At 38.4% G+C, this 288358-nt stretch overlaps 3 protein-coding genes and 2 non-coding genes across 15 annotated transcripts; 2 read left to right on the plus strand and 3 right to left on the minus strand.

Moving 5' to 3' along the window:
* Window positions 1-29525: 29525 nt before the first annotated feature.
* Window positions 29526-80162, minus strand: TMEM67 (transmembrane protein 67). 2 transcript variants are annotated; one of them, XR_001156091.3, is made up of 29 exons: window positions 79901-80162; window positions 78196-78284; window positions 75142-75235; window positions 68695-68794; window positions 67131-67200; window positions 66961-67035; window positions 62647-62709; window positions 60656-60810; window positions 60444-60552; window positions 59633-59719; window positions 59234-59299; window positions 57343-57499; window positions 55981-56104; window positions 54600-54705; window positions 51857-51913; window positions 50674-50772; window positions 48580-48678; window positions 47831-47917; window positions 46876-46975; window positions 46638-46777; window positions 43739-43879; window positions 41360-41440; window positions 40761-40877; window positions 36952-37068; window positions 36741-36845; window positions 36080-36182; window positions 32952-33094; window positions 31859-32000; window positions 29526-30800 (listed from the first exon to the last, which is right to left on the minus strand). XR_001156091.3 is itself a non-coding variant. In XM_012772866.2 (28 exons), the coding sequence occupies exons 1-28, from the start codon at window positions 80121-80123 to the stop codon at window positions 31920-31922; spliced, it is 2988 nt and encodes a 995-aa protein (XP_012628320.1). In that variant the 5' UTR covers window positions 80124-80162; the 3' UTR covers window positions 30823-31919. The 2 variants fall into 2 exon arrangements, 1 of the variants encoding a protein (XP_012628320.1); XM_012772866.2 differs by lacking the exon at window positions 29526-30800 and having other exon boundaries at window positions 30823-32000.
* Window positions 80163-86789: 6627 nt separating this feature from the next.
* Window positions 86790-86927, plus strand: LOC142871995 (U4 spliceosomal RNA). The gene has a single exon (XR_012920247.1). It is a non-coding gene; the product is annotated as a U4 spliceosomal RNA (small nuclear RNA).
* Window positions 86928-90615: 3688 nt separating this feature from the next.
* Window positions 90616-98360, plus strand: RBM12B (RNA binding motif protein 12B). Of its 10 annotated transcripts, none has more exons than XM_076005163.1 (5): window positions 90616-90690; window positions 91017-91084; window positions 92027-92053; window positions 92832-92899; window positions 94038-98360. In XM_076005163.1, the coding sequence occupies exon 5, from the start codon at window positions 94702-94704 to the stop codon at window positions 97723-97725; it is 3024 nt and encodes a 1007-aa protein (XP_075861278.1). In that variant the 5' UTR covers window positions 90616-90690; window positions 91017-91084; window positions 92027-92053; window positions 92832-92899; window positions 94038-94701; the 3' UTR covers window positions 97726-98360. The 10 variants fall into 10 exon arrangements, 8 of the variants coding, with proteins under 8 accessions (XP_075861278.1, XP_075861277.1, XP_075861279.1 ...); XM_076005161.1 differs by lacking the exon at window positions 90616-90690 and adding an exon at window positions 90697-90833; XM_020288918.2 differs by lacking the exons at window positions 90616-90690; window positions 92027-92053 and adding an exon at window positions 90697-90833 and having other exon boundaries at window positions 94038-94094; window positions 94674-98360.
* Window positions 98361-102832: 4472 nt separating this feature from the next.
* CIBAR1 (CBY1 interacting BAR domain containing 1) lies at window positions 102833-128169 on the minus strand. Its single transcript, XM_076005165.1, has 9 exons — window positions 127970-128169; window positions 127177-127411; window positions 124827-124895; window positions 123680-123781; window positions 121458-121463; window positions 119081-119185; window positions 111372-111485; window positions 104903-105022; window positions 102833-103075 (listed from the first exon to the last, which is right to left on the minus strand). The coding sequence occupies exons 1-9, from the start codon at window positions 127993-127995 to the stop codon at window positions 102989-102991; spliced, it is 864 nt and encodes a 287-aa protein (XP_075861280.1). The 5' UTR covers window positions 127996-128169; the 3' UTR covers window positions 102833-102988.
* A 15392-nt stretch (window positions 128170-143561) lies between these two features.
* Window positions 143562-143623, minus strand: LOC142872056 (U7 small nuclear RNA). Its single transcript, XR_012920299.1, has one exon. It is a non-coding gene; the product is annotated as a U7 small nuclear RNA (small nuclear RNA).
* Between the last annotated feature and the right edge of the window lie 144735 nt (window positions 143624-288358).

Below are 288358 nucleotides of genomic sequence, written 5' to 3' on the forward strand. Positions count from 1 at the left end.
CTGCAGGGTAACGCTGGAGGCACAGGAGTTGCTGAGGAGGATCTTAGGTTACTTCCATGCAAAACCACAAGGGGCTAGAGCAGGGGAAGGAGCTGGAATGGACAGGAAGCGATGGCAGAGCTCGCTGGAGCTCGGAAGTAAAGTATTAAGCAGAGGAAAAAGTCCCAAACAGCACCATGCTTTCCAGTAAGAATGGTGAGGAAGAGGATGGTGTCCACTGTTGCCAGAGACTAAAAATAAGGAAGGCGAGCTGACGGTCTGGGGAGTGCAGATGCCCCAGGGAAGCTGTTAGGATCGGCTCTGGGCACGTTGAGTTTGGGATGATGATGAAGACATTAAAAAATAATAATAATAAAACCATTTTGTTTTCATACATGAGTTGGAATTGATACTAGAGAACATGGGGGAAATTCAGAGTGTCTGAGAAATAGAATACAGCTAGCGTAGATTTGGGTTAAATGAACTTACAACAGTACTCTTCATATAAAAAATTCTCATTGTCTGAAGCCAATGGCAAAAGAAAAGCAGTGCACTTGTTTTGCTGAGGAGTAAGGCACAGAGCCCTGGGCACCACGAGTCCCTGTGTGGCTGTCCTTTGCTTTCTGAGCCCGCAGATATCACTGCGCTGGGCAAAGTGCCAAGTGGTCCATGCTATGGCAGAAGGAGGAAACACAGTGTTATGGAAAGTTTCATGTTTCCACTCCTGGGGAGTCTGAACTTTTGTCTACATGCTCCTCATGTGTCAGTTAATGTAACATGAAGCTAATACAACATTCAACATATATTCTGTTGGAAACTTCCTGAACATTTCTAGGTTGCCGGGATACTCTTCTAGACCACTGCAGTTATATATTTCTTGAAAGAGTTAATGTGGTTCCCCCAATATTTTAACTGTGACTCATTAGTTTTGAAAATTAAAATGGACTTCATTTGCTTTAGCAATGGTCACGTGATTTTATCCTTCTTAGCTTTGTAGGAAAAAAAAAAGCTTATTTTAGCAAAAATTGCCTAATACAAGAATTATTTTGTGAGTGAAGACTTCCTTTTGATTTTGAATCATGCCTGCCTATTTCTATGTAAATCACAGTGTTGATAATTTTGCCAAAGAGCTAGAACATCAGAATGTGGTCCATTCATTATTTGAGTGAAATGGCACGCATCATTAGTTGAATCTTGGATGTGGGTTCCACCTTATTGCTATGCTGGGTTCAAGCAGATTGTAAATGAAAGTCTAAATCGTATACAAGCAATGCAATGTCCACAAAAGTGCCTTGTAGGTAGAAAGGGGGGTGAGTGAAAGGAGGAGATTTTATTCTTGCTTTTATTTCTGGGCTACACAGTTGCTCAATGCCAATGCCAACTTGACCATTTATTTGTATGTGCAAACAGATGGCAAACTTAAACCTGAAATTTTCACACCTTTAGCTTTTTTGTTTGGCACATGTTGTATCATCATGAGCTGACAGCCCAGGTAGAATGGAATACCAAGCATATGGAAGAATTTTTTAAATTTGTATTTAGAGAATTTGAATAATAAAATTTAAGATTTGCTGATGATGCCCACCTACCTATATGCTCCCATTTGACCCTAACAGTCTCTAGCATAGAAACACTGAGGCATTTTTATTTAGCTTCTTCTTCCGTGAAATTACCTGTTCTGTGAGGAGGAGACCACATCTGTCTTGCTTACCCGTTATAGTTCCTGTCTCGAATTGTAACATGCATGCCGTATATATTTGAATATCTATATCCATTAATGATGGCAATAACCTGGTTCATTCAACCAGTTACATAGAATGCTAAGATACCTTTCTTGATTGTGTCAGTATAATCTTTTACATTGCCTATAGAAACTTAGAGCTATATGGGCCTTATAAGTGATTTAGTGCAGTGATTTTCAACTACACATACACATTGGAATCACCTGGGAGATACGCAAAAAACTGTTGCCAGAGTCCTCCCCCCAGAGATTCCGATGCAATGGCTCTGGGATGTGGCCTAAGCACTGGGACTCTTTAAACCTCCTCAGATGATTATAGTGTACAGGCAAAGTTGATATATTGCAACCTTTTCCTTTCATAGATAAGGAAGTTGAGGCCCAGACAGGGTAAGCAACTTGCTGTATGTCATGTAGCTAGTTAGTGGCAAAGAACAGAAATTCAGGTGTTCTGGTTCCCAGGCCAGGGTTCTTTACACTGCACCATAGTGGTCTGCATCACATACTCTGTAAAAAGTCATGCTATGTCCCTGTGTTTCTCAATCTTGACTTATTCACAAAAACTTACTCTTTTTAAATTTTTTTAGAGTATATATTTATCATCTACAACATGTTGTTTTGAAATATGTATACATTGTGGAATGGCTAAATTGAGCTAATTAACAAATGTATTACTTCGTGTGCTTACCATTTTTTGTGTAGTGAGAAGACTTAAGATCTACTCTCTTTGCAATTTTCAAGAATACGATACATTGTTATGGACTGTAGTCACCATGTTGTACAATAGAGCTCTTGAACTTACTCCTCCTGTCTAACTAAAATTTTGTATACTTTGACCAACTTCTCCTCAACCCAGCCCCACTCCCAGCCCTTAGAAAGCACCATTTTACTCTCTACTTCTATGAACTCAACTTTTTTTAGATTCTGCATATAAGTGAGATCATGTAGTATTTGTCTTTCTGTGCCTGGCTTCTTTCACCTCACACAGTGTCCTCCGATTTTACCCATGTTGTTGCAAATGACAGAATTCCCTTCTTTTTTAAGGCTGAATAGTGTTCCCTGTGTGTATATATATATGCAGTCTGTATCCATGCATGCATCCAGCCACACATCAAAAATATTTGAGGAAAAAAAAAACGGATGGTTGTGTCTGTACTAAGCATGTACAGACACTTTTGCCATTATTTCCTAAACAGTACAACAGCTATTTATATAGCATCTAGATTAAAGTAGGTATTATAAGTAATCTAGAGATGGTTTGAAGTGTACAGGAGGATGTGTGTAGGTTATATGCAAATATTACATCATTTTATACAAGATACTTGATCATCCATGGTTTTGGTATCTGAGGTGGGTCCTGGAACCAATCCCTGGTGGATACAAAGGGACAATCATACCACATTGTCTTTATCCATTCGTTCACTCATGGACACTTAGGTTGGTTAAATTGAGGCTTTCTCCTTGACAAAAAGGTTGAAAGAGAGTTGAATAGAGTGACTTTTACTATATATGTCATACAATAAATTCTGGAAGAATTAATTCTTTTATTGATTAATAAATTCTGTACCCACATAGTAGCTATAATACCTCAGCTACCATGGTGATCTGAATCACATACTCTGTAAAAAGTCATGCTATGTGCACATTTGGAGGCGCACTTTTTTCACTGCTATCTTTGCAGTGACCATCTAATAAGAGTGGCTAAAGATCAAAGTACATTAAGGGTTGAACTCTGGCATAAAAAGATCTGTATATAATAGGAAAGAAAAGAAAAAGTCAGCTTTATTTTGATATGCCAAAAAAAAGAAAACTCTAAGAACTACTTTTTTGAGCTTAAAGCTCTTTACAAATTATTAAGTACTCAGTTCTGGTACTGATTGCAAACCAGTACCCATTGTTTAAGTGCTCTCTCCCAGAAATAAAAGCAGAAACACGGAATGGAATGAAAATATATAATGATATATATCATTATATCATAACGGTATCATAATGGAAGAACCTACCATGACCCTCAGCTAAGTCAAATTCAATTAGATCATGTTTTCTAAGGCAAATTTTTATCTTCTGAGGCAAAATGTTTCTAATCAGACGTACTTCAGTGGCATGAACCAATGGTATAAGGACCAATTATGAGGGGCACGAGACCGATGTATGTGTCCTCAGCATTATTCCACATTTAGAAACCATTTGCTGGAACAATCGTACTTTCCATAAAATGTGGACTTGTTGGCGTTCATTCCACCTCTTTTTTGGAGGCTGAAACTGTCATTGTCTACTTTGTGCTGTTGAAAAGTTGCCTGATCGTCGCTGGCCTAATGCTCTGTCTTTCCCAATACAGCCAGCTGGGATCTTTGGTTCTGTCAGGGAGCAAGTTATAATGCAGCCACTTTCCTTTCAACACGTTGGCTAGGAAATCTCCCCTGCCAGGAACTAAGAGGCTTTAATTCTGTGAATCATCAAAGCTTTTTCTTATACATGGTGTAGAATAACCTTTTCTTTTCAGAAGGTCCAATCCAATAGAGTCCCAGACCTCGGGATGTCACCAAACGGCATGTGTGTGGTGTGCAAGAAGAACAAAGGAGGAAACCATTCAAAGCTGAGCTGCTCATTGCATAACACCTTGAATTAGAAAATCCACGACCCATAAAACGCTTACCTACTTTGTGGAGTTTAAATAAAGCAGAATGCTGCTCCTTTTTAAAGAACTCCTTTACAGTTATCTTCCTGTCAAAATTCCAATTATTCTATGACTCAGTGGGTATGTGTCTAGCTTTTCTAAAACTCTTTTTTTGGGGGGGTAAGAATGTGAAGAGTTTTTATGAGAAGTTTATAAAGGAAAAGTTTATATAATAATGCCAAGCTGTATCAAATACAAATAAATTTTATTTCATTACTTGAAATAAGATGTTTTCAAATGTGTTTTAAGAATTGAGTCTTGGCCGGCGCTGTGGCTCACGCCTGTAATCCTAGCTCTTGGGAGGCCGAGGCGGGCGGATTGCTCAAGGTCAGGAGTTCAAAACCAGCCTGAGCAAGAGCGAGACCCCGTCTCTACTATAAATAGAAAGAAATTAATTGGCCAACTGATATATATATAAAAAAAAATTAGCCGGGCATGGTGGCGCATGCCTGTAGTCCCAGCTACTCGGGAGGCTGAGGCAGAAGGATCACTCAAGCCCAGGAGTTTGAGGTTGCTGTGAGCTAGGCTGACGCCACGGCACTCACTCTAGCCTGGGCAACAAAGCGAGACTCTGTCTCAAAAAAAAAAAAAAAAAAGAATTGAGTCTTATCTGTCATGGTGATGAACATTTTCTTTGGTACACTGAAAACATAGTCATTTATTCCTGTTTAGGAATTAACTGATATCTGTGGCAGGCTTGGGGGTACTCAATATTCACCTCTCTCAGGCCTTTGGACTCAGACTTCCATATAAGAAGAATTAGGCTGAAAAGTTTTATGTGCAAGAAATTCATTTTTTCCAATTTTTATAAAATCTGTGCGTAGGCACGTTTTTATGTCATCTGCACCAGAGACTGGCTAGCTGTTCACTGCCCACTTCCACCTATGCCTGGGCACAAAGCCAGGCTATTTATCTCAGCCTCCCTTGCAGATCAGCATGGTCTTGCAACTTGTTAGGCCAATCTGAATATGTACAGACGTGATGTGCCCACCTTCAGCCTGGCCCACAAAACTCCTCACAGTCTACTTGCTGGATGACAAAGCATCCAGACAAGGACATGGAGGCCCATGAAGAGTGCCTAAGTCACAAAATGAATGGTCATGTGCCAATCATAAACATTCTCAACATTGAACTTTGAGTAAGTGCGAAATAAATTTTCATTGTGTTAAATCACTGAGCTTTCAGAGTGTTTCTGGTTTTGTTTTTGTTTTATTAACAGTGGCTCTTAGTACATCACCTATTGTCCTTTCTTCTCTCTTTTGGCCTCTCTCTGCCATCCTCTTTCTTCCTCTATTGTCTTTATCATATGATTACGTTTTTCTGATTTAATAACCAAGTCAAACTGCCCTTAGTGGATTTGGGGATCAAAAGCCTTACCAGTGTAGAAATAATAAGCAGACTCAATTAATTTAATTAGGAGAAAAGGCTTAAGCAATTCAAATTTTTTTAAAAAGCCTACAAGTTAAATTTTGAAGATAATTTTTATTAAGCAACTGTTTGAGTGGATGGGAAATATTGATCTTGTTTAGAGATCACATAAGAGTCCTACGGTAATTGTAACAAACGTGATTATCTCAGCACTAATGACCCAGCAGATGTGTACACAACAACCCTCTTCTGATAAGGAGAAAAAACAATGTGCATGAAGTTGAAAATTGATTTTGGCCTAGGCACTCAGCCAATTACCTTTATTTGAATGGCCCTGAAGCTTCTGGCGGGCACGCGTGGACCTCGTAACACAGTGTCAGGCCAGAAAGAATATTAGTACCGCACAGGATTGGATGAGGCTTCAAAACAATTAAAGTTTCAAATCAGCTTTTAAAAAAAAAAAAAAAAATCTAAAACTCAGATTCCAGTCTGATCTTGTATAAGCTGCTTTCTCTCAGACTCAGTTTGGCAATTAACCCTTCCTCTTCTTTACTTGCTCCATGCTGCTGGTTCTCAAACTGAGGCTGTTCTCATGAAGTGGGCTCCAGGCAACTCATTCTGGATTTAACCAGAAAAGCTTCATTTCAATCTGTTTTGCAAATCGGGTTTCAGCATATGCATTTATTTTTGTGTGTGAGTGAGGGAGGTTCCTTGGCTTGAAAAAGTTCTAAACCATCACTTTATGTCTTGCCCAGACATCACAGCTACTCTCAGAGCCTTAGTCTTACAAATACCCTGCAGTGTCCAGATCCAAACTGACAGCACACCTCTTCGCTGAGCTCCCCACTCATAATCCCACTCTTATTTCACCACCTCCACTTACTGGATGTCTCATAGACACCTCCTCACAATGTTCCTGAAATAGAACCTGCCTATTCTTCTTCCTTAATTAATGACATCACCATCCACCTGATTACTCAGCAAAAAACTCTGACTCATTCCTACCCCCTTGCCCCCCTCTCCCCATATCCAATCAGTCATTCGATCCTGTTTGTAAAATGTCCTAAATATCTCTTAAAAATGTCCTTCCTCCCCATCCTCACTGCCACTGCCTTGGTGTGGGCTTTTGTCATCATGCTTCATCTGGACGGTTACAATTGTCTCCAAATGGCTCTCACAGCACTCTGCCCCAAGGCTGCCTTGATGATGTTTCTAAATACGGTAGAAATCATAATAGTTAATACTTACTTTTAGCTTGGTAGTTAACAAATGCTTTGATGTTGCATCATATTCTAATCTCACAACATTCCAACAAGAAGATATTGTTATTATTCTTAATTCAGAATGGGAAACTGAGGCCTAAGAAAATTACCTTGAACAAGGAGTCTCACAAAGTCATCAAGCTGAGATTTGAACTTAGAGAGAAAAACTCTGAAGTTTAAGGCTCACGACATTAAGCCATACTACCAAACTTGCATCACCACCGCCGGAAAGAGATAGTCCAGAACTTTTAGACTGAAAAAGCCTCTTTATAAATGTGCCCCACGGAGCTTATTTAGTAGTTAGCAACAGAGCTCTGGAGTTAGAACTCATTCTAGTGTGAAACTTTGGGTAAGTTACATAAACTCTCTAACCTGCGAAGTTTCTCAGTTTTTTAATCTGCCGAGTAAGGCTAATAATAGAGTGTATCCCACAAGGTTGTTGTGGGGCTTAGATAAGATTGTATGTGTGAAGCCCTTCACACTTTGCTTGTCCCAAAGAAAGTGCTCAATGCATGTTGGTTGTTGGTACTGATGTATCAGCTTCTGTCCTATGCTGTTTCCCTTCCATCTTCCATCCCTCAAGCAGACCAGACCACATCCTCTGTTCCTTCCTCTGAAGCCTCAGAAATCCCAGCTGAGGGCTCCTCCCACCACTCTGTACACACTTCCATAGTTAGATGCTTGGTTGGTAAACACAGCCTTTAAGGTCAGCAGTGGAGCGTCCCGGGGGGCTGCTCAACTGGTCCTGGAGAAAGTCCCCACCACAACGGAATGCTCTTCCCACACTCCCTGGCCTCCTGCTTAAGGCCTCTCATCTCCCTGACCCGCCTCACCCTTGACCCAGCCACTTGTGACTTCAGATGCGTCCCCCCGGCCTGCCCTTGCTTCCCCAGCAGCCCTGCTGCCTGACTCCAGCACAGGGACAGCGGCCTGACCTCGCTCCGGGCCAGCGCTGTGTTCCTGGGCTGGGCTTTGGCTTCTTGTCCACGCTCTCTGGCATCTGACCTCAGTCTGTCCGGTTTCTAGCTTTTCTGGAGCTGACAACTCCCAGGGTGGGTTAGACCATTTTGTGTTGCTATAAATGAAATCCCTGAGACTGGGTGATTTATAAAGAAAAGAGGTTTATTTGGCTCACGGTTCTGCAGACTGTGCAAGACGCACGGTGCCAGTGTCTGCTTCTGGTGAGGGTTTCTGGGAGCTTCCAATCAAGGCTGAAGGCTGAACGGGGAGCAAACTAGGAAACTCATGTACTCTGTTGGTGGGAAGGTATATTAGTGCATCCTCAACAGCAGGCGTCCTCCAACTACGGCCCACAGGCCACATGTGGGCCGCCTAGCACATATACCCGGCCCTCCCGGTGTTTTTGCCGCCACTGCCTGTCCTGCTTAGCAGCCCACTTGTCCCGGGCCCACAGTGAGCGTTCTCCAACAGTCTGAGGGACAGTGAACTGGCCCCCTGTTTAAAAAGTGTGAGGACCCCTGCTCTACAGAGACAGTGTGGAGCTTTCTCAAAGAACTAAAATTATAACCACCATATGATCCAGCAATCCCATTTCTAGGTATCTATCCAAAAGAAAAGAAATTATGTCAACAACCTCATATGTTTATTGCAACACTATTCACAATAGCAAAGATATAGAGTCAACCTAAGTGTCCATCACTGGATAAAGAAATGTGGTTTATATACACAATGGAATACTATTTAGCTGTAAAAAAAAAAAAAAAAAAAGAATGAAATCATGTCTTTAGCACCAACATGGATGGAAGCAGAGGCCATTTTCTTTTCTTTTTTTTTTTTTGTGAGACAGAGTCTTGCTTTGTTGCCCAGGCTAGAGTGAATGCCGTGGCATCAGCCTAGCTCACAGCAACCTCAAACTCCTGGGCTCAAGCGATCCTCCTGCCTCAGCCTCCCTAGTAGCTGGGACTACAGGCATGTGCCACCATGCCCGGCTGATTTTTTTTCTATATATATTAGTTGGCCAATTAATTTCTTTCTATTTTTAGTAGAGACGGGGTCTCGCTCTTGCTCAGGCTGGTTTTGAACTCCTGACCTCAAGCAATCCACCCGCCTTGGCCTCCCAGAGTTCTAGGATTACAGGCGTGAGCCATTACGCCTGGCCAGAGGCCATTATCTTAAGTGAAACAACCCAGACACAGAAGGACAAACACTACCTGTTCTCACTTATAAGTGGGAGTTAAATAATGTGTACAAGCAGAGTGTGGAATGATGGGCAATGTAGACTTGGAGGGATGGAGCACTGGGACTGGAGTGGGTGATGGGAGGTCGTTTGGTGGGTACAGTGTGTGTTGCTTCAGTCATGTATGCACTGAAGACCCTGCCTTCACCACAGTGCACTAGTTGCACTTGTACTCTATAAAAATATATACAAATAAAAAATAAATGGGAAGAAATTTTTCAAAAACCCTGGTGTCTCCTGGTTGCAAATGATCTCATTAATCTAAAAAAGTCTTTTTTCTTAGAGATGGGATCTTCCTGTGTTGCTCAGGCTAGACTCAAACTCCTGGGTTCAAGGAATCCTCCCAGCCTCCCAAGTAACTGGGACTACAAGTGCGAACCGCCACACCTGCCTTATTCATTTTTTAAAACGATATAATTTAGAGAAATTCAAATTCATGCAACAACAAGGTATCATGTTTTGTCTATCACCTAAAAACATATACTTGAGGGAAATGAACAGTGCAACAATGAGATATCACATATTGTCTAACAAAAAAATGATCATGGCTGGTGCTGGGAAGCATTATTGGACACCATTGGTGGGAATGTAATTCGGTACAACTTTATGGAGCACAATTCGACAGAGACTTAAAAGTACAAATTTTAAAAATGCATATAACTTTTAAGTCAGAACTTACTCTTCTAGAATATTCTCCTAAAGCTATAATTGAGAATAGATACAAAACTTTAAATGGTGGTTCTCAGCTTTTAGTTTAGAAATGAAAATAAACTCATTGAATGTTTGTGGGTTGGACAAAGCACCATTTCCCAAACAAGCAAAGACAGATGTCTGGGGCTACTGCTCTGTAAAAATTGTGTGACTGGGCACATGATAAGGAGGAAACGTTTAATCCCTCCTTTCTGGAGGCTCAGGTCTTGTGGCTGAATCATTGGGCAGAAGGGGAGGGTTTTGCTACTTTCCTTTATCTCTCCCCCAATCCCTTCCGCAGCTCCTTTATGGGATAAATCAGAAGAAACTGAGCATCTTTTTTCTTTTCTTTTAGAGACAGGATCTCCTCTGTCACCCAGGCTGGAGTTCAGTGGCACAAATTGAACATCTTACAATCAGAGCCAGAGGTCTGAGAGAACCTAGATGGGGGAGAAGTGAGACCTATAGAAGCAAAAAGCTAGAGAAGGTAGGAGAGGAAGAGAGGAGGCAAGGGCACAGCTGCTTCCAGACCCCATCTGACTGGGCGGGTTCCTGGACCCCACAAAGACCAGGAGAGAGGAAGGCCCTCTCTGGCGCCACCTTCTGATCTCCACTTATATGTGCACCAAATATTAATATTTAATAGACATTTCCTTCTCATGGATTGTACTCCTGCCTCTTCTAAATGGTTAGGATATAATTAAAGGTTTACAAAAGAAAAAAAGTGAAAGGTCCAACAATGGAAGATGGGGTGAGAAAATTTTCATAGTAGACTATTTACTAACATTAAATGATAATCACAATATATAGTTGAATGAAAAAAACATCAGTTAGAAAAAAGTGGGCACAGTCATCTCATTTCTGTGAAAAACAATACATACATAAGCACAGATACGTATACGTAGAGCTACAAACAGAAAAAAATATCAATGGTATACTCTAAGCTATTAACAGAATTCTAGGTACTGGAGTTAGATACAGCAGCAAATAAGACAGACAAGGCCCCTACTCATGGAACTTTTATAACATAATATAAAAATAAGGTAGTAAATAAATACAAAATTTGTGCCACATACTGTAATGGGTCCTGGGGATACAATTCCATGAACACACTGGACAGATACAGTCCCTGTTCTGACAAGTTTTCTTGTCTGTTTTCTGTGCGGGCAGACAAGAGAACAGGTTGAGCCCGACACTGTGATAAATGCTACCAGTAGGGGAGTGAGGATGCTGTGGGCACGGAGGACAGGGGCCCCTGCCCTGGCCGTGGGGGATCAGGGAAGGCTTCCCAGAGAGGGAAGTCCATGCTAACAGCTCAAAGATGAGTTAGGAGTGTGGCAGCTGAAATAAGAGAGCTCTTCAAAACCAGACCATAGCAGGTGTGAAGGCCTCAGGAGGGAGGGACAGAAGGAGAGCAGAGAGACACACAGACTGTCCGAATGACCAACCGCTTCATTTCAGCAATTTATTCTGGTGTCTGTGGCACTTGGGATTTGAGTGTGGATGGAGCAATGAGAGAAAAGAAGCTGGAGAAGTAAATCATAAAACTACAATAAGGAGTGCTTGGGCTTAACCTTGGGTGAACTCTCAAAGGTCATCACGAGTAGTTCAAGGGCTCAGTAAATTAAGCTAGCTCTAGTGCAAACTTCTTAAGGAAGAAATCATATATTTTTTTTGAGACAGAGTCTTACTCTGTTGCCTGGGCTAGAGTGCCATGGTGTCAGCCTAGCTCACAGCAACCTCAGACTCCTGGGCTTGAGCTATCCTCCTGCCCCAGCCTCCTGAGTAGCTAGGACTACAGGCGCCACCATGCCCAGCTGATTTTTTCTATATATTTTTTTTTTTTTTGAGACAGAGTCTCACTTTGTTGTCCAGGCTAGAGTGAGTGCCGTGGCATCAGCCTAGCTCACAGCAACCTCAAACTCCTGGGCTCAAGCGATCCTCCTGCCTCAGGCTCCCAAGTAGCTGGGACTACAGGCATGCGCCACCATGCCCGGCTAATTTTATATATATATATCAGTTGGCCAATTAATTTCTTTCTATTTATAGTAGAGACGGGGTCTCGCTCTTGCTCAGGCTGGTTTTGAACTCCTGACCTTGAGCAATCCGCCCGCCTCGGCCTCCCAAGAGCTAGGATTACAGGCGTGAGCCACAGTGCCCGGCCTTTTTCTATATATTTTTAGTTATATTTTTAGTTGGCCAATTAATTTCTTTCTATTTTTAGTAGAGACAAGGTCTTGCTCTTGCTCAGGCTGGTCTCAAACTCTGAGCTCAAACGATCTGGCCACCTCGGTCTCCCAGAGTGCTAGGATTACAGGTGTGAGCCACCGCACCCGGCCTAGAAACTATTTTTAAAAAATAATAATATAGGCTAGGCTTGGTGGCTCACGGCCATAATCCCGGCACTCTGGGAGGCTGAGGAAGGAGGATTGCTTGATCCCAGGAGTTGGAGGTTGCTGTGAGCTATGATGATGCCATGGCACTCTAGCCCGGGGGACAGAGCAAGACTCTCTCAAAAAAAAAAAAAAAAAAAAAATTAAAATCCATTTCTGAAGAATATTTAATCACATGGAAATATGCTTAAGCTGCCACATTGTTTAAAAAAACCAGGCTATAGGCTGGGTGTGGTGGCTCACACCTGTAATCCTAGCACTCTGGGAGGCCGAGGAGGGCGGATCACTGGAGGTCAGGAGTTCGAAACCAGCCTGAGCGAGACCCTGTCTCTGCCAAAATAGAAAGAAATTAATCGACCAACTAAAAACATATATACAAAAAATTAGCCGGGCATGGTGGTGCATGCCTGTAGTCCCAGCTGCTCGGGAGGCTGAGGCAGAAGGATTGCTTGAGCCCAGGAGTTTGAGGTGGCTGTGAGCTAGGCTGACGCCACGGCACTCACTCTAGCCTGGGCAACAAAGTGAGACTCTGTCTCAAAAAAAAAAAAAAACTCAGGCTATAAAACCAATGCGGATAGCATATATGGTAATCCTCTATGGAAAGAAGTATAAATACGGCATATATTATTCAGCATGTAAAGGAAAATGTCTTAGGGACTTCCTGCCACCTTTCCTTTTGAAAATCCAGACTCTTTCACTCTCCCACTGATGCTTCTCTGGTCAGGGTTTGGGTTCTGCTCTCTGAAGGTTGGTGTCAGGGTGAAACAGCAGCCAGGTGGCAGGTGGGGCCTGGCATGCAGGTGCAAGCACAGCCTCGGACCTGGGCCAGGGCTGGGAAGGGGCGACTAGGGCTGTGCTGTCCATGGTCAACTCGTCGGGGGACGGTGCTGCCCCGAGGCAGGTGCGGCCTTCCAGGGACACAAAACCAGGTTCCAGAAGCTGTGCAATCAGGGTGGTTGTGTCCAAGTTGGTGACGCACGGAGGAGTGAGTGGGGGTGGTGGCAGGGTCTTCTTTAGCTATGAGACCCCTACACGGCGTTGTTGATGGGAAAAAACCCAAACTCCATAAAACAATTTGAAGAGGTTTATTCTGCGCCCAGTGTGTGTGACGCAGGGCCCAGAGCACGTGGTTTCAAGAGGTTCTGAGAAAATGTGCCCACAGTAGCCCACAGGTTACAGTTTGGTTTTATACATTAACAGAGACAGGAATTACACGTAACATCATAAATCAACCAGCAGAAGGCGTACCTTGGCTTGGCTTGAAAAGGCGGGACATCTCAAAGTGTGCGTGTGGGGCGCTTATAGGTTATAGGTGGGTTCAAATATTCTTTGATTTGTAATTGGTTAAAGAAATGAAGTTTTGCCTAAACGCTTGTAATGTTTAAGAAAGTTTGTTAATCAGAGACAAGCCACTGGACACATCCCAAAACTCAAGTGATCTGTTAAGTAGATTGATGTCCTGCAGGTGTTTAACCTTTGTCTCGCATGGCCTCAGGCCTGTTAATTATTTAGTATCTTATTGTTACAAAGAGTAACTCAGAAAGGGAAGGGTCATAAGGAGGGGTGTCTTAAGGAGGGGTGTCTGACCTCTCTTCTCCTCATGGCTGGCAACTCAGCTTTAAGGTTTTTCTGGGATCCCCTTAGCCAAGAGGGCATCCATTCCATTAGCTGGGGTGGCTTAAGATTTTATTTTAGTTCATAGCATCTTCTTCCAATATAAAGCTGGCTCATTTACATTAAAGATTTGTTGTTTAGTGTGGCCACCTTCAGCAGTGATCTTAGCTAGATCTTCTGGGTAACTTGCTGCAGCTTCTCCATCAGCACTTGCTGCTTCACCTTGCACTTTGATGTTATGGAGATGGCTTCTCTCCTCAAACTGCAGGAACCAACTTCTACTAGCTTCCAGCTACTTTTCTATAGTTTCCTTATCCTCCCAGCTCTCCCCAGAGTTGAAGAGAGTTAAGGCCTTGCTCCTGAGTAGGCTTTGGCTTAAGGGCATGTTGTGACTGGTTTGATCCAGACCACTGGAACTTTCTTCATATCAGCAGTCAGGCTGTTTCGCTTTCTTATTCATGTGTTAGTTGGAGTCGCACTTTTCATTTTAAAGAGCATTTCCATTGTCTTCACAACTTATCTGTTTGGTGCAAGAGGCTTAGCTTTTGGCTTATCTCAGCTTTCAACATGTCTTCCTCCTTAAGCTTAATTATTCCTAGTTTTTTATTTAAAATGAGACATGCTACAGTGAAAATATGGTATGATAAACAAACAAACAAAAAGTGAGATATGCAACTCTCCCTCTCGCTGGAGCTCTTAGAGGCCATTGTGAGATTATTACTTGGCCTCATTTCCATATTGTGTGTCTCAGGCCCAAGGAGAGGGAGAGAGAGAGAAGGGGGAATGGCCAGCTGGTGGTGCAGTCAGAAGACACACATTTACTGATTAAATTCACCCTCTTCTATGGTCATGGTTTGTGGTGTCCCAAAACAATTACAACCGTTAACATCAAAGATCACTGATCGCAGTGATATGGTATATCTTATAAAAAATATAATAATAATAAAGTTTGAAATATTGTGAGAATTACCAAAGTGTGACACAGAGACATGAAGTGAACACATGCTGTTGGAAAATGGTGCCGATAGACTTGCTTAACATGGGGTTGCCACAAATATTCAACTTGTAAAAAAAAAAACACAGCATCTGTGATTCATAGTAAAGCAAACCATGGTAAAATGACACTGTACTTCATTCTACCCTCATTATTTCCCAAATTGGCGCTCTCTTAAACCTAGTCTGTCACCACATTTCTTGTCTACAGATATGCTGGTGTTCTCTCTATCCTGAGGGTTCTTGGTATTTCAGCATGAGTTTGCCAAGGTAGTTCTGCCTTATAAGAAAGATGAAAAATACTGGGTTTGAGGAGATAAGTAGATGTCAGGCATCCTGACGTTTTGATTAATGTTATCTGGTTTGCCACAATTAAGTCAAAACTCATGTTTGTTTTTCAGGTCAGAAACTTTAGTCAGTTTAGAGCAAATGTTTTAGAAAACTTTGCCTTGAACACGCCTTCCTTTTTTCCTAGGTACTTGCTGTGGATTGTGTGAGCCCAAGGAACTAATTATAAAAGTTTTTTCCACTTAATGTCTATAATTCATTCTTGAAAATCATAAATTCTATTGAAAAGTAATAGGAGTCTATTTTCTATTTAAAATGGGAACATTAGACTGAATTATATAGCCACTCCTCATTAGTTTCTTAAAATATAAATAAAACACAATACAATGCCCACATAGAAGTAACAGACTCATGATGTAAAAATTTAAAAAAAAAGTTTTAGAGAAATAACACTAAAACCAAAATGTAATCTGTGGTTATCTCTAGTGATGGGATTATAGGCAGTTTTTGGTTTCTTTTCTTTATGCTTTTCTGTATTTTTTCCAAAATTTCTGCATTGAAATGACTACTATTTTTTTAATCAGAAAAAGATATTTAAATGCTAAGAAGTGTGCTTTAGGGACACAGAGCAGTGTCTTAAGGCTTAGCAGTCACCAAGCATCCTAATGATGTGAAAGAAATATAGGCAACTATTCAGTAGGAAGAAAACAGACTCAACATGTGGTCTAGCTGGGACTGCAGGACCCATGAGATTTTACTTGCATTTTTCTGTAACAATTTGAATTGTAATCTTAACTGCACTAAGGGAAGCTCTATCTTTTTACAACACAGCATAAATTCCCCTATTGGGAGATAAGATTCACCAATATAACTAATATATATGCACATAGTTTTGCATGCCAAATCATGTCATTTGCATATGCCTTAAGTCCTGTTTCTAAGAATTCTGAGCCACGCTGGTTGCACTTGACAAGTAAGTTTTAATTTAATCATTTTAATTTAAATGATTGAATTTTAGTACTAGATGCTTCATATACTCCCCCATTTGGAGTGTGTAAATCTGGGAGCATTTAACATGTGACTATAACAGAAGTGAATATACTAGATGTGGTTTGGGTTTCAAGGATCTGGTTTCATCTGGATTTAGTCTGTTGGTAACAGCTGAAGAAACGTCCAGAAACCCTCAATGCACTCTGACTTCTAAAAACAAAGTTTAAAGTATGAGATCATGAAATGATTCTGTGAAGCCAGAACTTCCTTTGATTATTCATGGAAATGATTTACTGCATATAATAATTATAAGTAAAACAAGATGGCGAAAATATTCTATTAACAACTGGTCCAGAATTCCTCCCTGGGAGAGCTTGCCCGTGTCATCCTGCCTGGCCTATAGAAGGTGGGTCTGGCTTGTTACACTACAAGGGGCTCCTGGGTGAATCTAGCAGGTAGAGTCGAAGTGTGCAAAAAGCAACACTCAACGGCCTTTTTCCTATTTTCTCACTCACAATGATCAACACAGAAGACTTCCGTGACCAAATGTGTGTGTGGGTTCTCCCCACCACTAAGCAAGCAATTCGGCAGCAGGCGCCAGCTGCGTGTCCTCCGATTCAGTTTTGACATTATTTACCCGGAGACAGCATCAGATTCTACAAGGTGAGGGCTCAGTCCCCAAGACTGCAGTCACAAATTTGGGCCTCCAGAACTTCTCACTGACCAGCTTCAAGTTGGGCTTCCCACGACTTCCTCTTTGGATTCAATTAATTTGCTAGCACGGCTCACAGAAGTCGGGGAAACACTTACTTACTTTAATGGATTATATTATAAAAGCTATACAGATAAAGAGATACATAAGGCATGGTATGGGGGAAGGGGCACAGAGCTTCCATGCCCTCCCTGGACATGCCACCTTCCGGGAACCTCCATGCGTACAGCTCTCCAGAAGTTCCCGGAACCCAGTCCTCTTGGGCCTTTTATGGAGACTTCCTTGGATAAGCATGACTGACAACCATGTAGAAATGTGACTGTTACAAAAAGGGTGTAATCTGACACTAACAAAGTGGGGAAACCCAGCCAGCCCTGCCTGCTCTGCTTCTTCGTGGCCTCTCTGTGCAGTATTCCTTCCTCCCAAGGGATGGGACAGGACCCCTTCTGAAATAGGGGTCTTATGACCTACAATCAGATGAGGTAGATCAGAGAATTTCTTTATGGCCAGCTCTAAGACAGAAAAGTAGGGGGAGTTCCCTGCCTCGGGAAGAGAAAGGACAGATGAAAGGAGGGCAGGAGAAGGTCAGAGAGATTCTGTTTCCTGAGATCTGTTCCCGAGGCCTATAGCACCCAACATTGTAACAGAAGGCTGTGTAACAAGGGCTGTGGGAGTCATTAGCCAAGAACTGTGGATGAAAACATACGTATTTTATTTATTTATTTATATTTATTTTTCCATAATACCACAGAGGAGGAGAAGGAAAGAAAGGCAGAGAGGAGATGTTGTGTGGTGCCATGGCCCCCTGAATCCTCAGAAAATCCGAAAATCACAGAATGATTGGTGAGAGTGAATTTTTCATGGAAACCACAGAGGGACCGAGGGGCCAACCAGCTCTAAGGCTTTGCAATCTCAGGGAGAAGCAGCCGGGGCTGCCTTTGAGGCATGTGGCCATATTCAGAGGAGGGCAGAGAAGTAGACCCTGGTGAGAGAAGTGAGGAGGTGCCATGGCAAGAGTTCGTACTCAGGAAGTGAAAGGGGCCAGTTCTCGATAAGATACAGGAACGTATAGACAACAGATGAAGGAAATTTCCTGATTCTGAGAAAGGCTTGAGTCAGAGAGCTCCAAGAAGGCAGTTTATCCTGTCCAGCAGGGACCAAAGAAGACAAATTCTTACAGGAAGAAGAAGAAAAATATGCCTATGCCTGCTCTTGAACAGAGTACAGGCATTCCTGGAACCTGCATCTTGAAGAGTACTGCCACAAATATAGACGATTTTCCTCTTAGAAAAATTATTCTAACAGAATAGCATCCAAGCGGGGCGCGGTGGCTCATGCCTATAATCCTAGTACTCTGGGAGGCTTAGGCAGGTGGATTGTTGGAGCTCGGGAGTTCAAGACTGACCTGCGCAAGAGCAAGACCCTGTCTCTACTAAACATAGACAGAAATTAGCTGGACAACTAAAAATATATACAGAAAAAAATTAGCCTGGCATGGTGGTGCATGCCTGTAGTCCCAGCTACTCAGGAGGCTGAGGCAGGAGGATTACTTGAGCCCAGGAGTTTGAGGTTGCTATGAGTGAGTCTGATGCCATGGCACTCTAGCCCGGGCAACAGAGTCAGACTCTGTCTCACAAAAAAAAAAAAAAAGAAAGAAAGAAAGAAAGAATAGCATCCTGACCAAGAAGTCAGCATCACAGAAACCATAAATACAACCAACCATGTGTCATAAAAGCAAAGATAAGTATTAACCTATACAATCACCTACAACCGTAACATTATTCTGAAGTTCTATAAAACAGGCATAAATGTAATATATAAGATAATTTCACAAGAGACTCCAATATGTAATAATAAAGTGAATAGCTGTAAAAAACAACTAGTGTAACATAAATTTAACATGAAATATGTCAATTATAATAAGAATTAACTAAACACCTAATAATTTTGTTCACTTTCTTAGCACTTAACTATAGTTTATGGGATGATACATAGGCATAACCTTTAAAAGGGCTATTCAAGAAAACCTGAGTTAATATTCTTTTCTCTTAAGAAGTGTTCTAGGCTGGGCGCGGTGGCGCACGCCTGTAATCCTAGCACTCTGGGAGGCTGAGGTGGGCGGATCATTTGAGCTCAGGAGTTCGAGACCAGCTGAGCAAGAGCGAGACCCTGTCTCTACCAAAAATAGAAAAAAAAAACAATTAGCCAGGCATGGTGGTGCATGCCTGTAGTCCCAGCTACTTTGGAGGCTGAGGCAGAAGGATCCTTGATCCCAGGAGTTTGAGGTTCCTGTGAGCTAGGCCAACACCACAGCACTCTAGCCAGGGCAACAGAGTGAGACACTATCTCAAAAAAAAAAAAAAAAAAAGTGTTCCTGAATTAAGCAGTGCTCCTTGAAGTCCATCAATTAATCAAAAGTTCTTTAAGGTATACGGTAGATGCTTTCTACTTGTTTGTTGTTCTTGTCGTCGAGGGTGATGATGATGATGGCGTCTTTTGTGAAAACACCGAATAACATATTTAGAAGGAAGAAGCAGAGAGGGAAGATACGACAGGAGGATTCTCCGCTACGTCTCTGGATATTGGTTGGGCTGCAGCTGGTTACATATTCTCTTAAGAGGCAGGACCTTTTGGAGGGTAACAGGTGAAAGTAGTTCATACTATGGTATACCTTATAAGGGACAGATGACTGGGAAGCAGATTTTTTGGGGGGTGCAGGGGTAGTTTATTAGTCTCAACTGCATTCAGCTGCATGTAACAGATACCTGTCTATAAACAGGGCCTTACAGTCCCTGTAACAGGAAGTGGAAACAGCGCAGGGCTGGCACAATAGCTCAAGATAGTCATCAAGGAGCCAGCTTCTCCACCCTCCCGCTCTGCATCCTCATGCTTCTGCCTCTCAGGGCACCATGAACACATTCCAGGCAGGAAGACAGGAGAAGGGCAAAAAGTGTGTGCCAATTTTATCCCTTTTTATGAGAAAATCAATAGCAGGGCTGGGGAAATTTTTCATATTGGAAGGCCACATTAATTTAGCTGTAAACAAATATGGCTTCATTCAAGAAACTTTAGATGTACTTAAAAACATGCATTATTTTGTAAAAATATAACTACTATGCACTTAATAATTTCAAAAAATGAAAACTATTTGTTAATTTAACTGAGACTATTTGTTAATTAAACTAAAGTTAACTAACCGTTTAATGACTTTGCTGTGTCTACTTTTGTTGGAAAGCATTGGAATACTTGTTTGCAGCATGGAGGGCCATAGTTTTAGTTGATCTTCTAAATGGGTGTCAGTCATTTGTGACCTTAAGGATGTCTTGATTTGGGTTAGATAGGAGAATGTAGAATCGCAGCAGTAAGCGGTTGAAAAGCGAGAAAGCATTTTTGGGGGGCATGTTGGGTATTATATTGCAATTTTTCATATTTCAATGAGATCTTTCTTAGCATAAAGAAATGATTTTAAAATGTCATCTACTGAGACTCAATCAGTTCCATCTGCAGTTCTTAGGTGCTTTGGTGACATCAACTAGGGGAGGCCGAAATGCTGATTTGAGTGTGATGTCATGATTCTCAAAGTCAGTGGACCTTTCACTGTATTCTCTACTTAAAAGGTCTGAACAGCTGTGTATTTTTCAAATGATTCCCATATATCATCCTGCTCATCAATGACCGTTGCTAACTGGGGAACATTTTCACCTGAAATGTTCTTTTAAAGAAGAAATGTTTTGAAAAAAAGATAGCTTTTTTGAAAATGCTTGGATTTTTCACCACATATCATATATAGACTTAGTTTCACCTTGCAAAACAATATTCAAGTCATTTTGATTTGACATGATATTACACAGAAATGCTGCATTCCTATAGAAATCTTCTTTCAATAATTCACATTGCTGATTCTGTTCTTCATAAAATTTAACTATGTTTTCACACAGATAAAATTTTGGCTAATACCCGTCCCTGCTATAGCCAATGCATTTTAGAATGCTACAGCAAATCCACATTGAATACCTGATCCTTCAATTTTAGCATGTTATGAAACTGATAATGTCATGTTGCATTTATGTGATTATTGTTAACTATACTTACGATTTGTTGCACAGTTTCACTTAAAACAGTAGCTTTACCACAGAGATTTTGCTGATGCAAGATACGATGAAAAGAAATGAGAGTATCTATATCTGTTGATACTTTTAAAAATCTGTGCAATAAACTCTTCACGTTTTCCTGTCATGGAAGGTTCACCATCACTAAATTTACCACATTTAGTCCCACTTCATGACATTTATCTTGACAGTTGTTGAAAATATCTATTCCCTGTGTTCTGTTCACAAGAGTGCCCAAAGAGAGTAACTCTTTGTAGCAGAGAAAATCTTCAGATCCAAAGCAATTGAATAATATATATTTTCTTTTTAAAATATCACATGAAGTTGTTCTGTTGAGTTGAAGGCTAATTTGTGCTGCCAATCAATTATGGCTCTCCTTGAAAGAGGCAGTTATTTGTACTTTGAAATGTTATCCGGTTGTCGGCATCCTACAACTTCAACAGTCCATTCTTTCACAATTTCTGTATCACTGAGTGGCTTCCCTTTTTCCCCAAGTATATAAACTACTTAATCAGTTGCTTCAGTGGCTTTATTTCCAGGTCATATTGCTGTTTGAGAGAATTGTCTTTGCTTTTGCTTTTGATCTTTTAATTTCTACAATACAAACTTTTGAACTTCTCCCTCTAATTTAAAATATTTGTGGTCCTTATGAGTATTATAATGCTGATGAGCACTGAATTTCTTTAATCTTGATATTGCAGTATCACAAGGCAAGCAAATCATCTTATCTTTAGTAGAAACAAGATAATATTGCAATTCCCAATCCTCATTTAAAAATCTGTTTTCTTCCTTCAGTGTTCTCTTGGTCTTATTTGACATGATGGGCTGTTAAGCAGACAGAATTTAAAAATACCGTGGAGCTGTGCAACTATTTACAAATCCCACTTCAAACAGAAACACAGTGTGCACCGTTGTCAAAAGCTGATAACAGACTGGTGTACTCAACCCCCATAAACTCTCACGAACCAGCCTTGTGCAATAGTGGCGCCAGTCAGGAGGGGGAAGTTAGAACTAAATCATGAGCTTAGCAGCCATCAATTTAGCCCTTTTGGCATACTAATGGTGTCAATCTGGGAGGATTATTTTGTTGAAAATTATTTTATTGTTTGGTACTTTAAATATGTTCATTTTAAAAATAAAATAAAAATATAAAACACAAACACAAATGTATTAATAAAAATAAAAGGATTTGTTCTGTAACATTTGGATTCAGCCAAAAGGCCACACGTAAGGACCTAGAAGGCCACAGGTTCCCCACCCCTGATAAACAGCTTTCTCAGAAGCCCTGTCAGCCGACTTCTGTTTACCCATCATTGGTTAACCATGAAACATGGCCATGTAGCCACAATGGAAATTGAGCATATTCTATTCCAAATAAAACCAGTGTTCTGTAGTAAAAAACAGGGGAGAATGGATACTCCATAGGCAACAAGTATTTACAGATTGACTTACTTGGGGATTGTAATTCAGGATTTTGCTGTGGCATACTCCATATCATAGGTCATGTTTAAAGGGCAAGGTCATCACAATGTTTTCAGGGATGTATTATACTTCAATAATTCAAAGTAAGTTTAAACTGATGTATTATACTTTTTATAAATTCTTCCCTGCCCACCCTCTTAAGATTATTATCCACCATTTAAAAATACAGACAACTAAATTTTAGGTTAAATGACTTGTCCAAAGACAAATGGGCTCAAATGAACATTAATTATCTTCACCCAGCATTTTGCACATAGAAGGTTACCACTTATAGATCATGGCATTAGTGATAGAAGAGCACTTGGAGATCAGTGGGCCTACAAATGAGGGAACAGAAGCCCAGGAAATGTAACTGATTTAGCCAAAGTCTAGTTGTCAGTAGAGAAAGGACTCAAACCCAACCCTCTGACTTCTAGTCTAGTCCACTACCCAATTCTGCTTATAAATGTATCTAAACTTTGCATCCATTTCTTTAGGAGGGAAGAAGAAATAAGTCACAGAGTTTTCACTTTAACTCTGATATTTCAGATTCTTTCTTAACCCACTTTTTATTTACAGGGTATCAAAGCTTGTTACTTTATGGACACAGACACACATATTATTGGATCAATTATATTTCCAAAAACTGTACAACTATAGAAATATGAGTCTATTATGACCCAGTTAATTTCTGATCCTTGGGTTTATTCTGCCTGTAATGCAATTAGCTTTAAGATTTCTTCAGTGTTTCAGTTCTCAGGGATCACCGTGCTAGAAGGCCAGACATCCTCCTTCAATGTTGTGATTTTATCTGGGAAGGTTCCATGTGCACACTCAAATGGCTACCTGGGAAGGGATGGTGTGATCCCAGTGGACCACCTTTCCCCCAAGGCAGGTAACCCCTCTCAGCACCCCAGACTCAAAGCCATAAGGCATCTGCAGAAGAACCTGAATGACAGGAAGCCACTATTTTTTGGGTAGCTCTAAATTATCTGAAAGTTCTTCCCATTTCATAGCTTCCATTCATTGATCCCGGGTCTGTACTCAGGCGCTGTATGGATGTTCACTCCTTCTGTGTCAAAATATTTGAAGAAAGCCATCATGATCCAGGTTAATCTTCTCTCCAGTTCCTTCTGTTATGGCTCATGGGCATTTCTGGATTCTTCACTGTCCTACTCACCACCCTCCAAGTAAAATCCAGTTATCAAGGTCCTTAGACCCAGGTATGTTCAGAACCAGACACACAATACCATGGATAAGGTGTGAATGTCCCCTAACAGGGCCATTTCCTCCTTCATTTTGGATACTCAATTAATGTGGCCTTAAATTACATCAACACCTTCATCTCGGTGTTGTTCCATATTGAGCTTGTTGGTCGGTTCACGCTATCACCATTTTTCTAGAGCACCGAAGTTGGGCCACTCCCCACCTCTGGAGGGCCGCATCTACACTAACCTCCGGCAGTAATCAAATAAGCACACTCACCGCGGCAGCATCCAAATAAGCAAATACGTCACATGAGTTGGCTCTGTGGTTGTCAAAAGATAATTCAGTCACAACGACGAACTACATTCGTGGTACACTTAATCTGTTCCAGGCATTGTGCTAACAACTGTACTGCTATCATCTCCTGCAACCCTTCTAACAGCCCTCCTGAGGCAGATGATACCCAGACTGACAGAGGGAGACCAGACTCACAGAGGTGGAAGGGTTTGCTTATGATCACAGCAAAGGAAATAGAAACGTGAGGAATTCAGAGCTGGGTATGTTCAGATTCAAAGCTTTTGATCTTAGCAATGACTCTACTCTGCTTCTTTATCCTCAACATACAGAAAACAAAAAAGCGATTCAATGAGGGCTCTTCCTGTAGCTTTATAATAACCAAGGAGAGAGCAGATAGAATAAGAGGAGCCAGTTTGGAGTGCCGTTTTGGTTAGCCTCTAGGATAGGCACCCTAGGGGAATCAGAGCTAGAGTGGTTTAGTAATTTATAAAGATATTTAAAATGCCAATTGAAAGCGTCTCCCTGGCAGCCAGCTTTGCTGGGTTAGTATGGTGCAAGGCAGCTATGAAGGATACATGGAAAGGCACCTAAACATTTATTAAAATATTGGAAATCAAAGTACTATGCAAACGTTGGCAACAATTATTTCCAATCAGAGCTTGCTTGAGTTTTAAAGCTCAGTAAGTGACATGAGAGGAAAAAGAGCTCTATGATTTATCTTCAAACTATTTCTTTAAATGCCCTGGTCTAGTACCAGCTGTCCCTCAGCTCCTCACAATGAGAGTGGCTGTAAAAGAAAACTGTCAACATGAAAACATGATCAGAATAATAGCTGACTCAGCAAGGAGCAGACCCTTTTTAAACAGGATTAGACCATTGACTTTGGCTTTGTGTTCTGACCTTGGTCTCTCCCCATTCTAGGTAACAGGCCTTTGAAACTGTGTAACGATGGCTTTGAGAGAGACTTCAGAAAATGACAACTGTTCAGTGGATTGAACCACATTCAGCTAGCTAAAAAAAAAACCAAACTAAAGCAAAATCTTGCTCTGTTTGCTGCAATACAGAAGACTGAAAATATGAATTAGATGGAATAATGCACTTAGTTTTTCTTCCTTTGAAACTATAGTCTTGACTCTAAACAAACCTCTTCTCTTAATGTTAGTCAGTTCTGTCAAATGTCCAATCCAGACCCTCTGTAGAAGAGGATCCTCCCACCTCAGGGCCTTTGCACATGCTATTCCTATTATCTGGGAATCTTTGACCTCATTCCCATCCCATAGTCCTGGCTGGCAGCTGCTCCTGCTTTATGTCTCAGTTAAAGTACCCCTTGCACAGACCTCCAAGACTACTGTAGGTAGGCTGGTTCTATGTTCTCCTTGTACCCTGTAGCTAGACAGTACTTCTGGCAGGCAGAATAGCTGCCCCCCCCCAAGATGTCCATGTCCATTCCCCAGGGCCTGGGAATAAAGGACTTTGCAGATGTGACTTAGCTAAGGATCTCGAGATGGGAAAATGATCCTGAATTATCCGGTGGGCCAAATGTAGTCCCAGAAGTCCTTATAAGTGAAAGGAGGCAAGAGAGTCATAGTCAGAGAGAGATCTGAAGATCCACACTCTGGCTTTCAGACAGAGAAGGGGCAAGAGCCACAGAATGCAGGTGGCCTCTAGGGGCGGGAAAAGACAAGAGAAATGGAGCCTTCCCTGGAGCTTCCAGAAGAAACAAAGCCCCTGCTGACAACTCGATCTTAGTCCAGTGAAACCCATTTCAGACTTCTGATGTCCATAATTACAAGAAGATATGAATAATTTTGGGTATCTTTAAGCCACTAAACTGTGATAATTTGTCACAGAAGCAGTAGGATACTAATACAGTACTTATTATACTTGAATTTATTTGTTCTGTCTTTTCTGTTCAACTATAAGCTCTATAAAAGTAGAGACCATGTCTTATCCACCTCCCTATCCTTAGCACCTAGCATTCCAGGTGGGGAGATTGTACGTGTAAAAGGAGTATTATGTACTCTGGATAATAGTTTTTTTTTAAAGATCTTAATATAAATATGTGTTTCATTAAAATGAGGAGAGGGAGAATCATTAGACAGATAATTCACTCTTAATTTTTTTCTGAGGCATGACCTGTTTTGTGACCCACTTCCCTAAGAGATGGATGAAAGGATATAACTAATTTTTGTATTAATTCCCAAACCTGGGTTTTAAAAAAACTCAGCTGAGCTTCCCAACACTCTGGTGCAGTAAAGGGGGAGATGACAGAAGTCGGGGGTGGGGGGGGTGACAAGGTAGTGAAGTGCAGGGAGAAACCGCGCTCCTCCAGGCTCCTGCCAGCGCAGTAAGAACCCCCGCCCTGGCCCGGAAAGCTTACTGGGCGCGTTACTGCCATCTGCTGGTCGAATTCAAACTGCAGACTTCGGGTCTTCATGTCTCTCAGATTCAGAACAGTACAATCGAAAATTACAGATTAACATTTTACATAGTAAATGTAGTATGAACGTTCATTTACTCCACACATCCTTGCCAACAAATGGTGTTTTAACTGTTTCCAAAATTGTAGTCATTTTTGTGGTTTTGTAGTGGTATCTCATGGTTTTGTTTTGCATTCTCATGACAAATAAGGTTGGGTACTTTTCACAGGTGCTTATTGGTCATTTGGGAACCCTGTTTTGAGGGATGGCTATGTGAATGTTTTGCTCATTTTTCTTTTGGGTTGTCTGTCTTTTCCTTATTGACTTTATGAGTTCTTTATTCTGAATAGGAATGCTTTGTCAGATATGTAAATATTTTTTTCTCATATTAAGGTCTGCCTTTTCATTCTTATAATGGGGTCTTTTGAGGTACAGAGTTCCCAATTTTAATGTAAATTTCAAATTTATACTTAATGTAAATGTACATAAGTGTAAATTTAATGGAAATTATAAAGTCCAATTTACTGATTTTTTCTTTTATGGTTCATTTTTTTTGGGTCTTAAGACCAAAACCAAAGTCATGTATATATTTCCCTATGTTATTGTCTAGAAACTTTATCATTTACCCTTTCACTTTTGTCACCCAGGCTGGATGCAGTGGTACAATCACAGATCATAGACTCCTGGCCTCAAGCAATCCTCCCACCTCAGCCTCATGAGTTGCTGCAACTATAGGCATGAGGCACTGTGCCCAGTCCCTTTAACATGTAGATCTACTATCTACCTAAAACTGATTTTGGGGTAAGTGTGACATGTAGGGGTCTTCATTTTTTTTTCCACTGGGATATTCAATTGACTGTCTAAAGAATAGCCTTTCCTCACTGCATTGCAGGTCACCACCTGTAGATCTGTTTCTAGACTCCACTAGTCATTTGTTTCATAGCCATGTATTTCTTTGCCATATATAATAATAAATACAACCTAAGCAATAATTATTATAATGATAATAGAAGTAAAGTTATTTTTTAAAGCCACAGGTTGCTTTGTCTATTGCTACTTCTAGCACACTCAGCAATGTGAAAGTGTCTTCATACAGTCTCCAGTGAGACTAATCTGGCTCTCGCTTTTAGAATTAAATATTAATGGGATTAACTTCGACGACTACTACTATACAGCTAACACTTAACACTGCGTTTACTATTTGCTAGGCACTCTTTTAAGCACCATACACACAGTAACTCACTTAATCTCCCCAATAACTCTATGAAGCAGGTACTACTAATCCCCTTTACCGATGAGTAAAGTTAATCACAATGCACCCAAATCGGCCATCTAGTTGAGTGTTTAACCAGGACGTGAACACAGGCCAGTCTGGCTCCAGAGTCTGTACTCTCAACCACTATCATTGGTGCCTCTCTTACGGGCAATAGGGCAGTGCATTTTCTTGCAGACAACATGCAACCAGGCAACAGGGAGTGTGAACACAGTCTCCTAGCCCCGGGACTATCAATCATTCCAGAGCAACAGGACTCTGGAAGATTCCCTCTTGCTCCTCTGTCCATTTGCTGTCTCTCTGGGGCACTGAAGTATTCATTTGAAGGCAGGCAGCACACATGATGGAGACACAGTTTGATGTAAAAACTATTAATGATGGTGACCCATTTTCCTTTTCAACCTCAACTCCCTCTCAAACCCTCGAATATACTGTTCTGTGTTCTTTTTTGTGATAATCAGGCGTGGCCACAAGGGCAAACACAAGCAAACAGTTGATTGTACTCACAAGTCCTAGAAACAGCAGGCCCAGCACTCTGCGCGCAGCCACATGGGAAAGCAGCTGTCAGGAGGCAGAAGGGGCAGGATCGAGGGGCTGGCCCTAGGCCTTTATTGGCATTTCCGAGGACAAGGCAAGGCAGGGAAGGGTACACAGTTTGGGGTTGGCTAGTTTGAATAATTTCAGCATGCTGTAAACTATAGGGGTTGTCTCTAGCTGCCTGTTACCTGGCCCTGGGATGATTAAGGCAGAGGAATGTTGGCTCCCGTCATTTAAGGGCAGGGGAGCAGAAGTATGGCTCAGGATTGATTCATCTGCATATCAAAGAATGCTCCTCCTTTTGTATCTCTGAGAATTGGCTATCCCCAGAAGGGGCAACGGCTCACCAGCCAGGAAGATTTTTTAAGATGCCAGAATATAATACACAGAAAATTAAAACAATATAAACAGTACATGTACTCTGTATTCAAACTACCTATAGTGCCCCAAACTGCTATGTGCTCCTTCGTCTCTGAGCATATACTGTTCCTTCCTTGTTTGTATTTGTCTTTTTGTTTATCTTTACATTTTATTTTTTTTTATTTTTATTTATTTATTTTTTTTTTTTTGAGACAGAGTCTCGCTTTGTTGTCCAGGCTAGAGTGAGTGCCGTGGCGTCAGCCTAGCTCACAGCAACCTCAAACTCCTGGGCTCAAGCGATCCTTCTGCCTCAGCCTCCCGAGTAGCTGGGACTACAGGCATGTGCCACCATGCCCGGCTAATTTTTTATATATATATCAGTTGGCCAATTAATTTCTTTCTATTTATAGTAGAGACGGGGTCTCGCTCTTACTCAGGCTGGTTTTGAACTCCTGACCTTGAGCAATCCGCCCACCTCGGCCTCCCAAGAGCTAGGATTACAGGCGTGAGCCACCGCGCCCGGCCTATCTTTACATTTTAGATCAAATACCACCTCTCTGAGGTCAAATCCCTAAAAACCTGGATGCAGAGTTAAAAGCTTTCCTTATGTCAAACTCTGGTGACTGTAGCATTTTTCATATTGCTGTAATTATTGGTTAATATACCTGCCTGTTTCTTCCACTAATTGTAAGAGCTTCCTGAGGGGCTGAGGTGTGGAAAGAGGTAGAAACATTGTTGGAATGAATGAATGAATGAATGAATGAAGTAACTGAAAGAAACCCTCCCTTCCAGAGACAATATTACACTATTCCCCTTTTTCTCCACACTGTATCATAAACTCTGTCTCCCACATTGGGGGATGAAAGCTCCTTCTTTGTCTTCCTGTACAATGCAAGTTTGTTACCTCTAGCTGGGCCCCTTCCTGGCTAGGCTAGGGTGGCTGCAGAAGAAGAAGGAAGGCTCAGAATTTTCACTGGTTATTTATTGAGATGAGTAATCAGAGCTTTAATATCATGGAATTAATTTATTATAAAGATAGAAAATATATTTTGAGGCAGATATTTTAAACCAAAAGTTATAAAAATTCCAGTGTTCATACTTTATTCAATGTGATAAGCATTTCTTTAAAAACTAATCCTTAGGTAAGCAAAGGGTATTATTTCCATTGTAGAGATTCAGAATGAAGCTCAAAGATACCAAATGACTTGGTTCAAGGTACCAAAGCTCATAAGTGAGAAGGGCAAAATTCTCATTTGAATACAGGGCATCTGTTACTAAATCTGAAGCATTTTCCATTAAGCCACACTGGTTCCTGTTCCCTAACTTAACATTTATTTCCCTTCAGCTTATGTTGGTCAATATTTATAGACAACAAAAAGGATACATGCTTCATACCTGCAAGCATTGAGTTAATGATCATTTTGAAAGCTCCTCAATGTAGGTAACCAGCAGAGTCTTCTCAAAAGAAAGTTAGTTGGGACAGCAGTGCCAGAGAAGTAAGTATTTATAAATCTCTCATAACAGAGGCACTGGGCTGCAGAGTATTTTAGGGGTCTTTATATTTCTAAAGAGGATATAAAGTACATAACAGCTTATAAAGAACCTCTCTAGGTTTTGTTTCATTATAAAATGATAAAAAAATATCGAATGTTTCTAGGTAATCAGTAAAATTAGGGATGTAAGATGCAAAGTACGGTGACTTGGTACTACAGGAATAGAAAAAAGATAATGCATCTAGTGTAGAATTATGCACATGACCATAAAATTTAAATTGTGGCAATGTGAACAAAGGAGCCAACAGTGTATGAAAATATGAACATGTTTTTTATATTATATTTTATGATTAGATAACCAAAATAAAAATATTGTACAAAATTAACTTAGAATGAATTTTTAAATGCTTTCTCTGTTTTCATTTATCAGCAAGTGAGCCAACTGATCCTGTATTTTGAAATTTACCATTTAAAATCATGTATACTAATATTAACTTTTCATATGTGGGATGACGGTTGTCATTCTTTCATATGCTTGAGTGGGTGATTTTAAAAATCCATGCCAGAATATTTATTTGTCTCTGCAGCTTGTATAGAGGTATTCCTGTACTGTGATCCTTCAGAAACTGGAGTTTCAAAGACGTATTAGCCTCCCTCTTTCTCCTTAGTCATCCTCCAGATTCAGGGAAATTATGGAAGATTCAACTTTGGCAATGACTGGAATAGTGCTATCTTCCCAAAGCCTAGTTCATGAGATATACATCAATCAAATAGAAAACAGAAATATCAAATGTTTTATTATATAGTTTCAATTGAGAAATATAAACAGTATTTACACAGCATTGCATTTTAAGTATTTATACATCATTAACATAGAAAGTAGTAAAAAATGTTGGTTTGCTTGAACTATGAGGGCCTTTCAACTATATGGTATACAATGAAAAGAATTATTAAAGAGTACACTGACAAAAAAAATCATATCATGGAAAACTATTAGCTACATGGCTCAGAATTATATTTTAGATCCTAATTTTTTCCATATTAAAAAAATATAAGCCTACTGACTTATGAAGCATAAGTTTGCTTTCAATAAATCACCATGTCAACATAACATGATAAATTTACAGTGTATTTTTTATTTAAAATCCTTAAACATAATTAAAGAGCAAAACTTTAGAGGAGTACTGTTAAAATAGTAAGAATGTACAAAAAACTATATTGGGAAAAACTTCACATATAATATCTTAACAAATGTAAACCCCATTAGAGATGTAAACACATTTCATGGAAAGAGTATACTGACCTACTAATATAAGTATACAACAAAGGAATGAATAGGTACCATTTCATGAGATGCCAAACAGGGTGAGCAATTATAATGAGGCAAACTGAGTCAACACTAATAGAATATAAAATTTCTAAGTACATTTGAAAATATCTTTCAACATTTATTTAATAATAAATATGTAAAACTTCATGAAAATATTGAACTAAAAACTAGTTTTGAACTTGGAATCAAATAATTTGTCAATGTGAAAAAAGGCAGGCAGATGCCAGCTTATAAAATGATCCACAGAGACAAATCATTTAAAAGTGTTATGTTGGAAACAGGTATTTTTTTGCTTCATTGTCAGTGCTAATTTATCACTTGGTGAATTAAATACCACACATAATGGGAAAATAATATTTCCCATTATAGCACATTATATATTTGCAAGTTATAAAAATAAATCTTTCCGCAGATAAAAAGAAAAAACAGAATAATCTGTATTACAAGTTTTTAAAAATATGGCAAACCCACCTGATATCATGACATTTTTTTGCCATGATTATACTGAGTCTTTCAGAATCTATTCAATAAATTAAATCAGAAATCTTTGATCTACCAATGTCTTGGATGCCAAATTCTTTTGTCCTGCTGTATTACGGATAAATCGAAAAATCTGGAAAATTAAAACGATTCAGAATGAAAATAGTTATTTAAAAAATTAAATATGCAAACCATTAAAATATCTAAATCAGCTAATTCTCTCAACTCTTTTCATATATCAGACATCTGAATTCCATGGTGATATACAAAATTATTTCAAGACTATTATCATCTTCTATAATATCAAAGCAGTATATGTTCCTATTTATAGTATATCTTTATGAATTAATAATATAAACCCTTTCATGTTCACAGGAATATGCGTTAAATAGTTAGAAAGGCAACTTTCTTCTAATGCTAAAAGCTATAGAAACATCAAAAGAATATACTTGTTAGGGACTTAATTTGTTCATAATTCTAGACTAATAAATCAAGGACTAATAAATTACATCTTACTGACTCAGATATACTTCCTTGACATAGTGGAGAATATTCAGGTGATATTAATAACACCATTTTAAGAAAAACAGATTTGCCATTTCTTGAAATCTCCATTTCAGGCTCCACACTTGTCCATGCAATTGTTTTTTATCTACACAGGCAGGGGAGGTATGAGTGTTTTAAGCTAAAGCGGCTTTTTGGTACTGACCCCTGAGCTAGCTCTCCAGTACTTGCTTTTTGTTACATTAACATCTGGTGGTGAAGGTGAACAGGACTCTAATCACTGGTCACTTTTAGCATCTAGAAGATTGGCAGTTAAGTGTCTTCCTACCAAATTCCCCTCATGTTTTCTCAAGCAACTTAGGTCTTCCACTAGACCCCAGTATTTCATTGATCCTAAAGAACAGAGTATAGAACGTGATTGGTTGAAATGTTATTTTTTTCTTTTGGTAGGGTTAGTTATATTCTAAGCCTTTACAAATTCCTAGTGAAAGTATATGTTGTTACTCTCTGCTATGAAAACAAATACCTACTTTCTACATACTTCTTTTAAAAGAAACCCAGAAAAATTTAAAAAATTTACCTCTTGCTGTAAGTATGTAAGAAAGGCTGCTAAAACAAAATTTTGGCAAGCCAAATCCACAACACAGAAGAATAGCAGATCAAAAATAAGAAGAGTGGCTTCATTTCCATAATACAGAACACTGCTGAAAGAATAACTTTCATCTATTAAAAAAATATATGACATATAAATTAGAAACTTAAAAATAGAACAAATCTATGATAAATTTCTGGTGATAAAATTTGTATATTTAAAAACAGCATATGAGAAACTAGTACTCCCTATAATACTTCAAGGCTTACACACAAAATAAACAAAAAGTATTAAGATTTGCTAATCTAGAAGAGGTTAGTCAAAGAACTCACAAAATCTCAAAAAAAAAACAGTTTTACCATTAGGATCAAGGATTAGTAATTGGTAGTAGTATAAGTTTATAGTTCATACCTTTAAAGAACTATTAATATCCTTTCTCTATTTCTTTATATAACTAAGGCTAAATTAATCTTAGAAAGACTCTCTAAGTTTAAAAAAAAACCCAGCAAGGCATAGAATAGTACATAGTATTTTAGAATTGCTGTTTCAAATAGTCTCTAAGGTTTTGCTCTAAGACCTCTGCTCACTTTACAAGTGGGTTTTGTCTTTTTTGGGATGTGAATGCCCTTTTAAAAAGATTCTAATAAAGCTATAGACCCTTTCACTAGTAAAAAAAAAAATACAAATAATAATGAAAATAAAAATACAATAACAAAATATAAAAATAAAAATAATAAAAAATAAAAAAAATATATATATATAAATCTTGCAAACAGTTTCAGAGAGGTCCAGAGAGCCACTGAAGCCATCCACGGACCCTCAGTTAGGAACCTCTGTTTTACAAAAGGGGCCGTCTGGAGTGCTGGTAATAATGTTCTCTCTTGACAAGGGTACTAGTTACAAGGGTATATTCGGTTTGTGAAAATCACTGAGCTGTAAGTTATATCCTTATAAATTATGTACTTCTGTATGTATATCATACTTGTATATACAATTTAAAAAATAAACAAACCTATTTTACATGACCTTCCTGGGTGACCTTCTACTAACATTGCTCCAGCAATGACTGCATATGGTGACTCCCCAACTTATTGTGTGCCCTGACCTTCTCCTAAGATTTAGTCCTAGATGTCCAAAAGGTGACTCAAAATACAACACATTCAAAACTAAATTCATCCCCTCCCCCTCTAAACCTAGTCCTCCATCTGCATTCCATATCTCAGTAAAGGCATTACCACTAACCACTTAGTCACACAAGCCAGAAGTCGGGATAATTTTTGACTACTCTTTCTCTCCTACCTCTTTTTTCCTTTGACATCTCTGGCAATTCTTTCTTATTTATCCCCATTGCTACTGCCTAAGCTTACAGTCTCATCATCTCCTGCTGAAGATGAAGATAGACAAAGGCAAGAACATAGAAGCAGGAGGAAGATAGAATGAAAATAGAGGAAGATTGGAGGAGAAGGAAGAACAAAGGAAAAAAAAAAAGGAAGAAGAAAGAGAGGATGATTGCATTATTAGAAATAGTAACAATATCCCTTTATTGGATGTCTATCCATAACAGGTACTGTCCGAGGTTCTTTACACATGGTAATTTCACAAAACCTTTAGAGGGTGATACATAATTTTACAGAGAGGGCATTAAAGTTTAGAAAGATTAAGCAATTTTCTCAACTTCACAAAGCTAGTAAATGGTAAAGTGAGGTTTTTAAACAAAGACCTGAAGACTTTGAAAGCTATAACCATGATGACTAAGCTATATTGCTATAATCTTGCATCTCTTAAACTCAACCTTTACCCTACTGCCACAGTAATTCTTCTAATTTACAAATCAGATCTGCTTAGCACTTTTCAATGATATCCAAGTTAATTAGCAGTGGCTTCCAAATTGTTTTGATCATGTATCCCTATCAGAATAAAATGCTGAGCATGCAATGCCCAAACAGACACACTTTATTAATTACTACTCTATATAAATTTTTAAAAATGTATGTTAAGAAATGTATGATGATATAACAAATATATAAATAGACATTTTATTATTTTCTTCTCATATCTTCATGGATCAACTTACATAATCTTGTGGCACAAAAATTATTTCTTAATTATTTTTTGGAAACAACTGGTCTATAGAATAGAGTAAAACTCCTTAGGATGTAAGAAAAGGCCCTTGAATATTGTCTCTTTATCTTTCAAGCACTCTCTCTCACTCTGTGTCCCACTTCATACTAGACTTCAATCATTAAGTTCATAAATGCATAGTACAATCTGTACACTGTTTTTGAGTCCTCTCATCCCCTTCTACGTAGATGTCTTGGCCTCTCTCTTTTCCCTTGACCCTCCTGTTGACAAGTAGCTACTTATTTTTTAAAACCCAGCTTAAATTTCTTCATTTTCCTACTCTAGCTTCACCCTGTGTCTGGTTAGATTGTCTATCCTCCCTTCTGTCCTCAGCATAATCTGTAAGCCTGGCTTCTATTCTAGCACCACCTACTTACTCATTCACATGTCTATCTTCCACAGGCTACTAAACAAGATGCCTGAGGGAGGACCACTGGTTTGTATATCCTAGGACTGGCACAACATCTGGCATTCAAATGAATAAATCATATTTAGGGCAGGACATTGCTTATACCATTTCCATTCTTACCAACTCATACAACAAGTTATCAGTCCTATTACAAGTGATATAAATACTATCTTTTTATTGATAAGAAACCATTATTCCTGTCACAAATATCTGTAATTTTTAGGAACTTGAAAAAAGTTAGATGCTAAACATTAATTGCAAATGTTACTCTTATTTAAGTGTTTCAAAAGTTTGCCATTGAATGAACATTTCAATACAATATGAATTTTAGTATTTGTTTTACAATCTCTTCTATGTGTACTGTTGATTTTGAAATTTAGCTTTTCATACTTTCTTATAGCAGTTTCCTGCAACATGAAATGGAACACAGAAAACTATCATAATTCCATGAGGTTAACTGCATTCAGTATGTTTCCTTTGTTTTTATATAAAATTATTAAATCAAGGAAAAAATAACCACCAGCATTTTCCCCTACCCCAAAGTTGGAAACAGTAATCAAGTTTAGCAAAGGCATTTGAAATATACCATTGTAAAAGATGCTTTTTTCCATTGGTTCCATAAATTCCATTCCAAGAATTCTTTCAAGAAGCAATTTATCTTTTATAAAGTAGTCCATCTCCTTGTGAACCTAATATAAAAAGACAAAACTATTTCAAAAATAGCAGTGAAACAAATGCTTTCCAATTAATGTAAAATCAGCAGGAGGAAAAATGAAAAATGAATAGAAGATAAAGAAAATATGTTCTGCGAAAAGACTGAATTTGCTATACTGGGATTTATAACAAAATTCTCTTTAGGAATGTTTTAAATTTTAAATAGTATTAAATTTAAATAGTATATGGGGCTAGATATACTGAAAACCAATTTATAACAAGCTTTTCAGGAAGATAATCATAAGCATAACCTAAGAATTTCAATAATTAATAATACAGTATTATTTTGGTAACTGGCTAACAAAATTCCAGTATAGACATACTTTAAGGAAATTATTATTGTTAACACATATGTAAAATCTCATTTTACTTTTACATAACTTAACTCTATACCTAAGCCATAGTTTGTTAATGGCTAAAAATATCTTTCTAAAACATAATATTCCTAATTATTACATTTGACGGACATTTCCACTTAACTTTTTAAAAATTGCATTTGATTTTAGCTTAAATACAAATGTTAACATACATACATGATCAATGAAAGAGCCAAGAAATTTATTCATGGTATGATACGCTCTTACACTGTGCTCAAAAGTACTTGCTGATGAAGTCAGTAGTCTAGCTGGGCCATTTTTCTAATGTAAAAGGGAGAAACAAATAAATGCAACATGTCTTATGTTCTTAGTATTTAAATAACATTAAATATTGGCAAAATATACATGAACTGTACTTTATACAAACCCTCATTAGTGTCTCATGAATTCTGTCATAGTGTTGTCTCATCTGGCTAGAAATTGCAATCTGAAAAGTCTGACCATCCGTGTTGGGTACCAAACCTCTCTGGCTACACAAATTTTCCTGAAAAGTTAAAGAATTTAAATAAAGATCAAAATTATAAAAAATGTCCTATCTGAAAAAGAAAATACAGCATTTTTCTTTTAGCTGGTATCACCCATTACAAGATTCAGAAACTAAGTGAAATTTACTGAAACTATATCTGAGACAGAGATTCTAATATTATCCAATATTCCCACTCCCCTCTAGATTTTACTAATTTCTTCTTCATTTTAATTCATACTCCCCTGTAGGTCTTTATGTCATCTCCTTTACTCTGCTCTACTAAAAAAAAAATAAAAATAAAAAAGTATATATATCATACTAAGTCTATTATATATGGATATTCCTACCTTTTTATTAACCTTATTGCTCTTTAATATATACCAAAAGGCCTTGTCTTGGAATTAACTTGTTTTATAATTGTTGATAATCTGTTTTTGTCTTCTAAACCTTTTTGAAATGCTTCCTTAATTAATTCCCATAAAAAGGTAGTGATATATGACTGAACAGTTAATGTTATGGACCAGATATCCATTTTAGGTCTCCTTGACAAGACTTGAATCCTGACAACCACACCTATATAAAATGTTCTGGATTTGATTGATGCTTCAAGGTTTGATTCCAGTTCTCTTGCCTATATGAAGCCTGTTTGTCTACTCCACAGCTTAATAAATATTCTCCTCCTTTGTCTAAACCAAACTTGCAAAACCCAATATGGCACTCGGCTTTCTACAGATTTAAAAGAAGAATACATGTAGTGAATGTCTATATTCTTAAAAATTACTTTTTTCTTGATTAAAAAAGTATATGCACCTATGCACAGTGGCTCATTCCTGTAATCCTAGCACTTTGGGAGGCCGGGGCAGGAGGATTGCTTGAGGTCAGGAGTTTGAGACCAGCCTGAGCAAGGGCAAGATCCTGTCTTTATAAAAAATAGAAAAAATTAGCTGGATGTGGTGGCATGTGCCTGTAGTCTCAGGTACTCATCAGGCTGAGGCAGGAGGATTGCTTAAGCCCATGAGTCTGAAGTTGCCGTGAGCTTTGATGACACCACTGTACTCTAGCCAAGGTGACAGAGTGAGATTCTGTCTCAAAAATAAAAAAAAATTAAAAAATTAAAAAAATACATGCCATTGCAGAGAATTTATAAAATATAGAGAAGTACTGAAAAGAAAAACATTGTCTATAATCTCAACATCCAGAGATACAGATATTTTAAGGAGTTTCATTACTGGTCCTTTTTCCAAGGCATATACAAATGGATAGCATAAAATTGGGATCACATTGATTTCTTTTTCACTTAACATTATATCATGAGCAATTCATCATGTCATTAAATATCCTATAAAATATGATTGTATATCTACTTAAGATTTCATTGGCAAATGTAAACCAATTTATATTCTCCAATTTTTATATATTTTTCCCTTACAAAAAATACCTGTGATGAAGATCCTGAATTTAATTAGCTGTTCATATTGGTAATTTTTTATGAAGTTAAATTAATGAAATCAATGAATCAAAGATCATGGACTCTTAAAAATCTCTTGGGGCCAGGTGTGGTGGCTCAAAGATGTAATCCCAGCACTTTGGGAAGCTAGGGGTGGTAGGGTGTTACTGCTTGAGCCCTGGAGTTAGAGACTAGCCTGGCAACAGCAAAATTCTGTCCCTACAAAAAAAACCTATAAAAATTAGCAGGTCGTGGTGGTGCGTGCTTGTAGTTCCAGCTACTTGGGAAGCTGAGGAAGGAGGATCACTTGAACCCTCCAGGACTCCAAGGCTGCACCGAGCTATGACCGTGCCACTTTACTCCAGCCTGTGTGACACAGCGAGACCCTGTCTCAACAACAACAAAAAAATCTCTTGGTATATATTGCCCAAATGCTTTCCAGAAGGTCTGTAAACGTTTATCTTGCTACCAATAGTTCTGTGGTTGCCCATTTCATGATTTCCTTGATGCTATTAAGTATTTTCTTTTCACTATTCTTTTAAAAAGATGGCTAATTTGAAGAGGAGAAAACCATTAAGTTTATATTCATTTCTTTGATTATTGTTTTAAAACATTTTTAGACATTTATTATCTCTTCTGATTCATTGTTTATTTAAAAAATATCTACTGGGCATTTTTCCACAAGCTTTTAATTTAGTGTTTTCTTATTAGTTTCTTCTTAGTTTTTTTATGACTTTCAATATTGTTATCAATATATTTGTCATGTTTGTTTATGAGTGTTTTACCCTAATTTGCTAACTTTTATTTATGATCGTTTGATATATTAATATACTAGATAAAAGTAAGGTCAATTAATATTCCCTTTTTGATGCTTTCTATTCTTCATGCTTAGAATGTCATCCCCTAATCTGAAATATTCTCTTATAGGTTCACTTATGGTTTCATTTTTTACATTTAATTTTTCAATCACAGGGTAATTTCTAATAGTTAACCAAGTGATACAGTTCAATGTATTAAATAAATTCTTCTCTGAGATGCCATCATCATGTATCAAATTATTTCAAGTCACAAGTATAGCCCCTTAATCACTAAATCCTCTTAGTTTTTCCTCTTAAGTATATCTTGTTCTTTTTAAAATTTCATTATCAAAGTTTTCAAAGGTACATTGTAGAGAGAATAGTAAACCAGTCATTGCCTAGCTTCAAAAATTACCAACATTTTCCCAATTTTATTTTATTTATCCACCCAACATTTTTTTCTTGGAGTATTTTAAAGCAAACCCCAGACTATGTCATTTCATCTGTAAATATTTCTATATGTATCTCTAATACTTTAAAAAAAAAAAACTACCATGCCATTTTTATATCTAACACAATGAATCATTCCTTAATATAATTTAACATTCATTTAATAGTTTATTAAACCTCCCAAATTTTTCCCAAAGATTTTTTTTTTTATAGTTGGTTTGTCTGAATTAGGATCCAAAGTATTAGGTTTGTTTCTTAAATCTCCAACAATGTAATAGTTCTTCCACCACCATCAACATCCCTCCTTTTCTTTTCATACCATGGATTTGTTTGGAGGCACTGAGTCATCTGTCCTGGGAGGCCTCTTACTCTCTAGATCTAGCTAATTACTTCCTATGTACTATTTAATTTGTCCCTTTTTCCTGTGTATTGCTTGTAAACTGGTGGTTAGGTCAAAAGGTTTGATTATATTCAGGTTCAATTTTCTTTTTTTTTTTATTTTGGCATATTATGGGGGTACAGATTTTAAGGTTTCAATAAATGCCCTTTCCCTCCCTCCCCCCACAAGTCTGAGTCTCCAGCATGACCATCCCCCAGATGGTGCACATCTCACTCATTATGTATGTATATACCCGCCTCCCTCCCCCCTCTCACCTGCCCAATACCCTATTACTGTAGTACCTATGTGTCCACTTAGGTGATGACGGCAGCCTACATTCATTAATACATTACAAAATGGTGATTTTCTGACTTAGAATTCCTTCTACTTTCTTTTATAAGGAAGAACTTTCCCTTGTAAATTATTTGGTTACTTCGAAATACAGTTCATATTGGAACTGCAAGATAAAATTAGATTCTTTCCCTTTATTAATAATATTCAAGGTACTGAGTTGGGACCCTAGAAACTTTCAAAAGCAATCAATGAGGATTTTTTAAAACATATTACAAATCCTAGAGTAAGAAAAGAGAACTCATCTCTCAACTTAAAAACAAAAAGGTGTAAAACATATTCATACCGCTTCTCTTTTAAGATTCATATTCATTTCTTCCATATTAGTATCTGAATGGCCATGTACTGATCTACCGTGAATGTAATATCCAAAACATCTGTGGGATAACAGAAACACTGATATCTATAAAAAGAGAAGAAAAGGGAATAATTAGCAACTCATCTGCAAACAATTTAAAAGATTAAATTTTTCTTAAAATTGCTTCTCTCCCAAAATAATGAAGATTGACTTCTTAGGAAATATATGAAGAGGATAATAAAATAATAAAGAATAATATGGGTATTTTTTAAAAAGTAAATGGAAAGGAGATTAAAGTTATTTTCCAAGAAATAGGGTTGATAAAAAATTTTCAGGTGCCCCAGTCTGAACGAACTTTTTAGCAGCATAAGAAATTCATAATTAAGAAACTGCAAATAAAGAAGAAAAACTAAGGGAGTAAGTATTAACTTGTAGCTCATTATAATTATCTCTGGAATTAACAACTGGTGGGAAATTAGACTAAAAATCCAATCATACCAAATCACTTTTAAAGCCTCTCTTAATGTACTCGTGACCTTTAAAAAGAGAAAAGTAACAGTTATAAGATAAAGTCAGGAAGTACTTACATTACTCATAGTGCATAAATCAACAAACTGTCGAATTTTATCTTCTATAAATCTCTCATAAAAGACAGCAAAGAACACGATCTGAAACATTAAGCCAAGTTTATGCTTATTAGCTTTTAGGATTTTAATTTTCTTTTATAGTCACAGTGTAGTATCTTAAGGAAAAAGAAGTTCTAACCAAGAACACAGTGGCCTCTGATGGCTCCTAAGGAATAAAATCCTACTTGTCATTTCTGATTCTTCTGTCAAAGGAAATAGGATTTTGCAATTGTTAAGAGGCACTAAGGAAGCCTATTTTGAATTTTGAAAATTTTCATGTGTCATTAAAATAAGGTAAGACAAACATGTGAGAAGAAACAAAAAATATTTAAAAAATTTAGTAGTCAGAATGTATGTTTGGTTTTGCAATTTTGTTCATCTCCTAAATTCCAAAAGTCATTAGAAAACTTTCTGATTTTCAGATTTTTTCTGACAGAATAACACATAAAAGTATTCTATTTCAACCATAGACAATGTGTTAAACATTCAAATGGAATGGCTTCAAGTGTTTTCTTAGATAGATTTAATAACAATACTAGAAAGGGAAATTTATAAATAAAAAAATTCACATTGTAGACCTTTTTAGATACATTTGCAAGAAAGATAACATAGCCTAAATCCCCCATTTAAAGATGTCCCTACTGATACCCATTCCTAACCTCCACTCCCCTCACCTCCCTTCTCTATCTCATGTCCCTGCTTCTTCATAGCACATTTCACAATCTGTAACTTGTTCTTGTTATATCACACCCATTAGCTCAGCACAGTGCCCAGTACATAAATTATACTAAAATATATGAATCAATAAAGAAATGAATCTACAGCAGCTGATTATTAAAAACACTTTCCTACACTCTCTGTATACATAGATTAAATCCCTTTAAAGGACATGAAAAATGGCAACACTCAAAGTTTAAAAGTTTAAAAAAATTCAAGGATACTACTGAAAAACTGAAGAAGCTTGGTTTAGGGAAATAAAAGGAGTGAACAACAAAAGCCTGACTTATTAGAATTAAGACGAGTTTAGACAAATTTATGAAACTATAACAGATTGTTAAAAGAACTCCCAGGGATATTTGAGAAATAGGCACTAATAATCTTAGAATACCACCAAGCTTTCCTATCAGACTGATAGTAAAGTGAGAAGCAAAGAATGAGGTTAGATGGTGGTGTCCAAGATTGCTAGTTGCTGTCCCAATGGTCCTTTCCCCTTTCTCCTTAGTAACAGGTCCCCCCTTTGAGCAGGACACACTGTTGCTCAGCTGAAAGATTCCAGTGCAGCTAGGTGTGGCCATGTGACTAAGTTCTAACCAAGGAGAGGTTGAATGGCACTTCTGAGAAAGCTCTTAAAGAGAAGGTGAGCTTGTCTCCCTTGACTACCTCCTGCAACTCCATCAGCCTGTTATGGACCATGAGGGGACCTTGCAGAGGGAAGTCCCATGTGGCAGAGCAGAAGGATAAGCTTCTAGGCCTTAGTGGCAGCAGTGAGCCACCATTCTAGCTCTATACTGCTAACCGTTGCCCTTCTTTTTCATGGGAAAGGAAAGTTCTCTTTTATTTCACCCACTTCTTTTTTGTTATTGCTGTTGTTGTTATATTCAACCAAATATGAAATAGCTTATCTGTCCCTATACTTATAGATAAACTAAACATGGAGTATGTCCTATGACTATAAAGTTGCAGTCTCTGAAAGACCCTTCCAAGTCCGCTATTGACAAGAATGTGAACTCTGAAATCAGGCTGCCTGGGTTCGAATTCCATTCTGTCAATTATGAGCTGCATGATTTTAGGCAATTATTTAACTTGCCTGAGCCTCAGTTTCCTCATCTGTAAAATGAGGATACTAACAGAACCTATTTGTGAGAGCTATTGTAAAGATTAGTAACTAATATGTACAAAGCAATTATAGTCACCCCTTGGCATGCAGGGGATTGGCTTCAGAACCCCTGAGTATACCAAAATCCATGCACTTGAGTCCTACAGTCAGTCCTACAGTCAGCCCTACAGTCAGACCCAACTATATGAAAAATCAGTCCTCTGTATACTTGGGTTTTGCATCCAGCAAATACTGTATTTTTGATCCATGTTTGTTGAAAAAGATCTGCATATAAGTGGGGACTCTTGCAGTTCAAGCTCATGTTGTTCAAGGGTCAACTGCAATTAATTAGCACAGTGCCTGAAACGTAACATGATATATAAGAACTGGCTGTTAGTTATTATTATTGCTGTTCTTGTCACTTTCTGCTACAGGAATCAGGATATGGTCAATATTTGAGGGTAATCGGTATGTAAGTAGAGTTCAAAGAGGCAATGTCACTTAAAAGTATAATCTCTTATTACCTGTATAATTCCAACGACTAGCCAAAGAGCAGCAGATACTGCATATCTCAAAATGCGGCTATCAGGAGCTATGTAGCTACGTGGGCTTCTAGAGAGACTAGAGGATAAGTCCATTAATGCTAAGTTCTTGAATCCCACAACCTGGAGTAAAAAAAATAATAATAATAATTTAAATACACAAGGATAAAGAAAACTCCTCTAAGGCAGGTGTGGTTGCTTATATCCATAATCCCAACACTTTGGGAGGCTGTGGGGGAAGGATTGTTTGAGCCCAGGAATTCAAGACCAGCCTGGACAACATAACAAGGCTTCATCTCTACAAAAAATTTAAAAATTAGCTAGATGTGGTGGCATGCACCTACAGCACTAGCTACTTTGGAGACTGAGACAGGAGGATCACTTGAGCCCTGGAGTTCAAGACTGCAGTGAGCTATGATGATACCGCTATACTTCAGCTTGGGTGACAGGGTGAGGCTCTGTCTCTAAAAAAAAAAAAGTGAAAAAGAAAACTCTAGACTGAAAATGGAGCCCTCCTCCCTACTCCTCACCTTGAAAAACTAAAATATACAAGTTTGTACAAACAGTGGAAAATTCAGATAAAAATAATTATTATCCAGTATTTTAACTACAAAGTATTGATTGATTGATTGGTTGACTGATTGACAGGGTCTCACTTTGTCTCCCAGGCTGGAGTGCAGTTGTGTGATCACAGTTCACTGCAACCTCAAACTCCTGGGTATAAGTGATCTTCCTGTCTTAGCCTCCTAAGTAGCTGGGACTACAAGTGCAACTAATTGGTTTTCTTATTAATTTTTTTTGTAGAGATGGGGTCTTGCTATATTGCCCAGGCTGTTACAAAGTATTTATTACAAGCTGTTTAGTTAGTGCATTTGGCATTCTTCTCGATATGATTAAGGTCCAAAGATAACCTTATCATACACACTGACAAAGCTCAAAAAATTCTGTCAAAAAGAATAAAACTTTCGGCCGGGCGCGGTGGCTCACGCCTGTAATCCTAGCTCTTGGGAGGCTGAGGCGGGCGGATTGCTCAAGGTCAGGAGTTCAAAACCAGCCTGAGCAAGAGCGAGACCCCGTCTCTACTATAAATAGAAAGAAATTAATTGGCCAACTGATATATATATAAAAAAAAATTAGCCGGGCATGGTGGCGCATGCCTGTAGTCCCAGCTACTCGGGAGGCTGAGGCAGAAGGATCGCTCGAGCCCAGGAGTTTGAGGTTGCTGTGAGCTAGGCTGACGCCACGGCACTCACTCTAGCCTGGACAACAAACCGAGACTCTGTCTCAAAAAAAAAAAAAAAAAAAAAAAGAATAAAACTTTCTTCAGTAAACTACCAATAAGTTAAACTAACAACATTTCATGAGCATTTAACATGTGCCAGGCAGTAAACTAAATATTTTTAATATACAGTATATTTCAAAATGTCTTCTGGAGGACCCATTCTTTGATAATAGGAAGTCATGGTTTTTTGGGTTTTTTTTGAGACAGAGTCTCACTCTGTTGCCTGGGCTAGAGTGCCGTGGCCTCAGCCTAGCTCACAGCAACCTCAGACTCCTGCTCAAGCAATTCTTCTGCCTCAGCCTCCTGAGTAGCTGGGACTACAGGCATGTGCCACCATGCCCGGCTAATTTTTTCTATATATTTTTAGTTGGCCAATTAATTTCTTTCTATTTTTAGTAGAGACTGGAGTCTCGCTCTTGCTCAGGCTGGTTTCAGACTCCTGACCTCGAGCCATCCACCTACCTGGGCCTCCCAGAGTGCTAGGATTACAGGCGTGAGCCACCACCCGGCTGAAGTCATGGTTAAATACGTTTGGTCCGTCCATTAAATTTGCCTCCATCCTCCCACCCTTGTAGTATAAAGGCTCTGAGAAGTTTTATGGTAAATTATTCTATATGATTTTGTTGAATCCAGTGTTTTCAAACTTACTTGACTGCTAACTTTTGTTTCATGTAATACCTTTGAAAGCTTATGAAACTTGTAAAAAACAGTCCTACACAAAAAAATAAGTATATGAGGTATGTTACTTAGCCTGATTTAGCCATTCCACGATGTGTACATAATAAGAGTTAATAATTCATAGCTAATCTTAATTATGCAGATAATTCCTGGGAAAACCTATCACTCATATAAACAGTTTCCATGTTCAGTCTTACATTCAGTACTGAATACTTCCTGACATAATTCCAACCAAATCCATGAACTAAAACTGCAAATGTCATAAGCATGTTGTGTTTTGTTCAGTCCTTAGTAGATGTTCAATAGTTGGTTGAAAAATATCAACCTTATAATGGTAGTTCTAATGCAGGAAAGAATATGGATCATGGGGGAATGGGCTTTTTCAAAATACAGATACCTAGGCTCACCTTCAATCTGCTAAACTTCAATCTGAACATAAACTCTAAGGGTGAGGCCAAGCATGCGTAGTTTACAAAACCTCCCCAGGGGATTCTGATACAAACCAGCAGTTTAAAAGCTACTCCTTACATCTAGAGTGGTCAAGTTCATAGAGACAGAAAGTAGAATGGTGGTTGCCAGGGGTTTTGGGTAGAAAGTAATGAGTATAGAATTGTTTAATAGCTATAGAGTTTCAGTTTTGCAAGATGAAGAATTCTGGAGAAGGATGGTGGTCCATTACATGACAATGTGAATGTACTTAGCACTACTAAACTGTACATTTAAAAATAGTTAAGATGGTAAACTTTATGTTATGTATTTCATCACAATTTTTAAAAAGCCATTCCGTTTTAACAGCTCGATGATATTTCAAACTTTAGAAAACCCTTCTACTTTCATGAAAACTTAGCTGGAATTATATTAATTTAACATTTATGAGGTACCCATAAATTGCATACAATTACATGAAAAAATATTTTATACCTCCAAAAAGAAGAGGACAGTAAGTACTTGAAAGAGTGAATTAATTTTTCTCACAGTCTGAATTTCATTCCATTCATTTGCTACAAAATATGTTCTCCATATGCTTACAGGAACAGTGGCACTCCGTACACCACCCTCACCTGATCGGGGAGATAAAATGAGTAAAAGAGTTTCACCTTCTTTGCTCTGCAAGGGTAGCAAAAGAATTTTGGTACAAATGTTTGTTTATTTTAGTTACCTTCAACAGCTTTAAGAACCTTTCCTTTAGGTCGCTCCCAATCAATAAAGAATATATCTATGGTAATCTGGGATATGAGTTTATGCAAAAATTGCAGTGCCTGAGAATGACATATAATAAAACACCTGAAAAGTATCAGCATAAAGCCTGCTTATGGAACCAATATCGATTCTTTAAGAAATATACTGTAATTACAGGAATATATAATTCTTACAAGTGAATTCACTTGAAGTTTTAATACCTTTAGGAGATCATTAGAAGCACATCAAATAATGTAGAATTCACCAAATTCATAGAATTTTATATACATATTAATTTACATTCCCTTTCTCTCTTTAAAATAGTGATAAATAAAATAGTGATAAAATAGTGAAAAATCTAAGTATGGGATGATACCTTACCTCAAAGAGTTCCTAGTTCAGTGGGAAAAGCAGATGCCTAATTAATCACAGTGCAATGGGATGAGAACTACCAAAGAGGCCTGTAAAGAGCTACTTGTACATTGATGGAGGACACTGAAGGTGGGGAAGGGTGACCACAGGAACAAAGGAGGAAAGAAATATGGAGACAGGGAAAAAAACTTCTAAGGTTTCAGCACTTTATCCATAATCTTTCATCCTTGATTAACAGAGACAAAATTAATACCTAAAGGCATTGTGAATATATCATCAGGCTTTAAGGAACAAAGTTACACACTGAAATATTTATCAAATTAGCTATAACTTACATTAATCCATGGCTTCTTTGAAAAATTAAAGATAGATTTTCAGAATGAGCTATCTACTATAAATAAAGGTAGATTTCCTATGTAATATAAAATAAAATAACTTACGTCTTCTTTCAAAATTAAGGTAAATTTTATACTAAAATTTTTTAGAAAATATTTTAATTTTAAGGACTTATTAATTTATTAGCAGGCCTTTTAAATTTGGTAAAGCTGTCTTTTGAAACTTACCTTTAGAGCAAAAGCACATCCCACATAAGTAACAAAACGTTCTTCTTGAACTGTCATTGGTAGCAAAACAGAGACAGATGTCTGTGCCTGTAATAAAAATTACTTGGTTAAATATGATCACACAGGGTTTTGTGGGCTTTTCTGTTTTTTTTTTCTTCAGAGATGGGGTCTCACCATGTTGCCCAGGCTGAACTTAAACCTGGGTTCAAGCAATCCTTTGGCCTCAGCCTCCCAAGTAGAACAAGGTTTTCACTAAGCACAATTTAGAAAGCATAAAAAAGGAAGATAGTGATGTACTCAATAAGCTCAGTGCACTCAGGTGAGGTTAGCACCTGGCTCAATACTTTCTTTTTTTCTTTTTTTTTAAGACACAGGTTGTCACCCAAGCTGGAGTGCAATGGCACGATCATAGCTCATTGTAAACTTGAACGTCTGGGTTCAGGCAATCTTCCTATCTCAGACTCCCAAGAAGCTAGGACTACAGGCATATGCCACCACATCCATCTAATCTTTTTATATTTTGTAGAGATGAGGTCTCGATACGTTGCCCAGGCTGATATCAAACTCTTGGCCTCAAGCAATTCTCCTGCCACAGCCTTCCAAAATGCTGGGATTACAGGCATGAATCACCGTGCCCAGATCAATACTCTTGATCAGAAATGCTCCCAAACAAAAATGGTTCCTTTATAAAGAGAGCTTACCAGTTATATAGGTATTGGTATTTAGGGTAAATTCAGAAACTCACTCACTTTGAAGAAAATAAGCCAATAAAGGCCTGTTCCCACTGTGATGATAAAGAAAACATTGGCGAGATCACCAGCATAGTACAACAAGAATTTCATAACTGTCTGCAATTAAAAAAAAAGAATTTTAGCTGTTAAAGACTCAATATCCACTTTTAATAACACTATCACTTTTATATATCATCTACCCAGTTTCTCAAGCCTGAAGTCTTGTTTCATGTATCCACGTATCATTTAGTTATAAAGACCAACTGAGTCTCCCTCCTAGATACTTTCTGGATCCTTATCTTTCAGTCCATTTCCAGTAGCCCATGTCAATTTCAATCCTTCTCATCTTTCACTGTCTAAGAAAGTTGAACTGCTTCATAATTTTCTCTGAGTTGGAAACCCTCCACTCTAATCTCTCCTCCACACAACCATGAGAGTTAGTTTTCTAAAGTGTAAATTGGACTGTGTCACTCCACTTCTTAAAAATGTACAAATCCTCACTAACATATAAATTCCTGACCCACAAGGTCCTTTACAACATAGACCAAAATTAACTTTTTAGCCTCATCTGCCAGTTCCAGCCGCTTACTCAATGATTAACCACTCCACACTTTCATCTAAAATACTTCGTGGAATAAAATGGGCATTGTTTTTATCAAATATTCTTCCTTTCTTCTCTCTAGTAAACTCTCATGAGGCTCTAAAGGCACAGACCATGTCTGTCTTTCCTCACTACCACACCCCCAGTGTCTAGTAGAGTGCCAGGCACTTAAGACAGTAGGGCCGCAGTGACTACTGTGGAATGAACAGATAACCCCGCTATCTGTATCTGATAACTGGGTTATCTGATAACCCAGTTAAAGTACACTTCTCTGGAAGCCTTTCTTGACTATCCCAAATAGTAAGTCAAGGCCCCCTGCTCTGATTCCTTAGCACATTGACTTTGGAATCAGGAAAATACCCTGGTTAAACAAGTTACTATGTAGCCTTTTTTATGTTCTTTATCAGCAAAATGAAATACCTATTACAGAGCTGTTATAAAAATTAAATGAGTAGAAAATTTAACCCCTGCTTCAATTTCATCATGTGTAAAATGGGAATAATAATAATAATACCTAACTTTATAGAGCTATTGTGAGGATTAAATGAATTATATATGTGTAAAGCTTTAAAAAGTGCCAGGCACACAGTAAGTATGCAATAAAAGTTAGATAAAAAAATAAAAACATTTTAGGTGGAAACTAAACTCTAAGCACAGATCTTTGTTTTTTGCTAATGCTGTATGTACCCAATATTGAACTATATATAGATGATCAATAAAAGACTCTGGAAGTAAAAAAAAAGAAATAAAAATTAAAATTAAAAAAAAATTTTAAAGATTAAATGAAAGACAAAATTATAAAGTTAATACAATTAAATTGTGGAATATCTTTGAGATCTTGAAATAGGGAAGGTTTTCCTAAACAAGATCCTAAAAGTTATATACTGTAACATAAAAAAAAATTCAGATGCTACCACATCAAAATTAAAAGTTCCAAAAAAAGAAAATTAAAAGTTCCATTAAACAAAGGACCACATGGATAAAACTAACAGATGAGTCATATATTTGGGCATACATTTCAACATCAGAAACCGAAAAGGGTTTAACATTTTAAAAATACAAAAAACTCCTTCAAATAAACAAGAAAAACTAGAAACCTAATTTAAAAATAGGCAAAGGATACAATAAACAAGTAGTTCAAAGAAGGGAAAATCCAAATAATTAAAAAGTATATGAAGAGTAGTCAGAGAAATTAAAATGAAATCAACAATGACATACCACATATAACAATGACATGTACCATGAGATTGGCAAAAATAGAAAGGTTGGAAAAATATCAAGTGTTGGAGAAGACATACAGAAACAGGAACAGCACTGTTGGTGGGAGTGTAGACTGGGATACAGCACTGGGGGAAGTAATTATATCCTATGACCCAACAATACCTATTCTAATTACATACCCCATAAAAATTCAAGCCAACTTTCTTATTCATCCTCTAGCTGTGTTTTATGAGAAAGATCCAGAATAGTCAAAAGACAAAAATATTCTTTAAAAAGTCCTGAGAACATACCTGTAAATCAATCATGGGACTCCCAATGCGCCTCTTCCATGCTGCTGTCTTTAAAAGGGCTGCTAAAACAGCTAGCCCACCCAACACACCCAAAGCAATCTTAAAAAAAAGAAAAAGAACATTTTAGAATTTATGTAATTTCTCTCATCATTGTTCAAAAACACTGTAAATAGAAAGTAAAGACGTGCTCAAAAAATGGTGGTGAGGCATGTTGAAATGACCCAGGAGACAAGTTGGAGGAACTTCTAATGGCCAAATCTGGGACAATTTGAGCAAGAAAATAAATAGTAATTGATTATAGTCACTAGGATAAAATAAATATCCATGAGTTCACACTGATTTAAATAAATAATTGAATAAATAAATTACCGTGGGCAAAGAAAGAGTTCCTCTTTACAGTAGAGTTCCAATTAATAAATATAGAATGAATGAGAGAAATAGAAAATCACTATAAGGCAAATATCTCAGTAATACTTTTTGCAGGCAAGAATCATCAATGGATACTAAAGTTAGAGGGCAAAAGAATGCTGAAAAGCAGGATGTCTGCATAATTTCAAAGTATCTCCCCATGAGATAGTTATTAATTACAAATGGAAAAATACAGTAGAGAACTCTGTAGACACCATCTTAGCCATCTGATAAAAGTTAACATCAGCAATAAGACAAACTGACATCATGTACCTCCTGATATGACACACTAAGAAGGGCGCAACATCACTTCTGTGGTGTCTTTGCCAAAACCACATGAACTCAATTTATTCATGGGAAAATGCCAGACAAACCCAAAGTGAGGACCAAAATAATTGACCAGTACTCTTCAAAAGTGTCAGGGTCATGAAAGACAAAGAAAGACTGAGAAACTGTCATAGACTGGAAGACACTAAGGAGACATGACAGCTAAAAGCAATATGTTACCCTGGATTGGATCTTGAAACAGAAAAAGGATAGTGAAAACAACCTGTGAAATTGAAATAGTATGTAAATTAGTTAATAGGACTATAGCAATATTAATTTCCTGATTATGATCATTATAGTAAGGTTATGTAAGATATTAACATTAAGAGAGGTTGAGGGAAAGGTACATGGCAAATCTATTTTGACAACTTTCCTATACATCTGAAATTATTATTTTTTAATTAAAAAACATAATGTAAATATTTTTAACAGGTTAAAATAAACTCACATCTGTCTGAACATGTGCTTCTCCTTGATTCATTTCATATTTGACTGAGAAAGAAACCTGATATTTAAGAAAAAACAAATTAACCATACTGAAAGTATACAACACAAACTCACTTTTATTATAAAAATACATTTGTAGCTGGATTTTACCACAACTGATATATTTTTAAACTACAAATATTATAAGAGTTGACTCTTATACATAAATAGATATGCTAATGAGATTTATCTGTGTGCTTTAAATATCTCTTTTGAACACATATTAAAAGAAGGGTTCATGAGGAGCTAAGTTAGGTTCAATAATAGCAGTTCAAGCCAAAATAACCATATTTCATTTTCTAATAGGTTTCTATAATTGAAGAAAGTGACTAAACTTATGTATTAAGAATTTCAGGCTGGGCATGGTGGCTCCCACCTGTGATCCCAGCACTTTGGGAGACAGAGGCAAGAGAATTGCTTGACACCAGGAGTTTAAGACTAGCCTGGGCAACATAGCAAGATTCCATCTCTACAAAAAATAAGAAAAACTAGCCAGGCGTCATTGCACACACCTATTGTCCCAGCTACTTAGGAGTTTGAGGCAAGAGGATCACTTGACCCAGGAATTTGAGACTGCAGTGAACTATCATTGTGCTACTGCCCCCCAGCCTGGGCAATAGAGTAAGACTCGTCTCAAAATAAATAAATAAAAGTAGAAAAAGAAAAGAATTTAGCAACTGGCTAAACAAACATACCCTAACTAGGTAGATTAATCGAAAGTCTGAACAAAAACCTTAGGGATACCACTATTTTAAGAGACAAGAGAAAGAAGAACTAGTGAAGGGTCAGCGAAGAAGATTGTGAGAGGAGAGGCAAGATACCTAAGTCTTACGAGGGTCACAGAATAGGGAGTTTCAAGAAGGAGGAGAAGGTCAAGAGTACAGTGTCAAATGTTATATAAATGCTAAAGTAAAGAAATAAAGACACTATATGTGGAATTCATTGCTGACCTTCATGAAAGATGTTTTCAAAGAAGTAAAATGGCAAGAGCCAGATTGCAATTGATGAAAAAGTGGCTGGGAAATAAAGGAAAAAAATATGACAGCAAGCTGAGGAGCTGAAAGAATTGAGTAAAACATTTTTCAGTTGGATGTCTGAATTCGTTTTGAAGATAAAGCTACCTGACAGTTTTTATAAACAAAGGAAACTGACTTGCAGAGAGGCTGGCTGAATAAGGGGTTGGGGGAAACAGGATATTAGAGAAAGTACTGCAGACAAGTTTAGTCAGAGGATTAGTTTAGGAAAGCAGGGAACTTTCTTTCTTAAAAATAGAATAAGAGGCCGGGCGCGGTGGCTCACGTCTGTAATCCTAGCACTTTGGGAGGCCGAGGCGGGCAGATTGCTCAAGGTCAGGAGTTCAAAACCAGCCTGAGCGAGACCCCGTCTCTACCAAAAAAAAATAGAAAGAAATTAATTGACCAACTAAAAATATATATACAAAAAAATTAGCCGGGCATGGTGGCACATGCCTGTAGTCCCAGCTACTCGGGAGGCTGAGGCAGGAGGATCAGGAGGATCGCTTGAGCCCAGGAGTTTGAGGTTGCTGTGAGCGAGGCTGATGCCATGGCACTCACTCTAGCCTAGGGCAACAAAGTGAGACTCTGTCTCAAAAAAAAAAAAAAATAGAATAAGAAATGGGAAGGAAAATGAAACACAGGACTTCTTTAGTATTAAAGAGGAGATCTGGCTGGGTATGGTGACTCATGCCTATAATCCTAGCACTTTAGGAGGCTGAGGAAGGAGGAATGCTAGAGGCCAGGAGTTTTGAGGCTGGCCTGAGCAAGAGCAAGGCCTCACCTCTACAAAAAAATAGAAAAATTAGCTGGGCATGATGCTGCATGCCTGTAGTCCCAGTTACTCAGGAGGCTGAGGATTGTTTGAGCCCCAAAGTTGGAGGTTGCAGTGAGCTGTGACAGGTGACAGAGTGAGACCCTGTCTCAAAAAAAAAAAAAAAAATAAAGGAGGGAATTCCTATTAGATGGTCTTGATCTGCTCAGTAAAATAGGAAGTAAGGTTATTTGCTATTGGTAAGACAGCAGAGCCATAGATGGACGCTCAAAACTGATATACAATTTTTGTAACAGTTCCCATGAGAAATTAAGAAATGATAAAATAACTATCTTTTTTCTAATTAGGATGAAATGGACTTTATTAGTATAGTTTCATGACTCTCACAATCCTCTATTTGTTTTTTCCAATTTGTCAATACTTAGTTTGGAATATTTTAGACAATAATAATATTTAAAGGAAAGACCCAGAAGTGTTTTATAGTAAAATAAATATACTCTTGGTTGCCTATGAATACCACTCCAGAAAGTTTTAAGCCAGGCAGCCTTTTGTTGTTACTAAGCATGCTTCTAGATTTTCTTCTCTCATTATACACAAGCTCAGTCAATAGAAACTAATTTTAACATTGGAATAGGTAATAAAAATGAGAATGGGAAATCTTTAAGACAGAAGTTATACTAGGTGTTTAATTTTGCTTAATTAAAGTTTGAATCCCATAGCAAGTGAGTGCAAGTACAAACACAACAGAGAGGACAAAAGCATTGGATGAAGGAACTAGAATATTAAAATTCAGAAAAGTGTCTATGGCCATATCACCCTGAACGTGCCTGACAAATTGTCTTTTGATCATAATATAAACTGCTTAAGTAATATGCTGTATTTATACACATAAGGGCACTGATTAGTAAAGAACTCACCTCCACAGACTGACTCTTAGGATCTTTGATATCAATGTCACGGTAGGCAATAGTGATTAAGGGAGGGTAGATGTTTCCATTTTTTGTGTTAGGTACAAGGTTGATGCTATTTAAAAGAAAATATATTTAGAGTGATAAGTATATCTAAGCCCTTAAACACATATTTAGTTTACCATTTCTTTTGAATTTAATATGAATTACCTTGATGGTCTCAGAACCAACCAGTTATAAACTAGAGAAGAGTAAACATAATCTAATGATAACAACACAAGCTATCTTAAGCAGTCAAAATAATATTAAAATATACCCTCTGAGATAAATTAGAAACTCTTTTGATCCAGGCCTTATGAAGTTTACAAGTGAAATCACTGAAGCACTCAAACCATCTTTGAGTAATAATCAAAGTTGCAGTGCTACATAAAGCTTAAAGACAGGCAGATATAATCCTGATTTTCAAAAGAGAAAGATGGATTCTTAACAAAATCTATCAGATATAATATTGTTTATGGCACATAGTGAAGTACATTTTGCCAAAATCAATGCATTAGGACTGTATAGTTTGTGGACACAAAAAGGAAAGTGCCAATCACTAGGGGCCAATATGGTTACAACAAGAACATGTCAAGCCTGAGGAGGTTTGATTTCATTTTTACTAGGGATACCACATTAGCAGATTGAGGGAATACTAAAATCACGGTACATGTGGATTCCTATAAGATACCTAACAAAGTTTCTGTACTGCCTACCTCATAAGATTATGTGAGACTCAAAATGAAATAACGGTGAAAAATGCATATTTAAGTGCTTCAAAGTATAATATAAATCTAATATAATATAAGATGATGGTGTTGATTTTCATCAGTGTATTCAAGGTGTACATCATAAAATATTAGAGTAGGAAAGTCAGTTAAGATCTTAGAGATCCCACTCTGGAAAAGATAGCACGGTATTACCCTAAGGTAGGCTCATAGTTAATGTATCATAGGAAGAGGAAGGTGTTGATAATTAATCTGGGTAAACTTAGAACAAAAGCTATAAAAGGAAATGAGGACAGGGGAGCCCTTACTATTAACAATCATCTGGCAGGCTCTTCCAGCTCACTGGTATTCACCTTTCCTACACCTCTCAACCCATTCTAATTCAGCAGCTCTAGAGTGAGGCCTACAATGTGAATTTTTACCAAATTCTTCACACTCTTCTGATATAAATCCCCCCTTGGCCCTTCACTTTTATTGGTCTATGCCAATCTACGCAAATAACTAAAAAACCTTATCACCTATTCCAATTCAGTTGTCCTTATAGTTTTCATTTGATAATTACTGGCAAACACTTTCATTATGACATTTTCCCGTATACTCCAAGTCATTAGACATGTGTTTACCTCAGTGATATTTGAGTAGCAATTCGAATTACTTTTGGCTGACTTCCTAAGTCATTTTCTCGTCCACTTATTGCATCCACTAAGAAAATGCGCCGAGTCAGAAGCCACATGCCAGTGCTACTGTCTTTTATTATAAAAAGAAAAAATAAGATGGCATTAAAAAACTACCCACAAATTGTTCAAGACAGTTCTCAAGAAGTTTACTGGACACATTTAAAATATAAAATTAGTATTTATTTATTTATTTATTTATTTATTTATTTATTTATTTATTTATTTATTTATTTATTTTAGATAAGATGGCTACAGCAAAAAGTTACTGCTATAAGAATTTTTTTTTTGAGACAGAGTTTCACTCTGTTGCCCAGGCTAGAGTGCTGTGGCATCAGCCTAGCTCACAGCAACCTCAAACTCCTGGGCTTGAGTGATCCTCCTGCCTCAGCCTCCCATGTAGCTGGGACTACAGGCACATGACACTCCACCCAGCTAATTTTTTCAATTTTAGTTGCCCAGCTAGCTTTTTCTTTTCTTGTTTTTCTTTTTCTTTTTTTTATAGTAGAGATGGGATCTCACTCTTGCTCAGGCCTCCAACTCCTGACCTTAAGCAATCAGCCATGAGCCATCGTGCCCAGCCTGCTATAAGAATTTGATAATGGTCTTCTCCACCTCACTTGAATGCCTCTGATTGTTTGAACTTTTCATCAACTTGGAAGGCTTTTCCCTACAAATTACCTGAAAAAGCAGGATTTTATAACATGAATAACAACAAAAGAAACTAATTTATCCAAAAAAACCAGATAGAGGACAGCTTGAAGAAAAAGCCCTAATTTATAATTCTACTAATTTTTCTCAGGATATATACTCTTAACAACACTATAATTTATTTTTTCAGAGACAGGGTCTTACTCTGTCATCCAGACTGGAGTGCAGTGGTTGGGTCATAGCTCACTGCAGCCTCAAACTCCTGTGCTCAAGTGGTCTTTCCACCTCAGCCTCCTGAGTAGCTAGGACTACAAGCACCATGTGTGGCTAATTTATTTATTTATTTTTGTGGAGATGGGGTCTCATATGTCACCTAGGCTGTTCTCAAACTCCTAGCCTCAAGGAATCCTCTTACCTCGGCCTCCCAAATCCTGGGACTAGAGGCCTAATTTCTTTATAATATGCCTGATAAAAAAATTAGTAAAAATTTCTAAGTACATTACCAATTTATTGTTTTACTTTTTGGCATGCCATATAAAATCATATAATAAGAGAGAATTCATGATCCTCCTTATAATCAATGATTTATTTAATTATCATGTATTTGACTTGTTTATTGACTTCAGCTCAGAGAAAGAATGGTATATATGGATGTCTTACCTTGGTTCACAAATCTTTTATTATGTTGAAGATTTAGGTTTAACACAGGCACAGCCCAAATATATTGGTGTTGGTTTTCATCAGTATATTCAAGGTACACATCATAAAATATAGGAGTGGGAAAGTCGGTTAAGATCTTAGAAATAGGAATCTCACACTAGAAAATAAAATTAAAAATAAAAACATCACAATTTAAAATTAGAAAGTATATTTATTATCTTTAAAAGAGAGTTTTGCTAATTGTGCAAAATAAAATCTTTAAACTATCTAGTTTACATGCATTTCCACGTGCCTTCTAAAATATGAATTATCTAATAAGATAATTCAATCAAATATGATTATCTAATAAGATAATCAAATATGATTATCTAATAAGAGCCAAAAAAGCTAACAGTAAAGAACTGCTTTGTTCTTGGCCTACAACCCAGATGGAGAAGATATGACTTCATTCTCAACATTAAGTGCACATCAGTGAAAATGTTTAAAAACTACTGTCCTATGGGATAAACTCCCAATTCTTTCTCCTGATATACAATGATGTCTATGATCTGGCTCCCTCTAACAGAGCCAGGCTTATCTCCCAGTGCTCCCTACCAGGCTATGGTGGTCTATTCATACTAATCTATTTCTAGTTCCTAAATGCTATTCTATGTCACTCTGATATTGAAAATGTGGTTTCTGCCTAATTAATGTTCCCTTCCCAACTGTGTTCTCCTGGCAAACTCATATTCATTATACAAGCCCAAGTATCACTATGTGAAGCCTTTCTGTACTTCCCCAGGAACTGGTACCTTGTACATACCTATAGAATAATACATCACGTTCTTTGCAATTCTTTGTCTATATAGCTTTCCTTCTAGGCTATGAACTACTTGAGAGGCAGCCAGGTTCAATGGAATAACCATGGTTTTTAAACCTAACAGAACATTGGCTCCATAATTTATTTGATGCATGACTTTGAGTAGATTACCTAATCTTACTGGACATAATTTCCTCACCTGTAAGGCATAGATAGCATATATCTCACATAGTTATTTTACGGATCAAATGGGATAATAATGATAAAATGCTGAGCACACAGCAGCAGGTATTAATAAGTGTTACTCCTTTTGGCTCATGTTAGATGTACAATATCATTTATTTATTTTTTAAAAGTAACATATAAGTGATTTCTGACAAACTAAGTAAATTTATGTTCATGTTAGAAAATTTGGAAAATACAAAAAAGAAAATAAAAAATCATCTCTCATCCCACCATCCAGAGATAACCACTGTTAAAAATGTTTGTTGTCTTCCAATCTGTTTTCCATAATGGTATTTTTTATTGTGGTTTTGTTCTATGATAGGTGTCTAAATACATTTTTCTCAGGAAGCATTTTTATAGACTCCTGAATGTCTTTCAAATATTTAATGTCTCATAATATTCCTTTGTACCATACTATAATTTCAAAATGGGTTGCCAAAGTAAAGAAGGTCAGAGCAGGAAGGAGAGAAAAAGTATGAAGGGAGAAAAAAAGGAAGCATTTTTATTTGTTATTGGGGGACAGAATAAGAAGGGAGTAATGTTATTATTCACCACAAAAATAAAGTAGTATTTTTACTTTATTCTAAAATGCTCAGTAGTGGGCATTACTTTTTAAGACTTATAAGCCTAGAAGCAGATAAATAATTGACTGTGAAAATTATGTTTAACATTCTAAAATAACAAGGTACTCTCTTCATGCTGATTAAATTAAGATTTTCTGTGCCCACATAAATTATATTAATTAATGAAATTATTCATTACTATTAAAACATTTCTAATTTCAAAATTTTTAAATATTCCAATTATTGCTCATGTGATATTTTAAAAAATAAAGCTAAAATATAGACTAATATAGTCCAAACTTACATTTTGTTGATACGTGGTTCCAAAAGAATAAGCAGCATTTAGCCTTGTCTCTGTGTCTGGACAAAGCTATAGCAAAAGAACATAACTGATTAATATCCCCCACAAATGTTTTCTTTGTTTTCAGTCAAGAGTTCTCAAGCTCCCACATGGATATATGCTCTACATAATACTTATTTCATGTATCAAGGATATAAAAATTTAAGGGAGCATCTTTGTTATAAATTAAAATTATAACTTAAAGACCAGTTTTAAGAAATTCCAATTTAAAGCACCAGAAAAAAATCAGCTGTAGTATGTAACTGATGCTCCATTCAAGCAATAATTTAGTCTTTTCCTCTTGTCTTTGCCTCTAGCAAAAATAAGGCTCCTTACTAATTCCTTAGGTAGAATCATGCTTACCTGTAAAATACCTCCTTCTAAAGTTTGCCACTTGAGAAAATTGCCTCTTATATCATAGGAAGCAGCAACAAACTTCAGTTTTGTATTCTGATTAAAGAAAACAAGAATAAAATAATGTCAAATACTCTGAAAGTAATATAATATTCTACAAAGAAATTTTCACTGTTGACTAATCCTTTCTTTTTCATTGTTGACTAATCTTTATTGTTGAAAAATTAAATTCAACTATCTTTATTTTGAAGCTTAATTAATCTAACTATTCCTATGATTAAATATACCTTAAAAAGCTGGACTGGTTTTTTTGCATGAAAATTATTATTTTAGAATTGAGAGGAAGCATTAGTGACAGATAATCTCCTTTCAAACCTATTAAATGGGGGCTGAGGGCAGAGGAATGATCTTACTTCTTCATTCTAGAAGGTCAGAAAGAGGTGGGAATTTGGACCTGTGAAGTGCTGAGCAACATCATGGAGCCCCAATCCCTTCTTTAAAATATGGGAATTCAGAAGGAATTTCAGAAGGAAATTCAGAAAGAGACTGTTTTGCCTTTGGTGATGAAAACTATTCTTCCCAACCCCACTAGTACCACTTGCTGCCATAATCACATTATCCAGAGGTATTCATATACTCAAGTAAGACAGCTAAACTCTATACTGTTTAGTTCCTATAAGCTGCTGATATTTATATTTAGTTCAAAAACTAAATTTATAAAAACCTAATAAAGCAAGAATTGTAACTAATAACTTTATTATTACCTTTTAAAATTGTAAATCAAAATGTAGTTATCCTCTAATGATATAGAGACTTGTACCTGGTTTTCCCCTTTAAAACTGAAATTTGTAGGAAGAGGGGTAGTAGTGAGTATTTGAGGTGCTAATCCTAGCTGGTCTCCATAAAACAGCCATGGAAGATTCTGCCTCCTATAAACAATTAAAATTGTTTTAATAACGGGAAAAAATATTTACAAATAAAACTGCACTGAATTCAGTCAAAATGACATTTTAACAATCAAAATATCCTTACCAAAATGAAATAGAATGAACAGTGCTCAGTGAAGCAGTATTCTCAAAGATAAACTGAAACAGTCGACATGCATCACATGTGGCAGAATCATAAGAATTCATGTTCATCACACACATATTTCCAAGAACTTGGCAAGATGTTAGATTAGCATTCATCTACAAAAGAAAAATGGCAAAGAAATGTAACATGGACCTGAACAATCTAAACAAATGTTGTTACAAAAATTATGCTTTGTTTTAATTTACCTATTCTACTAGTTGTTTATTGTTCTTTTGCTTTTTTTTTTTTTTTTTTGAGACAGAGTCTCACTCTGTTGACCAGGCTAGAGTGCTGTGGCATCAGCCTGGCTCACAGCAACCTCAAACTCCTGGGCTCAAGCAATCCAAGCAATCTTACTGCTTCAGCCTCCTGAGTAGCTGGGACTACAGGCATGCGCCACCATGCCTGGCTAATTTTATATATATATATATATTTGTTTTTAGTTGTCCAGATAATTTCTTTCTATTTTTTTGGTAGAGACAGGGTCTCACTCTTGCTCAGGCTGGTCTTGAACTCCTGAGCTCAAGCGATCCACCTGCCTTGGCCTCCTAGAGTGCTAGGATTACCCATGTGAGCCACCATGTCCGGTCTATTCTTTTGCTTTTTAAAACATTTTTTTTTTTTTGCTAGAAAAAAGAAACAATTCCTCTAGCTTAAGTAGAAAAGAAACTTTCCATATGAGAAGAGAAATGAGTACATTTCAATTATAAATTTTCTGCTAAAATATAAAGATAAGTGAAAGAAGAACTAAGTAAAATGTATAGCATGACATTTAAAAAACTATTAACTAGAATATTTATATTTGAAAGAATAATTTGTGTATTAGATGTTACACATATACGTCTAATTTATTTTGTTTAAGTAAACTGCTTTATGAAAACAAAGTAAGATCATTTGTTGAATTTGCCTCTCAACCTTTTTTTTCAATTTTCCCTCTAAGGCAATTCCATTTTTATAGTAATTCAGGTCAAAATTTTGGAGTGAACTTTTTTCCTCTCCTTCTCATATCCAAGTCATCAGTGAATCCTGTTGGCTCAATCTTCAAAGTACAGCCAGAAGCTAAAACCTTCTTCATTTTCATGGTACCACCCTTGTCTACGGTTCTGCTATCTCTAACTCAGATTGCTCTAATACTCTCTAAATGGTTTCCCTGCTCATGTTCTTAGCCCAACAAATTCTATTCTCCATGCTACAGCAACCTTTTAAAACCTGAAGTTCCATCATGTCTTCCTTTGCACAAAATCCTTCTACTTCCCTCAGGATAAGTCCCAGGTCCTCACCATAGCCACTCCCTACATCCCTGACCTCTCCTCCACTCCGCTGTCCCTGCTCACTCTGCTCTAGCCACTCCAGCCTCCTGCCTGTATCTTGAGCATGCATAAGCCAGTGAACTTGTGCCCTGGGACCTCTGTTCCTGCTGTGGTCTCTGCTTAGAACACTCTTCCCCTAAATATTTACATGGCTCACTCTAACTTCTTTCAGGTCTTTGCTCAAATATCACCTTCTCAGAGATGTCTGTCCTGACCATTCTATATAAAATATTATAGGAACCCTTGCCCCTCTATGTTCTTTACTCCAAATTATTTGCCTTCATAGCACTTAGTACAAACTGACATTTATTCAGACTGTATCTCCATGGGGTATTTTTTTTTTTCTGTCTTTTTCTGAAATATCTAATCTGATTTGAGAACTGGGCCTGGCACACAGCAAGTCATTAATAAACATTTACTAAATGACAGTTTCCTCTAAAACTCAATTTCAGTTAAAAAAGCCTGAAGACCTTCAATCTGTGCATACTGAATACCATTTTCTTTATGTATTCTCTTTCAATGCACTGGAAAGAGCTAAGGAGATATATCTACTCAGAGAGAAAACTTTTTTATTATCTGGTAAAAAATGATACCACAATTCTTTAAAATGAAATTAATTATTTTTTAAAAATTCAAACTTACCTGACATGCAATTGCTGATGATTGCAAATACTTTGCAAACCATTCTGAAGTTAAGGACATGCCCTGTAAACAAAAAGATGCATTTCAGTTTTAAGTTCAAATGAAGATTCCCTAGCCCCACACTGTTAGGAAGACCTTAATATGCATATTGTTGAATGGGAAATGTCAAACCTTACTTTCTCAATGTTAGCAGAAAAATAGATTCTAACAGGAATGTAAGAATTAATTCTAACCTATGTCAGTTATTACAAATAGGACTACATTACAAAATAATGACACTTGGGCAAAATATGTAAGCAGACAATATGTGCCTATGATCTAAAAATACTATATGCCCATTTCACTAATACAAAAAATAAAGTGACAAAAAAAGAAAAGAAAAATATTAATAATTCTGACGGCAGAGTAGTTAATATTTGCTGATTTAGGATTATTACAAATACTATACTAAATTGGCAAGTAATAAACAAATTTTGAGGAATGATTTCAAATCTCCAAAGTGCTGCTTCTCAATGGTGGGCATCACAATCACCTGTGGCACTTTCAAGAAACAGAAAATGCCTGGCTTCGTTCCAAACCAAAATGAATCAGAATCTCCAGATGAGACCAATGCATACATGGGTTTTGAAAGCTGTAGTTACATATCTCTGGCTAAGAACCACTGCTTTAAAGCTTATCTGTACATCTTACTGAAATATGAGGCACTGAGAAGCACCATTGAGTAAATCATCTGGACACAGACAGAAAACATACGACAAAGTTCCATGGAATACGGTACTAGAATGATCAGAGAAATCTAAAATAAAATTGTGAGGTATTATTTTCATCTCTTCAATAAGCAAAACGTATCATTTTGTAAGAAAAAATATATGCACAGAAGAAGGCTAAAGATCACATATACAAAAACTGCTAAAAATAGAAAGCAATGGCAATAGTATTGGCAAATCTATGTAAAATGGAGCCACATATAATGTTAGTGATAGTGTGAAAGTTGCACAATACTTTTATAAAGCAATATCCACACACTCTAACCCAGGAATTTAGAAACACTTGAGAAATTTATCTTAAGGCAATAAGCCCTCCAAATGGGAAAACATTTATGTTTATAAAAAGGTTGACAGCAATATTATTAATAACTGAAAACCTCAATATTCACTGGAAGTACAATTATATAAATTTCAGTACATAAACTAGAGTGTTTTGTAACCATTAAAAATTATAATTATACAAAAGTGAGCCTGGAACATGGTACAGAGAAACCAAGCAAGTGCCTAAAGCCTAATGAAATCATGTCAAAACAACACAGGAGCTATCTTGAAGGCAAGTGCAAATTTGGTACAACTTAAGCTTCAAAAACAAGAATAACAGTAACAGATTATAATATAATGTATAGACAAAGATTCCATGAGTTTACAATAAGGCTTTAAAAAAAAAAAAAAAAGAAAAAGCACAGAGAAAAAAGGATGGTGTTCTTTACAGAAGAGTGATAGCTAATAAATGTAGAGGAAATACAGAACTGTGAAATCATTAGAAATGATTAGTTCAATAATTTATTAAAGCAAGATTCATTATTGGATGCTGAAATGCATATTTACATACTCTCACAGTAAATCTGCGACTAATTATTAATCACTGTACCTTTATAAGAGAGAGAAGTGGCAGACACAACACATATGACTACACAATCCAATTCGGCATCATCAATAAGTGGATGACCTGACATTATGCGCTCCTTGTTGTGATGCAATGGGCTGTATGCAACCCTATATAATATTCTTGTAAAAAGATGTTTCACTGAGTCTAATCATGAAAAAACAATCATAAAAATGCAGGGTGGGTGGGGGGAAATCACAAAAACAAAGTGAAGCAGGGATCTGTTCTAGATTAGGGCTGAGGCAGGAGAAGTATAAGATGAGCAGGGAAATCTTGTGCCATAAAGTAAGGAAATGCTCAAAGAATAATGGGGACATGTCAAAAAAAAACCACAACAGGCACTAACTTGAAGGAACTTCTACTGGCCCAATCTAGAACTATTTAAGCATCAAAACAAATAATGCAGCCGGGTGCGGTGGCTCACGCCTGTAATCCTTGCACTCTGGGAGGCTGAGGCGGGCGGATTGCTCAAGGTCAGGAGTTCGAAACCAGCCTGAGCAAGAGCAAGACCCCGTCTCTACTATAAATAGAAAGAAATTAATTGGCCAACTAATATATATATATAAAATTAGCCGGGCATGGTGGCGCATGCCTGTAGTCCCAGCTACTCGGGAGGCTGAGGCAGAAGGATTGCTTGAGCCCAGGAGTTTGAGGTTGCTGTGAGGTAGGCTGACGCCACGGCACTCACTCTAGCCTGGTCAACAAGCGAGACTCTGTCTCAAAAAAAACACAAAAAACAAATAATGCATGTATTGGTTTATAACCAGTTGAATAAAATAGGAACCCACAAGTCCATACTGACATTAATAAATAAAAAAATAAATATATAAGTGGGGGAGAAGGAAAAGTTCTTCCTTACAACAGAATGTCAATAAACGTAGAAGAAATCAAATATGGATAGAAATCAAAAATTAACCTTTGGCAACCATCACACAGTAGTCGTTGATGAAAACAAGCATCATCAATGGAGACCAAAGCTATAAGGGTGAGGAAGAGGAAATGTAATCTTAGAAATAATGGAAAATGGTAACTTTATGGTAGTCATGGTGACTTTAGGGCAAGTGGTCAAGGTTAGCATTATCAGTGGTGGGCCAGGCGGACACTATGTGCCCCTGATGTGATGCAATGTACTGAAAAGATCACAACTTTTTTGTGTGTGTGGCTTTCTGCCAAGCCTGTACTGAGTATGAGGAAAGACTGGATGGAGCCAGGCTAAGGGTCATCCTATACATGGTAAGCCCTATAATCTTCAAAACTGTTGCATTCATGAAAGACAGGAAAACTGAGGACCTGTTCCAGATTGAAGGAGACTAAAGGAACATGACCTCTAAATGATTGACAACCTCAGACCAGATAGGAAAAAGAGAGATCACTGGGACTTTTGGCAAAATTATTTCAACTTAAATTATTTGAAAAAGGAAAAAGAATTGATAATCAGATATAGACATTCACTACAACCTAAAAGACTGGGGAAGACAGAAGACATGCATCTTGTTATAGATGAGCCAATTTTGGATGATCTCAGAGCTCCCTATTTATATCCTTGTTTTAGTATTTATTTTGTTATCTGGCAACAATTTGGTACTTGCCTGTCATCTTCAAAAGATAGTGGAAGAGAGGAATTTTTGCCTTATTCATCAAGATCCCAGATTCCATCCTTATCATTGCTATCCTCACAGCCCCCCCTAATCACTCCTACTTATTCAATGATGACATTAACAACCACATCACAATGTCTACACCAGGTTCTGCTGGCATACGGGTATCTTCAATGTTCATTAACTAATTCCTACTCTAACTCCTAGTCATCCAACTCCTATTCTCTTGGATCCATAACCACTTACTTCCCATTTTATACCCTAGAACTTGTTAATACCAACGTCCGCTACAAAAGCTCTAACTTTAGGCCTCAATGCTCTCATCTATAAAATAAGGAATCTGGCCAGAGAAGAATAATCCTGATTTCTCCAAAGCTTACCATGTACAGGAACTCCTACATAGGTATTACTGTTATGTCTACTTTACAGTCAATAAACTGAAGTTTTAAAAAGTTAAGAAGCCTCCCCAAGGTCCAAGGATACAAAACTAATGACTGGTAAATTCAGGGTTCAAATCTAGAGTTAGGAAACAGGCCGTACATCACTGCCTGAGCTCAGCCTCCCCTACTCATCTGACCCTGTCTGTGGAAAAAATGTTTTCCATGAAACTTAGGAACCAGGCCGCACAGCAGGTGGTGAACAGCAGGCCACTGCGTAAAGCTTCATCTGTATTTATAGCTGTTCCCAGTTGCTTGCATCACCGCCTGAGCTCCATCTCCCTCTACTCCCACCCTCCCCCCCAATGGAAAAACTGTCTTCCATGAAACCGGTCCCTGGTGCCAAAAAGGTTGGGGACTGCTACTTTATAAGTCCTATATGGGGCATTTCTAGCTTAAACATTCTGTAAGTTCACTGAAAAAGGCATAAGCTAAAGTATAGACTGAGTACTATACTTATTAACTATAATGACGAATTGTTAGATTAATGTTTCTTAGAGTGATAACTGTTTCTATTTTAAAGTGATTTATACAAAAATGTTTCTCATGTTAGTCTGAAATGAATTACTAAAGAAAGAAATGTAGAAAGTTCCTTAACAATAGAACAAAAATTGAAACATACTCACAAGCTCTCCATAACGTGCAGTTGAAATCCTACATGGAAGAAAATTCCCTGTGTTGCTGAAACATAATCCCCCTGTCTTCATAAATAAATAAGGGAAAAAATACTTAAGTTATAAAAAGTTATAAGCAATTGAATTTATAAATATATTCTTTATCAATTTGATTAGCTTACTAAAATGTTAGGTTCAGAACATGCACAGGACTTGGTGGTATTAATGAATGTTGGTTCACATCGGATGCACCTGTTCAAAATAGTAAAAATAATTTTTGAAATGTTAATAAATTATACTAAACCTAATAGAGTAATAAAGAACTTGTCTTCATAAAATGATGGATTAGAATACGTTCATTCTAAGCAATTACTTAAATATATTAAACAAATTTTAAATATTTTTTTTTCCAGATGAATTGGTGTAGGATACAAATTTTAAATATTAACACTGATTTGAATACTTTTATATCACTCTGTGTTATAAGGCAAAGTGTAAGGAAGTAAATCTAACCAATAATAGAAGAATATTTTTTAACTACATGAAAAATACAGAATGAATAATACTGAATAGCAAAGATGGTTAAGTCACTCAACTAGCGAAAGAGCCCAAGAAATTCATATAAATGAATCCCAATTTTTACAAGTAATTATATCAAATATGCTTTCTTCACTTTATCTACCACAATGTAAAAAAGGCAGCATAAGCTGAAAAGATACTTATATCAAGCTCCTCATCAAATCTATAACCAACACTTTTAAATAAAATCTATCATCTTAGGAAAGAAAATACTTTATACCTTTCATTAATGAATGAGATAGAGGGAGGGAGGGCACTAGACTAGTGGATACTGATGAATGAATAAATATATGGGTATTCATTACTTGCAAGATATAGCAGGTAGGAGTGGAGCTAGGGCATGACATAAAACTCAGACTAGACTTGGAGAAGTATTAGAGGGACAAACTTGGGACTCAGCTTTGTAGTCAGCATTATGATGCTATAACTCGGGTCAGTCTCAGAGAAAAGATGCTCCAACACTAAGTATCCCAAGGAGAAGCTGCTTGTCTATTTTCTATATTAAATTTGGGAATTAAAGAGAAAACTGTGCTTAGAGGGAAGTCATCATGTAGGCCTCTAAGAAAATTGAAGAAGCTGAAATACGTATATGTTTAAGTCAGAGGGGTGCAGGGAGAGGTGTGTGTTTGTGTGTCTGTGTGCACAAGTATGTGTATAAAGAGGGAGCAGGAAGCAATAGAAAACAGGACTATAAATCAGGGTACCTGGGTTAGTATAATTATTATTTTATTTATTAATGTTTTTCTATATAACATTATATTAATAATATATAAAGGTTTTATCATAGTAGCTGGCACATATTATAAAACAAAAACAGCTACCTTTTACTGAGTGGTTAGCATGTAGCACCATGCTGAGAAGTTTACATATTTATTTCTGAGCCATTACAGCCTATGAAGTGGGTGGTATATTCCTATTCTACAGACAAGGGACTATGACTTATTGAGCTCTCCAAAGTCAAACAACTGATAAACTGAGCCCACATCTGAACCCTATTCTGTCTCATACTCTAGGCTTCAGCTTCTTTGTCTGTCAACGTCTACTTCTATCCTTCTTTGGGTTATTGTAAGGTGCCAGTAATAGGATAGGAAAATACTTTTTAACAGTACAGATTGTACATAAATATAAGATGATAGAAATGAAGTCAGCCCCTACCACATTGCTTACCTGTTTCCTAAAGCATTTGGTACTGTAAAAGAGTCTTCCCTTTCATTACAGAGCTCACAAGTTGCTTCAGACAACAACATCCCATTAACATCTCTTTCCACTAAACAATTTAGAAACAAAATTAAGATGTAACTTGTAGTGAATGTATATTTTCTATATGCTTACAAAATATTTAATAAAACTCACTTATAACTATTACACTAATAATTATCAAAACACCTTTTTTTGCAGTAAAGGTATGTCAAGTATCTCCATAATAAAGTAGAGAAAAGTGAAGCCTTCCCCATGCCCACATAATAAAATACAGGAACTAATTGTCCAAGTCATCATAATAATAAATGAACATTTTTTTCTAAAAAATTACCTATATGTTCCTGTCACACTGGGATGGAAGTATTTTCATAGATTACTGATAATTTTCAGTAACTTAGAGGGCTTTTAGTAGTATTTATTAAAGTTTTAAATTCATATACCCCAAAATGCTACTTCATTTGTAGATACCTAACCTACAGAAACACTTGTACATGTGTATAAGGATATTTATCAAAGCATTATTTATTAGAAGACAAGCTGAATATCTAAAATAGCAGAATGGTGGTATATACATGCTATGAAATACTATGGAAAAGATGAAGAAGGATCAGGTAGATATAACAAATCATATCATTAACTGAAAAAAGTATGCTATAGAACAGTATCTGTGGTATAAACTTTTTCTTTTTTTTTTTTTTTTTTGCAGACAGGGTCTCATTCTGTTGTTGCCCAGGCTAGAATGCAGTGACATTATCATAGCTCACCACAACCCCAAAATCCCAGGTTCAAGCAATCCTCCTGCTTTAGCCTCCCAAGTAACTGGGACTACAGGTATGTGCTACCACACCTGGATGATTTTTTTATTTTTTGTAGAGACTGTGTCTCCCTATGTTGCTCAGGCTAAATGATATGAAACATTTATGAAAAAATACTACTTATATTTCCTGGCGCTACAATGTAGATCCTTATAATAAAATGGAAAAAAATTCTGAAAGGACACCTCTCCCCTCAAATGACAACAATTGCTTTAGGATTGAGGGAGCAATACAGAATCAGCATGCAGAAAAAAAGGTCAAAGAAGACCTTAGTCTTATCCATAGTGTTTTGCACAGTGGTAAGAGATAATTTTAACAAAAGTAAAGGTGAACAACTTGTTCCCCTATAGTCATCCTTGTCTCAGTAAATGGCAACTCCATTTGATCTTTACTCAGGCCCCAGTCCATAGAGTATCCTGTTCTCAGGATTCACGTTAAAAAAAAAAAAAATTATAAAAATTTTTGAAAACCCCTACAAATCCTATCAGCTCTCTCTTCAAAATATATTGAGAAACAAAATTATTTTCTCTACCTCTACAACTAATGCCCTGGTCCAAGTACCATCTTCTATCACCTGGGCTTTTGTAATAGATTCCTAACTGGAGTGCTAGTTTTATGCTCCATGCAGAAGCTATTGTTAGCCTTTCAAAACCTAAATGTGATGACGTCACTCCTCTGCTTAAAAACTTCCAAATGGCCTCCCATCTCACATGGTAATTTCCAAGATCACTATCATAGTCTAAAGGCCTCATATGACGATCTGCACACCATCACCCCCAACTTTTCCGAGACATCTGCTTCCATTTTCCTCCTCCTCTGCTTCAGTCACATTGACATACTTGCTATTCCTTGAAAATGCCAAATATGCTCACATCTTAGAACCTTAGTACTTATTATTCCCTCTGCTTAGAATGATGTTCCCAGTCATCCTCATGACTCTGTTCCTCACCTCTTTCAAGTCTTTGCTCAGACGCCACCTTTCCAGAGAGGACTTCCATGATCATCCATGTAAAAATAATACCCTACTCCCTCTCTCTTGTCCTGCACTATGGAGAATTTTAAGTAAGTAATAGTAACCTCTAAAATAACAAGATACTGTGTTTTCATAGTTGTCACCTGACCTTCAGGGGTCATTAGATGTCAGAGCCACTATTTAGAGAAAGTAGCAAGAAAATTTTGCTTCCCTTTGCTTCTGATCCACAGATATTTTGAAAGCACCTAATAGGCAGGGAATAAAGAATTACAAGGTAAACAATAATGTGGCTAGAGAAATAGAAACATGACTTGAATGGTTAACTACACACAATTTCAAAGTAGTTTTTATTCTTCCAGTGACCAACTGGCTTACGCACATGGCCAATACCAAGTGTACTTGTATTGATGATTTATTTTCTCTTGATATACGTGCTGTCCAGTATGGTTACTGTTCAATATGTCCACTAGTCACTTGGTAACCAAGCACTTGAAATGTGGCTAGTCAAAATTGAGATTTCAAAGATAGTAAGAGCAAAAGAATGAAACTATCTCAATGATTGTTTAGCTTGATTACATGTTGAAATGATGATATTTTAAATAATATTAGGCCAAATAAATTATTAAAAATCATTTCTCCTGTTTCTTTTTTTTAATGTGTAGACAAGACAATTAAAAATCATTTATTTTGTTTGCACTGTATTTCTATTAGACAGCATTGCTTTATATAAATGGTAGCACATTTTTCCTTAAGAGTTTTTATTTCAAATTTATAAATAAGTCTGATTTACTTTTATCTTCCTATAATCCTAAAATTTTATAGTAGAAATAGCATATTATGAAATGTAATAAATTTAAAAATGCCATCTAGCTAATGAAATTTTCATTAGCTCCATCCCTAAGAAAATACCCCAAAAATACTGTGAGAATAAAGTTAATCTTTTCAGTAGAGGCAACAGTGCTGATAAAAATACTAAAAGTCAGTGGGTAATTAAGGTACAAATGTAACTTTAAAACCATTTAAATGTCTATCAAGCTAAGGTTCCCAAGCCAAGGCAGGTAACGGCCTGGTTATCCTTAAGTCTGAGGGCTAAGGGGTAAAATCCATCCACTCACTGCCTCCACTCCCCTGCCACTCAGTCTTCCAAAACTCCCTGACATCTAGCTTCCATTCTCAGCAACTCACTGAAACAGCAATGTTAGCACTAGTGATTCCTGACTACCAAAAGTAATCTCAGTAACTCAGTCCTTACTGACCTCTCCACAGCATTTGAATCTATGGTCCATCATCACCTTCATCCTCACTTAGAAATCTCAGAGATATTTCTGACTTTTCCCTTTTCGTCCTCTCTCTATATTCTCATTCACCTGTATCTATTATTTTTTTTAATGTTTCTAGCATCTACTCCTTTGTGTAAAATTCTGCCCTAACTCTGGTTCAGATCCCCTTGCACAGTTCCCTCTCCTGGTATTCCACTCCTTAAATGTCAACTCTACGAGGGCAGGGACTTTGGGGTATTCCATTCAATCTTTTATCCCTAGTACCCCTAGACAATGCCTGGCACAAAGCAGGAGTTCAGTAAATATTTGTTGGATGAATGAATGCCATAGATGGCTGTAGATTAATCTTAATCATTCCTCATTCAAAACGTTTCATGAACTTCTCTTGCTTGTAGACCATCCTACTGTTTAAGGCCATCCATAATCTTGACCAATGTACTTTTAAATTCAGCAAACTGCTATTCTCATAATCCCTTCACACTCAACATGCATATACATGTTTGTCATAACACCCTTGCTCATGCTGCTCCTTCTGGTTAGAATGTTCTCTTTCTTGCTACCTTTTGAAATTCCATCAATCCCTCAACGCTCAGTTATTACACTGCCTCCTCATGGCAACCTTCTTAAACAAAGGTTGATTGAAGTTAGCTCTTCCTAACAGAGCATTTATTGCCTATGGTACTCATTTGATGATTTAACATATGTACCCTTTGTGAAAGTATTTTATTGTTATATTGTTCTGCCAATTACTTTTTTTTTTTTTTTTTTTTGAGACAGAGTCTCGCTTTCTTGCCTAGGCTAGAGTGAGTGCCGTGGCGTCAGCCTAGCTCACAGCAACCTCAAACTCCTGGGCTCAAGCGATCCTCCTGCCTCAGCCTCCCGAGTAGCTGGGACTACAGGCACAAGCCACCATGCCCGGCTGATTTTTATATATATATATATATATATTAGTTGGCCAATTAATTTCTTTCTATTTTTATGGTAGAGACGGGGTCTCACTCAGGCTGGTTTCGAACTCCTGACCTTGAGCAATCCGCCTGCCTCGGCCTCCCAGAGTGCTAGGATTACAGGCGTGAGCCACCGCGCCCGGCCTGCCAATTACTTTTTCATACACATGTCCTGTCTTCTAATTAGATTTTAAATAATTTGACTGTAGGAATTTTTGTTCCATTAAAAAATTAATGTTTGTGCTGGGCATGGTGGTACACATTTACAGTGCCAGCTACTCAGGAGGCTGAAGTGGGAAGATTGCTTGAGCCCAGGAATTCAAATCCAGCCTGGGCAATACAGTGAGATCCTATCTCTAAAAAAATAAGTAAATAAAAGTTTTTAAAAATCAAAAAAAAAAAATCCATCTTCCGAGCTAGCAAAAAAGAAATAAACAAGAAATAAAATGAATGTTCAAAAAATTATAAATTTTCAAAAAAGCCAAAAAAATAATTTTTGAATAAGTAATATATAAAGTATAAATAAAAGGCATAAAAGGATTTAAGATGTAAATGAAGTCTGCTTCCCACTCCTACTCCCAGGCACTCAATTCTTCACTCTTATTACTAGTTTCTTATGAATCCTTCCAGAAATAGGCTATGCATATATTAGCACATATGTATATATAATCTTCTTTAAAAAGTATAAATAGTAGCATATAAAATAGATAGAACAGTACTGATAAATAGCAGGTACTCAGTAAATATCTGTTAAAAAAAAATTATACATAAAGTTGCTCAGATTGATTTGTGAGAGTATTTCCTTGTATCCAAGGAATTAACATTAATAGTTTTTGAATGAACAAATTATTCTATATCTTGCTTTTTTACTCAGTATATCTTAGAGTTCTTTCTATAGTAATATGTATAGAACTGCCCTTTTTTTCTCCACAGTTGCATTCTATACCATTGCATAGATGTACCACAGTTTATAGAAGCAATCTCATCTTGATAAACTAGACTTTTACATTATTTATAATCATTGTCTTAGGAATAATGTTACAACAAAAAAAATTCATACATTTCTTCAAACATATAGTAAGTATATCTGAACAAGAAATTTCTAGATAAAGGTTTCCTGGGCAAAGATGACTGCATTTTAAATTTTGATAAATACTGTCTATTTGCTCTCCAATGAGACTATACCAATTTATAATTTTATAATAATATATGAATAACAATTTCTCTATATCCTTACAAATACATTGCCAAAGTTGAAAAAGTTTAATAATAAAGTCAGGTAGGCTAAAAATAAAATCTCATTTTAGCATTAATTCACATTTTCTTACTCCAAGTAAGGGTGATCATTTTTTTTTTCATCTTAAAATATTTTTTTCTCTGTGGCTTTATTTATGATTTTTGGCTATTTTTTAAATTGGGTTATTCATCTTCTTTATTTGTAGGAGCTTCACATAGATTGAAGAACTTACATCTCTATTGTATAAATTATATATTTTTCTTTAGTTTATAGTTTGGTTTTGGTATTATAATTTTTATGGCATTTTAAAATTTTTATGTAGTCAATTTTACTAATTCTTCTTTCTACAGCTTCTGAGTTTTTTTGTTTATACTTAGAAAGGCCTATTACAGACCAAGGTTATACAAATTTTTCCTACATTTTAAGAACTTTCATGGATTCATATTTAATATTTAAATATTTGATTCATTTGGAACTTAATTTTCTTTAGGAAATAAGGTAGAAATCCAACATAGTGTTTTCTCAGTTCTCCCAGCACCATTTATTAATCAGTCTTATCCTCACTTATATAAAAATGTCCCTTTTTTTCACATATAAAATTGAATCTATTTTGATTCTCTGTTTCAAGTCTCATCAATCAGTTTGTGTATCCATATGCCAGGCATATATGTTATTATAGTAGATATAAAATATGCATAATATCTGATAGGGTAGTTCCCTCTTTCCTTTCTCAGAATTTTCTTGGCTTTCATATATTTTCCTGATAAATTTTAGAATCTGTTTGTGTATTCCTCCAAACAAGCAAAATCCTAGAATTTACTAGGATCCCTCTAAATATACAGTCTGGGAGAGAGTTGACATCTTTCTAACATTTAATCTTCCCATTCAAAAGTGAAGAATGTATTTTCATTTATTAAAGACTGCCAGCCAGGTATGGTGGTTCACACCTGTAATCCCAGCACTTTGGGAGGCCGGGGCAGGAGGATGACTTGAGCCCAAGAGTTCAAGACCAACCTGGGCAAAATAAGTGAGAACCTGCCTCTACAAAAAAAAAAAGCAAAAACTATTAAGTAATCAACAAATTATTTAAATTAATGTCCCTTTCAAAAACAATCACAATGAAGATTTGTCACTACTATTGTATAAAGAATCTAATTCTTACCTAAAATATGACCAGTGGGACAGTAGCATTTTCCTTCTGCAGTTAAGCCATGGGGGCAAGAAATGCAGTTCCAGCCATCTTTAGTAACACCTTTCTAAATTAAAAAAAAAAGAATTTTTTTCCTTTTAATTAACTTTCTTCTTCTTAGTTGATCATGTAAGTTCAAAAAGCTGTAACAGTATATAAGTTGCAGTTAATATTCAAATAAATCAAACATATGAGCCACATAAAAATTCCCTGGATAGCCAATTCATGCTTATATTCCAAAATTAAGCTATATATTATTACTATGTACTGACTACTGTTAAAGAATTAAGTTTTGCTAATAGTTCTTGCTTCTTCCTAATCTTTAGTTCAAATGGATTCTTACTTTCAGAATTAATTTTGTTCAATATTTCCATTTATAAATATAAAACTCAACAGGATTGAACCAATAGAGCCAGCTAATAGTTTATAGTCTTACCTGTTCTGAAATAATCAAATTTTTAAAAATTCAAATATATTAGCTTTTAAAAATTTATGATTGAAAATGAGTGATTTTTATAGTATATAAATTATACATAGGCTGGGTGTGGTGGCTCATGCCTGTAATCCTAGCACTCTAGGAGGCCAAGGCAGGAGGATCACTCAAGGTCAGGAGTTCGAAACCAGCCTGAACAAGAGCAAGACCCTGGTCTCTACTAAAAATAGAAAGAAATTAATTGGCCAACTGAAAATATATAGAAAAATTTAGCTGGGCATGGTGGCACATGCCTGTAGTCCCAGCTACTTGGGAGGCTAAGGCAGAAGGTTTGTTTGAGTCCAGGAGTTTGAGTTTGCTGTGAGCCAGGCTAATGACATGCCACAGAGTGAGACTGTCTAAAAAAAAAAAATTATACATAAAGTTGCTCAGATTGATTTGTGAGAGTATTTCCTTGTATCCATTAATAGTTTGTACTAGGTAAAGGTTTTTTATAAAGTATGACATCATTCAAAATTGGCCTTATTATATTACATGGTTTAGGAAAAGCCTGAGGCAAAACATACAGTAATTATAAACAGTTATAACCAAAATTAATAGAGAACAATGGCAAAAAACAAAATAATGCCTCAAATTATTTTAAATTTTGGTTAAAAAAGACTGGATTTATCAAGAAATGCTCCTATATTTGGCAATACATTTATATAGGACTATTTAAAAATTACAATAGCAATTGAGCATAGTGGCTTGTGCCTGTAATCCTAGCACTCTAGGGGACCAAGGTGGGAGGATCACTTGAGGCCAGGAGTTCAAAACCAGAGTGAGCAACATAGGAGACCCCATCTCTACAAAAAAAAAAGAAAAATTAGCTGGTAGTGGTAGCCCATGCCAGTAGTTCCAGCTACTTAGGAGGTTGAGACAGAAGGATTGCTTGAGCCCAGGAGTTTGAAGTGGCAGTGAGCTATGAGGATGCCACTACTCTCTAGCCAGGGCAACTAAGTAAGACCTGGTCTCAAAAATAAATAAATAAAATAAAATAAATAAAAATTACAACTGCTTAAGCAATGTCACTGAAAAATAAATCTGCTATGATACAATTTTTATTAGCAGCTTTTTATCATCAGTAATTCAGCTAGGACCAATATTTGCAAAAATATAAATATCAAAATGGTAACCAGGCCGGGCGCTGTGGCTCACGCCTGTAATCCTAGCTCTTGGGAGGCCGAGGCGGGCGGATTGCTCAAGGTCAGGAGTTCAAAACCAGCCTGAGCAAGAGCGAGACCCCGTCTCTACTATAAATACAAAGAAATTAATTGGCCAACTGATATATATATAAAAAATTAGCCGGGCATGGTGGCGCATGCCTGTAGTCCCAGCTACCCGGGAGGCTGAGGCAGAAGGATCACTCGAGCCCAGGAGTTTGAGGTTGCTGTGAGCTAGGCTGACGCCACGGCACTCACTCTAGCCTGGGCAACAAAGCGAGACTCTGTCTCAAAAAAAAAAAAAAAAAAAAAAAAAAATGGTAACCAGATCTACAAGTAATACAAGTAGCTGTAAATCAGGCAAACTGATTTAACTTTACATTAAATACCCAGAATTAATTTTTGTTAATATGACAATGAGAAGAAACATTACTGTAAAAGTCAGAACTGTCACTCGGAGATTCCTATCTAAAATGTTTGTAAAATGTATTTCTGTTGGCCGGGCGCGCGGTGGCTCACGCCTATAATCCTAGCTCTCTGGGAGGCCGAGGCGGGCGGATTGCTCAAGGTCAGGAGTTCAAAACCAGCCTGAGCAAGAGCAAGACCCCGTCTCTACTATAAATAGAAAGAAATTAATTGGCCAACTGATATATATATAAAATTAGCCGGGCATGGTGGCACATGCCTGTAGTCCCAGCTACTCAGGAGGCTGAGGCAGTAGGATCGCTTGAGCCCAGGAGTTTGAGGTTGCTGTGAACTAGACTGACGCCACGGCACTCACTCTAGCCTGGACAACAAAGCAAGACTCTGTCTCAAAAAAAAAAAAAAAAAAAAAATGTATTTCTGTTAATTGAGAATTATCATATGTAGTAGCTATAAATTCAATAACTTCCCAAAAAGTATTATACAATGAAATGAGTAACAAAACAGCAACAGACATTACTTAACCTTTTTATTTACATAATTATCACATCTTAGATATCATTATGAACATCAATCATCATATAAAACTGCTGCCACAGTAGGTATAAGACACTGAACTCAATTTGTACCAGTAAAAGGACATATATACCCCAAATTGCACTACAAAAGCATTCTTCATCTAATTTTCTTTATAACTGAGTTATTCTATGAGGAAAAACAAAAACACAAATTTTCAGTGTTGTGGTTTTTTGGATTTCAGATTTAAAAAGAAATAAATTTGTGTGTTTTCTAAGTTCTACATGAAATTTCACTGATCCATCAAAATTTACTCTAGTAAAAATAAAGTTAGGTTAATAATTTTAAAGTTTGTGGGAATGTATTAGAGTAAACATGTTGCAGTTTGAACAATAAAAACATTTAATTTATTACTTTTTATAGTAAAGTTGTTTTCTAAAAAATTCTCCATACCCTGTCTTCTGGGCACTTTTTACAAATAATAGCAGGTCTTCCATTACTAGAGAGCTTCTGAAATCCTGGCAGACATACACATGAAGTTCCTAAAAAAACAAAAAAAACAAACAAACAGAAGGAAAGCCAATTTTATCCTTAGTAAATAAAAATAAAACTCCAAGATAGGAAAACTTTTAATAATTCTAACGATTTTGAGAAGCAGTGTGGGGGTTAAGAGTAAGACTCTGCAGCCAGTACTGCCAGGGATCCAATACAGCAACATAACTCCTTGGGTTCCAATCTTAGTCCTACTTGGCAGTGTGACCTTGAGCAAGTTACTAAACTTCTTTGCTCCTTGACTTCCTCTACAGTAAAATGGAGAAAGTAACAGTACTTATTCTGACAGTGTAATTATGAGTATGAAATTAGTTATTATATGTAAAGGTCATAGGGGAGTGTCTGGAATACAGCTGGCATTGTGTTGTTACCATTTTAAGAGCAAGCATAACTAAACTATTAAACTATTTAACTGCTATGGGAAATTTTACATTTCTATGTCACTATATATATATAATTCAATGAATTCACTTTGTCATACTCTTACTAGGAAAGTTACTGTCATTCAAATAAGTCACTGTTTCCCTCTGTTTGGACAGATAATAAACACTGTAAGACAATCACTATTCAACTTGCTAGACAGGTAAGGACAGCATTCTCTAAAGAGCCATTAAATGGAAATAGCACCCATAGGCGTCTACATGGTACAATGTATGTAATATCTGGATTCATAATTATGGAACTAATACCTTACATTTTACAGTGTGAAATGCTTTCTCATTCATACTGCTTTACCTGCACAGACTGACCTGTCCTGTTCCATTCACTTAAATGAGTATATATCAAATCTGATGATGGCAGAAAGTTAATAACATGGGTGATCAAATAGAGATGGAAAACATTTTAGACTTTAAATATGGGAAAACACTTGCAGTTTCAGTGAGAACTAGGACCACATAATGGACGTTTGGGAGAAAAAATCAAGCTTAATCTAAGGAGACTTTAAGAGCAATTAATAATATTCAACAATAAAGGGAATAAGTCCTAAGGAAACATATAATATTGGAAACATACTGTATAGAGAAAATAGGTCAACATTGAAGGCAAAGAGACAGGAATTCTTCTAAGTCCCCAATTTAGGTGGCACATAAGACGTTGCAACTTCATCTGGGCTTCAATTTCCTTATTGTACAATGAGAATACTGAACCTGATCATGATTAAGGTTCTTTCCAGCTCTAAATTTCTGGCATTCGAAAAGCAATATAAAGAGCTAACAAAGTTTACAGGTGTTAATTTGTATTTCCTCCCTAACCTTTCCTGTCACTTGTTCTTCTTCACCTCAGATTACTTTTTTACTATTTCTTTTCTATCTTCCATAGACAGATTTACAGGTACCTCCCTAACCATCCCCCATTCCCAAGGGGAGTGCAGAACTGCCGCTGAGAAATTAATTACTGGCGATGGCTCACAGGATAGAGGACTCAGGGTCCCCAATTTCATTAGTATGCAAGCTGCAATCCTCCAAGGAAACTCTTTTCTCAGGCGTCAGAGTTTAACTTTTCTGAAACATTCTCCCGCAGACAGAAAGGTTTTTCATTGATCCCAGGGACTGGGGGCAGACCAAGGCGGGAGTGTTACTTTTGCTAGGGCCCACCTCAGTCTCACCTCGGGCATCCTGCCTCTGGTTGGCTCCACACGGGACACAGGAAAGCACAGAGATATCGAAGTAGTGGTTAAGGTCGCACTTCTCCGGCTGCTGGAAAGGGAAGGAGAAAGTCTGGGCCTGTGAGACGCGAGAAAAGAACAACAGGAAGAACGCAATCACAGCCCCACTGGATAAAATGGACCAAACCGCCATTGCTATCGGAGTCCTACCGCGCGTCGCCATGGTACCGACGCTGGCAGCTGCACTGACTGTAGCGTCCCATCAGCCTCTGCGGCGATTCCGCTGAGCTGATTGGGCAATCCAAGCCTGAGTTCCGGAAGTCACCGCCTGTGCTGCTTTGTTGCTAGGTTACGTAAACCCGCGGGAAGCTGGTGGGTCCAGGAAAGGATGGATTCCAGGCAGGCCAACTCTGAAGCCTGGGGGCAATTTAAAATTTGTACAGATGCTCCTGGATTTACAATAGGGCTGCCTCCGGAAAAGCCTACCGTAAATTGAAAATACCGTTAAGTCAAAAACTCTGGGACTTGATCCTTTAGTCAGAAGTGAAATTATAATTACGGGGTTGGGAGATAGAATACCGCCGCAAAGAAATTATCTCATTGTATCACATAAATTAAAAGTATTATTTCATGAAATTGTTGAATGATATTTAAATCAGAATTTATCCAGACTAGCTAACTGTCACCTTAAAGGAGACATGGGGCCGAGCAGGATGGCCCAGGCCTGTAATTCCAGCACATTGGGAAGCTGAGCTGGGAGGATCCTCGCTTGAGCCCAGGAGTTTGGGGTTGCAGTGAGATATCACGCCACCGCACATTACCCCAAGCAACAGAGCAAGACCTTACCTCAAGAAAAAGAAAAAAAGAGAGAAAGAGACATGTATTTTAAGAAGTTAAACAATTTATAAAACACACACACTGATTTAAAATATGCCATGCTGGAGGTTTACTATGGCTCAGAAACTTAAAAAAAAAAAAAAAAAAAAAAAAGATTTCTTACCAGGCCTTGTTTTTCCTACTTTCCTTGTTTTGAGCATAGGAAATCATGCATATAAAAAATGAGATTATCTTTACACCAGCTGTGAATAAAGAAGGAACCTAGTTTTTTATTCATTATTAGTAACTTGAGATGACTTTGGCTTTTTCAAAAAAAATTTTGTAATAAAAATTGATGATTTGTCACCATTAAGAAATATATAGATGGATATATATACATATATTACATATGCTCAATGTATGTGGAAAATACATATAAGGAAGTTATATAACTTTAACTATTAGCCACCATTAGGCCTAGTTTTTCTCATGTGACCTTCCCCAAAAGACCGGCATCATCCTTGTCACTAGTATCTATGACACAGACGTATATGTTCTGAAAGCTGTTCCTTAAAGAGAAATTTTTTAAAATGTTTTTGATTAATTGCTGGGTTGTTGGAACACAATTTGAAGTGGAAATCACTTATCTGAATAAATTTTTCAAAAAAATGTGTGACCATATAAATGTTAATGGGGACACAAAAAGAGTATGGTTAGAATAGTTGGGATTAATCTGCAAAAGCTTCCTGCAAAAACTTCCTAAGAGTTTTAGCTCTAGTCTTCCTTGATGAAGTGCATATTGTTATATGCTCTGTGGATGGGATTAGGGCAATAATATTTACTTATTACATACTATTTAATTAAAGCAATAAAGGCTCTGATTCATGATGGTCTTTGTGGTGTCCCACACTTTGTACTGTGCTAGGCACTTGACAGCGGAAATCTTTTTTTTTTTTTTTTTTTTTTTTTTGAGACAGAGTCTCACTCTGTTGTCTGTTGCCCTGGCTAGAGTGCCATGGCGTCAGCCTAGCTCACAGCAACCTCAAACTCCTGGGCTCAAGCAATCCTCCTGCCTCAGCCTCCCAAATAGCTGGGACTACAGGCATGTGCCACCATGCCCAGCTAATTTTTTCTGGTCTTGAACTCCTGAGCTCAAACGATCCACCCGCCTCGGCCTTACAGAATGCAGGCGTGAGCCACCGCACCTGGCTGACAGCAGTAATCTTAATGCTCCATGACAACCTATTAGGGAATACAATCCCCATTTTATAAAAATGGAAACTGAGAGCCGGGCGCGGTGGCTCACGCCTGTAATCCTAGCACTCTGGGAGGCTGAGGCGGGCGGATTGCTCAAGGTCAGGAGTTCGAAACCAGCCTGAGCAAGAGCAAGACCCCGTCTCTACTATAAATAGAAAGAAATTAATTGGCCAACTAATATATATATATATATAAAATTAGCCGGGCATGGTGGCGCATGCCTGTAGTCCCAGCTACTCGGGAGGCTGAGGCAGAAGGATTGCTTGAGCCCAGGAGATTGAGGTTGCTGTGAGCTAGGCTGATGCCATGGCACTCACTCTAGCCTGGGCAACAAAGCGAGACTCTGTCTCAAAAAAAAAAAAAAAAAAAATGGAAACTGAGGATTGAAAAAAATTAAGAAGTATAGAAGTCATGAAACTAGAATTTATCTTCGTTCGTCCAACTCTAAAACTAGTTATGTTTATTACTAGTTACTGTATTAAATGGCTTCTTTGTGGAATAGATATAGAAAAATTTTGGTATATTTTGCATGTGAAACAAATCTATTATCTTTAGATAGAAAGATAATATTGCCATTATAGACTACAGACAGTGAAATTATGATTGTCTAAGACCCTTGGACACTATACCTAACAAAACTGCCCCCATGAGCTAGAGAAATTATCTGTAGCAGCATAACTTGAAATAGACAAACAGTTAAATTTGATGACCAGGAACAGTGGCTCACGCCTATAATCCTAGCACTCTGGGAGGCTGAGGCGGGAGGATCCCTCAAGGTCAGGAGTTCAAAACCAGCCTGAGCAAGAGTGAGACCCTGTCTCTACTATAAATAGAAATAAATTAATTGGCCAACTAAAAACATATATATATATATGTATATATATATGTATGTATATATATATATATATATATATATATATATATAAATTAGCCGGGCATGGTAGTGCATGCCTGTAGTCCCAGCTGCTCGGAAGGCTGAGGCAGGAGGATTGCTTGAGCCCAGGAGTTTGAAGTTGCTGTGAGCTAGGCTGACGCCATGGCACTCTAGCCCAGGCAACAAAGTGAGGCTCTGTCTCAAAAAAGAAAAAAAAATTTTTGAGATAACTGTAAATACTGTGGGTGCATCTATGTAAACTGCCTACAAACACAGCAGAAAAGAATGCTAGCTAAAACTATTAAGTATCAACTGGGACTGTATCATTAAAGGTATTTTGCTACAAGTAATAGAAGACCAGATAGTTTAAGCCTTAAAGACTTAAACAAAAACAAATGTAAGTCTGGAGCTGTTCAATGTGTCAGATAGTTCTTGTGGTCCTTCCCTCTTAGCTGCAGTGTTACTGGGATATACCAGGCATCAAGAATCAAATTTAAGACAGACAGAAAGAAAGAAGCTTAACCAGATCTGTTTCCTCTGTTTCTTCAATCAGGAAAGAAAATGTTTTCTCTATGCTACATATCATGCTAAACTCCTTACATGCATCATTTCAACCTTTTAAACAACCCTATGAGAAGGTAATACAATTATCACCATTTTTCAGGCTTAGGGACATGCCCAATATTACCCAGTTCAGATATGAAAAAGTTATACATGAAAGAGTATGAGACTAGGAGAATACGGTTTAATGACAACTTAGGAACAAGTATATCAAAGAAAGTAAGAGAATAATGGATTGAAAGAGGATATCAAGTGCTTTTTTTTTTTTTTTAACATAGTATCTCACTCTGTCACCCAGGCTGGAGTGGCCCAATCATGGCTTACTGCAGCCTTGAACTCCTGGGCTCAGGTGATCCTCCTGCCTCAGCCTCCAGAATAGTAGAGCACACTGGCAAGTGCCATGGCACCCAACTATTGTTTAACTTTTTGTAGGGATGGAGTCTTGCTGTGTTGCCCAAGTTGGTCTCAAACTCTTGGTCTCAAGTGATCCTCCCACCGTGGTCTCCCAAAGTGTTGGAATTACAGTTGTCAGGTACCAAGCCTGGCAGCAAACGTTTATTAAACACCTAGTATGAGATAGGCATTGCAACATGGCTTACTTCCATTATCAAAATGTATTCAACAACCTTGTGATATATATACTGTTACCATCATCTTTTTTTTTTTTTTTTTTTGAGACTGAGTGTCACTCTGTTGCTCTGGCTAGAGTGCCATGGCATCAGCCTAGCTCACAGCAACCTCAAACTCGGGCTCAGGAGATCCTCCTGCCTCAGCCTCCCAATTAGCTGGGACTACAGACATGTGCCACCATGCCAGGTTAATTTTTTCTATATATATTTTTATTTGGCCAATTAATTTCTTTCTATTTTTAGTAGAGATGGGGTCGTGCTCTTGCTCAGGCTGGTTTCGAACTCCTGACCTTGAGCAATCCGCCCACCTCGGCCTCCCAGAGTGCTAGGATTACAGGTGTGAGCATCATCTCTTTTTTTATAAATGATTAAATAGAGGCACAAAGATTTTTTTAAAAAAAATTTGCCTAGTCAGGCAGATGGAGGGGAGGGGATGGGTATATACATATATAATGAGTGCTATGCACACTGGGGAATGGACATGCTTGAAGCTTTGATGGAGGGGGAAGGGCAACATACATAACTCAAACATTTGTATACCCATAATATGTAGAAATTAAAAAAAGCAATAGCTTGAAGACACTTCTAAAGGCAAAAATCAAACTAATAAAAAAAACTTTATTTTTTACAAAGTAAATAATAAAAAAAATAATTTGCCTAAATTCACAGCTTGCAATTCACAGAAACAAATTTTGAATTAAGCAGCCCATAGCTTTAGGGGCTGCTAAGCCACAGTGCTGTGCCTCCTAACAGTGTAAATGCTGCAAAAACATCAAGGAGTGTGAGGATGGAGAAAAGGTCTTTGAATTTGGGAATCAGATGATCATTAGTTACCTTTCAGAGTGCAACAGAAGTAGAAACAAGCCATAGAGCAGTAGTAAGATAGCACAGACACAGTATATAGAGTATTTTTTAGAAAGCTGGCATTGAAAGGAAGACAAAAGAAAGGATTGAACTAAGAGAGTTGAAATGTTTTTTTAAAGATAAGAGAATATGTCTATAAGTGGAGAAGAGAGAATCAGTAGAGGAGAGATTAAAAATAAAGAAAGAAATAGTTGATTTTCTCTTGAGCAGGAAGAGGTCAAGGACTGGGACAGAAGGACTGGGAAGAGAGTCATATCAGGGGAAGAGAGTCATTCTTTCCAAAATTTGGAAGAAAAGAGGAGAGATGAGTAAAGGCACAAGAAATCCCAGGGTGGGGCACAGAGAAGTCAAGCAAGTTCACTTTTCTGAGTAAAGAACATGGGTAAAAGAAAATGTTTTACAAAGACTGAGTGGGTGATTGAAACGGAAAGCATTTCCAGATGAAAGCTGGCAGCAAGTCTATATCTTGCCTGCAAGACTAAATCATGCTGAAGTGGTAGCAGATAGAGGATAGGTTAGGGATGTCCTGGGGTAGAGGTGGACAGTTTATGGAGAAGATGAGGTCGTTTGGTTATGTTGAACATGAGTTGCCTACTCAGGTAGAGAGGGGTAGCAGAAATGTATGTGGAGGTCTAGTGCTTGATGAAGAGGTTGGAAACAGAAATGAGAGGCATCTGTGGGTGTTCCAAAGGCTATTGTATTTTGAATCTCCAAACTGAATTAAGAGAGAAATAATCACCAAAAAACAGAGCCTAGGTGAGAAGTCAGAAAGTAGCTCATGCTTGGCAGGGAATTCAGATCACTTTTCAAACATTTATCGAGCACTTCTGTAAGACAGACATTTGTCAGGGACAAGGGCTATGTTTGGTGCTTTCCCTCAAGGGCCTTACAATCTAATAGAGGAGCAGATATATTACTAGAAAAAAAATCATTCAAAAGTGTTAATAATTACTCTAATTGAGGCCTCAGAACTGGAAGATCAGTGAAGAAGTCACAGAGAAGGAGATATTATAGGACAGGACAGGTAGAGGGACCAGCAAGAACAGACACAGAGGCATAAGAGGGCAGGCACACTAGGGAGGGACATTCAGTGTCCCTGAAGTTGGATATATATGGCCAGTGACAGGAGATAAGGTTGGGAAGGTAGGAAGGAACAAAAGTGGAGGCTTTCGAAGGGCTATGTTTACTCACCATGATTTCAAACTTGTTAAGATTTCAAGCTAGGAAATAACATGACCAGATTTGCATTTTAGGATATATCCTGGAGAAGTATATGGAAACTTCTAGAGGTAGACACCACTTCAGAGGCTAAAGTAGAAATCTGGGGTCTAAATTAGGGCAATGGAGGAAGGAAGAGGCAGGAGAGTGTAACCTAAAACTAAAATCCTAAGCTCCCCAGGTGACTGAACAGACCTCCTGTTGGCCAAGGAGACCCCAGAAAAACCTTACAACTGAATTCCTGGCCATAAAGGTACACCTCAATATACCCTCTCCCTTTTGGTGTTTAGACTAATTAAAAACAAGACCTAAAGCCATGCAAGGCAAAGGTTAAGTCACATCTGCATGCCATCAATTTGTTTAACTGATCACTTTGAGTTGGTATGTTGTGGATTGCCCTCTGATTAGCAGACCCCCTTAACTCCTTTCCACTGACTCCAAGTCTTTAGACAGCACTTTATTTCTTTAACCAATTACATATCAAACAATCTCTGAACTCATAACCTGTAAGCCCTCCCTTCTCATTTTTTAAAAATTTTACAGTGATATGTCTTGGGGTGTTTCATGTCATCTTTTGTGTTGACACTTGTTGGACCTTTGTAATCTAGGAACTCATATCCTTTAACACTAAGGAAAATTTTCTTTAATTATTCTTTTGAAGATTTTTCTCAGCTTTGTGCAGTGGCAGTATTGTAGCCACTGAGGTTTATCTGAGGCACAATTATTGCTAATTGAAAAGTTTTCCCAATACCCAGGCATGATGACTTGTTATATAGTAGGATTGGCAACTTTTGATAACTCTACAGAGACTGAATTAAAAAATTTTTTTTTCTCTCCATTTTTCCTTTTCTCTCTTTCTGGATATCCTGGATACTTTTCAGATAACTAGCCTCCTGGACTATTCTTTTCATTTTCTTTCTCTCTCTTTCTCTTTTCCTATTTAATTTTCTTATATTATCTTTTCATTTTTAATTCTATTTTATTTTTCTCTACTTTCTGGAAGATTTCCTAAGCTTTACCTATCACATATTCCATTGAAGTTTTCATTTCTATTATAAATTTAGTTTCTAAGAGCCCTCGTTTTCTGACTGTATCTTAATTATAGCATAATCATATTTTTTCATGTATGCAATATTTTATTTAATGACATTACTAACAATGTTTTAACGTTTTCTTCTCCTGCATAATCCCTGTTTCTTCATAGTTATGTTTTGTGTTAAGGGCTTTCCTCCTAAATCTGATGACCCTTTGCTATTCACACACATACAAAAGTGGGTCAGGCTGAGAAGCTAATTAGGAGCTCTACAAAGACAGGGCTTGCTGATTGGGCTACAATATGTAGGGTCATCCGCCTGGGCTGTTTCATAGGAGAATTCCTCATTCTTCCCACCCCCACTCCCTACCCCATCATGCTGATCAAATTCCCCAGAAAGATTCTTCTCCCTGGAGATTTTAAGCCTGGCTGAAGATTTTAGTGGGGAAAGAGGATGTGAGTTTCATCATTCACATCACCTCCTTCATTTATATATAGAACCCCTGATTGGAATTGTACCCATTGTCGCCTAGTCATACTCTCTCCAGAGATTAAACCTTCAATCTTCTGTTGGAGTTGGGGAAAGACAGGTTTCTAGGTACCAGAAGGAAAGAGAAGATGTACATCTTAAGTGCTTTATTGATTGATGTTCAATCAATTCTTCTTTCACTCTCCCTCCCCAACAGATGGTATCAATGCCTCCTAAGCCATTGAGGACTTCTTTGTTGTGTATCATTCTTAGCTTTTCCCACTGTCAATTTAGGATACAACCCTCCTAGATTCACATAAGAAATGATCATCTGCTTCCTGCTTGCAAAGTTTTGTTGCTGTTGCCTCCTAGTCTCTTCTCTTTATTCAGTTTTTGCCTTAGTTTCTTTACTATTATTTGTTAGGCTTTCTGGAAGAAATAGAAATAAATACCTGTGCTTAAACAGTTGCTTTCAACTGGAAGCTAAAATAACCTGTTAACCTGTCTTCATGGACACACTCTTGCCATCCTCTAATCCATTCTCCATAACACAGCTGGAGTAATCTTTTGAAATACAAGTCAATATGTCACCTTTCTGCTTAAGAGTTCACTGGTTTTTTCAATGGAAAGTTCAAAGTCTTTAACATGAACCATAACCCTCAGCATGGTCTGACTTCTTCCTGCAGCGTAGCATTGTCCTGTGAACTGGTCTTCTTTCCCTTCTCTGAATGCTGCCAAGTCCTTGCACTTCTCTGCCTGGATCATTCCTTTCCCTCCCTCCCCTTCTCAGCAATTTTCATTTACCCAATTTACTTTGTTAACTCCTCCTTTCCTTGCAACTTATTCATTACTTCCTTAAGGAACATCTCCTGCCCTTCCTGACCAGCCCAGGCTCTCCTCTGAAATACTTTTACAGCAACATGTACTTCTTTTTTTATAGTGCTTCTCCCTGTGGTAAATGTACATTTAGTTGGGTAATTCTTTCATTGGTTTTTCTTCCCACTCCTGGACTGCAAGCTTCGTGAGAGCAAGGATCATGTGTATTTTTGTTCACCACTGTCTCCTCAGCGATGGCACTGGGCCTGGCACATTGTAAGCATGTAAGACATCTGTTGCAATGGAAAAAAATAAATCCAAACTTGCCTAATTCCTTTCATTCCCCTAGTTTATTGCCAACTTCCAAACTCTAAGCAAAGCTCAATGCTTTCTCTTCTCATTTCATCTTTGGGAAGACGGGAGAGAGCCAATGTGGGTTAGGGTCAGGACTGCGAGGTTTCTGGCTATAGTCCTAAGGGACAGAATTTTTTTGTGTCCATATGACATGGTCTGCGGACTCACAATTTTTGGTTTTCTCCTTAGATTGTCTCTTCAGAATTTGTCTTTAGATTCTTAGGTATTTCTTCCTTTTGTTTTATATTAATATACCTGGGATTAGATGCAATCCCAGGGAAAGGAAGCCTTAGCAGAAAGAGACTTCCAGTTTCACATGTGGTCTTGCCCCATTCACTAGAAATGAGTTCTACCGAGATTTGAGATCCAAAGCTTCAGCAGTAAAATACAGTGTCCTTTCTACATTCCTCTTTTGCTAACCTTTAGCATTGATAGAGTGTCAATATCCCAGTCTCTTTAATCTTTCCATCCTGGAGACAAGACCCACATTTACCTCAGGCAAGAAATTATTTAGGATGGAATTTGGGGGGTCCTGTTCAATTCTTTTTTTTTTTTTTTTAAGTGCAAAGTGAGAAACTCCACCTGTTCAATTCTTAATTACCACATATCATTAGTTGACTCTGTTAAGTCTTTGGAACCTGACTTCTGTCACATACAACTGACCAAGCTCCTTAATTTAATCAGCAGTGTCCAAATTGTGCTTCAGTGATTCCTAGGGTTTTTGTAGTGCTATCTCTGAGGACCATTGCAGAGGACAAGTTGGCAAGCAGTATGACATCCATCAGAGCAACATGTAAGATTTCATGTTACATGCCTTTCTTGGTGCTTTACAATGTGCCTTACTTAGTGATACATATGTATATGTGTGTGTGTGTATGTATATATATATATATATATAGTCATTTTATCTACACAACCCTACTATTGTCATCTTCATTTGATAGATTAAGAAATTGAGGCATGGGCCTCAAGTAGTGGTTCACACCTGCAATCCTAACACTCCAGGAGACCAAGGGGGAGGATTGCTTGAGGTCAAGAGTTCAAGACCAGCCTGAGCAAGAGCAAGACACACATCTCTGCTAAAAAATAGAAAATAGTAGCTGGCCTCGGCGGCATGTGTCTGTAGTCCCAGCTACTACGGAGGCTGAGGCAGGAGCATGGCTTGAACCCAGGAGTTTGAGGCTGCAGTGAGCTATGATGACGCCACTGCACTCCAGCCTGGATGACAGAGAGACCCTGTGTCAAAACAAAACAAAACAAAACAACCCACAAATTGAGACACAGAAAGATTCAGCAACTAAAGTGATACAGCTAGTAAGTGCCAGAGTTATATTTGGAATTATGATAAGAATATCATAATTCTGGGCCAGCCTTCTCGATTTCTAAATTATACCGGAATTTATTGTGTGCTAGGACTGTGCTAAGTGTTTTATAAGCATCATTTATTTTTCCACAACTGCCCTATATGGTGGGTACTATTATCTTCACTCACATTTCTACGGCCTTTTATAGTTTACAAGAGCCTTTCAGAAGATGCTTTACGCCGCACACTAACTGAAACACCTAAGAGACAAAAAGCCAACTTTTCTCCGCATCTGCATCTGTTTCCTCAACTCCTGGAAATCTCGAACGTTTGCCGGTGTCCTTCGGCAAATATCTAGTGAAGATTCTCGTTACGACAACCGGTCGAGCCCTAACTATGCCTCCGGATATCTCCTTTTGGAGGGCGAGGTTCCCGCGCCAGGGAGGACCTGGGCATGCGCGGAAGCTCACCAAACGCGGGGCCCCGCCTCCCTTCCGCTAACAGGGGAAGCGAGGTGGCGGCAGGGCGCGTGCGCAAGCGCGGCCGAGGCGTCGGGGCGGTGGGTTACGCCGGGAGAGCGCATGGGCAGACAAACTGTACGTCCGTTTGTCCGGGCTGGAGGGGCGAGTGGGCGCCATTTTCTTCTAGGCTCACTGAGGGCTCTACGTGTTCTGGGGAGGCTGCTGCGACGAGGAGCGCCCTCAGCCCCCGGTCTTGTGTGTCCGGCTCGGCAGCAGTGGTGTGTGTTTACTGCCAAGTGCGAAGCAGTTTCCCTTGGGGCGTCGGGGCTGGGGAGGGGTTTGCGACCCAGCCGGAAGAGCAGGGAAAGGCGGGGCCGGCGGCCGCGCCGGGATCTAGCGTAGCTTCTGCCGTTAGGGCACCGTCTTTTCTTGCTAAACACCGACTCTCCCTCTTCCGTCAGCTTCCGTGTGGTGGTGTGTGTGCGCTTCCCAGTGATCTTGAGAGTGAAGATCTCGGAGGATTTCATAGGTATTTTTTTTCTTTGCTGTGTCATCGTAGTTTTTGGTGGTAGATAAATGCTGAAGGCCCAGCTCGTTAGGCTTGAGAAGGGCAAGTGTGTAAATCAGGTTTGGGGGCATGCCGTTCACCCTCTGGCGAGTTAGGGCGGAATGCTTGCCCTTGGGACGGCGTAACGGAAAGGCGCGGAGGCTGGGCGGTCCAGGTTAATGTGAAGGCTGATTTTGGCTGAAGGTATGGCGACAACATCGGATCCCACGTAGCAACTTTGGCCTGGCGCGAAAGAAGGAAGCTCTGACCCCTGGGAGTGTGGACAAAGGCTTTGGGCTGTAGAATCGATGCCTTCGGATGATCCCGTTTGAGGAGGATGGATGTTGTGGGAACCCCTGTGCCGCGTGGATTCATCTTCATTTACAGTTCCTCTTAAGCTCTGTGTGGCCATACTTTTGGTTTTTATTTTAACCATCTACATTATAAAAGGCAGATCATCGTGAAGAATAATTGTGGACTGGGGTAGACTTTTCTGCAGGGGAAACTCACGTTCAGAATCTGAAATGCTACATCATAACTGGGTTTGAAGCAATTAGTCGCAAAGAGTAAAAGCTTTCTTTCCCTCACTATGTCTGTAAAATGACTTTTTATTCGCTAGTTAAAAATTAAATGGATCTGAGATAATGCCTATTTAAATTCAGCCTCCCTTCTGTTTCCCATTCCTTGTCCCTCTCGGTCTTGATTAGAAGATGCAATTTTCATGTTTTTTAGTTATAATGGTAATTAAGTGGGATGAATCGCTGGATAAAATCAGCAAAGTTATTTAAAATGCACTTTTAATTTCAGTGACTTACCCTTACATGAGCTTTTAGGGATCCACTTTCTTTTCATTGAAGTGTAACAGATTACTGTGTCTTTAAATGAACACAAAGTCACAAAAATACTTTTTTTATTCATTTCTAGAAAAATGTAAGTGCGGAGTACTTTAAGGTAATTTGTATGTTTTGCTTTTTGCATAATTTAATCTGTTAAGAATATAATTTCTGGGGAATTTGCTTAATTAAATAGAATATTGGAACCACAGGGCAAATGCTCATTTGGGGAGCTGGCCTCATATGTAGGTAGTCAGTCTCCTCAGTGTGTTATTATAGAAAGATAAATGACACATTACCCTCTTATCTCAAGGGCAGAGAATTTAAGTGTTAGTTATATCTAACTAGCATATTAGAACAAACTTTTAAAATAGTCTGCTTGAATTGGAATTCATGAGATTTGTGTTTATGAAACTACTTAGTTGAAAAATTATTTTTAAGTCAGGGAGAATAAATTACTAGAGATTTTTTTTTGAATTTGACTTATAATTATTCCTTGAAATGTTTGTTTTTTCTTATAAATGAATTTATGTTCTCAGGGTAAATCCTTTTTAAATTTCTAAAAAAGTTTAGGTGAGACAAAATGATGTGTATCTTCATGCTGTTCTCTAAAATATCTTAAAAGTAGCTAAGCCAGTTTCCATAGGAGGGAATCTTGGGCCTTTAATGTGGATTTAGTGTTCCAGAAGCCATGTTTACAGTTTTTGTTGAATTGTTGGTGTGGATATTGGTTTGTGGAAGAAACTAGGCTTATACTCTTTTTTTGTTTGGTACTGTGCAGATATTTTAATTGTAAACCTCATTAATATATTTCAGATGCAGAAAGTAATTTCTTGATATCTTTGTTAGTTTAGCATGTAGTTTAAAATGTTTAATTTATGGACCCTTTTTTAAAGGAAAACAAACCTTGCAGACCTCAGTGAATGTCTTCGGACCCCACTTTGTGGAACAGTAGTACTTCAGTGTAAGTACTGGATTAAAGCAACATTTACTTGCACTTTAAAAACATGTATATTATAATTATTAATTTGGCAGGTCTTAAAAACTTACTTGGTAAGACTTCATTAAATCCTGTTAGTTTGGGTATCTCTGAAAGTATTAGATGCAAGTTTCCTTATAAAAATACTACATTGAGATTTTTCAGTAAACTGGTAATCCCAATATTCCAGATCAATGAAATTTTATTGTATTTTTACTTTTCTACATTGTCATTTAGGTTTCCTCAATAGAGCGCAGGATAGTTGTTTGAAATGGAATAAGGCTGTTGGCATAATACAATTCTATATCTCAGCATTTTCTGTTTGGCTTGAGATGGATTTTAATAGCTACTGTTTTAGGAGAATGAGATATGTAGTACTGAGATTTTTGGTTTTAGGGATATTGTAGTAGTTGCCTTAATTATATTGGAGTCATGAAATTTGTTTCCATGTTTGGAAGTGTGAGTTGTATATGTAGAACTTTAAATTGTATCTGTTTGGTAGCCATAGGTTTGGATTTATTGCTTTAAAAATTGATTTTTGAATTTTAAGCTTTGCTGTTTTCTTCATTTATTGTATCATTTTGAATGGTTGTTATATTTACTTGATTTGGTCTTAATGTTTTGAAAGGGAGAATAGCAAGATAATTGGATGGCAAAGTGATTGAAGGTCTTTTTTTTTTTTTTGAATTTTTATTATTAAATTGACATTTTACTTGTAGAACAGTTTTTTTTAAAGTGGATGTAAAAATTCCAGACAGCAAAGTGCATAGACCTTAAAGGATAGAATTCACTGAACCTTGACAAATATATACATTCATGTATCCAGCACTGTATTCAATATATGTAACATTTCCCTGACTGGTTCTACTTCTAATTAAGGAGTAGTTTAATTTTTAGCAAATGTTTTATTTTGTTATCATGTTTACTTGGATATCACACCTCTTTTTTGCAGAAGGATGATTAGTTTCCCCTTAGAACAAAGAAGACCATTTTGTAATGGCCTAATTGTGGTTCCTTATATTGCTTCACTTTTGATAGGTAATTCTGAAATGGATATCCTAATCTGGCATTAAGATAAATTATAGGGTTCAAGGATTAATTGTATTTCATTTTCTTTCCACAGTTAAGTTGCTTTTACAGAATTAACAGGTCTCCAAGAAATAAAAAAAAAAAAAAAAAGGTAAGATATCTAGAGTTTAAGGTTTTTCACAGAGGCTTAACAGAAAACCCTATACAACAGAATAATACTTTTAGGTACCCAGAGCTTCTGTTCTTTATGTCTGGCCAGGGATACACTAGTGGTAGGCATTTTATCATCATGAGCAGCAGTTGTATACTAATCATAGATGGCTTTTCTAAATATGTAAAATTCATTGTAGTTGGTAAAATACTTTAGTTCACAAAGGTCTCTCATGTTTCAGTAGAAGATAATGTTTTTAAATTAGTCTGAAAGTAGTTTGGTTTTGTTGTGAAGCAGCATTTGGCATACTTACAAAGGAAGATTTGATATTTTTGATGTTCTTCATTTAAAGAATAGGAAATATCATCAAGGTAGTTGGTTTATTTGTATGTTTAGATGGGAGAAAGTTTATTCTTTGTTATCTTTAATAATTAGATATGATCAATATTTTTGTGAACTTGTATCTTGTTTTCATTTATAAATGCTGAAGGAAGCAGGAACCAGGTAATTGTTAAGTTTGTTTGGGCTAAGGTACGTAAAAAATAAGACTTGCTATTATGTGTACCTTTTTGTCTGCAGGTCATTATTGCTGTGGTTTGAGCTCAGCATGGCTGTAGTCATCCGTTTACTTGGGCTTCCTTTTATTGCGGGGCCTGTGGATATTCGTCACTTCTTCACGGGATTGACTATTCCTGATGGAGGAGTGCATATAATTGGAGGGGAAATTGGGGAGGCTTTTATTATTTTTGCAACAGATGAAGATGCAAGACGTGCCATAAGCCGTTCAGGAGGGTTTATCAAGGATTCATCTGTAGAGCTCTTTCTTAGTAGCAAGGCAGAAATGCAGAAGATTATAGAAATGAAAAGAACTGATCGTGTGGGAAGAGGGCGACCAGGATCTGGGGCATCAGGGGTTGGCAGCCTATCTAATTTTACTGAGGCAATTAAGGAAGAAGCAAGTAATTCTGGATATGGCTCTTCGATGAATCAAGATGCTGGGTTTCATACTAATGGTACAGGACGTGGTAATTTAAGGCCAAGAAAGACAAGGCCATTGAAGGCTGAGAATCCTTACTTGTTTCTACGAGGTTTGCCTTACTTAGTCAATGAAGATGATGTACGTGTCTTTTTCGCTGGTTTGTGTGTGGATGGAGTAATTTTCCTAAAACATCATGATGGCCGAAATAATGGCGACGCCATAGTAAAATTTGCTTCATGTATTGATGCTTCAGGAGGTCTTAAATGTCATAGAAGTTTTATGGGTTCGCGATTTATAGAAGTAATGCAAGGATCAGAACAACAGTGGATTGAGTTTGGTGGTAATGCAGTTAAGGAAGGTGATGTTCCTATGAGATCTGAAGAACGTTCTCCACCAAGAGGAATTAATGATAGACATTTTCGAAAATGGTCTCATTCAAAATCTCCAAGAAGAACACGTTCTCGTTCCCCTCTTGGATTTTATGTTCACTTAAAAAATCTGTCCCTAAGTATTAATAAAAGAGATTTAAGAAATTTCTTTAGAGATACTGATCTGACTAATGAACAGATTAGGTTTTTATATAAAGATGAAAGAAGAACAAGATATGCCTTTGTGATGTTCAAGACTCTGAAAGACTATAATACTGCTCTGGGTTTACATAAGACTGTTTTACAATATCGTCCAGTTCATATTGATCCAGTTTCTAGAAAACAGATGCTGAAATTCATTGAATGTTATGAAAAGAAGAAACCAGGGTCAATAGAGAAAGAGAGGCCTGGACATGTTACACAAAAATACTCTCAAGAAGGCCACTCTGGCCAGAAGCTGTGCATATATATAAGAAATTTTCCATTTGATGTTACAAAAGTTGAAGTGCAGAAGTTCTTTGCAGACTTTTCTCTTGCTGAAAATGACATTTACTTGCTTTATGATGACAAAGGAGTTGGTCTGGGAGAAGCATTGGTGAAATTTAAATCAGAAGAACAGGCTGTGAAAGCCGAACGTTTAAACCGTCGAAGATTCTTAGGGACAGAGGTATTATTAAGACTTATATCTGAGGCACAAATGCAGGAGTTTGGTGTAAATTTTTCCTTGATGTCCAGTGAGAAAATGCAAGTTCATTCACAGTCATGTGATAGAGATGACCATTCCCATGTATTTAACTCAAAAGATGCACCAGCATACTCAGTTGGCCCTTCTGAAAACTTTAGACATCAGCTAGACGACTTGAGGCAAGTGGATAACTTCAAGCATCCCCAAGGGGATTTCCGACAGCCAGATAGGCGCCCTCCAGAAGACTTCAGGCACTCTTCAGAAGATTTCAGGTTCCCCCCAGAGGAGTTCAGGCGCTCTCCAGAGGAGTTCAGGCGCCCCCCAGAGGACTTCAGGCGCCCCCCAGAGGACTTCAGGCGCCCTCGGAAGGAGCACTTCAGGAGGCCTTCTGAGGAGGACTTCCGCCGCCCATGGGAAGAGGACTTCAGGCACCCCCCAGAGGATGACTTCAGGCACTCTAGGGAGGAGGACTGGAGGTGGCCTCATGAGGAGGATTGGAGGCGGCCATTGAAGGAGGATTTCAGGCGGTCTCCCAAGGGGGACTTCAGGCAGCTTCCTGAAGAGGACTTCAGGCAACCCTCTGAAGAAGACTTCAGGTGGCCTGCGGAAGGAGATTTCAGGCGGCCACCTGAAGAGGACTGGAGACGGCCACCTGAGGTGGACTCGAGGCGGCCACCTGAGGTGGACTCGAGGCGGCCACCTGAGGAAGACTTCCGGAGGCCCTCAGAAGAGGATTTCAGGCATTCCCCTGAGGAAGACTACAGGCATTTGCCCCAGGAGCATTTCAGACGGCCATCCCAGGAGCACTTCCGGCGGCGGCCCCCAGAGTATTTCAGGCGACCACCTCCGGAGCACTTCAGGCGGCCGCCCCCGGAGCACTTTAGACGGCCACCCCCGGAGCATTTCAGGCGTCCACCCCAGGAGCATCTCAGGCGCCCGCCCCAAGAGCATTTCAGGCGTCCACTGCAGGAGCATTTCAGGCGCTCCCGAGAGGAAGAGTTCAGGCACCCACCAGATGAAGACTTCAGGGGCCCTCCTGATGAAGACTTTAGGCACCCTCCGGATAAGGACTTAAGAAGCCCCCAGGAGGAAGATTTTAGATGCCCTTCTGATGAGGACTTCAGGCAGCTCCCTGAGGAAGACCTTAGGGAAGCTCCAGAGGAGGACCCTAGACTTCCCGACAATTTTAGACCTCCTGGTGAGGATTTTAGGAGCCCGCCTGATGATTTTAGAAGTCATCGCCCTTTTGTGAATTTTGGTCGCCCAGAAGGTGGCAAGTTTGATTTTGGAAAGCATAATATGGGAGGTTTTCCTGAGGGGAGATTTATTCCTGATCCAAAGTTAAATTGTGGTTCAGGTAGAGTAACTCCTATTAAGATAATGAATCTTCCATTTAAAGCTAATGTTAATGAAATTTTAGACTTTTTCCATGGTTATAGAATCATACCCGATTCAGTTTCGATACAGTATAATGAGCAAGGATTACCTACAGGGGAAGCCATTGTTGCTATGATAAACTATAATGAAGCTATGGCTGCTATTAAAGATCTAAATGATAGGCCAGTTGGCCCCAGAAAAGTTAAGTTAATTTTGCTCTAGAGAGCATTTCTGAATTCAGAGTTAATCTTCCTCCCACAGTATTGATGCAGTAAAATACATTTGTTTTTTAAGTGTTTATTTTTAATTATCTAATGAAAAGAAATACTTTAATTTTGACCTGTGAATAGAACAAATGTAAATTGTAGAATGTGAATCTGGTTTTCTTCTGCTTGCAAATTGATGTTCATTTTTTCTAATTTAAAATTATATATGCTTTTTTTTTAAATTCCCTGACAAGAAAGAACTAATTCCGTGAGTTCATTAATTTTTGTTGATGTCATGGTTAAACCTCAAGACTTACATAAAGTAGAGTTGTATTATTTGGGGAAGATAAATTTTATATTTACTTTTATTTCATTCTGTAGTCTATATCTTTTACTCAAACTGTATAAGGAAATAGTCAGTGACTGATTGTTCAGGTTTGGCATTTTCATTGCTACCTGCCTGCAGAATTAATGCCCTTTTCCTTGTCTGAGATATTACTGTGTTAAGACTCCTGTTAATTATAAGTAGTTCAAAATGGACAGACTGTCAACTTGAAGTTTACTTATGTAAAAAGCTTAGGTGATTCTTAAGGTTTCCATGTTCATAGCTTTGCAAACTTTTATAAAAATAAAATATTGCAACCAAATAGAGCAACTAATTAACTTGTATTTGTATAAAAAGAAAAAAGAATTGCAGGTTGGTATTGTTAAGTTTTTCAACAATTACATTAAACTATAATTATGGGAGGGACCAAACATTCTATAATAATAATGTGTAGTCCTGTGTATATTCTATGGTTTCTTCAATATCTTATCAACATAATTGATAAGATTAACACAAAATACCTGAAAGAAAAAATAATGTAATTATAGGTACAAGGGGACTCTCAGGCTTTTGCTGGCAAGAATCTTGACAATTGGGTATAGTATTTTTCTAGGAAGAATTTACTGATGATTCATATAACATGCATGAAATACTAGGTTCTCATTTTTTAGCTTCAAAAACATATCCATTCAAAGACTCTGTAGCTAATTAAGACTTGTGAGATTGAATTTTGACTTCCTTGATAGTCAACATTTAGTGTATACATTTTGCAAATAGTGAATTTGATTTTTCTATACCCATAATAATAATAATAATAATAATAATGGCTAACTTTCACTAGGCACTTACTATGTGCTAGGCACTATAAACGCTTTACATGCATAATCTAGGTATACCCCTAGTAAGTACAGAGGTGAATATTTACCTTTATTTCACAAATGAGATAATGAAGTTGGAGGTTAAGCGACTTGCCTAAAATCACACATAGTAAATCACAGAGCCAGTTTCAACCCAGATCAACCACCGACTCCAGTTCATGCTCTTAATACTTTTCTGCCTCACTTTGTTAAATGGTACTTTTAATTTTAGTAAAACTATGCTAAAGCTATTTTGAAGGGTAAATGATATTTTACTTCCATTGTTGGCTTAAAAAATAGCATTAGAAAAAGATAAAACTAGGGTGCTCAAACATTTAAGAAAAGGTCACTTTAAAAGTTTTTATATAACCAGGGTTTCTTTTGGGGTACATTACATATTAGATTCTATTTCAGTATTATTCATTGTATCCAATATGATTTGACTGTGCTGGCCTTTTATAGCTTATAGAAAACATAATTTTCATCAGTTCTATAATCCAGAGATTTTCCAGATTGAGTAAATAAGAATAAAATTGAGTTTATATGTGGTAGTTTAGTCATTTAATAATAGGATATGGCAGAGGTAGAATACTTTGTCAGTACCTATTCAATTAGTACCTATAAGTATTTTGCATTAATTTTCAGTGATATAAAGAAATCTAAGAAGTCTACATAAATTTCTGTCTTTGTTTTTAATAGTGAATATCCTGCTTACTAATAGAATGAATAAACTGGTAAATTGGTTCAAAAAGCACTTAAGTATGTCTCTTTAAACTAGTAAGCTTTTAAATAGCTTGGAGAATGATAAACTGATTGGAATATCCAAATCTAGCATAATGAACAAAATAGGAAGAAATGATATTTTTAATTGCTCAAAGATTATAGATAGTTCATTTATCAGTCTTCTTGAGTAATATATGGAAGATTTAAAAACACTGCTCAAATACAAAGATGAAGCTTAAAGTGAAAGATCACTAAATGTGGAATTGCTTCTCAAACTGTCCTGGGGTGATGGTAGTGGTGGATAAGAGGCCAGCTATAGTAAACACAACCTTTGTATTATAATTTTAAAATTAATTGATGTGAATATTTCATTTTATTCCATAATATGTTGCAGTTTAATTTTTTTAACTTCATTATACAAATTTTATTATAGAAATCTGCTGTCTACTGGTTGGGAGATATTTTTGCACATCTCTTTTCAACTCTGCCTTTAGTGATATGTCAATATCTTAAATTGGCCATGCTAGGAGTATCTGCACCATGGAAATTGGTAAATGCAGCAGATCAAGGATTCTATTCCTTTTATCCCTCCCCCTTCTCCAGCCAGTTTACCAGCACATTACCAATTTCAAACTTAAAAGGGTACTAAAAACTAAAAGTGTACTAAATTCTTATTTACTCATCATCCAGCTTCAATAATTATCATCTCATAGCTAGTTTTTTCTCTCTCCTATCACCAGATAGATATACCAGGTACACACTAGGCATATATTGGTGTTCTATTGTGAAATGCACTAGATGTCTCGATGCCAAACATTTTTGTCTAGAAAGTATCTGAAAAATATAGGTCATATCTAGGAAGTTAATCCCATAATGAAGAGATAGGTAAATACCATATTAGGAGTGTACTTCTATTGGTTTACTGAAAACACTGTCTAGAGCCTTGGCTCCTGATCCATGTATCACCTATTAAGCAGCTATTGCCCCTGTTGCCTCTTATCTTTGCATTAAATACTAAGTATTTATTGAGATGCATTAGATACTATATTTATGAAATATTTATGATCTTATATATGAATATATGTATTAACTATTTTTTAATCCTGATAATCCTTATAGGTTGAGTATCCCTAATTTGAAGATCTAAAATGCTGCAAAATCCCAAATTTTTGAGTGCTGACATGATGCTCAAAGGAAATGCTCACAGGAACACTTTGGATTTCAGATTTTTGGATTAGGGATGCTAAACTGGTAAAATGAAAATACTCCAAAATCCAAAAAATTCAAAATCTGAAATACATCTGGTCCCAAGCATTTTGGATAAGGGATACTCAACCTGTGTTCCTGATTTGGAAGTAAGAGGTGGAAACTTAAAGACTAAGTAAGGCTGTAAGTCTCCATCTTATTAATATAACCTGGGTTGGTTGCCTGTTTTTTTTCTTTTTTAACAGCAGGGAAGCTAAGAATGGTTTATATATTTTTAAATGTGGTGACATCATAAATGGCTACGTTAAGTACACATATAATAGCCTTGATTTTTGCTTCTTGGCCCACAAAGGGTAAAAATTTTTACCATCTGGCCCTTTAAGAAGAAGCTTGCCAACCTAGGACTGGTCTTAATAATGAAACTTAATTTTACATTGATGAACGTATTTTCTTTTTTTTTTTATTAACAGTTTTTCAGCAGATATGATGAATGTATTTTCATTGATAGTATTCCTTTTGTTCTTAGGGTATTTCTTTGTGGTAGGCAGAGCATACTTTTTATTCCAGAATTTATTTGTTGATTCCTTTATGTATTAACTTTACGATAAGGCAGATGATGCTCAAGAGAAGTTGCTGTTTAGGAAGCAGCAAGTATTATTATAACAACTCTGTTTTTTTCCCCTGAACTACTAACTGAGGAAGTAACAAAAATCCAATGATATCCTTAGTTTCTTAAGAATGTCAATTTATTTAGGATTTTAAAATGTTTTGAATATTTTATTTAAAAAAGTATTGAAGTAATTTTATCACTTTGGGCTATTCTCAAGAAGCAGTGCTTTGTTAAGAACAGAACCATGGGCCGGGTTCGGTGGCTTATGCCTGTAATCCTAGCACTCTGGGAGGCTGAGGCCGGTGGATCCTTTGAACTCAGGAGTTTGAGAGGAGCAAGAGCAAGACCCCCTCTCCACTGAAAAATAGAAATTAGGTGGACAACTAAAAATATATAGAAAAAAATAAGTCGGGCATGCCTGTAATTCCAGCTACTTGGGAGGCTGAGGCAGGAGGATTGCATGAGCCCAGGAATTTGAGGTTGCTGTGAGCTAGGCTGACGCCATGGCACTCTAGCCCGGGCAACAGAGTAAGACTCTGTCTCAAAAAAAAGAACAGAACCATGAATGACAAAGTCAAAAAAGCTTTTTAGAAAATCTTTATTTTTCTGTTATGAATAATTGCTTTTTCTGGTTATTCCAAATAATTTTATAAATTCCATAATTTTTATATTCCTGACTGGGATCCATGAAATAAAAGTATAATTCTTCACCAAAAGAAACAAAAGCATCAGATACTGGAAGGCTCTGTTTTATATTTTCAGGAATAAGAGTAATAACTGCATACCCTTTTATGAACAAGATGGTAGTTTGGTAAAATTTTTATAGAATTTTTAATGATTTATGGTGTTCCATGATGAGGCAGCATTCTACCAAATTAGTACCTTCCAAAAGTTGCAGTACCATGTATAATACTTAAGTATTTAACAGCAGTTTTGTTTTAAATTGAGAATAGGTTGAATGTGGCTTTTTTTAAAGCCAAAATTTATGCTTTATGTGTATTTGTAAAACACTGATATCATAGTGTCCCATTACCTATATTAATTATACTTGTTGAAAAGTAAATTTACATGTCAAATGATGAAACAAGATTTTAGTAAAAGTAAAAAAAAAAATCCAATTTTTTACTTAAGGCTTAATGGAATAGAATTTTTATGTAACCAGAATGACTGCATAGGACCCTTTTCTGGTGATGAAAGCATGGAGTCTTAACCTAAAAGAAGCTAAGTGGAATTGTTAGTTCCTTGAGTTTTTGTCATCTCCCTACTATTGCAGCTTCAACTAGGTACAGTGCATTAATACCTTTGAAATACATAACGTTTTTTAAAAAGTGGAACTTACACAAAATGATCACGTATCAGGATGTTGAAAAGACTGATGTGTAACATTTTTTAAAAACCTTCATTTTTGGTAAGTGTAAATTGCCTTTAATTATTTTTCAATTTCTACTAGGATTTTGTTTTGAGATTTTAACATTGAGTATAAAGTTTTACAGTTTATTAATCCTGGATTTCAAGTTACTTAAGATGAAAATGGAAATGTGAAGTTTACTTAAGAAAATTAATTTTCTTCTTCTGTAATATCTAACTCGTCATCTTCATCATCATCTTCTGTTTGTTGATCCTTTCTTAGTCGACAGGTAGATACCTGTTAAAAGTTAACATATTTTTTAAAAATAAAAAATACTAACTTAAATAATATTTTACATGCTTGGTATCTTTCTCTATGCACTTAAAGAAAAGGGCACACAACAGTTATTTTAGAAAATGTCCATATATTTTTAGTAGTGAAAATTAAGTTTAAAAAGTTTTTTTCATTTACTTATATTTTTTGCATAAAAATGTAAATTAGGCTGGGCACAGTGGCTCATGCCTGCAATTGTAGCACTCTGGGGGCTGAGGTGGGAGGATTGTTTGAGACCAGAAGTTGCAGACCAGCCTGAGCAAAAGTGAGACCTGACTCTACAAAATATAGAAAAATTAGCCAGGCTTGGTGGCATACGCTTTTGTAGTCCCAGCTACTGGAGAGGCTGAGACAGGAGAATTGCTTGAGCCCAGGAGTTTGAGGTTGCAGCAAGCTATGATGATACCACTGCACTCTAGCCCAGGCAACAGAGCGAGACTATCTCAAAACCAAACAAACAAACCCCAAATAAAAAAGAAATTAACCGTTTGATTCCAGCTGGATAGCTACTGGTACTTCAATATACTATGAATATTAAAAATAATACAATTTGTGGGTCACAAAAACAGTATTTGAATGAGTTATCAAATGCATGGCAAAAACACAAGGATATTTCAAGTAGGCAGTGGACGGAAATACATAATAGTGGATTTATATGGAATGAGTTAAGAATCTGAATTCACCAGCATTAAGACATTGTTGGTTATTACAACTGAAGGTGTATGTTTGTATGTGCTACTAGCATCTTGTAGATAGAGCTAGGGGATGCTGCTCAGTACCTTTACAATGTACAGGATGCACTCCCTCTTCTCTCTCCACAGTTGCAGTTACCTGGCCCAAAGTCAATAGTGCTGAGGTTGAGAAACTCTGGGCTAGATAATACTTCTAAAGTGCTATACAAATGATAGCAAACTTAGGTAACATTTCTAAATAGTCAACATTTTATATGTAATATAATAGTAAATTTATGGAATTTGTGTACAAAGTACTTAATGCTGGGAATAATAAAAATATAATTTGGTTAGGTGGAAGACACATAAATATAAAGATAAATGCTTGGGAGAATTATGAAAATAAAAGATAATGGGGTCAAATTTGCCTATTAATAAAAGCTGTATTTTGTCCAATTTAAAATTTTGAAGATTAGATAAGGGTTCTCTAGATTGGGTTTTGGTAAGTTGTGGCCCAGCCTGAACTTCTGTTTTTGTAAATAAATATTTTATTAGAACACAGTCTTACTGACTTATTTATGTGTGTTTATAATTGCTCTTGGTTAGGACAGACCATATGGCACCTGAAGTCTAAGATACTTAACTTTCTACCCCTTACAGAAAAAGGTTTTCAACCCCTGCTCTAGATACTGGGTAACTCAGGCTTTCTGGATATAGAAGAAATGAGATAATTTCTATGATGTTCAGCAAAAGCCCTTTTAAGGTGTAATTTCTGGATCCACTAAGTCTTGACAGTGAGATTTAAACCTAAGCCATTTGACTTCAGAATTTATGTTCTTCATGTTATAACAGTTAGCAAATCTACATTAACATTCTTGTCCACCTCTGCTCTCAAGTGTTCTGCTTTAGAGAGTAATATGTGATTGTAGTATAAAAGGTAATTAAGAATAATAGAGCCACACCTAGTGCTGTCTGTATCATTTTACAGAAGAGGAAACAGGCCCAGGGAGAGTAAGTTACATGAGGTAATATAACTGAAGGGAAACATTTTTAGTACTGATAATTCCAAAGCAGCTGCTCAAATTCTTTTAAATTATGGTTTCTATAATTTCTAGCTCACCTGTCCTGTTCCAGATACACACTTAGCTGACAGTGATCTCTGAAGAGGCGACTTTGAATTTGCTCTTACAATATCTAAACGAGATGAATACTCTGGTGGATACAGAGAATTTCGGAAAACCTATTGCAATAATAAAACAACATTATAAAGTAGATACTAAACAGTGAAAATCTAGAGAGTCAAATTCTTCTTAAGATTCTTAAAAAGCAACTCCCCCCAAATTGGACAATATTCCAGTTATTAGAAAAAACAAAAATACAAAAATAGTGTAAGCTAGAAAGTTGACAGCTAAATAACTATTTGAATCATGTAAGTCAAGGGATGTAAGCACTAATTAGTCATGAAACAATCACTTAAATGCTTTTGCCAGGGGAATTGCAAAAATTCGACCCTCAGAGTATACAGGAAGCTAGTATGGAAGCTGCAACTCCTACCTTTGATTCTTCCTGTTTTGCCTGTCCTTAACTCTTACCAATTTAACTTCACTGTAGTACTGCTAGGGATTATCACCTAAGAGTAAATTGGAGTCTTTATAATTTATGGATTCTAGCCTCATTGGAATCTGGAATGCTGTAACTTGTCAGTTCCTTTAAGACACTACTTCCAAATCTTACCACTCTTAAGCCTTCCTGTCTTTCCCCCCATTTCTCTAGTAGACTAACAGGTAAGGTTATCAGGTGTGAATCTTTTCAACTTGTCTTTCCCCCTCAAATTCTTCATCCCATCCTTTATTTTTTTTAAGTAAATATCATCGATTCTTTCCAACGTGCATTTTTCCTTTATCCAAAACTTTAAACCAAACTAACAAAAGCTTTTGTTTTCCACAGGTTCCCTCTCCTAGAAAAACGAGCTCAAGATCAATTTTTTTTAATTACTTCAAGGCATACCTTTACTTCTTAAAAAAACTTTTCAAATACTCAATTTTCATCTTCATTTTTAAACAAACTACTATTGTGGGCTTTCACCTTCCACTCAAATTACCCTAGCCAAAACCACCAAAGTCATCTTTTTGTCTTCATCCTCACTGACTGTGTCCCAAAACTTCTTTTCCTTGCCATCACTAAGCTCTTTAATTGTGCTAGCTGCTCTGTTTCTTCACATCTCCTTTCCTATTACTTACACGTTAAATATTTTTAAAGTGTTTCCCTTAGTCCACTTTAAAAAAAAGTTTGTCCGAAAGCTCTTATCTACTCAGTGTTTAATGGCTATCCTTCAACTAATCCTCTGTATACTTCATATACTGTCTTCTGACATCCATATTCATGCTCCCAACTGCCTTCTGTTTTAGACCAGCACTGTCCAATAGAACTTTCTGAGAAGACGGAAATGCTTGCTGTTCTGTGCTGTCTAAAAAGGTAGTCACTGGCCATATGTGGCTAGTAAGTACTTGAAATGTGATTCATATGGCTGAGGAACTGAATTTCTTAACTTTAATTACTTTAAGTAGCCACATATGCATAGTGGCTGCTATTAAATATATTGGACAGTGTGGCTCTAGATTTTATTTTTATAATAACAGATATTATCTTTTACCTGCCGGTTAAGCTGTAAGCCTGGGCATTCTCTCTAAATTTCTCACCTGAGGTTCTTCTAATGTATTGACTCTACATAACTTTCTTTATAGTTTACTTAGACTTACTTTACTAAAAACCAAAATATGTTGTTTCTCTATTCAGAAAGTTTTTGTGGCTCATGACTATATATGCAGAACATGCATTATTCTGTGCCTGTGCAATGCTGGTTCCCTAGCCTGGAATCACAACAAACTTACCCTTCCTGAGCCACATCAAATGCCATATTCTGCTTTCCCCTGTTCTCTTAGTAGCTCTTATTGTTCAAGTAGAGCTTTTATCTCATTATTTTGTAATTGATTACATAGTTTCCACAACTAGTCTTAAGTTCCTCTAAGGCAAGAAGCTGTGTTTTATCTATGTAACTCCTCGGAGCTTAAGATACTAACCTGGCAAATTGGAAATGTTAAGACGACCCAAATTAGGGGATGCCTACACAGTCCTTTAAATCTTAGAGAACTGCAGGACATAAAAGGAATCAGGGGATAAAACTTACGAGGTAAGACTTGTATTTTAAGGCAATTCAGGAATGCTAATTAGGTTAACAAGTTGCCAAGGACCAAAATCTATTTGGATGCCAGACATCAACACTGACATCCTGGTATAGTATCAAAACTTGATGACTCATTAATCAACTGGAATTTGGAAGAGATATTTTTGTTAGAACATTCCTTTAACTTTTCTAGAAAAGCTGAAATTTAAAGTGGAAAATGGAAGACAACATACAACCCTTGGGATAAAAGTCTAAACCAGTTAAAGGCCAGGTGCTCACGCCTGTAATCCTAGCACTCTGGGAGGCCGAGGCGGGCGGATTGCTTGAGGTCAGGAGTTCGAAACCAGCCTGAGCAAGAGCGAGACCCCGTCTCTACTATAAACAGAAAGAAATTAATTGGCCAACTAATATACATAGAAAAAATTAGCCAGGCATGGTGTCGCATGCTTGTAGTCCCAGCTACTCGGGAGGCTGAGGCAGGATTGCTTGAGCCCAGGAGTTTGAGGTTGCTGTGATCTAGGCTGATGCCAGGGCACTCACTCTAGCCTGGGCAACAAAGTGAGACTCTGTCTCAAAAAAAAAAAAAAAAAAATCAGTTAAATATTTATTAAAATTAAACTTCTACTTTAAAATAACAGATTTATAGGAACGTTAATTGGCAATAATGCATTTCCCAACATGGTCCAAGATCTCTTCTAGGAGTGAATCTCAAGATCTGAATATGCTCTGCAGTGAAAGTGCAGAGGTGGCCGGGCGCGGTGGCTCACGCCTGTAATCCTAGCACTCTGGGAGGCCGAGGCGGGCGCGGATTGCTCAAGGTCAGGAGTTTGAAACCAGCCTGAGCAAGAGCGAGACCCCGTCTCTACTATAAATAGAAATAAATTAATTGGCCAACTAATACGTATATAGAAAAAATTAGCCGGGCATGGTGGCACATGCCTGTAGTCCCAGCTACTTGGGAGGCTGAGGCAGGAGGATTGCTTGAGCCCAGGAGTTTGAGGTTGCTGTGAGCTAGGCTGACGCCATGGCACTCACTCTAGCCTGGGCAACAAAGTGAGACTCTGTGTCAAAAAAAAAAAAAAAAAGAAATTGCAGAGGTGATCATAAGGGGAAAATGGGCCTGACAATACTTTTTAAGTGAAGAACAGATAAGGTAAGATAGTTTGTGATATAATTAGAGTACCTAACTGCAAAAAACTGGCTGCAGCTAGAATAAATCTCAGTGGTTCTCAGAAAGCAGGGACTACCTGGAAGTATAGCAAGTTATTTCTCTGTCCCCTTGTGCGTGTTTTTTCTACTTTCCAAGAAACCTTATATTTGCAGGATCCTTCCTCCTCTTAGTACCTGTTTGATACAGTTTTACTTCTCCTGATGGTACCTGTTTGATAGTTTTACTTCTCTTGATCACACAAGGCTCCCCAGACTGCTCGGCTGTCTCCACAATTGCTGTATGGCATAATAATAATAGTTTATGCCTATAGCTCATTGAACTCATGCTTGTACCCTGTACTGTGCTGTTTTAAATATAATTTTCTTTATTCTTGCCTTAGGATCTATGTATATTCTGTCTATGCCCTCTGCCTGAAAGTTTTTGCCAGGCATCCTCCTAATCTTTCAACCTTCTAATTAAGAAATCACTCTTTGATTCTCTGGACTATTTGAAACCTCCATCACACAGTATACTCTATTTTTTTCTTTATGGAACTAGTCATATTATAAAACTTAAATAATTACACATTATTTTTTAAATGTCTAAACTCTGGTAGATTTTAAATTCCTGCTTTGACAACTCGGATCATTTCTAACTTACAATGCTAAATCCTTAGCACTAAGAATGGTGCCTGGCATGTAACAGATGCTCAATAAATAGTTGTTGCACAAATATATGAAGTAAGTACCATATATAAGTATCTCCATCTTAGAGAGGAGGAAGTTGAAGGGTGACCATGTTAACTAGCTCAGTATTACTCCACTAGAAAGTGGGAAAGTTGATATTCAAAAACACATCTACCACATTGCCCTGAGACCTTGATGTCTCCTCCCACAAACTACCTAGCTACTGGGTAAGAGTAGTGGTAAGAGAACTTGTAAAGTGGCATGACAAAAATGTTATCTAGAGATGGGTGTTGTGGCTCATACCTGTAATCCTAGCACTGTGGGAGGCCAAGGCAGGAGGATTGCTTGAGGCCAGTTCAAGACCAGCCTGAGCAACATAATGAGACCTCTTTTCTACAAAATATTTAAAAATTAGCTAGGCATGGTGGCGCATGCCTGTAGTCCTGGCTACTTGGCAGGGTGAGGCAGGAGGATTACTTGAGCCCAGGGTTTGAGGTTGCAGTGAGCTATGATGATGTCACTGCACTCTAGCCACGGTGACAGAGTGAGCCCCCCTCACCCCCCCCCCCAAAAAAAAAAGATATCTAGGACCTCTGGAATGAGAAGGAAACTGGTGGAGATCATCAGGTGTGAAGAAACTTTAACATCAATTTTAATGAATGGCATGGCAAAGGTATTAGAAAAAGGAGAATGAAACTTAGAAAGGGATGCCAGTGTTGCAGGAAAAGTGGGGGATCATTTTTGAACCTGTCACTCAATGCAATGTTATTTCTTGTAAGAAATGGTTCGTATCACTCATCAAGAATCACACTTCTGGTACTCTAGTGTAGAGAGGATAAAAATATAGCAGGCCTGGTAGTCGGACTTCTGGTTTTGATTTCAGCTCTGCTACTATCTAGCTGTGGGACCTCTGGTAAGTTTCTTAACCTCACTGCTTCAGTTTTCTCATCCATAGAAATGAGGACAATAAGCACTTTCATCAAAGTTGATGGGAGGATTAAAATTAATGTAGTTAAAATGCATAGATCAGTAGCTGGGCCAATGCAATCATACATAAGCATTTGCTATTTTATAAATTTACAAATTACAGATGAAGGCTTGCAATCATTTTTTAAAAACAGGACATGAAAAGGAATGAAACTCTAGCTTTAGTATTTGGAAGGAAATAACACCGTAGAAGTAATCCATGACGAACAAAATATGATCATGTACGGACAACTGCCATAGAACTGTGAAATCAAATTTTAGCATTGGAAACATTCACATAGTATAATGTACCTTTTCTCATTTTCATTAACTTATATTCTGGTTTTACTGAATTAAGTTTCCTGGAACCAGCGAAGTAATGGGATGAGAAGGCTCACAGGGTCTCTTTATTGATAGTTAATATAATAAAAAATATTGGGGGAATCTTCAAAATTGTCAAATGGCAGATACTCTCAAATTCTATCCTTTATTAATACAGAATTCTAGTTATATCTTGAGAGTACATGACTTTTTTCCACCTCTATATTAGAGATAATATGGAGAAAGTATATATCTTTAATATTATATCTATTTCAGCAAAAATACCTTTGTGCCTTTTTCTCTTTTGGAAGAGGCTAGGATATTTACTCTTCAAATGTGATTATTAACACATTGTCTGCCACGCTAGAAAAAAATTTTTTTTCCTTGAGGCCATGGTATTTTTATTATGAAAATAGAATAAAAACTTCAAAAACAAAATGATCCTTTCTAATTTAATGAAAAATGGGTTATTTTTTATTGTTTACTGTGTGTGAGTTATATGCAATGCAATCCATGCTTTTAGAATTAAATTGTCAATATTAATTGTAACAATAAGAACATCAACAAGATTTTCACAAACCATCTGCAGGGTTTTGCTTCACAGGGCCCCAGGCTCAAACATAGCGGGAGTTAAATACAACTGATAAGGTGGTTAATGTGTTAAAGATGAGGCCTTGATACTTAATAGCTCTAATGTTAGTTGGTTAATAAGAAGTGTTTGCATTTAACTAAAACTCCTATTAGCATAAAGCAAACTTAAACAAGCCTACTTTTATTTCATAGCTTAGTGATTATACATCACACAGTTGGGATGCTATTCTATTATTTAAAGCCTCTCAGCCTGTTTCTGTAGTTGTAAAATTAGAGTTATAAGAGCACCTACCTCTTAAGATTGTGTGAAGTTTGAGAAAATGCATGTAAAGCTTTGGGCACTATTCGTGGCATAAACACTTAAATGTTCCTCAAATCAATAAATTTAGTTATTTTTAGCACACTTTGGTGGCTTATATCACCAGCCAAAACGATACACTGTTTTATTTCATGTAATAGCTTTATGTAAATTATATTTTACTAGCTATTAAATAAATTAACTCTTAGAACTTTTTGCTATGTTAATTTGAAAAGTTAAAAATAAATAATTATAAAAAGTTCACCTATTTGGGGCTGCACACAATAACCATTGTAGTGTTCTAATTTAAGATATTTTTACCCATATAAACTAACATTCTCTTTTAAACACTTACACAACAGAAGAACTGAGCTTATACAGACATAGTCCTACCTCTAAATCTTCATCCTCATCAATCTTTTGTATGTTTTGGTAGGCAGCAGTGTAGACCTCTAAAGCTTTGCCGTGAAATAACATTTCGATTGTGATGAATTCTGAAAATATAGTCTAAGAAAACAAAGATTTGAATTTAAACAGTCATTTAAATTACTTTATCAGTTTAGTATATTTATTCTCAGTATAGTCGTAGCATTTTATAAAATACAGAAGTATCTATTTTTCTATAAGTCAAATGAAGTATGAAAGATAACTGAAATAAAAATAGTTGTGAAGACCTTTTGCAGCAAAACCTTCAAATTATATAAAGTGTTTCCCACATCACCATTCACTTCCTTCTTATTTTTTAGTTTAGTTAGGTTTCCGCTTTACACCTAGTAATTGACATTTGTAGTAAAGAATGACGTGACCAAAATGTATGCCATTATGTACTCTGATACCACATACCTATTAAGTATTAGAGCAGTTCAGTTCTGAAGCTGGTACTTTAGTAACTCTAAATTATGTTTAAAGAATAGAATATTTTTTAGGCAGGAATTATAGTCCATCATATTTCTGACTATATGCTTCTTATATTCTCTAAACAAAGAAATGACTTGGTAATAATGACACTCCTACGATAACAATATGATACATTTCCATAGAGCTTTCCAGTTTACAAATACTGACTTGTCCAGTGTTGCTCACAGCTTGACTGTTGAGACATGGATCTGATCCTAAGGTTATAAGGTTATATCCCTTGCCCACTAAGAGTTATAGGTTATACAGCTCATGTAAGGTTATAGCTTTTGCCCACTGAACTGTGTTGTTCTTGCTGTAATTAATCATTTCCTTCACAAAAAAACTGTTCAGGAAGCTCTATGAACATGATGAAAATTTAAGGAGGATCATGAGCAAAGAGAATGAAGATATGCACATGATTTAAGCAGGGGGTGAGATAATTAGTAGGTGGGGAAAGGATATAAGTCAGGCATGTTTTCAATAAACAGGATCTTATCATTTTGTTAATTACCTTGTCTCTTACCAAAATAAAATAAGCATTAATGTAGAGAGAAGTGGGATGAGTAAGAACAAAGTAGAAAATACTCAAGCATGGGTTAATGCTAGAAGGCAATAGTCAAATACACATTTCCCTTCATCCCTGCTCTCCTGAGGTAACCACCCAGAAAGGAGTGATCATGTACTTTGAAGATAGTCATATAAATAACCATCAGTGTCCTATGATTCTTTTCTCCATTTCCCTTCTTTCCTAAAAGATTAGAGAGATATTTAAAAGAGTATTAACAGGCTTCTGAGTGTTACTCAGTGGAAACAGATCTGTAGTTGAAGGTATCCCTTCTGGGCTGCCAAGCACATATGTCAGTCTGACTGAGAAGACTGGGCTCTGGGGTAAGACACTTGTAATTGACCAACAATTACCCGTACTGTCACTTCATATAGGTTATATAGAGGGCTCTGGCACACGGGACTGGCAACTATTAAAATAAACAGCAAAATAACAGTTTGGGATTTCATACTAAGAATCTCCAGATATCAAGGAATACCTTAGAGGAGGAATGGCTTTTGACCAGGGCTGGCATCTACTCTCTTAGTTTTCAGTCTCCCTAAGATAGTTAACCACAAAGGAGTCAAGTGTCCTTGAGGAGTATGGAAACTCCTAAAGGGAAAACAGAAGTAGGAATCACTGACAAGCTGAAACACCCAGTTTCAATGCTCCAGAAGTTAACTGGCTGGCATGGTGGTATACTCCTATAATCCCAGCTACTTGGGAGGCTGAGGTCGGAAGATTCCTTGAACCCAGGAGTTCTAGACCTGCCTCAGCAACATAGTGAGATCCCCGTCTAACAACTACAAAACAATTAAACTAGCTAAATTGGAAAATGTTCCTCATCCACTAATACTAAAGCCTTCATCTGGTTTGATTAGCAAGCAAAGTATTTAACAAAAAAGTTATCAGTGGTCTTGTCAACATTTTGGCAGGTAAAATGAAAATAACAGGCCAGGTGTGGTAGCTCATGTCTAAGCCTAGCTCTTTGAGAGGCCAAGGCAGGAGGCTCACTTGGGGGCAAGAGTTCAAGACCAGCCTGAGCTACATAGTGAGACCCAGCTCTACAAAAAGTAGAAAAAATAAGCCTACATGGTGGTATGTGTCTATAGTCCCAGCTACTTGGGATGATGCAGGAGGATTGTTTGTGCCCAGGAGTTTGAGGTTGCAGTGAGCTATGATGATGCCACTGCACTCTAGCCTGGGTTAACAGAGTGAGACCCTGTCTCAGAAAAGGAAAAAAGTGAAGGGGAAATGACACTCTCCAGAGTACAGACTATTTAATAAAGGATGTTGGGAGAATTTTATACCCATTTTAAAATAAGGAAGTTATATATCTACCTCATGCCAGGTGCAAAACACAACTGCTAGATAAAATATTTAAATGTTTAAAATATTAAAATGGTAAATATTAACACAAACACTAAAAGAAAATAAAAGCAAGTATTTATATCATTATCTAGGGGATGAAAACCTAAGCATGACACAGGCAGAAACCAAAAAGATGACCAATGGATTTGGCAACAAAAAGAAAAGTTCATGGTGGCAGAAACACCGTAAGCTGTAAAATGAGAAAATGTATTTTCACAAATATAAAGGATTTTTACAAAAAGAGAAATGCCAACATCCAATAGAAATATAGGCTAAGGAAAAATGTATTACCTATAGAAATGTATCATTAAATACATGAAAAAAATGCTCAGCAGTAACAATGTAAATGAGACATTGATTTTTTACCTATCAGTTGCTGTTATTAAAAACATTATTCATCATTTTATCTGTGCTTATGCAAGGTTTAGTAGAAATGTAAACTGGTTCAACTTTGGTGGATAGAAGTTGTAAAAACTGTATGCTCTTTGAACAAGGAACTCCATTTCTGGTAATTTATCCCAAAAGATTGTCTGGGCCAGCACAAAGGCCAATATTTAAGGATGTATAATGATGCAGTGACATCTATAATTGCAAAAATAACTTAGGGAGGTTATTTTGTCCACCATTGAGGACTGGTTAATAAACCAATACATCCATATTGCAGAACACTCTGAGGATGCCAAAAATGATGATACAGATCTCTATGTCTTAGCATAAATGTTCATGATGTATTAAATTTTAAAAAGAGTTTTACTATATATAGTGTAGTCCCATTTGTATTTAACTGTGTTGGGCTAAAAATTAGTACCTTTCTCATAAGGATGTTGTAAGGAATAAATGAGTTTATCCACATAAAATGCTTAGAATGGTACCTGGCAAATAGTTGATGTTTAAGAAATGTTTTTGTTGTTATTACCATATCTCTGTGTATATGTGCATAGGGAAGAAGTTTGAAGGATAGAAACAAATTGGAGCTGATTATTTTTGAGTGGGATTATTGTACTTTTCTCTAATTTTATGGAAATTTTTATGATTTTTTTATATTTATAATAAAAAATAAAACTATTAAAAATTTAACTTAGAAGATGTTTCTTGTCCATGTCAGCTGCTGTACCACACACTGAGTTCCTCTCCCTGTTTGTTCCAGGAATAAGTGCTGGTCAAGTACCTTTGTAGAAGGTGTGAAATTCCCTTAACATTCACCATATAACTGATGACTTTTCCTATTACATGGAAAACAAATGAGATTGTAATTTTTCTATCTTGTTCTGTACACTAAGTTCAATACCAGCCTTTCTCAGAAAGACATTTTTTGCACAATTCCTATGAAAAATCTTTGTCTAAATATTGTGTTACCTAATTAATGCCATTACCAAAATCCAAAGGGACTTGTCAATTAAACCCAACTCAAACACAGTAATGCAGTTGTGAGCAGTGCTCACTACGGCTAATCATTTCTGCTTCCAGAGTGGTTAAAGAAGGAGCCATAAGTTCTGCCCTCATCTGAAGTAGTAGCCTAACAACTTTGACTAAGTTTGGTCTTTGTCTGTTTCTCCCCAAAATAAGAGGAGCATCAAAAACTCTGTTTTTTCCAAGAATTTGTCTCACAAACATGTTTAGCATGTCAAACATGCTAAAATCAACATGGTGATATATGAATATTGTTTTTACTATTAATAGAAATTGGGTAATATAACCTTTTTTGACTATCTTTGAGCCTAGTGTTAATAGATTTCTGCATCCCTCTTTCAAGTGAAAGATCTCAAATATGGCCTAACTTGGAAAAGAAACAATAATGATGTGGAAAGATGTGCAGAATGGAGATTCAGAACCCTAAAAGACTCTGGTATTGATAACTGGTGCTCATATTTCTGGGAGTTTGCAGGTAATATGATTTTGCATGAAGAAAATTCTAAGGAATCCACTAAAAACTATTAGAACTAATAGTTGAATGTGGCAAGGTTGTAGGACATAAAGTCAGTGTACAAAAGTCAATTGTATTTCTATACATTTGAAATGAGCAATCTGAAAATGCAATTAAGAAAACAATTGCATTTAAAATAGCAATAGGAAGTATAAAATACTTAAGAATAAGTTTAATAAAAGGGCAAAGTTTATACTCTGAAAACTATAAATATTGTTTAAAGAAATTAGGAAAGATTTTAAATAAATGGTAAAACATCCCATGTTCAGGGATTGGAAGAATTAATCTTAAAATGTTAATACTCCCCAAATTGATCAGCAGATTTTATGCAATTACTATTAGAGCCCTAGATAACTTCTTTGTAGAAACTGACAGGCTGGTTCTAAAATTCATGTGGAAATGCAGATAGATAGATCCACAATAGCCAAATCAGTCTTAAAAAAGAACAAAGAAGACTCATATAACCTGATTTAAAATTTACCATAAAGCAGTGTTAATCAAGTCAGTGTGGTACTGGCCTAAGGATAGAAACATAGATCAATGAAAGGGAATGTGAGTCTGGAAATAAAACCATGTCAACTTATTTCAGCAAAGGTGCCAACACCATTCAATGAGGAAAGAATAGTCTCTTCAAATGGTGTTGCAACAACTAGATAGTCATAAGCAAAAGACTGAAATTTGACATTTAGCTCACACCATATATAAAAATTAAATGTATCAAAGTCATCTATAAGAGCTAAAATTATAAAATTGTTAGAAAACATAAGGATAAATCTTCATGACCCTGGATTTAGCAATGGATTCTTAGCTATGACATCAAAGCACAAGCAACAAAAGACATAAATTGGAATTCATCATAATGAAAAATTTGTGCTTCACCATTATGAAAGTGAAAAGACAACCCACAGAATGGGAGAAAATAATAGGTTTTATTTATCTGATAAGGGACTTCTATCTTACAACTCAATGATAAAAGATAACCTAATTAAAATATGGGCAAAGGATGTAAATAGCCATTTCTCCAAAGAAGATATATATACAAATGGTTAATAAGCATCAGGGAATGCAAGTCAAAACTACAATGAAATACTATGAATACTTCCAACCCTCTAAGATGGCTACAACAAAGAAGCATGGAAAAAAAAAAACAAGTCTGATGAATGTCAAGTATTGAGGATACATAGAAATCAGGACCCTCATATACTGCTGGTGTGCCAAAACAATGGTGCACTCACTTTGGAAAACAGTCTGGCAATTCCTGATATTATTAGCATAGAATTCTCAATGAACCAGCAATTCCACTCCTAGGAATACACCTATGAGAAGTGAAAATATCTGTCTACACAAAAACTTGCACATAAATGTTTATATCAGCATTATTCACAATAGCCAAAAAGTGAAAACAACATAAATGTCCAACTGATGAATGGATAAACAAAATGTGACAATGTCCATATAATGGAATATTATTTGGCCATAAAAAGGACTGAAGTACATCCTACAACATGGCTAAGCCTTGAAAGCAGGCTAATTGAAAGAAGCCAGTCATAAAAGATAACATTTTATGGTTACATTCATATGAAATGTCCAGAATAGATCAATTCATAGAGACAAAGAAGATCAGTGATGGCTGTTTAGGGATGGGAGGCAGTCAGGGAGTTAAAAGCCAAAGTGTACGAGGTTGAGGTGATGGTTGCACATACCTGTGAATACACTAAAAACCACTGAGTTGTAAACTTTGAATTATAATCTCAATTTTTTTTAAGTGTAGGGTTTTTCTCTTTTTCCTCTGCAACCACCAGGAAATTTTCCTCTTTTGTGGACATGACACGGCAGACAAAGGGAAGCTCAGAAACTTTTCTATGTACCTTCCACTGTGCAGCCCCTCACTCTATCTCCTGTTGCTTCAGGAAATTACAGGTTAGGAATTGTAGCTGGGAACTCTACACTCAACTTCTCTGCCCCCATTTTGTACTTGGTGATGCTCAAGGGACCTAAAAACACCTGTTGTAGAGGTAGCTAGTTATGGGGGTAGGACACAGAAGTGAACCCAAAGATCAGAGTAGAGATGAATTTCCATGTGTAAAAGTAGATTTTGCAGACAGGAGGATGGGTGGTGGAATGAGGAATCAGGCTCCCATCACTACAGAAGCCCTTAGGTGACAGTGGAATCAGACATACAAGTCTCCATTCTCATTTTTTAGGCTAAAGCTAATTAGTAACCCTCGTTTCCCTCAATTTAAGAAAGCACGTCAACAATTGTAAAATTTTATACCGACAGTACTCTCCTAGTCTGGTAAAGGAATTTGTTGCAAGACAGTGCCCTGAGATGCTCTTCGATGAGTAGCTGTCTACTATTACACAGCAAAGTGCACAAGCTGTGACTGAACTGAGGCTATGAAATTCTTTTAAATGATAAGGAAATTAAAGAAAGTAAAATATGCAAATGAATTTTGTTTCATGGATTCAGAGAGGAATGATATTTAATTGACAGATCATGCTTATTTTATTGATAGGAACATGGCTTATAAAAGCAGGAAGATTTCTTCGTCAATAGTAAAGTAACAAAAAAACTTATCTTTAAAACTTGGCACAAGAAAATTTACAGTGAGCCAAAAGACATCCTTAGATGAGTTCTAAAGTCTATAAGATGATCATAAGCAATCTTTCATCTTTCCAAGAGGCTTATTGAAAAGTCACCGAAGACCTGCTGAATTTCATGATCCCAAAGAAAGTTTCAAATCTGATGTGTTACAATAAAATAAGTCAATTCGTGTGATTTTGTTAACTAAGATACCATAGCATAGTGGGTACAGATTGATGTGGTTGGCTACTGTGACCCTGTTATATGTTTACTTATTTGATAATATGTAGTTATTAGAAAGTTTTATGCTATAAAAATTAACTATAGTGTATTATAACAAAGCACAGATTTTTAAAAAATGATTTATAGCAACATTTCTGACTGTGGTGCTTTGGGTAAGTTACTCTATGTCTCTGCTTAATTGCTTAAATTTCTTCATAGTACCACCTCATTCTCATGGGGTTACTGTGAAGATTGGAAGATAATTTATGTGAAGTGGCTGGAATAGCACCTGATACATGCAAACATAACATATGTTAGTTCCCCTGGATTGAATAGTATTTGTGATAAAAAGCTGAATATCTGCCCTGTGGTTGGGACTGCTGACCCTTTATATACCATTGTTTCCATGACAAAGTAACATTTGATATATTTTGATTTATAATATCTTTTTTTCCCCACAAGAACTGTTTATGAGCTAACAAATTCAGAGTAATCTAAAATTTTCATAAGTTTAGATTAGTTAAGGTTCATGTTTTGAACCTTAACTGTTACTTTATTACCTTTATATCCTTTATTTTCTGCTTTTCAAAATTGTCAATAGTTTCCTCTAGATGACGAGTTGTTCGTGTGGCATCCATTGTAGCTCTCTGTAATTCGGTTTCTGCCTACAAAAGTATTCCCCAACCAAAGATATTAAAAAAACAAATCAGAATCCATTTAGTTGAGTCTACTGGTAAATGCTACCATTATAGTACTGGCTTTCTGGCATAATAGTGTAAATTGTTCAATGCTATATTTTACCACATGTAATAAAATGATCTATGTAATAAGCACATGGCAGAATAAAGAACTTTATGTGTATTAAAAAGTGACATGATTCATGATCTCAGAAAAACCCCGAATCCTTCCCTTTCTTTCAATAAAATTATTTTTCCCCTACCACCTTTGGATGATTTATTATAAAACAATTTTTTATATTTTCTATGGCTGCTATCTGTTTCACTGCCTGTGCCATTTATCATAGGATCCTTTTTCTTCTGTCTCTCTCCCCTTCAGCTATTTCTACCCACAAAAGAAAAGATTTATGACTTAGGAATCAGGATTTTCAGTTCTCTCAATTACAGATTCTCTCTTAATCTATAAAATACAATAATATTTATCTCATAGGATTACAATATGGATTAAATGAAATAATCTTTGTAAAGGACTAAGGAGAGTGATTGGCACACAGTAGAAAAATCTACAGCTATGACAATTTCCACAACTAAGTGTCTGTGTTTATTTTTATCATTACAACAAGGAGGTATTTTTGGCTAGCAAGTATATAACCGGAGACTCTTCCTTTCTTACTTTTATTGTCTCAAAAATATCTAATTTTATAATATTTTAATTAGGTGGAGTAGAATATACATTATAAATATTTATTTCAGCATGGGATTTCTACTTGTAGATTCTTCTTTATAAACTAATGATATTACATTGTTTCTATTTAGTTATTGTGCATTACAAAAAATATATACACTAGTAGCTAGAAAATCAGATAGCAAGTCTAATGCTTTGCTTCATACACTCTGACATTATCTAAATCTGTGCTGTACAATCAATATGGTGGCCATTAGCCACATGTGGCTACTTACATTTAAATTAATTAAAGTTAAATTAAATAAAAATTTAAAAACTGATTCCTATTACTGTAGTTGCATTTCAAGAGCTCAAAAGCCATACATAGTGGCTATAGTACTGTTAAGTGTAGAACATTTCCAATCTAATTGTCTATTTCTCTTTAAGCATCTCTTTCTTTAGGATAATAGTTGCTCAAAAACATTTAAAATATTTTCCTAAATAGTGACATAGAAATTTTAAAAGACAGAGCTCAATTTTCTGATTAAATTCTTCCTAATAAAGTCTTATTTCCTATGCTAGTATTAGAGTTACTAAAAGTCTCATATCATATATCATCATTTAATAATTAATCATGGGAAAAGTTTACATTTGTCATCAAAGTTCTATACTGTGACATTTGGCCTTTGCTTTCTTTTTTAGGAAAAAGATTAGTAAAAGGGTTTAATGTAAGGATCCATTTCTTTTCTTTTCCTTTCCTTTCTTTTTTTTTTTGAGACAAGGTCTTGCTGTATCACCAGGGCTAGACTACAATGGCCTCATCACAGTTCACTGCAACCTCAAACTCCCGGGCTCAAACGATCCTCCTGCCTCAGTCTCCTGACTAGCTGGAACTACACGTGCGTCCCACCAGGCCCAGCTAATTTTTCTATGTTTTTGTAGAGACAGGGTCTAGCTCTTGCTCAGGCTGGTCTTGAACTCCTGGCCTCAAGCAATTCTCCAGCCTCTGCCTCCCAAAGTGCTAGGATTACAGGCATGAGCCACCTTGCCCGGCCAGATCCATTTCTTGACACACCACTTTATTACCCACCTGTGACTGAAATTTTTCATAAAGGAAAAAATACATTTCAAAGAGAATATAACAACTTTCTTCAATGAATTAAAATCATATACTTTTGTAGAATTATATACTCTTGTAATTAGGTAGTAATTATAACTATATATTGATTGCATACTCTTACAAGTAGGTTTATTCAGCTACATAATTTCAAGATACAAAGCACTTAAAAATATATTCATTTATACCTATGTTTGTATGTATATTTATTATATGGGGTATCACCTTTTTTTACAACCATACAAACTTTCAACTTAATCATATCCAGTAATCAAAAACAATTCTCTATATTGCTAGGTGGGATTCTTTATAATCTCGTCAGAAGAAATTCAAAAGCAAAACAGAACTTCTTTGAAGATTTATTAACATGAAAAAATTCTCTAACAGTTATTTGATGTTTTAACCTTTTGCTAACGAGAATACTGAAGCAGACTAATTCCTAATACTGATTATTACATGTGACTGATACAGTCCTTTACTTGTGACTACTTCCTTTTGACTCATGTCTTTCCCTTCCCTATTTATTGGTATTTTCATTTTAAAATTTGGAAAGGTAAATAGAGTTGGCTAACCTAGGAAAGTATGGGGAAAGAGAAGCCATAGCTAGGACATCTGTATCTTAATCTTCTGTCACCTTCCAGCAACTACTATTCATTTCCAAAGGTCTCATATCCTTTACTCAAGCATAGCAATGTACCCAAATGTACCCAAATGTACCCAAAGTCACACAGCTATTTTTAGCAAAGAGAATACAGATTTCTAATAATTTTTCCTTTCACTGAAATTTTTTCTAAATCCCATAATGTACTAATTTGAGTAGGAAATGCTTTTGATTAAAATACTAAGACATGCCTTCATGAATAAAGATATATTCAATAGAATTAGTTAAGAATTTAAAATGATTATAAAAGGGTAAGGCAGATGGGTGTTTTTAAAACTGTGTATAGGAAGCTTGTTTAGAAGTCACTTGGGGCCTTTCTTAGGGGGTGAGCAGGTAGAGCCCTGGGATTCTATACCTGAATCTCTTCTATCACAGGGACTCCATTTTCTTTTACATATCACACTTTAACATACTTCTTCTAAATAGGTAAATTTTAAGGGTCTATTCTGGTAAAAATCCTATGAAAGTATGATTGAACATTATTATATTTATATTGATACATTTATATGTAGATTGTTCTTTATTTTTTTGGTCTTAGGTTGTAAAAATATACAAGTTGCAGATCTTGCCCAGTGAGAAAAATCAATTCACCTGTAGCAATAATCTCTTCAGTTGTATTTATTTTCTCCTCATGTGAACCCACAGACCTGCTTCATCTATGCTCTAAAACTGCCTCTCTTTCACAGCAGTTTCCATAGAGCATTTAAGAAAAATCTTTGTCTTAGGAATAGATTCATTTCTGTCTTTAGTATTGATACCAATACTCCTGGATTCAATGTTTCCAAGTGCTCAGGATTACAGATCTTACGTTTTACCTGCCTTCATATATCTCCACTCCTTTCACAGAGAACAAAAGAAAACCTTTTGATTCCTGGCTTAATTCTTAAACACTGGTGACACTCCTCCTGGCCTCTACCTTGACCTCCAGTTGTCAATCATGAATTTTCTAACATTCTCTAGTTTGTGTGACTTGCTTAAAACACAGACCGTGTAATCTCTAGTTTGCAGATCTTAAGCCTCCATAACCGTCTGGCCTTCAGTGGGCACTCCCAGCCTTGTGGCTGTCCATTTTTGTTTAGTACAAAGTTGGGGTTATGTACCTTTGGTCCAAAGGAAGAAGGACCAAGCAATTGGCGCAGCCCCAAATCACTGCTCAAGGGACTTCCCTCAGGAATGGAGGTGTTGTGGAACCTCAAATGCCCCCAGAGAGCCACTCCTCATGTAGTTTCTGGCAGAGCTGGGCAGTAACAACCTTAAGGAGGTAGGAAGGAGACTCATAAGAAGGAATGGGAAAGAGAGGCAGCAGGGATGTTTAGTTTCTTCACAGTTCTACCTATCCCAGTTGCTGGCAATTAACCAAGCACAATTTGTATGCTTTTGTTTAAGTCATGAAGGCATATTCTAGTTTAGGAAATATTCAAGTTTAACAGAAGAACCTTGTTACAGTAGACAGTTCTGTTTAGATCCCTTTGTATCCAGCTTAGACCTCAACTATACTCCCTAAATCTCCTGAGGGTCATTGGCTGGAAGTCATAATTGTGGTTTTAAAAGATGAAGGAAATTATAATGGGAAATTTTCTTTCCTTTTCTCAAAAATGGGGCAGAGAAGGCATTGATATATTAGAATTAATGATAAAAATGATAAATCTTTTTTTTTTTTAATTCCATGGTGCCACTAACAAAAATGATAAATCTTTAAGTTATTTTTATAATTTCTATTTAGTCATCTCCATGTGAAAGAAATTTCAGAAATCTGAATTTACTCTTATATTAATAAAAACATCTGCATTTATGAGTGGGACTTTTTGTTCTGGGAAGTCTACTATGGAAAACAATATAAGGGGATTGAATGAGGTGGTGTAATTTCTTTAAAATTAGCTAATTTCTATAGTGAGAATTCCTAAATGTTTGTATTTTTCAATCTTTATATTCAAATTCTCCAGTCATTTAAAAGTAAAAATGCATAATTTCTATATACATTTACTTTTGTACTGCATACCTTACAAAACATTTTTTTAAAGACCAAAATGCAAAGGATACAATAACATGTCTATCAGATGGGTTTCGCTGACGTGTTCTTTCTAATTGAGTTAACTGCTTAGCTTCTCGATTCCTTGCTGTTAATGTTGCCTTCAGGTCATCCTGCAAATAGGCATTTTTGTTAATAAAAATTTCTGATTTAAGAAACAAAATATACACACACTGCTTTAAGAATGGAATAATACTTCTTGTTTGATCCAGGTACCATTACCACAGGAATTATGAATAATACATAATTAGTATGTCTATGTGTGTGTGAAAGTGTATGTTTCTTTTAATATTCTCTCAAAATAATAACACAATTTCAATGCAAAACTATAATCATAATATATATGTGTGTATATATGTATAATTTTGATTGTGGTTGTGGTTACATGGGTATACACATTTGTCAAAACTCAGTGGTCACTTAAAATGGAAGAGTTTTATTGCATGTAAATTATATTTCAATAAAGTTGTTTTTTTTCAAATAGAACTTTGTCACACTTTTTTTTTTTTAAACAGAGTCTCACTCTGTTGCCAGGGCTAGAGTGCTGTGGCGTCAGCCTAGCTCACAGCAACTTCAAACTCCTGGGCTCAAGTGATCCTTCTGCCTCAGCCTCCCAGGTAGCTGGGACTACAGGCATGTACCACAATGCCATACTAATTTATTTTTAAATATATATATTTTTAGTTGTCCAGCTAATTTCTTTCTATTTTTTTAGTAGAGACGGTGTCTCTCTTGCTCAGGATGGTCGAACTTCTAAGCTCAAATGATCCACTCGCCTTGTCCTCCCAGAGTGCTAGGATTACAGGTGTAAGGTGTACACGCGCGGCCTTTGTCACAGATTTTAAAAGTCTAAATGTTATCAGCTGCTTTAAAACAAAAATATAAACTTATATGGTAAAGCAATTTCTGCCCATATATTCTTCATGACCATCTTAAATATTTTAAAGTTTCCATAATAATGTCTTATGCTGCTATAGAATACTTAGTAAGCTCACTAAAAATATTTCATTATTCTCAAAGATCTAAGAAGTGATCTTTCAGAGAATGTAAAAAGAATAACTACATAATACTTAGTAATTTTTATTAAAAGGATAGTTGGAAACCTTATACTCTTTTCCAGAATACCTAATAATAGGTGAAAAAAATGGATTTACTTACCCGTTTCATTTTTACAATGGTTCCATAAGCTTTCAAAGGTTCAACTACTTTGGCTTCAAGTCTTTCAACCTATTGAAAGTTATTATAAAATATAACTGAAATGAAATATATAGACATATCAAAATTTAAATTCTGAAATGAAACCTTTGCTGTTTAAACTGAACATAATTACTATACAAATGAATATTTAAAAAATTTTTAATTAAAATGTCACTGTTTAGCCTATCTTTTAACCTATAAGTAAAAGGATAATCACCAGAAATTGACAAGACTTGGAATTTAAACTCAAACACATTAAAAACTGTTGAGCTGTACACAGTAACAGTAAAAGCAGAAGAAAAGCATCTGGTGTGTAATATGACAAGAAAATGTCTCGGGTTTCTGAGGAGCTCATCTTTGCCATGTCATTATCTAAGTATTAGTTTTTTGCTTTAAAGTAGTAGTTTTGGGGTAAGTTTTAATACATCTCCAATTTTAATACAGCTATGATTTTCAGTGTGTTTAGCACAGTGTTGGACAGATTACATATATTATCTCTGAATTGTAATAGCCCAACTTTCTAGAAAAGAAAATTGAAGCTCAAAGACACAGCATACTGGAAACAGTTAAAGCAACACAACCTTTGAAGCAAAACATCTTAGGGGTCACTGTATTAGCCATATTTTTTTTCTGAGAAGCCATTTTTAAATTATCAAAGCCTAAAAAACAAGATAAATGGTCTCAGTGTTGCTGAGCTGTCAGACTGTATGTCTGATCTCTTTTTTATTTAGAATTGAATAATTTTTCTTAAACATTATAATTTTCATCACATTTTGAGTAATTCTTTTACTAGCTAAACTAGTGGAAGGCAATGAAAAGATTATTTTTTTAAAGACAGGTATATAAATATAGCATCAGAAAAATAACTCTCTTGGACATTAGAATTTTCTCTCCCCAGGATAAGTAATACAGGTATTAAATAAGTAATATTTAATTGCTTAAAATGAACATGTATTATTTCTATAGCAGGAAAAAGGCTTTTTATATAATTAATGAGTACATTTCATATTGATTTTTCTTTAATTTCTATAAACACTGTATATGAATGTTTCATTTTAAAAGATTTTAGGAAAATGGAAAAAAATCAAGTTCCCATAAAGGATTTAAATATTAAGACTCCTAAAATCACGAATATTTAGGATAGTTTAGTTTATCCCATTTCTAATAATCCATACATTGATTATTCAGTGTAAGGATTAGCCAAATCTCTTTTCTGTTCTCCTTTTTGTTGCCTACCTTTTGTCATTGTTCATTAGCACCTCCAACATTTGGTAAGCAAGGGAAATAAAGGAGAGCAAATGTAAAATTCACTTTGCTATTTGGTAAATAGCATAAAGGTTTTCTACAAAGGGCCATTGAATTATTGAGTAAAATGGGATTTTAGGAATATCTGTGAATATAAATTATTTTTGAAACACTAAATCCCCACTGATGAATAACTGAGAGTTGCTTATTACAGAAGAAATGTCACATGACAAGAACTCAAAATTTTTCCAAAAAGTACCCCCAAATGTAATTACTACTCAAATTTTTGTAGAGATAGCAATGATGGGTTCATAGATTATTCTCATTTTATTTTTTGAAAATTGAAACTTCTATTTTAGGCTTTAAAAAACGACCAAAAGTACTGATGAAAAAAGTTCAAAAAAAGTAATGCAGTTCTAACCAGGGAACTTTTGACAAGTTAACCTGTGTCTGGTAACTAAAAATAAATATAATAAAAGTGTTTATGAAGTATTACAGGGGAAATAAATGGGCTTTTATAAAGAAAACAATCACAAGAACACCTCCCCTGCCACCCAAAGCAAATCCCTTTCCCCAATACCTCACTACTAGTTTCCATGATACAAATCATAGCTTTTTGGTTTTTTTCTAGTCAAAGAACCAGTGGTCAACTTTTTAGAGCATGGAAGCAGCAACGGTCTCTTGCCTATTTATTAATAATTTATTCACTCACAATACCGTGAAAATTTCCCTCTCCAGTCATACTTTAAAATGTATTTACATGCACACAAGACAAAAGTCATGCTGCTTTCCTTCCCCATGGGTATTATGCATGCTACCCGCTGTTAATGGCCAAAAGTTGGCAAATAAAGTTGGGAAATTAAAGACTTTAAGACAGCCTAAAGTTTAGCGTGAAAATGGTAAAACAAATCACAGAAAGCTTCCCTTTAATAGACTTACACAACGTTACAGACATGAAAATGTACATTTCTCATCAAGCGGACGTTCACCACTGCACTCAGGCAGATTACAAGTGAAAGTCTTCCCGGCTCATTCATAACAATGACGCTGTGACCTCACTCCGTACCTCTGCTTGTCGATAATCCTGAAGCTTGGCAAACTCATCAGCGAAGTTTTTCAGGCCCTCCTTTAAATTTGGGGTCTCTGTGGAGGCATACACGCTGATTTCGTTCACTAGAAGGTCTGCTTTGTCTCGCAGCCTGGCAGTCTTCCGCACATAGGCAGCAAAGATTTGGCACAGCTCTCCAAAATGCTTCTCCACGTTTGTGACAGCATCTTGCAGTTGTCTGGTTTGAGCGTCCCTAGAGAAAAAGGTGACACAGAAGCCAAAACGTTTTCGTTAGAGACGAGAAGGCTTCCCATTAATTTGATATGCGAACATTCCCGGGACTTTGCGCAGCTTCGAAGGCACGAAATCACCAACGATCCCGCTGTCCGCCGGGGCAGACTGCCCTCCTCCAGGGCCCCACTCAGGGCCCGGCCTGCAGGGCCCGGCAGGCACAAGAGGCGACCCTGTCGGGGCAGGCCTCGGCTTGGCGAGCGGCGGTGGCTGCCCGGGCTGCTCCGCGCTCCGCGGCCGGGGCGCACCGCCGCCTCCCGGGCTTCGGCGCCGCCCGCGGCAGCGAGGGGAGCCGAGCCGCGGGAGTGTGGCCGTGGTGCAGCCGGCCGGGTCCCCGCTTCCCCAGCCGCCGGCGCTCGCTGCAGCCCAGGGACACAGGTCCCGCGGCGCGGCGAGGACTGTGCAGCCTCCCGCCCGGGGCCGGCACTCGGCGCGGAGGCCCCGCGGAGAGAAGCTTCACTCCCCGCGGCGCGGCCCTCGCGTGTGGGCCGCCCCGGGCAGCCGGGCCTGGGGCTCTTACCGGTTTTCCAGGCTGCGCCTCAACATCTTGCCTCGCGCGCGCGCGGCCGGGGGCCCCGGCCCGGGCTCCAACGACCGGGGTGGGCTGGCGTCCGGGCGCGCGCGGGGTCGGGAGCCGCAGTCGCCGCCGCCGGGAGCCGGAGGGCCCGCCCCGCGCGCCGCCGCGCTGGGCTGCGCGTTTCTATGGAAACTCGGCGCGCGCCCCCGCGCTCGCCGCCGGAGTGGGCCGGGGCGCGGGAAGGGCGGCGGCGCGCTCGCCCCGCGCGTTTGTGCCGCGGAGCGTGGGGAGCGTCGCCCGCGCCCGGGCCTTTCGCCCTAAGAGCCGCGCTCGCCCGGCGCCCGTCTCCAGCGTCCTAGGAGACTCGGAGCAAAGGAGGAAAGAAAAGCCCAACAGCCAGTAACCAGGGGGAGGAGTGACACTGAAGGCGGGGGTCCAGCCCCTGCCTCTGCGACCTTTCGTCCTACGCTCGACTCGTCCGCGGCTGTGTTCGAGCGTGTGGGCTCTTGGCAGCGGCCTCTGCAGGGGGCCGTGCCTACTGCCTGGTCTTTAGCCCTTCATTTATATTCGACAAGTATTTGTTGAGTTTTCAGGTGTGGAAAAGATTGCGTTAGACACTGGGAAAGATAACAAAGATAAGAAGCAGGGGTGCCAGACCCGAAGGGCCTGAGAGTTGGATGAGGAGACAAGACGCTTAAACGTTAAGAGTACGCCACCGAGATCAAATAGGACACTTGGCCTTTTCCTTGAACACCTCCGTCCTGTCGTTTGGGCCTTCTTGGCCTTTGCGTGTGCTGCTCTTCCAAGCAAAAACTTTATCTGCTTCAAGAAACCTCCCTGGGCTCCTCCTGCACTGGGCTTATTCAGGCAGTGGTAGGGCCCCTTCCCTTGTACTATGTTGATTTCGTGCTGTCTCCTGTACTCTAGACTTTGAGCTCTTTGAGGCATAGGAAATGCGATTTTGGTCTTGGATTCCTCAGTGCCTTGTGCTGCTCGATAAAAGTCTTTTGGACAAATGGAATGTCCTTAGTCCTTTGTTGCTTCTTTTAGAACTCCCCTTAATCTCTCATGTTACAATGTGTACTTCTCTTTTCCCCTTGCATTCACTCAGCCATTTATCTAATGAATGCCTGGGGTGTTCCAGGTAGTATGCTGGGCTCTGAGGATGGAGTGGTAACCTAAAGTCAGGGCAGCCTTTGCTCTTACAGAGCTTGCAGTCATGTGGGAAGGATAGACACTAAAACAAATATGTGTAAAATTGCATCTGTGGTATGTGCTACTGTATCGGCTTCTGCTGTGTAATAAACCACCACAAAATGTAGTGACTTACAACAATCTTTTAGCTAGCTCAGGATTCTATGAGTGGACTGGGTGGTTCTTCTACTTTGGTTTTGCTCAGCTGGGCTCTTTCGTACCTTTCTGGCCATCTGCTGGTGGCTGGAGATCTAGGATGGCCTTACTCATATGTCTTGAGGGTGGCCTACTGTCAGCAGGGGCAACATGTTTCTCATTCTCCAGCAGTTTTTCATTCTCTCTTCAGTGGTTTCAGGGTTCCAAGGGAGCAAGACAGCACAAGTCTACTGCACAAGTGCCTTTCGAGTGTCCACCTGTGTCATGTTTGCTGATATCATATTGGTCGATGCAAAGCACATGGCCTAGACCAGAGAAGTCAGAGAGAGAGGACACTGGGATTGCTATGGGTAGAGGTGGTTGGTGGAGGGAGGGGAAGAATCAGTGGCTACTTTTGCAGTCTACTACTATGGGAAACCACACAGCAGTAAGAGAGCATATACTTAATACAGAACTTCGGTTTGAACTAGTTGCAGAAGGACTTTGTTGAGAAAGTGACATTTGAGCTGAGATCCAAAGACTAGGAAGGAGTTAACTAGGGGAAGAGGGAGTGAAAAACAGTCCAGACAGAGGGACATTATAGGCAAAGTGCCCCCTTTCCTTCCCCCACCCTTTCTCATCTATGCCCAGAATTCCATAACTCAGAAAATGACATAGTTCTCCAGCTGATTCTTTAAATCAAACACCGGAGAGTCATTTTGCCCAGCTACACTGGCAATTCCCCTCTGTTCCACTTCCCAAACATGTCCTTGAATCATTCCATCTTCACCTCTTCTGCATCCCCATAATCCAAGCTACTAGCATCATTCACTTGTACTACAATCCTCCCTTAATGGTCTCCCCATGTCTGCTGTTGCACATTGCAGTGCAAAATCAAACGTAAGTCAGATCATGTCAACAACCCTCCAAAGCCTCTGAGAGTGCTTAAAATAAAAATTTAAATCCTTGCTTAGGCTATTAAGGCTGTATCTCATTCCTGCCTACCCATCAACCTTCTCTTGCTGCCCTGCTGTGCTATAGCCACACTATCTTTCTGTTTGTAGCATATATATCTCAAGGTTAGCTCAGAGCCTGTTTGGTGTTTGTCATTCTCTTTGCTCCTTCTTCAGGTCCTCATGTGGCTGGCTGCTTCTTGTTACATAGAATTGTACTTAAAAAGCATCTACAGAGTGATCACCAAATCATCGCATCACCCTGTTTTGTTTCCTTTGAGGCACATACCATTCTCTGAAATGAACCTGTTTGTTTATATGCTACTTCTGTTTCCCAATGGCTACGATATATTCTCTGTGAAATTAGGCACTTTTATACACTACCTTGTTCAAATTGTATTCCTGATACCACCTAAGTGCTCTTAATAGGAGCTCAATAATTAGTGGAATTTATCAATGAATAAATAAATGAGCAAGTGAAAACCTCGAGAGAGAGGGGGCTTGGTGTGTGTGAGGAAAGGGAAGAAAGCCAATGAGGCTGGAGTGGGGGAGGTGGTGCTGTGGTCTGAGATGTAGCTAGAGGGGTTTGTAGGGGCCAGGCCACATAGGGCATTTTGGCCATGCTAAGGAGTGTGGAATTTGGTTCTTATATTAGTCATGGTTCTCTGGAGAAACAGAAGCAATAGGATATATGTGTATATATAATATGTAATTTAATTATGAGGAGTTGGCTCGAGTCCAGTGATTATGGAGGCTTAGAAGTCCTAAGATCTGCAGTCCACAGGCTGGGACCAGGAGAGCCAATGTGTAGCTTCAGTCTGAGTTCAAAGGCTTGAGAACCAGGAGAGTTGAGAGTTTAAATTCTAGTGTGAAAGCTGGCAGGGTTGAGACCCCAGGAATTTAGATGATTCAGACCTAGTTGGAAGGCTGGAAAAGACTGAGGTCCCAGGTCAAGCAGTCAGGCAGGAGCAGATCCCTCCTACTTAGCCTTTTTGTTCTATTCAGGTCTTCAGTTGTTTGGATGAGGCCCACCCATCTTAGATGGGGCGATCTGTTTTTTTCAATCTACCAATTCAAATGTTAATCTCATCCAGAAGCACCCTCACAGACATTCCAGGAATAATGTTTGGCCAAATGTCTGGGCACCTGTGGCCCAAATTGACACATAAAATTAACGAGCACAGTCTTATCTTAGTATCAATATGAAGATATTGATGTCTTAGAACAAATTATTTATTACGCAACTCTTAAAGCTTTTAGCGAATGCCTCATGTGTATTATAGTAATTGTTGAACAAATGCATATTGCACCACATTCTTTCAGTCTCCACCCAATATATGGAATGAATGTGCTCTAGGAACCTTTCTCCTGAGATATATGCTCTTTAATCTTACTTTCCTGTCAACAGATATTTTAGATTTTTTTTGAGACAGGGTCTCACTCTGTTGCCCTAGCTAGAGTGCAGTGGTGTCATCATAAGTCACTATAACCCCAAACTCTTGGGCTCAAGCAATCCTCCTGTCTCAGCCTCCCCAGGAGCTGGGACTATAGGCGTGTGCCACCACACCCAGCTAATTTTTCTATTTTTTGTAGAGTTGGGGTCTTGCTATATTGCTCAGATTGACAACAGATATTTTAAGACAGGTACCAACACAACTGTTCTCAAGACTTTTCACAACTTGGAGACATTTTCTTTCTTATAGGCTATACTTTCTTCTAGGACATATCATCTCATAGAAGAGGAGCTAGGGGCCTGGGTGGTCAAGTGCCTTGGCCAAGGTCACATGATGGGTCATATGATGTAGGAGAACTGGAATTAAATCCTTTGTCTTCTCTTTCTAATATTTTTTCCATTTTAGTAATACAAAGATATTTCCTCTCTTTTCTATGATTGTTTTGCAAAGCTCTTAAACAAATGGAAACATTTGAATGTCATTCCATATTTGGAAGGAAGGTCTGTATCATAAGATCAGTTAATCATTGGACATAATTTCCCAAATCTCTGGAAATTATTGTTCCAGGTTACAAGCAATATAGGCCCTGACTTTTCTTAAACTACTGCATAATATTTGTACATTGGCTGTGAAAACAGCACAGTATTATTTTGTGCAACATTGAATGGACTTCATTTAGCATGGTTTAAGAGGGGTCCAGTGGAGGCAAAAAGTTATATTAGTTTCATTCACTCATTTATTCAGCATTACTTACTGAGAACTTGTATTAGGGGCTGGGCTTACTAAATTTCTGAACTCAAGGGCTCTGGGTAAAGTGGGAGGAGACACTGTACATGCAACTGGAAATTTTTTAAATGGTTTCTTTCCAGTCTTATTTCTTCAGGAATTTAGAGGTGTGATGTGGCTTAAACTAGATTATTTTTATTTAAACTGTATTATTATTTGGCTAATCAGAGCTTCCTCCTTCCTTTCCCCTATCCCATTTTAGAACTGAAGAAAGATATTAAGTGACCAATCATGGTATATTGTATTTATTTGCTAACAGTGGGTTCATGCCTAACAATATAACTTTAAACACAGCTATTCAATGTTAAGTAGCTTATGCAAATTGTATTAATGCTGACACATAGAAATAATTTTTCTAAGCAAACAATTTATCTTTTTAATGTTTTGTTTATTTTATTTTTTACTTTTTAACAATTCATTATTTGAGGAATATAGGAACTCCCTCTAGTGGTAAATTTAGTATGTAAAAATTATGTGGTCAAGGTCTCTAGAACTGTGGTCCCCAAGCCCCAGGGACCAGGACCAGTAAGTGTCTGTAGCCTGATAGGAACTGGGTCACACAGCTGGAGGTGAGCAGTGGGTGCGAGGGAAGCTTCATTTGTATTAACAACCTCTCCCCAGCGCTCACATCACCACCTGAGCTCCGTCTCCTGTCAGATCAGCCATGGCATTAGATTCTCAAAGGAGGATCTAGGTTGCACTTTTTTTTTTTTTTTTTTTTTGAGACAGAGTCTCGCTCTGTTGCCCGGGGTAGAGTGCGGTGGCGTCAGCCTAGCTCACAGCAACCTCAAACTTCTGGGCTCAAGCAATCCTCCTGCCTCAGCCTCCCAAGTAGCTGGGACTACAGGCATGCGCCACCATGCCCGGCTAATTTTTTCTATATATTTTTAGTTGGCCAATTAATTTCTTTCTATTTTTAGTAGAGACAGGGTCTCGCTCTTGCTCAGGCTGGTTTCGAACTCCTGACTTTGAGTGATCCTCCCACCTTGGCCTCCCAGAGTGCTAGGATTACAGGCATGAGCCACTGCGCCCGGCCATAGGTTGCACTTTTTATGAGAATCTAATGCCTAATGATCTGAGGTGGAGCTGAGGTGGTGATGCTAGTGCTGGGGAGCAGCTGTAAATACAGATTGTCATTAGTAGAGAGGTTTGACTGCAATAAATGTACAGAGCTTGAATCATCCTGAAACCACTCTCACCCACTGCCACCCCTCAGTCCGTGGAAAAATTGTCTTCCATGAAAGTGGTCCCTGGTGCCAAAAAGGTTGGGGACTGCTGCTGTAGAAGACAAGGGGATAAAATGAAACTGCCCTAGACTATGATTTTTTTTATGACCAGTAGAAATCACACCTATAACTGTTTTTCCTTTGTTTGTTTTTTTGAGACAGAGTCTCACTCTGTTGCCCCAGCTAGAGTGTCATGGCATCAGCCTAGCTCACAGCAACCTCAAACTCCTGGGCTCAAGCAATCCTGCTGCCTCAGCCTCCTGAGTAGCTGGGACTACAGGCATGCGCCACTGCACTGGGCTAATTTTTTCTATTTTTAGTTGCCCAGCTATTTTTTATTTTTAGTGGAAAGAGGGGTGGGGGTGGGTCTCACTCTTGCTCAGGCTGGTCTTGAACTCCTGACCTCAAGTGATCCTCCCTCCTCGGCCTCCCAGAGTGCTAGGATTTACAGGTGTGAGCCACCTTGCCCGGCCCTGGTTTTGTTCTTAGTATAATACGGAGGGAGTATAATTAGGTAATTAAGTTCATGGGATTCAATGGGTTTTTATGTCTAATACTTGGATTTACAGTCAGGCTCCATCACTCTCAAGCATTAGCATGCATCGGAATCACTGGAGGGCATGTTAAAACATGGCTTTTCTAGACAGTAGCCTAGAGTTTCCAATTCAGGAGATTTGGAGTGAGGACCAAGAATATGCCTTTGTAACAAATTCTCAGGTGATACTGATCCTGCTGGCTCCTGCCACACCTTGAAAACCACTGCCCTAGGTTCCTGGAGGGTCTTATATTTTATATTCCTCAAGGTTTAACTCTAGGGCTGTTGTGAGGATTAAGTGCAGTACTAAATGTTAAGTGCTTAGTATGGTACCCAACGTAGTAAGTGGTTCACAAAGGTTAGCTCTTATTAATATCATAGATTAGTCAGTATTTTCTAATTCGGACAGAATTCAAAACATAAGGTAGAACTTTTTAATAATATTGTTTAGCTGATATTATTCACTAAGTTATATCAGCAGTCTTACTTATCATTAAGATCTTTGTCTTAACACTATAATCACCATCAATATACCTATTAGCATATCTCTATTTATGAATATATTAATCTTTTTGTATATTGATTTGAAAAATCGATCCCCCCCCCAAAAAAAGAAAAAACACGTGTGGAGGGTATGACAAAGGGACACAGGAGCCAATTGAAAGAGCTCCCTCCTAATGGCCAAAGCTGGAATGATTTGAGCAACAAAATAAAGCAGTAATGGATGATAACCTAAAGTAAAAAAATTAAATATTCCTGAATCCATGCTAAGATAAATCAATGTTTTCCTAAATAAATAAGTAAATAAATGGAGAAGAAAAGACAAATCTCCCATATAGAAGAATTCCAAATAATTTGTGTAGATATGCTGTAATCAGGGAGGTAGAGTAAAAGTCCTTTCTTCCATAGTAACTTCTTGCCAAAAAACAGTACGGAAAGAGGAAAAAAGAGTAACTTTACAGAAACATGACAAATGCTACTTAGCCATGTGATCAAGGTCAATATGAACAGTGGTAAGTTATGCTACTAGTATGTACCCTTTATATGATATGATGAAATGGTATCTTACATCTGTGGTCTTCCTCCCCCAAACTGATAACTCTGGTGTAATTGTGGGAAAAACATCAGATAAATACCGGTAAAGGGAGATTTTGTAAAATACCTGAGCTACTCCTCAAAACTGTCAAAACAAGGGAAATCTGAGAGACTGTCATAGCCAAGAGGAGTCTAAGGAGACATAACAACTAAGTGTAATGTGGTATCCTGGAACAGAAAATGGATATTAGATAAAAACTAGGGAAATCTGAATAAAATATGGAGAAAAAAATAAAGCAAAGCTTTTTGTCTTTTAGAAAAAATATTGATATATGCCCATTATAAGATTTTTCATTAATACTGAGAGGCATAATATAGGAAAAATGCTATCATGATAAAATGTTATGTTAATGTTAGGTGAACATTTTTCTGGATCTATCTATCTGGAAGGCAGAGATAGAACATATATATATATATATATATACACACATACATACATACACACACATATAAAAAACATATGTATAGTAGGTGTGAAGACAGTCTCATAAAAATAAGATTTTTATGGATGTTTTTAAATTTTACTTTGGGTATTCTTGATTTTACATTATGAAATATATCACATGTACATAAAATAAGTAATAGACACTTAAATATTCACTGGGCAGATTTCATTATATTTGCTTCACATTTTTAATAATCAATATTTTTCGTGATAAAAAGTAATCCTCTGACCAGTACTTTTTTTTGTTATGATAATCACTATCTTTAAAGTGGTATGTATTCTTTCCATGTCTACTTTTATACTTCAACTTTACATGTATATGTATGTATTAATGATATAATTTTGTTTTTAAACTTTATATAATTGGCATAATACTTTACATATCTTTTTGAAATTCACTTTTTTTTAAGCACATTATGTCTTAGAGATTTATCCATGTTGTTACATTTAGTGCTATATGGATTTATTTATTTATTTTTTTGAGATAGGATTTCACTCTGTTGCCCAGGATGGAGTACAGTGGTATCATCATAGCTCACTGCAGCCTCGAACTCCTGAACTCAAGTGATCCTCATGCCTCAGCCTCCCAAACAGCTATGACTATGGGTACATGCCACCTTACCCAGCTAATTTTTTCTGTTTGTTTTTTTTTTTTTTTTTTTTTTTGTAGAGACAGGCTCTCATTGTATTGCACAGGCTGGTGTCAAACTCTCAAGAAATCCTCCCATCTCGGCTTCCCAAGTGCTGGCATTACAGGTGTGAGCCACCATGCCTGGCTTTATATAGATTTTTATTGCATGAACAATTCACAGTGATTTCATTCTTCTGATGGATATCAATTGTTTCCAATTTTTCGTATTACAAATATGCTACGATGCATACATACTTAATTTTCTGTAGAGTATCTACATAGAAATGGCTGGTCTTTTCATGTTGTTTGTAATAAGTTTTGCATGACAGGAGTTCTTCATTTTAGGTCTTTAATCTAGTTGGAGTTTATTTTTATAAATACTGTGAGGTAAGGATCTAATTTTATCTTTTTCCATATGAATAAAATTTTCATCTGTGTAAAATTAGTTTATTGAATTATTTATCCCCACCCAGCTAATTTTTATTACTATTTCTGTGATATTCTAAGTTATTATACCTAGGATGGACTGTTTCTAGGCATTCTATTCCATTGGCCTATTTGTCTATTGTTGCCAATACCAAACTACTTTAATTAGGGATATTCTGAATGGATCAAATTACTTTAAAGAAAGAAAAACTTATAAATTTGTAAGATAAATCAAATTGTCCTTAACTTGATTTATCTTACAATTTGAATAAATTTTTTAATGGATGTAACCATAATTTATATTCCTAATCCACTTTTTTTGGTACAGTTTTATTGAGACATAATTTACATACTCTATATTTCATATTTAAAATGTACAATTCAATCATTTTTGGTATATTCACAGAGTTACACAACCATCAACACAATCAATTTTAGAACATTTTCATCACCCCAAAAGAAAACTCTATGCATATCAGCAGTCACTCCCCATTTCCTCCAATCCTCCCAGCCCTAGGCAGACAGTAATCTACTCTCTGTTGCTATAAATTTGCCTATTCTGGACATGTCATATAAATGGAATCATAAAACATGTGGTCTTTTATGATTGACCTCTTTTACTTAGCATAATGTTTTCAAGGTTTATTCATGTTGCAATTTGTTTCAGGACTTCATTCTTGTTATCACTGAATAATATTCTGTTCTATAGATATAACCTGTTTGATTCATCCTTTCATCAATTGTTGGATGTCTGGGTTATTTCTACTTTTTGGCTATTATGAATAATGCTGCTATGAATATTTGTGGATTACAAGTTTTTGAGTGGACTTCTGTTTGCGTTTTTTTGATATATACCTAAGAGTGTGCTATATCACATGGTAATACTATGTTTGATCTTTTGAGGAACTTCTAGACCATGGGTCCTCAAACCTTTTAAATAGGGGGCCAGTTCACTGTCCCTCAGACCGTTGGAGAGTGTGCACTGTGGGCCTGGGACGAGTTGGCTGCTAAGCAGGATAGGCAGCTGCCGCAAAAATACCCGTCCGGCCGGATAAATGTCCTAGGTGGGCAGCATGTGGCCTGTGGGCTGTAGTTTGAGGGCTGTAGTTTGAGACTGTTTTCCAAAGTAGCTGCACCATTTTACATTATAGTGTTCTGATATCAGCACTATATCAGAGTTTCACTTTCATGTTGGCATGGTTGTAGTGTTATTATATATGTATATACATTTTCATCCATGGTTCCATGCTCATAACTCCTATAGTCCTTGTTATAGTCTTGTTAAAACATTGGGTGCTTTAGGCCTCAGGAAACAGAATCTCTCTGGCCTTCTGCCCTCCTTTCACCTGCCCCAAGGCAGTACTCTGATCTCCCCCCACCTTTCTGATTGTGGGCCTTATTTCAGAGAGGGTCCCAGCTGATACCCAATCATATGTCAACAGGGTGTCCATAAAACCCCAAGAGGACAGGGTTCAGAGAGCTTCTGGATAGCTGAACTCCATGGAGGTTCCTGGAGGGTGGTACTCCCAGGGAGAGCATGGAAGCTCTGTGCCCTTTCCCCCATACTTGCCCTATTTATCTCTTCATGTGTATCTTTTGTAATACCCTTTATAATAAACTAGTAAATGTAAGAATTTCCCTGAGTTCTATGAGCCACTCTAGCACATTAATTGAACCCAAAGAGAGGGTTGTGGGAACCCCAACCTGATGCCTGTTGGTCAGAAGTTCCAGAGGCCCAGACTTGTGACAGATGTCTGGGGGGGGGTGGTGGAGGGGAGTTTTGGGAGCTGAGCCCTCAGCCTGTGGGATCTGATGCTGTCTCCAGGTAGACAGTGTTGGAATTGAATTAGAGGACACCCAGCTAGGGTCTGCTGTTTGGTGTGTGGGGAAAAATCTCCACATCTGGCCATAGAAGTCTTCTGTGTTGATGATTTTTGTGGTTTAAGAGCAGAAGAAAAACATTGTTTGAAAGTTTTCCCCAAACCATGGGATGTCCTTTTTCTTCCTTTTACTTTAAATTTATCTATACTTTTATATTTCAAATGTTTTTTTTAAGTAGGTGGCATGCAGTTATGTGTTGCTTCTTTATCCAGCTTGAAAATCTCTGCCTTTAATTGTTTTAGATCAATTACATTTAATGTCATAATTGATATAATAATATTAAAATACACCATCTTTCTAGTTGTTTCTTATATATTCCATATATCCTTTGTTGAAAGACCTGGGTTGTACTATCTCTTGATGTTTTTGTTAATGTTCTATGTCAGGCTTAGTCCACGTAGTTGGAGTATATCCTATGCCTATAATGGGAGATATCTTTTGGCATCAATTCAATATGTGGCCATGGGAAATGATTATTCCAAGGGATTCTTCTGGCATAGTGGTGGTCAACTGTGAAGGCCCATTAGAATTTATCTGAGGGTCTTTGAATAATACCAATGCCTGTATCCTACCAATAAAAATTATAATGTATCTGGAATGTAACCTGGCAATTGACAATTTTAAAAGCTTCTCAGATGATTCTAGTATGCAACCAGATTCCAGCCTCTGAGAAGCAGCAAATTCTATTCTCATGGATTTTCCTTGATGTTTCTCTGAGCTGCCTACTCACCCTCTTGGCTCACTTCTCTCAAAATTTGGGAGAATTCCCAGGAGTTAGTCAAACTCAACATTTTCTCTCATAACTATTCCTTGGAAGAAGGTATGAGATTATGATCCTATGTTGGCTGAAACTTTTCAAGATTTGTGAAATAATTTAGTATTCTTTATTGTGTTTGATTCTTGCTTGCAGCTTTTTGGCTATGTTTGCCATCTTTATTTGTTTATTTTGCTATAAACTAGAAGGAAAGGATTCTGTGATCCAACTTTATTCTATCTCTATCATACCTACCTGGAATTAAAAAAAAACCTTTTTATTGTATTATACTATTTTCTTTAATCCTCACAATAACCCTGTAAAGTTGCTGCTTCAATAACAATAATTACTATTGCTACTATAGTTATTGATTTTTAATTTTACAGATTCCTAAGTTTCCTCATTTGAAACAGGGAGATAGTAATAGTGCCCACCTCATACGTTTTGTTGTGAAAATTAAATGAAATAATCTATGTAAGACATTTTTCAAAATGCCTAGAACATAACCAGTGCTCAGTGAATGTTAACTAATAATGATTGTTCTGTATTAAAGACAAAGTGCCGAAACACAGTCCAAAACTGAATATTCATCAAAAAAAGCTAATGGCGTCTGTTTGGTAGTCCAGCACTGGTATTATGCACTGCAGCTTCATGAAACCTGGTCAATTGACTACAGCGGATGTCTACTGCAATCAATTGCACAAAAAGATAAGGATGTTTGCAATTAAGCAGCTGAGATTGGTCAGTAGAGACAGGCCAATCCTCTTGCAAGGCAACACTCAACCACATTTCCCACAAACGATGATGCTCAAACCACAGAGGCTGGACTTGGAAACTCTCTGTCATCCACTGTATTCACCAGGCCTTGCACCAACTGGCCATCACTTCTTCCAGGCTTTGGACCACTTCTTGTAAGGAAAAATATTCGATTCTCAACAAGCTGTAGAAAACACCTTTCGTGATTTCATCACCCCTCACTCCCCAGGCTTCTTCACTGTTGGCATAAACAAGCTACCGTTAAGATGGCAAAACTGTGTCAACAATTTAGACGAATACTTTGATTAATTGTACTGCTTCTTGTTTGAGATTTAATAAACTAAACTTTTGATTTGAAATCAGACATTTCATATTTAATGGCCTATTATTATTACTCACAAGTATGGAGATAGTAGCTATGTTCTATTCATGGCCTATGAAGTTTATTTACTGGTCATATTAATTTAAAAAATACAATTAGATATAAATTATCATTTTTTCCTGACAAAATTTAAAAATTCAAACTACTATATTTTGGTTTATTTTATAATTTATTTTTTTCTGTCATTTAGAGTAGATTCTTTTTCTCAACTAAAAAAGCATGTGTTAGCAATCAATTGTATTATTTCACATTTTAGCTCCATAATTTTGGCCATATACATTTTTTCTTTATTGATTTTCAATGTTGGTATGAATTTTTTCTTTCTCTGAGTTTTCAGAGATATTTTAAGTGAATAGTTGGAGTTTTACTTAGTTAATGTATTACAACGAATTCCAATCATTATTCTTTTTGTTGCTCCAATTAGCCAAGAATTGGTCAGAGGAAGCCCTTCCGAAAGCTACCTCCTGTGTTGACGTATTTCCAGTTTTCTTAAATGTGTCCTGTGTTCTGGCACAAGATGTGGCAGGCTGACTTTGTACCCTCTCTGCTCAAGACTTGGAATCTGCCAGTTTGCCAAGGAATAGCCAGACATTATTTGAAACTGAAAACTCCAAATTCCTTGTTGAAATATTTTCTTGAGATTGTTTTGTAAAAAGCTAACCTACTGAGGAAAGAGTTGAAAGCGTCTATTTTGACTGTTAGCTACAATGGTCACTGAAACAATTATGTTTATGTTTTTACCAATAGAATATCACAGTCAAAAACCTGGGTTAAATCATAGCCTGTTTTGCTCTTGTACTTTTGACCTATAGTAGCAAAATTCTAAAATAATCTATTTGAGATACATTTTAGTTATACTGGAGAATTTTTTATGCAGTTTAACATACAAAATTAGCCTAATGGAAAGAAAGTAATGTTTCTTCCAATTACCAGTTTTTAGAAATACTTCTCATTCTGGTAGCAGAATCTATTAAATACAATGTTTACAAATACCATAGAGCAGGGGTCTTCAAACTTTTTGAACAGCGGGCCAGTTCACTGTCCCTTAGACCGTTGGAGGGCCGGACTATAGTTTAAAAAAAACTATGAACAAATTCCTATGCACACTGCCCATATCTTATTTTGAAGTAAAAAAACAAATGGGCAAAAACACCTGCATGTGGCCGTAGTTTGAGGATGCCTGCTATAGAATGAAAATTCAGTCATTTATCAGAATGTGTCTAGATCTATATTCTGGAACTAACTGATGCATGTAAATAATTTTAGGAAACATTTACCTTTTAAATCTAGATGATGTTATATAAAATATGTATTTTCATGATTAAAAATGACAGTGTACCTAAAATTTTTATTTTCTTTAAAAATTTCCACATACTTGTTGCTTTGTAATTACTATAAAAGTTGCAATGCTTTAAAAAACATAACCTGGAAAATGTAGCCCACTGTTCATCACCCTCTATCTGATGCCTCCTACTTTGCCATAGCACTGATCACAAGTGTAAGTAAGTTCCTGATTGGGCAATGATTCTTGATTGGGTAAAGGATTGTGCCTTTCACCCTGCTAAACTGTACATTGCGTCTGTGCAGACACTATCATAGCTGGGCTATTCACCACCAGATGCCCACGAACCAGAACGATGTCTTACATATAATAGGTGGTCAATAAATTGTTGAACACACAATATTTGCTAAAAATATCTTTTTCCAAGTTGTAATTTGTCTCTTAAGTTTATGCTTTCAAACAAGCAGATAATTACATATATGTGGTCCATCTTAGCGGTGCTGTTTACCACTGTAATTTGCTTTTATAGTTTGAAAGCACTTTTCCAACAAGATCAATTAACCATTCACCTTTTCTCCCCTGTAGGTTGTATAAGGTTTAATTTTAGGTAATTAACTTTTTAATTCATCTGAAATTTCTTTTGTTCTAAGTTGTGAGAGAAGAGTGTTATACAATATCGCTAAATGGTCATTTTCCCCAGTACCACTGGTTTAATAATATATACTTTCCCTGGTAATTTGGGGCCCTATGTATTGTTTCTTTCCCTCTCATTAGTCTCAAGGAGGTGTCTCTAAAGTATTTACCCAGAAATCCCCTAAATCTCAAAAGTGTTCTTGACTCTATCCTGTTCTTCACCTTAGCACATTTTGCTCCCCGAAGGCTGAAGTTGCCAGGAACAATGGGAACGAGCACTGAGCTTTGGGTCAGGTTGGAACACCCAGCTAGCTCTCTGTGCTGTCAAGTCTGCCTTGAGAAAACAGTTTCAATTTTTTAGTAGATAATATTCTGGCATTCCTGCTGTGGCAATTGGATTAAGCAGCAGCTAACAGGGGTGAGAGAGAATTAGACTAGAGAGAAATTCATTTTTCTCTCACATAAAAGATGTACAGAGGTAGGCAGTCCACGGCTTTTTTTTTTTTTTTTTTTTGAGACAGAGTCTTGCTTTCTTGCCTAGGCTAGAGTGAGTGCCGTGGTGTCAGCCTAGCTCACAGCAACCTCAAACTCCTGGCCTCAAGCAATCCTCCTGCCTCAGCCTCCCGAGTAGCTGGGACTACAGGCATGCGCCACCATGCCCGGCTGATTTTTATATTATATATATTAGTTGGCCAATTAATTTATTTCTATTTTTATGGTAGAGGCGGGGTCTCGCTCTTGCTCAGGCTGGTTTTGAACTCCTGACCTTGAGCAATCCGCCCGCCTCGGCCTCCCAGAGTGCTAGGATTACAGGCGTGAGCCACCGCGCCCGGCCCAGTCCACGGCTTTTATGGGGCCTCCACAAATTTACCTGGAATGCAGACTTCTTTCTTTCTGCAGTAAGATAGCAGTCCAGCTATTACATACAGTTTTTTGGCTTCCAACAATTTTTGGATAGCCTGAGGGGCCAAAAAGGGCTTTCCCTGAAGGTCTATACCTGTTTTAAGGAGTCTTTTTTTGGTGGGGGGAGGGTCTTCTGGTGAGGACCGGAAAACCTGCTAGACAAATTCTACAAGAGCTGTAACATTTTTAAGGAGTCTTTTAGAAGTCCCACATAACAACTTGAATTTATGTATCATTGGCCAAAAATTAGCCACATGGCCACACTGGCTGCAAGCAAAGTTAGGAAAGGTAGTGTTTTCACGAAGAACATTGTTTATCTGAATAAAATTGAGGCTATTTTAATAAAGAAGAAGGGGAGAATGAATCTGGCATGCACAACAGTATTTTCTGCCATGCCTACCGATTTGCAGATTCTTTATATAGGCCTCCTGCTTCATGGATGAGATAGTGAGATTCTTTGGACAGGCCTCCTGCTTCATGGATGAGATAGATTCTGTGGACAGGCCTCCTGCTTCATGGACTGTTATCTAGGGATTTTGCTCTGTTATCTAGGGATTTTGCATTTATCCATAATTTTTTTCCAAAGGTATCAAAAATTCCTACAGATCATTTTTTTTTTTAAATTTTTTGTAGAGACGAGATCTCACTATGTTGCCCAGGCTGGTCTCCAACTCCTGGTCTCAAGGGATCTTCCTACCTTGGCCTCCCAAAGTGCTAGGATTGTAGGTGTGAGCCACCACTCTTGGCTGTACTTCTTTTTTATTTTTATATTTCTATAGACTTATGGGGTACATGGAAATATGTTTTTTATTTTTTTATTTTGTATTGTTTTAGAGACAAAGTCTTTTTTCGTTGCCTATGCTGGAGTGCAGTGGTTGAGCACAGCTCACTGCAGCCTCTAACTCCTGGGCTCAACCCATCTTTCTGCCTCAGCCTCCCAAAGCGCTGGGATTAGCTCACCCTTGATTATAGGATTATGTTGCTTTGAATGTTTTAAACACTAAAGAAATATGTTTACATGCTGAGAGAAAATGCTCATAGTAAATTATGTGCAAAAATGTGGTATATAAATTTATGATATAAACTTTTCTAATATAGTTTTATATTCAGTTAGAGACCTTGATTAGAAAATTGAAATATATACATAATTATACATCTTGATGCAGAGAAGGATTTCAGGAGTCCATCTATTCCAATTCCTTCTCTTTGTGCAGAGGCCAATTTTACAGATGAAGCCATGGGCCTCAAAGCAGTTTAATGACCTCAGCAAGGTCAAGGCTATATGATTGTTAAGAAGTCTATAACCCTGACTCAATGCCAAGCATGTGCCTGGCAATAATTGGTGCTTAATCTATATTTGCAGAATGAATGACATTCTTTCTTCCCAGTACATGGCGTTTTCCACTATGCATACTGAAAGGAAGCCCTATGATCACAGTTCCTCTTTGTGCTCTCCAAGAGTCCCAGATAATCCTTTGGGCCATATACAAGTTCTATTGGTGTGAAGCATATAAAATAGCACTGTCTATGGAAATATAACACAAGCCATGCTTGTAATTATAAATTTTGTAGTAGTTACATTAAAAAGAAAAATGAGTGAAATTAACTTTGAAAATACTTTTTTTTGTTTTTGAGACAGAGTCTCGCTTTGTTGCCCAGGCTAGAGTGAGTGCCATGGCATGAGCCTAGCTCACAGCAACCTCAAATTCCTGGGCTCAAGCAATCCTCCTGCCTCAGCCTCCCGAGTGGCTGGGACTACAGGTATGTGCCACCATGCCCAGCTAATTTTTTCTATTTATATTATTTGGCCAATTAATTTCTTTCTATTTATAGTAGAGATGGGGTCTCACTCTTGCTCAGGCTGGTTTCGAACTCCTGACCTCGAGCAATCCGCCCACCTTGGCCTCCCAGAGTGCTAGGATTACAGGCGTGAGCCACCGTGCCCGGCCTGATAATACTTTTTACTTAGTAAATATATAAAAAATTTTAGCATGCCCAAATGTAAGCAATATACAAGTTATTGAGATATTTTACATCCTTTTTTTATAGTGTCTTAGAAATCTGGTGTGTATTTTGTAGCCCATCTCAATTATGACTACCCAAATTTTAAGTACTCAATATCCACATGTGGCTAATGAGTATTGGACCATGGATACTGCATGTTTATATTTATTTATGTTTATTTAAATTGATTTCCATATTCCTTTTATGTATTGACACAGCACAACCTCAAAATAAAATTACTTGCTCCTAGATTTGAGTAGGGGAGCAAGAGAGGTAGCCTTGATGAAAATGACGTTCAGATTTTAAATTCTTTATTAAATATGTTAACAGAAAGCATTTTTCTAGATTGCTCTGAAAGACAGAAGCCTTTAATAAGATATTTCAAATTAGTGGATAAAGATAATGTAATTAATATATGATCTTGGGACAACTGAGCACAAATCTGTAGAACTGTAAAATAATAAGGTTGGATCCCAAATTTACTCCTATACCAATATAGTGCTATGTGGAGCTAGGACATTTCGTCTCATACATTCCTGGCGGGGTGTAAAATTGGGGAACAGTTTGACAATATCAATTTACATTTTATGTTTCTACTTCTAGGAATTTATCCAACATACATATTTGTGCAAGTGTATAAAGAAATATGTGAAATATAATTTATCATTGTAATTATAATGCCAAAATGTTAGAAAACAACCCAAATTTTCATCAGTATGGGATTAGCTAAATAAATTCTGATACATCTACACTGTACTTACTGTATATTCCTTTTTTTTAATTTTAGAGATGAGCTCTCTGTCACCCAGGCTGGAGTGCAGTGGCATGATAAGAGCTCACTGCAGCCTCTAACTCCTGGGCTCAAGCAATCCTTCTGTCTCAGCTTCCCAAGTAGCTGGGCCTATAGGCATGCACCACCATGACCAGCTAATTTTTAAACTTTTGTAGAGTCAGGGTCTCACTGTGTTGCCCAAACTGGTCTTGAACTCCTGGGCTCACGTGATCCTCCCACCTTGGCCTCCCAAAATGCTGGGATTATAGGCATGAGGCACCATGCCCAGCCCTATATATTCCTTTAAAAATGAGACCTCTGTAATGTCCTAATATAAAATTCACTCTAAGATATACTGTAAAGAGAGAAAAACAAGACACATGACCTAGATTAGGAGTTGGCAATCCGACTTGATATTTGTTTTTGTAAATAAAGTTTTATTGGAACACAGCCTCTTCCATTCACATATTGTCTATGGCCGCTTTTGTGCTATAATGGCAGAATTGACTAGTTGCTGTTGCGACTATGAACTGAAAAGCAGAAGATATTTACTATTTGGCCATTTAGAAAAAATTGTGCTGAGTCCTGTATATCTGTGTCATATAATTTTTACTAGTTAAAAAAGAATATAAAATAATTGCAAACTACCACCTCTAACACATATACCATTTTGCAATTATAAACCTGAAAATATTCTCAATGGTATATTTGTTGAAATTCCCTGCCTTTAGGGAGTTTGGCATAAAGATCGTTAAGGATATAGTTTTTTATGATTTTTAATAATTGATCAATTCTATATTTCTAAGACTCAATTTATTCTGTGCCAAGAAAAGCAATTGTAAAGATGGAAAAATTCAATCAAACAATTCATTGTTTTGCATACAAAGTAACTGATTTGAAGGTTGGTTTTATCTTTGTTTTTTGTTTTCCCTAAACTCCCTATAACAAATGCCTTGCCTTGAGGCAAGGTGGCAGAGTAGTAAGAGTTACTAGCTAGCCTTGTAACTAACATGGCAAGGTCTCAGAGTGAGAAGACTCTGGACATCATGATCATTAAAGGCCAGTGCTGGCCTCCATTCTATGATTCAGCAAGCTGTGGCCTTCTTATTGTGTTGTCAGCATGTCTGTGGGCTTTGGATGCATTGCCTGGCCTTTAAAGGGGGTGGCACACCCAGGCAGGGACAGTCTGTTTGGAGTATGCTGGCTTGCCTCTCTGGACGCTAGGATGTGACCGCAATGTTAGTTAGGTTCACTCTGTGTTCAGGCTCCCAGACTGTTTAACTTGAAATTTCAGAGACATCAAAAGAATTTTTTAAGAAGAATTGCATTCACACTGGGGCATGAGTAATACATAGACAACTAGGTAACTTACGTATTAAAATATATATAAGACAAATTTGTAATACTATCCAGGCATAACAGTGGGAAGGATGCTGTTTTAATATGAAATTGTCTTTGGTGGGGTTGCTTCTGTGAGGCCACTTATGTGAGGCCACTTATGTAAGTTCTCTTCTGGCCCAAGGCTGAGGACTTTTCTTCTTCTATCACCCCAGCTTTGGCCAGTCTGGTTGTTCTGACACACTGATCCATACACATTTCCTTTTTACCTTAACAAAACACTTGTATAACACTTTGGACCCTGACAAAGAGTAGAATCCTCATTATCTCTTTGATGTCTTCCCCATAATTTCCTCTGACTCTCATTTCTTTGTATTTGCTGATTCCTTTCTTGCTCTGAGCTCAGGTGTCCGCCTGTAACAGCCTGGCCTCTGTTTGCACGGTCCTAGCCTTTCACTGATACTCCACCTCTCGGCATTTAGCCATGCCTGGTTCAAACCAAAGCAAACCAAAAAAATCTTTGTTAACACCCATAATCACAAACATGGCCCTTGCGAATCTGGGGACATCTTAGCCAATAATCACAGTGATAAATCTTCCTCGTCTTAAGTACCCCATGTTCCTCTGTGCCTCCCGGACACTGTGGTCTTGCATGGTTCTGTTTCCAGCTGTTCCTGTGCTTGAATGTACCCTGCACTCTCCGCTCAGGGAACACCTCTTATCCCAGCTCAGTTGTCTCTGACTCTCCTGGAGAGATTTGCACTCTCTCATTTTTAATTCTCATTTTATTCTTAAATTTATTAACTGTTTAGCATATTGAAATAATTTATTCTTGTGCTTGGCTTGCTACTTGATCACAAATTGCGCATACGTCATTTTGTATACCGGGCGCCTTACACAACATCAGTCACAGAGTAAGTCTATGACAAAAGGTGGTTTGGAATGTGCTGTCCTTTAAAATTCCTGGCAACCTTACAAGTCTTAAGGTTCTAGGAATGTCAAAGAAATTAGGACAGCAAATTCATTCACTTGCAAATATGCATTAAGTGCCTACTATGTGCCAGACTCTGACAAAGTGCTTGACGTGTATATCAGTGAACAAAACAGAGATACCTGTGCTCTCGTAGTGATGAGATGCAGGCAAAGCATAATAGACTTGATAAATAATTCAGTTCTCTAGTGTGGTAGAAGGTGAGAAGTGCTACAACAACAAAAAGTAGATTAGGGGTGCTGGTGTCACGGTGGACAGCTCTTGGCCACCTCACTGTTGCTTTTAAGTATAGTATCCAGTAATATCCAGCGTTGGAGCCAAGCGGTCTAAGCACTTTACAAGCTCATTTAATTCTCATATTAGCCACATGAGATAGGTATTATTCTTATTATCCTCCTTGTACAGATTAGGCAATAAAGAGAAGAGAGGTTTGCTAGCTTGACTAAGGTCACTCATGGTAGAGCTGGGATTTGAACCCATTTAGTCTGATCTAAAAGTTCAGGCTCTTAATCAGTATTAATTAGCACCCTGATATCTATGGGAGGTGATAAATTCCTTAAATTCCCCACTTCCCTTTTTTGTGTACAGTAAAAATTCCTTTTAGACAGTTTAAGTAAAAGACAAGGAATCTCTTTACAGCCAGGGGGCAGCAAATGATTGCGTTTGAACTATGTATAGGGTAAATGAAAAAAATGGAGATGCAGCTTTTCTAACTGTTAAATTGTAATTAAGCCCACAAATAAGACAATAGAAGTCTTCCCTGGTCTTTTTTTTTATTCATTTAGAATAAAATCAATTAGTTTCATGCTAAAAGTAACATTTAAAGATATTGCTTTAAAGTAATAAATTTACATACAGAATGTGTGATATCCTCTTGATCTGAATCTTGATCTAAATATCAGCATCACTAATGTTTTCTCCCTTAGATGTTATGATATTTTGAGATGTCGGAATTTGTGTTTTTTTAAAAAATATTTTAATTGCTATTTTCATTACTAGAAAATGGAATGAAATGAATATGTCTTTATGCTCATATATTCTTAATTAGCAATGGAATTTAAAATTCATGTATATAAAATATTTTTTCAAATGTTAAGAAAGGAAGACAGTGGCATGGAAAAATGATCACCAACTTAAATATTAATTTAGATTTTCTAGGCTATAAAAAAGTATATTTGCTACATACTGTGAATAATGATTTGGGGATACCTTATAGCATTTTAAAGAGATGACACATAGAATAACAGAAAGGGATATTTAGTCTTTTTTTTCTGTGGCTCAGAGTCTCACTCTGCTGCCCTGGGCTAGAGTGCCATGACATCAGCCTAGCTGACAGCAACCTCAAACTCCTGGGCTCAAGCAATCTTCCCGCCGCAGCCTCCCGAGTAGCTGGGACTACAGGCATGTGCCAGCATCTGGTTAAATTTTTTTCTATATATTTTTAGTTGTCCAGCTATTTTTTTTTTCTATTTTTAGTAGAGACGGCGGCTCGCTCTTGCTCAGGCTGGTCTTGAACTACTGAGCTCAAATGATCTGTCCCCATCCGCCTCAGCCTCCCAGAGTGCTAGGATTACAGGCATGAGCCACCGCTCCGGGCCACAGCAATTCATTGATTCTAGATAACCCAGTGGGAAAACTGAAGCTTAGATCTATTTTCTTTAAATCAAATGGAAGGGATGGGAATCGGGACACAGGGTCCCTACCATTCTGATGGTATGAATTTTAAAGCTGGGGAAATTTGTAGTTCTCTATTAATCCCCATGCAGACACTGATCGGAAGTGTGATTGGAAGAGGAATGCAAGCATTACCCTTGGAGAAAAGTGGGGGTGACTGAACCAGGATGGCCGGTGCCAGGAAGGTGGAGCGGAACCTTTGGTGAATTTTAGACAGGCTGCTGGGTCATGGGAGAAGTCCAGCTTCTGCTTCAGCTTTTCTTGGGGCTGGGTAGTCAGCCTGCTACCGCTAGGGAGTTGGCCTCAGGGGACTCTCCAAAGATCCTGCCCCAAAGCATCTCCTCTGATGTGGCCACCACCCCGTGTCCATTTCTTTTATTTAGAACAATTCTTATACTAGCTGCTTTTCATGATTTTAAAAGAGTAGTCATTACTTTTTAAAAAATTTTTATAAAATATTTAATTTTACCTCTTATTTTCTTAATAGAAACAAATAGTCTTAAGTCACTACTCTTTAAAAGCAGGAAACAGGCCAGGAGCAATGGCTCACACCTATAATCCCAGCACTTTGGCAGGCGGAGGCAGGAAGATCGCTTGAGCCCAGGAGTTTGAGGCTGCAGTGAGCTGTGATCACATAACTGCCACTGCACTCCAGCCTGGGTGACAGAGGGAGACTTTGTTTCTAAAAAAGAAGAAAAAGAAGCCCTATTCATATACACATTTGAGGTGCCAAAGAAGGAAAGTTCTATGCACAAGGAAATATTATAAATTTAGTATATGTCCAAACATTTTATATAGTATAAATATTATATAAAATTTATATCACACATAATATTTATACATTTACATAACATACATATATTTATATACCTACATAGTATTAATATGTGTACGTTATTCCACTTTTGGTCCTGCTCCAGCCAGCCCTCCGGGAAGCTGCTTCATTGGCCCACATTGGCCCACAGGCTTTGTGCAGACAGACCCCTCCCAGGTTGGAGCTGCTCACCTTGCTGTTGGGCCTCCCTAGCTGAAGTGCTGCGCAGTCATGTTTGTGTCTCTCTTTTTCTTTTCTTTTTTTTTTTTTTTGAGACAAAGTCTTGCTCTGTTGCCTGGGCTAGAGTGCCGTAGCATCATCATATCTCACAGCAACCTCAAACTACTGGGCTCAAGCAATCCTCCTGCCTCAGCCTCCCGAGTAGCTGGGACTACAGGCATGTGTCACCATGCCCGGCTATTTTTTTCTATATAATTTTTAGTTGTCCAACTATTTTCTATTTTTTTTTTTTTTTTTTTTAGTAGAGACGGGGTCTCATTCTTGCTCAGGCTGGTCTTGAACTACTTACCTTGAAAGATCCTCCCGCCTCGGCCTCCCAGAGTGCTAGGATTATAGCCATGAACCACCACGCCCAGCCTCTCTTCTAACTCTTAAAATAGTCTATTCTATTCCATATTAGTTTTAGTACACTTGAATTCTAAGCTTCCTTACTAGATTTGAAGCTCATTGAGCATATTCATCTTCACATCCTCTGCAGTGCTTAAGCATTGTATGTAGCAACTTAGCCCGTTGCATTGCTGTTTCCTTTGCCAGGGGTGCTTTTCCCCACATGTGCATGGCTACCTCCCTCACTTCCTTGAGATAGTGACTCAAAAATCACCTTTTCAGGGCCGGGCGCTGTGGCTCACGCCTGTAATCCTAGCTCTTGGGAGGCCGAGGCGGGCGGATTGCTCAAGGTCAGGAGTTCAAAACCAGCCTGAGCAAGAGCGAGACCCCGTCTCTACTATAAATACAAAGAAATTAATTGACCAACTGATATATATATAAAAAATTAGCCGGGCATAGTGGCGCATGCCTGTAGTCCCAGCTACTCGGGAGGCTGAGGCAGAAGGATCACTCAAGCCCAGGAGTTTGAGGTTGCTGTGAGCTAGGCTGACGCCACGGCACTCACTCTAGCCTGGACAACAAAGTGAGACTCTGTCTCAAAAAAAAAAAAAAAAAAAAAAAAAAAATCACCTTTTCAGTAACTAAAGTCATCCTGCCCCACAGCATTTTGTAGCCCCTTTTCCTGCTTAATTTTTTGCCCCCCTTAGCACAGAATGCATCATGCATCCTATATATCTTTTACACACTTACCTGGTTTATTTTCTGACCAGATTACAAGTTCCATGAGGACAGAGATTTTGGACTGTTCTGTTCACAACTGTATTCCTACTGCTGAGCACACAGTAGGAGACCTATAAATATTTACTAAATAAAGGAATACATAGACAACAGTGTTAAATAAATACAGTAAAAATGAATCAGTATATAAGCTTTGGATCGGAGCCTAGAACTAATGTCAAGGGAAATGAACGATTCTTTCCAACATGTGTAGAAAGGCACTAGCCAAATTAATTCACATTTACCTAGATCTGTTAAGTTTATGAAAAGCCAACTAATTGTTTCATTGGTGTTTACAATCTTGTTTTTTTTTTTTTTTAAATAAAGGGTGGGTACATAAAGATTTTCAACCTATTTCCATAGACCATAGGGTCTTTGTCTCCTGGACTGCCAGAGAAATGATTATGCTTCAAAGACATCTGTTCAGCTCATCATTTTTGTTTCCTCCTGTGGTTTATACAATTGAGCCCATTGGTACATATTTGTTTACATAATGAGGCATATGGTATTGGTCAGTTCTGGCCGTAGAAATGTCCTGAAGATTTGCTGTAGCACTGGGTCTCACAATGTGTTTTTTGTCATTGAAAAATTAGATTTCTTTTCTGGTAAACAACTGAGAACTGTGCACGTTGACAGGAATTTTGAATGAAGATATTTAGATTTCTCACTCCAGTGTAAAATAGCGAGTGGCAAGAAGATTTAGTGAGCTAATACTAAAGAAGTAGTTCTTTCACTCATTGAAGGGAAACTTGGATCTGGGCAAATTTGGGGATGAAACTTGGAAAATACTGGGGTTTTAGTGGAATTTGTAAAAAAAATATATAATAAATTTATTTCACTTTTTATTCATTTGAATGCACATATTGTCCAGAGTCTTACACTTGAAAATATTTGCAATTTTACTTTGGGGTAAAGAAAAAAATATGAGAAATATGAATACTCTTGTGAACATGATATAGTTTTGCTTCTAGAGCAAGAAGATTTTATCTTATAATTCTGCTATATTTTATTTAGTCAATTTCTCCCAGCTTTAATTAGAATTTCTGGTTTTGCCAAATAAAAAACAAATCCAGACTTACTGAGAGACTATTCAAGAGGATTATTGCAAGTGGGGAAAGGGACTGTTGCAATGATGAGGAGTGGGGGGCGGGGGGAGCTGTTGCAATAAAGACAGTGCTGTGACCATAAATCTTCTGGCATTCCAAGAAATAGGCAAAAAAGGGTGTTTCCTTTATAAAGATGTGAATGAGGCAAGAAAGAGCGGGTGTGGGGAAGTGGAATGAAAGAGTGGTTACAGGACACTAGATCAGGGAGCATTTTACCCTGTTGCTGGCCTATTTTCCAGGAGGGATCCATCCATAAGGGCTAGATGCTGGCTCAGGAGGAGGGTGGGCTGAAGTTCAGGGGCCTGGTGGAAGGATTAGTTTGGTTAACAATCATTTTGTTCCCATTGATCAACAGGACAAGATTCAACTAATCATTTATGAACCCCCAAATAGTAATTTGGAGGGATTGTGTCTGGTTGTGTTACAGGTAAACAAGAGGTGTCCATAAGTCTTATCTAAGTCACTTAGAAAGGCTGGGGCTCTGCTGTAAACCATTTTGTGGAACACAAAAGGAGGGTGGGGAATTCATTTAACTTTGATACCTTCTAGGAGCACAGGGCTCAGGTAAAATTCAACATTGTTAGCTCCTAAAGCTAGAATGGATTTGGAAAATACTCTGGCCTTGTTTGCTCTTCATAAAAGGATTAAAATGAAAACAATCTGATGGTTTTTAATTTTGACATTTAAAGTTTCCTCTTCTGGGCGTTTCTGAGAAAAAGGGGGAGCATATTCATGTAAAGTATCTCATTAAAATAAAAAGGTGTGAAAATATAAAAAGGTGTTTTTGGAGCTTTATACCTGCAGATAAAATACATATAAGGGATGTAATTTTCTGGTTTATATGGTGGCTGACTTGCAGAGGCATTGCATATTTAGTTGTAAATGAGAAAGGTAGGGCAAAATAAATCTTTTAAAAACATCGATTAATCAAAGTATTTAGAGACTTTACCCAGTTCATCATATGTTACTTTACAAAAAAATTAAAGACTATTTCCTGATCCTTTAGGAAGTTGCATTGCACAATGAGTAACAGTGTTATGGCAGAAAGTCACATAAAGATAGAAGGAATTAGAGATAAAATGCTAGGTGTTTCCTTTTGTCACAGTGTGTTAAAAAGACCATAAATACATCAAATTTAGATTTAGTTTATTCTTTTCAGAAACATATTGTGTGTGATACATCAACTTAGAGACAACTGCCCATTTTATTTTCTCTTTTAGCTGTGTATTCATATTAAATTCTGATTTTACTCAAAATAGCTCAAAGAAAATGAGGAAAATGTAGATGAGGGAAATGTATAATTTTATTAAGTCTCTGAAATTCCAAAAATATACAAAACAAATAAAAATAGAGTAGGGGTGGGGAAACTTCTGAGGACACTTTGTAGATATAGCCACCTTGCAGGAAAATTTATTCTTGCTGGGCCCATCTGTGAGGAAATGTTGGTATCCAGACTGGGTTTTGTCACTCACCAGCCGGGTGACCCCATGACCACCCAAACTTTCCTAGCTTGTTTCCTCATTTGTTAAATGCAGACTAGATGGGCTGTAAAGGGTCAGTGTAGTTTCAAACATTTATCATATTATTACTATTATTTTTTGAGACAGAGTCTCACTCTGTTGACTGGGCTAGAGTGCCGTGGCATCAGCCTAGCTCACAGCAACCTCAAACTCCTGGGCTCAAGCAATCCTCCTGCCTCAGCCTCCCGAGTAGCTGGGATTACAGGCATGCTCCCCCATCCGGCTAACTTTTTTTTCTATATATTTTTAGTTGTCCAATTAATTTCTTTTCTATTTTTAGTAGAGACAGAGTCTCGCTGTTGCTCAGGCTGGTCTCGAACTCCTGACTTTGAGTGACCCTCCCGCCTCGGCCTCCCAGAGTGCTAGGATTACAGGCATGAGACACTGTGCCCGGCCTATCATGTTATCTTAAAGCCAGAAACTCCTTCATTTATGAAGCAATCTAAAAAACCTCAGATCATTAACAGCTTTCAGCTCAAAAAGATTTGTAGGAAGTGTACTTAGGGAGGAGGATGGGAAAGGAGACAACAGAAAGATGGAAGTAAATAGCACAGGAGAGATACTTTCTCTGAAAAGAGCTAAGTGCTGGAGGGGGGGGCGGATATTTCTTGCTGGTGACACTTTCCCTGGTACCCTGCCTTCCTCCTTCCTTGCCTGGTATCCTTCCAGGTTCACCACTTCTGCTAAGTAACTCCCCCCTCTTTCTGCTTTCTTCTCTTCCTCCTCCTCAGCCTCTGCAGAGTATTCAGCCTCTCACCAGCCAAGGCTCATTCTCATTTCAAGTCTCAGCCGCACCTGTGACAGCCTCACCACCCTTCCCAGGGCTCTACCCACATAGCGCAGGAAATGGCTTCTGTTGCTGTTTCCATTTCCGGACAGTAGATGTTGCTGGTTTACCACTAAAAAGGTCTTCCCAGGAGCCCATCTATCAGTGTGTTCAGGTCTCGCACATCGAATTCTATGCTGAACTACCTTAGAGTAAGATATGTTCGATTTTTACTTGTTTGTAATCACATCTGTGAGGCAGTAACTTCACAAATTTATGTAAAATTTGCAAACAGTTCTTCCCAGTTTTAGGCATTCCTGCAGAATCAGAGTTATTTCCTGATTCTGATGCCAGTGGTGGGGAAAACATGCTCCCTGCCTTAGAGATCTTCATTAAATCATGCTATCCTCCATCAGGTATCAGATGCTGGATACCTTTGGGAAAGGGCTTTTTTTTTTTTCTTTTTTAACTTATGTAATTAACAATATCTTCCAGCTAAACCTTTGCCGTTCTAGTTCTAACATTAGTTTTTAAAGAAACTTTTCAAATTATATCACCCATTTGATTTTTATGCCTTTGCATATTTCCTTCTCTTTTTAAGCCAGAAGACATCCTTTAGTCTTAAAGGATGCAGTGGAGGATCAGTTTTCTCCCCAAATGCTGTGCCAATGAGCTAAAGTGAGCATTACAGAGCAGATATATACATCTCCATGGTAGACACACAAAATATACTGCCATCTGAGCTATCTGTCTACCTTTTGTCAACATTTCAAAGATGCCTTCGTGGGAGATGTTTTAACACTTTTCACAAAAAGCAAAATTATGGAAAATTTGAAGAAAGTTTATCTTACTATTAATAAATTCATAATTTTGTAACTCTAGTGACTGATGTTCCCAATATACAATTTCATTCATTTTACTGAATGTAGATTTTAAAATGTAAGTTCTTTTTTTTTTGTTTTGTGGCTGGCATTTGATCAAATGTCATTTAAAGTAAAAAGCCTAAATGTGTAAATTGGAATAAAGAGGTTTTCACTTCCATTAAAAGGTTTCCAAAACTCATAGTTTTTCACAAAATCCTGAATGGTATTGGTTTTTCTTGAAAATATGTCTTTACTTTTTAAAAATCGATCGGTTCTTGGTGCTGCTGTTTAACAGCTATTGTTTAAGAAATGTTAACCTAACTATATTTTGGGAGATAGGTCAAATTTTTAATGAGTTTTGTGATTAGCATTTAAAAACACGTAAAGATCTCCCATATATTCTCAAATTGGGTGATTTTGAACAGATTATAATCTAAAAATGGTCTCTGACATCTCTCCCAACATCGGGGCCCGTCATTTCGCTGTTCCCTTTTCTTCTCCCGTTACCTGACTGCCTTGGCCCTGCACACAATGCCTCCCTGACTTGAAGATGGATTTGTGTAGCTGTCAATTCTAAATGTATTGCTTCGTTTGGGAACGAGCTCTTTCAGTAGCACATGCCCTGCGGATCTTTCAGAACTAGCAAAAACTGTTCGTCTGGGGCAAAATATTAGTCTACACCTCACATGCCTGCAATTCTGAGATTATGCAGGTTTTTTCTTTTTTTATCCTGAATAAAGTTAAAAATCCAAATGACAACACAAATTTCTTAACGTCATCCTAACTCCACGATACTGCTGTCTGGCAACAGCCACAGCCAAACCCATGATTTAGATTTCAAACTTAGTAAGTGAGAAATCATCTTCAAGAGCTAGAATACACAAAGCAGTAGTTGCAACAATTTCCTTCTACAACACATGTTAGAAAGAACATCACAAACACGTTGCCAAAATTATTAATTTTCTAGAAGAAAAACACATGAAGGAAATCTGCCTGTAGAACTAATACAGTGCATGCCTTGAAAATTGCTTTAACTAGCAATAATACATAGTTGTTGAATTATATGTTCAAGACATTGGAATTCTTGTTGATTCTTTAACTGCTTCATAACTAAACTTAAAGCAAATATCTTTAAACGCGGAAGTACTGAGGACTCAGAACATTTTCTGGGAGCCATACTTAGTGTCTTATACCTAGGAATAAGATAAGGAAAGGTAAGGATACAGGTAATATTTCCTCTTTCCTTCCTCCCCTCCATGCTTCTCACAACCAGTCTTTCTTTGACAGAACAATTTTGCTCAGATGTTCTGTCTTCAATTTCAGCATCCCAGACCAATCTCTCTCTCCTCCAAACTATGATATTTTTAAATCACCTTATTTCTGTTTCTTCCATCAGGTTAAAAAATCAGTGGCCATTTGAAATCTTTCCTTTCCTTTGTTCCTCCTTTAAACATTTATGACCACTAAATTCTACCTCTGCAATATTTCCTCTTTTGGATCATTAAAATAAATGGTGTCACTGTCTCAAATTCAAATTACAACATATTCAAATCTACAAAATTCAAACCTACAAACACTGCTTTTTTGTCTTTTTCCTCATCTTTCCCAGAACTTAGAGTTTAGACCTTATTCCTGGTAAGAGCAAAGACAGACTGTGCTGGCTGATTTTTAGGAAGCTGACCCAGCTGATTCCTCTCCCACGATGACAAGGCTGCTCCTGGTGCAGCCTCTCCCGGTGGCCTCACACCTCTTTCTGGGATCGTTCCACCGCTTGGCCTTTGTTCATGCCCTCTCTGCCCCTGTTCTCTTTTTACCCTGTTCACATTCAGTACATTCCTTGTTCCAGTCATGGTGCAATTCCCAGCTGCATTGTTTCCCAAAAAGTGCCCACGTGACCCTTTCCCTGTTGGAACTTCTTTGCTGGCACCTGTCATGTACATTCTGTGGCTTTCCTTGTGTTTTTGCTATGGCCTCCTACGGATCACTGTTATGGCCTCAAGAATATTTCACACATTTTCCAACCTGAAAGTTAATGAGTAATAATTGTTATTATTATAGCTACCATTTCTTCATGTATCAAGTATTAATACTTACTATAGGCCAGCCTCTATATGAGGCACTTCACGTTTATTATATTTAAATATCTTATTGACAAATGTGGAAGAAGTTATTATTCCCATTTTGTTATTATTTCCCAGTCCAGGGAGACTGGGTCTCAGAGAAATTAAGTCTGTTGCCCAAAGTTACACAGCTATGTGTATGTCACTCACATCCAGTGGTGTTGAGCTCTAAAGCCCATGTCTTTTCCATTTAGGCTCAATGTCCCTGGCAAAGGCAATTTCTGGAAGAATGAGCCACAAAGTAATTGTGAGTAAGGAGGTAGAGAGTCAGCAAGCCATAGGCAGGCGCTGTGTGGGGAGGACAGGCTTTGGAGTAGTAGGTCATGATCAAGGTTGGGGAGGTAGAGTGGGTGTCCCTGGGGGAAGGAAGAGAGGCCCACCCCGGGGGTTGAGGCCTAGTACCAGCCCATGGCTTGTTAGGAACTGGGCCATGCATCACTGTGTGACCTCCTTCGCTTCCCTCTCCACCTCCTGTGGAAATATTGGCTTCCATAAAGCCGGTCCCTGTTGCCAAAAAGGTTGGAGACTGCTGTCCTAAAGCTATGCAGAGGACACTAGAAAGGGGGGTGTGGATTTGCTAAAGACAGTGTACCCAGGCCCCAATTTTGCAAGTGTGGAAAACTAGTGGATGAATCCTTCCCCTGCCCCTATTCCCACCCCCTCAGAAAGCAATGAAAAAGATTAAAAAGAGAGAAACTGAAGTACAAAGAGAAAAGCATGTAGAGATTGGCAAAGAAATAAAGAGTTCAGAAATAATTACAATAGAGGTGGAACTGGCCACCAGATAACTTTCTATGCAAATATCAGATCCTCTTGGAGAAATTATTCCTTTCCAAAATATTTGGGGGCTTAAATTATAAATGCCACAAACTATTATTTGAGACTGTCCATTTGGTTTCATTTTAATTTCAAAATTTAAAAGACCTGAAATAATAATTTTTTTTATGCTTTATGATTTTTTGAGATTCCATTTTCTCAACATTTGATGAAATTATTGTAATAGAGGTGGAAAAACATGAGTTTCTTCCAAATAGTGTGAACGTTGCTTTATAATCTGGTTAGCATATAGAGGTGACAGAATGCTCTATAATTTTGCCTGTAAACGCTGGGTGTGGACTTTCATTTTTAAAATTAACTTTATTTGTGAAAGTTGTTATATCACTTCGTTCCAGAATTTTTATAATAAATCACTTTGTTCTTTCTTTATGGCATTGAATTAAAACTTTCCAGTAGGTGAGTTTCTGCCCAATATGAATGAAGGCAGATTTGAATTAACAATCTTTTCGAAATTGAAAAAATGATAAGCGTATTGATAAATCAGGTATAGGTAGAAACCTTGACACTGCATGGTGAGTTACAATTTAAAATGAGACTTAATTTTCACATTTTATACATTTACACATTATATATTCTTGTAAGTTAGACTCAATCACATGCCCTTGCCTCTAGCTACATATCTGCATAAAATAGTCCATTTAAAAATAGTTTATTTTAAAGTGAGACAAAATTTTAAAAATTTGACTCAGAGGAAAATTGGACAATGGGGAGAATGAACTTCCTTTGACCTGGGATAAATGAAAAAGTGATTTCAACCAAAAATAACGTTTCTCCCTGCAGAGCAGGAAGGTAATATATGGAGATACCTTTGCAGCATCCAGACGTGTGATTTCAGGACGCTGCCAGATGTTATATGTGCTCCCGGAGACCTCACAGAATTGGGTAGGAAGCGTGGAATATGCTGCCTGAGCCACACACAAGGAGGGACCATGGGCCAATAAGGAAAGATTGCTGCATAAATCAAGTGTATTGAAAGCTGCTGTGAGAGGGGCTCAGGGCCCCACAGATGCTTGTGTTAGTTTACCCCCACCAAACAGGAGGCAAGGCTAGCTGGGGCGGGGAGAACCAGATCCAAAACTTACTCCCAATTCCTTTCCTTGTCCTCTTTCCTGAGGATGTGGGAGGAAAGAAAATGCAAGGAAATAGTTTAGATTATGCAGAGTTCAATTCAATTTCAGATGTCAGGCCCATAATGCCATGACTGCAATGGTTAGGCCTATCTGCTATCCATGTTGTCCTTTTTAGCATTCATTACAAACGAGCTGATTTGTTCACTCGTTCCTTCATTTCTTCCTTCCTTCCTTCAGCTGTCAAACATTAGTTGCATTACATTTTGCTGGGAGCCAAGGGTGAAATAAGGCAGTGGCTGAGCCCACAAGGGGCTTGTGAATGGGAGCTAATGTCTATGGCTTGTGGAATTCAGTCTAATTGGGGATGTAGTCAGTAAATTAGTACACGAAGAAAACTAACTTGATTACGACACATTGCATCAACGTTATCATGACTGCTGTGAAAGAAATGAACAGGGAGCAATGATAGAAGCTAATGCTGGGCAGAAATCTACCCAGATTTCAGGGACGAGCTGTTTGAGGAGAGGAGATGGAGGCTCAAACCAAAGATGGGGAGGAACCAGCCGTGCAAAAAAGGAGGAGAAGAACATTCTAGGCAGAGGGAATAGCATGTGCAAAGGCCTTGAGGTGTGAATTCTTTGAGGTGCAAAGCAGCTTGATACTTTCAAGGCACAGAGAGAAAACGACTTTGGTCCACAGCTGGAGCTTTTGTGATGAAGGGAGAGAGGTGCGGACTGGGAAGTTGGGTAGGTACATGCCAGACCAGGCAGGGTCTTTTAAGGAGAGGCAGGAGCTAGGAGTTTCCTTGAAATGAAATGAGAAGCTGTTCAAGGAGCTTAGGCAGGTGAGAGATATAAGCTAATTTATGTTTTAAAAAGAATACTGGGGCTCCTATGTGAAGGACAGATGGAGGCAGCAAGAGAGGAAGCAAGAAGAGTGGTGTGGGTGAAAGGACAATGGCTTGCATCGGGTGGTGACAGTGGAGGGAGTGGGGTGGGGTCAGGGCTGACTGTGCCCTTAGAGTCACCACTGTGAAGCCCTTTGCTCTGGGAACAAGTTGGAAAATCACTATTCCAATAGACTGCAAAAAAGAGTTTGACTGGAAATTTCAGACACATAGCAATGATCTCACTGAACTGGCCACGTTACCTAGCGGTTGGGTCTATAGTTCTTCTAAAGCTAAAATTCTAGTTTATTGTATTCAAAAGTTATGAGACAGTTTTTGATAATGGAAGTATATTTATTGAGCTATATAAGAACTGTTTACCACATGTTTTAGTTCCAGTGTTCGGGGAATGAAATAGTTTCTAAATCCTTGGACTTTCAGTCTCATGATTGACATCTCATGATTCAAAGTCAAGATCGAGCAGACAGCATGAACAAGGGAAAAGGCCATCAGGAGGAAGAAAGAGCAAAGATGGCTCGTGTGAATGATTTAATAGCACAGAAAGAAATAAAACTAAATCATGTCACCATGCATGATCTCAATTTTCTTTTTTTAAACTATATCCCTTCTTTTGATGAACACTATTTGGAAGGTTAAGACAACGGCTTTGTGCTTTTTAGGCTTTAGGCAGGGTGTGCTTCTGTATTTAATTTTGCTGCAGTAACACATGCCCTGATGGAGCGCAGGCTTGATTATTGTAATTCTCTTTTAGTAGGACTTCCAGCAGGGCTTTTCTGTCACTTGCTGCTCATGCAGAATGCAGCAGCACATCTGCTGGCTGACTTGAGAATGGGCAATCACATTACCCCGTCCTGTATAATTTGATATGTTGGGTCACTGAGGACTCTGGCAAAGCTGCTTTGTTTCTCTCCCTCTCTCCCTCTTTCTCTCTCTCTTTTTTGTTAGAGATGAAAATTACATTTCTTCTGTATCCACGCCTATCTATTTCCACAATCATTTATCTTTTCTTATGGAGAGTTGAGTGACATTTTACCTGCTCTCGAGTCACGTCATTTTAGGTTAAAGGTATCCATGCTGTTTGTAACATGAATAACAACAACAACAAAAAATGAGAATACATGGCAGGATTATGAGGCACTATTTTAATAGATTTTATTTCTACTTAATCAAAAGGGCTTGTATCTCATGGAGGGATGAAAATTTATTCTATTCTATTCTATTCTATTCTATTCTATTCTATTCTATTCTATTCTATTCTATTCCAGTCCATTCCAGTCCATTCCAGTCCATTCCAGTCCATTTCCATTTCATTCTTCTACTCCCTGATTCTCAAGCCTGGCAATAACCTGCAGGAGGGGGCAGCTGCTTCTGATGCTGCAGCCTTGCCTGGGGTTGATATTGTGGCTTTTGACCCACATGGATAGTGAATGCTAAAGAAGCTGTGGATGCAGGGTCAGAGAAATCAAGAATCATGACCCTGCAGGTCCTTCTGGACCACTGCGTGTTTCTGTTTTTTTTTCCCCATGAGCATCCTAGTTTAAGATTGTTCAGAATGGTGGAAATTGGATTGGAAGAAAGATCAGCAATTTGTGTGTGTGAGTCTGGGTTCCTACGCCAAGGGTACATGCAAGACAAAGAAATCAAGGCACAGGTAGGGGACATGCATCCTGCCTTCAAGGCCAGGTGGGCATTGGGCCTCTGGTTGCCTTCACTGGCACATTTATTGACGTTAAATTGAGCATGGGGGAAGAGGAAGAGGCTGGAAAGTGTGGTAGGTAGCTCAAATGGAGTGTTCCACCCATCTCAGGCACCCGGGAGTAAGAGGTGGGCTGATCCTAGAGAGAGTATCTCGAAGGGTTTCAATCATAGCTGACCATTTCCCAATTATAATCAATCTTGCTCTGTGGTCTCCTATAAGATTTACTCCATTTATTTTTTTGATATCCAATAGGTCAATGCTAGTCTCACTTTTCAAAAGACAAGAACAAATTTTAGGGAGGAAATAGAGACAGTGTAGAAACCGTAGTTTTCATTCTAGGCATTTGTGTCATTTACCCCAAGCGGTGACTGAAGTGTCCCAAGGATGACGTGGAGGCTGGAGTGAAAAGCCTAGCCTTGCATCGCTAATCCAGTTCTCATCAGTGTTTCCAGTAGGCAGGTGACTTTACCTCCCTGCTCCTCAGTTTCCTCACGTATAAAATGTGGAGAACCATATCACCCTTGAAGTGTTGCTATGAGAATTAAGTGAGATAATGAGAATTACATGAAAAAATAGTTGTGTAACTCCTGCCAGCACCTTTTCCTGCCTTATTCAAAGTTAGCCTTAAATTTCATTTACTTTGGGAAGGCTACCTGACGAATCAAGGCTGCAATGTGGTACATACTTATTTTACGTTGCTGTACACAACTAGCTAATATTGCTGTACACAATAGCTTATATTCCAGGTAGTTTCTAATGTCTTTGAGAGCACAGCACATGACTTGTAATTTTTTGTGTGTAGGGTATTGACTCTAGTATTGTGGGTTTTATACGAGTCCATTGACAACTGGAGTGACTTGCTGACTTTCTAAATTTATTAGCATCCGTAGTGGATTCTTAGGGAGCCCTAAATAAATCACTGTGTAACATCTACAGACATTCTCCAAAGGATTCAGCACTTCTCTTGGAGGCTGGAACCAAGATATACACTTGGAGAATTTACTTGTCTCCAGAGAGGGTAGCAGAGAGCAGGAAGCTGTGAAAAAGACTTTCCTGGGAGGATTTTCTGCAAACACATCACTCCCTCTGTGGTCCAGGTTCCACCTGTAGTCTGACAATAATGGCAATGAGGCTGACTGTGGCGGTGATGGCGATGGCTAGCACTTACAATCCTAACTACATGCCAGCACTGGGCCAAATGACTCACCAGCATTATCTCACATTATCCTCACAATGACCCTGTGATCTAGGAATAATTATAATACTTTTTTAAGAGATGAGGAAACTGAGGTTCAAAGATATTAAGTTATTATAAAGGTCACAAGTAACTTACTCTAGGTCACAGAGCTGGTAGATCTCAGTATGTATGAAATATGAAGGGTGACTCCAATGCCTTGCTTTGGATTGTGCCTATACTATAGCAAGAAAACTGGAATGTGTGTGTATACATGCACACATATGTATATATACATTTTGTATACTGCTATTATGTGATAAACTACATGAAAGAAACTGCTCATTAATTTTGATCGATATATTTAATTCTATCCATCGAATAACCTTTAACTCAACAGAGTATTTTTTTTTTCTATTCTTTGGGTTTGGATTTTCTCTTTTGTGACATGTTTTTGTGTTCAAGCAGGTTCCTTCCTCCCTCTCTCCCTTCTTCTCTTTCTTCTAATACGTGGTCGAAGTAGACGGACACAGAGACATTCTCTTCTAATTGGTATAGAGACCAGATCAGTGATTACATGGTTATAATAAACTAGTCAAATTCTATTAGAAAGTTGTGAAAAATGTTCACTTTAACACTGTTTTTGTCTTCTGAAATGTAGAATACTGTATCTGAAAATGTATCTTATACAAATATAGTGGAAACAATGTGTAAGAGACTAAAGCATACTTCATTAGAGTAAGGTCTAAGAAAAGCCAAAGAAGGAAGATTCAAAGAAGTAATCATTTTAATAGATGTATAGTCCCACTGAGATCAGAGAGTGGTTCCCAGAAAGAAGTGGGATGGCTATAATTAATGCTAAATGCAAATAGTAAAAGCGAGGAAGTCTCATTTCATATAGCACCTTCCTGTGCAACTATCATCACTTCTGCTGAAATAAACTACACAGTGTGCGTCTCAGGTTGGTGATTGGAGAATCTAATTCTTAGGACACCTCTCAACCAGGGAGTGCTAAAGCTCTTGAGATAGTGTGACTGTTAAAGGTTGCTCTTGGCTTTACAGACTTACCATGATATATTACTGGGCTCTGTTAGGTAAGAGAGTTGGTTACTACCTTTTGGAGGGATTTCAGTTTAAATTTGGAATATTCAAGCTTAGAGTGGGCTCCTTCTTCCACTATTCATTACAAAACAAACAAGTCTCCAGTGAAGTTGTTTCCTTTCTCAGAGCCTACAGAGGCAGGGAACACATCACTGAAGGCACCATTTTTTTTGTGGATGAAGGGCATGTGACAACTGGATGCTAACTTATTACCCTATGATTTATACTTGGAAGTAACAAAGAAGATATTTTGGGAGCATATACTAGAATCAATCCTTCATAACTTCTACTATGGGTGTGGAGCAAGATTGTGCCATGCCTGAGCCTACAGCTTCTGCAGGACATACCCATGGGGGAGTCTGAGTAGACTGACAGACACTGATGTATACGAAAGAGACATTTTTTTAATGCCAACGTTGAAGGTAAAAACAGACTGCAAGTGGTGGTGGGACTTGAAGAAATTGCTTTCTTCTTGGGATCTGGAAAGGAGATGCCAGGGCTAGGACCTGAGGCTTAGGGATAGGGTGAGCTCAGAGGCATTCTAGACAAATTTCTAGATCATTGTGATTAATATGCTACCCCCACTTTTTTTTTTTTTTTTTTTTTTTTTACAAAAACACCTCTGAGGATCCCTAAGGGCCTTAGGTAAATCACTTGGAGGGGTTTCTTATAAATGCGCCTAATAAATTGTCTTTTAACTCATGATATCCTAGATTGCTCAAGTCTATAAGACCTTTCAAGTGATTATTAGAACATTTTAGACATACCCGAACTCATATAGAGTTTTTGTTTTGAGATGTTATGAAAATTTTCATGAATATTCATGATTAATTTCATTTTTTTTGCCAATTGTTTTATAGTGTGTATGTGTATGTTTTCATTTAGGGAAATGGCCAAAGACCTTGTTAAGAAACAGAGAGTACAAGATGGCTTAGGTGTTAGCTCAGCTCTGCCCTTTCATGTGGCCATGGGCAAGTGAGTTAGTTTACTTCTCTGGTCCTCAATTACTTCATCCTAAAAAATGACAGAACTGATACAGGTGCTTGGATATGTATGGATACCTATAAAATACATTATGCTGCTTGTATGCTTTTAATGTACGTAGGCTGTTGTGTATCGTTTCCACTCATCACGGTGAGGTGGATACTGACGCAGGAGTGGAATGGAGTGTGAATCAGGATGAAGGGAAAATACAACAGAGGAGAGGGAGTGTTGTGTAGACTGATGACAACAGTGTGCCATGAACCCAGCAGTGTTACTAACTCAGTTTTCTTCACTCATGGCCCAAAAACTTAAAACAAAAACAAAGAAACCAAAAAAGAGAGCTGGTCCAAACAAGTGGCTCCCAATCTTTTTAATCTCATCAACTAATACTGTTTCAAAGACAATGTTTGGGAACTGACAAATTGTATTTAGTAAGGACATTAAAAATCTAGTATATAACCTTCATTTTATGAATAAAGTGACATTCAAATATGTAAAATGTGGGAAGTAATATATTATCAGGAAAAAAGACAGTTATTTAAATTCAATGAATTTACTTTTTGGTAAACTCATTAGGTTGTCTTTATTTTTATCATTTTTTTTTTTTGGGCTGGTAAAAAAGCTTCATCTTGTGGGATCATGGGTCCCAGGACTGGCATTTAGAAACCAGTGAGTGTTTTCCAGAATTACATTCCATGATTCTTGTTTGTATTTTCTGGGAGAGAATGATTGGGTGATGCTCTCCTAGGCTTGTTTAAAATCCTAAGAGTCTAATGTCTGCAGTGTTATTAGTCCAGGATGGGAGGGGAAGAACAACTCTTTGTCGCTTTCTTAGGAGACTAGCTGAGCTGCTCTGTGTGTACAGAGGGAATGCACGTTTGAGTGCAGGTGCCTTTGGAAACAGTGGGGAACACTGAGATGGAACCTTTGTAACCCTGCTGAGATTATCATCTTTAGATCGAGTTTTACAATTAGAATGGTATGAATAACATAAATAAACTGATGGTGATTTACCTTGCTTTTTTATTTCATTTCCTGGAGTTTTATGACTTGAGTTTTGTGAAAATCTCTATTATCAGTCGGCGGGTAGTCCGCCCATCTAAAATTATTTGTTGATTGTCTGAGAAATAATTTTTCCCCAAGGAAGTCCAGCATTCACATAGCACTGATTTAATTGTTAAACCATTCTGCTTATTTTTCCATAGCTTTTTGACCACGCATAGCCTTTCTGTGTTCTGAGGATGCTCGGTAACATTGAACTGGTACTGTCTGTGTGAATTAGTCCTACACTTTAATGTGAAAGCCTGCTTTCTGGGACTCTCCTTTGTGTTTGGGAGGATGATAACAACCAGGCAGTTATCTCCTGGAGGCATAGATGAGCGCCTCTTCCGTCCCATCGTGATTCTCTACATCTGTAAATATATATTTACAGCATGAGCTTCCATTAGCTGAAGCCAGACATTCTCATGCAGAGCTTCAGTATGTATAGTGGTATAATAATAAACATCCCTTAAGAGGAAATTAGAAAGCACCTTGGACTATTTCTTTTTCTTTCTTTTTTTCCCTTATCAACTCCTTGGTAAATTTGCAAACCTTGGATTATTTCTGATAGCACATATGAGTCCTCTAAGCTTTGGACTTTTTCTGGTCAGTCCGTTTTGGCAGGCAAGAGGCCAAAGTTAGTCTTGGCCCAAAGGCCCAGCACAGTGGAGAGAGGTTGAGTAAGGGACGGGTCTCCCCTTGTTTAAAGTTTAAAGTCACATAGGGACCTTAAAAGACAACCCTCTGATGCTTATACCAGGTTACTCTTTTCCTCAAAGAAGAATGTTAAATTCATTAAGCAGAAATTTCATTCTACTCATCTCCAACTGAATGTTGTATATGATTAAATTTATTGTCCCCCACTTAAAAAAAAAACAAAACCCTCCTGTGTTGTTAATGGAGTAGCTTTGAAAAATAGCGTCTTTGTTTTTTGAAGACAGGACCCTTCAAAGGTGGGAAAGCAAAGGCAAAGGGCATGTAACAGACTGAGAAAGTGGTCCTAGAAAATAGTGTGTATGTTTAGCCAGGACTTCCAACCTCTGCTGTTCTTGAGCTTCCTTCTTCTTCCCATAAACAGAGGCTCAGTTTCACTTGAACTAGAACTCTTAAACATCTTTATCCTGCAAATCTCCAGGTATCAACCAATGAGACTATATAATTTTAGCCACCCACAGAAAAATTTTAATCCATTTAAAAATGTATTGATACTTGTAACTTTTCAAATCATTTACTAAGTGTAGGAGGTTTCTTTCCAAATATTTCTCTTCATTCGCATCATCATTACTTATTCTGGGCCCCCATAACTTCCTGCCTGGACTCTGGTATGATCCTCCTAGCTTGCTTCCTCACTCTGTCTCTTGGCCTTTCCAATCAATTCCTTATACTTGTTTTTGGACTTACCTTTCCTCAACCCCCATTCACATCATCATCTTGCCTAACTTAACCAGTGTCCAGTACATCAACTCTGAACTCTACTACTTGGGCTTCTCCCTGGTGCATCTATTCCACATGCATTTACTGAGCATCAGGAATGCATCAGGCATGATGCTAAGGCCTGGATGTAATAAAAGGATACAAGCCCACTTTTGATAGGCATTGATTTTTGTTGAGGAGAGAGATATATATTATAGAACAGGAAGAAGTTCTGGAGTTAAGGAAGACTTTGCAAAGAAGGAGACCTTAGAACCTGGTCTTAAGGGAGTGGAATTTATTAGATAAAAGGGATTTCCAAGAAGAAGGAAGTGTGTGAAGAGAGATGAAAGGCCACCAATTTGAGAGTTGACATGATTTCAGAGGTTAGCTCAGGATTGCTTGAATAAGAGTGGCTGCAAGGGAGATTCAATGAGTAGGAATGATGGTGGCCGAGCCAGGGCTGGCCAAGTGTGGTTCCCATCTTCTTAGCTCTGACCAGGTCCCCCTCCTGACATCTTGTTCCTTCTCATACCAGGGTCCTCACTCATATTGCCATCACTAGGACTATGCCATTTTCCCAGATCTTCCTAACTTTTTTTTCTTTCCTTGAGACAGTCTTACTCTGTTGCCCTGGCTAGAGTGCCATGGTGTCAGCCTAGCTCACAGCAACCTCAATCTCCTGGGCTCAAGCGATCCTCCTGCCTCAGCCTCCCGAGTAGCTAGAACTACAGGCATGTGTCACCATGTCTGGCTGATTTTTTCTATATATATTTTTAGTTGGCCAATTAATTTCTTTCTATTTATAGTAGAGACAGGGTCTTGCTCTTGCTCAGGCTGGTTTCAAACTCCTGACCTTGAGCGATCCACCCACCTTGGCCTCCCAGAGTGCTAGGATTACAGGCGTGAGCCACCGTGCCCAACCTCTTCCTAACTTTTAAGATATAATTCTCATGCCATTTGCTCTTAGCAACTTTCCTGGACTTCTTTGCCCTCAGTACAGTGCCCTGTGTTTCTAAACTATTTTTTTTTTTTTGTTAGAGACAGAGTCTTGCTTTGTTGCCCAGGCTGGAGTACAGTGGCACAATCATAGTTCACGAAAGCCTTGAACTCCTCTGTTTGGGCAATCCTCCTGCCTCAGCCCCTCGAGTAACTGAGACTATACGCATATACCACCATGCCTGGCTAATTTTTAAGTTTTTTTGTAGAGATAGGATCTTGCTATGTTGCGTAGGCTGGTCTCGAACTCCTGGCCTTAAGTGATCTTTCTGCCTTGGCCTCCCAAAGGGGAGTGCTGGGATTACAGGCATGAGACCCCACATTTGGCTAAACTTTTTTTTTTGATAGTAAAATATACATAACAATATTTATCATAACCATTTTTAAGTGTATAGTTCAATGGCATTAAGTACATTCATAATGTTGTACAACCATGACCACCATCCATCTCAAGAACTTGTTCTTAATCTTCCCCAGTTGAAGCTCTATAGTCATTAAACACTAACTTCCTGTTCCCTCGTTCCCCCAGCCCCTGGCAACCGCTGCTCTACTTTTTGTCTCTATGAATTTGAATACTCTAGATACCTCATAAAAATGGAATCATACAATATTTGCCTTTTGTGACTGGCTTCTTTCACTTAGTATAATGTTTTCAAGGTTCATCCATGTTATAGCATGTATCAGAATTTCCTTCCTTTTTATGGCTGAATAATATTCCATTGTATGTATGTACCACCTTTTATTTATCCATTCGTTGTCAGTGGAGACTTGTGTTGCTTCCATGCTATGAATATTGTGAATAATGCTATGATGAGCCTAGGTTACAAATCCCTGTTTGAGTCACTGCCTTTGTTTCTTTAGAGATATTTCTAAATTTTTGAAAGATTATTTTAACCTATGTTACACAGTTTGGTACAAAATCATTTGTTGTCTCATTTACTGCTGATATTATTTTATAATACTATCGAACACCTACTAAATTGGTATGGGATGGGCACCTCGTGTATAGCAACAACTATAGCTACTAATATTTATTGAGCACTTACTATGTACTAGGCACTTTTCTGAATGCTTTATGTGTAGGAACATATGTAATCCTCAGAATACCTCATGAGAAGGATGCTTATCATCCCCATTTTACTGATAAGAATATGGAGGCACTGAGCAGTTATGCAACTTACCCAAGGACACAAGACTAGTAAGAAGTATGTATTATTAACTCTCATAGCAACTCAGAAAGGCATATATTATCATTTCCATTTATTCAGATGAGAAAATTATTGCTCAGAGAAATTAAGTAGCATACCTAATACTACACAGCTAAGAAGCCCTAGAGTTCACTTGATCTTAGCCGAAAGGCCGAGAAGTGATAGCCCTAGAGTTCAAATGCAACCCTGGTTTACCTGACTCCCATTCCCAAGATTTTTCCACTGCCAAGTGTCATTTCATTTTATTTTACTTTTTTACTACATTGCACATTCTTGAGAGAAGAAAACTTTTCTTCTGCATACTGCACATTTCCAGGTACGTAGCCAATGATCACTAAGTATTTGATTTCTCATTGTTAGGTTAATAAGTGGATGAATGTGCAGGATTCAAGGAAAGGATAGTATAGTTTTGAATGAAGACTTGAGGAGTTTGAGGACAGGGAAATGGAAAGAAAACATTTAAAATAATACTTTAACAAAGAAATTAGTGCTCGATTACCATTGTTTTTCATGATCTGTGAGTGTGTTAAATATGCTGCATTCCATGCAAAACAAAAAAAAATCCATTGATTATGCACAAGAGTTACACTGTTCTCGTGAATTATTAAAATTTGCTAATGAGATGAGAAGCAGACCAAAACTCCCATCAGGCTGCTGTTTCTGCTCCTGCCATGGAGGGACCTTTCCTGTTAAGAGGGGAGAGCCTTGGGGAGAGTCAGGCTGGGAGGGGACGGCTGACAGGGAGAGTCAGTGTGCGGATGGATGGCCCCAGAGGGAGGAGGGCACGCGTGAATTGAGAAGTAGGATCCATCCATTATATAAAAATAAACAATAAGCAACTTTTGAATCGCAGCGCTGTATTTCCTTCTGGGATTCAAATGACTACCCAAACCACTTGAGCTTCATTTTTATGGTTTATGAAGCTCAAGGGAATTATACACTCCTATAATTTATAGTTGCTGGTTCCACATAGTGTTTATGGCTCCGTATGCTGTGTATGATGATATCGTGTGCATGCCTGTACACAGGGTTTAATTAATGACCTGGAGATTATCCTTGGCCTGACTTATTGCTGTCTGTGTGTTGGAAAACATGTGCTCACATGCTGAAGAATAAGAGTAGTTCAGGGCCAAGAGCAGTAGCCTTGGAATTGGGGAATGAAATTCCATGCCACCCCGTGGTTACACCAGTTGCGGAATTGATCTTTGGAATTCTGTGTGTGTTGTGTGCCTTTCCAGTCATCCTCTAAGCTTTTGCAATTAGTGAAGCAATTAAAAGTTAAATTAGATTTTGAGTCATCTGATTCTATTTCTTTCCCATAGTTTTTGGAGAGTGCACTGGAAATAAAAGTTACAATTGATTTTTTGAGTTACTCTTTCTTTTCAGAAGCAATTAGCCTTTTCCATTTCCTGCAGTTGGGGGTGAGTCCTGTAGTGGACCTGTAAAATGATGTGTTTTGGGATGTGAAGAGAGGAGGGGAGGTCAGGGATGCAGATTGTAGTTTTATGAAGGTTTTTCTTCAGAGTAGCTCTTGCTGGAACTGGATTTTAGAATGTTAAACTGGCTAGGGGTTGGCATGTGCAAAAAAAAGAAAATGTTAAGTTGGAAAGTGACTTAATTAGATTGAGTTTGGTAGTTTTCAAATTTAAAAAAAAATTCTATAGATCCCTTCTTTCCAGAAAAGAAGCCAACAGATAGAACAGATAGAAAAGTAGCTGCCCTAGTCCCTCTGGCCAGCTGAGAGGCAGTGTGGTGCAATGGTTAAAAGGATAAACTGTTGGGTTAGATTGCTTGGATTCAGGTCTCAAGTTTTTCCCACTTACTAGATGGGAAAGTTACTTAACCTCTTTGTGCCTCAGTTTCTCCATCTATAGAAGGTGGATGATAAGAACAGAACCTACCTCAGGGGGTTATTGTGAGGAGTGAGGAAAGCGTTCCTGTTCTAAGGGAACTGCTAGAGCAAAGCCCGTGGACTGTACCAAGAGTGTTGGAAGAATTGCAAGTAGGCTGGTGTGCTGGAGAGGAGTGTGCGGGGGTGGAGGGGTAAGAGAAGATGAGGTACGTGTGTGGGAGAGATTGTGCACAGTTCTGTTAGCCTGAGTGTAGTGGCTCCCCACTGCAGTGCTCTGAACAGAGGAACTCCGTGCTCGTGAGAACAGCTCGCTCTGGCTGCGCTTGAGAATGAGTGTAGAAGCAGACTTGTTAGGAGGCCATTGCGTGGACCCAGATGAGAGGTGATGTTGGCTCAGGCCACACGACAATGACAGTGATGGATGGAGGGAGCGAGAGAAGGTCAGATCCTGGATATGTATTTTGGAGGGAGCACCAATAGGCATGTCTGACAGATTGGGAGTGAAGTATGAAGAATGAGATGAGTGAGTTAAGGATGATCATCTATCTGCTCATAGGGTTTATAAGATTCCCAGGCTGATTACATAGCCCATGAACTTTCTTTTAAGGTTGGGAGAACTGAAGTACCTAGAAGAGTGACTTGCTCCAGGTCCCAGTAGCAAGGAGTGGCGGCACCTGGTCTAGGAGGCACAGCTCTACCTCTCTTTTCCATTCACAATCATTTGTTTTCTTTGGTTAATCTTCTTCCTCCTTCTCTAACTGCACAGAGGTGGGTGCCTGGCATGATTTCAATGTGTGCCACCAAAAGCATGTGTTGGAACTTAACCCCCAATGCAACGGTGTTGGGATGTGGGGCATAATGGGAGGTGTGTATATCATGGGGGTTCCACTTTCATGAATGGATTAATGCCAGTTACAAAAAGGCTTGAGACTGGAAGTTCCATCTCTTGCTCTTTCTTGCCCTTCCACCTTTTACCATGGGATAATGCAATGGAATGCCCTTACCAGGTGCTGGTCCCTCAGTCTTGGACTTCTCAGTCTCCAAAACTGTAAGCCAATTAATTTCTGTTCATTATAAACTACCCAGTCTGTGGCATTCTGTTGTAGCAGCACAAAGCAAACTAAGACAGTGCTTCTCCCTGACTCTTTCCACACCATCCTGGTTTTTGCTTATCCCTGTCACAAAATTATTTCCCTCTCTATTTTATAATTGCCTGTTTTCTGCCTTCCCCAGGAGGTAAACTCTTTGAGGACTCCTAGCATAGTGCCTGTCATATAGTAGGCGCTTAATAAATGCTTGTTGTAGGAAGAAATAACCAAGGATCTTCAAATAGGCATGCCTCTCTTCTCATTATGGGCATTCTAAAATCTCATTGTTGTTCCTTTATAGTTTTTCTTCTTTCACTGACCTTCCATTCAGTGTTTTCTTTATTTCCCCCCCCCCAACCTTTTTTTTTTTCTCTCTAGACTCTCTACTGGAGTTTGCTTCATGCTTTCTATTTAAGATTTTCCCTAGAGCCTGTCACATTGAAGGGAAAAGTCCTTTGATTTTCACTTTAAATTACATCTGTTAAACAGTAACACATCAGGTAGCAAGGCATTTGATATTTTAAATCTCTCTTTTTACTTTCTTTTAGCTCCTCAACAGGTCTCTTGGGGGGCATACAGGTTCAGAGCATCTTGAAATTCTGCCAGAAATGTGGTGCAGTTGCAGCGGTGTGTGTAGAGCTTGCGTGTGTGGAGTGCAGCTGGATAATGCAGGGTTTACTCGTGCCCACAGTGTGACGCAGCTATCTAAACCCAGTCCTCTCTTTTGCCATTACTCTTAGTTGAACACTTGCTATAAAAACCACCAGGTGTCAACAATCTAGGAAACCATGCCCGGACTAAATCTTCCCAGGCTGAGGGTGCACCTGTTGGAAGCATCGTCCAGAACTGCTAGTCGCTGAAGCTGCAAATTCACATTACCCTTGCTTTTAGCTAAATTATTGCTCTGAGTCCTGCAGGCTACAAAAAGACAGATTCAGGTTGGAGTACATAATGAGTAAAATATTTATTGCTTTTGGTGTCATGAAAGATATTTTTATTCTAATTTATTCTCTTGCATATTATTTTTTGAGGGTTATGTGAGTCGTTTTATTGTTTTTTTTTTTTTTTTGAGACAGAGTCTCGCTTTCTTGCCTAGGCTAGAGTGAGTGCCGTGGCGTCAGCCTAGCTCACAGCAACCTCAAACTCCTGGGCTCAAGCGATCCTCCTGCCTCAGCCTCCCGAGTAGCTGGGACTACAGGCACGAGCCACCATGCCCAGCTGATTTTTTTTTTTTATATTATATATATTAGTTGGCCAATTAATTTCTTTCTATTTTTATGGTAGAGACGGGGTCTCGCTCAGGCTGGTTTTGAACTCCTGACCTTGAGCAATCCGCCCGCCTCGGCCTCCCAGAGTGCTAGGATTACAGGCGTGAGCCACCGCGCCCGGCCACGTTTTATTGTTTTAAGAAATGCTGTGAGCTAACAAAAGATTATTTGTTGTCATATTTTTGGCTTTATGACTTATTGATCTTAGCCTCATTCTTCTAAATTCAATGATAAAATAATAGATAATATTTATAGCCTGGCATTGTGTTGAGTATTCTCTATGCATTCTTTTATTTAATTCTCAGAGGAATCCTAAGGTAGATGCTATTATTATTCCCATTTTACAGCTGAGGCATGAAGTTATGTAATTGGCTCTGTGATGGTTAATTTAATGTATCAATTTTACTGGGCTAAGGGACACTCATATAGCTGGTAAAACTTCATTTCCAGGTATATTTGTGAGGGTGTTTCTGGGAATAGATTAGCATTTGAATTGGTAGACTGAGTATAGATCACCCTCACCCATGTGGACAGGCACCATCAATCCAGTGAGGGACCAAATAGAAAAGGCCTTGGCTATCGGCCTTCCTGGTTCTTAGGCCTTTGAACTTGGACTGGGAGTTCTACTCTTGGCTCTCCTGGTTCTTGGGCTTTCAGACTTGAACTTGGAACTATGCTACTGGCTTTTGTGGTTCTCCAGCTTGCAGACAGCTGATCTTGGGAGTTCTCAGCTTCCACAACCATATGAGCCAATCCCTTAAAAAAAACAACTTAGCAATGGTACACTTAAATGTATCCATTTAATTGTGTGTAAATTTTTACCTAAAAATAAAAAGTAATTGCCAAAAAAAGAAATTAATTTATTTCTCTAAATCTATATGTATCCTATTGGTTCTGTTTCTCTGGAGAAGCTTGACTGCTACAGGCCCCATGATACTATCTGTGCAGCCAGGACAGATTCGTTGTCACCAAATGATATTCACATATCTATAGGCTCTATGGTATTGTGTTAGCTTATGTTCAGTTTTTACTTATATATTTTTAAAATTATAATTCTTTTGTGGGTACAGACTAAATCTCAATAAGCCTTAAGGTTAATTTGTGTTTAATATGACATATGATATTTTATAAAAATTCCTAACGTTTATGTACCACTGCAGTTGGCCAGGTGCAGTGGCTCACGCCTCTAATCCTAGCACTCTGGGAGGCCAAGATAGGAGAATGCCTCGAGGTCAGGAGTTTGAGACCAGCCTGAGCAAGAGCGAGACCCCGTCTCTACTAAAAACAGAAAGAAATTAGCTGGACAACTAAACATATATAGAAAAAATTAGCCGGGCATGGTGACGCATGCCTGTAGTCTCAGCTACTCTGGAGGCTGTGGTAGAAGGGTTGCTTAAGCCCAGGAGTTTGAGGTTGCTGATGCCATGACACTCTAGTCCAGGCAACAGAGCAGGACTCTGTCTCAAAAAAAATATAACACTGTAGCATTCACAAAATGCTTTTAAGAAAATTATAGCCCTCAATTTTAGTGTTTTGTTGACATGCAACCTATTTCCCTATTACCAGAATCATACTGGTCTCTTAAGTGCAGAGGAAATGTTTCTGTCCATTCTTTTCCTTTTTAATTTCTCCCAATGCCCATCTCTTCCCACGTTTGTTGCTTTACAATATTCAAAATAATTTCATATCTATTACTCCATTGAATCATCAAACCAGTTATCTGGGGTAGATGTTATTCTCCCCATTTTGCTGTTGAAGAAGTTGAGACTTAGAGAAGGGATTTGATCATCTGTGAGATGAGGCAGAAGGTGAAGTCAGCAAGATTAGAAGTGTGGGAAGGACTCAACCCACCACTGTTGGCAATGTGGCCTCAAGCCAGGGAACGTGTTCTCTAGAGGCTGAGAACAACCTCTGGATTTGCCAACCACTTCAATGAACCTGGAAGCATATTCTCCCCAAGAACCTCTAGAAAGGAACCCAGCCCTGCTGACACCTCGATTTCAGCCTTATAAGACTCTCATAGGAGGACCAACTGAGTCATGCCATGCCTGGACACTTATCCATGGACATGGTGAAATAGTAAGTTTATTGTTTTAAGCCACTAAGTTTTTGGTATTTGTAACAGTAGCAACAGAAAATGAATGCAATCACAAAGCCGTTTAGTGACTCAGATGTTCACAAATTCCACACTGTTTCCACTGCTTGCCTGGAAAAACACCCAGTGCTGCGGGCTTCTTAGGGTGGGAGCGCATCCACCCCAGTGAGTGCACAAGGTGATCCATTGAGGTAAAGGAAAAAAAAACTTTTAGCTCTTTTTAGGTTTTGTAATATAATTAATGTATTATTGTAGCAGAATATTATATAATTTGCATATTGTGTGCTGCCTACTCATTTTTTTTTCTTTCTTTACTGATAGGATTGTATGATCAAAAAGTTAAGTTAAACAGTGACTTAGAGGAGAACAGAACATAGAGTCGGTGTGCATAGTGGAGAGCTCACTGTATTTGGAATTGGAGCCACAGATTTTATTTCCATCTATGATGGTAATTAGCATAGTGACTTTGGCTAAGCCACTTAATATCTCTAGCTTGCCTTTAGTCATGGAACTTGAGGTAGGCATTCTGGATGGTCCCTGAGCTCTCACTGAGAATGTGGAGAGGCCATGTGGACCTCTAAATCAGTAACTACCATCTCTGAACCATGTCTTCGTTCTGAACCTCTGTTCATGTCTTCACTACTCCCCTAGTGTCCCATGTTGGAAAACTCACACCCATATCCAAACAATTGCTGAGCTGTCTTGAGTCTACCTCTCTAAAGTCGATAGGTTTCATCTTGCTCTCTGTTTTCTTATGGCTGAGGATTTAGTTCAGATTCTCGTTAGCAGGCTTGGATTATTGGCCCAGCCTCTTCACTCATCTCCCCATTCCCAAGCTCCACACTGCTGTTGGCTCTCTGTCCAAACATAAGCCAGCATGGTGCATCCTCATGAAAACCCCCTTTACCTTCACACTGCTTTTAGTGAGGCCCTGTGGAATCTGGCCCTTGTCACGATTACATTCTGTCTGAAGAACAAGATGTGCACATGTGGCAGTAGCCTTGTGTTATGTCTGAAGGACATGAGTGCAATGGTGGTAGCTGGATGGGGTGCACTAGCACCTAGGTGAGGGAGCTCCCAACACTGGGTTGCTTAGAATAACTAGTCAGGGATTGAGCGTGACTAGCTACAGTCATCTCCAGGACCCTTAATTTCTACCTTCCTTTCTGCTTTCTATTTTTAAACATATCATTTTTATCAACTCTTCCACCACAATATACACAAGAGGGATGACAGTAAACCCTTGAGAATTTGCAAAATCCTGGGAAGAGCTCTGGATATACTGTCTGTATCAAGAAACAAGGAGATATCATGCATATAAGCTTTGGTTTCCAAATACTCAATTTGTATGCTTGAGATCGTTTAGGTCATTAGGCTATAACTTTTTTTTTTTTAATTTAAAAAATTTAGAGGGTACAAGTGTTTTTTGTTGCTTGGACAAATTGCATCATGCTGAAGTCGGGGCTTTCAGTGTACCCATCACTAGAATAGTGTACATTGTGCTCAGCAGGTAAATTTTATCTCACCCTGTCCCCTATATCCCCCTTCTTAGTTTCAATGTCTGCTACTGCTCTTTATGACCACATATATCCTTCATTAAGCTCCCATTTATAAGTGAGAACAGGTGGTGTTTGTTTTTCCATTTCTGAGATTCTTCACTTAGGACAATGGTCTCCAGTTCCATACAAGTTGCTGCAAAAGACATTATTTCATTCCTTTTTATGGCTGAGTAGTACTCCATGGTGTATATATACCACATATTCTTTATCCACTCATCAGGTGATGGGCACGTAGATTGGTTCTGTATCTTTGCAGTTGTGAATTGTTCTGTGATAAACATTCAGGTGCAGGTTTCTTTTTTATAAAATGACTTCATTTCTTTTGGTTAGATACCCAATAGTGGGATTGCTGGATCAAATAGTAGGTCTACTTTTAGTTCTTTGAGGACCCTCCATACTGCTTTACATAGCAGTTGTACAAGTTTACATTCCCACCAACAGTGTATAATAAACTTCCCCTTTCACTGCAACAGCACCAACATTTATTTATTTTTTTTACTTTTTAATAATGGCAATTCTGACAGGGGTGAGGTGATATCTCATTGTGCTTTTAATTTGCCTTTTCCTGATAATTAGTGATGTTGAGCATTTTTTTCATATGTTTTTTGGCCATTTGTTTATCTTTTTTGAGAAGAATCTGTTCATATCTTTCATTCCATATGAAGTTTAGGATTATTTTCTCTAGATGTGTGAGAAATGATGTTGGAATTTTGGTGGGAATTGCATTGAAGCTGTAAATCACTTGGGCAGTATGGACATTTTAACATGTTGACTTTATTGATCCATGAGCAAAGGATGTTTTTACATTTGTTTTTGTCATCTGCGATTTCTTTCATCAATGTTTTGTAATTCTCCTTGTAGAGATCTTTCACCTCTTTGGTTAAGTATATTCCTAGGTATTTTATTTTCTTTGTAGCTATTATAAATGGTACCAAGTTCTTGATTTGACTCTCAGCTTGATTGTTATTAGCATATAGAAATGTTATTGATTTGTGTGCATTAATTTTGTAAACTGAAACTTTACTGAATTTATTTATCAATTATAGGAGTCTTTTGGTGGGGTTTTCTATAATAGTTATAAGATCATGTCAAAAGCAAACTGGGATAGTTTGACCTCCTCTTTCCTGATTTGAATGCCCTTTATTTGTTACTCTTGCCTAATTGCTCTAGCTAGAACTTCTAGTGCTATGTTGAATAGTAGGGGTGACAACGGTTATCCTTGTCTTGTTCCATTTCTTAGGGGGGATGTTTTCAGCTTTTCCCCATTTAGTATGTTCTTGGCTGTGTGTTTGTCATCTATGGCTTTTATAATCTTGGTATATGTTCCTTCTATGCCTAGTTTGTTGAGGGTTTTTATCATGAAAGGGTGCTAAATTTTATCAAATGCTTTTTCTGCATCTAGTGAGATGATTATGTGGTCTTTGTCTTTAATTCTGTTTAAATTACATTTATTAATTTGTGTACATTAACCATCCTTGCATCCCTGCGATGAGTCTCACTTGATTGTGGTGTATTATCTTTTTGATTGTGCTGTTAAATTTGGTTTGCTAGTATTTTGTTGAGGATTTTTGCATCTATGTTCATAAAGGATATTGGTCTGTAGTTTTATTTTTTTATTGTGTCCTTTCCTGGCGTTGGTATCAGGGCAATAGTGGCTTTGTGGAATGAGTGAGGGAGGATTCCCTCCTTCTTGATGGTGCGGAACAGTTTCAGTGGAACAGGTGCCAATTCTTCTTTGCAGGTCTGGTAGAATTCAGCTGCGAATCTGTCTGTTCTGGGGCTTTTTGTTGTTGTTGGGAGAGCTTTCGTTAGTGTTTCAATCTAATTACTTGTTATTGGTCTGTTCAGGATTTCTATTTCTTCCTGATTCAAGCTTGGGAAGTCATGTTTCCAACAATTTATCCATTTCCTTTAGATATCTAGTTTTTGTGGTAGAGTTTTCCATAGTAGTCACAGATGATATTTTGTATTTCTGTGGTATCAGTTGTAATGTCTCCGTTTTCATTGCTAGTTGGGTTTATTTGATTCTTTTATTTTTGGTTAATCTAACTAGAAGTGTATTGATTTTGTTTATCCTTTAAAGAACCAACTTTCTGTTTTGTTGATTGTATTTTTTTTTGGTTTCCATTTTTTTTTTTTTTTAGTTCAGCTCTGAGCTTTGTTATTTCCTTTACTGCTATCTTTGGGTTTGTTTTTTTCTTCTTATTCTAGTTCCTTGAGGTATGACATTAGGTTGTTAATTAGTAATCTTTCTGTCTCTTTGATGTAATTATTTAAGGCTATGGATTTCCCTCTTAACACTGCTTTTGTTTTATCCCATAGATTTTTGGATGCTTGTGTCATGTTTGTTGTTCAGTTATAAAAATCTTTTAATTTCCATCTTAATTTCATCATTGATACAAAGATTGTTCAGCAGCAGCATGTTGTTTAATTTCTATGACTTTGTGTAGATTTGAGAGTCCCTGTTGGAGTTGATTTCTAGTTTTTGTTCGTCTGTAATTTGAGAATATGTATGGAATGATTTCAATTTTTCTGCATTTTCTGAGACTTGTTTTGTAGGCTAACATATGATCTATCTTGAAAGTGTCCCATGTGCTGATGAGAAGAATGTATATTGTGCAGTTTTGGGATAGAATGTTCTGTAGATATCTGTTAGGTCCATTTGTTCTAGAGTTCTGTTTAAGTCCAGTGTTTCTTTTTGATCTTCTGCTTCGACCATCTGTCCAGTTCTGTCAGTGCAGTGTTGAAGTCTCCAGCAATTATGATGTTGCTATTTATGTCTTTGCTTAGCTTTAGTAGAATTTATGAATCTGGGAGCACCTGTGTTAGCTGCATATGTATTTAGGATTGTTATATCTTCTTACTAAATTGCTCCCTTTATCCTTATACAATGACTCTTTGTCTTTTCTTTTTCTTTTTTTTTTTTTTTTTTTTACCATTGTTGATTTAAAGTCTATTTTATCTTATATGAGAACAGCTACTCCTGTTTGTTTTTGGTTTCCATTCATGTGGAATATTTTTTTTCCATCTCTTTACTTTGAGACTATGAGAATCCTTGTGAATTAGATGGGGTTCCTGGAGATAGCATATATATGGGGTGTGTTTTTTCATCCGTTCAGCCAATCTATTTCTTTTAAATGGAGCATTTACTGATTGTGTGCAATGTTAGTATGGATATGTGAGATACTGTTCTTTTCATCATGTTGAATGATACCTGGTAGCTTTTTTTCCTCCCTTGTTACTGATTTGTAAGAGTTATTAGCTTTAAATTCTGGGTGTTTTTACATTGGTGGGTATTGATTTTTCTGTTCCATATATAGAGCACTTTTAAGCATTTCCTGTAGGGCAGGTCTAATGGTGACAAATTCCTTTAGTGTTTGCTTATTAGGCCATAATTGGATGTATTTAAAAGGAATGTATTAATAGTTCTCTTTGTGACCTCTAAAGTGTAGACACCATAAACTCAATCAGCATTTTATCTACCACCAAAAAGTAAATTTAATGTTAATTTATTTTTATTTCATTTGTAGGATCCAGTCATGTCATTCCCTTCTTAATTTCTTCCCATTGTTTAGGAAAAAAGGAAAAAACTTTGTTAAATTTAAAAACATTTCTATAAACCCTTATTATTTATCAGACACTGTTCTAAGAACTTTAGAAAATTTTAGCTCATTTAAGTCTGTGAGGTAGATAAAATTATCATTATCCTCATTTTGCAGATGAGAAAACTGAGGCACAGGAAAGTTAAATGACTTGTCCACTGTCACACAGTATGTCTTTATGATCTGCCCCTATCTTACAGAGCTGATCTCGTTGCTCCCTCTTGGTGTTTCTCTCTCTCTCTCTCTCACTTTGATCTTCTTTTGGTTTCTCAAGTATATCTAGTTTTGTGTTCAAGCTTCCTCATCTCTGTTGGGAGCTCCACCACTCATCATTGTCTCCAGGCTGCCCCGTCTCTGTTGGGAGGATCACCGCTCATCCTTCTCTTCAGGCTGCCCATCTCTGCTAGGAGGATCACTGCTCATCCTTGTCTTCAGGTCTACCACCTTGAAAATTTCTCTGACTTTTCTCTTGCTCCCATACCTTACATGCCATCCTCCACAGATCCTGTCAGTTCTGCCTTCATAGCCCATCCTGAATCTAACCGCTTCCCTTCTCCTCCTACACTACCAGGCAGATCCAAGTTACTATTGTCTCTTGCCTGGACTACCACAAGAGTCTCTTCTTGGTCTCTCTTTCTGTTTTGCTCCCTCCAGTATGTTTTTCACCAGCAGCCAGAGCAATTATGCCACTCCTCTGTACTCACCTCTGGGGGCTTTCTGTCACATTTGGAACAGTCTGGTGTCTCACTGTGGCCTCTGAGGCCCCTCTTAGATGGGCCACAGGCTGCCTCGCCTTTGTTGTCCCTTTGTCCCACTCCCTGCTCGTTGCCTCAGGTCTACTGGCCTCCTTCCCTCTGCTCCAGCTGCCCACCTGGAAGACTCTGCTCACTTGCTGTCCTCCAGCCTGGAACACTCCTTTTCAGATCTGCCCATGGCTACTACTCCGTATTCTTCATGTCTCTTTCATCTCTCAGAGGGGCCTTTCCTGCCCTCATTGCTCTGTGCCCCCTACCCTTATTTATTTTCCTTCTAGGCACAGGACTTTTCTTTTTACTATATATTCATCTAGTTTTCTGTTCCCTCTCTTGAATGTAAGGTCCATGGCATCAGGAATTCAGCATTTGGAAATATACCTGGCACATATTAAGTCTTTGGTAAATATTTGGAATAAATGAATGAATAAATTTTTGAACAATTAAAAAATGAATATGCAAGAAAAGAGAGTTGGATTTAAAAAAAAACAAAAAAAAAAAAACTTCTGGTGAGAGAAGCAAGGGAGATAGAGGGCAATCTACCAAGGGGTGATTCTCTCCACTTGATAGCAAAAGGAAATTCACCCCCCTCAGAGAACAAAGTGAGCCTGAGCTGAGGGAGCCCGCCCCACACCTTTCCATCTTAGCCACCTGTTACCTGCCTGCGAGACCCCCAGTCCATTGGTTGGAGGCTCAGGGGAAAGCACCTGACTGGTCAGTGCTGAGCAGCGCAGCGCTACTTCTCTGCATTTCCCCCGTGCTCAGGGTCTCGCTGGGAGTGGGTGCACAGAAGCTTGTGCCTTGGATGATATCCCACCCTTGGGATGGGTTAGGAGGCACCGGCAGCTTATTTGTCCACTTGGGAGCAAAGTCCTTTAGGAGAAGCTTAGTGCTTTGGCTAAATAGCAGAGCCTTTCTCAGAGAAACTCTCTGAGGAGTTTCTGCCCAGGGTAGAGTAGTGATTTGTAGCAGTTTTAGGTCTCTTTATATTCTAGTTTCATCTCTCCCCATTGATTTTGCCATTTGCGGCTTATAATGGAAATAAGGATAGCTGGTACAGATGGAGCTGTTACTAGACTCTTCTCTCTATCTTGTAGCTGGGGCACTCCTGGGGAATCAACTGAATAGGTATTTGCTTCCTTAACTCTTCTCTGGTTTGCACTGAGTTAGGGTCGTCTGGAAGGTGGGCATCAATTCTGTGGGTTGATTCACATTGTACAGTGTGAAAACAGGTGAAAGAATTAGGACCACTTCCCAACATAAGAGCTTAAAGGAGAATATAGGTTATAAATTGTGAAGTATTTTAGGAAAACACTTTGTTAATACAGGATGAAAAATATATTATGTTAGGACATGTCCCCTCTACCCAGTTCTTTATTTTACTGTAGCTTGATTATGATGCCAATGTCATAAGGAATGCTGGCACTTACTTCGCTTTAAGAAAACTCAAGACATATATGGTAGCAGTTCATGCATATAGAGGTCTGTCTGGAAGACAGCTTTGATCTGAAAAAGTAAGTGTGAAAGGCCTGCGGAGATATGAAGCCTGAGACTCAAAGTCCCTGCATTAAAGCCAGGCCCCTTAGCCTTTCCCAAGATCTTCCCTGATTCCCATTTCATATTCTATTTTCAACATTTTCAGTTGTCTTGTTTCCCAGCCCAGAGCAGCCAAGAAGCAGCAAACTGGAAGAGGGCAGAGGAGGTTGCAAGTCAGAGTCATGCCAATGAAAGAGAGAAATGACAGCTGACAGCCTGACAGCCAGGGAGGTGACAGCGAAGCTTAACCAGAAATTCAGAGCCGCTGCCAGTAGCTTGGAATTGTTCGGTTTTGTCTGCAAGGCCTGGACAGACTTAGTGGGAATTGCCTGCAGATGTGACATACAGGAAGGAGATATTTGAGGGAATGCCTGGAACTAGGAAGATGTGAGTCTTGAAAAGTTGTTTATGAATTTACCAAGTCAAAGAGCTATGCCTGAGGAGGGAACCAGGGTGGGAAACTGAGCAAACGTTGCTTGCCTCAACCCAAAAGCTGGAAGACCAAGAGAGATGGTTTCCAAGGTTGGTGGGCATGAATGGATTGGGGTGCATGTGGGTGGTTAGGTTGTTCTGAAACTAAATTAAAAGAGTTTGGGTTTTTGTGGCAGGGTTCCTTTTATATAGCTGTTTTAAAAAAATCTGGCGTAGACCAGTATTTTCAATGTGGAGAATGTACCCTCGAGGAAGAGGAAGGAGCATGATAATCTTAGGATAAGTGATGTACTTGGTATATAATGCCCTTTTATACAAATGTGGAATGAAATTCATCTTTAGTTAAATATTGACATATTTATATGTGAAATATATATATATATATATATATATTTAGGGATGTGCTTAAATCAATTACAAGATAAACAGTGTTTGGAAGTGACCAGCCTACCTACCATGGCCTGATTCAACAGGCTACATGAATTCTTTCAATTTCCTGTCCCTGGCTTGATCTGCAAACTCATCTGTATTTATAGCCTTGTTTCCTCCTTCACTCCTTTGCTATGGGAGGAGATATTTTTTAATGGAAGGTGGTTCCTCTACTTGCATTCTGGGTCCCAGCCCCACCAGTAGCTTTGAAATCTTACTTCATAAATCTTTTCTCTTTTCTTCATTCACATATTTGATTTTTCTGGCTCAATTTATGAATATTTTCACAATTCTTCCATTTTAAGAAACACTCTCCAACTCTCCTTCCTGAATCTTTTGTCCTTCCTCCCCACCACACCCTGCTGAGTTTCTGCAAGAGGAGCCAAAGCTCCCTGTCTACGCTTTCTCCCTGTCTCCCTTCCTTTCACTTCTCTTCTCCTGCACTCTGAATTCTACCCCAGGTCTGCCGGGAAGCTTTCCGAGCTTTAATACTCTAGCCCTAATTACCAACAATCAGCCGATGCCAAATCCAGTACACACATTTTACTGCTCACTTTAGTTAACCTCTCTTTAGCATCTTACCTATTCCTTTTTTTCTGGATATTTCCTTTCAGTTGTCCACATCTTTGTTAACATGCGTGACCTATACTGACTTTGGAAACCATCTCTTTCAGGTAAAAAATGGAAAATGTCATCTTTGCTCTAAATCCGTCCCTATCTTGGTAAACACCAGCACCATCTGCTCTATCTCCTAACTGTGACCCTCAACTCTCTCTACTAATGAGCACGTCAAAGGCACTCTTCATTTCTGTTACCTTGTTTTTGATTTCTAGCATTTCCTTTTGATTCTTTGTTAGAGTTTCCATCTCTCTGCCTATATTGCCCATCTGTTCTTACATGTTGCCTGCCTTCTTTTTCCATTAAAGCCCTTAACGTAGTTATTTCAAAATCCCCACATGATAATTCCAAAATCTGTGTCATATCTGAGTCTGATTCTGATGATGGTTTTTTCTCTTCAGGTTGTTTTTTCTTGCCTCTTGGTGTGCCTTGGTGTGCTTTTTCAGCTGCAATCCACTGTTATTACATTGGAGCCTGTTGGTGTGGTGACACGGTGTGGGGGTGTGAGGGGGAGCATTCCACAATCTCCTGATTACATCTCAGTCTTTTAGGGAGCCTGCGTCCTAAGGCTGTGGCCTGGTTGTCTTCACATGTGTTTCTGTTCCCGTAGTGGTATAGCATCCTCCCCAGCCCCCCGCCCACCGTCCTCTACCAATCCCTGGCTGCAGATTTCCTAATCGAGTTACGTGAAGCCCTGTTCCTTGATGATGATGAGATTGTTTCCTCCCCCTTAAGTGAGATGGAAAGGCTGGAGGGAGCTAGAGTGGGGAGGACTTTTTCCCTCCAGGTGAGATAAGGTTTCAGAATTTTATGAAGGTGAAGTCTTTTTCCCTGGAGTATAGGCCTTTGTTTCTGGGAGGGTTTTACAGTGGTTACTCTTCCCTTCCACCTGTCAGGGCCAGGAGGAGACATTTCTCAGATTTTCAGTGCAAAAACCTGGTGGGGTTCCTGAAAGGGACCAGAAAGAGAAAGCCCAGGAAAGTGGGACCCCACGTGCCTGTGGCCTCCGGGAGTTTCTCACTCTTACAGTAGTCCACACTCAGTCTCCAGCAATTCATCAAAATGACCATCTAGGTGTTTCTACCAGTTTATGGCTCCTGCAGCTCCTGGTTGTTTTATCTTTTGGTTGTTGCATCTTTTGGGATGTATCTATCTTTCCAGGTTTCAGGGAGGTTGTTTGGCTTGCTACCTTAGTTCTATGATGGGACAAAGAAAAGTTGTTGATTTTCAGTTTACAGATGTTTCAGTCCAGATTTTTCTTGTTTTACAGATGGGAGTGATGGCTTCCATGGTTTTCAAAACATGTCAAAGCTGAGCTCTAAGTCTGCCTCAACTCCTAGTCCTTCATCTTCCACATCTAAGTCCTAGTACATCTATTTACAAAATATCTTTTAAAACATCCTCAGCTTTAGTTCAGGGCATGGTGACTTCCTGCCTGGATCATTGCAGTAGTCTCTAGACCATTCTCCTCATCTCCAGTAATGTTCTTGTTCAGTGGATCAGTGGATCTTTTAGGTTTCAGGACAGTCCTTATTAATGTCTTCTGAGGGTCCAGGCCCCTTGCTATATATACAACATCTTCTTACCACCCTGCCCTCCAGTCCCTTATAATCTGGTAGAAAAGACCAAAGTTTCAGGGCCTGGAGACAATGATGTGAGTGCATTGATAAGAACTTTAAAATCATTCTACTAATTTCCTTTTCTTTAATTAAACGATCTCTTTAAACCAGAGCTTGTTTAAAGAAGTAAGAAAAAGAACTCAGATTTAGGTAGAACAAATTTGAATATATGGTCTTTCTGCTGACTGAGAGGAAATACATATTTCTCTGTGATCACACTGACATACCCATGATATTTTGTATTGCATAGAGGAAGGGACTGGATTGACATGTTTTTTATTTGGGCCGCAACTGTAGCGAAGGTCTGAGGGCCCTGACGTGGCACACATTCTGCCTGAACGTACGTGAGGCTGGGCATGGGTAAGCTGGGGGCCCACGGCACGAGCATTTGACCTATTTGCGACCTCTGGAGCTCTTAATTCACTTCCCAAGACCAAATGAAGCGATAACTGTAATGCGTCAACAGTCCAGAATTTAGCTGGCCCTGGAGACATTGCGTTAGCGTCTTGTGGGGTGAAGTCTAAATTAGACGGCAGTCAGGTATGTGCACAGGATCGGTCATTACTGTGGGCAGATGTGCACAGCTAATGGCTGGCAGTGGGGATTGCTGCAGGGGGAATTCCTTGATAAAAATGAGTTAAAATGAGACAATGGATTATCCAGAAGGGTGCTTTTCCACAGACTACACTTTTATTGGTGAAGGCAATCAAAGGGAAAAAGATCGAGCCATTAAGAAAAAGAGAGCCACTATAATGTGTTTTTTAATATCGTCGATATAGCATACAGTTGTATGCATATATATGAAATTATTTCTCTTATTCTGAGTAAATTAAGGAGATACTGCTTTTATTTTTTTTCCAACTAAATGTAGATGGGAGGCTGGTACATTAAGGCAATGAAGGAACCTAATGTAGAGGGGCAGGGGGACTACTTGCAATAGAGTTAAATCTTTATGCATGTAAAAGCCAAACTGCCCATGATCTCATTACACCTCAGAGAGCTTGCACACACCACTCCCAAATCACAAAGAAAAATTAGTGCGCAAGTGACCTGTGTATTAGCATCTCTGCACATCTCAGGCAAGAGCTGAGATTTATATGCACTTTACACACCCCTGAGGAAATACCCATTTTATGCCATTCATAGTCCAGATGTATTTTCCTCTGCAAAGTGTGATCAGAATGTAATTAGAAGAAAATACACTGTGTATTCAAAAACAAATAGACGGCATTATTTAAAACTCCTTGGTAATTCAGAATGGGCAGCAATGTCAAGCTAGAGGAGTTGCATAGAAGGGTTATTATTGTGTGATTGGGCCTGTATGGGTATATTTGCTACAGTGCACTGAGTTAGTTCTATAGACATTGAGCTGAATTGAAAATTTCACATGTCCCCAAAAACTTTTCCTCTGAATCTGATTACTAATGTGATAAAATGTCTCACATTAGATAGTGTGATTCCTTGAAAATGCCAATGTGGATTTGAGTGTTTTTTTTTTTTTTTCCTAAACCAATTTTATATGGAAGGAAAAAAATGAAGATGGCTTTGGGGGAAAAAATACACACATTTCTAATAGAACTTGCTAGAGCAATCACACAGACTGCTATTATTCTACTGCATCTGTGCATTTTACTGTAACAAAGTGATTAATATGCTTCAAAATTTGAACTTATGGACTCAACTATTTTAGTGTCATATCATCAAAATACACAAAAACCTGACACATCTAATTTCTATGTAATCCCAAGTAGTAAAAAATTATATGTATATTTATAGTGCGTAGGCATTTGAATGGATTGTGTGACATAAGCGTGGACAATTATATACAGGAACATGAATAAAACATGTTCCAATGCATAAACAAGGCAGACACCAGCCAAAAGAATTGTACATGTGCATGATGAATTAGGATGAAAATTCATCCTTTAGTCTCTTGTAGACTTTGGATCACAATATTTTATATAAGACTGAATACTTTATGAGAAATATCTGGGAAAAAGGCATAATTTATAACCTGTATGCTACAAGGATTTTAATCCTTAGTTTTATATGAACCAAAAGATGAGTAAAACATTGTTGGTGTTTCTAAACCTTTCTGAAGAGGTCCAAAGAGGATGGATTAGTGGTAATGAATTTAAAGACAGGATTAACAAGTGCTGCGTCTGAATAGAAGGCATTAGGAACCAACTTTACAAAGCAGAGTATTCTCTCAAGTGGATTCGGCCACCATTTGGAACTATTGATGGGCTCCAAGGAAACAGTAACCCATAGACCTGCTCTGGTATTTGTCAGAACCTTCCAAGTGTGAAGAATGTCTAGACAAAAGGAAGTTTGTGGGTGCCCATTAAGGATCAAAACAAGACATGTGGCCTTTCAAAAATTTGATACTCCACCCATTGAGAGGAGGGGTCTATGATCCTTCCCTTTGAATCCAGGTGTGTTTGTGACTGTAGAATGCAGTGGAAGTGATGGCACTTGATTCTGAGTCTCAATCAGAAAAGGCCATGCAGCATCCTCCTAGTTCTCTTGGGATGCTCGCTCTGGAAGAAGCCAGCAACCATCTAAGAAGCCCCATTGCCATGAGACTGCCAGGCTGTAGAGGCCACATATGGGTGCTGTGGTTGACAGGCAGCATCACCTGCCAGCCCTTGACTGACATCCAGTTGAGCCTTCAGAAGGCTGCACCTTGCCTCTTTGCAAAGATCCAGGAGCACATGCAAGCCATACTCCCCTTTCCTTATCCAAGTTTCTGACCCGTAGAATTGTGAGAATAATAAAGTTGTTATTTTACAGCACTAAATTTTGGGGTGTTTGGTTTGTAGCAGTAGTAACTAGGATATGTTAAAAATAGATTCCCTCATTTCACCCATGGACATTTTGACTTAATAATCTGGGGGTAGGGGTGAGGGTGGAGAAATCTGTTCTTAACAAACAGTATGGAAAGTTAACTATACTAAAATGACTCCAAGATGCTGCATGTTCTGTTGGCCAATTTTGATATATGAATTTTTCATGACAAACATATTTCTTTGATTACTTGGAATGGGCCCACAGGCCCTTATTTTACGATTGTGCAACACACCACTTAAGGGGATAGCTGTCTTTCTAGTCCCACTTGTGAAAAAGCAGTGACAAGACAAGACTTTCTCATTCAGTACTAAGTCAGAGTAGTGAGATTGGGGCCAGTGAAGTTTGCAGGAGGCAGGGAGTTTTGTGCAGGAGGTGGGCCTGGAATGAGGCTTTTGATGTCAACAGCATTGGAGCTGGCTTAGGGGAGAAGGAAGGTGTCACGGGTGGCAGGGGGCAGCAGGAGGAAGGCAGAGAGTGGGTGGAGAGGCTGCCTGGCTAGCACCTTGGGAGTAGGACAGATGTTGGATAGGACCCATGAGACAAAGCCAGGAGGCATCTTCTCTTCTCAGTTCCCAAATCCCACCATAGTTCCAGGGGCACTTTATTGCACTTGTGTATTACAACTACTGTTACCTCTAACAACAACAACGACAGCAGCCCAAACCATCTTTCATTGTTTTCTGTGCATGCACTGTCCCTGTTTGCTCACATCTGTCTCCTTTCTAGTGCCAGAATCGTGTCTTACTCCTCTCTGTATCTCATGATTAGCATGGTGCCTGGCACGAGGTCAGCATGCCCATAACTGTTTGTGGAATGATGACAAGAGAAAATGATGGGAGATGATATTTATGGGGCACTTGCTGGGCTCCAGACTCTATGCTAGGTGCTCTAAACAGATTCTTCTTTTAGTCTTAACAGTAAATCTACCCAGTGTGAGATCGTTCTCTCTGTTTTACTGAATGGGGAATGAGGCCCAAAGTCATGCAGATGGTGAACGGTGGTCCTTGCAATCTCACTTAGGCAGTTTGACTTCAGAACTTGCCTCAATGAATTAATAAATCTGCAAAAGAGAATATGTAGTCTGTCACTGTGGACTCCTTCATCTACTGCCTCTGCCCGGGACACTTCTCTCGCCCATGCTTGCCTAGCTCATACCTACTCATGCTGTTCTTTCCTTGTGGGGGTCTGGACATGACAGTGCCTGACCTGTACTCCCCCCCAGCCCTTTCTCTGCACCCCTTCTTTTATTACTCACCATGAAGTTAAAATTACTGGTTTAATGACTATCCTTCTGCCCAGACTGTAAGCATCATGAGGGAAGGGCTCAAGTCTGTCTTATTCCCTCACTGTGATCCCCCCAGATCACAGCATGGCAGCAGCACATGGTAGGCTTCTGCACTTGATTGCTGATTAATATCCTTATGTGGTTTGGTGCATACTACATACTACCAGCATGGTATGTGAGATGTCCTAGTGCATGCAGTGTTAGATGCTGGGGATACAGAAATGAGGAAGCCAAGCTCTCTATTTTCAGAGAGCTCAATGTTTAACCAGGAGATTGACAAAGAAACAAACAGTTGCACAGTCCCTGAGTGGGGACTGAGGTGGGGAAAGTGTCAGAAAATGCAGGCAAGATGAGGAGATCCTTGAGCAAGATGAGTATCAGTTGTGTGGATGTGGGTATTCTAGAAGGGTATTCTAAGCAAGGGGAACAGTATGAGTAAAGGTACAAGGGTGTGGAAGAAAAAGGCACACTTGTGCAATCGCACATGGACTAGTGATGCTGTGGGCAGGGCTATGTGGGGCCACCACAGGAACTAAAGCTGCCAGTGGTGGTGGGGACAAGCCATGAAAGACTTGACCAGCTGTGATTAGATTTGAAATCCACCCTTAAGGAAATGGAAAGGTCTTGGATATAACCCATTTAATCAACATTTAGAATAAGTTCTGAAGAAGAGACCTGAGTAGTGTGTGTGGGTGTGTTGAGAGATCATACTGACTGGGCAGCACCTTTGACATTTGGTGTGGGGGGTACAGGAATTATGCTAAGTGTGCTGCAATGCATGAAACAATTCCACACAACATGCCATTTGGAACCCCCAGTTGAGAAACACTGCATAAAAACACTAACTAGAAGCTTGGAAGGCCTCCCCACCCCCAGTATTTTCAGGGTCTAAGCAGTGAATAATTTTATATATTTACTAAATTTTATTGGTAAGGGTAGGAAATATTTTCTCTTGATCCTCTTTAAGTGCCAGACTTACAGGGAACAATTTACTTAAGGGATGATTCCACAAAAACCTAAAAGAATAATAGCATTTTAACTTTTGGATTTGAATCAAGGATATTTTAATCTTTTAGCTCTTCATAAAATCTATTAATTTGTTCACATGGTCATTCATTTAGTCAACAGATATTTATTGAACACTTTCCTAGGCTGAACACTTTCCTAGGAGACAGAATATGAATAAGACAGGCCAGGACCCTGCCCTCATGCAAGAGGGGGTTTACAGCCCCAGGATTCCAAAGGGGGATAAAACATGAGAAAGATGACTCTATTGCTTTTTTTTCAGGCAAGAATTATTTATGAGAGATCTCTGAAGATATAACTAGGGCCACATTTCTTCATAACTAGACAAGCTTATATCCCCAAGGGTGTATGCACTGTCCGTGCCTTGCAAGACAGGGAGATGTAGACAGTGTCATTAAAGACAATAGCTAACACATACCCAGGGTTGTCTGAGGATAAAGAGAATTGAGGATTTATTTCAAACTGGGAGAACAGAAGAGTCGGCACCTACAGGAAATCTTGCCAGTACAGTAATATTAACTGTCATAGATATTTCACTATCATCAGTGGTTAAAAAGACATTACCATTGGCCTAACTGGTTGCAAGCAAATGAGGCAAAACTCAAAGACCGACAAGAATCCTAAAAACAGAATTATTAATGATTTCACTTTCAGCTCCTTTTCCCATACCTCTTGGTTGGGGGCAGCCAGGCAGGAAGAAGAAATATACATAGGATAGAAAGAGGGTGTTAATTGTTGTTACAACATCATCATTATTATTTGCATGTGGTATTTCAGATAATGATATTCATTTGATGGACCAGAAAAAAGAGAGCTAAGATAGTTTCCTTGCCATTACCTCAATGTAATTGAGTGAGAGACCAAGAGAAATATTCCTACTTGTACCTAAAGCCAAAGACACACACACAAAAGGGATAAAGAGATGCCACAGGTAAATAAAGTTAACAATTAATCACACTGAGGGCTTTCTGCTGTGGCAGAATAATTTATTGAGCTATGAGCTGTGTTTTGCCTTTCCCGTGGGTAAGGGCAAGGTGGCCACTCCTTGGGTCTGCTTGCCTCAGGTGAAGTTTGGACTAGAAGAAAACTGCTCTTTCTGTCTTTGCTGACAGCCTAAACTTGTTGATTATACTAAAATGCCCTGTATCAGGAGAAAGCAGTAAAAAGACAGGTAAAAGAAGGAATAACAGGAGAAAGAAGAGATCCTCCAAGACTGGCAAGATCTTGGAGTGGTGGATTCCCATGCTCTATTCTCTCACGTGGACCCAGGGGCAGTGTGGCCTCAGAGGGGAATGGCAGTGTGGAAGGCTGGCCCCTACGCACAGGGAGTGCTAGGCAAGGCAAAGCTTCCATTGTCTGTTTCCATTGTCCAGGACATGGAGGTCAATGTCCCTCTATGGACAAAGTGAGCTTGGGCCATAAAGAACCAGCTGTGATCATATGGATGGGAGATTGGACACTCGTTTCTGCTTTTTGGGCACCATGTGTGCCTCCCAGGTTTCTGTGAGATTCTAGAGGGTGTCAAGAACTGTGAAGGGTCTTAGTGCTAACCTTACCTGCAAGCTGATATGTTAACTCATTACTGTTCCATGAATTTGGCGGATTTGAGACTTTCTTGGGCCTGAGATGAAGGCTAATTTATTTCAGGAATACTAGCAGCCAGAGTATCCCCAATTTTGCATTGATTGTCTGAGCCCCAGTGGCCATAGGGTGATGTGAAGAGGGCCAGATGACACCTGCTCATGCAATGGGTTGCATCATGGGATGGGAACCCTGAACTTAGGGAACCCTAATCTTGTATAATAGGCAGCAAGCACGCTGCCTGAGGGAGTCACCATCTCTATCTTCCAAGTCTGTTTGCTACAGAATTATCTTTGCGAAGTTGGTCTGAAACAAAGGGCAGTCAGTGTCTCTGCTCACAAGATGTGTTAAAACATGAGAGCACCATGGAGAATTGTCTCCTAACTGAAGGAACATACAATACTGACTGAGACTGAAATCCTGCTGAGGAATAGGGACTTGAAATCAGATTTGATTTGGTTTAAAGAAAATAAAGAAATATATAGTATTTCTTAAAAGCAGAATCTGTGGAATATGTTTTATACCTACTATATGCTTCATAAGATTTATCTCACTTAAGAGCATGAATTTTGGAGTCAGACAGATCTGAGTTCAAATTCTGGTCACTACTTCCTGGGCAAGTCATTTAACTCTTCAGTCTCAGTTTGCCTACCTGTGACATGGGGATAATAATTTCTGCCTCAAAGGTGATGTGAGGAATTAATGAGGTGAGGTCTGGCAAGAGCTTAGCCATTGCCTGGCCCAGAGTAGGTGCCAAATATTTGGGAGCTATTAATACTATTCAAAAGCACACAATGTAATAACAATAAATGTATGTGAGAAAGAGGGCAATTGAAGGTATGAAAAGAGAGAAGGTTTATTTTTCAAGTCTTTTGCCTTATCTGTAAGGCTTTTGGTCTTTTGAATTAGAAAGCTTTTTGATTGGCCAACTTAGGTTAGACAAAATTCAGATTTTCCCACCTGCACCTCTCAAGCCTTTCTTTGAGCTTATATATGATATAGAAACTTTACAAAGAAATATATTACTTTACAAAGAAAATCAGGACCACAGGGCAGGAAGGCCTGAAAATCCAGGTTGCCCCAAAGGCAGACAATTAGAACAAGGGACCCAGTCTGGTGGCCAGCTAGCCCCTTAAGGCAGGGCTGCAATAAGGTCACATAATCGTGCTCACCCCTTGTAGCAGCATTGGAATCATTTATTAACGCAGGGACATTAATCTATTATAAATACAGGATAATTACCCAGATGATGTGTGAAGCTCTTTCTAAATCTCTTTTCTTTATTTAGTCCAACATAAGAACCAACACATGGTGCCTTTGCCATGGGGACATGTGGATGAGGTCAGTTACGAAGAAAGCAAAGACTGATAAGTGGGTGTGGTTTTAAGAATCAATCAGTTGATAACTACATTAAGGACTTCTTCTATGGCTGGGACTAGGTATTGGGAGCATAGGGACAAGAGAAGTAAAAACTGCAGGCACCATCCCCGAAGGATTTCTAGTCTAGCAGGGGAAGGAGAGCTAATTTATAGGAATCAACTAGGGTAGGTGGGATCTTGGGACCGATAGAGGTGAGGCACTCCAGCGTGGAGAAGCGTGGCGGTGCCAAGCACACACTGGAGAAGGTAGGCACCTACCAAGACAAGAGCTTACATCTCTGATTTGCAACTTCAGCTTAAGAAGGAGAGAATCTTTAAAAAAAAAATGAAGAGTTCAATCCAACGTAAGGTAAGCGATTGTGGAAAGAGGCAGTTTCGGGCTTCCTTCTTTAGAGAAACAACAACAGCGGCAGCAACAACAAAAAGAAGGCAAATCTTTGGTTAACAGAGCTTTGACACCTTTTGATAAAGAATGATAGATCTAAGATCCATGCTGAGAATTTGTAATATTTCTTATCCTTTAGATTTTCTTTAGATTTTTCTTTTTTCTTTTTTTTTTTTTAAGCTTTTCCTCTGCTGTGATCAGTATGCTTTGGGGAGGGAAATGCATTTCAAGAGTTTGGGGGCTGGTGGCCTGTTACTAACAGGACTTCTAATAATAAATGTCCAGCTGTTGGCTGTGCTGGACTTTCCTCTGTCGCTTCCAAAGCTCTGCCTCACGCCTTTGTACATTGGTGACAATTTGTGGGAGAGTAAAAAGGAAAAGGGAGCCACATCTCACACTGGAGTGGATATGGGCTGGAGACAAGAGAATGAAGGAGGAAAGATGTATACGGAGATAGAGACAACACACTGAAAGCAGAAAATCAAAGCGGTGGGGACTAGGGAAATACAATTCTGCTGAGATGTTGGGGTGATGTTAATTTGTGCTTGAGCATTTTTAAAATTGAGGCTGAGGCTGTTCCACCACCCTTACCACCAAGTGCTGGAAACTTTTATGGAGACATTGAGGCAGCTGGCATTTGGACTTTGAAGGCCTCTGTGTTTTTCTTTGGGGCAGCAAAGAAGGAGTGGGAGGGGCTGTAGGAACTACCCAACTCCACAACCAACCTTAAGGGTGGAAAGCCTCAAGGGGTTGAGGAAGTGCTGCAGAAGGGCAGGAAGCAAGCTGACCTTCTGTCACCCCCATGGCCTGCAGTGGGGCAAAAAAGGAAGCTTGTTCATGTGGCTTAAGAGACTGTCCTGAATACCCTTGTGGTTTCCACAGGGAGCAATAGCCATCCTGTGCCATTTGCCCCCAAAGAAGGCATCGATTGGCGATGTATGCATTAAAAATTCAAAGAAGTGGGTAAGAGGAGCCACTGAAGCTTCTTGGAAGAGATTTGGCTTCAGTTTGATTTTAAAGAGTAAGAGGGATTTGGCTAGGCAAAGAAGAGAAAAAATTGCATTATAGCTTTCGTTCTAAGTATTTCCCATGTGCCAGACCTGGGCTATTTTACATTTGTTATTACCTTTAATCCTTGGAAGGCTTATTTACCAACTATGTAGAATGAGGTTTAGAGAAGTGAAGTCCATTTTCCGATGGGTGGTGGGGCTGCGTTTCACGTCTAAGAACCTCTGATGTCCACAAGTGTTTTTAGTTACTAAACCCTGTGGTGTCCGTAGGCCAGACTGTGTGGTTTTATTTTTATTTTTTTTAATTTTTATTTATTTATTTATTTTTTCCCAAATTCTGTGGGTACAAATATTGTTAGGGTTACATATCTTGCCCCTGCCCCCCGCCCCGCCCCGCTCTGCCAGAGCTTCAAGCGTGTCCAGTCTTCAAGTGGTGCGCCCTGCACCCACCATGAAAGTGCGTACCCTTCCCCTCAGACTGTGTGGTTTTAAACCAGGGATGACACCACCCTCCTGGAGGGCATTTTGAAAAGTGGGGGATGGGGGGAGCTTGGGGTTGTCACATGAATTGGGGGTTCTGTCGGCATTTAGTGGGAGGGACTCAGGGTGCAGAACATTCTGCAATATGAGGGCAATCCTGTACTAAGAAGGATCAGCCCAAATGCTGAGTAGTTGAGAAACTCTGCAGGGGAGGAGTATGAGTACAGCAGGTGTGGTGATGGAAAATGGGAATCGCCCGGGGAGAAAAGTTTGTTTGCTTCTCGAACATTCCAAATCCTCTCCGACTTCTGCTGGTTGCTCCCTTAGCCTGGCCTCCCTTTGCCTCGCTCATTCTTGTCCTTCAGGTCTGAGCAAATGTCATCTCTTCAAGCAGGTCTTTTCAATCCCCTGCCCAGTTTAATTTCAGCATCCTTGTTTTAGGCATCCACTGCTGTGTAACAAAATCTCCCCAAATTTAGCAGCTTAAAACAGCAAGATTTATTGTGTCATACTCGCTGTGGGACAGGGATCTGGCGTCTAGTGGTTCTGGTTCAGCATCTCTCCAGAGGTTGCAGCCAAACTGTCAGCTGCGTTGCAGTCATGTGTGGGCTGGAGGGTCCACTTCTAAGGCTGCTCGTCCTGTTGTTGGCAGGCCTCAGTTGCTTGCTGGCCATTTGCCACATGGGCCTCTCCACGGGCTGTCTGAGTGTCCCCGTGATATGACACTTGGCTTCTCCCCCAGAGTGAGACAGAGCATAATAAAGTGACTAAAATGGAAGCCACAGTATCTATCCTCTATAACCGAGTCCGGAAGTGACCTGCCATCACTTCTGCCATGTTCCATTGGCCAGCCAGACCAACTCCATACAGCATCGGGGGCGGGGGCAGGGGGGACTTCAGAGGGTATGGCTATCTATAGGGAGGCAGGGTCTTTGGGACCATTTTGGATGCTGTTGACCACAGTCCCACTAATTTTCTTTGTAGCACTTATCCCAGTCTTGGAGTTTCTTCTTTATTTGTTCGCTTGTTGATTATTGATCTCTTTCCCACTAGAATGAAAGCTATACTAGGGCAGAGATCTTTATCTCACTCACTCCTGAATCTCTGATCCTAGGTGAGTGTCTGACAATCACTATTGTTGAGATAATGAATACGTGAGTGAACCAGACAGTAAAGCATAGGAAGTCCCTGACCAACCTCCACTTCTTCTGCCTGGATTTAGTTTGTGATTATGTTAAGAGCTGACTTATAAGATCACTCCCTGGACAAGGAGGCAGGAACATGAAGTAAATGTCTAGTTCGATTATTTTTTTACTTGATTAATGATTTAAAAAGAATTACTTATATTCTTTGTCTTTTCCATTCTGCCAAATATAGGCTCTAATAATCAAAATAGTCTAGTATAGTACATCATAGATTCAAAATTGCTTTTACATTCTAGACTTCATTTGATCTTGAAGATGCTGTGTATAAGTAGAACTTATATTTATAGATGAGACATTGGAGGTTTGCACTTAGTGGGTAACATGGGACCTAAGCAAAGGCTCTGTTGCCAGATCAAAGACACTGCCCTGAGCCTACACTGCCTTTGCTCAATGCTTTACATAATAACTCTCTCATAATAATTTTTAATAATCTTATATAAAATGCTATTCTCAGAATAGCTATTCTCAGAATAACTTATTTTCTTTCATATGTACATGGACTAATTCTTGCACACTAGAGAAATTGCATTAACTTACCATTATGGCATGGGCTTTGAATGTTTATTTAATTTAATTTAGTTATTTTTTGACTGCCTGCTGTGTACCAGCACAGTGTTAGGTGCTGCATGTAAAATAGGTGAATAAGATATGAGCCCTGATTCTCAAGAATGAAATTTCTTGTATTTTCTTTTCCTAATTCTAGAGGCAATTTAGGTGTTATTTGGAACTTTTGAAAAATATGAAAATGTTTAAAGAAGAAAGTCAAATCACTTATAAACCAACTTCCAAATTATTAACAGGAATATTTTGGAGTATTTTCTCCCAGTGTTTCATGTATATGTATATGTCTTGCCCTATAACATTGTCATGTAAGAAAAAAAATCACATTTAAGAAAGGATTTTTCAGCTGGACACAGTGGCTCATGCCTGTAATCCTGGGAGAACTCTGGGAGGCTCAGGTGGGAGTATCGCTTGAGCTCAGGAGTTTAAGACTAGCCTGAGCAAGAGCAAGACCCTGTCTCTACTAAAAAATAGAAAAAATTAGCCAGTGTGGTATGTGCCTGTAGTCCCAGCTCCTTGGGAGGCAGAGGCAGGAGGATCACTTGAGTCCAGGAGTTTGAGGTTGCCGTGAGCTAGGCTAACGCCACAGCACCCTAGCCTGGGCAACAGAGTGAGACTCTATCTCACACAAAAAAATAAAAAAATAAAAATAGATAAGGAAAGGATTTTTCTCACATTCCATTAAATCTGACTTAGCCCCTAACCAACTTGGTTTTGCTTTGGCAAATTGTTCCCTTGAGGTTGTAAAAGACCTCAAGAACTTGCAGTCTTGGAAAATCGGGAAGGCTTCTGATTTCTAGCCCATTGACTATTCCATGATGGGGACTCCCAGGCTGGGGCCTGCTGTTTAGGGCCCAGGTCCCCGTGAGCCATGCCCACCTGCAAGGCACACCAAAGAGTGCCAGAGAGCAGCAACTCATCCTTGGATGCCTCCGTCTCCCCAGGCTTCAGGAATCAGATTCTCTCCCTGGATCTGGGCCATGGCCTGCCATTCCCCTTAAATCATCCCTGTCCCATGAAGGTCCAGCTTGCTCACTCTTGCTATGACTGAAACACTAACAATGTTAACTCCTTTCTAAAAAATATTTTTATTAATACATAGTATTTTACATACTTATGGGGTACATGTGATATTTTGCTATTAATACATGCATAAGATGTGTAATGATCAAGTCAGGGTATTTGGGGTATCCATTACCTTGAATATTTATCATTTCTTTGTGTTAGAAATAATTCAAGTCATCTCTTCTAGATACTTTGAAATATGCAGTATGATGTTAACAGAACCTATACTTTCTGCCTAACTCTGTGTTTGTTCCCATCAACCAACCTCTCTTCGTCCCCTCCTCCCACCCACACACCCTTCCCAGTCTCTAGTATCTGTCATTCCACTCTCGGCCTCGATGATTAACGCCTTTTAGGAGCAATAGTGCCTGCAACCTCATAGGCCTTGCTGTTCTTCAGTGGGACGTGAGGAGGGGAAAATTCCATCTCCATTCTCTTCCTGATTCCTCAGCACTAATGAAGACAAGTTGCTAATTAATTTATTCTTTACATACCCTACTTTCCATACTTCTCTTTATCTATTAAATATACATAAATTTAAATAATACTGAGCATGGTTTTGTATCCTGCTTTTTAACCCCATGTCATATCATGAACATATGCCACATTATTAAATATTTTATAAGAAAATTTCCTTTTTGATGTTACAAAGAGTTCTGAAATCAAAATTTTTGAACAAAAATCTTTGTTCCAACCTTATGAGCAGTTTTTAGAATAAATAATGGCTTATGCTCTTTTTCTTTTCTTTTTTTTTTCTTTTTTCTTTTTTTTTTTGAGACAGTGTCTTGCTTTGTCACCTGGGCTAGAGTGGAATGGCATCATTACAACTCACTGCAACCTCCAACTCCTGGGCTCAAGCAATCCTCAGCCTCACAAGTAGCTGGGACTATAGGCACACACCACCACACCTGGCTAATTTTTCTAGTTTTTGTAGAGACAGGGTCTCATTCTTCTGAGGGTGGTCTGGAACTCCTGAGCTCAAGCGATTCTTCTGACTTGGCCTCCCAAAGTGCTAGGATTATAGGTGTGAGCCACCATGCCCAGCCGGTTTCTGCTCTTAAAGAGTTCACATCTGGTTTGGAAGTGAGAGTGGGGCAGAGAGACAATGGAGAAAATAATTTTCATGCGGGTGGTGAATTGGACAATGGAGATAGAATACCAGGTATAAAGGTAACCCAATGAGGCAGCCATAAGCCATGGGGATAGACTTTCCAAGATGTATTCAGACATATTCCCGTAAGTCCTCTGACAATCAATGGTGAACATTTTAGACCTGACCCTGAAAAAGTGGTGAAGGTCTGACTACCCAAGTGTGGTCTCAGACCAGCAGCATCCTTAACCTGGGAGTTGTTAAGGATGCCATGTCTCAGACCCCACTGGAGACCTTGATAAACTGTAGATAGCATCACTCTTATCCCTAAGTCTTTGTGTTCTAACTGGCTGACACGACTGCATTTTTAGCTCACAGCCTAATTTTCCTTTCTGTCAACACAGAGCCCATGTTTGAAAATGCATGAGCAGTTATTGCTGTTATGATGATGACTATTATTACTATTACCTTGATTTTTATAGTGTATATTTTCTTTTAAGAGTCGAGAAAGCTTAAGAAACATTATATATCACTAATCCTTACAATATTACTGTGAAATAGGTAGGTGGCAAATATAAACAAGTATCAATATTATGCTAAATCATACTTAAGTATATGGTATGAAATCCTGAGCAATCTAATGAAAGCAATATCCTTTTGCTTCTGGTGAAGTATTTTATGTTTATATCTCTTATGGTAGATCTGAGGGAATAAGGCTTGGTGACCTATTATGTTTTTTTCCATCTCTTACGTCAATTTAGATAATGTTCCTTTTGCATTTATATGAAATTAGTTTAGGCATGTATTTTTTAAAAAGTCTAGGCCTGAAAGAGATTTGCAAACATGACCTCAGCAATACCTATTCAGCACCACGCATATAAGGAAAACAGAGACACTGAGAATTATCAAATTGAATTGAAATCAAAGGCTGGAATTTAAACCAGTCAGCTTATATATGGAGGCATTTCTGAACTGAAACTACTTCATCTTTCCATCTTGCCAAATACTATGTCATGTTAGATCCAAACTTTAAGTCATTTGCTTTCACCCTCACCAGTTCTATTATCTATTTTTTAAAACAACTAAATTTTACAATTTTAAACAAATTTCCTTTGAGAGGAATTATTATATTACCACACAAATGGAAGACCAGCAAGTACTACTTGGTATAAAATCAAATGATACTAAAAATAAACATGTAAAACAAAATACTTATCAAGTTTTAGTTTGTAGACTTTGAGCCTTGAGGCTGGTTCTTTCTTTGTTAAAAAGAGGGATTTAGCAAGTACTGCAGTGGTGTTAAAGATATATTGGCACCAAACTGAGCACCTCTTCTTGAGATACTTAAGAGAATTAACCGAGAGTTACTAAGGGATTATTTTTCTGACTTTATAATTCAATGTTATTTAATACCTATGTGTATACCACCTAAAATCATTTCCCTTAACTCCTATAGTTTTGGACATTAATTCTCAGCTGTAACCAGAGTGATCTACCCACAATTTCCCCCATTACTCCTACTTCCTCCCATTAAATACTTCCTGTTCTGAGCCATTACAAAGCTTCTCCCACCTGATGTGAATTCTCTTTCCAGTCATCTGAACCTTTTCAGCCTTCAAGATTGATCTAAAATCCCACTTGGAGAGGTTTCTTGATTACTTGGGATGACAGGAATCTCACTACTTTTAAATTCCTTTTATAGTATTCAGTTTATATTTATCATACACTAACGTAATGGTTGAGAATCTTCTCGTGGGAGGTGCTATCTTCATTGTTAGCTAGGTGGTAAGCTTTCTGAAGGCAACATGGCACCTGCAAGTAGCCGGCGTTCAATAGGTAACTATTGCTTATTTGAGACAAAATTTCTTTGACCCTGCTACATTTGTGATTCAGATATCCACTTGCTAACTGAGGCTGTATCTATAGTCAATTGATAGCTATGAGAGTTTCCATTTGACCTTGTCACTTGGTTCAATGTCATTACAGCAAAAGTAGAAACTTTTAGCACCCAGAGAGTGAGAACAAGAAGTTCCAATTTATTTCTGCTTTGACCTGGAAGTTATTATGGTTGGTACTCTTTGTGACTGTGAACATTCTTGGTGACCTTAGAAACACCCTGTCTAACTCAGAGAAGGTAAATTAAATCAAATTGAAACTTTGGGTTTGGATTCAATCTAGTAGCCCATTCATCTAGAATTCATAGGGAGCGTTCCTGGAAGAGGCAAGGAAACAAACCATCTTAGGCTACCTGACATGGCTTTCATTATTCAAGCCATCAGATCATTCTTCTTTCTTCAGTGTGCAATATTTTTCAGACTCTCCCTACCATGATATGATTGCTTTTCAATTTAATCCTTCTCTTTGGGCTCTGTTTGCCAGGTTAATTAACTGCATTTATCTCATATCCTGAAAGGTAATTGTTTCTAAGATTCGGATGCAATATTGCTTAATAGATCACCAAATTTACGAACACATTGTTACACTGAAATCTTGATATTTCACTTGGGTAAAATTGAAAGTATCAAGATCATTATGTAAATACTGACAAGCTTTCCTCGTTTGGGATTTTCTTTCTTGTTTGAAATCTTTTTCTTTGTGTATGGTTATACTTCGTAAGACTTTAAAGATATTTGATGGCTGTAAGGAGTTTCTTCAGGAATATGCTTTTTTTTGTTGTTGTTGCAGAAGCCTTGTTTTCATCTGTGCCACTTCTCGGAAACAGCTAGAGTACATTTTAAACAACACATAAAATTATCGTGGAAGACTGGAACGCACATAGAAACCAGGGATATCAAATCTAAACAAGTAAATCCCCAGTTCCTCTTCCTTATTTTCAGTTAGAGTTATTGAGATTGCATTTTCATGGCCTTTATAAAATTGCCAGTATCTGTAGGAATGTTAAAGGGTTAATCCGTTTCGTTTACTTTAATATTCCAAACCACGATAAAAACATTTTTGCACCTAAGAGGAAAGATTGTGAGTGAAAAACTGAAGATACATGATTTATCACTCCCCTCACAAATAAAATTTATTCATTGCATCCACCAGCCATCACACAGATGGTCAGAAAATTGGCTTTGTGTAGGGATGTGGATTCAGGCATGAATATTAATATGAGACAGATGTAAACGCATATTAATATGCATTTGCTTTGCATGGACTGACATTACAATATTTTCATTAAAGAAACTGCATTTGAAAAGAAAGTATAGGTCACCTTTTATAAAGCATAAAATTGTACGCAGGAATGTATTTGTCAGCTCTGGGAAGCTGCTGTTGATAAGAAATGGAAATATTAATGTTGAATCCGTGGTTGGATGTTTACAATATGGCCACAGAAGCACCAGACTGATTTTGCTCCTCTGGATTACAATTAAACTATATTTTCGAACTTCAGCCATTCTGAGTACAGGCTGCCATTTGGGCAACCTAGGCAGCAAAGCCTTCTTTGGATATGATACGTGGACAAGTATAAATTATGAATCTGCGAGAAACTAAACTAGCTAGAAAGATCCATTCACATTTCAGACACAAATTTTCAGTGTGAGCTTGCTATAATGGCAGTGATTCATAAAAATATAAGATTTATGCAGGCATGGTACTTTGGGAATTTTTTTGGGGGGGGGGCGGCAGCATTTAAGCTGACATCAGCGCCAGCATCTGTGCTCCGTTAGTATCTGCTTATGGTAGCATTGTGCTTCCTTCCCAAGTGGAAGGAGGGAACGTGATATTGTAAAAAGCTATTCACATGCTTGCTGCTTTGTACTCACAAACCATTCACAGGGTGTTTTGCCACTAAAATATTGCTTACTGGAGAGAACAGCAGCTTTCTTCTGTTTGTGAATCCCTTTAAAACTGCTGTGTTGGCTCTTCAGGCAAACATGATTACATCCCAGCACATGAACGTGCAAGTTAATAATTATAAATGATCTGTTATTGATTATTCACTTCAGTGACTTCACTAATTCTTACAAAACCTCCATGAAGCTTCTGAATTCCATTCTGCAGCCCTGATTTCCTCCTCAGACTGCATCGTGCCTTTCCAGCTACCCATTCAACAAATTCATCTGGAGGTGCCGTGATGTGTCCCAAGAAGAGTTGACATCTCTCACCCCACTTCTCCCGCCCTGACTGGCATGGTTTAGTGTCATGGGCATGAGCTCTGGAGTCAAGGAGCTTCGGGTTCAAATCCTGGCTTTAGTTCTAACAGGCCATGTGATCTAGGCAAATCATTTCATTTTTCTGAGCCTCAGTTTCTTGCTGAGTAAACAAGGGGGTAGGGTTTTCTTTTTTTTTTTTTTTTTTTTTTTTACCAGTTTCCATAGTTATCTTTATATGATTGCTTGGTGTATCAAATGTGAAAACTCACAGGACAATACTCAGAATGCTTGACATGTAATAATTTGTCAGATTTAGTTCCATATTTTTCTATTCCTTTTACTGGCCCTGCCATTTCTTCAATTGCTCTCTTTACTCAGTTATTATTCATTTCTTTCTCTTATTCATCCATTATGATTCTGCTTTGGCCTTTACTATACCTCTCTCCATCTTTTATTATATAATAGTTTCATAACTGCCTTCCCCATCTCCTCATCTAAACCATGGGACAGGTTGACTTTCTCCAAGTATAGGACTGGTTGGAGATTTCCTTTGTTCAAAATCCTCCAGAGGTGTAGCATGACTCGTCAAGTGAAATCCTGATATGTTGAGGATCTGAACAGAACAAAAAGGCATAGGAAGATTGAATGCTCTCTTTCTGCCTGACTTTCTTGAGTGAGGACATCAGTCTTCTCCTGCCATTGGACTGGGAATTGCACCGTTGGTTCCTAAGCCTTCAAACTTGGACTGGATTATACCATTGGGTTTCCTGGGCCTGTAGCTTGCAGAGGGCAGTACATGGGACTTCTCAAGCCTCCGTAATCAGGCGAACCAATTCCTCATAATACATTTCTCTCTCTTTCTATATATTCTATTGATTCTGTTTTTCAGGATAACTCTAATACAAAATGTTTACTAAAAAGTTTGACAAGCACTGTCATGGCACTCTAATTTATTCAACTCTCATCACAGTTCTATCATGCATCCATTCTATACATGAGGAAATTGAGCCAGAGAGAGTTAGATAACTCCCTTGGTCATACAGCTGCTAAGAGGCAGGCTCAGGATTCCAATCCTGGCAGTCTTGCTGCAGAATTGGTAATATTAATTGCATGTGTTCTATATCAGGCTGCTTCTCAACTTTAGATTTTTAATATTTCCTATGTCTTCCCACCCATCTTGTTCCCATTATTGTACTACTATAGTTCTCTACCACACAATTCATTAAAAAAACCCAAAGAGCTATCTTTTGGCTGGATTATTGAATCATTTAGCTTTCTTTGCCATGTTTGGTTCAGAAGATTAAAACCAATGTTTATTTGAAAAGGATTCTGGATGAGCATGCTCTCTCTCTTTATTCCTATATACAATAAAATGTATATAAAATACAATATGAAATAATAAAATGTATATATCAGATATTCTTCATATATTTTGTTTAAGGACTGATATGATAAAATACTTTGACTCTGGCTCCATAATTCTTATATATCCTTTATACAAGTAGTTCATGAACTGAATGTTTTCAACTAGATAGGACATTTTGCGTTAAGCAGGCCAAGAACATCCCCATGCCTCCAGGCACTCAGTAGTTTCCGGGTAGAAAACAAGCCTGTTTTTCTCAATGCCTTATTTTCAGTGTCTAGCATACTGCCCGGAATACGGCTAGTAAACAAATGCTCAAAGAACCATTCTATTTCCTCCTGTTGTTCTAAGTACTCTTAGTAATAAGTTATTTATATGTTAATGTATTCCTTCACGTTTGTTATGATCACCCTTGGTATGGTTCCTAAAGTTGCAACACAGAGTTCCCTATCTAGTCACTTCCAGAGAAACAAAGGAATGAATCTTTATTTCCCACTTGAGGGCGGCTGAGCTGCATAGTGAACAGAGCCCAGGGTGATTACGGAGTATATTTAATAGGTCCCCTGACCCCACTTCTCTCCACTCATGCAGGCATCTGTTTTTCGAAAGCAGGGGTTCCTAGTCAGAGACATGTACCCTTCAGGAGATCCATGGTGGGTTTTGGGGGTCTGAGAGATTGCTACAATGGTGTACAGAACTGTTCTGAATTTTTTTTGAGGGGGGAGGGTCCACAGATTTTTGAAAGAATTTATCTTATTATTTTATCATCATTTGCTTTTTTAGATGTTAAAAGGATTATGTCCATACTATAAAAAATTCAAACTTTTCAGAGAATATCAAGTAAAAAAATTCAACAACACAGAAGGATGTCAAGTATAAACTTAGAATTCTTTTTTCTTTGATTTTCACTCTTTACATCCTCAATTGCCCTCTTCATCAGGGGATCACGCCATAATTCTATTTGGCAACTGACTTTAGTAATATGTGTACATATTTCCACATCAGTGTATATGTATTGACCTACCTTTTAAAAAAACTTTATTTTTGGCTGGGTGTAGTGGCTCACACCTGTAATCCTAGCACTCTGGTGAGGCTGAGGCAGGCGGATCATTTGAGCTCAGGAGTTCGAGACCAGACGGAAGGAGAGTGAGACACCTGGTCTCTACTAAAAATAGAAAGAAATTAGCTGGACAACTAAACATATATAGAAAAAATAAGCTAGGTATGGTGGTGCATGCCTGTAGTCCCAGCTACTTGGGAGGCTGAAGCAGGAGGATCGCTTGAGCCCAGGAGTTAGAGATTGCTTTGAGCTAGGCTGACGCCACAGCACTCTAGCCCAAGCAACAGAGACTCTGTCTCAAAAAAAAAGATAAAATACTTTATTTTGAAATAATTATAGGTTCATAGTAAATTGTAAAAAAAAAAAAAAAAAGTACAGGGATGCCCTGTGTTTCTACCAACGGTAACATCTCGCATAACTATAGCATAATATCAAGCCCAGGAACTTGATATTGGTATAAATCACAGAACTCACTGAAATTTTCTGAGTTTTACATGTACACATTTGTGTGTTTGTCTGAGTGGATAGTTCAGTGCAACTGTATCATATGAAGATTCACATAAGCACCATCACTATTGAGACAGAACTGTTCCACGACCACAAGGATACTTCACGTTACCCCTGATATAACCACAGCCGCCTCTCTCCTTGCCATCCATAATTCCTGGCTAGCACTAGTCTAGTCTTCATCCTTATAGTTTTGTTAATTCAAGAGTGTTATATAATGGGATCATATCATTTGGATCCTTGAGGTTTGCTTTTTTCCCACTTGGCATTAAGTCCCTCCGGATTAATTCAAGTTGTTGAGTGTATCCATAGCTGACTCCTTTTTATTTCTGAGCGATATTCCACAGTAGGAATGTATTGTGGTTGGATTAGCCATTTGCCCTCTGAAGGACGTCTAAGTTGTTTCCAATTTTGGGCTATTACAAATAAAGCTGCTACAAACATTAGTTTATAGGTTTTTGTGTGAATGTAAGTTTTCATTGCTTTGAATAAATGCCCAACAGTGCAATTACTGGGTCATATGGTAAGTGCATGTAGCTTTATAAGATGCTAAAAAACTACTTTGGGGTCCATAGGTTTTACACAGGCTATCAAAGGGGGCTGTGACCCTATGAAGATTGAACTAAATTTATGTGACCCAAATTTGGCCTGAGACCAAGCTGATATTTGCTTTAAATTGTTGTGTAAGGAAATTTCTCTTTTCTCATTCTTTGTTTTGTAACTCATAGGCATGTCATACTAAAACTTGAATTCTTTGATTACATTTCCTTATTATTTTTATTATTGTTATTTTGTAGAGATGGGGTCTTGCTATGTTGTCCAGGCTGGTCTCAAACTCCTGGGCTCAAGACATCCTCCTGCCTTGGCTTCCCAAAGTGCTGGGATCACAGGTATGAGCCACTATGCCTGGCCATTTTCTTATTAATTACAACCCTAGTCCTAGGACTCCCCTAACTCCTATTTTTCTTTAATCTTCTCAGTATTGATTACCTGCAAAAGAAATCAGCTTCGACTCTAGCTCTCCAGGATTTTGAATGAATTTGTCAAACTATTGTTATTTATTTACATTGTTGACACTGCATCTACTGATCATTAGCGTCTGCTCTGTTAATTCTGTGTTTCATAGAAAGCTAAGCTCTTTCTACTTTCACATTGCAGTCCCTACATCCTCAAAGTGTAGCTCATTGAAATCTAATGTTAACTATTATCCTTTTTGCTGTGTGGTAAAATTTAGAAGAAAACAGCTGGTGGTATGAGATGAATTTTCTATCTAGGATAGAGAAAGATGTTGACAAAAATGGATTAAAAACAGGAACATGCAGGTTTATAGTTTCTTCTAAGTTAAGTCTTCACTGGTGCTTTATTACTTATAATCTGTATGGTTCCACCCAACTGTGGGAGCCAATGTCCAGTGATAACTTGTCATCAGAATCAGACAACTTGTGTTCTGCATGGTACTTTCAGTTTGCTGCATCTGATTTTTACCAGGCCCTCATCTTCATAGATCTGATTCTGGCCTGACAGCAAGTCCTCAACATCTTATGCTCTCTTTGCTTGGCCGTGGCGAAACCAAACTGGATTCCAATGATTGTGAGGAAACAGCAGAAAAGGTCTTTGTCCTTTTCCTCTTCTCTTCTTCTTTCCTTTTAGCTAGTGTTTATCAAGAGCTAATTAGGTGCCAAGCATTGTGCTGAACATTTTGCATGCATTGCCTCAATTAATATTTAAATCAACCTTAAGCACTTAGCTTTTGGCTGTCTTATTTGAAGTTTCCCGTCCCTCTGAAACTCGTTGACTTGTGTTCAGAGGATACTGGCTCAAGGCCACTGGATTATCCTCTGGTGTGCTGGGCTGTTCAGGTTCCCTCAGCGAGAGGCATCTGCTCACACGGTCAGTTGAATTTGTTCATAAACTGTTCTTCAAATGCGTTCATTGTTGAAATTATATGAGTTTATTAAACTCTGTGTAAAACAATGATGCATGGATGGGCAAATTAAGTGGAACATTTGGAAAATCTTGATAAGAAAAGTAATTAAACAAGTTGGTCTTAACTTTAGTGTGGGGAGAAAATTAAGAAAATCTAAAAGTATTTTGCACTTAGATTGTTTTGCAAGTGTGTGTGTGTTCTTGTTCCTCTTTAAAGAAAGTAAAACTGAAAATTGTAGATATATTATGGATCATGGGTGTAATTTATGCAAGAAAGATGCCCCTGCTACTGTAGTAAGGAGATTCCTACTAAAAAAAAATACTGGCACTAGTTCAAAAGCTTAGTGAATGTTCATTTGTATGTTTTTAGTTGTTGTAAAATGTTTAAGGCATATTTGTATCACTTTGGTACTCCCCTTTTAACTGATATTATAGCTAATTCCAGGATTTAATTATACAGAGACAGGAGGCTGCAATACTACCATTGCATTTTACGGATAAGGAAACTAAAGCGTAGGGAGGTTATGAAACTTGGATTCTTTTACCAGATGATTCCATAATACCTCACAGGATACTGCAAAACTAAGATTGGATGTACATTCTTTTAATGTCAGGAAATTGCTTGATTCTATATCAAACTTTCAGAAACCTTTAAAAAATTTAACCTATAGTATACATATTGGTGCTTAACGCATTGACTGCCACACTAGAAAGAAAAAAATTTTCCCTGGGGCCACGATGTTTTATTAAAGCAAATGATCCTTTCTAATTTCTTATTTTTTATTTTCTGTGCCTGAGTTATATGCAATGTAATCCATATTTTTAGAATTAAATTGTCAATATTATAACAATAAGAACATTAACAAGTAAGATTTTCATAAACCAACTGCAGGGTTTTGCTTCACGCAGCCCTGGGCTCAAAACTGGCCTGAGTTAAATACAACTCACATGGCAGTCAATGTGTTAAAAACCATTTTGGGCTGCACTGTGGTTCATACCTATAATCCTAGCACTTTGGGAGGCTGAGGCAGGAGAATCACTTGAGGCCAGGGATTTAGACCAGCCTTGGTGACATAGTGAAACTCCATTTCTATAAGAAATAAAAAATTAACTAGGCTTGGTGGCATGCACCTGTTGTCTCAGATAGTGAGGAGGTTGATGCGGGAGGATTGCTTGAGTCCAGGAGTTTGAGGTTATAGTGAGCTATGATAACGCCATTGTACTTTAGCCTGGGCAACAAGAGAGACCCTATCAAAAAAAAAAAAACCCAAAACAACAACAACAAAAAACAACCCCCAAACAAACAAAAAAACCCCCAAACAAACTGTTTTGCTGGTGATGATAAATCTAAAACATTGTAATATTGTAATTAAAATATTCAGGAATATTTAGTGAAAAAAGCAGGTTATAAACAGAACATATAATATAAATCCATTAATAATTTTTGGGATATTATACATATTTTTTATCCAGTTTGGGGGAGAATTTTGTGTGTGTGTATATGTATGTTTTAGATGTATTGTCACCATCAAATACATATATCTCACATAAAATAGACCAAAAAGATTTATGCCAAATGTTAATGATTGTTTTTATTTCTGAGTTGTGAGACGAAAGATTATATTTTTTGCTTTTGTGTGTTTTTCAAAATTTCCTCTGTGCACACATATTATTTTTATAACTATTCAAAATGGTCTAAAACACCAATCTTGGGCTGAAATTTTTCCCTTTCCCCTCCACCCTAAAAATATGCTGTTTAGCCTATTATTATAGTCGCCTTAATAATGTTGACATGAAGTCAGGGGAAGAGAAAGAACCTTCTACGATATTTTCCCTTTGTCTGGCCTTCTGGACAAATTGCTTTAAAAAACAGGCTTCCATTCTGACCTGCTTTTCTGTGATTCCTGACAATTCGTCTCAGATGTTTCTCTCCTGGGTCTACCAATGCCTTATCAGCACCGTGTTCTGAAGAATTGAATGCAGTATGAGTTGATTTAACAGCGCTTCTGCCATCCCAGATCTCTATTATGTGTAAGATTATAAGAAGTCTCCTGTCTTGTGACCTGGAATGGCCCAGCTAGAATGAATAATTCACCATATCATCTTCTCCAGTCACCTATTTATCCCTTACCTTTTAAAAATTGAAGTTTTCTAACAAATGAAAAAAAAAACAAAAACCCATGGGTAAACAAGTTTTCAGATTTTGTTTCTTACACACCTTTAGTAGATTCCTGAGCTATATTAATGTGCAAATGAAAGCTGTTTCTCTCTACCCACTTGCCTTTCTCTGTGCAATTCATTTAGTTATGTCTCCGTCTTTTCTTTTTGATGTAACAGTTGTTGATGTGAGGATGAATTGTAATGTCACTTGTCTGGAATCTAACTGAGTGAAGTATGTCTAATGCCTAATGCCATGATTAGGGTGTGTTGGTGGGGGAGTGTTTCTATGTGAATTTTTTTTTTTTTTAAATCAGCATTAGGGGAAAAATTACTAGCAAGTATGTAGAGCTTTTAGTTACAAACAAAGTTTTAAGTTATGGTTTTCCACAGGAACATGATAATAATTTATAAAACTTTAACAGTTTAATCAAGGAGTCAGTGATGGTGGGAGGCCTCTGTGTGAAGCATAGAAAAAAAAATCTCTCTGAGGTTTGGTGCAATTTTCTGGCTTTTAATCTAGAGCTCAGAGTGTTTCCAATCATCCTTGCTTCACAGTTGGGAGTTTTTCCTTGGTATTCTCGTAGATTGTAAATGGAATGATAAAACAGCTGTTACCAGGCTGTGCGAGAATCTATCTCTTACCTCACCACAATAGGAGAGTGAGGTACAGATGTTGTTTAATAAAGAACTTAGAGACAAGGTCAGTCTGCCCAGCCTGGATGAACATGGGTCGTAATGACTCACGTTGGGGACACATGGTGTACCCCTAAGAGGATTCTCTATGACATCTCTGGCTTTTCTGCGTGAGACCTGAGAGGCGAGAAGAATAATGTCTGTGGGTATATATTGATGTGTGTATGGGCATACAGGGAGGGTGGCAGGTGGTTGATTTGAGGGTCACAAAATGTTTTATTAACTTTTCCTTTGTCTTCCAAATTTAAGACACTTATGGCTTAAGAATAGTCCTGAGAGTTGTCTTTGACTTTTCTTGAACAATTCAATACCCACTGCTGATCCACCTGCCAATTAACAGTGCAGAAGCAAATGTGAGGATGTATCAAATACCTTGTTCATTACAGAGTTTTTATGGGCAGAGAAGAAGAGAATTCACGCAGATGCTCTCAGGACAGCATCGAGGAACTTTTGCTCAAATTTATCTGATCCTCAGAAGCCTGATTCTACTCTTGGTCTAGCACAGGACAAAGGCTTCCCAGCCACCCAAGTGTAAATGTTGATCCCTCCCAGTGATTGGACACTTCTTGCACTTTGATGGGCAAACAAATCACATGTTAATGTAATAGCTCTAATGAAAAGAGTCTCAGCAGATGAGAATATCTCCTTTTCTTAAAGTACTTTCACTTTTGTCTATCTTTTTAATGATAAAAGTGAAATATCCTAATTATAAGAAATAAAAAGAAAAAACTGAAAGAATAAAAGAAATAAAGTATCTCAAAATTGTAATGCCATCATCCAATAGTAATTCTTGTTAACATGTTGATGTATGTTTTTCCGTACCATTTCTTATGCATATATAAACCACTCCCTTACATGTATACTTAAAATTTTTATAACAATGGAATAATTACATTTATATTGTTTAATAATCTATAACTTTCACTTCACAATACACTAGTCATTATTTTATGGAAATACATTAAGCATATGTCATCATTTTTAATAGCCACATAGAACTCAACGGTATGGATCTATCATTAGTTATTTAACTGTTTCCTTGCAGACAGACATTTAGTGTGTTTCCACTGTTTTGCTATTATAACAGATTCTATGATGAATACCTTCACGATACTTTCTGTTATGTTTAACAAGTGAGGTTAGGAAGTAGAATTTCTGGAACGAAATTGATGCTATGGCCAAACTGTCATCTAAACATGTTAAACCAATGTGTGTTCCTGCCAATAGCGTATGAGAATGCCTGTGTTTCTTCAATGGTATTAGGTTTTGTGTTTTTAAAAAATAATATATACTAATCTTTTAGATTAAAAATATTATCAGTTTCTTGTCCTGATTTACATTTATATTATTAATAAGATCGAATAACTTTTATATCCTTGTATGCCATTTGTATTCTTTCTGTATTATCTGCCTTGTTCTAACTTTTGCTCATTTTTTTCTGTTGGAGTGTTTATCTTTTCCTTATTGATTTTTAAGTTCTTTATGTGTTAAGCTTGTTAATTATTTTGTCATGAATTCTCCCATACAATTCTTGGTTTGTTGACTTTTTAAAAATTTGTTAATGATGTTTGGATCAAACAGAAGCCATAAAAATGAGATGTAATCAAATTTATCCATCTTTTCCCTTTGTGAGTTTATGTTTGGTGTAACTCACAGCCCAAGATTACATCAGTTTCATATATGTTTTTTCTAATACTTGTATTATTTTTTTGTTCTTATTTGAATATTTAAGTAGAATGTATACAGCATGGGTTAGGAACTTAATTATTTTCCCCTTAAATGGTTAGCCAGGTTCTCCAATACCCTTTATGCAATTTTCCATCAGTTATTATTTTGAGATGCTTTCTTTATCAGATTATAAATTCTGATACTAGGTCTGCTTCTGAATTTACTCTTCTATCAATCTGGTACTGGTACCCTTTCAAAAATGGTAACATTCCAAGCTTGCATGGTTGTTAGTGAAAAAACCCAAACAAACACAAAAACTGTAGCAGAATATCTTGAGTAACTGGGGGATGGGGTATATCCTTTTGTCCGTTACACCATTATACCACACCTCATTTCCACAGCAGTTATAAACATCTGTTTAGGGGTTAAGATCGCCTGGACTTGAATCCAGCCCCATCACTTACTAAATATGTAATCACAGGCAGATTATCCAACTCTCTCTTAAATAACTCTTGCATTGATTTCTTCCTGTGTAAAATGAAAAAGTAATACTTAGCTCACAGAGTTGTTGTGACGAGTGAAATAACTGAGGTAAAGCTCTTAGTGGAATATAGCATGTGCCATAATAACTGTTCATGCATAATGGAAAGACCTTTAGGACATGGCCTTTATTATGATTTTGCTTATGACTTCATTGCAGAGATAAAATATAGATGTAAAAAGGGAAATGACTAGATACAGGGTAAGGCAAATATTCACATTCCAGCACTTACTTCTAGGAAGAGGCCAACTCAGGGCTGCTATGGCAGGTATAGAGTTGTGAGTAGGACAGCTGCTCAAGCCAGATATTTCAGAGTAGCAGTGACTCAGTTGGGTCATTCTTGTCCAGGAATTGGTTCTTAGCTTTGTGGTCTAGTTGATCCAGAGTCAGTTCAGTCTTACAGTGTAGATGTAGCTGTAATTTCCAATCACCCTGTTGGTCTAGTGGTCTGAGGTATCTGTCCAGGTCAGCAGACACAATATGCCTTTTGATCCTACTTTTTCTTGGTCTCCAGTGTGTCTGTTATAGCATGGAGTCCTGCCAGATACTTGACAGTGACAAATCTACCATGATCTCTTGTAAAGTTTGGATGCTTTTTAATTATGTGAATGAGGAGGGCTTCAGTTACAAGCCATTTCTTATTCTATGCTCAGTTTCTTAGCAGAGTTGGAACCTACATGGTAGAGGGATGCCATGGCATGTTCTTGAACGCTGAAAGGGATTCACATTGTACAAACACAGAAGGAAGCTAAACCATTGAAGAAGGCATTTCAGTGCAATGGAATCTATTTTGTATACATGATAGTCATTATTATCACTAATAAAAACATTGATGAGAAATGTCAATGCATACAATTCCACCCTTTTACATGGTATCCAGATGTTTACTGGACTTTCTTTTGCATGATATATGTTTTTCATGTGTGTCCATTTATTCAACACGGGTAGAGTAATACCCCTTGTCTTGGGGTATTGGAAAGAACATAGGATTGAGAACCAGAAAGACCTGGGTTTGGATTACATAGTAACTCCTCTACTTGACTCAGTAGTGCATGTGAGCAACTTACCCTTATCACTGAATTGGGGGTTGTATCACTTGATTCAAGACAAGAGACAGCAACCATACCAGTTATATTAACAGAGAATTTAATATTAAAAAGTGTTAACCAGGTAATGGAGAAATGAAAAGATAAAACACAAACACCTAGATATCATGGAGGTGATAATGCAGGAAGCAGCTCTCACCTTTTAGTGGAGGAAACAAAAGGAAGAGGTTGGAATTATTCAAACTCTGAAGACTGGAGGAGGGGCCGCAGAGCTGGGATGCAGACCTCCCAGGAGGGAGGACGGTGTGCTGGCTGGCTGGGCGGGCGCTGGGTTCTGCGAGTGTTAGGAAAACTACACACATGAAACACTGCTACTGCAAGCTGGGATGCGCAGCTCCTGCCCCGGCTAAGAAGTGTTGTTGAAATGACGCTGACAGGAACAGGAAGTAGATCCCCCCTTCCCCGGTCAGCCATGCGGTCTCCCTGGCGCCCCCTCCTGGCAGAGACTAACGGGGGCAGCTGGCCAAGTGGACACGCGGTCTGCAGAGCGCCTGCCCCAGCATCACGTGAGCAGAGCCGAGAAGCAATCGCTTAATAACCAGCACAAGCACAGTGTGATATCACCTACTCCTTAGATTGGCTATCATTTTAATTCTTCTTCTTCTTCTTCTTTTTTTTTTTTTGTGACACAGAGTGTCACTCTGTTGCCCGGGCTAGAGTGAGTGCCTGAGGTAGAGTGCCGTGGCGTCAGCCTAGCTCACAGCAACCTCAAACTCCTGGGCTCAAGTGATCCTCCTGCCTCAGCCTCCCGAGAAGCTGGGACTACAGGCATGTGCCACCATGCCTGGCTAATTTTTTTTTCCTCTATATTTTTAGTTGGCCAATTAATTTATTTCTATTTTTTAGTAGAGACAGGGTTTTGCTCTTGCTCAAGCTGGTTTCAAACCTTGAGCGATCCTCCCTCCTTGGCCTCACAGAGTGCTAGGATTACACGCGTGAGCCACCTCGCCCAGCCAATTATTATTCTTATTCTTAAGATTTATGTGAAGAATCTAGGATGGTGAATGGCTCATAGCAAAGGCTAACACTCATCAATTCTTTTCAATTTTTGTTAGTTTGTCAGTCTTCTACCAGGTAGTTGTAGTTAGTGAGGGTGACCAATTCCAATTTCTATTCTGATTCCTCTGTTTTGATACCCACACCAGCCTACTAGCATTCACATGCAGGGGTTAGTAATGTTGGCTCTGTCATTATTAGCCACGAACTTTGGGAAAGTTAAGTTCTCTAAACCTCAGTCTAATACATTACATGGGTTAACATACGTATAGTTTTTAATTTAAAGCCTGGAAAATAAGTGTTTAAAAATATTAGCTGCCATTATCGTTATCATCAACATCATCACTATCATTATTTAATGAGTGTGGAAAATTAGCAATGAAATGGTCTTAACTTAAGATACAACATTTGAGAACATTTGAGAAGCCAGTTTCCTCCAAAATTACAAATGATTACTTTGGTTCTCTGAAACTCAGTTATAATAAAAAGTTCCTTTTCCTCTGTAGTTGTCTCCTTCATTTTTGGTTCTTCAAAAGATTCCCATTTTAAAAAATCTTTTAATTGATATTCTGAAAGTAGCCAGTATTACCAATTCAGTTTTTTCCATTAGGGGATATTGAGGTCTGAAGTCTCTTTGAGGCTTTCCTTGAGTCACGTATGTGTTTGTAAAAGAGCCTGGAAAGGATTCAAGAATCTATCATGCCGCTTTCAGGTACTCCTGGTTTCTGAAGCATTCCTGGCTCTCATTTGCTCAGGGATATGAGAAGGAGACTGTCCCTAAAAATTCAGAATGAGTGTTCTGCATGGTAATGTGGTACATCACTGCTAGGTCCTGAGGCAAGCCGAGGACATCCTGGGTTTTATGCATTATGCATGAGAGGGTGTAAGAAATAAAGGATCAATCATCTTCTCCCTCAGATAACATTGATCATTTGCTACACATTATTTGGCTGGGCTCTGTGCAAATTTATTTTCTCCAATGAGAACGAGAAGCAGATTGCCTGTTTTCTTAATGAGTAGTGACATCAATCTAGCCAAATCTATGTGATGCATTGGATGGCGCTCTCTCTCTCTCTCCCTTTCTCTCTCTTGTCTTCCCCTCACCCCCCTCTGTCATAGTTAGAAGAAACACGGACAGCTTCTGAAGAGTGTGCCAGCTCCTGTAAGGGTGGTGACAGAGTGGGAAAATTGGGTCTAATTCAGGGTGATGAAAAGTCTCTTTCTCTTTCTCTCTCTTTTTTTTTTCTATTTAATTTAAAGCAGTGTTTCACTCTCCATTTTTCCAGATGGCATATTCTGAGGGGCTGATCTGCAGAAAAGGCCAAGTGAAAAGTCACCCAATAACGAGAAAGGAGGAAGATGGCATGCAGAATGCATGAATAAGTAATGATGCTAGGACTCTGAGCAGGCTGCAATGGCATAAGAAATCACTGGGAAAAATAGCAAATAGCAATCAGAAAATGTTATTACAAGTTAGTCAACACAAATGACTTTTAATAGCAATAGAATCAACATGTGGCATCCAATGAGACATTGGAGTTGAAGCGTATCTTCTGTTGATACAGTGTTCTTTTCATTGTGGTAGCCAATAAGCAGGATGTTGGAAGTAATGGTGTGATCCAGGATTTGAGAGGAGATTGGGATGTCTTTCTGGGGCATACTCCCTCCCTCAATCAGATGCGTATCTACTGAGGGAAGCAGGGCCTTTGGGGCATTGACTAGCCGAGATTGGGCAACTTGGGAATTGGTGGAGCAGACTACCTATGGCAGGTCAGGTCTGGCTTGGGGTCGTGGCTGAATTGACCCCACTGCAGGTTCATTTTGCAGGGAAGCATTGTTTCTAAGGGAGGGTGGAGATTGTAGGCCCTGATCTAAGCAGAAAGTAGACCAGCAGGGATCTCAACTGTGATGGCTACTTTTATGTGTCAACTTGCCTGAGCTAAGAGATATCCAGATAGCTGGTAAAACAGTATTTCTGGGTATGTCTGTGATGGTGTTTCTGGGAGAGATTAGCATTTGAATCAGTAAACTGAAGAAGATGTCCCTTATTAATGCAGGCAGGAATCATCCAATCCATTGAAGGCCTGAATAGAATAAAAAGGTGGAGGAAGGGTAAATTTATTCTCTGTTTGAGCTGGGATATACATTCTGTCCTGCCCACAATCATTCGCAGTCTTCATTCTCAGACCTTTGGACTTGGACTGAGTCACTACTGGATTTCCATGTCCTCCGGCTTGCAGATGGTAGATCTTCTCAGCCTGCACAATTGTGTGAGCCAATTCCCCTAATAAATATCTATCCGTCTATCTATCTCTACCTATGTCTTGTATTGATTATGTTTCTTTGGAGAACTCTGGCTCATACGCCAATAGAGGAGGGAACTGTACCAGCAGGTGGATGGAACACAGAGGCAGGGCACCATCTAGGAGGTCTTGTCAACAGATGGCAGTGGTCTGGGCCCTGGAAGGAAGAGTTGTGAGAACAAGATAGGACACTCATCCTAGGCAAAGACCAGGGTGGTGGATACAAGGTCTCCCACATAATAAACGCCCCATTGACACTGTGGTGTACTCACCCTTGGTGTCTCAAAGTCGCAGAGAAATGTTTTTGAAACTATTAGAAGCCCATTAATCATGAACCATGATGGCACATGGAATCAATGATGTAAATTGCACAATATAAGTCTGGGTTCTATTTATTTTGACTTAAGTCCCATTTATTTATTTTTATTTTTGCTGTATTTGCCTTTGGTGTCTCAGTCATAAATTCTTTGCCTAGGCCAGCATCTAGAAGAGTTTTTCCTATGTTTTCTTCTAGAATTTTTATGGTTTCATACCTTACTTTTATCCATCTTGAATTAATTTTTGTATATGGCAAAAGATAGAGGTCCTGTTTCATTCTTCTGCATCCAGTTTTCCCAGCACTGTTTATTGAATAGGGCTTCATTTCCCAACTGTATGTTGTTCTCTGCTTTGTCAAAGGTCAGTTGGTTGTAGGTAAATGGTTTTATTTGTGGGTTCTCTATTCTGTTCCATTGGTCTATGTCTCTACCTTTATACTAGTTCCAAACAGTATGCTGTTTTGGTTGTTAGATCATTATAGTATAATATAATTTGAAGTCAGGTAATGTGATGTCTCCAGATTTGTTCTTTCTGCTTAAGATTGCTTTGGCTATTTGGGCTCTTTTCTGGTTTCATATGCAGCTTAGAATTATTTTTTCTAGCTCTGTGAAATGTGACATTGGTATTTTGAATGTGTATATCACCTTTTGTTGTATGGACATTTTAATGATGTTGATTCTACCAATCCATTAGCATGGGATATTTTTCCATTTGTTTGTATCATCTATGATTTCTTTCACCAGTGTTTTGTAGTTCTTCTTATGGGAGAATTTTTGCCAGGCTCAAAATGAAAAACCAAGAATCTGTGGGGAGGGGCGCATCACGGAGCACTGTGCCGTCACAGCATTGGGCTTGCTGCCCAGTTGGAAGGTTTTCAGAGTCAAAGCTCAGGAACTGAACTGGGGTGACCTGGTTACAAGAGTAAGTTCTCAGTGAGGGGAGCAAAGGAGAGGCTGGGAAGGTTCAGAGGCTCCGCTGTAAAGATAGCTCACTGTGTGATGTCAGACTATGCCGAGACTATGAGGATTTTCCCATAAACTTGGTGCTGCTCTTAGCATCCTTTCTTTTCTTCTCTTTCTTCTCTCTCTCTTCCTTTTGTCCCCTTACAAATTAAGAAATGGCAACAACGAAGTAAATGAACCCTCCCAAACTTATGTAACTAGCAGGTAGAGAGCTGATCTATAAGCTGATAAACTGTCAGTTTGAGTCCAGAGACTGATCTCATCAACCGCCACACCACACAGCATCTCAGCGATCTGATCTGGGATGTCACATTTGAGGCAGACCTTGCTCAGAGACTGCCCCGAACCAAATCATCGTGTTTCTCATCCTAGATACTCTCCTCTTGTCGATTCATTCTGAGATCAACTTATTGTTTGGGGAATTCAACCACAACGTGGTATTGATGGTATTAACCTGTAATCAGTTCCTAAGCTGTCTTTTTATTTTGTCCCCAAATGTCGATCTTTACATTATAGATCTTGTTTGAAGTCATCTTGTTATATTTAGCCTATTGCTCTAGCTTGTCAAAATCTCTTTAAATTCTTATCAACAGCGGATTCTTCTTTTTTCCTTTTTAAAATCCAATACAACATGAAATGCAAACCACAACTCCTAAAAGCCCTTGTGTTTCCGAAAGCTCTGACACATTCAGCAAAGATCTGTTCCTCGGTGTCTGTCTGTGTTGTGTTTATTTTCTGCTTTGCCGATTCGTGGAGTATAAGTGTACCCAAATGTGCCTTTAGACAGCAACTCTTCGGGGCAAGGGCTCTGCTCTTTGTTTTGGCACATGCTGCCTATTACAGAGCTCAGTGTACACCTGGGGCTCTAGATAAATAATAACCATCCAGGAGTGTTTCTCACTTGGAGAGCTGCATAAGCTCTTTCAGGCAGCACGTTAGCTTTCTTTAAAGAACATCCGAGTGACCGATTTCACCTTGATCTTGGAGGTGCCCATCTCTCTGCACCTGTTCCACCTGCTGCCTGGCTGGTATCTAACTCTTTATTGTTTACTGTTTCTGCACAGCCCTTAGGAGCCATTCCCGAGAAGTAGCGCTTTGGCTTGCAGATGATGCCTGCCTTTATGAAGGTTTTGATTCTGACCTCAGCCAGAAGGCATCTCCCCTTTCTTCCCTGCTTTAGTGCAAAGCCCTTCCCTTCCCACTGCGGTGGTACTGAAGTGCGAATCCCAGGTAATTTCCAGTGGACAGAGTCAGAACAAGAGGAGGTAGAGAGGTGGGAGAGGAGAGTTATTTGGTTTTTGACAGTAAAAACAACTAACCAAAGCCTGGATTTCACAGATTTTAGCAAAAGGGACTTTGATGCTGGTTTCTTTCTCTTTCTCATGACAGGGTGGAGTGGGGGAGGGGGTTGCATCTTTTGTGAGCTTTGGAAAGAATAGTTGAAATATAACCAACATACATATTATCATCTTCAAAATATAGAACGAAAGAAATCCTGGTTGGCTCCAATGGATTTGAAAGCAGAGTTGTCTGCTTTGACTGCAGCCAGACTAGATTACTGTAATTCTCTCAAGTGGCACTTTTGCCAACAATTAAAGTGGATCGTATGGAGGGGCCAGGATTCAATTGAGAGGAGGATGTCTTACACCCATAAATCAACTATATTTTCTCTCAGATTTAAAATAAAAATTTAATTCACTCCCTTGAGTTTCTGTCACATAAGGAGTGTTGCTTTGGAACAGACTGATGCTTCAAACTCTTGGATTACCTGGCGCAATCTCAGGCCTTCTGGCTCTTCTTGGCAAACCAAACCCCAGCATTAGTGCTTATATTCTCTATCAAATGGGCCTTTTTATCATGTTAACATCTCATTTACTCACCTGCAACGTAGTCAGGCTAAAAATTGTGTACTAGGAAACTCCTATATAACCTTATAGTGTGTGATATATACGAGAGCTGTCTGGAAAGTATCCAGCCATTGTTATTATAAAGAGAACGTTATGTGGCTGGATACTTTCTGGACAGCCCTCGTACATGTAATTGGTTTTAGCTGTATGGTCACACATTTTTGTTCCAAAAGTAACTTTATTTCTAGACTGACTTTAATTTCTGCTGCTGAGTCTTCAAGCTGTTTTCAAATTTAAAACAGTTCAATGCACTAGATTCTTGGTCAAGATGTATAAAATGAACATAGCCCAGCTCAAAATTTCATGAGTTCAACATTCAATTGTATCAAGACTGTTTTCCTTATCCAAGGTGTCTTCCTCTCTTTTTGTCCTGATCCAACTTCTTAAATATCCCAAGGGAAGGGACAGATACTCTCCTGATGTTGAAGGCAGAGAGAAGTCACATCCCTCTTCTGTCCTGCTGAGGTTCCTACAGTCTGTTACCCTGCCCTGGCTGACAGTTGGAGGAATCACACAAAGAGGCAGCCTTCCTTGTCCTCATGCTCCTGGTGGCTACATTCTCCGTCTTCTCCATTTGGGGGTTCCTCCCAGGTGGGCTCTTAGGGGTGCTCGCTGGCTTGTCCTAGCTTTGGGCCCTTGAGATTCTTGCAGATCTCTATGAGTGGCTCGTGGCTGATGGTGGCCGTCAGGGCCTCCTCTCATGTCATACACACATGCCACCCACACTCTTGTCTCCTCTAGGTTGCGTGGGGCTGGATATGTTGGCAAAGACTGCCACCCTCCAACTCTATCTGGAAAATATATTAGCAGTCTTTTTTATTTTTTTCTCACACATGCCCAAACATCACAGGAGAATATCCTAGTACTCCTCAAGTCCCTAGTTTGGCCAGAGGTGAAAAAGAGTAAAAAAATTCCCCACTGCTCATTTTTCATCTAGATTTCTCTGTCTCTCTTCTCACATGCTCAAACCCTTTTGGAATAGCAGCAGGGCAAAAGGGGGCATAGGAGAGGGCAGGTAGGAGGGAGACCAGCTCCCCTGCTTTGAAAATAGCAACGGTCTCTTCTTTCTCGCGTCAGAGGCCCTTTACCTCAAAGTCAAGACTTCGGTGTTTCTCCGTACAGCTCCCTGGCAACTCCTTCCATTTTAGCTCCTGGGTCTCCCTTTGGCAGGTGGTGGGAGTCGCCCTGGCTCTGTGGGTGGCAATCTGTATGTATCTCCAGCACCCTGTTTGGCAACCTCAGTGTTGCTTCCTGAGTCTTCTGTTTATTCTAATCATTTGAAATGGAGTCATATTATTCTTGTGCTTTCTTTGAGAAGCACTTAAAATAGTTTAGTTGTTCATTGGATGTCAGAGTTATGATTAAAATCCAGAGGGAAGAAAACAGAAGGAGAAATATATGGCAGTACAGCAGTTAATCTAGTCCAGAGTGTTTGGACCGAGGGAAAGGCTCTGCCAGGTAGGGCTGGAACCAGCACAAGGGATGTGCAGGCAGGAAACACACTTTAGGACACGTGTGATGTTATTCCAAAGAGGTAGATGGTAGACCGTAACTGCACAAGGACAATGTCTTTTATACTCACAGAGGGCTTAGCTGTGACAACACCTTATTTATTAGGTCTCAACCTTGTTAATTTTTGCTCTTAAAGTTGTGTTATTATTACTCAAAGCTGGAAAGTATTTAATTTACTCCAATCAGTGGACCCATACTAAGAAAAAATAAAGAAATTAAAACAAACATTTTTGAAGTCTTGGCCCTACAGTGAAACATAGGATAGGTAATTTATATCTGGTTTTAAGTTAAATGATTGAAGTATGTGTATGTTTTATTTTATTTTTAATAATTCCTTGCTTTAAGGGCATTTTAATTGATCAATCAATGAGTGGTCCCAGTTGTACTGGACCTCATTTAGGGCCATCTCATATAAAAATGTGTGTTAAACCTTTGCCATCGAACAGTGTAGGACAGGCATGTGGGAACCCAATCAACGGAGGCAATAGCAGGTTCTTCTCATCCTTATTATGTTCATTTTAGAGCTCTGCTCATTGAGTGGAATGGTTTAAATTGTGGTAACATAATTTAAATTATTTTTTCTCTTGCGCTCACGCTTACTCTTATTCTCTCTCTTTGGTTAAGATCATAGAGTTAAATTCGCATTAATTAAGTGCACATTTACACTTTATTGTTATCTCCTTTTCACAGATGAAGAAATTGAAGCTTAGAGCAGTTGAGAAACTTGTCAGCTTCTGAAAGCTTTAACAACGGAGCATTTTGAAAGCAAGCCCTGGGGAACGTTCAGGCTTATGCAGAGGCTGGGAGAGCTGTTTCCCTGTGTTTCTTATCCATTATCACCCAACTATTTGCTCAAACCCAAAACATAGTTGTCATTCTTGATTCCGCCCTCTTTCTCACCCTCTGCACAATAAATATTTAAAATCTATCTATTTCCTCAGTTTATACTACCATCATCTTTCATATGGATATTAACAGGAATGAGAATATGATAATAGCAAGTGTGTGTGTGTGTGTGTGTGCATGTAAAACATTTGCTGTGTGCCTAACACCGTACCTGGCACATTACTTAACATATATATATTTAATTCTCACAGTTACTCTTTGGGGTAAGTGCAATTATTCTTCTCATTTTAAAAAAACAAGCAAACTGAGGCACACTTAGATTAGAGGCAAAAGATAAACAGTATCCTATATGATTTTCCACCCTTAGTTTTGTTTTTTCCAGTTCACTTTCCATAACACAGTTAGAGAAATAGTTTGTAAAAGCCAAGCTTAGTATGTTGCTCAAGGAGTTAAAATCTTTTTCTCTCTTCCTGACATCATGTTGCCAAATTGGAACCATATTCTTTATCCACTTCCCATGGGACCTTACCTATGTACCAATAATAGATGATGGGAAATAAACGGTGGAAGTTAAGTCCCATGACTGGCTGGGGAGAGCTATTTTTGCAGCTCTTACCACCTTCTTGGTGCTTTTGCCTGTTCCAAATATGGCTGTGGCAATATCTCCTCTCTCATATACCCTTCCTACAGTGACACTCTGAGAGGTGGGGGTCTGTGTTCCCTCCTCTTGCATCTGAGTGGGCTCATCACAGTGGCCACTATGACATTATGTGACTTCTGAGACTACATCACAAAAGGTGATGCAGCCTCTACAAGTATCACTGGAGTTATTGCTCTGGGTCCCCAGGCTGCCACATAAGCAATCAAAATGCCCCGAGGCCACTGTGCCATGAGAAAGCACAAACTAGCTCAGAATATTGTTTCCACCCTCATCCTCCACAATTCCCAGTGCACCCACTTCAAACACTCTGCTCCATCCTTCTGGTCTTTTATGGATGTCAGCTCTTCAGTGGTGTTGAGCATCTTGACTTTCTTTCTTTTTTCCCCACAGTTTTCCCTGTCCCTAATTCCTTTGTTGCCTTCTACATTTGGCAAACTAACTCCTAGTCATCTCTTTCAAAACCTATCTCTTCTCTATCTTCCTTATCTTTCCTGGGGAATATTTTATTCCTTCCTGCAAACTTCAGTAGATCTTTATTTCCTTGCCCACTATTGCCCAGGCCTGTGTGCTTCTGTCTGTACCTCCAGATCTACCCTCATTCCCTCTGCTCTGCTGTTAGTCTGAATTGATCAGGGCAGCCTGACTGGATATCAGTGGACTCTCTTGATCTCTGGCTTCTGATTGGATTTGGCCACTTGTCAGGAGAAGACAGGAAATAAGGAGAATACATCTGAGGCATTTATTCCCCTAGTTCCTTCTGTGAGGTTGCTCTGGGTTGGTTGCTTCCCACAACAAAGGTTACACCTAGTGATGTGCTGGTAAATGGTTAAAAACAAGTTTGGGGGTTGGGGAAGCCTTGATTTACAGTGTTTTCCAATTTCCATGGTGTAAATACTCTTACCCCGGCCAATTTCAAGTTACTGATGTGATGTCACTCAGGGTACCATCTGCTCTCTCAAGCTGGCTTGAGTCAGCTTTAGCACACCACTGTTCTATTCCTTCTTTCCAGGTAATTGTATCTGCTCTTTCCCCAGCCCTTAGATCTGTCTGTGCCACACAGTTTTTAGCCCTGGGACACCGAGCTATCTATCTCTTGTGGTTTTCCTCACCATACCCAGAGTTTTGTATTAATAAATAGTCCCTTTATTAGATCCTCTTCAAGTTATCCAGTTTGAGGTATTATCTGTTTTCTGATGTGATCCTAATTGATTCACCAATTTAACCTATGTGGAAATTAGTCATTTAGAAATCTTTTCCTATGGTCACAATTGCTGTTATAGGAAAAAAAAAAGAAATCTTTTTTCTTAATGTATTGTAAATATCTATAGTACAGGGATTATAATTTATTAATTTATGTATCTCCAGCACCTAGACAAAGAAAAGAGTGGGAAAGCAAAGAAGGAGCTAATTTTCTTTGAATATCTACTAGGCACTAGATATTGTGTCCGATACTCTAGAAATGTTCTCTTTTTGATCCTAAGAAATCAAATAAATTCTAGGTACTATCATTTCCATTTTATAGATAAGGAAATTGAGGATCAGAATGGTTAGGTAACTTTTCCAAGGTTACATGGTTAGGAAGCGGCTGAATTATGATTTGAACCTGTGTGTTTGGCTCTGAAACCTACTCTTTTTTGCATTGCTGCCTAATTTATTTTTAGTGAATGAATGGATGTTTCAGGCAACAGAGAAGACAGAGTGCCATCAGAGATGTCTGATAAGAGAATTTTTTCAAGTGGGGAAGAGATGATAGTCCGCTTCTTTCTAGTAAGTGACTTCCTACTAGAAGTGATGTTTCTAGTAATCTAACAGTTTATGAAATGTAAACTATCATGTAATCTAACAGTTTATGAAATGTAAGCTATCATCTGTAAGCATTGCCATTGAACAGAGTATTTTATATAACATTAGACAATTTGTATATTAGTCATAAATCTGGTAGATATTTTTATTATACCTTGACAAATTCATATATGTTATGGTTTAAAAGTGTCCCCCAAAGTTTAAATCTTAGAAACTTGATCCCCAATGTGGAAGTTTTGGGAGGTGGGACCTTTAAGAGGCCTTTTGATCACAGGGGCACTGCCCTCATGAATGGATTAGTGCTAATATGAGATTGGGTTCCTAATAAAAGGATGAGTGCAGACTCCTCTTTTTCACTCTCCCTCACCATCTCATGCCTTCTGCCATGTTGTTATGATGCAACAAGAGGATTCTTGTCAGTTGAGGCCCCTTGATCTTGGACTTCCCAGCCTCCAGAACCATAAGCCAGAACATGTCAGTCTGTTATAAATTACCCAGTCTGTGGTATTCTGTTATGGCAGCACAAAATGGACTAAGACAATATCCTACAATAGTACTGGGCAGTTTCTAATCTTCTTAAGGACTAAAAGTAGCTTAATACTCTGGGGTGGGGAATCATGTCTGTATGGTTCCATTAAATGATTGGGGAAACTGCAAGCATGGTCAAGAGAAATTTTGTAAAAGAAAAAACTTCCCTCATCTCAAACCTTGAGCTCTAGTCTTTCCATTTAAAAGGTACTGGTGACCCTAGTCAAGACTTGGAAGGGCCTGTGGGAGAAGGCTTTAAAATGGTCTGTAATATATTTCTGTTCTCTTAACATACCCTAAAGCAACTGGTATTTTGTTACAATAATGAAAAACATTTACTGGAAAAATTGATGCTTGCTTTGGCAATTTCAGTTTGTTAAAATGCCATAAAAGGGAGCACAACAGGTCTAATGAGCCTGTTAGAAACTTGAGTTAGATGACTTGAGTCTAGTTCTGGCTTTGTCACTTGCCTAGTTTTATAATTGTAGGTAAGCCACTTAAATGCTCTGTGCCACTGTCTCTGTATAGGGGAAATGGGCAGTTGGATTACATTAAGGGCAGTTGGATTAAGTTATTTTCCTAGCTCTAACAAGTTCTTGAAAAGCTTAAGAATTTTGAGTCAAGCCATTAGAATTTTTCTATGTGTATTAACTACTATTTCTTTTCATTTCAGATTATATTTTTTCTCTTCATAGTAATAATTTTGTTATTTACTCATTATATCTCTCTTTTTCATTATCATCTGTTTACTATCTATCTATATAACTACTAAAGAGAAAAGGCTCCCAATGTCTAATGTAAGGACACAAAAATAAAACAATCCCTACATTATACTTCTGTTTAGCATTCTATTCCTCAACATATGCTTTATGTGTTTGTGCATATATAATACATACACATATTGTACATAAGCATATATGTATATATACATATATGTGTGCATCTTTATACATGTAAAAAATATCTATGTGGCGATGTTTGGGTAAATGTTTACCAGTCAGTTCTCCCAGAAAAAAAAAGAGCTCTGATTTATAGAATTTGCCAATTTCTATGGTGTAACTACTCTCACCATGGCCAATTTCAAGTTACACAAGTTAAGATACTGAACATGGAGCTGAGAAAAGACACACAAAATTGGCTCTTACAAACCAATGCAAGCTGGTTCCAGCACACAACTGTATATAAGCAGACTATTGGGTGCTACCTTCTCTCTTTCATGCTAAAATACCTATTTTAATATATATTTTGAGAACTGAATACTGAACCTAAGACTAAGAACAAAAATGTGTTTTCTTTTTTTTTGAGACAAGAGTCTCACTCCGTTGCCTGGGCTAGAGTGCTGTGACATCAGCTTAGCTCACAGCAACCTCAAACTCCTGGGCTCAAGCGATCCTGCTGCCTCAGCCTCCCGAGTAGCTGGGACTACAGGCATGCACCACCATGCCCGGCTAATTTTCTCTATATATTTTTAGTTGGCCAATTAATTTCTTTCTATTTTTAGTAGAGACGGGGTCTCACTCTTGCTCAGGCCTGCTTCAAACTCCTGACCTTGAGCGATCCTCCCGCCTTGGCCTCCCAGAGTGCTAGGATTACAGGTGTGAACCACCGCACCTGGCCTCAAATTGTGTTTTCTATTTGATTTCTGTTCATTATGGTATTTACCTTGAATTATTTTTTAATAGTTTTTTTGTCACCTTCATGCCAAATACATACATACTCAAGCATGTATATGCACATACAGCCGCCTAAATTCTGTTAATTTTTTGATGATATCTATGCATTATGTAATCATGTATAAGTGCCATGAGAGTTGCACAATAGACAATACTGAAATGTGGCGCAAATTTACTTTTTCATAAGTTATCCTTTCAAATTTAAAGTCAGGAGCGTTTCCTCAAATATCTGTATTTCTTAAGGGTTCTAAGCTTTTAAGCCTTTCCTCATGAGTTTATATTTGTACCCAATAGTTTCATTGACTATTTGTTTTTCAAAGGAGTTAGGGCTGGAAAAATCTCCAAACTATTAGATGTTGCAACAAGTCTGAGAATGATATAAATTTGATAAACTCGGAAATCCAAAAAGCTGCACACAGTAATTTGGTATTTAGTCAATCATAGAAAGGCTACAATGCGTTAACTGTTGACTGAATGATGAACATCAAACACAGAGTGTAATTAACACAGACAGAAGCTTACTGCCAACAACAGTTTGAAACAATTTTAGTCCTCTATTTCCTGCCAACTTTGATATATAAAGAACCTTTCATTGCATGATTGAGAAAATTTGTTTTTGCATAGGGAATTCAGCTTGTACCCCCAGTGCCTCCAGAACAGTGGCTCTCACAGGGTAGAAACTTAATGGGTATTTGTGGATTGAACCAGATCTACATTTTTTTAATTGGTCCTCAGACACCACAATTCTTGTTAGTAAATTCTCATTGAATTTCATGAACCAGTGGTAATATGTTCTCTGTAGCCCTGATGCAGTAAGTGAGCCTTTCCTAGGCAAGTGAGCATTTTTTAAGGGAGAAAACACAATGATGAATACCCAACTCAATGAAAGGAAAAATTTTACAAAAATTGTTATTGGGAATTTGAACCATGTGCTGCTCAAATGTGCAAGAAGGAATATCAGCTCTCAGTTACCCGTTATCAGTGTATCTGCTACAACTGGCTCTGTGTCTGCCATGTCTGCCCTGAGACCCCACTAAGTCCTGAGCAATCAGCTTGCTGCTTAGCTGAGAGCCAGTTAGAACTGGACTTGGAAAAGAATATGTGGCTGAGCAAGCTGCAAGTAGATGTGTGTGTATGTGTGTATGAGTGTGAATATAAAACATTAACAATTGTGTATCATTTATCCATAGTGATAGGAGTAATTGTTAGAACATAACTGTTATCTGTTGCCCTTGATTGTCTGTGGGCTACAATTCAAAGTCATGACTGCCCATGTGTATCTCTACGGCTCACCATTCTTCCCCCACCCTGACTCAGCTTGGCTTACTACTCTGACTCATTATTCTAAACCCAGTTCAGATGTCTCTTCCTCAGGATGTCACGCTAGTCTGCATTGAGTGCCCATATTGTGAGTTCCATTGCAGTCAGTTATACATTTATCAGTGTCTTTGTCATACTGTACTGTGGTTTTTGCTTATCTGCTTCTATGTCTCTTCTGTAAACTATAAGTTTCTTTAAGGAGAGATTCTTATAACTTTGCATTTCCAGGACCTAACATGGTACTTGGCAAATAGTAGGTACTCTATTAATGTTGAGTATTTCAATATACAAATAACAAAAATTAATGAATGAATGATTTATCAACTGAGTATTCATATATTCCACTTGAATTGCTTTTATTAGTCAAAGATTTTTTTAAAATTTATTTATTGTAACAGAAACACAACTTTAGGAAAATCAGGAATTTACCAGTTCAATAACTGAGAGTCCAAGGAGGGGTACAAACTCTGGGCATATTGGATCCAGGTCTCAGATGATGCCATCAGAAATCGGTTTCTCTCCACATCTATTTATTTTTTCCTCTGGGATGTTTTTATCCAGTGAGCTCTCTCTCCATGTGATTGGAAAAGATAGTCCTGGTAGCTGTAGGCCTATTTAGTCCATCACAACTCAAAATTGCAGAAGTATACTGAATATCTACACCAATCCACCTGAAATGACCGTGGTTGGCTCTACCTGCATTTGACCCTCATTCTTGGACCAATAACTGTGCTAGGGTGATGGGACATTCTGACTGGTCAGTTTAGGTGACATGCTAGCACTTGTGGAAAGTAGAGTTTCTTAACTGAAAACTTCCTGGGGAATAGTTCCTGGGGTTAGTTTGCAAAAGGAAGTGATATGGTAAGTCAAATAGATAAAAGGCATCTGTACACTATTGTTAATTTTGCAATATGATCAAAATTTTAAAAGACTACCATGTGTCCAGGCCAGTTTAACTCCATCATACATCTTTTCTAGGCACACTGAGATGCACCAAAAGTAACCTAAAACAATGTCTGGAGAATGCTCAATTTTCAGGTAATTAGATGCTTAACTTAGGTATTTAGTTCTATGCCTATACCTTGCTCCTTACTCCTTTTTTTATTTATTGCTTTTGAAAAAAATAACTTTTTAATTTTAGAATAGTTTTAGATTTATAGACAAGTTGCACGGGTAGTACAGATAGGTGTCATATTACCCATCACCCAGTTTTCCCTATTGTTAACATCTTACGTTACTGTGGTAGATTTGTCACAGCTAAGGAGCCAGCACTGGTACGTTACTAATTAACCAATCTCCACAGTATATTCGGATTTTGCTAATTTTTCCCTAATGTCTTTTTTCTGTTCCAGGATCCCATTCAAATTATCACGTTATGTTTACTTGCCCTGTCTTGCATGCCTTTTCCTGTCTGATAGTTTCTCAGGCTTTCCTTATTTTTGATGACCTTGACAGTTTTGAGGAGTATTGGCCAACTATTTTGTAAAATGTCCCTCAAACTGGATTTGTCTGATGTTTTCCTGATGATGAGAGTAGGAATATTAGTTTTGGGGAGGAAGACCTCAGTGGTAAAGTGCCTTCTAGTAACAACCTATCAGGGGTACATACTATTGACTTATTGCTGTTGATGTTGACTGTGGCCACCTGAATTAGGTAGTGTTTGCCAGGTTTCTCTACTGTCCAGTCACCGTTTTCTCCCTCTTCCCATATTCTACTCTTTGAAGCGAGTCACTAAGCACAGCTCACACAAGAGTATGGATTTGTGTCTTCCCCATTTGCTTGTTTATTCAATCACTTGTTCATGGCAGTATGGACCCGTGTATATTTATTTTATACTTTGGGTTATTTTATACTTTCACTCTGGGTTATAACTCAGTACCACATCATTTATTTTCTTGCTGATATTCTTCCAGCTTTATCAATTGTGAGATCTTTCATTCAGCTCCTCCATCCCTTTGCCATGCCCCCCGCCTTTTGTGTGTTGAGTAAAGTAAAGCACTTCTTTACTTTACTTTTTGGCTCTATGAATGTATTTTCTGCCCCAATTCTAGAATCAGACATTTCTCCAAGAAGCCTTGGCTCCTTTCATTAAAGAATAGTATTAGAACCCAAAATCTGGGTGCCGAATGTGCTGTTGATACTGGGGTATTATTACATCTAAGTGCTCTCAACAGAGAGAACTAGGAAATATACTTGTATGTATATATACTAACTCATTTCTCTACTTCCTTTTAATGTTCTTTTTTACTTTCCTGATTTCATTTATTCATGTCTTTGCTTTGTCCTGTTTGATGCACAATTTGTTGTCTCTTGCCTTCCAAATTTGACTCTATTCTTAGTTATGCTTTTATTGCATTTTCTTGTTGATTCAGTGATTATGATGTAAGAACAAATGTGTTCAGCTAGATCTAGCTCTTGGGATATCTACTGTGATCTGTCTTTGTAGACTGCATGTTCCATCCAGGACTTATGGGTGACACTCACATGTTATATAGGATATATAGACAAGGCTTTCTTTCTGGACTCTGAGAAGCATATAATCTAATTATTAAACTCTGTTTTAAAAAAATATGTATTCTGTCTGAATACCTATTTTAAGCATACAGCAAAGTGATAAAGGAAATATTTTGTGCCAGAGGGCTGGGTAAGTTTGCAAAAATTTCCAGAATTCTGCTTCTGCAAAGATATTAATAGAATATTGTTTGGAAATTAGGCTGTTATTGGGAAAGAGGATGAGTTATTTGAAGGGCCAAATGAAGAAGACCACCTTAGAGTTAGAAGTAGATCAAAGAAGCTTTCTCATCTGATATCTCTTTTTATTCCTTACTTCCTTCTTTTATTTTTCTCTTTTCTTTTCTTTTTTTTATTTTTGCTATAATAATGAAAAGTACTTATGAAATAGTTGCAGGGAAATTTAAAACATCAAACCATGTTAAACAAGGTGTGAGGAAGTAAGTGATGCTTGTTCTGGGAGAAACTCAATAGAAGTTAAACCCTCGAAGAATGAAGGAAGGAAATGAATGCCCATGCTTTTTACTTTTTATTTATTTATTTTATTATTTTTTAAAATTTCAGAGTATTACTGGGGTACAAATGTTTTGATTACATGGATTGCTTTTGTACTGTTTGAGTCAAAGTTATAAGTGTGCCATGACCCACATAGTGTACATTGTACTCCTTAGGTATGATTTCACCCATCCGTCCTCCCCCCTCCCATTTGTATGATTTCCATTGAGTTTTACTTCCATTTGTACATATAAGTGCTGATCAGTTAGTTCCAATTTAATAGTGAGTACATGTGGTGTTTGTTTTTCCATTCTTTAGATATTTCACTTAGGAGAATGGTCTCCAGTTCCATCCAGATTGTTGCAAAAGATACTAATTCATTTTTTATGGCTGAGTAGTACTCCATGACATACATAGACCACATTTTATTAATCTACTCATGAATTGATAGGCACTTGTGTTTATTTCACATCTTTGCAACTGTGAATTGTGCTACAATACACATTCTAGTGCAGGTATCTTTTTGATAAAATGATTTTTTCCTTTGGGTAAATACCCAGTAGTGTGATTCCTGGATCAAATGGTAAGTCTACTTTTAGTTATTTGAGAAATCTCCATACTATCTTCCATAGAGGTTGCACTAGTTTGTAGTCCCACCAATAGTATATAAGTGTTCCTTTCTCTCTGCATCCACGCCAGCATCTATTGCTTTTGGATGTTTTAATAAAAGACATTCTCACTGGAGTTAAGTAATACCTTACGGTGGTTTTGATTTGCATTTCTCTAATGATTAATGATATTGAGAATTTTTTCATATGTTTATAGGCCATTAGTCTATCTTCTTTTGAAAAGCTTCTGTTCATGTCTTATACACTTTTTAATGGGGTTGTTTGATTTTTTCTGCTGTTTGGCTTGAATTCTTTGTAGATTCTGGTTATTAGCCCTTTATTGGATGTATAGCATGTGAATATTTTCTTTCATTTTGTAGGTTATCTATTTGCTCTGTTGATAGTTTCCTTGGCTATGCAGAAGCTTTTTAATTTAATCAAGTCCCATTTCTTTTTTTTTTTTTTTTTTTTTTTTTTGAGACAGAGTCTCGCTTTGTTGTCCAGGCTAGAGTGAGTGCCGTGGCGTCAGCCTAGCTCACAGCAACCTCAAACTCCTGGGCTCGAGTGATCCTTCTGCCTCAGCCTCCCGAGTAGCTGGGACTACAGGCATGCGCCACTATGCCCGGCTAATTTTATATATATATATATCAGTTGGCCAATTAATTTCTTTCTATTTATAGTAGAGACGGGGTCTCGCTCTTGCTCAGGCTGGTTTTGAACTCCTGACCTTGAGCAATCCGCCCGCCTCGGCCTCCCAAGAGCTAGGATTACAGGCGTGAGCCACAGCACCCGGCCCAAGTCCCATTTCTTTATTTTGTTGTTGCTGTGATTGCCCTTGGGGTCTTAGTCATTAGTCATAAATTCTTTGCCGAGGCTGATATCTACAAGAGTTTTCCCAACATTTTCTTCTAGAATTCTAATTTCACATCTTAGATTTAAGTCTGTGATTCATCTTGAATTAATTTTTTTGAGTAGTGAGATATGGATCCCATTTCAATCTTCTATGTGTGGCTATCAACTTTCCCAGCACCATTTATTGAATAGGGATTCTTTTCCCTGGTGTATATTGCTGCCTACTATGTCAAAGATCAGATGGCAATATGTGGATAGCTTTACATCTGGGTTCTCTGTTCTGTTTCATTGGTCTATATCTCTATTTTTGTGCCAATCCCATGCTGTTTTGGTTACTATATCCTTGTATAAAGTCTGATAAAGCGATGCCTTCAGATTTGCTCCTTTTACTTAAGGTTGCTTTGGCTATTTGTGTTCTTTCCTGGTTCCAAATGAAGTGTAGAATTATTTTTGATAGATCTGTGAAAAATGACGTTGGTATTTTGATGGAGATTGCATTGAATCTGTGAATCACTTTGGGTAGTATGGACATCTTAACAATGTTGATTCTGCAGGTCCATGAGTGTGATATGTTTCCCCATTTGTTTATATCATCTGCAATTTCCTTACTCAGTGACCTGTAGTTCTCTTTGTAGAGATCTTTTAACTCCTTGGTTAAATATATTCCTGGATATTTTGTTTTCTTTGTAGCTACTGTGAAAGACATTGAGTCTTTAATTTGACTCACAGCTTGACTGCTGCTGGTGGACAGGAATGCCACTGATTTATATACATTGATTTCATAACCCGAGACTTTGCTGAATCTATTTATCAATCTCAAGAGTCTCTATGCAGAATCTTTGGGGTTTTATAGGTATAAGATCATATCATCAGCAAAGAGCAATAGTTTTACCTCTTTTTCCCCCATTTGGATACCCTTGCTTTCCTCCTCTTGTCTGATTGCTCTGGCTAGAACTTCCAGCACTATGTTTAATAGAAGTGGTGACAGTGGGCACCCTTGTCATGTTCCTGTTCTGAGTGGGAATGCTTTCAACTTCCCCATTCAGTCTGATATTGGCTGTGAGTTTGTCATGTATGGCTTTAATAATTTTGAGGTATGTTTCATCTATGCCTATTTTGTTAAGAGTTTTTATCATAAAATGGTGCTGAATTTTGTCAAATGCTTTTTCTGTACCCAATGATATGATCATATGATTCTTGTTTTTGCTTCTGTTTATGTGGTGAATCACATTTATGGATATATGTGTGTTGAACTCTCCTTGCATCACTCAATCATGGTGGATTATGTTTTCGATGTGCCGCTGAATTCAGTTTGCTAGAATTTTATTGAGCATTTTTGTGTCTATATTCATGAGGCATATTGGTGTATAGTTTTATTTTTTTGTTTAGTCCTTTCTTAGCTTTGATATCAAGTGGATACTGGCTTTGAAGAATGAGTTGGAGAGGATTCTTTCCTTCTCAATGTTATGAAATATTTTCTGCAGTGTGGATACAAATTCTTTTTTGTGGATCTGATAAAATTTGGCTGTGAAATCATCTGGTCCAGGACTATTTTTTGTTGGAACAATTTTTTTTACTTCTGCTTCAATTTCATTTGCTTGTAATTGGTCTGCTCAGGAGTTCTATTTCTTCCTGGTTGAACCTTGGAAGGTTGTGTGTTTTCAGGAATTTTGTCCATTTCCTCAAGGTTTTTAAGTTTATGTGCATAGAGATATTTAAAGTATTCACGGATTTTGTATTTCTGTGGTATCAGTTGTAATATCTCCTTTTTCATTTCTGATTGAGCTTATTGAGCTTATTATTCTTTCTATTTCTGGTTAATCTACCAAGAGACCTATCAATTTTGTTTATCTTTTCAAAGAACCAACTTTTTGTTTCATTAATTACCTTTTTTTGGCTTTATTTAGCAGATTTCATTCTGCTCTGATCTTAGTTATTACTTTTCTTCTTGCTGGGTTTGGGTTTGGTTTGCTCTTCCTTTTCTATTTCCTTGAGATGATTCATTAAATTGTTGATTTGTGATCTTTCTGTCTTTTTTTTTTTTTTTTTTTATTTTTTTGAGACAGAGTCTCACTTTTTTGTCCAGGCTAGAGTGAGTGCCGTGGCGTCAGCCTAGCTCACAGCAACCTCAAACTCCTAGGCTCGAGCGATCCTTCTGCCTCAGCCTCCCGAGTAGCTGGGACTACAGGCATGAGCCACCATGCCCGGCTAATTTTTTATATATATATCAGTTGGCCAATTAATTTCTTTCTATTTATAGTAGAGACGGGGTCTCGCTCTTGCTCAGGCTGGTTTTGAACTCCTGACCTTGAGCAATCCGCCCGCCTCGGCCTCCCAAGAGCTAGGATTACAGGCGTGAGCCACCGCGCCCGGCCCTTTCTGTCTTTTTGATGTAGGTATTTAAGATTAAGAATTTTCTCCTTAGGACTGTTTTTGCCAAATCCCACAGATTTTGATAACTTGTGTCACATTTGTCATTTAGTTCAAGGAACCTTTTGATTTCCACCATTATTTCTTGCTTGACCCAATAATTGATCAGTAGTAGACTGTTTAATTTCCATGACTTTGTATAGCATTGAGTGTTTCTGTTGGAGTTCATTTCTAGTTTTATTCCACAGTGATCTGAGAAAATACATGGTATAATTTCTATTTGTTTTGGATTTGTTGAGACATGTTTTGTGGCCTATGATGTACTCTATCTTAGAGAATGTTCTATGTGCTGATGAGAAGAATGTATATTTGGTAGTTTTGGGGTAGAATGTTCTGTAAATGTCTGTTAGGCCCATTTACTCTACAGTCCCATTTATGTCCAGTGTTTCTTTCTTTATTTTCTCCTTAGAGGATCTGTCTAGTTCTGTCAGTGGGGTGTTGAAGTCCCTGGGAATTACAATGCTACTGTTTATCTCTTTGTTTAGATCTAGTAGGATTTGCTTTATGAATCTGGGCACATCTGTGTTCAGTGCAATAAGTATTTAGGATTGGTATGTCTTCTTGATAAATTGCTCCCTTTATCATTATATAATGACCCTCTTTGTTTTTCTTTACTATTGTTTGTTTGAAGTCTATGTTATCTGATATGAGAATGACTAAACCTGCTTTCTTTACTATACCCCTTTTGATTTCCATTTGCACAGAATGTTTTGATTCCATCCCTTCACCTTGAGTCTGAATGTGTTCTTGTGGGTTAGATGTGTTTTCTGGAGACAGCAGATACTTGGCTTGTATTTTTTTTTTTTTTTTATCCAATCAGCCAACCTATATCTCTTGAGTGGAGAATCAAGCTATTCTTGCTTATTGAATGTACTGATAAGTGGGATACATATCTGTTCACCTTGCTGTTTTGTCTTACTTCTTGATCTGTTGTTTTATATGGACTTTGAGGTTTAGCTTTTGGGTAATTTTACACTGGTGGGTTTCTGTTGTGCTGATCGATGTATAATGCAGGTCTGAGTACTTCCTGCAGGGCAGGTGTGCCCACACTCTTATAAAATGCAGGCAAGTAGTTCAATACTGAATATAGCCTCAGGTATCCAATCCCCAGGAGTAGAAATCAGTGGTGCATATGTCACAAAAAGGCTCTGTCTAGAAGAAAAGTTTCAGGTTATATTTTCATAGGTCTGGAGGACAAAACCAGAATTAGGTCATGTGGTTTCTGTGTAAGGTGAAGTTTAGAGAGCACAGATTATTTCCTTAAATTTTAGCACAAATTTATTCATTGTATTATCTTAAATGCAAAATTAGCAAGCAGTATTTGTTTTATATTGACATTATCACATTTCATCATACATATTTTCTAGAAAAAATATGACTACAACATAATCTATACTCTCATCTATGCTTCTTGGTGAAGGGCTGGTTTATTTTAGTCATTTATGAGCTCAGTCATCAATCATTTGTTGAGCACTAATGAGTCAGATGTGATTGAAGGCCTTGAGTACACAGTTTTGCATCAGCTACAGTCCATATTGCTACCCCTAGCTTCCGAGCTTTTAGAATCTAAAGGAGACCAACATGTATGAAATAAAATGTTATGGCAGTTATGATAGAGGGAAGCCAGAGGGACAGAAGAAGGGAAAAATTAATCTGTTCCATCTTGGCAGCTCCCCCATGGCAGGGACAGTGCTTGAGAGAGAAACCAAAAGCTGCTCTAGCAAAACCTATAAACTTAAACCCATAAAAACAAGAGGCAGAGGATTCTGGAATGTTCTCTCCTCTTTACACGTGCTCTCTCATCCTTCCTTTCCCACTCTCTTTTTGTTCCTCACCAGCTGAACAGAGGTCAGATGCTTCAAGATTTGAGGTATTAACACAAATTGAGAATTTGATAAGTTCTCTTCAAGGGGGAATCTTTAGTTAGATTCCATGATTGGGAAATGAAAATGGATCAGGATTCTAGAATTTAAGATGGGCTGGGTGTAGGGAAGGGGCATGAGGTGAGGTGTGCCAGAAAACGAAGAGTCAAAAATGATCCGAGTTACCAGCTTGGTGACAGGAATGAGTGATGCCAAAATTCTAAAACTGACAGATATCAGAGTATAGCAGTCATTCAACACAGGTGGCATAGCCAGATGGCATGGATTCAAATCTCTGCATAAGTTATTAACCTCTCTGTACCTCTGTTTCCCTATTTGTAAGGTGGGAAGGATAATTGTTATACCTATGTTATGTGATAATTATCTGAGTTAATACCTGTAAGATCCTTAGCACAGTGCTGGGTACATAGTCAGTGTTATATAATTAAGCATTGGTGAAAATTATTTTTATGTATTGAACACCTTCTACATGCAAGATACTCTCCTAAATACTAGGAATAATCAAAGATGTTCCAGGTATGGTTCCTCCCCAGATCTTTACCAGCAAGTACATCTAGCTCCTTTGAACCCCATACTTTTTAATAATCCGGTTTTTTGCTAATCCTTGAAGAAAATAATAAATCCTTTTCCCATATATCTTTTCATATAGATCAGCATTTTCTATTAGGCAACACATCTGGCTGTTCATTAAACTAGGAAGTACCCTTAACTATGTGAAAATACTGACTTGCAGTGGAAACCTGATCTAATGCAATGGTACTTGGATAATGAAGAACATGGTTTACTGTGCCCAGAAGAAAGTGAGGTATTTCTATACCACTTTCCAAAAGCAATATCTTCAGACACTATGAGGATCTTTAATTATGAGTGCCAATTGTTAAATGTAACTAACAAAAGCCTGCTGCACACATAAAAACAGGCATTTAGACTATATGAACAGGTATGCCATGAGATAATATTTTAAAAACGAGCTATTTTGATTGAACATACTGTTAGAAAATAATGAAAAAATGCTGATGATTCAATCCAAAAATAGCAGTCACTCATTACTTGCCTCAATTTATAAGCTGAGGTTGAAAGTACAGAACTGTTGATAAGTTTAATGTTCTAGTTGTGAGTCTGTGAGCTGATCAATTAACTTCTCTTTCTTTGGTGTTAAAAGAGTAAAAGGTAAAATTATCATGGTTCCTGTTTCTCAAGAATGCTACAAAGTTAAAGAAGAGAATTTTCAGAAATTTTCTGAGACCTCAGGTGTCAATAGGTTTCAAAATAACACTTCAGTATCTGGGTCAGTAAACTAAAAGTGTACTCATTGCCATGTTAAAAAGAACACATGACTGCTCTACATATGCTAAAGAATCTAGAAAGAATCTAGAAAACAGCGTTCAGCTTCAGGTAAAAATGTGTATTTTTTAACAGGTAACAAAATTAGAAAATTATGGCCAGGTGCTGTGGCTCACACCTACAACACCAGCACTTTGGGAGGCTGAGGCAGGAGGATGGCTTGAGGTCAGGAGTTTGAGACCAGCCTGGGCAACATAGTGGGAGCCCAGCTCTACAAAAAGAAATAGAAAATTTTGATTGGTCATAATTCCAAATTAGTACTCAAAAAAGATGCTTGGGAATCTGAAATAGAAAGAATGGTTGTATTTTAACGTTATCGAGATGCTCTAAAAATAGAAGTACCAACACAAAGTTTTCTTATGGCTCTCTTAATCTCACAAAAAAGAAATCCAAACTATTTCTTTTTGCTAGGGTAAGTTTTGAGGTCTGATAAACTTTAAGAAATTTGATATTGCACAAGGAAATCTTACTGACTTCTCCTATCCCTGAACTCTCCTTGCTTCTTATAAAGACTTTCAGTGGGGTTAGTTTCAAAATTAATCCAGGCGTTTGAGGGCAGTTGGGCCTTCTGCGCTTGAATAGTTAAGTGAATACTATTAAAAAAAGGCTACACATTAGTAACTTGGAGGAACCAGAGTGAATGAACCACTTTTCAGAACCTGCATGACAATTTTGAAAATTAAACCCAGTTAATAGAAAAAAATGCTAAATCAATGGCCATAAAATTTAATGGGTTTATAGCAGCCTTAACACAGTAGGACTGAATTATCATGTTAATTTAATTTCCATTTCTAAATGAACCAGAAGGCACAATAAAGGTCAATTAACCAGCTACCTTCCCTGTCTTCTTTTTCTTTTACTGCTGGTTTTAAATCACTTTCAGCCCCAAAGCACTCACACTGCTTCTGGAAACTCATTAGTTTTCCTTGAAATTAAAACAAAAAGGAAAAAAAGAAGAAACAAAAACTAACAACTAACCATGTGCTGAGTGAGAACAACCACTGAGTATGTTCCACAATTACAGGGATATATGTATTCAGTGAAAAGTCTTTACCCTTGTCACACTGAGGCTACAAACTCAGTCACACCAAGCCTAAGGAAACACACAAGTTAAAGGTCTCAATTGTAGTGTGTACCAAGTGTTCATCTATGGTGAAAAAGCTGTGTGTGCTACTCTTAATGTTTATGAGGCGAATAAGGAAGGGAACTCCATCTGTGTCCGTTGTTCATACAGTGAGAACCTCAAGCTTTGCACAGCCTGCATTTTTAGCATTGAAATGTGTCACTTTATATTAATAGGTTTTTAAAAATCACTTAAAATTTACTTAATAAAGGAAAAATTAAAAAAAAGTCAGTTCCCTCCCCATCAGTATCAAAACAATTCAGTCCTTGTTTTGGGTGTCACTGGTTTATTGTTGCAAAGGATTGCCTGTAATTTGATCTAAGGTGGATCAAAATTTTCAAATCTTCTGGTATTTTCTAGTGATATAAACATGTCAGGGGACTAAGTCAGTGAGCAAAAACTATATTTTACAAAATCTTTAGGCACTAAAATTGGTTTCTGATTCTAATGTTTGCTATAATTTGAACAGTGATTTGGAGATATTGCAAAAAAGATTGGAATTTTGATTTTGGAACCTCTCTAAAACCAAATAAATAATGTATGTAAAGTATCTTACACCAGCTAAATTTCAATGGATGTTAACCTTCTTTCTCTTTCTCCTCTTCAGTATAAAGTAGATAAATAAATTATTCATTGTTTTAAGTTTACTTGTTTGGAATTATTTCGTAGGATTATAGAACTTTAAGAGAACAATGACTTTACTATAAGGTCATTAAATATGAAATGTCCGATTCTGAATCAAAAGTTTATTATATCTCAAATAAGAAGCAGTACAATCAAAGTATGCACCTAAACTATCAACAAAGTTTTGCCATCTTAATGGTAGCTTGTTTATGCCAGCAGTGAAGAAGCCTGCAAAGGGACTGGCAATGAAATCATGAAAGGCCTTTTCCACATCTTGTTGATAATTGAATATTTTTCATTGCAAGAAGTGTTACCGTGTTTCCCCAAAAATAAGCCCTACCCATAAAATAAGCCCTACCCATAAAATAAGCCCTAGCAGGATTTCTAAGCATTTGTGTAATATAAGCCCTACCCTGAAAATAAGACCTAGTGATGAGTATGGCTATGCAGGGTATCTGCACAACCCATGCATTTCGTCGCAGAGCGGTAAAGAACATGAGCAGCCCTTCCCATCTGTCCCATGAGAGCTCTATTGCTCTACAGGAGAGATGGGGCCAATGGTTCTAAAGGGAATAGAGTCGCAAGAAATTCAGGATGGAATTCGGGGTTTGGAGACTTATGATGATGTTCCAAAAGACGACGACTTAACTATATTTGAATAAATGTAGATTGTTGTACCATACTTAAAGAAAATAACACATCCCCTGAAAATAAGCACTAGGGTGTCTTCTTGAGGAAAAATAAATATAAGACCTTGTCTTATTTTTGGGGAAACATGGTAGTCAGCTGGTACAAGGCCTGGTGAATACATTGGATGACAGAGAGTTTCCAAGTCCAGCCTCTATAGTTTGAGCAGCGTTGTTTGTGCAACATGCAGTCAAGCATTGTCTTGCAAGAGGATTGGTTTGTCTCTATTGACCAATCTCGGCTGCTTAATTGCAAGCATCGTCATCATTTCATCCATTTGGGTGCAGTAGACATCTGCTGTAATCGATTGACCAGGTTTCATGAACCTGTAGTAGATAATACCAGCACTGGACCACCAAACAGACACCATTAGCTTTTCTGGATGAATATTCAGTTTTGGACTGTGTTTCAGCACTTCATCTTTATCTATCCATTGTGCCAAATGCTTGCCATTATCAAAAAGAATCCATTTTTCATCACACGTAATAATATAGTGTAGAAATATTTCACCTTTATGCCGTGACAGCAAAGAAAGGCAAGCGTTGAGATGATTTCTCTTCTGACACTTATTTAATTCATGCAGTATCCATCTATCTATCCAGTATCTTTACCTGTTGATTTGTTTCAAATGCTTCAATACTGTTGGAAAAGTAACGTCAAACCTTGCTGCTAATTCACGCATAGGTTGAGATGGATTTACTTCCACTACAGCTTTCAGCTCATAATTATCCACCTTGGTCTCAGGTTGCACATGTTTTCAAGATTAAAATCCCCAGAACAGAACTTCTCAAACCACCGATGTACTGTGTATTCATTAGCCACATCCTTCCCAAACACTTTGTGTTGATATTTTGAGCTGTCTGTGCCACATTTGTTCCATGGTGGAACTCATGTTAAAAAATAACACGAACTTTGACTTATCCATGGTTTCACAATAATTGGTCTTATAGAAAAATTTGAAAGATAATCACAAGCCAAACTGTGTGTTTGAAAGACTGAGGATGTACCTTCACAATACAAATAAAACAAGAAGTGTCAAAATGAAATGTCAGAGATATTAACTGTCCAACTTAGTACTTAAGGAAATTGGACATTTCATACTTAGTAACCTTTGATGTCTTTCTTTATCCAATTCTTATAACAAAGGTATTGAACTTAAGTGTGTTTAGAATCAGAAGTCTAAGGGTTTTACAATATGACTAAAATCTATTTTTTTCAAATAAAAAAATTGAGTTCACCTTTCATTTAATAAAATAAAATCTGTCCCCTTTCCTTCCCTTCTCACCTAAGATTTTATCTTTCTATCAACCAACCTATCTATCTATCTCTCTAAGACAAAAGTAGAATTTAATGGTCTCATGACTATTTCCGGACTAAAGTGAAAAAAGTATTGCATGAAGAACTATAAAAGTTGGAGTACACATTCACAATGTACAGATTTGGCAAATAAATATGTACTCTTGATGGAAGGGGTGGGATATGGAGAAAGGGGATACTTGGACAAAGAGAATAAAATTTTCCGCAGAGGAATAAGTTCTGGTGATCAAACACACAGCATGGCGACTATAGTTAATAACAATGCATTACAGGCCGGGCGCGGTGGCTCACGCCTGTAATCCTAGCTCTTGGGAGGCCGAGGCGGGCGGATTGCTCAAGGTCAGGAGTTCAAAACCAGCCTGAGCAAGAGCGAGACCCGTCTCTACTATAAATAGAAAGAAATTAATTGGCCAACTGATATATATATATAAAAAAAAAAATTAGCCGGGCATGGTGGCGCATGCCTGTAGTCCCAGCTACTCGGGAGGCTGAGGCAGGAGGATCGCTCAAGCCCAGGAGATTGAGGTTGCTGTGAGCTAGGCTGACGCCACGGCACTCACTCTAGCCTGGACAACAAAGCGAGACTCTGTCTCAAAAAAAAACAAAAAAAAAAAAAACAAAAAAAACAATGCATTACATATTTCAAAATAGATTTTAAATGTTCTCACTACAAAGAAATGATCAATATTTGAAGTGATAGATACATTAATTAGCCTTATTTGATCATTCCACAATATATACATGTAAGAAAATATCACATTGTATTCCATGCGTATATACAATTATTATTTATCAATTAAAAAGAAAATAAAACAAAAAATTAAAAAATATATACTCACACATGATTGGTTTTGAGAGACATCATTTTTTGTTCTGCAAACTTTTAGTCTAGTGACAGCATCAACCTTTCTAAAAATTGCAATAGGCTTGATCCACTTTTAAAGTTCCTGTAAATGAATGGAAGAAATAGAAATTTTGGTATTTAAAGAATTTAAATACCAAAACTATCCAAATTGTTTGTTAACTGCATGTTTGCAGTGAGCAGAGTGTTTCTGAGATAGACGGGATTCCTTGTGCTGTTACTCCTGGCCTTTCTTCAGATTGACATTGGGTTGTACATGTGACACACCCAGTCAATGGCTCTCAGCGAATGCTGGTCTATTCCCTTCCCTTCTCCACCACAACAGGGCTTTCTGTGAGCTCAGAGTGGGATTCTAGGAGCAAGTGTGAGCCAAGTGCATTCTGTGGCCTCTTGCCACTTGCTAACAGTTTTCTACAATTAATGAGGACACCCTGATACAATGGATTCTTAAAAAGTATTGCTGATTAACAGAATGAAATAATAGGATATATCGTATCATATCATATCATGTCATGATTCTGTCTCTGCCCCCCAAACCCCCGCCATTTTTTAAGACTGAAGAGGTTGTTTTTGAACATTGGGCTATTGTGTCATTGTGTCATGAGTTATATCCCAGAATTGTTGATATGACTTAGCTGCTAGAATCACTGAAGTGACTGGACTGTAACTGACCATGTGCAGACAGGGGCCATAAAGAAGCAGTGTGGGTACATGGTAGCATGAGTGAGAGGAGGAGAAAAGGGAAAAATGATAGCAGAAGGAAGAATGAGAGATGGAGAAGATAAGAACAGGAGAAAGCTGGGGCAATGCATGCCCTTCGTGACTGCATTCATGAGGCTGACTTACCCATTCCCAGCATTCCCAGGTTGCAAAGCTCTGTGTACACACACACACACACACACACACACACACACACACACACACACTGCTATTGACCCGCTAGCGTCACTGCTGGTATTACTTGCTATGTCACGGTCAGATCCAAAGATTATTCAGTGTGGAACTTTCTATCTTGAGGGTTTTGAGGAACTTTCTTCCATGTGAGAGGCAAACTAGTATCTCTTCCAGTCATTATCTGATATTCCATAAGCCCTTATCTTCCAGGAGCTGCCTTTTCCGAATTTATGACTGCATTTTGTAGCTTTTCTGTCATCTGGGCCCTGGTATCTTCAGTGGGGAAAGAAAGAGTTTGACCTTGATCTTGAAGAGACATCTAGCTCCAATACTCTGTGGTTCTCTGAAGTCCCTTTTCAAGTGTGGGACACAATTTCAAGACAGGATCAAAATGCTTCAGCTTTCTCCTTTTCCTGGAATTCATCTCTCTGTTCTAAGTTAATTAATGAAAGAGCTGATTTTTCCTAGGAAACTGTGTGTGTGTGTGTGTACATACATATGCACATACACATGTATATATACATCTATTATGTGTGCATATATATTCTACAGTAGTTTAAAATTTTAGTAATGACGTTTAGCACTTTAAAGGAAAAATTTGAATGTCATCTAAAGAAAAAGACAATAAAAAGAGAAAAAGAAGTATGTTTACTGACCTTCTCGAAAATGTTTGGACTATCAGTTACATTCTTTTATTGAGATGGGTCTAGTGTATGTACAGATATGTGTTTGTTTTTAGCCTCAGCCTGTCATGAAAACTGGAGAAAAATGGTACTCATTACCCACTAGGAAACATCTGTCCATTTTCGTAGCACAGTGCATATATATTTTTAGTGACAATATTTTATATTACACTCAGACCTCCCCAAGGGAACCTAAGACATCACACTGGGGGAGGGAGTCTGATGCCTTATAGAAAATGGGCCAAGCTTCAGACTGGCAAAGAAAAACACATATTTGGTACTTAGCAGGATTTTCTTTATCTTATTAAAATGTTTGCTAAGAATGTAGAGTGGTAGGAACGTTCTTGGGATTGTTTCCTTTTCTTTTGTTTTTTACTTTTGGAACAAATGAATAAATACTTGATGCTAATACAACCCTGGTGGGTGTCCTTCCTTCACAGTACGGAGGCACTGTCAGGAGAACCGAACAGAGCCAGCGCAGCAGCAGAAGGGCCCTTCTGTGCAGGCACAAGAGCCATTCAGCTCCCTCTGGGCTGCCTCCCATCATGTCCATGGGCAGCCAGAGAGGGACACAGGTGACAACTCTGGGCCTAATGGCACTGTCTTTATTTTTATTTCTCAGCTGGGGGTTGAATGTTCTCATTTTATAGTCACTTGTCCTTTTCAACTCTGAGAAAAGAGAGATGTTTTTTCCCTCCCCCAACTCTATTATTTATAGTTCTTGTTCTTTGTTTCACAAGGAAAAGAAAAACAAAGCCCTAAGATTCTCCGAGGAGCTTCTTACATTCAGAAAACTGTGTGTGAATGTAGTAGTTACACACTGCATGAGGTGGAGCAGTCTGTCTGCTCTCTGGCCAGCCTGTCGCATCAGGCAGGTAGGCAGGTGGCTCAGTTAGGTGCAGGAGGATGAGTGTGATGCGCCTGAAAAACAAGTAAATAATCCTTAACTCTCTGGTTGCCCCCCACCCCCAGGCTCTGCACTGTTGTCAGTGAAAGAGTGGCTGGTGCTCTCATTCTCGCATCCACTCACCGTGTGTTCATGCATCCACTGAATCAATACGCATGTGATGAGCTTTCTTTTCTGTGTCAGGCACGGACACCAGCTACATAAACTGAAATAAGTCTATCCATGGAAGCCCCAATAATGAGCACTTTGATTTATTAAGGTTTACAACTTGTCAGCCATTATGCTAAGTACTTTATATGCATCATTTCATTTAATGTTCTGTATGACCCCACTTTTCAGATTAGGAAACTGAGACTCTGAGACTCTAGGGGGCTTGGCCAAGATCACATAGCTAGGAAGTGATGGAGCCAGATTTGAACGTGGACCATCTTACTCTAGCAGTTCCTGTGAAGAGATCATTGCACTAGACAAGAGGCATGCGTGGGGCCTGAGGAACCAGAGAAGAGGAATTCAATCCACCTTTGAGGTTCACAGGAGGCATTTTTGAGATAGTGAACTGTGAGTTTAATGTTAACCCATGGACCTAAAATAGCAGATTGAAGTTCTATTGGAGATTCTACTGGAGATTCTAGATTCTAGGGATAACTTGTGAAAACAAATGTGTGTATGAGGACTTGCAAGTGCTTTTTGGTGTTTCCCAACCATCACATGAAAGGCAAGGAGTGGTGGGCAGTGAGCCCGGAGAGGTGGGGAGTGCAGATCATGGCAGATCTCTTAGGCTGTATAGCGCCGAATGATGAGCTTGGAGGCTGTTCAGTGGTCCAGGAGAAATGCGGCTGGAGCTGGACATGGCAGGCGCGGTAGGGTGGAAGGAGGGAAGAGACAGAAGACTTGATGACTAACTGGGAAGGAATGAGAGAAGTGGAAAAGTTACAGGATGCCTTCCAGACTTCTATTAATAGCTTCGGGACTGGATGGATGGGAAGGCCAGCCATTGATACAGAGGACCCAGGAGGAGAAATGAGTTTAATTGAAAGGTGCTGAGCACTTTTATTCTTCACCAGTCTATAGTTATAACCACATATTAAATTTTTCTGTTGCAGGTTAAAATGCATGGATTTTATACTTGCTATGATTTATAGTTAATTATTAACTTATAATTTCATAAATTAAAAGCATCTTTCTTGCCTGGGGGAAATGAAATACATTTGCTATAATCCCCCAAATCAAAGAGTTAAATAAGCCATAATTTTATGAGTACTAACCATAATAACAACCACTTATTGAGCACACACATGGTCCAGGTATTGTTCTATGCACTCTGCCTACATTAATTCCATTTCTTTTGCCTCTGGGGTTTGTGTTTGAAAATCTAAGTGGCAGCCACCCTGGAGTTCACTCATGTCCTGCTGTGGGTGGAGGCCCAGTGGTGTGAGTCTACCAGGGGTGAGTTTGAGCACAGATTTCATACTTTCTATGATTTATAGTTAATTATTAACTTACGATTTTGCACACCCGGGGCCTGGTGACTGAGACCCAGGAAGGCAGTTTTGTAAGAATAAATCAGAGGGGGGAAATGGGCATTTATTGAAACCTTAAAATCTGTACCCCCATAATATGCCGAAATAAAAAAAAAAAAGAATAATAGGCCGGGCGCGGTGGCTCACGCTTGTAATCCTAGCACTCTGGGAGGCCGAGGCGGGTGGATTGCTCAAGGTCAGGAGTTCAAAACCAGCCTGAGCGAGACCCCGTCTCTACTATAAAAATATAAAGAAATTAATTGGCCAACTAATACATATATATATAAAAAATCAGCCGGGCATGGTGGCTCGTGCCTGTAGTCCCAGCAACTCGGGAGGCTGAGGCAGAAGGATTGCTTGAGCCCAGGAGTTTGAGGTTGCTGTGAGCTGGGCTGACGCCACGGCACTCACTCTAGCCTAGGCAAGAAAGCGAGACTCTGTCTCAAATTAAAAAAAAAAAAAAAAAAAAAGAATAATAAATCAGAGATGTGTGATTCACTACAAGCTACACAATGATGGAACTTATACTTTGAACTGTCTGGATTTGCATTCCAGCAATGCCAGTTAGAAACTTTGTCATCAGCAGACACTCATAGTAGCATTATGCATAATAGGTAAAAACTAGAAATAACCTAAATGCCCATCAAATGACAGACAGATAGACAAAATTGATAGACATTTAACTGAGTGCTACTTGACACTAAAAAGGAAGAGGCTATTGACATGTGCTACTTCATGGACGAACGTCAAAAACATTATGTGAAGTGAAAGAAATCAAACACAAGAGAGATCACATATTGTATGATTCCATCTACATAGAATGTTCAGAAAAGGCAAGTTTATAGAAAGAGAAAGGAGACTAGTGGTTGCCTAAGGCTAGATGGGAACTATAAATGGGCATAAGGATCTTATTGATGTAAAAATGTTCTTAATCTGATTTACGGTGATGGTTGCAACCATTTGGTGAAGTTTCTAAAAATTATTTAATTGTATGCATAAAATGGATGAACTTGACAGGTATAATATACCTCAATAAAGCTTTCTTTTTTTTTTTTTAAATTAAAAGAGGCTGTGTGACCTTGGCTAAGTCACTAAATACCTTTTTGGTTCAATTTTCTTATTTGTAATTGAGGGTGTTGATTTTTGGTCTTATTTAATCTCTAGCAGCACTTGCCTCAGTTTAATGTTTATTCCTCCCACCACCTGACCTTTGTTCACTTTCTTGGAAATACTTTCTTCACTTGATTTCTCTTACACTGAACTCTTCTGATATTTTCTTACGATGAAGGCTGGAGCTGGGTTATCCCGGAGAGCTGGGACTGGCTCAGTTGTTTCACTCTGCAATAAATCGTTTATCCCAAAGCCTGTGGCACTCACCCTCATTCAGCCTCTGCTGCTTCTGATGCTGGGATTTCTAGGGCTTCTGCCTGGAATGTTCTGGAACTTGTTTGGGTTATTTCTCTGACACTTGAATATCACTTCAGATATTTTTATATCTCTATGGGGCATTGCTATCAATCCTTTCCCACCAGTTTATTCCCGAAAGTCTTGCTTGTTCAGTTTTGCTAGAGACATCTCTCCTGCTATTCTAGTGCAACTACAGATTTATTTTTATTTTTATATTTTCCCTGTTAATAGATTTGGTTTTTCCTGTCAATAGGATTTTTGTGAGGAGGGCTCGGGGGATTCTGTGTGTGTTGTTGAGATCCCACTCGGTGCTGCAGGGCTTATTCCTCCGGTTGCCCAAGGTTGGCCCCTTCCTGGGGGAGCCTTCGTCCAGTGCCTCAGTGACACAGAGCTCAACCTTCTCACCGAACCTGGTACAACTCTGAAGGACCCCCGGCCTCACATCTTCCTGTGGGGTCGGCAGAGGCCTTCACGGAGAATCCATTCAGCCCAGCTTCTCCCTCTGTCCATTTTTGCCTTCTGCCCTTCCCTTGCACAGGCTTGATCCCAAGAGTAATCCCTAATAAACCTTCTCCACGTTAACCTCCTTCTCAGAGTCTGCCTCTGGGAGGGCCCAAACTGTGACAGAGGAGCTGTGAAAACATGTGTGCTTATACAGACATTTTGAAGGCTTTTTCATGCTTTTTATATTGCTTATTTTGAGATCATAGACCTTTTTCCGTAAGATAATGAAATGAAGGTGATTTCCCTCTCTAATACCAATTTGCTCCTCTTGGCTTTTGATCAGAGACATCAAGCTCAGCCTGGTTCCCGACTCTCTCTCCCTCCTCTCTCCGCAGCTGGTAGCATGTGACCCTTCCTTAAGAGCTCAGCTTCCCCTTTCCCAGGGCCAAACCCGATTCCAAGTGGAAAACCCTTAGCAGTTTGTGTTAAGTCAGGGTCTCCTAAGACGAAGATGCATATGGATGTGATTTATTATGGAAGTGTTCCAAGAAGGAAGGGAGAGGGAGAAGCAGGACAGGGAAGGGAAGGAAGCCAAGCAAGGGTAAGATCTCAGGCACAGCCCCTTGGAGGGTAGCTTTGCCTGATCTGAGAACTTTAGGGTGTAACTTACATAATCATGCATAGCTTCACAATGGGGATATTTGTCATTAGTCAATTTCATCATTGTGTGACATCATAGAGTGTACGTATACAAACCCAGACAGCATAGCCTACTACACACCCAGGCTATATGGTATAGTCCATTGCTCCTATGCTACAAACCTGTACAGCATGTTACTATAATAAATCCTGTAGGCAATGATAACACAATGGTAAGTATTTGTGTATCTAAACATAGATAAAATATAGTAAAAGTACAGTATATAAAAGATAAAAAATGGCACACTTGCTTAGCAGCCTCATTGTAATCTAATGAAACCACCTTCATATATGCTGTCAATTGTTCACCAAAATGTCCTTATGCAGCATGTGACTGTAGCTCGTAATTTTTCCACCTGAGACAGGGGAGTTGGAGTTGGGCTTTCATGCTCTTGCACTCAATAGTCACATTGATTGACGAGGATTCCATGTGTGCGTGCGTGTGTGTGTGTGTGTGTGTGTGTGTGTGAGTCCAGGGTGTAAGCTCCCAGGCACTTCTGGCTGTCTGCCCATGCAGTGAAAAGCCATTCCTCAAGTGCCCCGAGGGTTGTCCATGAAAGAGCACATGCACAGCTGGATATTGGGAGCCAGAGCACATGGAAGCTTGTGAAGGGGTGCTCAGAAGCACTAGAAAGGGTCTGAGGAGGACCTGGTTGGAGCCATGACCTTGTCTGCTGAATAGTTCCATTGCCACCATACTGGCCAGTTTGGTCTTAGTGCCATTCTTCAATTTTGATAGTGTGTTCTCACAGGAGGATTTTGAAAAGTGACTTTACAAGTGGTCTGTTTCTATTGTAGTAGAACTTGTGGACTATTTCACTTTGTGTTGGACTGCATTCCAGTGAGCTGTGTGGATAAGTTAGTTGCAAAATGCCCCATTAAATAATGAAATGAGTTAATCTTTTCGTAGAGTTGTTCTGCATTTGCTATCTAAATGCCAAAGAGTGTTTGCCAAGAGTAGCAATCCTGGTATTGGTTTAATTGATATTGAGCTGTTCCTCATGGTAGTAATTACTCAACAAGCTTAGCTGCTCCTTGAGGCCACTCTCAGAATGATAAATAGGAATATGACATTAGTGTAAAGGAGGAGGCTGTGACAGGAGGTCATGCATCCAAGTTATCAAAAGATGTATCTAATGGTCTGGGTAGAAATTAAAGAGTAGGTGGGCTAGGACATTTGTATCATTTGGGACTGCAATCTTCTCTGTCAAGAGCCCATTTCCGATCCATTTTGATCCCTTTTTGGTATTACGGTAAAGGCTCCAAAGGACCATTAAAAGCCAGGGATCGATATTGAGATCATGCAACTTGGCCCATAAATGTTTTCTGTCTATAAAATCAAAGGCTGACAATAGAGTAATAAATGCTGCAAGTCTCAAATTATTTTTAACCACTTTTTTCTAAGTTATAGAGTGTAGTAATAGTCCATAATAGAAAAGCCATCTCTAAAGCATTTGTGCTCTTCCTGTAGGATATTATATTGAGAAATCCAAATATGCAGTTGTGGAAGAGCAAGCTGGTGTTGATTTTTGAATGGATATTCTGAAGATAACCGGGTAGTAAGAAAGTACAGAAGGCTGCTGTTTTTCACTAACAGCAGATTAATCTTTCACTCTATTTTGCAGAAAGTATGCTGTCAATAATTTTGCGTGGATTGGCACCTAAAATTTAGAGTAGAATTTGTGGTGGGAAAACTCTCCTGTGGATAGTTTGACATAAAGTCCTTATTTGAATGAAATATAATGAGTAGATGGATTGGATTTGAGCTAGAGAAAGTTCTAGGGTGCTTAAAGCATGGTGTGAAAGTAACAGAGTTCTAAAAATAGGAAAGAAAAAGCACCAATTACTGAATTCCTTTAATCATAGAAGCATGGCCAGGAAGGCAGGTCTTAAGATCTGTGTAATGTGGGCTAAAAAGAAGTAATTCGATGAGGGAAGAGATGAGAGAGAGAAAGAGGAAGTCCTTAGAGAATGCTCAGGGTAAAATCAGGGAAACTAAGTTCACTCATCAAGTCTAAGGCAAGGAGAAAGTGCAAGACTAAAAGGAATGGAGACAAAGGCAGGAACCAGGAGACAGCTAAGAACTCCAGTATTATTACATCAATAGGTAAAAAAAAAATCTTGATAGATGCTAAATAGCCATTTGCATTCCTTCCTAATAATTACTTAGTTAAACTATAAATAGACTACACTTTCTTCACATAACAAAGAATGTCTGAAACTAACAGCCAAGCTTCTGTTTAAGGGGAAACACTGAGATGTTCCTAGCAAATTAAAAAACTCATGGAAAGATACTTGCTATTAACCAGCATTTGCTTGAACTTGTAGTCAGCAAAATAAGTCAAGAAGAAGAAGGGAAGTATATATGCTGGGACTTGGGTGATGTCTCCATGGAGGTAGGCTGCTTGGCTTGCTCTCAGGAGAGAGCTTGCTGTTCAGCTGCAAGAGGAGCAGTTATCTGGCAATCTCCAGTTCTAGCAACTTCAGATTTACCTCAGCTTCCCTGGCAGCCCCCAGACAATGACTGATCATGTATGCCCAATATGGGACTCCTCTAATGGGCATTTTTTTGTCCCTGTAGCTACTAATTGAGTTGGCTGAAATATTGTTAGGTCTGAATCATATTAATAGTTAGAGTTTCTATGCCCAGTTTTTCTTCCTTCCTCTTTTACTTTTCATGGTTCTTACCCTGCAAACACTTCTTGCATCTTAACTTTATCTCAGTGTCTGCTTTCCAGAAGACTCAAGTGACATTTCTGGTAGCATGAGTGGCCCAAGAAAGCAGGAGGTGTGATGGAGTTTGGGGACTGAATCATTCACTGCTTGCCTGGCAAGGAGAGGTGGGACACAGTTACTCTGGTACGAAGTGGCTCTCCAATTGCTAAACCTGGTGGAATTGCTTGGCCGTTACTAAGTTGCATGGATACCCTACAGAAGGATAATGAAAAGTGGACGGCAATTAACCAAAAATTGAATATTGACAGACAGGCTCTTGTCTGGAACAGTAGACTGGATGAGAGAGAGATTATTAACTCGAGGATATTCTCTCAGGATACAGGATTTGATATTTTGGCAAAGACCTTGGAAAGCCTATTGAAAACAATGAGCCACAGTTGAAATGCTTGAATTACTGTGGCAGATCATGGAAGAGGGATTAAAAAGCTCATGGAAGTGGGAATTCTATATAAGCTATGCAAGGTCAGAAAGCCCATCTAAGTTGTCTGTTCCATAGTAAAGTCCAGGGAACACATCAAGCTGAGGTGAGAGGTACACCAACATCACTGAGAAATTTAGTGGTAGCTGCAAGATGAATATATATATGTGAATAATGGCCACTATTTCTGCTGTAAATGGCTTGGGAAGACAAATCATAATTTCTGTAGCAACTGGCCCAGAAGAGTCAAGACTTAGCCAATAATGGCCAGCTTCCTTATTTTTGCCTCTAATTTCAACTCAGGACCAACCACAAAAAGCCAAACATGCTCTTCAAATCAATTTCATAGGATACCCCACTTCTAGTTAGCCTGCCTCCAGCCTCCCCCTGCCAATAGCCTCCTATCAGAACTTACCTGAAGCCTTTCCTTACTCTCCGCTATAAAGCGTTCACTCCCTTGCCTGCCTTTGAGTCTATGCCAAACGCAGGTGATGGTGACTGACTCCCTTGTTGTAGCAAACTCTGAATGAACAGCCTCTGTTTATTATCATTTGGGTGATCTTTGGCTGTTTCCACATGGCTTTCCTCTGTAGGCAAATGCCAATGGTGGGGGAGGCTGTCACAATCCTCACTGATACTAATGAGGACTGTGGAGGTCCCAAGCTGTAGACAGGCCAGGTGGTTGCACTTTATTACCCAAAGCCAGGAGGTTGCAATTTTTAGAAAAACTGCCCGGGTTGTATGGCAGCCAAGGAGGCTAACCCTACAGAGAGTTGTGGAGAAATAGTAGAGTATAAATAACAATGTCAGGGGTAAAAGAGAGAAGGAGTCAAAAAAGGTATTGCTTAATACATATATTTAATGAAGAAAAGCAATCATGGAAGAGTAGGAAACTGGGGGAGGTCATCCCAATAAAAAGTCATGATTTCTTTTTCAGTTCTTGAACCCAAGCCAGTTTTTAGATCCAGACTTCAGTGCCTGAAGGGGGGGTACCAGGGATCTAGTGAGAAGGACTCTGCATCACCATGGCACGTATATATGGTGATCATTCCTCCAACTCTTCCACAACAGGACCAATGGTTATTTACTTGAGTAATTATACAATGGACTTGCTGAACTCACTGAATTTTACCATAGCCTCACTGGGTGGTCTTTTCCCCAGTTCCTAAGTATATAACTGTAATTTGCAAGCTTGGAAATTGGCTCTTTATCCTGTGGAGTCCGAGTGATGATAGCAGTGAGGGCCAAGAGGAAGCTTTTGAAACTGCCTGCCCACATTCCTAGCCAACGTAGATGCTGTATCATGGCTGGTGGAGATTAGTGCCCCCTTTAGGATCTCAAGGATACATGAATGGCGGTCCCCAAGTACCTCCATTCAATTAGCCAGTCTGGTTCCTACACAAACCGGATGCATCCTGGAGATGACTGTAGACTACCGTAGCCTGGACTGCGGTGACTGGGGCAGAGTGAATCTAGTTTGCTAGAGCAGATTAATATGACTTTGTTACACAATATGTAGTCATTGATTTGGTGATGGGATTCTTTTCTTTCCCTATCAGGGAAGAGGGTGGAAACAGTTTGCATTCATAAACAAGAAAGGAAAAACAATGTACACTTATTGTTTTGGCCCAGGACTATTTTCAATCTCCTGCCCCCGCTGTAATATGGTCTGAAAAGATCTAGACTGTTGGGACATCCTGGAGAGTATCAGTTGATTCGTTACACTGGAGACGGCATGTAGGACAGGCAGTATATACGAGAGGGGTTAGCGTGCTGGAGGCCGTGGAGCCCAGTCCAGAGGACGGTAGATAAGTTCTACAAAGACTTAAGGACACACAACTTTGGTAAACTTTTTAGGAGTCCAAGTGGTCCCAGGGGCATGCTGGGACATCTCCAAATTATAAGACACCTCACTTTACCTGTCTTTCACTGTCACAAAGAAGGAAGCACATGCCTGCTAGGTCTTTTCAGGTGTTAGAGGACCACATTCCACATCTAGGAATACTACTCCAGCCTGGATAGTATGAGACCCCAAAGGTTGTCGGTTTTGAGAGAGGCTTGGAATAGGAAAGGGCTCTGTAGCAGGTTCAGACAGTGGTATACACAGCTCTGTCACGTGGAGATATAATATGTTGATGTTAGTGACCATGCATCTGGAACTGCCTATTATGAGTTGGGTTCTGTTGGATCCCTCATGTCATACTATTAGGTGAGCCAGCAGCAAGCCATGGTAAAGTGGAAATGGTACATCCAGGATAAAGGGCCAGAGAGCATGAGTAGCCCAGACTCCCATGTCACCCACCATGGTTGTACCCCACCTATCCCTTAGCTTAAAACTATGGCCATATGGTGGGAGGGGAGGGTGGGGAGAGGGTACATGCACCCAGCTGAAGGAGAAGGAAAACCCCCAAGGTTGTTTTATAGATGGGTTGGCTTATATATGGGTGCAAGCTGAAAACAGATGGCAGTAGCAGTACAGCCATATGCAGGGGAGGCCTTGAAAGGTAATGTTGAGAAAAAAATCTTCCCAGACTAGAGCTTTGAACAGTGTACCTGGTTATCCACTTTGTGAGGATTAGAAAAATGGCCTGAGATAAAAATATATACAAACTTCTGGGCAGTGATGAATGGCCTGGTCAGTTGGACAAGGGCCTAGAAGGAAAAAGATTAGAAGATCAGCGATAAGACCTAGGGTAGAAATATGTGGTTCGATCTGTGGAAGTTGGTGTAAAGCATGATTTTCATATCACATGTTAATTAATGCTCACCAGGAAGCTTATATTAATACCACTGAGGTGGCGCTGAAACAAACAAGTAGACAGAACGACTGAGCTGACATGAGCCAGCCTTTGTCATTGGGCACTTTGAACTGCACACCAGGCCCGTGGATGAAGCAGCCATGGAGGCAGAGCTGAAGGCTGCACATGTGCATGTCCACAGGGAGCTGACACCAACCAGCTGCTTGGTGGCAAGGTGACTACCATGGGCCCTTTTTGTCCTGGAAACACCAGCAATTTGCTTTGACAGGAATAAATATTTATTCCAGATATGAGCTGGCCTTTCCTGCCCACAGTGCCTCATCCAGCACCAGTATCTGGTGGCTTCCTGATCCATAGCATTTGTACAATGAAGGACATGGGCAAGCAGGACCCTTGTCATGGGATCTACTGGTTGTAGTGCATGCTACACCATCCAGAAGGTGTCAGCTTAACAGAGCACTGGAATGGCCTGTTGAAGATGCAGCTCCAGTGCCACCTTGGGGACAATAGTCTGCAAGCATGGAGTCCCTCGATTAGAAATATACAGCAAGAAATATAAGGCAAGATTGGTTTGCTATTTCACTGTAAACTAGACTGTTGACATTCTCAGGGATATGAGCTCATTTTCACTCCTCTGGAATATGGTTTCCCTTACACAATGTAATAATACCCTAAAATTAAGTGATCATTTCAGATTCAATGATAAGAGAACAACGAGGCCAAGCTAAGGTGCCAATATCAGTGTCCTCATGCTCCATCAGAGCACTCCTTCCTGCCACCTGATTCCCCAACCTTGTCTCCTGTTATTGCTCTAGTTGAGACCGTGCTGTAACTCGCACAGTTCCGATTAACATATAAACAACATTTCAAATGATGACAAGTTTTTGAATTTTAGGATCACTCAGAAGTGCTCAAAACCATAAACGTTGTATTTGCCAAAGTCAAGGTTCTACTGTATTGTGATTGCAAATTCCTTTGATTAAACGCTGGCCTTTTCAATCGCATAGCTTTCCCTAGAGTCATAATAATCTTCCAGCTCAGATATTTCCATGCATTCCATTTGGAAGAATCATTTCCCATCCTTGCATTCAGGTCTCTTGTAATATTATGTCTTTTAGAGGATAAAATAAATATATGTGATGCAAATAATAGCAAGTTGGGACAATGTATTTCATACATATAAATGTAATCTGATGGTGCAACACAGGTGTCTACGGCATGCTTGGTATGTCTTATTAGGGAGCAGAACCACGTATTCTGTGACAGTGAGTCCCGTGTTCGGTTTTCATTTGGATCCTAAAATTATTAGAAATTCATCCTTACTTCCAAAATGATTGCCTTGTTTTGAACCCAGCTGTGTGCGAGTTATTATTAATCCCAAACCCAGAAGGAAACACTTATCATTACATATGTGGTTATTTGGTTGGAAAAAGATAGAATCAATATCAAATGGCTTTTAAAGAGAATGATTATATTCTTAAAGGAATCTGGAAGAGTGTGATGCTGCAAAGAGATATAAAGACTACATAAGGAAAATGTCATATTAACTAGCTAAATTAGTATCAAAGAAATGGGTTACCTTTTGTCAAAAGTTTCTATTGAACAACATGGTATATTTTATTTGTTATTATTCCATGCTAAGTATTTTCCCTGGGTTCTTTAAAAAGCTTAAACATTTCCAACTGTAGCATTACTCTGCAAAAGAAGATAGTGAAACAATTTTATAAATATATTTACACACAAAAACAGAAAATATGCACAAGAGGAGTCAGAATTTGTCTTGGTGGAACACACTATCAAGTTGGAATAGAACTCTTGTTCATTAATAACTATTTCAGAATCAACTATGGGATATAGAAAATAATCTACTTAAGGTTTATTGTCAAATGCCAACAAGGAACCATAGGGCTCTGGCTTAAAGAAGAGCCACAAGGCCTCATTTTCTGAAGAGGCAAGAAGGAAGAGCAAGACAATCTCAGACAATGTTTGTGGTTGTAAAGAAGATAAGGCGTTTTTGAAGATGACTGCTGTCTGTCTTGAGATAGGGAAGACAAAGCCTCTATCCAGAATTGCTGCTTTTAAAGGGGACTTTTTTGACAGAAGGGGCCAGGTAGTCTGAAGGAAATCTGCCCAGCTCTGGAGAGTACAATCCGTTTTCTGCAGGCCGACTAGCTGAGCACCTGCTGTGTGCTGGGTATCCTGGTAGCTGCTGTGGGGCTTACAAGGAAATAAATGGGGCAAACTCACTTTTTCTTTAGGCTTTCTCTTTTCCTACTTTTTCTTTTTTCTACTTTGTTTGAGCTCCTGCCAAGCCCTTGACAGGAATTCTGTGAAATAAGCATTATGGTTACCATTTTTACATATAGGGAAATGGGGGGTTGAAGAAATTAAGTAATATGTTCCAACTCACACAGCTAGTAGGTGATAACCATAAGATCCACCTTACAGAGTTGTTGTTAAAGTCCTTGGTGCAAAGTAGAAGCTCAAAAAAAATTTTGCTTCCAGGTGGATTATCAGTATGTAGTTTGAAGTTATTTTATCTGAATGCTATTTTCAAGCTGTCTCAATCAATTATCACCTGATTATAACATGTTCATTTCAGTGATGTTCCAGAATTTTAAATTATGCATTAGTTTATGCTGCTAGGATAATCTGTAATCTTCTTTGAGATCTGAGACAATGCCTTATACCAGCAAGGTAAACTTTCAGTGCTCTACAGTTTGCCTCCTTGCTCATTGAACACTGCTTAGTGGAGATCCAGGTTTCACTCTCTAGGTGAAGTGCTCATCATTCATTCATCAGTGGGAACCACTGATGGTGTGAGGGGTCGAGGCATTGCATACCTGCAAGGCCCATACCCCCAGTAAAGCTGGAACTAAGATCCGGCTTCTAAAAACTGTTACTTGCTTGCCATAAAAACCATTGCTTGCTTACTTGTTTGCGCCAACTTTGCATTGTTTAAACCCCTGTATAGTAAGGCTACCAGCCAACCAATCATGTTAAAAGTCAATACATAATCCACGCGTAATCAGCCACTGCATAGCATATGCACCATAGGAATAAAAGACACGCTACAACCCCAGTCAGAGTCCTTGCCTGCAAAAGTGGCCACTGCATTGGTGCTCTAGGGCTTAAACCCTGGCTAGCCAAAAAATAAACCTCCTCTTATATAATTACATCCTCAATACCTCTACTTTTCTGTCCGGTGAGGCTGTAAAAAGTCAATCCCTAACAATGGCAGTAAGGATGAAGGTACAATAACCTATGGTGAGGGACGAAGGATGCAAAAATCAGAATTTTACCATAGACCAGTAAGATTTAAAACAGTGGCTTTCAAATTTCTATTTGAAATCTGCAAATATATTTTTCATTTGTCCCTGTGTATGTGTGCCTACATACACTCCAGTGAAAGGTTTCATTAATAAATATTTACCTTATCAGTGAGGAACTCCGATACATTCTATTCTATTCTATGCTATGCTATGCTATGCTATGCTATGCTATGCTATGCTATCCTATTCTATTCTCTCCCATTCCATGTCACCCTCATCCCTTAAAAATACTTTTCACAATCCACCAAATTGATTTAATGACCCACTAATGGGTCAGGGTCCACATTTTGAAAAAAAAACCATTTTTTAAAGACATTTAAAATTCAGGGTACTATATGAATTTTGAACCTCTTACACTGCCTATCATGGCACTAAGATAAGCCTTGGGTAATCTGGTGTGGTTGATTGCAAAAACTGCCCCAATCCCCATGTCCACATTCTTTGCTGTCTAACTCTATAGTGTATATCTATTTTGGTGCTGGCCTGGGTCATGTGACTTGCTTTGGCCTACAGGAGTTTAGTAAACACGATGTAGTTAGAAACAAAAAGTGCATATATGCTTAGGATATTTTTGCTCTTCCCCCTCTGTCTTGATAATAAAAACAAGCCTGGCTGGTTGCTAGAGACACATCGATTGGAGCCGCATGGCTCTAGGCATCCCAGGTGAGGCTATATGAGATTAGCCCACAGCCAGCCAACGCTCACCTGTGAGTGAGACTTGCCATGATAAGCAGAGGCTTCTAGCCATCTAGCCAACCACCCAGACATGTGAGAAATAAACATTTATTGTTGAATGCCACCAGGGATTTTTGGTTTGTTACACATTATTACTGTGGCAGTAGATAACACACACCTGGCAATACTCAGCCACATGCTGTTCATGTGTGAGTACATAATCTATGTAACCTTAAGTCTAACCGAATCAGTTAAGGACTCCCCCATCCCATCTCATTCCCATATAAGCTGCAAAATATATCCTGCTGGTTGACTGGGGTCAGCTGGTTCCAGGTATTTCCACTTGAAGAAAAAACAGCAGTTCTTAAATTTTAGTGTCTGTCAAATCACCCCATCTTCTGACTTAGAACCTGAGCTAAAGTGTGAGGGCTGCTGACTCAGTGGATTTCTTTATCTTTTTGGGTTTGGAAGCAAAAGATTTCATTGATAAAGACCAGTTGATGAGCTGTAGATAGTCTGTTTATGCAATTTATTTAGGTATATTTATCTTATATACAACTAATGACAACATATATAATATGCACACTTTTTTGCTTAACTGTTTAGTCTTTATATATTAAGTGATTAAAAGCAAAACCTCAGTTTGGGTCCTGTTTTCTGAGTGTATTGTCTCTCCAAAGGTTCTGCCTGTTTTGGCCAAAAGAACATCTTTGAGTGGTCATCATATCCTTAGACCTGTGACGGATACAAAGACTTCAGAGACTCCTTTTGCTTTTAACCAAACTCAACTTCTAATGTGCAAAACATTCTACCTTTGTTCCTGTTTATTTCTATTTTCTATCTTTCTCTTTCTCCTTGTACCTCCCCATGGTCAAATCCTGTTAGCCTGTGCTGCACTTGGTTTCTTGATGTTGGGCAAATGTGAGGGCACCCTGAAAATCTCCTTCCTCTTTGATTGCTTGATCACAGGGATAGTCCTTAGGATACTGGTTTCCTCAGGATACTTCCTATGGCTGTGTGGATATTGTTCACAACCTCTAAGAGATCCCATAGCTTGCCTTAAATGTTAACAGAATTTACTGTTAACTGTTTACTGTTAACATTTAAGAAGATGATAGAGGCTTAATGTTAAAATAGAATAAGGTACACTACATAGGTATACAGAAATACTTTGGCATGCCAGTGTTAGAAATTCGATAGTTATTTAAAGACAGAATAGCATGACTGCCTACCCTTTACCCCGTTCTTTCCAGTTTTCCAGATTTTTGTTTTAGGACTTCTCTGTTAATTACCTTTGTCATTATTGCCAGTAGCCTTTTATTACCCCCTCAACTAGGCACTCATATTCTCCATTCCTTCCATGGAAAAGTTAGACAAGTTGCGATCTTCAAAAGAAAAATCGTGCTCCCTGCTTTTCTGGATGTATTATTTGTGATGAATATCATCAAGAAATATGACAGCCAAAAAGATGGTTTTTAAAAAACACATCAACCATCACCTTTCCCTCTGGTATCAGAGAGATCTAAAGTCCAAGTCCCAGTGCTCACCTTTAAAACAGCGGGAGATATCTAACTGCATTCAAGCACAGAAGCCTTGACATGGTTGTTTTACTTATTATGAAGCAGCTTGGGTTCTGGCTTTCTAAGTTAGCCTTGGACCCCACGAAGGCCAGGCCTCCTAGAATGAGGGGTCCCATCACCCTAACTGATATTCCCGGTCACACCTTGTTTCAGGTGCACCAAGCATAGCCGTCTTTAGTCAGGTCCCAGGGATAGAACCAGACTTATTTTGGTCCTCACACCTTTTTTGTTTTCTCTGACTCTTGAGTATTAATGAGTCCTCTGGCATGTGAACTCTCGGATCTCAATAACCCCTTTAGCCTAGTAGTTTTCAATCTTAGTTGATTTCGAACACTTTGGAATCATTTAGGGAGCTTTAAAAGATCCAGATGCCCTGGTCACACCACTGTTAATTATATCACAATCTCTGGGGTTGGGTCTCAGGCATTAATGCTTTTTTCAAACTCTTGGAGTGGTTTCAGTGTGTAGAAAGGTTGAGAGTCATTGTTCAGATCAATTTCTCACAGCTTATTTCAAGTTCTGTACTTTCAGGAAGTTGGGATGTACAAAGCTTTTATGCCTCTATGATTTGGGAGTAGAAAGGACTAGGCTATACACATTGTGCCAATAAGAAAACTGTCTTCTCAAGATCCTCTTTCTCTTCTCTTCTTTTCCTGTTTGTAAAAAAAAAAAAAAATCCCATTATTTTCCCCTCATGGCTCTTAGTCAAAGAATAAAGTAGTTCTGTTTAAAATGCAAAGTATGGGGTTCATATTCAAACCACTGATATCCCAGAAGAAAGGCTTAAAACCCTTATGAAACCCTTAAGTCTTTGAAAACTAGCATATGGTATGAGGTAATCATATAGTTGTTAGCTTAAATTGAGACATGGATTTTTCTCTTTCACAAGTACATTATCCCACTGTGTCTCTACATTTCTGAAACTCTCAGGTAAGTTTGTGACTTGCCTCTACTAAACAGAACCATTCTGTCTTTCTAGACTGTCTAGCTCCAAGTACTCACCACCATGATGTTTAATCTTTTATGAATTCTTAAGCTCTAAGGATATTTTCAAGATGAACATAATATTATTTTGGCAGACACTTGTGGGTATGTTTGTGGGTGCGGGGTGATTCTTGCTTCTATATATTTCTTTAGCATGAAAGCAGCTTGGTTTATTTTGCTCCTATTTTATTCCCTTGGGATCCAGGGAAAACACTCAAGAGGAAAAAGGTTATTATTTCACTCTGAGAGCTAACGGTGATGGAAACTTGGAAATGAAAGCGAGTGTGCATAGACATATAGGTCATGAATTTTAAAAGTCCATAGTACCTCTGGTTTATTCATCTAAAATGAAAATATTCTGCAACCATCAAAATCATGTTTATGGCTTATTTGGGAAAATTTATCTTAAAACCAGACATAGATTTTGGAAGAAAACCAGGATCCTGGACAGTTAAATCCACTTAGGGTCAAAGGCAAAATTGCTGGGAGATCAAAGTTTTCCTTATCAAGCCTGTACTATTCAGATTTGGGAAATATAGAAGAAATAACTTAAAATATATTTTCTACAAGTAACTATATATTATCAACTTTAGTTGAAAAAGTTAGGAACTTTATTTGAAAAAGTAATTACTCATCTCTCTAGAGTTTGCTTAAATAAATTCAAGGAACAAATTTACAGTTTCTGTCATGTGGTGTTAAATTCTTTTTTGCAGAGTATCTTCAAACCGGAATACTTATTAGATTTCTGCTTGTTCATCCATTTGGCCTGTGCTTATTGAGTGCCTATTTTAGGCCAGGTTCTGTTAGGTCCTGGGAATATAGTGATGGACACGATTGTCCCTGTCCTCATAGAACTTACAGTTTAGTAAAGAAGATAGTCATTGAATGAATAAATAACCCACGTAGTGATTTAATCCCAGCTGTGGTAAGTGCAACAAGAGGAAAATTATAGTGTGCAACAGATGTCATGAATATGGTAGTTCCTTGTCTGGGGGTTTAGTATGGTTTTCCTGAGGAAATGACATTTAAATTGGCCTTAGTGGGATGAATAGGTGTTAAGTCACATGTTATTTTGCAAAGGCACATTTTAATCAAATCACTGGAAGTCGGTATTTTTAGAGGAACCAATTCTGTGTGAGCAGGTACCTAGAAGGCTTGTGTAAAATTTAATTTAGGAAGTCAGTAACTCTGCATATCCATAGAAGCCAAAGGTTAACAGCAAAAGTAGCAGGGATGACTCAAAAGATCATATTCATTCACTCAACAAATGGTTGCACCAGGATATAGCAGGGAACAAACCAGCCAGAAATCCCTGTCCTCGTGGAGCTTGCACTGTAGTGGAACAGACAATCATAGCAAGATCAATAAGTAACATACCCAGCATGTTAGTTGCTGATAACTGGTCCAGAGGAAGAACAAAGCAGATAGGGAATTAGGGAGTGTTGGTGGCTGCACATTTACCATCGCCTCATTCAGTATAATGCTCTTGGAAGAAAATGTGCTCAGATTCTACTCAGAGACCAGCTACTTGAATTGCAGTTGGCTGGGGCTGGTACCATATTTGAATGCTCACTGGAATTCTTCAGAGCTGTCATCCCTAAATTACTGTGAGAAGGCACTAATGTCATTTTTCTCACGACTTGTGATTTGCAGACTTCAGAGGAGGAAAAGTGCTGGCAGAGAAGTCCTTGACTGCAGCTAAGTGAGAGCCTCGTCTATTGGCTGAGGGCCTTTGTGTGTCAGTGGAGTGAAGGGGGTGGGTGTGACATGCTGGGGGAGCCGGGCCTCCGCCTGACAGGTCTCCAGTCAGACCCTGGCTTTGGTTCATAAGCTGTATTATCCCTGGAAAATGAGTACACCTCTCTGATCCTTAGTTTCCTTATTTGTCAAATAAATGGCTTGGACTAGATTTCTAAAACTGTTTCAAACCTGAATACTTCCTAAACTGAAAGGCTCAGGGATGCCTGCTTGGGTTTTTGAAAGCACACTGTGTTAGGAATTTCGCCTGCTTTGGTTCATGGCCCTTCTGCCAAGCAGGTAAAGAAGATATTGCACTTGCATTAACATGGTTTCAATAAAAATAACCAACATTTGTGTATTATTAGCTATGTGCTAGGTACATTTTCCAGCTTCTCACCTACGGTCCTCAAAGCGATCTTACAAAGTGACTATTATTATTACCATACCCATTTTAGAAATGACAAATTCAGAGAGATTAAGTAATTTTCCCAAGGATACACAGGGAGTAAGGGACAGAATTAGTAATCAAATCCAGGCAGTCCATATCATGGGCTCTAAACATCTTTTGAATACACACGTCTCATTAATAAAATGATTTTGAATACTTATCCCAATGCTTGTTTATTTACTGATTTAAAATGATATATATAAATTAATGCAATAATAGTGTATAAATTATAAAATAGGCATAAAATAGAAAATAAAATGATGAGCTAAAGATGAAGTATTTTAAAAATGCATCTTTCAGTTTTATTAACATTACAAAAACTTTTGCTGTAGTAAATGTGATTGAATATGCTTTGTTATTTTTTGTTTTGAATCATGGCCTACACTGTGTGATTCAGCTATTCAAAGATCTGTTCTAAGTTCTTAGTTGAAAAAAAAATACCTCACAAAGATACTTGGATCCCTATGAAAGAAGTACGTCATTATCTACCCTTAATTATGATCTGTGTTTGTTAATCATCCACCCGTATACAGAAGGGTTTTAAATTGTTATTGTTTAGAATTCCCATTATTCCTGATTTGATCAGTTGCCCCTGAAATCTTCTTGAAAGGGGGTACAGTTTTACAATTTAATAGATGAGATTAAAACCAACTAATATGTTATTTTGAGGATGTTGACATAGCTTAGAGTATTGTTTTTCTTTTTTTTTTTCTTTTTTGGTACAGATAAAAATTTTAGAGTAAATATCCCACCTTAGCCTGGTTTCCCCAGAATGCAGAATTTTATTTAGAAGTGTATAATCCTAGGGAGTAGGAGGGAGAGCCTGTTGAGGACATAGTAGGAAGCTGGCCACCATCTCCCTTGGAGCATGAGAGTTGAAGTGACACCAGAAGGGTGATTGACAGACACACTTAGCTGATGCCTATGGCAATAGCAATCACACAACTATGCAAACATTTTTAAAGAACCATTTTCAAAATGCTCTCTCCTAATCACCTTTTTTTTTTTTTTAAGCATTTACTTTTAATTCATCGTTAAAATGTCACCTGTATCTACCCAGGTACAGTAAACTGCAGCATAGTGCAATACATCAAAGTCAAAGAACAAGGTGGGGGCTCCATTGTAAACTGCTCAAGTGAGTAAACCTTTCCTTTCTCCAGAATGCAAACACACTGTATTCAAGTGCCCAGCAACCAGACTGACTGATTCACCTGGCTCAACCTGTGTATTAAATATTGGCAAAACAATATTGGCATTAACCTTTATATTAAATATTAGAATAACAATTTATTATTATTTTTGCTTGAAAATGAATGGAAAAAAGATGTTCTGATATTTTCTAAAGCAATTTTACTACTTTTCTTCCTCCAAACAGTGGATTGTCTTGCTCCACACTTTGGTAATCAGTAGTCTAGGTCTTCTAAGATATAAGGGAATTAAGGCAGCAACATTAATGGATGTATTAACATATTAATAGATGCCAGTAGTACAGAGTATGAAAACATGAGCTTTGTGGTCACAGGCTTGGGTCTCAATGCTGCCCCTACAGTCTACTGTTTAGGGTAGATTTGATCAAGCTGCTTAATTTCACTTTCCTCATCTGAAAATAGACGCAATAAAACCTGTCTCTGTCTCCTGTCTGGCTCTTAGCAAATTCTCAGTAAAAGAAAGCCACCATTACAGCAGTAGCTGTTGACATAAGAGCAAGGAGAACTGGTCACTTGGCAGATTGCCATGATTGCCACCACCCTAACCCAGGATTTACAAGGTACCAGGAAAATGAGTTTTCTGCCACCCTCCACTCTTTGAAGTCTCCTTCCTAGCAGCAATACTGTTGGCAGGACAGTAGGCAAGAATTCAAGGACATGAAATTATGTGATTTATAATCTACAATGACGTAGCTCAGAAGCTCTGGAATATGGAATTCCAGTTCTTTTCCTTATTGATCTCATTCTTTGTTTATCACAAAATTCCTTCCAAAGTTTCTCCTTAGTACTTCAGTTAATATGGAGAAACTCAAAATCTGTGTTGCTTTGGGTATAATTACTATTTATTTAAAATGTTTATATATATTTTTCATTATAATAATGTCACCAGTGCAGGGGTAAGGTCCTGCTTTCTGAGGCAACCTTTAGTAGGGCAGGGCTTGTCCAGGTCTTATTGGAGCTTGTCCTTCACTTGATCAAACTTGGACACTGACATTGACCTTCATTTTGTGGTCACGAGAATGAAGCATTCTCCATAGTTCTGCCTGCGGCTTCTGCCTAGTTCATGTCTTTTTCGTAAAGTCTCACTGAAATGTGTTCTTTCAAATTTAAGTCATTTTATATCTACTCACCTTAATAGTTTTATCTTTCTCTTATTCAGTGAATTTTATTCTTGATTTTCCCCTCTGATTTAGAGGACCCAGGAAGCAACAATAATTATCAAAAAGAAATTTTCCAAATAATTAATAACTTTCCTATTATCTAATACACACAATTTAATATTTTGCTTCTACTAATATGAGAAAACTGATATTGCAATATATATGCGAGTTTAGCCTTCAAGTTTCATATGCACTCATCAAATGTGGCCTGAAATCCAAGTCCTCTGTGCAGGTGAGCAAAAAGAATGCTAGAGAGTGGGGTTTGCATGAAAATGTGAGCACAAAGGGCCACAGTTGAATGTCTCCTGCTTTAGTATTGGGACTAATATTTTCTGTGTTGCCAGCTCCCCCTAGGGTGTGGCAGCTCCCAAAGCAATGCCAGCGTCCCCACCTTTCTATTTGTACCTGGCAGGCTCTGACCTTCATCTGAGGCAGGAAGATAGAGAGATGGTAGTCGAAGTAGCCCCAGTGTTTGTGGAGAATTGGGAAGGGTAGCTCTTCGGGCAGCATGCCTATGACCAGTGTCCTCAGTCATTTCATGACAGTGACTAATATTAATTTGCGTATTTGTGTGTGTGTGTATGTGTATGTGTGTGTGTGTGTGTGTGTGAGAGAGAGAGAGAGAGAGTGAGAGAGAGAGAGAATGTCCCAGGAGGATGGGAGGCATTTTGCCTCGTGGTGGCTGGTGTGCCATTGAGTGGGTACGAGGAGAAGGGTTGCTGTGCAGTTTTTACATTGACTGGGTGGACACTGGCCCTCTCTCCCTGAAAACTATGTGATCTCTGGCTGAATTTCTATTTCATCTCTGAAAAACATTGAAATTTTTTTCCTGTTGAAGACATAAATTTTTCCAGGCGTCCATACTAAAACTTCAAAATGCAGCTCTCACAGGAAGCTTTAGTTAAAATTCTTCAGATCTTATCACTTTTCCAGAAAGATCTTTTACACTTAGTTTAGGCCTCAGCACTGATGCCACAGCACTCCACATTTGTTTCTATCACGACTTTTGTCATTCTGTATTTGCTTGTTCTATTATCTGTCTTTGCTACCAGAGCTGCTTGTTCAGCAGTGTATTGCGGAGGGTCCAGCATTGTGCCTCACATGCAGTCTGGATGCAGCTATATGTAAACAGTGCTTTGCATATGTTTGTTGCATGTTTAGGAAATGCTTTAGCTTTATTCCTCAAAGACAGTCTTCAAGCCATTATTGCTTTTATTTCACAACTTTGTCTTTAACATCACGTGTCTGTAAGACCTGAAGCCCACCTAGATCCATACTGAATGTTCCTTACTTACCTGAATGCTATTCCAAAGACCATAACAAGAAAGTATAGTGATTTTTTTTCTTTTTTTTAATTTCGATGTACTTTCAGACATTAACAACTGAGGCGGGCCGTAGCATTATAGTTTCGATGACAGCTTTGGTCTGTAAGGCCCATTCATCTTTGGGCACATCTCTCCGCTTGCCAGGCTAAGATATTTTTCTAAGAAACATTCAAGTACATTGAGCTTGTGTTTGGGTTTGGGGAATTTGTGTGTCAGAACAATACTCCAAGCTGATGCCTTAGTAACAAAGAGGGCTGAGCAGAGCTCTAAGGTGGATGTGGCCAAAGCAGGACGGTCTCAGCAGAGGAGCAGTGACACTCCTGAGGAAGGAGCACAAACCTCACTCACGCCCAGCAGCTTCCCCCCAGAGACATCCATATCTCAGTAAGAGGCATGGAAAAACCTCCAGGTTGAGAGCCATGCTTGCCTGGCTCTCTACGGATGGAGCCAGTTGTTTGGCCCTATCTGAAAGCCGTTGAGTGCATTTCTGGAAGGGTCTGCATTTGGCTAGAAGACTACAAGTATAACTGCCTGTTGTTTTCTTCATTTGCCCTCTTCACTAATTATTTCCCTTTCCCTACATCTGATGAAGAGAGAGCAACAGGGAACAGAACTGCCCTTTTCCCTGTGGTCTTAACTTGTGTTTAAGAGAAAAACAATCCAATGAATATAACCAACAATGCATTAATGAAATCTGTTGTTTAGTGGTTTCGGTTACAGTTGATGCCATCCAGGAATTAGAGCTAGGGAGTCTCCCCAGCTTTTGACATGACACAATTTTCAGCACAAAGGGAAAACATCTTTAGTAAAGTCCTCAGAGGAGATAGGCAAATGAATTATCTGGTTGACAACTTGGTTAAACATTCACTGTTGTGGCTGACTGCAGTGTTGGTTGGAAGTCCACCTTAGATTATTTGCATGCCACTCTTTTAAAAGGATCAGAGCAAGGGAGTCAGCCTGGGAAACTCATCTTACCACGTGACAGAGGCAGAGTACACACATCTTGTCCAGACCGCTGAATCGCACCTCCAATTTGTCTGTATAAATCCTCTAAGTCCCCATGCAGGACACGAAAAGTACCTTGGAAAGTGATTTACATTCTTCTGCTTTAAATTGGACCACATCATATTTACATTGTTGGATTTTAAAAGCATCAGACCTACAGCTTGTTTGTGACTCATGAAGGATTTCTATCACACGTAATATTGCTGTGCATGTCTCTCAGTCCTCAAAACGTGCCCATTGTTTTTATCATGGCAGCATCAACGCAGACCTCGTTTTGTAAAAGTAATTTTGAGATGGAAAACTTAAACATTTGTATCCCACCAACACCTCCCTTCATGGGTCAAGGTCTGAGGACATAGGTTGTTGAAGTTTCATCGCTGGCTGGAACTCATGCCCAAAGGTGATGGGTCAGGGAGGAAGAGCAGAGACCAGGTTCTAAGGGTTGTTTCAGGCTCCCTATTGGCCACTTATTATAACTTGGAGAGCAGAACATTGAAACTGTCTGTTAAAAAGAAATTTTTGAGATTGTCCACAGATTTGGTTTATCTGTGGCAGCTGTAGGAAAGGAGACAAGTTGGAGGACGTTAAAGAGACCATGCAGATGATGAAGGTGACATGGGAGAGACAGGAGTGGATGATGTTGCAATTAACTCAAATATGCCTTTTTCCTTACTCTTTTGCTTTCCTTTCATTCTATTTCTCTCCATCTCTCACCCTTCTCCAAATGGGGAGATAGAACCAAGTGTGTACCACAGCCCTGTATTTTGACCATCTCCTCTGCCCACTATTTGTTCAGTCTACTATACATCTTTGAGGCATAAATTGCCTTTAGTAACAACACTAAAGTGGACAAAACAACATAAAGTGAAGTCTTGATTTAATACATACTTGGGGAATGACAGTTGTAGAACCTTGGAAAAAATACATAAAACATACATGGTGAAATTTAAAGACTTTAGGGCTCTGTATAGGCTGTGTGAATTGTTACACGATAATCATTATTATTTACTGAACACATTCTGTGTGTCAGGAGCTTTGTTAAGCACTGAGAATACAAAGTAGAAAAGACTCAGTCCCTACCCTCAAGTAACTCATTGTCCGGCAGGAAGAAAGCTGTCTGCACAGGAATTTCAATGTTACAATTGCTGTAATGGAAGTATGTATAAGGCACAATTGGGACTGTCAAGAAGGAGCTTTGAAATATGCTTGGGGGAAATCAAAAGATAAACTTTTAGCTGAAGACTGAAGTAGAAGTTTGTCAGGGGAAGCTGGGATAAGAGCATTCTGGGCAAAGGAGCAGCACTTACAGAGGGGAATGTGAGAAGTGTAGTGTGGATAGACTGTGAGTTGCAAGGCTGGGAAAGCACAAGAGATGAATGAGTGGGCAGGAGCAGGAGACAGGTGTTATACATTATACTCCTTCCCCTGAGCAACGGAGGCACAGAAAGATTTTAAGAAAAGAAGATTGTGGATTGGGTTTTAGTAACATTCTATATGTAAGAGTGAGTAGGAAAGGGTTATACTGGAAGCAGCAAGAACATTTAGGATATATGACAATAGCCTCAAGTGAGACGTAATTGAACTTAACACCAGGGCAGTGTTTTGCTAAAGAGAAAGTTATGGTTTTGGGAGAGATTTCAGAGAATAAAATGTATAGGACTTATTAGGTAATTGGATATAGAATGTGTCTTCTAAGACTACTCAGGATTTTGGTTTGGGTGACATGTAGGCAGTGGTTTTATGTATTCATTTCATGGTATTTATTATATATCCACTAGGTCCCAAGGAGAGTGGTGAGTGCTGAGTCTACCTAGATGAAAAGACATGGAGCTTGCCTCCCAAGTGTATAACACTGTAGTAGGAGAGATGACTGTTACAGAGACTGTTACTTCCAGGAAGGACCCCAATAAGGGGTTGTAGGTGATGTGTTCACTTAGGGATGTACTGAACTTAAGGAGCATGTGAGACACTCAATGGCGATGGTAGCAGACACCTGGTGACAGAGGACCAGGACTCAGGAGACGTACACTGTACACTTTGGTGTAATCAGGCTAGTTCACAGGCAAGATCTCGTGAGCAAGAAAATCATGAGGAAAATCTCTCCATTCGGAGAAGGGTGAGAGGTGGAGAGAAATGAATGAATTGAAGACAGAACTGTTAGAAAAAGGATGTTTGAGTTAATTGCAACATAATCCATAAGTGTAATAAGAAAAAACGGGCGAGGAGAGAAGCAAATTTTAAGGAGCAGCAGAGGAAGAGATGTCAGTGAATGAGATGGAGAAGAAACTGTCTGGGAGGTGATAGGGAAGCATTTGTATCTTATCTCCCATCGCTGGTAAAAGTCCTTCTTTGCTAGTGTCCCTAGGGGGAGAAGCCCTCTATTATTTCCAATATCTGTTTTAGTGCCTAGGATAGAGCAGGCACTAAAAAATGGTGATTTCATTAAGTGTAATGTAGACATTAGAGAATTAATTCTATTCTAATAGCATGTTAAAGAAAATAGAGAAACATAACGAAATATGCAAAATTTGAAAAGAGCTGAACATGGTGCTTACTGCATTTGTGACCAGGGAAACTTTAGATCTAGATTTTATCACCAACTGCTGGGCAAGTTACTTGTACTTCAGTATTATACTTGTACTATGGACTTCAGCGTCCTCTTAGTAAAATCAGGGGGCTAGGCTAAGAGACACAGTCTTTTTTAGCTTTAAAGGTCTGAATTTGGAGACACGATTAGAGGATCGAGCTGAAGAGATGATGTATTATCGAATGAAAGTGTCCTGTCAGCTTTCACTGATATATTATCTTATAAAACATTTGGACATTAAATATTTGATAGTGAGTGGAACTCAGGATATTGATTTTTCCCCCTAGTCGTAAATGGCCTTTGCTGCTGAAGAATAGTAGGCATTGCAGTTGTTTATACCAGTAGATTGCATCCCCGCAAAACGAATGTCAAACAGTGCATCTGGGTATTGTCTTGATAAATTACACGACTCAGTGATCACTGACCCACATTTTGTAATATGATTTTATAAAACCCGTGTGACAATGCTAATGGAGATAGATGCACTATAGTTCTTATACAGTAGAAGCCAACAGTGTTCCTGGGAGAAAAAAAGATGAAAAATAGGAAATGTAATTACAGATTTGCTATTATAAGATTTCATATAAAGAAAAAATATTAGGTGGGTGGGTATTCAATACAGGGAAGTCGTTAGAATTTCAAGCAAATGTACTGAATGCCAACAAATAATAATGCTTTGTCAAGATAACTGTTTAATTCTGTGCTTCTAGAATCTCCACTGACATAGCACCAGGTGTGAAATAATAGGTCTGTACCCTGTACATATGCTGGGATGCATGATACTTTGGCTTATGCAGTCTTGTTTTGGGATTTCCGTTTTACGACTTCATTTCGGTGGCGGCAGCCTGCATCTGAGGATTCACAGCAGAGAAAAGACTGACCTTCTGAGTGAAGACTTTTAGCCTCACTCATCAAAGGAAGAAGAGTACCTCAAATGACAAATTCACCTGTGTTTACAGAAAAAGCAGTGGGACAATTTTAAAGATTCTTTTTTCTTGAAACATGACAGCTTAAATTGTTTTGTCATGTAGGTTGCCAAGATAGAAGGGAGAATGTAGTGAGCTTCAGAGTGCAAAACGTTTTTTAAAAATTTATTTATTTATTTAATTTTTATTTATTTTTTTCAGCATATAATGGGGGTACAAATGCTAAGGTTACGTATATTGCCCTTGCCCCCCTCCCCCTTGAATCAGAGCTTCAAACATGTCCGTTCCCCAGGTGGTGTGCATCACACTCATTATGTATGTATATACCCATCCCACCCCCCCACCTGCCCGACACCCGATAAATGTTATTCCTATATGTCTACTTAGGTGTTGGTCAATTAATACCAATTTGCTGGAGAGTACATGTGGTACTTATTTTTCCATTCTTGGGATACTTCACTTAGTAGAATGGGTTCCAGCTCTATCCAGGAAAATATAAGAGGTGCTATATCACCATTGTTTCTTAGAGCTGAATAGTACTCCATGGTATACATATACCACATTTTATTAATCCACTCATGTATATGGGCACTTGGGTTGTTTCCACATCTTTGCAATTGTGAATTGTACTGCTATAAATATTCGAGTGCAGGCGTCTTTTTCATAGAGTGACTTTTGTTCTAAAGTTGTTCACAAAATCCCTTCCCAAATTGAACATCTGAATTTCCAGAATTTTGTGTATCATTTCCAATGCAAAGTCTGAGTTTTTGCTTGTCGAAGAAGTACAATTATGGATTAGCAACTGCACATGATTATAGCTATCTTTCTAGTTCATTTTTTAAATTAATAGTCAGAATCTAAACAAAAAACCCCACTAGCCTGATTTTTGATCACTTTTTGAGAACAGAGTTTCTAGTCTCTCTAAGTGTGTACATAACATTCTATTACTTTGCATCTCATTCATTGTCACAGTCAAAGTGGGGGTAGAAAGGTGAAGCTAAATTAAAAAAATAGATAATTTGGGTTTATAAAAGAATTTTTCTCTTCAATGTTTTTGAAGGGTTGAGGACAGGGAAACTGATGAAGTGAGTTTGGGTCAGTTTGAAGTTATAAGCTTTCTAGCATATACAAGCACAGATGTGAGCCTAGAGGTCACACGTCATCATCTGTGTTAGCTGAAGTTTGTGCGTGGATGGGATTACTCAAGGGAGGGCTTGAGGAGTGAGATAAGTAAAGCTCTGAGAGTCAAATCTCGGTAAAGATCAATTTTTAAATGGCTGGTGGAGAGAGACAAGGAAACCCAAAAAGAAGAATCAGTCAGTCATAAGGAAAATCTTGAAGCTTAAGGCAGAAGAGAATTTCAAAAGGAAGGGAACAGTCAACAATGACAAATGCTGCAGGGAGATAAAGTAATAATTGAACTGGAACAGTCCATTGTATTTGTCAACCAGTAGGATGTTACTGACCATTGTGGGAGCCACTTTAGTGGAACAGTCATGGCAGAAACCCAGATTGCGATGGATTGAGGAGTAAATAGGAAAAGAGCAAATAGAAAGAACAAAACACTATTTTCTTTTTTGAAGAAACCAGTTTTTCTTCAATGAAGTTGCAGTATTACATGTGTGTATGTGTTGAGGGAGTTGTAAATTAAGATTTCAAAGAGAAAGAAGAGTTTAAGAGTGTTGTAATGATGGAAAGAAAAGTCTGTTGCCATCTGAGTTGCGATAAAATTTGGGGATTTTATAAAAACACTACAATTTGACAGATCACAGCCGTGGGTAGACTAGATACAGCATTATTCAGTTCTTGGGAGAACATGGGGTGCAAGCAAGGAAACAGAAGGAGGAGGGCGAGAGGCTAGTGGTTGAAGATTGTAGTCCATCGCACAATGGAATGCCAAAGCCATCGTCAGAGCCAAAAGTAACAGTTCCCAAACAACGAGCACTTTGGCGGTGATAGGCTGTAGAAGTGGCATGGGTATGGTTTGGAGAGGTGGGGCTGCCGTTATGGGATGGGGTGTCTGTGGCAAATGTATGCAGGGTGCCAGTGGCTGTGTTTGAACTTGCCCTCCATGTGAGAGGTCAGAGGTGAATGGAAAGCCACTTTAGACTTGTTTCTGGAATGTTTAGGATACAGTGGCATGGTCATGTGGTCATGTGAAGAGAAGGCTACTCACGGTTTGTGACTAGGAAGATGAACAAAAACGAACTACTGGATCCCATGTCAGAATTCCTTAGGAGAAACTCATCCAAAAAGCTTTGATATCTTTGGTTATTTCTGCCACAACATCTGTCATAATGGAGGTGCCAGAAGTTTTAGGAAAACATAAAAAGTGAAGAAGAGATGTTTGGGATCCTTTAAAACAATGGCCAATAAAAGGAAGAATCAATTCCTGAAACAGAAGGATAAATTCTGAATTAAAGAAGGCCAGGATGAATCTAAAGTGGCAAAACTGATGAGGAAATGAAGTCATTCTCCTTCAGTCTTTCAGTGACAGAGGAAGGTGTGGTTGTCATGAATTTTGTAACAGAATCTCAGAGTGGGAAAAGCCAGACCTCTCTCCCAGTGTAAAAATTTCATTTATAATATCCCCAACAAATTGGATGAACATTTCCAGTACCTTGTGTCAATACGAGACTTGCTTATCTTTAGTGAATATCTCTGAGAGATGGTGCAGACATCTCCAGTGGTAGGAAGTTCACAGTCTGCATGCCATTCACAAATTCTAAATTCACTGTCATCTAGCACCCTATGGTCAATTTCCCCAACCCCAATAATTACTTTTTTGAAAAATATCTTTCTTATATAGAGCTTCACCCAGTGGTTCTATTTCAATCCCCTGGAGTCACTCTTTTCAAAATTAAAGGCCTCTATCCATTTTCAGTTATATCTTTTTAACATTTGAAAAATATTATGTAATTTCTAAGTCTCCGAATACTTTGACGTTGGATATCTGAACTTAGAACTGGATACAGTTCTCCAAATGTGGGCTGGTGGGGTTTAGTGGAGTCACTGCCACCTTGAACCAGGCACAATGATATCACCAACACAGTCTGGTTTTTCCTCCTAGTAAGGGGGTCACATGACTCTCTTACATAACAGTACTTTGACCTTTGAATTTATTATTTCATATGAGTTGCCACAAAGTGGCGGTTCTCCATTTTATTCTACTATAATAGATTATTTTTTAAGCATAAATACAGGTTCAAATTTTATCTTGGTGGCTTAGGCCCTTCACTCCAGCCTGTTGAAAGCTTTCTGAACCTTGATAATGCTGAACAATAATACATTTGCCTTCCTCCCAGCTTTTTTGTGGTCTGTAAAAAGACTGCCCCAGTTCTTGATAAATACATTGAATAAAATAGAATCAAGCAAAGGGCCCAGAAAAATGCCAACAGAGCACTTTCTACTTGCTAACAATTTTATGCATTGACATTTTATGGGACAATTTTCCAAATAGTTACAAATTGACCTACTTCATTGCCACTCAGTTCATAGTTCTCCATCACAATAATATCACAAGAAACTGTCAAATGACTTGGTGAAATCAATGTGCATTTTGTGGCTTAAAATACTTCAAAATACTTCAAAGGTTCTCCATTACTCTGAGAATAAAGTCCAACTCCTTAACGTAGCTTTCAGATCTGACTCTTTCCTGTTTCTCCTACCTTTCTCTCCTCATTCCTCACTCTCCACTTTGAATTCTATGCTTCAGTCTTCCTGAACTATCTGCAGCTTCCTAAGCCACTTCACTCTCTGTCAGCTTGAAGTCTTTAACCTCCTGTTTTCTTTTTTTTTAAAAAATTTCACAATATTATGGAGGTACAAACATATAGGTTACACATATTGCCTTTGCATCACCTGAATCAGAGCTACAAGCATGCCCATCCCCCAGATAGTGCGCACCCCACCCATTAGGTGTGCATACACCCATCCCCTTCTCCCCCTCCCACCTACCAGATACCCAGTGAATGTTACTTCCATATGTGCATATAAGTGTTGATTAATTTGTACCAATCTGATGGTGAGGTACTTGTTTTTCTATTACTGTGATACTTCACTTAGGTGAATGGGCTCCAGCTCCATCTAGGATAACACAAGAGGTGCTAGTTCACCATTGTTTTTTGTGGCTGAGTAGAACTCCATGGCATACATGTACCATATTTTATTAATCTTCTCATGTGTTGATGGGCATTTGGGTTGTTTCCACATCTTTGCAGTTGTGAATTGTGCTGCTATAAACATTCTAGTATAGATGTCTTTTTAATAGAATGTATTTTGTTCCTTTGGGGAGATGCACAGTAGTGGGATTGCTGGATCAAATGGTAGTTCTACTTGTAGTTCTCTGAGCTATCTCCGTATTTCTTTCCTTTTCTCTGTCTGGAATCTTTGCCCCTCATCTAAGAGTTTCCTTTCATCTTTCTCCCATTACACTCATGTTGAACCCCGTGAAGAGTGACCTTGTGTTCTTTTCTATTACTCCCACTAGACTTAAATACTCCTGAAGGCAATGACTGCCTTATGGGGCATTTTATCCCCAAAGCCTATTATGGTAAACAACACATAGCAGGGACTCAGTGCATTTATTTTTTGAATCATTCCTGACTGATATTTGAATGAAATTTGCCTATAATATTCTTTCCATTTCCAAATAATTTGTCATGAATTATTTTTGGTGAACTTATGCTGGTCTTTGATGACTTCCTCTCTCCCTACTAAGTGCATACAAATAATTGAGTTAAGAAGTTTAGAATGTTGCTGGTATGAAAGTCAAACTCATCTGGCTTTAGATTATGAAATCCCCCTTTTTGAAATCTAAGGCATTTGCTTAGCTCTGATCTTTTGGCAATTTTCCCATTCCCTCTGATTTTTTTTTTCCCAGGATAGGAGCAGCTGCAATAACAGCTGCAAATTGTTTTAATTGTCTTAGATGTAACGCATCTGGACTTGAACACATTTTAAAGATGCTAGACACTCTCTTACAATCTCCCCTACTAAGATTTGTGTTCTATCCTTTGTAGTCTGAATATCAGTCTCCTTCATGGAGGAGAAACTGAAGCAAACCAGAAAGAGAATGTTCTGCTTTCTTTCTTCTTTCTTTTATTATATTTATATTAACTCATCTATTCCTGTGTCTTCTTATTAAAAACACAGTCTTTTAAAATACAACAACAACATTTTTTTTTTTGGTTTTATCTAAACTGAGGTCTGGAAGGTTTTACCAGCAAGTTGTTGGGGCAGGAGGAATTTTAATGGTTAGACACGAAACAGCGATCTTTATAGGTATCCACGACCTATTTGATTCCAGACATTGCAATAGACGGGGATGTTGCTACAAACATGACTTATTCCCTGTCTTTAAGGAGCTCATGGTCAAACACAGAGTGTTAAAGGCCATAGTAGAGTATTTCATTTAGCTGTGAATCTTCCCTGGTTAAAAAAAAAGGTACTGATAAAATAACTATTTCATATGATTTAGTTTTATTTCCTTCCATCCATCTATATACTTTTAATTCATGGTTCTCAACCATAGCTGCATGTTAGAGATTCTGAACTGAGTAGCAGTGAAATAGGTAGATTTCTAACTATTTGGGAACTTTTTATAACACAATGTAATCAGAGCCAACTCAGTCAGGATCTCTGAGTGTGGAGACCTGGGTGGCAATACCTATTAAAACTCCCTCAGAGATTCTATATTCAGTGAGTTGAGAACCACTGTCTTGAATACTTATTATGTATATAAACAGAGTTGTGCCAGGGGCTGAGGAAGACATATACTATCTTATGTGATACAAAGTCCTTGCTCACCAAGAAGTTATGCTCTATTTGAGTAGACAAGGCATGCACATGGAAATGGTCAAAGTAAAACTGCAAGCTAGTATATTACTATATGGTTAAGAGCCAAAGAGAGAGGTAGAAGCAAAAAATGCCATGGAAGTTCTAGGAAAAAGGAAATAAATCGTGGACTAGAGTTGTGAGAGGAGAGTGGGACTTTGCAGAATGCACAGGATTAGGTAGCCGGTAGGACAAGGGCATGCAGTTCTCACTTGTAGCACATAAATAAGCAAGGGCTTGATGTCAGGAGTGAGTGGAATATTCTGGGCATGTTATTGGACAAAATCAGCCAAGATTGACTGGAAGTTTTATTTGAGGGACCCATTAAACTTAGGTTATGAAAGTAAGGCCCAAGCATGTTAGTTTGAGGTATTTTTTAATTTAAAAGATAGCCAATGCTTTTCTTTAAATCATAGTGATTAAACATTCTCAAATGTTCTTCAGATTTCAAATATGTCATTGATTAGTCTCAGGTTTGCCACTAATTAAGTGTAGAATCTGCAATATAAATTTGGTTAAGGAGAGAGGAAGCTAGAACTTATGGCCAAATAGAAGTATTCTAATGCTCAAATTCATTCGTGTTAGTGGTGTCCTGGTAAATGCACAACAACCAGCTCTCTGGTGGCAGGACAAAAATCCTTGACTTATAGTGTTTGCTGATTTCCATGGTGTAAATATTAATACTACCACTCTGACCAATTTCAAAACCACTAACAGTTTAAAAACCAGTGTGCAAAATTCCTGAAAATCTGTCATTGACTCTCACAAATTGGTCTGAGCTGGCTCCAGCACGCCACACTGGCTTGTGTCTACATTACCTCTCTCCTAACAATGGTTTGTCTCTGGGAAGACTGGCATCAAGGTATGGAAGATTTGCCCTTGAAGGTTAATATTCAGTTTACTGTAAATTTATTGTTAACTCGCTTAAAAAAATGGGTGTTAAAAGGAGAAAATCCTAACACTTTCAACTCGGGATAATTTGAAAGAGCATTTAGACATCCATGATTTAGAAAACGCCATTCCGGAAGCATCTTCCTCTGCCAAAGGGGCCCTGGAGTGCTCAGTGGCTGGGCTGAGCTCTCTCTTATCACCTTAGTTTGATGGTGTTTCCAGTGGGGAGCTATTAAGGGTTTAAAAAGCTTCCTTACCCGCCCGCCCCAGTAAATATGCTGGATAAATCAGGGGACCTTGTTTGCCCCGCAGGAGGAGTCATAGTCAGGCTTCCTCCCCAAGCTGGGCCCCTGCCCCAAGGATGCTGGTGGCTTTGGCCCCTGAGCCCCCTGCCCGGTTGGTTCCCTGGTAAAAGCGGCGCGGCTGCACCTGCCTTGTGGGTGCAGACTCCGCAAGACTTTAACCCCCCCAGCCCTGGCCGGGCTGCAGTCATTCGCAGAGCCCGTTAGCGGCGGCCCGCGTCCCTCCTCCCGCCTCGGGCGCGCGGGCGAGCGCGGCGCCACCTGCGGCCGCACCGGGGCTGCGCCCCTGCACCGGCCTGCAGCCCTGCCACATTTCCCTTTTCTTCCCCCTTTCAAGAGCAACTCGTGTGTGGGCGGGAAAGCCATTTAGCTCAAAATAAAGACTAAAATGTTTTTTTTTTCCTTCTGATAATGTCCCTGGTTCCGCCGCTCTCGGTATTATGCTCCGTGATGTGCCGCGTGCAGCCATTTTGCCATCGCTTTGGGTCATCCTTGCTCACAATTGGTTATTTACTCAGGGGCTTTTGAAATTATTGAGTTGACACATCTGTCAGACGGCAAAAGCAGAAATGCTAAAAGGTCACTTGGAGAGAAACCAGCTGCTCCAGACAAACCTTTCTGCCTCCAAATAGCACAATCATTACAGCCTGACAGATGGGGCCTTTGCTTTCATTTCAGGCGCTCCCCTCGCCTTCAGGTATTTAGCTACACTACCTCATTGCCAGGTCAGCCGGGCCTCCTTGTAATTGCCCACACGATAGGCGTCTCTCTGCTTAAGAATCACAGCTCTATTTTCTCTAAACAGGAAACCAGAGATGAGCTACCCAACGCTTGCCACAAACTTTCCTATTAACAGATTAGTTTTGACAGAGGTAAGCATGTTTCTATTACTTCTGCAGCCTTCATTACACCCTGAAACACCGGGCTGGGTCTGATTTAAGGGTTTGGAGGGCTTTTGAGGGTCTCTGAGTACATGGCCCCCAGGGAGTAGGACTGAGAGTCCCTTTCCCCTCTAAGTCTGCCTCATCCTCATCCCACTCACCTCTTTGTGTGCCCCTGAGGATGTGCTGGGAGGAGCAGGGTGGAAGGGGATGCCTGTCTGGGCTGCTGCATCGGGCGGGAGGTTTCACTTAGTTGACTTTTCTGTTAGACTGACTCACGTGTCTCTCTGTGTGTGTATTTATGGCAGTGGGAGGTAAAGTAAAATAAAAATAAAAAAAATAAAAACTAGCTGATGTTGAACCTCAACTATAGAAGGACTAAACGGAAATCCTTCTATAATCAGATTCTTACAAGCTCTGTTTTAGGGGACAATTAATATGTCAGCAGTTGTAATGACAACACCTTAATCTTTTAGAGTAATGACAAATAAATTGATCAACCTACAGATGTGTCTCTCAAATTTGAATGGTGATGAGGGCGATTTGCAGAAACCTGAGTTTAAACATGGCTCTTTCCTCTGAATTAGTAATATTAACAGTACTAAGGTAAAGTTTTCTCTCTGCCAATAGGGATGCTTCAGTGGGCTAGTTTAAAAGGTAGTACTTTGAGGTACATGCACAAGGCTGAGTGAAAGGAGGTATGGGAGTTGCCTCATAATTGCAATCAGAATTCTAAAATCAGTACACCTTGAGTAGGGGAGACAGCCTCAATATCCCCTTTCAGCCTGCTAGGGCTTCACATGTAAATGAACAGGAACCTTGAGACTTCACTTTGGAGATGCTATCAAAGAACTTCAAACGGAAAAAACAATAACAAAACCATCAACAACCCAATACTGTGACAACCCAGGATTAACACCCTAAAATTGATGATTTCCCTTTAGTTATCCCCAATCTACTATCTTGCCCATTAGTCTTCAGTTTCCATCCTTGCAGTCTCTTCATTCTGTCTTTTATTCTGAGGGTGGAACAGTGACTTGCAGTTGGCTTTATGGTCTGTGAGCTCCAAGAGTAACTGTTATTAGCAGCAAAACAACAAAAAAAGGCTTTCTGAATTGTTATCTCCATTATTGCACAAAAATTCAATGAAGTCTTGTTATACATCATAGTCTGAGCTTTGTGATTTAAGAAGTGGTGAGAAGTTGAGAACTGAGATAACTTGTGTCAGTATGACCTGTTATTTCCAGGAAATTTTTTCTCAAAAAGATAAAACTGTAAACCAGTAAATAATTTTCCTATTAGCTTTTGGAAATTCTTGCAGATTAATTATCTGAGCAAAACATTTGGTCATTTGGGGAAACCGTTCTATCAGGATAATAGAGTCCTTATCTAGGCAACACTTCACTTATCAAATAATAGTTTATTTTTCACCACTTGCTTGAAGACATGGGTGTTGATGCATTCATCAATTCTAAACTATTTTGTCATACACTTTGTCCAATTTCAATTAGTTCTCTACCTTGAAAGACTCTTTAAACTAGATTCCAGAATCCTGTAAGTCTGCAGTCCCTAATCCCCGGGCCATTGACTGGTACCGGTTCGTGGCCTACACCCCCCATGGAAAAATTGTCTTCCCTGAATCTTAGGAACCAGGAGTAGGAGGAACGCACAGTAGGTGAAAATGATGCAAGCATATTTACAGCCACTCCCTATCTACCCATTGCTCTCATCACTGCCTGAGCTCCACCTCCCCCCACCTCCCTGAAAAGTTGTCTTCTATAAAACTGGTCTCTGGTGCCAAAAAGGTTGGGGGTATCTGCAGCTTAAGTATCTTCTTCTAATCTACCTCTTTTGAGATGTTGCTAAGTCTCTGTCATAGTGGTATTCCTTACAGCAATACATCTAACAAACTTGGGTTTGCTCAACCAATAGGCTTTTCTGGTGGTCTTTTTGGGGGAGCTGATGGTCAACAAAGGAAACTGGTTTCCAATCTTGAAACACATCAGAACAGGAAGTTCTGATATAGTAGTATTTCAGAACATGGGTGATAAGGAGAGGTCACAAGATAGATTTTATAGCATATGAATATTCCACAGGGGTTCCCAGAAATTATGTGAAGAAAACCTGGTAGAAAAATAGACTTCCTGTGATTCATGGGACAGGATTCAGAATCATTAGAATTTTAATATTAAATATTTTAATATTAAATATCTTACTTTGAACTCGTCAGAGCTGTTGAAATCTGGGGACATATAAATTCTTAGGCAGAAAGGACGTATTTTGGAGCTTTAGAGGAATTGGGAACCTATAAGAGAAGGGGATGGGATCATAAATGACTTTATGCTGGAGGTAGTAGCATTTGAGGTGGGCCTTGAAGAATGGAAAGAGTTTGCTGATGTGTGTGTGGTAATGTGGGAGGTGAGTGTTGAGGACATTTGGAATAGGGTATGATGAGAGAGAAACTGGTTAAGGAAATAGGCATCTGATTCAGAGGCCTGGATTTGAAGCCTAATTCCACCACTTAATATGGTACAGGTAATTGCAGACAAGTTGCTTACCTTCTCTAAGTCTCATCCATAAAATAGGTATAGGATACCTACTTTATTAAGGTTGTTATAAGGATATAATGAGATAATATATGTAAAGTGAGTAGAAAATTTTGTGGATACAGTAAAGACTCAATAGATGGTGGCTATTATTGCCATTTCTTCTTATTATTATTGTTACAGGGTACAAATACAGAAGAAAGAATGGGAAGAAAACTCAGGGCATATTCTGGGAAAGACTGGAGCTTGAGCTATGCATAAACGTATAGTAGAAAACCATTCTGAAAAAATTGGGGCCAATGAAGAAGAGCTTGAATTTATTTTAAAAAATTATTCAGTAGGCAGTAGGGAGCTCATGAAGGTTTTTGAGCAGGGAAACAGAATGATCATGCATAGGATGGATGAGATGGAAGAAAAGAGCAAAAGTTAGAGAGACCAATTAACTAGTAGGCTATTAAAAAATCAATAGGAAGTAAGCCAGGGTGATGTTTCTCATAATAGACTGAAAGACTAAATGCAAGGGAGAATGTAGTTTAGGTAAAAATTTTATTTTGTCCATTCAACTATCTAAAACACATCAAATGAATTTTGTTCAGATCTTTAAAACTAGCTTCTCATGCTGGTGTCACAGTTTATGCTCAGACCCTGCCTTGTATCTGACACCTCATCCCAAGAACACTGGGAATGTGAAATGAATGCACAGAAAAAGCAATGAATTAGTGCATCTGAACTCTGTCTAGTTTGTAATATAGTTACGTCACTTAAGAAATGACCATAGGAGTAAGTAGTAGAGTGTGATGCTTAGTTTTACTACAGTTCTGCAAATTCTAATCTTCTCTAACTTTTTATCATATAGGTAGTTAAATTTAATGCCCTTCCCATCCTTTTGTGTTCACATCAATTTGGGAAGGAAGCATTAACAAATCCACTGAATATAGTATTTTTTGAATCAATTCTTTCCATGCTTTATCTATTGGTGTTCAAATTTATTTAATTAGTAGGCTCTAATTTGCACTAAATAGAAAAGCTGGGACTCAGAGCAAGTACCAGGTGACACTAATGTTAGCCTAATTGGTCAGATCTGTGTTAATTATCAGGTAACTTGGCCAAATAATAAAGCCACTCGCAGACAAGGACAAAGTGATTTTAAAAGTCTCTCTTAACAAGGAGTTATTTCTCTAGAACAGCCTAGCAGCTTTGAGAGCCACAACGTGTTATTTACAGGGGGTCTTGTTAGAGATTCCATTTTTAGATGGAGGCTGAGAATTAAGGATCAGGATTTAAGGTCAGGAGATACAAATCAGAATAAGTGAAAGAAGCACAAAGGGAGAGAGATCAGCTTGAAGGGTTTGGATGATATTTAGAAGGGAAATGAAGAACATAGTGTATTTTATTCTTAAATAATTAAACCTGTGAAAAGATTGAGAACTATCTAGATAAATCTAAACCACCTTCAAGGATTAATCAACAAAAGACTTCACCTTTCTGATGGGGATCATATTATACATGTGGTGTGGTTTTCTGATCCTTTATCTTAACATACTATGAGCACCATTTTCCCCCCATGGTGTTAATTATTTCCTCAAAACCACTTGCCTAACTTTACAATTAAATCAGGCAAATCATAGATCACATTTTAACCTTCTTACTTGAATAGGGAGATAACGATAAGAACAGGATGAAGAGGGTATCTGTCAAGTTCAAATGGTTGGGTAGTATAAGTATTCCATGTAAACGGGAGGGAGGGAGCCCCTATTCCTTCAATCAGCCTGGGAAATTAATAAAAAAAATGTTAGGAGGGCAATGTATGAAGCTGTACTAAACTAATCGA

The sequence above is a fragment of the Microcebus murinus genome, chromosome 7, assembly GCF_040939455.1.
Source record: "Microcebus murinus isolate Inina chromosome 7, M.murinus_Inina_mat1.0, whole genome shotgun sequence".
NCBI classification, from domain to species: Eukaryota; Metazoa; Chordata; class Mammalia; order Primates; family Cheirogaleidae; genus Microcebus; species Microcebus murinus.

Coding starts and splice junctions, on each gene's coding strand:
- CIBAR1 (XM_076005165.1), bottom strand. CDS start 127,995: ATGTTGAGGCGCAGCCTGGAAAACCG. Junction 127,412..127,969: donor AGGCGCAGCCTGGAAAACCG/GTAAGAGCCCCA, acceptor CTTTTTCTCTAG/GGACGCTCAAACCAGACAAC. Junction 111,486..119,080: donor AGAAAATAAAGGATATAAAG/GTAATAAAGTAA, acceptor TTGTTTTCTTAG/ACTATATTTTCAGAATTCAT.
- RBM12B (XM_076005163.1), top strand. CDS start 94,702: ATGGCTGTAGTCATCCGTTTACTTGGGCTTCCTTTTATTGCGGGGCCT.
- TMEM67 (XM_012772866.2), bottom strand. CDS start 80,123: ATGGCGACGCGCGGTAGGACTCCGATAGCAATGGCGGTTTGGTCCATT. Junction 57,500..59,233: donor GAACCACGTATCAACAAAAT/GTAAGTTTGGAC, acceptor TTTATTTTCTAG/TGTGAGATTCCTATTTCTAA. Junction 40,878..41,359: donor ATTTATGCACTATGAGTAAT/GTAAGTACTTCC, acceptor CTCTTTTTATAG/ATATCAGTGTTTCTGTTATC.